This window comes from Lagopus leucura, unplaced genomic scaffold (assembly GCF_019238085.1).
Source record: "Lagopus leucura isolate 7727_CA_CO unplaced genomic scaffold, USGS_WTPT01 Super-Scaffold_100026, whole genome shotgun sequence".
Classification (NCBI taxonomy): Eukaryota; Metazoa; Chordata; class Aves; order Galliformes; family Phasianidae; genus Lagopus; species Lagopus leucura.
Genome location: NW_024962277.1, coordinates 4,342,009 through 4,630,366, shown reverse-complemented (window position 1 = coordinate 4,630,366; position 288,358 = coordinate 4,342,009). Strand labels below are relative to the sequence as shown.

Here is a 288,358-nt window from a genome sequence, read left to right as displayed (position 1 = left end):
ATGTGAGATATGTTACTCGAGTTAAGAGAGGCCTCAGATCACTTCCTGAGGGTGGGCTCTCAGTGCAAAGGGAGGTGAGCAGTTTCCTTGCAGGTCCCTGCAGGGAGCCCTGCCTCTGGCAGCTCCAGCAGGTGGTTGCTTCCCTTGCCATGCAGAAGTATTTAATAGTTTATTGGATTCAACCAGTAGGGATGTTAATCACTCGCATACTCCATTTGCAGTCAGAGACTAAAGCTAGTAAGTAACCAAATCTGATAAAAGAAATAATTATGGCAGATTATGATGTAGTTAATTTAAACGCACAGAAGAAATTCTTGTTCCAGAGTTACCTGCAATTACTTTTTCTCTTTAAGTTGAAGTTACAAGTTCTTCAAGATTCCTCATACATCACACATATACAGAGTGAACATAGGTAGTTGCAACACTTCAGCATATCTCTCTGGAAGCCAGAGCAAGAGGCATTCTGCTTAAATGCATTTAACTGGCTCAGGAAATTCCCCTTTGCTTTGTACTCCCAGTCTTTGATTTTTCTCTTGCTAATTGTGTTACGAATTATTCTTAGTGTGCAATTTGTGACAGGTACAAAGGATCCATACGTTTTAATTTTGGAATAATTTCTGTTCAGTTTAACCTTTCTCCCACATTCTATTTCTAATGCAGAGTCGAGTCTTCTCCTGACCAAAGTTTGCTCTCTAGAGACTGTGACACAGAATCAGATGCATCTCTGCAGTCCTATATGACATCACTTACGAGCAGACGGCATATCCTATTTCCTCACGTGTAGATACCACACGCAAGCTTACGAGCTGAGGCTTGACTAGTTTGACACAGCGATCTGAGAGCACTGCCAGCAGCTGTTAGGAAGCCAACGTGGCATTCCCAAGGCAGCTAGGGCTGCACAGAGATGCTTGGCTCAGACCTCTCTCAGCACTGCTCTCTAACTTTTTCTCCCTGTTTTGGAACTCAGAACAGCAAACAAACAAACAAACAAACCATGTCAAATCTTTTCTCTCTTCCAGTCTCTCCAGAAACACGGATACACAAAGAGACGAGCAGAGGATACATAACCTGCTCCAAGCACCCTGTCATCTAGCAGCAATTGTATCAGGGCAAAACTGTTAGCTTAATTTGACAAGTGAGTTAACATGACCACACCTTGTGTGATCAATAGACACACTGCACTGTTGGAATGTTCCCTACTAGTCACCTATTACAGCAGCAATCACCCTTTACTCAACACACACATACTTTCAAGTGAGTGAATATGATTTGCCTGCAATACCTACTGAGGAAAAGAAATAATTATACCAAGACTTTAACAAGAATCTTACTACAATCAAATCAAACTCAGAAAAATATTTCAGTCCAGAAATAGTAGGTTACCTCTGCACACACATAGGAGTAGACCAGGAGACCATGGGAGCCAGTGCATTTCCTCAAGTAAGAATGTTAAGGGCCAAAGGCAAGCCTAAGGAAGGCATAATTAGTTAGTTAATTATTTACCTGGGGACAGCTGCAGTGGAAAGCATCAAGATGGAAATGTTTGTTTGAGCATGGCTGGTAAATGGTGGGTGCTGGGCATCCTTTGCTTTCATGTTTGGGAGAGATATCCCCTCCTTCCCACCATTCTATTGCCTTTTAATGAAAGTTGGGTAGCCAGAGGTCTTATTCTGCTAGATGAGGTACTGTTCTCATACACAGAAAAAAAGTCTGGGGTAAGTTTAATATTGTGTGCTGAAGGTATTATATGTATCAGGAATGAACAATAAAGGCTCTGAGGGAGCACTGAAGTGTACTGCAGGTGTAGTACAAGAAAAGCCAAGCAGAAGGATGCTTTGCTTCAGGTTATTTTAAAGGAGGCAGTGCAAACTACAAAGAAACAGTTTGCATCTCTTCCTTCTGCCAAAGACAGAACATTAAACCCATAATCAGTGCAAATTGGTATTCAGAGCAGCTGGGTCTGGCTACCAGTGCGGAGCAAGAGGGGCACAGCTCACAGGTGCTGCACAGGCTGCTCACTGAAGACAAGCATGCAGTCACTACCATGGGGGAAACTGACTGTGAACAACTCCAGAATCTCAAGCACCTTTGTCTTTCAGGACTGTCCATCCTAATTTCTAACACTGGCTCTTATCAGAACTCAAGGGGCCACTAATAGAATTACAAACAGCAAACAAATTGCTGAAAAGAGCAAAGAGAAACTCCCCTGTTTACCTCAGGCTCATCCACAGCCTGGCAGCTGGATCCAGCTTGGTCTGCTTCCTGGTGCTTTCTAAGAGCAGATAGACAATGTAGAGTGAATGACACTTAACTTCACACCAAATGGAGGATTTACACCCACTCACTGGAATTATATGCCTTTCTAGAAAAGCACACCTGGTGTGATTAAAAAGGCTATCTTCCAGCAATGAAATTCAGAGAATTTTTGTGCCTAGCAAAGATTTAGGTACAAATCTATTGCAGAGTGCATGAAGAGAGCTTAGGGAGCTGTTTGTCATAGTGAAAATGATTGTCAGGCCGTGGAGGAAATACAAACATTTTACTTGCTTCAGCTGATTTAGATGCTTGAGTTGCTGTCAGATTAGCAGAGAAGCTCAGTGGGGGGTACTGGGGAGCCGATCTTGGTTGAGTGCAGGCAGGGAGCAAACGCCCAGTGAGGCTCCTGATTCTCTGAATGACTCCTGGCAAACATAAACAGCACAGCCTGCTTTGCCTCATTCACATCCCAAGCACAGCCGGGTTCTTGGTGTGAGATTGTTTCCAAGCTTAATACCTGAGCTAGGTGAGCCTTTTCCTTCGGAGCAGGAGACGCCAGCCTGTACATGTTGTCTCACCAGGCCAGGAGGGCAGCAGCGCTGCCAGGTCCTCCAGCCCAAGGATGGCTGTAAGGGCGGCTGCGGGTTCCAGCCATGGCAGCACCCTGCCTTCCCCACAGCTCCTTCCCGCCACCCCTGAGGATCACCGCTGCCCTGAGTCAGCGCAGCCGCATGAGGAGGCGGTTGACGCCTTCCTGCCCATCACCGCGTGCCAGGCGGCACTGCGCACACCCTGCAGGATCCTCCCCTGAGGCAGGTGAGCACTGGGACGGGCGTGACTTTTCTCAGAGCACAACTTGAGTTCTTTCAGCTTCTGCTGAGTTCACTTCCTTTCCTCAGAGCAGCCCAGAAGCCGAGCAGAGCCGAGCACGAGGAGAAGCACGCGCCAGGTACGTTCAAACTGCACCATGAACGCGTCAGGAAGCGCAGCCATGGCCAGCAGCCCACAACCAGCAGCCCTGCTCAGCAGGTGCCATGTCTGGGCTTGCCACGAGAGCTGGGCAAGAAGGACGTGCTGTTGCATGAGGCTCCAGTTCCTATGACTGGCGCTGTGTGCCAGTCTGAGAGCCCTGCTGCTCCTCTGTCGTGTTGCAACTGTAGGTGTGGACAGGAAGGCAGGCGGGTGACCTGCATCGTTGTCTCACTGGTGGCATTGACAGGAATAGCTTCAAACAGAGGGGCTGGCGGGTTTTTTCTCACTGAAGGAAACCACCAGCTACCACCACTGCCACCGCCTGCCAGGAGAGCTTCCTGAGGAGCAGTCAGGGCCAGCCTGAGGCGTGCAGTTGTGCTTCATGCTTTTTGCTCAGAGCTGTGGGTGCCCCATCCCTGGAGGAGCCCAAGGCCAGGAGGATGGGTGGGGTTGGTGGGCTGTGATCCTACATAATAGAATCTAAATAGAATCTTTCTGAATAACTGCACATCTGATGCCGCACACAGCGTTAAGGTGCTATGAGGAGCTCACTGCAGTGAGGTCTGGCTGCTGCTGAGGAGAGCAAGATGAGGTCTGTGGTTTGTGTCAGTCCCAGTGAGCTCGTGGCTGGGCTGAAAAGCCAGCGTCATCCTTCTTTTGTTAGGAGGTATAATCAACTAAATCACTTTTAAAACATGCAACAATTAAGTGCCAGCACTTATCCTTTGTTTAGATCTGATTTTCTTTCCAGAAGTGCCACAGGGGAATTAATTGTGCATAATCTAACCAAAGCAAGGTGCCTGACTTCCTTACTCACAGTAGTGTGGCAGCTGGCTGGCTCTACGCTGCTGCAGGCACTGAATGGAGCTCGGCTGCTCTGCAGCACTGGGCCCAGCGCACAGCCCAGCGTCCTGGTGCTGCCTGCTGGGCAGCTGAGCAGTTAGGTCAGTTGGGTCAGCAAGCAAATGGTTCTAAGGTCCATCAGTCTGACAGCAAAGGAGGCTTCCAGCGATGTGTCTGCTCTTCCCCCACTTGCAGAAGGGTGGATCTGAGCCCATCTTCACTCCATGGATCTCTATACATATGATGTGCAAATAGTAACTCAGAACAGCAATGCTCAAGTTTGAAGTAACTTTGTTCCTTTTGGACTGGGTTTTCAGCCCTGCTGCCCACGAACAAGTCTGATGGATTTAACTTATAAAAACAAACACTGTTGGAGCATTTAGGCTGTGCGAATAGGAAGGCAAAAAGATGCTGAAAACCACTGCTGGATATATATAACTGCACAGAAATGACGTTCCTCACCGTGTGCTGAAAACGGGTTTGTCCAGGGTGTGGTGTACTGGTTCCTGTATTTCAGCATCAGTGGTTGCTTAACAGGGCAGTGAGGACAGATGAGCTTCCTGCATTCCCTATCGGCTGCTCACAGCCACCACGGACTGTCACACAGCACTGCTGCCACAGCTCAGGCAGCAAAGGCTGAAAGACAGCAAGCTTTGTAGGAGAGGTAGTAACTTTTATTGAAGTAGTGGATGGATTCAAAGCTTGTTTGTCCAAAAACATGCTGGTTCTTCTGGGTGTATCAGGTTGTTTAATAAAATGTATTAATCTGCCCATGTGAGTGCTGTCTTGCATAGACTTATCATTAACAATAATTTCAGAGTGTTGTTAGAATATGAAATGTTTGTTTTCTCACAATACACCTGGCAGGTAGGGACCAGTTTTTGGGCTTAGCCTTTAGAAGTGATTGAGAGGTTAAGTAATTTCCTCATAGTCAAACTGCAAACCAATGGCAAAACAGTTTTAAACTAAGAACATCTTCACTCAAGGAACATTTGCAGTCTAGAAAAGGAGAAAGCCCTCAGAGACACCAAGGTACCAAAATCAGAAGACCCTGACTTTGGTTCTAAAGAGGGGAAAGGTTTCATTTTACTTTGGAATCTGACTTTCTGTAGGAGCTGAGACACTAAAACACTGTTCTGTTACCAAAGATGAGATGTTTGTGTGTATGCAGTATGTCATCCTGCAGATACTAACTGAACCTGGTGCAGATCTTGGAATATTTTGGGGTTGGAGCTAGATGATCTTAAAGGTCCCTTCCAACCCAAGCCATTCTATGATTTTATGATTTCTATGGCTGGTGGTTGTCATTGAAACTGCCTATGGAAAAGCACCACTTGTCCATCTGCAAAATTTGAAGGAAGAACTTATTTTTAAGGTGCTTGACTAAAAGTCCATTGCTGAAAGGATCCAAAATCTATGTCGTAAGAAAGTGCTTGGGTGTCTAAGTTATGTTTTCTTATTGTGCCTTGCACAGGAGAAACTGTGTTTTAGAGCCTCAAAAAGTCATCTTCTGCATCACTCAGTATAACAGCTTTATAGGAAGTGCTTCACAAGGGGGTGGTGTGAATGCAAGATGCCTGGACCACGGGAGGTGGAGGCAGCCATGTTCAGAACCCCAAGCACGACAAAAGATGCTTTGTCAGAGTAAAACTGCCTCAGTAAGTAAATAAAGAAATGTATTAGGTGAGTTTAGCAAACCAAAAGGAAACACTGCACTTTGGGGATGTCAGAATTTCGTTTCCATGTTATTGGATAACAGCAAGAAACTTTCTGGGATTGAAATTTCAAAGTTTTCAATTCCTAAACGTAAACTTGTGGAAGCATCCTTTTGATGACAACTGGGAAGAAGAGAATGAAATGTCAAAGGCTTCTCTCAGATGTGATTTCCAAATCTTGCTGGGCTCCCATCTGAACTACTTCTACTATTTTCCTTGATAGGTATATTTTAAATGTAAGGATGCTGAAGGTAACAAATAATTGTTCTGTTTTGTGAATGCAACTGTGCCTATTAAGTTACTCACATCTGTGGATGATCAAGTCAGACTTCTTTTGGTTTTACTCATGATGATGAGACTTTTGTTCTTTCCTAACTGAAGGCAGCCCAGCCAGACTCACTTGGAGGAGCAGAGAATGGGTCCGGAAGGGCAAATGAACCATGATATGAAACTGCCATTGCAACAGAGACATGATTTCTAAACTGAAGTGCTTAGAGATAGATGCCATGTCTGCAGGAGAGCAGGAGTAAGGCAGAAGAATAGAGGTCAGACTGATCTTCTAAACAATACCTGCTTTTTTTTCTCCTTTCAAACAGAAATGGAGAACCTCAGTATCCCACTCCCAGATCTCAGCAAAGAACAACAAGGTAGGGATAATACACAAAGGTCAGAGCTTCTACTCATTCACACTACACAACAGTTTTTCCTGGACTGACCATGAGTCAGTGAGACTTGTTTCCTCTGAAAACACACTCCATCCACATTCCTGCTTATAAACAGACCAGTGGTCAGTTCTCTGCTCTTCCACAGGTTTCTCATCTGGCCTTTGCACATCCTTGTATGTATGGTTTTTTTTCCATGCACTAAACGCCTAACAATTTACAGAAAGCAGTAGGTTTTAGTTGGAATCTCGCTCTTTACGTCTTTATAGCATGATCAGAATAAGTGCCTGCTCAATATTTAGAAATACTTCCCTTGCTGCTTTTCCTGAAATTGTAGCATCATAAAGACACCCTTAGTGTGGACTATCAGCCTTTTTGCCCTCTGTTTCTGGTGGATTGAGTTGCTTTATGCTATGCAACACTGCTCTTTTTCCTATAAGCCAAAACGCTGCAGTCTGATGTCTATCACCACACCCACACTGAGCACAACAGGAAAACTCTCACGCAACCCACCTCTACTTCAGTGCAGTGATTGACTTGTTTTTCCTCCCAGACATTTTCCAGAGGGCTTTTACTGCTGATGACAATTACTTGGAGAATCACGAGAAAATGCACCAGTCCTTCTGGGAATCACTGGTAAAAAGCTTAGCCACCACTGATCCACCTATCCTGGCCGCTGAAGAGAAGAACAGTGTAAGTTGCTAAAGAAACCTTAACAAAAAAAAGGATTCTCGTGTCATTCTCCAGGCACTTTAGTACTTCTCTGATATATTTTTGGAAGAGAGACCATACAGCCTGGTTATCTGTTATATTTTTAGACATTCTTCTGTAAGATATCACAAGGAGTGCGTGCCCATTTCAGGCCTTATGCTGTATTTCTCCAGTTCTTCAGTCATCTATTGCACACCATGCTTCTTTCCCCACTGATGCTCTGCTTTAAGTTGCTGAATAGAGTTTACATTTTCTTCACACTTTTGGTGTTGCTTTTTGTCCCTGATTTTTCCCCTTGCATAGCAGGAGCTATGGATCACGTTCCTAACAGTGAGACTCATTCACTTCTATTTCATCATCTGTTCCCACACACTGTGTTTTATTGGAAGGACTATTTGCTATCTATTCATCTTTCAGCTCCTCAACAGGTGCAGCGTCCTGCCTGGGGGCTGTGCAGCCTGCCTGAAAGCCATAGAGATGAAAGGCGTCAGGGCAATGGCAGTCCTTTACCTCTTGCTGAAGAGTTCCAACCCATCTGTGTATCAGCAGCTGCCCAGTTCCAAAGGAAAGGGTGAGTCCTACCTGGTATCACTTCATCTGTTCTGTTAAATTTTAGTCTGTGTTAATTTCAGGGGAGAAAAAAAAACCCCAAACTCTTGTTCACTTAGGTGTAGAGGATGATGCCCAGGAACTTCTGAGACTTAGAGCAATCCCACATTTTTTTTCTTAACTGAGCTAATGACAGCCAGGACATTGCTTTGCATGGACCATTCCCCAGCCAGTTTGGACCTCTCTGAGCTGCCATAGTAAGAAATCAGGGTCAAGCTCTGTAAATGCCTCTGAAAATGTCTCTAGTAGGATGTGCAGCACAGCACTAACCAAAACCAGCAGGCAGAAGATGCAATTCAGGTTGCTGAGCCTGGCAACAAGAGCCAGGTTCCACTACACTTCCCACTTGCCATGTTGTGTGATAAACAATTCCATGGAGTCCACAGAGTTGCTGTCTTTAATACAGCATGAAGGTGCACTCACTTAAGGTGACCCTGAATTTAACTGGACACCTTCAAGGAGGTGCCCTCTTCTTCAGGATGGAACACATTCACAAAGGGCAGACATCCCATAGCCCGAAAAGCAGCCCTTCTTGGGGCATTTGTCACAGCAGGTCTGCTTGTGCTGACAGGGACCCAATTCCCAATTCTAATACAGTGAGCTGCGCTGGCAATTGAGGGAAGTGGGGGAAATTGTGTCTCTGGCTACGTCCAAATATTACAACTAACAATGAAGAGATGCACAGACCTGCCAGGGCTCAGCACAGAACTGAAGTTAGAGCTGCTAAGAAACACCTGTAACTCCAGCCACAGAAGCCAGGAGCACCGCACTGCCCAGGACTCAGCAGCCTACACAGTTTTTGGTTTAGCTGACATTGAGAGTTCTGCTTTTATGCCACGAGAGGGTGCTGGCACTGCAGCACAGCCACAGGAGCCCGGCAGAAATCGGAGCGCTGGAGGGAGGAGTAGCCCAGGAGCATGAAAGCAGCTGTTCTCCATCTAAATCACCTTTCAGCTGCAGATGCTGCTGCTCCAGGCAGCGGGAAAAGTCACAGGGGTAACATTATGGGTAAATTAAAGGCAAGAATATGAGACCTAAGCATCTACTGCAACCATTTAAGTCAGTTAAACAGTGGTGTGAAGCTTCTATTGTAATGCTCCGTACTGCTGCTGGACTACAGATAGCACAGCTGAAAGGCTCTCTCTGATTTCTTGTCAAGCCTTAAATACAACATTATGAAACACTGTTAATATATCACTATAAATAAAACAAAAAATTTTCCATTTTTGTTTTGTCTGTATATCATAACAGATGAAAAATTAAAACTCCTCAAGAGATTGGAAAGAAATCTCATGCTTTCACAAGAGGATAAAAAGGCTGAAAACTCCTCCCAGGAATCCACAGATGAAGATACACGCGGTAAAAAAGATCGTTTTGTTTTCCCCTGGCACATAACTTAGTCTGATTACGTGTTCTAAGGAGACTGACACCAGAGACTTGCAACAATTCAGTAGCCATCTGGTACAACCCCGAAGAAATAAACTGTGCAAAAGACACAGAAAATAATCACTATCTCTAGATTTATTTATTGTTAAGAAAATAATGGTTGCTTCCTGTTGTTGGGAAATTGGAGGACCAAGAAGTGCTGAAAGCTGCTGCAAATTTCCTCTGTGAACACAGGACCATGTTTTTTGTGATGTTTATGGTCGAGCTGAAGTGCTACAGCAGGAGGCAGATAGTCAATGACAATGTTGCAGTACTTCCTAGCAATCATCAGTGGTGTATCAAAGGTCACTTGGGTTGCCCTCAAGCCATTTCCCTTCATGGAAAACCAGAGAGGCTAAAAGATGACAGGCGACATGGAAATGAGATTTTGCTGGCATTGGCTTATTCTGTCACAAAAAGCCATTCACTAATTACCATTAATTGTGTTCAGAAACAAAATTTTAAAACCAGTTAGCAGTGCTGATGATATATTTGTGTCCTAAATAAGACGTCTTCCTAACACTCCTTTATATGATCTATTCCATCATCTTTTGGTGTTTGATTTTACTGTTTTTCTTCAATTCAGCTAGATTTAAAGAGAGCAGTGAGGCAAAAGCAGCCAATAATAATGTTTGCACTACCAAATCCTCATTTTTATTTAAATATCCCATGACCATTATTATATTGTGAGCAAAAAGCTATACCACTACTGTTTCTGGTATTGCTAGTACGCTTTTCTTGCTTACTATCTCCACAATAATCCATCTTCCTTGAACTGTTCACAGTTTCTTAAACTCAGACACTTTTTTTCCTGTTCTGCTTTGGATGCAACACAAATTGGTGGCAATCTCTACATCAGAGTTGTGTCTTATACCAAGTGCTCTTATCACAGCAGGTTGTTTCCTCGCCTTCTCTATGGAACCTGCTTCAGCAGGGGGTTGGACTAGGTGATCCTAAGGGGTCCCTTCCAACCCCTAATGACTGTGTGTGTGACTTTAATTTAATCATTTTATCTATCCAGACAGCGATGAAGAAGATTTAGGAAGACACAAGACTGAAGGCCACCTGCTTGGAGGTGGGACAAAGTGTCAACACTGTTACTTTTTTTTTTTTTTTTTTTTTTTTTTTAAGAGAAAACAAGTATAAAATAGAAAACAAATAGTTTCTGAAATTCTTTGGTTTGACTTCAGAACAGTGGTAGATTAACACTCTACAAGCAGCATTAGATGTAGGAAAGGCATTTCTTGCAAGATGAAACTAATAGTAATGCTTAGCCATGGCCCGTGGTTAGAACTGAACTATGAGAACAACAAAGTCTAGCACTGTGGGAGAACTACTGCTGCCTGGGTCTGCACAGTCACCAATGAAACACAGCAAAAGAGTTTTGAAAGCATCTATCACAGCCACTACTTACAGGGTTTGCTTTCCACTCTCTACACAGACCAGAGATCATCAGCGAGGACCACTCTTTGAATCTTGGTCCTGAGGCTCTTCCATTCTTTCCAAAAGATAAACTGGAAAAGAAGTGCAGTGCAGAAAAGATGTTGTGTCAACACAGCCATCAGCTACTGGTATAGAATCACTGATTTAAAAAAAAAATAAAAAAATAAAAAAATTCAGGCCTTTAATCATTTAATATGCATCTCAAATTGATTCCACCCCAGATATAAAAGTAGTTCATTTAAACTAACAGCAGGTTTAATTCATCTCACACGAATCTGATTCTGCCTGACTCCAGCTATTGCTTGATAAGAAATGTGTGGTGTCAATACTCCGTTCACATCTCCTTTAGATCTGCATAACCCACCACAACAGACCTCCTTCTGAAGAGCAGGAGTTGGTATCCACCAGCTCACACTGACACAAGCACGCTTATTTCAGCACAGTGGCTTGGGTTAGGGTTGGCAGCAAAATATGCATGTTTATTGTAGACATTAACCTGCATCCTCTGTCCATAATATTTCAGGTATACCAGCTGAGGTTGTTCCCTACGGAGATTCAGGTAGGTGTTCCCAGATAAGAACCTCATCCTGCAGGAAGGACGACTTTGTTAACATAGTTCCTTCTTTTTGATTTTTTTAAAATATAGAATAACTACCTGACTGTAAATCCATTATGTTCCCATTGGTGTGGTGTTGGCCCTGGGCAAAATTACCCATTTTTTGGTAGCACTGCCAGAGACGAGGATCAGCTCACAGCAGTTGCAATCCTTTCTAGTAGAAATTCGAGCAACACTACTGGGCAACCTGGAAACCTGGTTTCTGCCAGCTGGTGATACTGAGTTCTGAATGCCTAACTCACTTAGCTCAGAGCATTCTCCAAAACAAGATGCTAGCTGAAAGCCAAATGATAGGCAACAGAAACAGTCCCACTGAGAGCTTGACCAGGTGGTTGCACTCTGAAGGCATATTTCCTTTTGTAAGGGACTGTAAGCAGCAGCAGAACTGATGTAAGACGACCACGATAGAAAATTTTCAATGGCTTGATCACATTATCAACATCATCCATCTCAATCCCAGGTCAATTCCATACTGATTAGTGCAAAAAGAAGGCTGGCCCTTCTGAGAGGACAGCTGTTCGACTAGTTCTTTTCTGCAAAGTGGGGAAGAGTTGCTGTAACTCAGACTCTTTCAGCTAAGGAAAGAGAGTGTAAATGGCAGAAAAATCCTTAGGGGAGAATTCCGAGTTGCCCATCAGCGAGGAGAACATAGAACACAGGAGCAGAGGAGTGTGTGTACCGCAGTTCAACATTTTCCCCACATTGCCAGGTGCAGAAAGGAACGCAGCAATTCTCCAGTTGGCTTTTGTCCCCGCTGCGTCACCTCTCACTGCAGCCTTTGTTACTTCAGCGCTAGATTAGTTCAGTACACTAGACCAAGCCATTGAAAATATTTAGCTAGTACTGGACACCCTGTCTACTGCATTTGAAAGGCTCATGTGATCTGTGGACACAGCTCATTTCTGACTCAGGCCGGTTCCAACTTCAGTTCTAGCAACCAAATATTAACAGGGAAGTCATCAATCATCTACTGCCCAGCTATTCCAGCTACCTGGGACCACTGCAAATAAGCGTTTTCCATTATCTTACCTTGAGGTTCTGATTTCATCAAATTTGTGGCAGTTTCTAGTGCTATTTTACTGAGTCCTAGACCAGAATATTCATCCAGCTTGACAGTACCGCTGTGTTTTTATCACAGAAATAATACAACTATGTTGCTTTTCAGAAATAACCAGAAGAGAAGATTCAACTGCAGATGGTAAATACTAACAAGCAAAACAAGTTTTTCTTGTGAATGTGGTCTTTCAGCATTCAGTTTTACTTAGCAGTGATAGCTATACCAGCTCCTAGGTACTTAGGTATTTTATAAGTAAAAAGTAGAAGCTTTAAGAACAACTACTAAAATGTGTTATAGTGCTTTGATAGGAGAAATACTGTGCAGTTACCATGGTACTATTGCATCCAGGAGGCAGAGTAACACAACAGACACATAACAGGTGTGAACATTAATTCACACAAGTTCTGTCACTACAAATCTTCACATAGACAACCATGCAGAGGAACATCTGTGAGTTAAAGTAGTGCCATGCTATGTTAACATTAATCATTATACTTGAAACTTTAAAAATACCAAGCTTGTTCTTACGTTCTTCTTCCTCTGTATTGACATAATTAGATACCCATAAGAGTAATTGCCAGCTACAACAGTTCTTAATTTGGGAAGTGCAGAAATACTGTAATATTAGGCCAAAGTAGATAGACTGATAATACTCATGTATTGATAATAACGAAGATTGTTATACTGTTGTTTAAGTGACATCACAAATCAAACTGAAGCTCCCTTGTACCTTTGCTTTAGTTGCCCACTGTAATTCTGAGACCATGATTGCCCCAGACTTAACAGAAAAGACCTGGAGTTCTTTAAAAGCAATTTGGAATTATTAATTGAATAATGCTGTTTTTACAATTGCTACAGACCATTTGGAAAGTAGTTTGGGGAGCAATTTTAAAACTGCTAATTTGACCTCCCTGAAAAATTTGCAGCTTTTTCCTCTGAAGTTTTTCTTTTTTTTAATATATTCTGCTCTCAGATTCTTATCTACAGAAAGGGAAAGAAACTTAAAATGCCTGAATTTCACAGTTACATTGCAATAAAAGACCTCTCTTTCTCACAGCATATGGGAACAAGAACATTCACCCTCAATGGTGGACAGTACGGTGGATGGGCATACGCAAGGATGGTAATTCTTTTTTTAATTCAGCTGACATCAATCCCATTGAACAGTAGACCAAGAATAATTTTCCTAGCTCAAAAAACTTCTCAACTTGAGTAGTTTGTTGAAGGTCATTGGGCCTTCTTGACGAAGGCCATTAAAGCTTCTCACATGACAAGCTGTGTTTGTGATGTTGAGCTTACTGTATGAGACATCCCTCATGGAAGTACACTTTATTCACTGACTGATACACTAGAACCTCATGTGTACTCCTAAGGGAACAGTGCCAGCAGTTGTGACCTAATTTCCCCTCTCTATTTCAGATGAATTCTTTCATTTTGTTATTCTTTGCTTCGCAATTGGAGCTTTACTAGTTTGCTACTACTACTACAAAGGTAAGGCAAGGCTTCAACAGAAGGTTAAATTGCTGCAGTCCAAAAAGTGCACAAAGCCAAACACCTATTTTGTTGTCTTAGATTGGACAATTTCTCTTGGAATTGGTTTAATCACCTTTGCTTCTCTGGAAACCACTGGGATTTATTTTGGTCTAGGTAAGTATCTACAACAGCCAGCTCTGTACCAACGCGATGGATACGAGGGCACGCAGTCACTGAACTACACAAGTCTAGAAAATGGCTACTGCTGAGATTCTTTAAATCGTCACCTAACCTGCCTGTCTCATTCACAATTACACAGTGTGGCTGAAAACAAACGTGCCTCTGTGACACCAAAGGCAGATGTGGTTCATGCTGGTCACAAGACCTTGAGTCACCTCTCTGGTAGCAAAGGCAGTATGCTGTGTTGCCATGACAACATGTCACTTTAGCAGGGAGGCAGTCTTTGCAGAATACTTCTTCAAGGGGCTGTGCACTTGAGCTGCCATTCATTCCCCCAGGACTGGGGTTGCTGAATACCCCAAGGATCAAATTCCAGCAGAACCTGGATGATGGCAGTTATTAGCTACCCCTAGGTATCTCAAAGGAAAGATGCAGACAGCAGCAAGGCATGGCTTTCAAACTGAGAACAGAAGCCTCTAAGTTTGTGCTACAGCTTTTGGTAGGTTGTGGATGGTTCAATGTGGAATTACACTTGTCAGTACTTTGCTATCAGTGATGTCACAGACAGTGACAAACAGTAATCTTAGGTTCCTTAATGGTACAACCGGCATTTGTTTGGCTTTAGCTGTTATTCAGTGTTTTGTGTTTTATGTTTATATCTGGCTTATCTTGGAAAAAAATGTGTTTTCACAATTAGTGTATCGACTTCGGAGCGTGCTGGATGGTTTTGTTCCTCTGATCGAGAAGTTCAGGCCAACAGGTAACTGATCTTCTTACTGCCTGCATTCCTAAGCCCCTAGACCTTCCTCGTTAGGAAATGAGTGAAACTATTTTGGTTAACTCTCAAGATCAATGTCTCAAAATTACAATGGCATCATTTCAATAAAAAAATAAAACATTACAGTCCACTATAGCTGCTGGATTTGGAAATTAATTATTCTTGACTCTCCACACGGCAGAGCATTTTCACATTTTTAATACTCCGCTCTGTTGGGGACTTCAACTATTCCCTGAAAATGTCTGAATTCAAGGTCTATAGCTCCATTTAAAATTGAGTGAAAGGGGGTGGTTTCTTTTTGCTGATTTTTTAAACAGGCTCCAGGCTCATGTCTAAGTTCATGAACACAAGAGCTGAGGAGCGCTGAGAAGTTGCAACAAGGGCTTACAGTCAATATGTGACACCTAATTTTAAACACAACAGTTTTGACAAGTCTTCTTTTTTCATCACCGTGCAGGTATGAGGAAAGCTGCCTAAGAGCATTTCAGAAGAATTCAACAAAACTCTCCTGTTTGGATTTACAGAATTAAAAGAACTGCTTTATCAGGCAGTCATAAAATCATAACAGCTAACACAAAACACTGAAACGTTGAACAATAGAAATATATTCAGTCCACTCAAAAATGAAGTTAAAACTGAAGAGATTTGTAACTCAGTTGAGCTCATAAAATTATTTAGATCCAAGTTTATATTTAATTCTGCTCAATATAAGCATTTTTTTCCTTCCCTCCCACGTTTATTCACATTAAGTCCAGCCGTGGTGTATGAAAATCAACACAAAGACCTGCACTATTTTCAGCTGGTTCTGGATGTTTCAGTAGGAATCTTGGCACCAGAAAGCCACCTCCTCTTTACCCTTCTGATGCTGCAAGTCAGGCAGACACCAGCTGCCTGCTTACACAGTTGAGCCCCAGCAGTGCAATAGCACTGAAGCAGATTAATTTATTGTGGCAGAACTTAATATAGTGGGCATATAATGATTTCTCCCAGTGAAAGCTGGGCAAGATTTTACATGCAGTGACATAATGGTGCATTAATGAGGTTGTTAACAGCAGCAAATTTCATCTCTTTGAAGAGGAGAGAAATAAAATGTTTGGTTTGACCCACCCTCTAACTTTTTTTTTTCTTCTGATAAAATAGCTTATGGGGACATCATGCATTGCATAAAATACACTATAATATTTCAATTATTCTCTTTAGTTTTTAATCAATTGTATACATATGTAGGACTAATATAAAGCAAAGCAAAATCAAGCAGTTTACCTTCACATTTTTAGTAAAAACATGAGGTCTTCATAACCATAGGGGAAGGCATCAAAATCAGACGGAATCATAAAACACGAAACTGTAAGAAAATGCAGATCTAAAAAGCCATCAGCCCTAACAGCCCAGCTTTAGTTCAGTGAAACATTTTCAAGCCTTGCTCAGAAAATTAAAAAGCCTACTTTTCAGGAGTGGTACTTAACTTTAAGCACCAATATCTATCATTCTTAAGTATTGCAGTTCCTTCTGCACACCCATAAATATAAACAATTGTGTGCAGGCCTGTACCAACACAGCACAGCAGTTACCCAACATGTCAGGGATTAAATTAAGCAATAAGGATAAATACAAGTTATTTTGTAATATTTATATTCTCATTTACATGTACATTATATTACATGTATGCATAGAAATACTTTCTCACATCAAATTACTGTTGTTTTCAGTCTGCAAATAAAGTCTTGTTGAGACCAGTGTAGGACTGTTCGTGTACAACAGTTTTTGAGTGAACTGAAAACTATGTATACTGCCATCCTGCTCTCATTATTTGAGTTTATTTTTCTTTTTGGATGTCTCTTGTGCTGTGGCATAGTCAGAATGAGAAACATTTCTTCATATGAAATATGATTTCAAATGTCCAAATGCAGTACTCAGCAGTCAAGAGAATGAAAACAACCAGAAGTGGAAAAACATTTTAAAATCACATAGTATAACTTATCGTGGGGGATGAACAACTACACCCAACACAGAGCAGATCACATGAGAAGAATTGCTTCTATGTAAAAAGTAACTTACCCATTCAGCTGTATCCTCCTGGGTACTCTAAGAATTTCCTGATGTTCTTTCAGATTCTTCTTCAGTCCCTCTCAGCATTTTAAACATTTCTGCCTCCTGACCAAAGACAACACTGCCATTCTGGTTTCATGCATCACCCCTGCTGCAGCAGTGCCAAGCATTCAAAAATATGATACAAGTTCCTACGAAGAGTTTCAAACTCCTTAAAAGAGCTTGAACTTGTGTCAGCCAGCATTCCCCAAGTCCAGCAAATCCTTCTTGAGCTCCCAGCTTATCAGTCCTTTCTAGAGCTCTGCTGAGCATTCACCTCCCTCTATTGGCTCCCCAGAACAGGTACATTTCCCTCTAGTATGCTCACATTACCCAGACTTCTTCCTTTTTCTCTTTTGTTTGTAATGGATGTGAGGCAATGCAGAAAACAGGAATCAAAGAATGCACTAGCCACTGTCTTCCTGCAATACACATTCTGCTTTTCATTATCCAACAAGTAACATTTCTGTCCAGATGAGTTTTGGCAGCAAGAATTCTGGTTTTTGCCCAGCTCCCTTCAAGACAAGGTTTTAAATATTCAACAGCAAATTCAAGTTAACATTAAAAATCTAGGCTTCTATGCCCATCATTCTAGGCTTCTACGCCCACTACCCAATTTCCTTGCTGAAGCTCAGCCCACTTAGAAATTCACTGAACACACAACCATTCCCACCCTAGAGCTTGCAGCAAGAGAAGTTAGCTGTAAAGTACAAAAAACTGCCTCTACAGTACGTACACAGCACTGCTGACAACCAATGGCCAAATAATCTGAAGGTTTCAGTGACTGAAAGCATTCAGATGTTACTGCAGTATAAAAACCCACAGAAGAAAAAGAAATACAGAAGGTTTAAGCTGGTATTTTTATTAGAACTCTACATAAAGCACCTTTGCCTGCCTTAAACTTTACAGTACTTCTCTGAACACTTTCTTTTTTCTCTGCAACACAACATAAGATGCTTCAAACTACTCTGCATTTCTTGATTTGGACACTGCCACCTTAACAGCTTGCACAATGGCATCTTTGTCAATACCAAACATCTTCAGCAGCTCAGCTGACTTCCCACTCCGTGGTACATGAGATACAGCCAAGCGACTGACTGTGACACCAGGCTCACCCACCACTGCAGCACACACCGCTTCTCCAATGCCACCTATGGAAAGAGATCAGACAGGACACAGATCTGTATGCTGTGACATGCAAAATATAGATTCCTTTATCAAAAGAGGAAAGTGAAAGACTTCAGGAGATGAAAGAGACCACTTTCTCCCCTTCTCCCTCCAATCCTCTCCCCTCCATTTATAGGCTCAGTGTTGTAATTGCTCTCTGAAAGACAGACTGGTATTTAGAGACCATCTGGAAAGGAGAAATAGGGCTAGGACATCTGTCAGTGAGTCAGAGAAGAAAATTCAATACTCTAACATGCATTTTCTTTTCTGCCCATTGTCAAGTAAATAAAATTTTAAAGGCTTTTAAAAATTTAAGTATGATCAGAAGATCTAAGCAAGTTAAATCTCCAGCTCACATGTTTATGAGAAACATCTGTTGGTATATATATTTATAGATAGATATAGATATATATCCATCCAAATCCCCCATTATGAAAAGAAAAACAATTCCACATTTTGAAGATGTTTTGAGGACAATCAGCCTAACATTTCTGAAGTTCTTACAAATGGATGGTAAGAAACATAATAACCTCTAGAGGGGCATAGAACTGGCAGGAAGCCCCCAGAAGTTCAGCATCAGCCAACTGAGGGCCAGTTTGAAAACATGTTTAGACTGAATATTTACAAGCATACTTAACACTCCGAAAATCTTAATTCCTCCCAGGCTCAACAGCATTTACACACTCCATCTTTCTATGATGCCCATACTGATGCCACCAGAGAGCTTTCTGAGTTGCGTTAATACATTCACAACTTCTGCTTAAAGTTCTGCTGAGACTGAATTACTGTCAGTCACAAGGACAATAGGTGCAACAGGAAACTGTGGCAGTAAGAGAGATGCTGGAAGCAGGAATACTAACAAAGAAAGCACAGGGCCAGTGTCAGCAGCATGTGCAGGAGAGACACCTTGATGCTGGTGTATCCAGGATTGCACAAAGCTTTTCCCAGCTCAGGACAAACTGTGATTTAAGCAGACAACTTTAACCTCTAGCCAGAGGCACCTACAGTTGCTAAAATCAGTCTGATGTGGATTTGCAATTTATTCAGGCTTGTGATGCGTGTACTCTTGACCTTTCTTGATTGCAGCATGCACAGAAAGCTCCATCAGTATAAATCACAGGTTCATCATCTCAGTGTGATGATGCTGCCATTTTGCAAGTATGCAGTAAAATATTTGTAGAGTTGGAAAACGAACTAAAAAATTATGAGGCTCTGTGACACTTCTACCATCCATAATCTGGTAATATCAGCTCACTTCAGGATAGCATTCTGCTAATATCTGTTAATAAATAATAAATGTTAGAAAATATCTACTAACACCAAAGTTCACAGATGCCTCTTCACTAATTTCTTCATCTCCTTCAATAGGAGCAAACCTGACGTTATCCACAGCAGCTGCTCACTGTTTACATATGGGCTCACCCTCACAAGGACATGTTAACACAAGCAAGCTCTTGAAAACCTCGCAAAAAGGCATGTCAGAGAGCAAGAGGCAGTAGAACAGCTGAGCAGATGATCAGCTCTAAACTAAGGTCCTGCAGAATCCTGCCAGAGATCACCAAAGGTCCTGGTGCAGAAGCTGGGGGATTTTATGGGCACTACTCTGCTTCTCTCAAGAAGCATTCTATCTGAAGATTTATTTGGGAATCATCTTAGTATGTATTTCTTGTATGTACACATACATACACGCTTCTTACTCTCAGGTTAAGAACACTATCAAATGCCAGCAACAGATTCTCAACTGGCCTATAAGCAGGTTATAATGAAGGAGTAAAAAGAAATCCAGTGAGGATATGTAATGATCTGGGGCTCTCCACAGGCTCTGATTTGTTCTTTTAGAAGAAAAAGACAACAGGAATGTGGAGAAGAAAGAAATTTATCCCAGAATGATTGCTGAAACTGTCAAACCTATCTATCTGATTTCAAGCAACCTGGAAATCAAGCTTTTGGACACAGTGAAAGCTCAAATGGTCTCCCTTGCAACCTGTAACATATTGCAGACCAGTTGCTGTAAAGCCTCACTGGGAACAAAGGAATCAAGACTCCACTTGCACCATGCATACAGAAGGGCACACAAAACTAAGTAAACCATAAATGCAATTCTGATTAACCTATTACCTCAGAAAACTTTCAGCCTTGTCAACTTACAATCATAACAGCAGTAAAAAAAAAAAATTCTAAAACCCACTTCTTGTTTTAATTGAAGCATCAGCATCAGATCTCATACTTCTCTCTTTTGATGCTCACAGGAGAAACTGCGAGCATCAAACCTTGGGGGTCTGCTCTGTACACTTTGACCCCCTAGGCTCTGCTTACCTTCATGGTAATGGTCCTCAACAGTGATGATTCTGCCTTTGGTTGCTCTTGCATTTTCAAGTATTGTCTTCTTATCCAGGGGCTTTATAGTGAAAGGATCAATCACACGAATGAAGATTTTCTCTACAGAAGTAGAATGATGTTATTTACAACTTAGTCTTGGAGAACGTAACACAACAAAAGCAGTACAGGGAGTCCCTGTGATTTTCTAGAGCGATTATGAAAACCATCAAGGTATCTGCACTAAGGGTATGCCTAACACACAATCTAATCAACTCTAAATCTGTTCATGTAATCCTGTGTACATTCTCTCTTTGGTGCTTTTGTGAGACAGTAACGTCCAACCACTTCACAGAATAAACTGAGACAGAAAAGCCTTGGATGAGTGACTTGAGGTCACCATGAGTGCCTGTTAGCAAAGAAGTAACTCAAGCGGCCTTCCCATGGGCAAGAGCAGAATCCAGCCACCATGAAATCCTCCTTCTTCAGACTGCCAGTCACTTTCATTTTTTTCCTCCCCCCAGACCTTTCCTTTACCTCTAACTTTGCTGTCAAACAATTCTTTCTTCTTCTTTATCTGTAAGCATTCTGAATTCTCCATTGCAGGCTGACTACCTATCAGGTATGTTTATCTGAACTGTCCCAGCCTCTATCACAACATCCTTAAGAACTTGCATAAAAATCAGCATTTGTCCTGTTGTGACAGGCAGGCCCACATTACTCACTAAAGATACATACAAAATGGCTATGTTTTATAAGGAGCAGCAAGTTACTAGAGCTTTGGTCTGATCTTGGGCAGCAGAATACTGAAGCAATCTTTATTTATGTTAAAAAATCTGAGGTCAATTTCATGCTACTTAGCAACTATTCCAAGAAGATACTTCAACAGCTAAGAACTCTTGTAAGCAGGGGGAAAACCCCTATTATGTTACAGTGACAGTTTAGCAATCAAAGGCTCTCTTGTGACCACTATATTTTAGGCATTAGACACTGTCTCTACAATAAAAGTCTCTCTCCATTGTTTGTTATTCACCCTTCAAAATCATCCGTGCATTGCAAAGCATGGTGAGAGTAGAAAAAACAACTTCCATAGTGTCCTAATTCTGACAGTTCAAGGTCATAAGAGTATCTGTCCACCTAGATAAAGCATGCAATGCTACCCTAAGCCACAGGCAGCATTAATTGCATCACCTCTTACTATTTGTAATCTCTTCCTGGGCGTAGGCCACTGACTCACAGATGGATTTTGCTGGTTTCTTTTGCATTTCACTTAAGGACTTTTATTTTTTCTGTGAGATAACGTCAGTGTATTTGAGCTCTATCATTGGAGCATTACCTCCCACTCTAGCTAGGAACATTCATTCATAAAGATCAGGTTAGCAGTGAGTCATATCTGCACAACAGCAGATCCTGTCAGCAGCACTGGGCACACACCATGCAGCTGTACTTCGTTAACTGGCCCCAACCTGATTTGATTCTCTTGTGTCAGTACAGCAGCTCAAGCTGACAGCACAGATCGCTCCTGTTTCTTAAATACTCCTTCTAAAATCCTGCCCACAGAGCACTTTCAGACAGGATGGCTTGAAGGAGACCTTTGATCTGACCAGTTTGGCAACTTCCATGGCTACTAAGGCTGCCAAACTAACTGAAATCTACTCAAGTAGGCAAGATCATCATACATATGGCATGCCATATTGTATTGGGCTAGCTGGTGACCAGCTGTCTGTAATATCTTCATTAGTTAATGTTTACCTATACAAAGGGTAAGCAGTTAGGTTAACCAGTAGTAATTTCTTTGCTGTGGTAAAAGATAAAGGAAAAAAAACAATCTGATCACCTTTTCTCAGCTGCTCTGCTGCAGCCAGAGCCTCATGCAGAGTGACTCCTGCTCCTATCACAGTCACTTGGTCATCCTTACTCTTCAGAATCACCTGCAAGACAGTGTTTCCACATTTTTCCATAATAAATCTTGGTGTTTCCAACCTTTCTAGAGATTTTATTTAAAAACTTATCTTTGGCTCTGGAATTTTTTAGAAGGAAAAGGATTTTTTTTTTTTTTTTCTTTTTACAGGAAAAACTTGGCATATTTTCTCTGATTCTGTTTGCAATACTTACCTTTGCCTGTCCAATATGGAAGTCCTCATTGTTGTTATAAATGACAGGATTTTCAGGACGACTAGTTCTTATGAAACAAATGCCCTGTTTCCACAGAAAACACAAGTTACAAAGAGACAAAGGCACTGACATTCTAATTTGTCCTTTCGATAAAAAAGCAGCAAAATTACTTTCTCTAATTGTCTGTTTTTAACTCCTCAGTTTTACCTCACCTTTTCTTAGAACATGACAGTAACTTGCTGCTTTCTTTCCAACTCAAAGATCTTAACTTTTCTGTTCTTTTTAGGAAATGAAGAACCCTATTGAGTTAATTAGGATCTTAGAACTTAGCCATACATGTGCAAGGTTAACTTTATCAGCTTTAAAGTGGAAAAAAACGCTCAGAGGAAAGCAAGCAAATGTTTTCTACCAGTTAATGTTCAGAAGTCTTTTCAAAAAGAAGCAGTAAACTATAAAGTTCTCCCTCATACTACTTTACATTCCTTTCTCTTTTTTCCTCTTTCCTCTTTTTTTCCATAGACCACACAACACATTTGTTACATGCTAAACTTCTACAACTAGCACAACTGAACCTTTTCAGGTTATTTACTCCTTGCTCAAAGTAAGTTTCCATGGAAGCCAAGAGAAATATCAGTCAAGAAGATCTGACCCAGATACTACCAAGGACATTTGACTATTATTATGACAAATTAGCTGAAATTAAATGACAGAAATCAGACAGTCACATATCCAGCTTCAGTCTTGATGTCACAGATATTACAGTAAGAGTGTACATTCATTAAATTAGCTAAAGACCAGCAGTACATCTGTCTCATTTCTGAGCCAATCTGATCCATGCTGAAACCATTGTGTAATCATTCACATTTTCCCAATGCTGGCTCACACCATTGCACACTGTTCATTCAGCACAAGCCTGGACATAATGCTTGCTGCTTTCCATGCAACAAAAACACCCTGCTGCCATGCTGAAGCCTTCAAAGCAGTTTATTTGATAGAGACACGCAAAAAAAACACAACAACAACCAAAACATGCCATCAGCAACGAGACAAAACGTTCCCCAATTCAAATACTGTGTTGCAAACCTTAGTGTTGGCAGCTATTTCCACTGCTTTTTCCGTGGCTACAGCATCACTGGGGTAAAAGACAGTGGCATTGGGAATAGCTCGGAACATGCACAGGTCCTCCAGTCCCATCTGAGATGGCCCATCCTCACCTAAAAAAAAATTACAACAAGGTTACAAAATTAAGTGCACAGTCTGACAGTCATTCAGTACAAGGTTAATGAAAATCAGAAAAATCAGGCACACACAGGACATGCAAATCTACCTGCTTGAGAAAAGAATCATCTTCTCCTTAAACTTGGAACCATCTAAACAGTAAATAAAGACAGAAAGAGACTAAAAAGAAAGAGAATTGGGGTTACAAATAAAAAAATGGAAAATAAAGTGCAACAGTAAAACAACACAAAAGGCAAATAACCGAAATAAAAAGGGTACAGGTACAGAAAGGGAGTCACAATATATCTATGTATCTTTAGATTTTCATGGATGCCTTACAAGCAAAATTCTTAACTGTCAATGATATTGCTCTAGGCTTAAGCTGCTGAAACGTGAAAGGAGAATCGCATGTGTTCCATCTGAAATGGAGAGTCTACATGGTACAGCTACTCTCAAATTCTTACACTCGCTACAAAACTAATGAAGGTACAAGTATTTAAATACTACTGACTGTCTCTCAGAAGGAGTATATCTGCATTATTCGTTTAACTACTCAAGCACCTCCTGGCTTAAACTGCAGACTGATGACAAGAACTGTTAGCCAAAACATGTATTGGTTGTTTCTGTAACTAAGAAAACTCATTGCATCCGCCACTACCCCCTCCCAATGGCCTTAGGTAAGGGTGCTTTGGGAATGGCACTACTCCAAAGTAACCATGCAAGAAGTTCTGAATCCAGTCATGTTACAGCCTGCAAAGTAGGAGCAGGGCAATAAGCCCTCCCACATGCACCTACTACCTGTTACTCAAGGAGGAGTTCACGAGGAAAGAGGAGAGAATTTTCCTAAGAGCAGCACAAAACTCTGAAGTTCTTTAAACATGTTAAAGAAATCAGTCATTGGACTCTGCCACTATAAATTACTCATCAAGCATCTGCCAGGAATCAAAAAAAAAAATCTCATTTCAGTCATGAAAGAAAGATTCTTAATGCCATAGTTTCTGTATGCACTCTGAATGTGTACTCACGAGGATTTTTTACCCCAAAACGCATCCAAGGAAAAAACATATTGAGGAAAAAGAGAAACTACAAAGAGCAAAACTATGTTACACAAACAAGAACCTACCCAAGGCAGGAGAATACTCATATTTGTTCGTTGACTTCTGCTAAAGAGTGCCAAAAAAACCAGCACAGTTCTTACCAGTAATTTACAAAGTAGCACTGAGTTCTGCCCCAAGTGCATCTTGACAAAAATTCTGATTTAAAGTTTTGTGGAGTAACACAGATCAAAAAAGAGTAATTTTCAGTTATACCCTCAAGACCTGCACTCACAGCTTAAGCAAAGTTGAGTGCTTAATATGAACAGTATCATATTACTATAATGAGAAGGCAGCCATTTAAATAACAAGTATATACACTATGATTTTTCCCCCCCATACCTTTGGAAAACACAGATACCATTTATTCTCTTATGACCTTGATTACGTACTTAAAATTTCATTAGCAATTTTGGTTTGTCAGCAACTACTATTCTGGGAGTGAAATTAGTACAAGTTCAAAAGGCCATTGTGATAGCTGTCTCATAAATTTCTTGGGTCCAAATTTCAATGTAGTAAAAGCCCAGGCCTACCTAGAACTGCATACATAAAATTTCAGTTTTCAACAAAGATCCAGTTAGGATTCTGGAATCCATGCAGGCTTGAAGCTGTAATAGGAAGTACACTTCACTCACACTCTTCCATTTAAAATTTAGATTCCTAACAGCTGAATGAATTTTTTTTCTCTCTTACAATTCTGTTGCAAAACTCTGGATTTTTGAAAACTTGAGTTGAGGCCTGAATGAGACTTGAAATTTATAAAGCTATTTGAGTTTAAGTGTGCACTTTCCAATTCCCCCCCCAAAAAAACATTTCAAATATTTCATTTTTCAGCATTCACTTGGAAGTGTAAGTCTAGGGGACAATCCAGGTAACCTAAAGGAATTTCATCCTCTTAAATAAGCAAAGACCAAAGCTAATTAGCTTTTGCACCAACACCCTTTGCTGCTGGCTGACTTAATCTGGATTGAACTAGACTACGAAGAGGTGGAAGGACTGATTTTAAAAAGAAAAGAGGCTTGTAACAGAATCCCTCCCTTAATGACATACACAAGCCATAATCTGATATACTCTATTTACAGTTTCCTCAACTAAAGCATCCTCTACACCAATGCAAATTAAGCTTGAGGTTCGGGATGAGACTACACACATAAATAGCATCTTTAAATCTGTATACCTTAACCAATGTTACAAGTCAAATTGGTTAGCTTGCCCCAAACCACTCCTCCTGCAAACCACACTGCTAGCCAGAACTGCTAAATCAACTACAAAACTGATTTATGTGAAGGACCTTAATTCATCATCCTTGTCAGATCTCCACCTCTTTCTTTTGCCTCACAAATACCTAGTATTTTTTCAAGCATTAATGTTCATTGGCATTTTCCTTCTTGGTATGCAAGCCTGCTCCTGTTCTCAAGGGTGAATTTCATGAATTTCAATTAAAACAAATTTTTCAAAAAGAACAAAAAAAAAAAAAAAAAAATCCAACTCCCTTCAAAAGCTAGCCCCAATATCACCTGATGTGTATTAAGCAGTAAGAGAGACAGTATCGTCAATTTCCTGAACTGCATAACAGGTTCACAGTTCCTGTTCTATTAGCATTTTAAGTTTTGCTTTTTGTTGTTGTTGTTGTGTGAAATACACAGATTAATTGTTCCAGTATTAAGGAATACTGAGAGAGACTGAGGCACTTATTTAAAAGTGGTGATCTTAAAAGGCAGAATAAATCAAAATTTTTTTTTGTGAAGCATTTTTGAGATCTGTGGACAAAAGCATCTGAGTGAGAACAGGTATGATTAGCTTCTCATTTTAGGGACTGGGAAAGAGGTACAGTAAGCACATGACTATTCTCATCACAGAAGAAGTCAACTGTAAAGATGGAAAGGAAACGAAGCTTCTCACTTTCAATCCAACTTCTTTACACCACTCTACGCTGAAGGTTAGCAGGGAAAAGTCTTACTTTTACCAAGCTAAGCTGACGGAGGCTTGAAATCTCTCTCATTCTTTCCAAATGTAGTACTGTGCCTGATAAAAAACTACCAGCATGACTTCTTACTATAAAAGGCTGCACTGCTATCACTGCTATACCATCACAATTTCACTCCTATACTATCGTAACTTTATGACTAATCACCTCCAAAAAGCTTTATCAGTCATTTGTCTGTCAGACCAATGATTAAATAACAGAGAACCACTAGCAAATAACTCCAGGCTGCCCTTACCAATAGAAACACCGCAGTGTGACCCACAGAGATTGATGTTACTCTCAGAGATTGCAGCCATACGGATCTGGTCAAACGCCCGTGTGAAGAAGGTAGCAAAGGTGCTGGCAAAAGCAACAGTTCTGTCACGAGTGGCACAACCAACTGCAACGCTCACCTGAAAAGAGGGAGATCACACAGGAACAGTTAATTCCTCATTTATCCACTGTTTCCAGTAGATCATCTGTGCAACTTCATCAAACTCAAAAACTCCACCCATTCCTGCTCCTACTTGCTGGCATTTCCAAGAATGGAAACAGAAGCAACTCGCTCTCCTAGTATCTGTCCCTCCAGCACCTCTGCTCCTCACATCAGCTACCTGGCCTTGGTGATCCATGCTGGCATTATCTGCATGCTTCTTCATCTGCACCAAGCAGCAATCCAGTTTTAAGCCTTATCCACTACCCTCTTCCCTGTTCTCCTGGATCAAAGACTTACACTTTCAGTCCAAAGTACAATATTTACTATCTGCAGCAGACAAAATATTATTAAATGGGAATGGATTTATCTGCATTCTTTAGACTAGTATTTATAAAAATGTTCCTTCTTCAGCAGGATGGAAAAATAGAACAAGATCCTTAATTCATCTACTGCTACAATTATCCCCATACATTTATGTCACATGTTACACATTTTACACATGTTCCTATAGGCAAACTTTTCCCAACTTGATGTAAATCCAAAATACCTGACTGAAACTCATGAAACATGCCCTAAAATCTGCAGGAAACTGCTCATGGGTCCTTTATTATTAATCATTCAGGCAGAAATTTGTTGCCATTTTAAATGTGTCTTTAGTTTTATTTGCAGCAGTGAACTCATCTAGAATCAGCTGAAGACTCAGTCCAACAGATGACTTACCAAATTATTTCCATCATTTCTGTACAATTGCCACAAGGCTAACTTTTATTAACTATTTATCTGTCCTCACCTTTATACCCCAGTCTAGCATAGAGCTCACTGTCATGTTGTGTAGTGGTATTCCATTTCCTGTGAAGAAAAAGAGCCTAAAAAGTCTTCAGAATGGACTCTCTACAAATCACACTGTAGGAAATATTACTATTGTTCACATGTTGCCATATCCACATATTCTGCTGAAAAGCACTGTCACGATAAAAATAAGAAAGAAGTTTACAGACTTACTGATCAGAAGCAATTCTGCTGTATTATAAGTTCTACCAGAGCCTAAGGTTTTCTATAAGCATTAAGCAAAATTTAATATCCAAGAACACATATATGAAAAATATTAAAACCCAATTTTCTGAAGAATCAGACTGGCTGGTTCCAGCTCCTACTGTGTAATACCAGCACTTTATGAAACCAAGAGACAAGAGACAAGAGCCCAGTTACCATGTTCTGCTCAGCAATGTAGCATTCAATGTAGCGACCAGGATGATCTTTCTTGAAAAGTTCTGAGAAAGTAGAGTTCTTTGTGTCTCCATCCAAAGCAATCACTCGATCATTTGCATGGCCCAGTTTTGCAAGTGCAACACCATAAGCTTTGCGGGTAGCCCACTAGGGAAGGAAAGGCATAGCAGTGCTGTTACAAGTTCCTGCTTCTAGAAACTTTTTATCCTTTATCTTTCCTTGAGTGCATGCACATAGAATTTAGAAAGTAAAAAAAAAAAACCAACACATTGTAAACATTAACGCTGTGAAAAATATGTATGAGAAGAGTGCCATGCAGGAGAGTAAACAAAAAAGTGAAACTAATAAAGCTACAAAATTTGAAAGCTTACTCAAATAGGTCTCCATTAATCAGGTCTCAAAAACAAAAACAAACAAACAAGAAAATCAACATGACAATTTTTTACTCCCATTTCCAACCATGGAAATTCAAGGAACCTCACAGAGCTTAATTTTAAACACATAAAACAGTTTGGATAATTGACAATGATAAAAAAAAATTAAGAAAGGTATTTGAAACTTCCTATTTTAAGACATTCTTTCAATATCCAGGTAAGTTGAATATCTATACATCTCCATATGGCAATAGATGTTTACCAGGATACTAAGAACAGGAGGAAAGAAGTGATAGTAGTTGAAATAATGGCAAGGTACACTATAATGGACACTGTGCACAACACAGTCTTATACCCGAAACACGTCTGACAAACTTTGAGAAAGGAAGGCAGTACCTTTTCTCCCACTTTGTAACTTGGTGGCGACGGCATCTTAATGTTTCTAATATTTACTACAGGAGCATCTTCTTCAGGGAGGGCAGGAGAAAGCTTTTTCTTGTTTTGGATTTTCTCTTCTATTTCCTGAATTACTTGTTCAGCCATGTTTTTTGGAAGTGGCTTTCCATGCCAGCTTTCCTTATCTTCAACACCTACATGGTTAAAATTACATTAGAAATAAGAAAAATATCTGAGCCTTTGTCTGCAGGTTGTACTAAGTGCAGTGGATTACGACAGCCAAATATTGTTTTCCGAGGAAGAATCTCTGTAGGTTCATCCCCACTGTGAGCACATACAACAGTATTCAATTGCATTAATAAAGACATGTCTAAACATATAAGAGAAGGAGTCAAATTCCAAACATTTTGAACTAGTCACCATTCAAGACCACAAACTTTCAGTGTCTCAGTACCAAAATTGATCTTAAACTGGCACAAAAACCAGAAACTAAAACAAAACACATCAAGAAGTAAACGTTAAATCAATGAACAGTTAACATGAAATTTCTACAGTTAGACCAAAATCAAACTCAGCTAAGTTTCAAACAACAGTTAACCAAGCTGTCTAATTCAAACAAGCCCTCAAATTATACAGCTTTGTTTTAATAGCTTCTGATTACTCTTATGTTTGTGCATCTGGCCCTAACAGCCTCTCTGCCTGACATGCTTCTCAGGGAGTGACTTGGAATAACAAAATTGCTTGCTTATGTAACCTAAAGGATCGAATAAATGCAGTCTTGTTACTAATAATTTTTAGCTGATCAGAAAGAAATTCACACTGTAAAACCTGTAGCTGATTGGCAACCCCTGACTGGCTCAATATGCATTGACAGTATTTTATGGATACAATGCTAGGTAGCCAGCACATCTCATCTGCAAGAGTCACAATCTTTTTTTTTTTTTTTTTTTTTTTTTTAGCACTGATGTTGAGAAGGGTAAAGAGTTGAAAGACTTTTTGCACTCAAAACATATACTATATGCACACAAAACAATGGATGTTTTATTACCTGATATGCCTTTGCCTTTAAAGGTCTTTGCAATGATAGCTGTTGGCTGATGCTTGGCCTGACCAAAGGCTTTGCAAAGTTCCTCCACACTGTGACCATCAACAATGATTGCATGCCAGCTAAAAACAAACAGATCAACTATTTCTAAAGTGTGTCAGCATGTGACATCCTCTGGTAGCTAGCAATAACAACAATTACTAACTTTGTTCCAATGCAGTATCTTTTCAAGAGACCCAAGGTATGCCAGAAACATAAGCCAGCATCATTTAAGACCATAAAATAATATGGCCTTTTTCTTCAAAGCAGAATTAATCACCAGTTAACAGCTACTAGGCAAAACCTGTTACATTACCCTACTTTTTTCAGACAGAACAGCAGTTTTTTTTAAATCACAAAAGTAAATTGAACATCTAACAATCAATTAAAAAACAAACAATGAAAATTGATCAAAATCTTTAGGTTGCCCCATCATAATTTGCATGGCTCATATTGCATCTGATTGTTTCACTGATTCTTCAATCTACATAAAAATATACATTTCTAAATGACATGAAAGCCAAGAATTTATCTTATGAGTAATGTTACTAATGCCCTTTTTTTCCTGATTTACTTGTTTTATAACAGTACCTGTGGTCACGTCCCCTTACTATGAGAAAGAAATTGAGGCCCTGGAGTGTGTTCAGAGAAGGGCAACAAAGCTGGTAAAGGCCCTGGAGCACTAGTCATATGAAAAGAAGCTGACAGAACTGGGATTGTTTAGTCTGGAGAAGAGGGAAGAACTTATGGCTCCCTGCAACTACCTGAGATGAGGTGGTGAGGTGGAGGTCAGTCTGCTCTCCTGGGTAACAGCAATAGGACAAGAGAGAATGGCCTCAAGTTCCACCAGGGGAGGTTCAGGTTGGATATCAGGAAAAATTTATTCTCTGATCAGGCCCTGGAACAAGCTGCCCAGAGGTGGTGGAGTCACTGTCCCTGGAGGTGTTCAAGAAACACGCAGATGTGCTACTTAGGGACATGGTTTCCTGGGCAGGATTGGGGTAGGTGAGTGGTTGGATCTTTGAGGTCTTTTTTCAACCTTAATGGTGAGATGAAAACCTGTATTCATATGATAAAAACTACACGATCTCATTAATGTATCTCACTAAGCAGTCCTTCTTGGTGCTGGTTTCGTTTAGAATTGAAAACATATTTGAAAAATTCTATAAAAGGTGAATAAAAAACCTGCAGTTTCATGTGGAGGAACATACTGAACATTTTCCAAAAACATACCCAAAGGCTTCACAACGTTTCTGGTAGATTTCAACATGATGCTGCAGAGGTGCAGGGTCACTTTGTCCAAGACGGTTAACATCAAATATAGCAACAAGATTATCAAGCTTGTAAAACCCAGCAAAGGCCATTGCCTCCCAAACAGAGCCTTCAGATAATTCTCCATCTCCAAGCAGACAATACACACGATAGCTAGAAAAGGAAATTAAAGTAAAAATTGGTTTGACATTTAAGCAGAGCTAAATAAAAAGCAAAATTCTCCTAACAATTCACCGTGAGAGCTTGTTTTAATTCCAAACATTGGCCAAATCGTTTACCTCGGACAACCTTATGTAAACTTAGACATATTAAAATGCTTCTAAGCTGTTGCATACAAAATAATACTTAAGTTGAAAGGTACTGTGCTCCATTTCAAAACTTTGTCTCTAAGAAAAATCAGGTTTTAATCTTTCTAATACAAAGTTTGAATGAAAAAGCCTGTTAAACACTGTCACTGTGACTCAGCAAGAACACTGACAATGCATGAAAGATTACTGTCTGCTTCCTCATTCCTTGCGTATACTCCCTTCCCTGGAAGGCCAACCAGTAATTTCAGGAAAATATAAACCAGGAATGAACACAGCTACACGTTAATGCCTGTTGCACAACCAAATTAAAAAAAAAAAAATAAATCACAATCATATTTTTTTTAGATTATGCATGCACCAAAGCTTTGTATTTAGACAAAACTGCAGTACTGCCTGATCTATTCTATGATTCAGCCTCTGGGTTTTTCTTCAGTTACCACTTGTGTTTTTGGATGACAAGGCTTATTACCTATTAAAATTAAAAAGGAGTAGCATGTAAGCTTTCAAATACATAGTTTTAAAAATCAAATAACCAAGATAGCCATTAGTGATGTATTTATTTTTACTAGACATTAAAGCATTAGAGATTTTTCATCCAAATCCCACCTGCCTTTAGCTAAATCTGAACTCCGTCCATACAAGCTGCTCCTCAGTATTGCATGTAAGACCACCTTTTTCCTCTGTCAAGTAACCACTGGTTAGATTTTTTCCACACGTAGCATCTGCTAAACTCAATTAAAATCAGCAAGTCATCTTTCACAGAAATGATTTCAAGCCAGTGAAGTGTAGGGCACATTAACTGGGCAGCCTGCGTTTGAATGTACTAGAACTGTCACATGGAATACATCAACTGCATCAGGCTACTTTCCTCCTCATAGAGATTTGCCTTTAGACATCTACTTTCCTTGTGCACAAAAGAAATGGCAGAAGCAGCTATTTTTTTCCTCTTTGTGGAGTCGAGTGGTTTCCAGGTAACATTTTTGAGTCCTGTTTTATGACTCAATAATGCTATTATTGACCACAACAGCTCCTCACCCAGAGTTCACGTTTTCCGTTATTTGTCATCTGTCTTTGAACAGACACATCCCTAGTTTGCTCCTTCCTTCCAAAAGGACATATCAGCCTGAAAATTGCTATCAGTTACTCTATGGAAGTTAGAAGCTGCTCCAGTAACAAAATCTCAGTGCAGGATCATCATTTTGCAGTGCTGTCAGATCACAAAATGAACAAGCAAATGCACTGATTCTTGCTAATTTGATTTCTTCAGATTTCCACTGGCAATGACTTTGTAATTATTGGGGTAATATGATTTAAAATCTGAATTTAAAGTTGAGACTTGGAAATGGAGAAAAAAAGAATACAGGATTTCTTCTTTTTCCCCCACGATTGAGATAAAAATTTATTTTCACAAAGTGCTCCCATTTAAATCATGAATTAGAAAGATGGAATTACCTGGCTCTGTCAAAGAACTTGCCAGTGTATGCCATTCCACATGCAGCACCAAGACCCTGACCAAGGGATCCAGTGGCCACATCAGTGAATGCCTGTCTCTGAAAATAGAAAGACAACAATTATTTTCCATTCAACAAACAAAAGAACTAAACTCCAGCATTAGGAGATGGTTCGACATACATCAGAATCTTGGCCTTGAGAGTACAGTGCAAGTCTCTCCATCTAATCCCTGCTCCCCCTCTTTCACAGCTGCACATGTACCTCAATATCAGTACCACAGGCTAACTGGGTTCTCTGAGGGGTGTTACATACATCCCCAAAATTTCTAAACTATGCCTTGGATGACATCAGTTAAGAACTGATGATTTTGTATTTAAATTTTTAATTCAAAGAAGTGATTTGGAACTCAGTCCAGTGAGGTGAGCAAATGGAATACAAACCCTTGAAATACCTCAAATATGGTAGAGGGCAAAAAAGCTTTTCTTTATACAAGCATTTTGAAACAGAAAATACTGATCTGTAGGGGATCTTTGCGCCCTCATTCAAACCTGGACACTGATTCACTTGTGAAGCTACAATATCCTCGTTGTCCTTCATGTAAGCCTTTATCTTTCCTGCACCACAGCTGGCAATCCAGAATTGTAGCAGAACACACACTATGGCTCTGCAGAAAACAACACCCTGTATCAAAGGCAATGAGCACTCACTGGTACTGGATGTCCTTCTAAGACAGAATCAATTTTTCTCAAGTTCAGTAATTCTGCTTCTTGTAGGAAACCAGCCTCTGCCCAAGCAGAATACAAAACTGGTGCAGCATGACCCTAGAGAGAAACATCAATTTTAAGTTACAAAAAAAAAAAAAAAAAAAAAAATCAAGTTTCACAATATCCTACTGTCAAGACAAACTCCACAAAGATGAGTAGAAGTCATCTCTAACCACAGAGTCCATTAGGAGCAAAATAGCATGATCTGAAGCCATTTAGTAGCTTGGGGTGGAAACTCCCATTAGTTAGAGATGGGTAAAGCAAATACAAAGCTCATCTGTCTCATTCCTTTACCAGCTCAAAGCCAGCTCCTCATCCAATTCCTTCTTTTGAAAAGGCAATCACAAGTGGCAACTGTTATATCCGATGCAACAGATATACATCACCACATACAGTAGCACTGTAAGTTCTGGCTGAGACAAAGGGTCTGCTACATCAGAGTACATCATCTGCTGTCCTTGACACATTGTTATCTTTTCTGAATGCCCCTCAAAAGCCATGAAGTCACATCAGTGTGAAAGGGCACAAAGCAAAAGGCAACAAGACACACTAATGGTCAGTCAGGACCGTGGTTTTATGCTTTGTCTAAACTAGTGTTTTCAGAAGTAATATTGACTTAAATATCATAGCAGCATAGCAGGAGTGCAAGCTACTCACTAACTTATCCCTACTTCCTCTGTGCTCCCTGCAGAGCTGACAGAATTAGGACACGTTGTGGCATGACTGCAACAGCATGGCAGCATTTAACAAGCAGAGCACAAACGAGTTAGAAAATTAGTTAGGCCAAAATAAGGCAGACTTGAAATTTCCTGATAAAATGTATAGACAATATAACAACCTTTATTGCTTAATATCAGAACAACTTAACATAGTGAAATATCTGCATCTCTGTAGCAGAAAAACTTGACTTCCTTACTCAAGAGAAGTCCATTGCAAATATTTGAGAACTCGAGGAAGAGAGGTCAGTGATCTACAGACACCTTCTTGCTAGCAGACCGCAACCACACAGTGTAACAGCTTTTACCTTTGAGAGCACAAAACGGTCGTTGTTGGCGTTCCTGGGATCTTGCACCTTATACCTCATGGTATGGAAAAACAGCACAGACATAATCTCTGCTGCACTGCAACACGATGTAGGGTGGCTACAATCAAGACAAACCAACTATTACCACTTGTGAATATCGATTGCTTAGGCCCACATTTTAAAAATATCACTTGACCAGTTCTCTACCTTGCAGCACTAAAAGACACAGCCATAAGCTTTGTTTATAAGCCATCCACCGCACAGATGGAAGTTTGGTGATGTAAGACTCACTTTGTAGAACATTCTGGAACTTTTTTTTTTTTTAAAAAACAGCATAACATCTTACTTTTTAAACTGCTCATTATTTTATGTTACTGTTAGGACCAGAATTTTGACTTCTAAAGAAGGCACTAAATAATACAGCTCTCACAGCTCATCTCCTATTGAAACTGAACACAAATTTCTGTAGTTCATTATTTTTAATAATAAATACCCAGATGAACATGGTAAAATATTAATTTGTTTAATCCTTGGCTTAAAGAGGGACAGCACTTTCCATTTTTACATCTGAACTGGTTTAAAAATAAAAATATCAAACTAGTTGGTTTAACAAAGATTCAGAACCAGCTGAGTTTTCTCTGTGCCACTGACCCACATGGGGCAACTTCCACAACAACTTTCAAGAGCAGCACGAAGAACACTTGAAGTGTAGGCCCTAGGAGCAGGGAGGCCCATTTCAGAAGCAACTATGCAATAAAGAAGCAACAAATGTAAAGTTACATGCAGAGTTGTTTCCAGGTGGCAAATAATGAGTTATTCCAACACAAGGTAGGCATTTTATTCAAAACATAACATAAGGGCATACGATTCCTGTTATTTATATCATTACTGCAAATTAAATAATGACTTTTTCAGTTGCTTTGCACCTTGAAGAGAGAGCTTCACCTGAACAGTTGAATGTATCAGACTCGAGTTGACATTCACTTTCAATAAAGCTCAAAAACCACACATAGTTTGTTTTAAATCCTTACTGAATGTGAAAAGCAGCATTTCTCAGCTCTTACTGCTGCAGTCTGCATACCAGTGCTGGAGTACCAGAAAGTAAGTGCTGAACACAGGAGGGTTATGGCTCCAGAAACTGGCTCCAGCTTTGAGAGGAAAACAGTCTCACCTCACTTCCTCTTCTACCAACACTTCTGTTTCATCTTTAATGTGATACTCTTAAAACAGAGGATCCGTTTTGTAAATCAGGACAATGTTACTTGAAGCTGTCATATCTCCTTTTGCTTTACACACGTACATTTACCATGCGTGTTAGGATTAGACAACACTTCCACTAGAACTTCAAACAGAATATTCTCTTCTGGTAGCAACAAACCTCCCCTCCCAGCAACCCCAGCAATACTCCAGTAACAGAATAAAAATCATGCAGAACACTAGCAAAACAAGAATTATGGTTAGTGTCCATCCCTTGGTAAGTACTCACACACAGGGTACCAAGAATTAGCTTTAAACCACAGTTCAAACATATTAGTAGATATTTATGTATTTGAATTAATCAATAAGCCTTACATGCTTTTTTAAAGCTTTCATTCCTTTAATTTTATTAACTTTATACTTAACCATACTTCTATGAACTCCTGGTCTCGGTTAAAAAAGTTTTAAACAACCTAAAATGGTAGCATATAAAAATAAAAATCAAAAGGTAGAAAATCCAATAAGTGACCTGAAAATTGAAAAAGTTAAAAATACTATGAAGTTACTTCCCACTAACAGTTGTTAACCAAAATTTAACTGCATAACAGACACCAGAAATCAATCTAAAACCAGCTGCAGAATTTTGCTGAACAAAGCCATCTTAACTAGGTCAACTGCTCTCACGTTAATTCATACTTTCCTAATAAATTCTACTAAAAATTCCTTGTTGAACCCAAACGTCTTTGGAGTACCCATACAGCTCATCAATACTATTCTCATGCAATCTTTCATGTTTTGTTCTTGACCAACAAATAATCCAGAACTCTGTGGCTCTCTCTCCCATTAACATTTCCCTGCCAGATAGCTTCTACAGTAGAACTGCTTTAACTCTGAACACTCCTAATGAACCCTTCATTAGGAAACCAAAGTGCATCAAAACCCTGAAAACAGTTCTTCTTGCAATTGATGCCCATTTAGGTTGCCTCCACCTACACGTGCCTACGTGCTTCATCTGATGAAATGGTGGAGGACGTTAAAAAGGAACATGGAATGAAAAACAAAGCTAAAATGTTGAAGAAATTCTTTTGTGACAAATGATCACAAAATCATTACATGTTACGAAATCTAACTGCTGCTTAAGAAACTCTGTGAACTTCCAACTTCCACTTTCAGGAACGTAACTGCCCAATTCTAGGAAGCTGGACACTGCTCCAGAACTGCAGAAGTTTATCACTGGCTGCAAAAGACTCCACCAGTTTTAACCAAGATGTCTGCACTGCTTATCTAAAGGGAAAGGCTCCAACACGCCCCAAACCAAGTACATTCAATCTTTGCAACCAACTTAATCAATTTTTCTCCACCTAAGGCATTTTAGACTTTTTTTTTTTTTAAACAGTCTACTGATTTTTTTCCACTAAGCTGAGATAGGACTCATCAGATCATAATTTGAGCATCTTAAGGACCAGATCACCTGATCTTTTAGCTCTCATCCAGACAAAGGCTGCATTTTCTTGAATAAAAGTACAAGTAAAGAATGCAAGAACCAGCATGTCAGGCCAACCATTGAACCACTTCTCTTGAAAGACATGCCACTGTTACAGAAATTACTTCCTTGAAAGAAGCAGGCAGGTTCTGGTTTGTTTGAAGTGTTTGAAGTGCTTTTATTGCAAGCACTTCCTTCACTTTTATAAACGACACCTTTAACAAATACTGGCTTCCTTAGCACAGTCAATGCAAGCATGCTTTTTTTTTTTTCTTTCCCTTTTTTTAACTGTAAGCCTGTCTAAATTTAAATTTCATTCAAACATTTACCCTCCTCCTTACACCATACCAGTGCTTTAAGTAAAGCTCAGTGTCTCATTCAGATTTCTAGAAAATACATCCCCCTAACATTTGTTTTAGAAATTAGTCATTTATCTAATATTGCATCAGACTCTTAATTTCTTTCCCTTACACGTTACTCCACCACTACCCTCTTGCTAACCAAATCCAACATTAACCAAAGAAAATATATGACTTGACAGCATAATCCTCCCTCCAGAGCACATCTTTCATAATCTACCAATTATCAGGTTGTGTAATAATTTCAGGCTCTATGAGACTTTATGTAGTGCTAGATTTAGCTCTAGTAATTAATGAAATATCTCTGTGCTCAGTACCATAGTACACATGAATAAAAAGCTAAACTGAAGCTATTTTTGCTATTTCTTCACCAGTATGGGGAAAACAGCATTACTACTACATGTCTGTATTTCATGCACTAGAAAAGAAAAGCAGAGGCTATAGCAAGATCCCTGCTCTTGAATGGCACAAAGCAGAGACGGTTTGACCTGCAGACAACTGATGCTGCACAGCTCTATGGCTGGCCTAAGACACACAGCAGAGCTGCATTAAGCAGCCTGGACTGACCAGGCTTTGCTCAGCACAGCCCTACTGCTGCATTGGCCGCCATGCCCTAGCTGGTTCCACAGATAGAACCAGAGCAAGGTTCTCGCTTGCTGCATGCAGAAGTAAAGTTCAGTTTCTCTGTGTGCTGAGAAACCACGTGAGTCAGACCGCGCCACAGCCGGGCGGGAGGTGTAAGGCAGCTACAAGAGAAAGCTTTGAAACGTTTTACAGATCGCATTTCTCTGCTCAAACCTCAGCTTCCAAAGGATTCCTTCAACTGAAAAAAAAAAAAAAAAAAACCAAAAAAAAAACCCGCCGACACAGCAACAAAATCACCCTGCACTACTGCCAGCTTCGAAGAAGTCCAAAGGGAGGAAATTGCCACGAGACTGGATATAAAAGGCTGCGTGGAAGCACTCAAATGTATTATTCAAGCAGCAAAAATGGTTTTAATTTTACGCGGGTAAGAGCGCATTGTTTGCGGAGATTTTTTCCATAGGTAAAACACGATCAAAGGAAGGATAACCCTGGAATCTGCAGACATCAGAGCCTCGACTAAATCCTGTCCAGAGGCCTGAATAAACCGCCCGTCCGAGACCGCAGGCATTTCGCAGATAATCCCACTCGGGCTCACTTGAAATTCTGCGCAGAATTAGTTCCAACTGACGGGCACGAAATGAAAAAGAAACCGCTTGCGCCTCGGGCACGAATTCTTTGGGTTTCAGCCCTGCATCAACTCGGCATTCCCGGCCGCTGCCCGCAGTCACAACAACACCCGCCGGCTCCGGGGACCGACGAGTCCCGGGCGGGGCCGATTCGTGCCGCGAGCCGCAGAAGCCCCGCGCTGCGCCGCGCCCGCGGCCGCCATTTCCCGCCGGAACGTCCCCGCTCCGCTCCGCTCCGGCACCGGGGCGTGCGGCCACCAGCAGAACGGGGTCCTCCGCGCCACGCCTGCAGCCCTCGCCCTCCTCGGCGCCGCCCCAGCCCTCCCGCCGACCCGAAGGGGATCTCCCCTTCCCCTCCCGCTCGGGCTCTGCGAAAGGGGCGCAAAAAAGCTGAAAGAAGAGGGGGGCTGCTCCCGGTACGCGGCCTCCAGCCCTGCTCACCCCGAGCCGGCCGCAGTCGTGGCCTTGATGGAGCCGACGCGCAGCCGGTTGGCCGCATCCTTCAGGGCCTGCAGAGTCTGCTGGTCGGGTTTGTGGTAGTCCTCCATGGTGCCGAAGGAGAGACGGCGAGGCTCACGTGGCAGCGGCTGCTGGGGCCGAACAGGGACGGCGGCGCTCCGCGAGGGCTGTAAGCGGCGCGCCTCAGAGGGGCCGTGCGGTGAGGGCGGGGAGAAAGAGAGGGCCGGGCCGCCCCGCCTCCCAGCGCCGACACAGCGCCCCCTGCCGGCCGTGCGCAGGCGCAGTGTGAGTCATTTCTCGCTCCCGTCTGCGAGAAGGCGGGAAGCAGCGGCTCTTCGCAGCTGCGCGCGGTAGGCTGCGTGTTTGCAAGCCGCCCCTCAGCGCTCGTGGGGACCGACTCAAGCCTTTCCATCGTTCGATCCCTGTTAGGCAGAGTTATTCCGAGCCTGTCTTCTCTTGGAAAAGAATGTCGTTGCATCTAGTGTGATCTTCTACAGACAGGAGAAACTGTAGCAGAACTGCTACTTGCTATTTCTTTTCAAGAAAGAAGTTACAATTCTGTAATATGCTCCCAAAGATCAGAGCATTCTGCTTTTGAGAAATATGGACTTCAGTTTAAAATACCGACTTCACCAGCCATCGGTCAGAAAATACATTGTCTCTAGCACTTCCAAACATGAGGACGCTAAAATAAAGCTGTGGCCTTAACTGGGCACATTGAATAGTACATACTTGTTCTAGAAAACCCTGGAAGTATTAGAAGTTACAATCTGAGGAAAAAGAAAAAGGTTTAAAACCACAGAAAACAAAAACTGAAGCGTTCCACATTCCAGAAATCTGTATTTGTGCTCCACGTTTCCCAAGGACTCCAGCGCTGCTTTCAGTGGTAGTTTGTCTCAGAAGCTGCATGACAGTGTTTGAAAAGGTAATACCTTTGAAACCATGTTTTAAATATAAACAGTTACACCGTGGATATAATGTTGGTGTTTCCTTTAGGAAGGTGCTACTGATGGGTACTACTTAAGAAAACACTGCCTTTGTTTTCAAAACTCCATGTTTCAGCAAACAGGAAACCACCTGTGTTTGTAATGTAATTGCCATGCTGGTTTGGCAATGTCAGCTGGTCAATAGCACCTGGAACTGATAAAATAGAATAGCAACTGACTTTATTCTTCCATAAACAAAGCGGTTTATTGTTTTTGATTTTTTTTGTTGCTATTCTAACTGTTACAAACAAGAAAAAAAGACACCTCACAAGAGGTACTAAATTGGGAATAGGTTATGTGCCAGGAAGAAGGAAGAAATGGAGGCAAACCTGACAGTAGCAAAGTGCAGAGTTCATTTTAGACAGCACTAGGTAAAGGTTAGCTGGTGTGACTGCCACTTGCTTTGTTCCAATTTATATCCTACTTCAAATAATATTGCTTTATTTTCTTCTTGTGGAACCAGTTATCCAAATCTCTTACTTTCAGTAAGATACTTTGAAGTGATATAGACAGTAAAACTGGCATGTGGAAGTGTGATGAGAGTCAAGTACAGCCTGATTTAAATTTAATAACTAAAAATGCAGTCTGCATTGCCGAGAGCTTCCAATGACAGAGCAAGGCCCATTAGAGAAGAACACTATGAACTTAATTCGTTAATGCATTTCAGGAGTCATTGTGCAAATCTGCTCTTGTTTGAATGTACAGAAATTCTCATCATACGTTCTGTAACATGCCACATCTGAACTGCAGTCTGGAAATTAAACAGTACTTGGTAGCTAATTGCTATTGCATGGGAAACCATAGCAAAGAGATGCTAGCTGAAGAGGCACAGAAGAATGACTGCCAAACATGGTGGAGGCAGACAACTGCCATTCTTAACAGCAGTTTTCCCCACAATATTCCTGCTGAAATCTACTTTCATTCAACAATAGACTTCTATCCTCCTGGAGCTATGGAGCCCAAAGGAACAGGTTAGCAGAGACCAACAAAGCTCTGAAGTATTAGAGTAGCATCTACCAAATAATTACTGGTTTAGGGCTCATTCTTTTCAAACTATAAACCCTACCTTAACTATTGGAGAAGTGACTGTAAGTTCAAACCCAGAAAACATGTAAAGCTCCATTAAGATAACCTTAATCAAATGTTATAATTGCTATGTACCAGCGAGTATCTTGCTAGAGATCTGCCTGTGCTGCAGGCTCCAATAGGCCTAAGATTAACCTTATCTTGTAATAGAGCAAAGATCACCAAACTCTGAGCAAGTTACACAGCTATTCCTGTACACTTCCTTGCAACCTATCCACTAACTTTTTCTCAAGGCAGCAACACTAACAACTCTCTCCAGCCATACAGTTCAAATATAAGTCTAAATTCACTTGAGCCAGTATATTCCTGCAGTAAATCTCCTGATGACCCCTACTTACTGTGCTTTGGCTTACTCTGCAGAACAGCCTCCATGAACAGGATTCCTTTCAAATAAAATGAAATAGAAGATTTAGTCTGAGAAAGCAGCTAGTACACCTAGGTCATTAATGAATAATCTGTCCAACAGGACTGACTAGAACTAGCTTGAACTATTACTCAAAAACACATCTTATAGGTGTTGAGTCCTCAGCTCTGTCTTGTCTCCTATAGATCTGCTGATGTAGATGAAACCACAGCACCAAGTTACTAGCGCTAGCAGCAGTTACTAGGTTGAACTCTGCACAATACTTATTAATTAAGACTAGTTAAAATATTGGCTGTCCTATGGAATCAAATGACAAATTTTCTGTCATATCTGCTGTTAAACACTGCTCCTCAGACAGATGTTGACATCCGGCTCAGTTTCTCAGTGACATGGATAATTTTGTGCCAGTTGAACAGGCAGCATATCTTGGTGTAGGGGTTAGAAGCAGTGCATGAAGTAAATTCTTTAAATGAGGCTGAGCATAACTGAAACAATAGCTATGATGCAAAACTCCAGTGTATCAATACCTGACTGAAGATATACTAAGGAAACATGGGTGTACACTCTTCCAGTTTCAGTTGCAGATATTAAGCTTCCAAAAGTAAAACCCAGATGTTTATACCATGAAACAAACAAACAAAAGCTTATTTTAGATGTAAGTGTACTTCACCCTTCTTGATGGCTATTAGAAAATGGAAGCAGATAGCATGAGAAATGTGAGATTTCCACACTGTGTTTTTGCTTTTAATGAGTTCATGTGCAATGTGAGCTACTCAGCTAGAATACAGTTGTCGTTCCCTTCTCCTTTGTCAGCCTGCTGTGTTTTTCTTCTTAGTTCTTCAAAGAACACACTGAGTAGATCACAACCTCAACTTTGGCTCTATTGGTCCAAGCTGATTTTATTTTCTGTCTGAAGAGTAAGGCCTGGAGTCAAGTCTGTGTTTACAGTGTCCTTTAGAATCTTCACTGCAAATACACTCACCAAACTGTCTCCTAAGTATGCTGCAGAAAAGACAATCTCAACAGCCTTGGCAGGCTGGACATATGGTGCTTTGTTTTTTGACTCCAATAAGAAACTAAGGGGGATGATCTGGATAAGACTAGTATTACTACGGCTCACAACTTGATTTCTTCCATTGTTATGAAGGCTTTAAGATAGACTTAGCTTAGATAATGTCATAGGCAGATTATTGCCTGCAACTCACCCCTCTTTCCCTGAATCCTCATGCTGCACTGAGTGCTTATTTACGGCATTGTGCTGTGAAAACAGCAGCTCAAGCATACACAGGATGAAATGCCACCTTGTGTCAGTGCCTCCACTTTGATCTACTGAAGTGCGTGTATTTCTGCAACTTTGATCCAGTGTGATGGACTGTAAAGCAACAGCTACAGTCATAGTATACATTGTGCACAACAGCCAGCATTTCTTCCACATTCTTGCATTTGCCCCTGAAACCATGTGCAGTACGGTTAAAATAGGGATGTAAATGTATGAACAGTCTTGCTTCAGTGTATACAATCACATCTCGTTAGCTTCAGCATAAACAACTGGACGGCTTCTTAAACACACACACAGAACAATAGGATTTTTCCATCCCCTCCTCCACATATTTCACAGTCAGGGCATTATGTACACTAGAAACAGGGAAGCCAAGCTATGGCTGTCATTTGCTGAGATACTGCAAAAATGCATTGCTGACATAAGTCCATGTGACTCCGTTTACCAGAGCAGGAGTTGCGTGTACTCAGCACCACTGAAATTCAGGCCATTTAGGTACTGTGGGCCTATGCTCCCAGTTTTACCTTAAAATTGCTCTCAGACAAAATTCCAAGATCCAAGTCTAGTACGAACACGGAACGGTTAGCTAGCTTATGGTCCACAAAATCTAACCAACAGTAAGCAAAGGAAATGAGTGCAACTGCTGCACTGTACAGCTTCCAGACTGTGCCATGAGCTACAGCTTCCAGACTGCGCCATCACTACTGGTATGGATTGTCATCTGGCTAGCCTTGAACATATGTGTATAGTATGTATGGCTTCATTTCATCTGCAGTCTACTTTCAGGAAAAAGGAAAAAAAAAACAAAACCAACAGAACTAGTTATGTAGATGGAATTCCAAACACTATTTTGGTGCATGTATGTTATGGTACATTGCAGTTTGCTGCACATGCAGTATATTTTCAGACCAAATTTGGTGCTGCACCTTTTCTGGAGATGCAGTTCATCTTGAGTAATGTACAAGGGCATCATTACCTTTTTTTTTTTTGTCAGTTGTAGCAAGTGGATTTAGTTCAGCCCAAGTGCATGCTTAAGTAAATACCCTATGAGAAGGATATTCAGCAGGCTGTGAAATAATCATCAGCTCTGCAATTCTAATTGGAGCATGAGAAACACTTCAAACATCCTTAGGTTTCTATAGGACAGCAATTGTCCTTGTTGCACAGGCTACAACCACTAAACTGGAAAATACAAAGTTCTCATGCAGCACCTGATCCAGAAGTGCCCAGACAGGGAAATCAATTCACCTTTGGTGTCTGAAAGAGCAAATGCAGACAAAAGATACATACGTGCAGAATATATTTAGTAATCTGGAAAAAAAATAATGTCATTTAGTAAGAAAAAAACAACAGCAAACCCTGTAAGATTTTTAGAATTACCTCTATTTAGTATGTAACCTATCAGAAAAAAAAATACATCGTTATGCATCTTATGTAGTTAAAAGGAATTCATTGTGACTTGTTTTGGCAATTGCTCTGCTGTTTCAGGCTATTTAGGGAAGTATTTCTATGAGTAATGGAGAAGAATTACAAGATTTAAATAGTAGCATGTAATGCTAATGCAGCAAGGTTCAGAGCTACCTGAATTTGTTTAATTTGAACAATTGCTAGTAATATTACATGCATTTTTAAAAATTTGCTGTCAAAATGAGTTTTCCCTTGATCCAGTTTCTTCATGATTATATTAACGTAGATATTAAGTAGGAGAAGTTTGAGGCATTTGCCTGCATCTGTGCTTAGAAGACTTTGAATATGTAAGTACTGCACAGACGTTCCATTACATTTGCTTTCCCTGTTTATTTCTGCTTAATTCAGATTCTCTTTCTCTTCAGAAAAGCTTGGAATTTGCTTTGCCAGTTTAGGCTCTGTTTAAAGACTCAGGAATGTCTGTACACAACTAAGTTCAGCGCATTGAGAATAAAGTTACCATCAGTAACTTACACTGAAAGAAATTTTTAACAGCAGCACTTTTGTAAGTTACGTACATTTAGAATAAAGAGAAGAGACTTCTGCAATGACCAAATGAAGCAGCATTTGTTTGTTTCTCATACATATGAAGGAGACTGAAAGAATTGTCCTGCAGTTTGTCCTCTGCAACACTATGTTTTGACTATTTCTGTCCTTCAAAAGAACAGCTGCATTAGAAACTCTTCAAAAAGGGAACTGTTCAAGAACGAGTAAGATTGATTTATACCAAAGTTATTTGGTTGTGCACACCATTATGCATCCCTTCACACGTGCAAAAATAGAGTGACTTTACTTGTACAAGGAAGATATTGCTCAGCATGACTTCAGGAATAACATTATTTAGCTGCTTATGAATTTGAGAAAATGTTAAAAAATCCAATTTTTGTGCAAAGTGGTATCAAGGATAGCAAGAAATAATATATTCTGCATGGAAACAGGTGTAGATGTAACAGTAAGGTCAGGTTGTGTTTGTTTTTTTTTTTTTTTTAAACAAAACAAAACAACCCAAGTGACTAAAATGAAGCCATATATGAAGCTATGCCTTGTGCCCAGGCTCGCTATGTCACTATGCAACATGGCATCTACACAGTTTTCAGATCTTACATTACCAGTTTTCTCACAGCTGCATATCTGCAGAATACTGAGCTATGTTCATTTCTAACTCCTTATTAAAAGTTCTGCATGAGTTTTTAACAGAGATTTTTAGTGTTCTCTAAGGGTTTCTTTTGTGGCAGGTTTTCCTTCCCCACTTAGATACCCCACGCCTTTCATCTTGAAGATCCAGGAGCAGGGCTTGCTGTAACCCCCCACCCTCAAATTCTATATAAATCTGGATCCTGTAAGCTCTACCTTCTAACTCAATTCTTGTGGTAAATTTGGAGCATCAGAGTATTCCTTTACAGCACTTGCTGCATGGGAAAACTGTATCTCTAGAGAGCAGAAGCTAACTTGATGCAGTAGAGAAGACAATTAGCATTACTTAGAAACCTCAGTCCGCATGAAAAAGCCAGGTGGATAACCTGCTAAGCCTTTCCCATCCCTCTTATGAACCACAAGTAGCAAAGCAGGATGTGCAAGCCATATGCTTTCTAAATTAAGACCATGTAGAGCTCTGCATACATGAGGCAGACTGGGAGATCTTGACTCCGTTGTTACTCTTAAAGCTTCTTGACTTATTTATGAGGAGAAAAGAAACAGACTTTTGCATTTACATCACATACCTGCATCTTCTAAGTGAGGCCCAAGGGCAAGTGCATCCATTTTAGTCTGCATATAAAGGAAGCTTACTCCTTTGTGGTTATATTTCCCTAAGTTTATTTTGAAAATAGTGCTTCTTGAGTTTTAAAGAATAGCTTATGGAAGAAATGTTTTTTAAAAGTTTATTTGAACTGACCAAAGAAAGGCAGTGAGGTGTGAACAGTTATGTCCTAAGCAGCAGATTTTGAGATGTTATTTAAGGCAGAAAGCAAAAACACCAACTACCTTCTGCTTTGAGTGAGGCAACTCCATTATGCTGCTTCTAGATACCTAAAGATTAAAAACCACAGATCTAGTAAATTACGCATTGCTGTACCAAGAACGGTAGTCTGTTTATGAATACATCCTGAAATATCTGTGGTTCTTATAGGCAAGACTCCTTTGAATTTTGGAAATACCTTAAGATATCTAAGAGCAGTACATACAAACAAATGTAAATATGTTCTTCTGTGATTTAGGACACATCTTCACAAGGCTGTACTTGTCTCTGCAATATTTCCTTTCAGAGTTACTTGCATGCTTTTGCTGTTCCTTTCCCAGGGGCTCACTCCTCAGGGTACTCCCTGGTTCTCATTGTACTGCAAAGCAGTCTTTCAGAATTGCCGTAACTGCTCTCTTTCGCAACACTTTTTGAGCCTATTTAGAAGCATTCTAAGAGTGACTTCGTAGTTGCTGCTTAAAAAGGCCAAACTTTACACCTAATAGCGATGTTTCAGTTACCTACCACTGCGGTTTAACTGAAATTGGTACGTCTGCTAAATTGAAAGCCACTCCTCATAAACTTGGTAAAAGTGAATAAAGGTAAAAAAAAAAATATCTGATTCTCATTACAGGTTGTGTGAAAATGGAGGAAAAAAACCCTGTTGAATATACCAGCTGAACTGTTACAATTCCTAATCTTTTGAACTTCACATTAAGTTTAAGTTTAAAGAGAAAAGCATCTGTATTAAAAACTGTATTTACTGATTTGACTGCATCCTGTTCATAAATACATAAGTTATATGAACAACAGGTTTCCTATCTAAAAAACGATTTGTCGCTAAGCCTGTTCTGTTATTCAGTGTAATGAGTATGAAGTGGAGCAGAATCCTTACCAAATATGTGACTACAACTAATTTGGCCCATGACCATGAGCTATTCAGTTTATCAGTAGTCAAACAAAGCAAACCAGAAGTATTACTTTGATTTCCTCAACCAAAGGGGAGCACTTTAGGAGGATAACAGTAACCAGCAGCACCTAGATCCAGGGAAGACAGTTTAACAGCACCACCACCAAAAAGCACTTCCTCAACACTGACCAAAGTACCTAACAAGTTAATGCTGGATTTCAGGCTGTTTCCAGTTTCTCCTCAGTTACCTTAAAGAAAATACACAACTCCCATACTTATTTTATATGATAGTTCTGTCTGGAGTTCAGCATGAACTAGCAGAACAACAAACACTGGTCCTCAGTGACCTCTCCCGACATGGAGTATGCTTCATCTCCAATTCTTTTGGGTAGTTAAAATGGGTGCAAGCATCCAGTTATGAGAATTTGCTGTAAGATTGTGTAATTTCAAAACCTTTTCAACAGAAGCTCTGCTATGCTCTCTCTCCTTATCAGCCTCTGTTCTACTGCGTGAAATTTGGGTAGAACAATTACATGACAGCAATCAGATAAGATGACAGCTTCAGATTCCCAAGTCTATGATCAAAGATTAGCACTGGATTTGTTGAGTTTCACGTGCCATGTCTATAAGGTTGGAGGGGGGAAGCATAAAAACCACATAAAGGGATAAAGCACTAAAACCATTCACAGCTCTACAGTGAACCTGCAGCTGTATTTCTTAATGGAAAGGAAATTGGTCAGTTTACCAGGTTGCAAATGCAAGCAGCACAGAGGAAGGCCAGAAGCACTTACAAGTGACAGATGTTATTCTCAACTGCCCTTACAGCAGGACAATTTATTTCATCAATAAGCAGCACTTGTTTTTGCCCCCAGTATGAACTGAAGTTTGAATTACTTGTCTGGAAAACACTAACCCTGAACTCTAGAAATAAAAACAAACCATTACAAGATTTTAGGAGGTGCTGAAACATTTGTTTTGAGGTTTTATTACAAAAATATATTTGCAAACATACAAAATTTTGGATGAAAAATGTTCATTCTTAAACATTTATGCAATAACTTAATAACTGCAAACATACATAGGTGCTATAAAATCCATACCATACTAAAAATGTTAATGAAGCAGTATCTTCACTTGTTGACTTAAAATTCCTCTCATTCCCAGTTCCCAGAAATTTCTCCTGAAGGCCTCCTTCCCTGTCGTCTCCATCTCACAGCACATGCAGATGGGTATGGGACTGGTGCATCCACTGAAGTGGTAAAACTCAGGAATTGCTCAAAGCACATAACACACATTAAAAAATAAACTAAAAAACCAAACACAAACTAAGCCAAACAACCATATGCCCATACACTGACTAGATAAATATAAATAGACAACCAAATTAAAGATACTGCAGTATTTCCAACCTGAAGGGAAAGTATTTCATCTTAACATTTGTGTAACATTGCCAGACAAAAGTGAGGTGATATATTGCACACATTCCTCCTGTTAAGATATGCTGTTCAAAGCAACACAAATAGCTGGCAAAAGGGTAGATGAATTGTTTACAATACTTTTAAAAACAAGAAGGCCCAAATTAACATTTTATTCTAAACATATTTCAGAAAGTGTTATCAGTGACTACACATGGCACAGTGGGTTTCAGAAATATACCAAAATGAAGCAGTCAGAAATGCGAGCAAAACCAAGGTACATCCAGGAGCAAATGTTTAAATAGAGTATTTATGCACAAAGCTAAACATACATAAGAAACCAAAACAAATAACTAAGCTTTTTTAAAACGTTATTCGATCGTTCTCCAAATCTTGTTTAATTTGGAAAGATACACTGCTTCTAAGTTAACAGATGTTAGGCACCTTTCATATAAACTCTGCATTATTAAATAACCAGCAGATCAAGTCTAACTACAAAACTGAGGATTTTGATTTTCCTGAATAAAGCAGCAGCTGCATGTTTTGCTTTTGATCAGGCTTAACTCTTTCATTTTTAATTTAAAGTGAGTTAAACACCAGCCACAAAAAACATGCTTAGACAATGCAATTAATGTGAAGAGTAAAGTCTAAACAAACCTTTTCCTTCTCAGAACTAATAGATATAAATCCATTAAGCCAGCAGATCCACCAATAAACTCCACACTTGAAAATGGTGAAAATAAATTGCTGCAGTGACTCTGTGGTCACTTCTATATGCCCTAGTTATTGCTAACACAAATCAAGTATGGCGACAAGCTGCTAATTTTAGGTTTATGCAAAAATTAAGAGGAGCAGGAAATTAAAGTTCTTAAATAACACAGGCTACATTACAAATAAACTCAAGTTCTACACTGTAGTTAAGCTTGTGTTTTACAATGCAACTTATCTCTGAAGAGATTTATCTCACTGCTCATAAATGACAGACTAACTGCAGCGTACTGGAAGACACCCAAGTAGGTTCCAGTGTCTATGGGCTACATGTAGAGGCCAGGCCAAATATCCACGCAGGTGTTCAAGATGAACAATTTTTCTTGCAGTAGAAGTGATTTGATTGTTTGTCTTCCAATTCATTTTTATAGCTGGGGGAACTGATAACATACTGCTACTAGTGCATGACAAAACCAAGCCAAGGATATTCAGCTGTCAGAGTAGAGTCAAACTCCCACAACAGCACTGCTGCTCTAAGCAGTATTATTTTTCTCAACTCTGTATCACTTAAGAACTCAAAATACAACTCTTTCTATTGTTACTATATATCTTTGGATACGACTGTATCTAGCAACAAATATCATTAGTTATTTCTATTCTTAGAAACACAAATCAAATCTTCCTTCAAAGCCAGGGAAATATGAAGCTCACCTTTGAAAAAGTGGCTCTGCATTTGGCTTACACTATGCATTCGGGGGGGGGGGGCCCCCCCCAAGAACTGCACATGGGTTTATTAAAGTTCTTCTAACACAACCACTAGATTAGTTGAGACCTTATACCTAACTTGAGTGTTACTGTTATACCCCCACACAGTATCCTAACTCCAGAATTTGTGTAGGAAGTTCCCATCTTCTTTAGCAAGGCGCAGAGTCCATATTGCTGAGATCGAATGCTACAATTAAAGCCAATCAATTTCTTGATGAATGTGCACAACGTTAGCGTAATTCCCTGAATCCTGCACATTTTCTAACAAAACTACCATATATTTTAACTGAAAACACTGAACTCAAAGGCTGCAAAGAACTTCTCAGAAGGCAGGTAGTGCTAAAGAAAATATAGTTTCTACTAAAAAACTATGAAAAAACTAAAACAGATCAAATACATAAAAATGTAAGTATCTGTTGTATCTAAAACATACCAGTTTGTGAAAAGTAACAATTACAGCTCATTGCTAGTCTGCAACAAAAATGACTGGGTACGTTGACTATGTTAACCTCCACTAATCCTTAGGATATGCATAATTTTTTTTTTTTTTTTTTTTTAAAGGAACTAAATCTTTTTCTTCAATTTCAATAGTGCTTGAGGGAAGGGGAAAAAAGCAGTGCATCAGAACTCACTACAGACTAATTTTTTACTGAATAAACAAAAAAAAATTTTTTTTCCTTAAATTGCAAAAGCATCCTTTAAAATTAGTATTGCTGGAAAAAGTTCAGACCTGAAGTCCTGTTAACTACCTTTGTATAACTTCATGAAATAAATACAAGCCATGGGTAAACCTACACAGCAGCATAAGAAAATATAGTTAGAAATCTTTCTGATTTCAAATAAGAAAGTATGATGCTAAATTCTTACATTGCTGAACTAGGAAATAATATACAAAAAGCAGTAACATGTTAACTAGATAAATTTCAGAGCATGAAGTATAGACAAATAATTTGGAGAGAAGCCAAGAGAAGAGCATGCAATTGTTCCCCATCTGCTTAGTTCTCAACACTGCAGTTATGATACAACTGAGGGATGAAATCCAAATAAGATATGGTCCATCCTTAAGCCAAAAGGGAAACAAAGTATTTCAGTCATATCAAACACTAATGAACAGGAAAGTGGTCTTCCAGTGGTGGCCTCCTACCTACACTTAACCTGAAAGAACCTCAACTTACAACAGAACTGTTCTGTTGCTTAAAACTAATACAATCATTGAAGATTTTGTATATTTCTGATTCCACCTTTTTAGAGAAAACAGCCTTACTCACTTGGATATCTGTTTTATGTCAAACATGAAGCAGTAAGATTAATGAAATATTTAAAAGATAAAATGATCAGCACAAGCCAGAGACTGTTAAAGTACTCAGCAAATCACGTTTTAAAGCTTTTGTTTAAAGATTTAGCTACAAAGGCCTGGCTTCCAAATCCCTCTCTTCCCCACATCTGCCACCTTAGTCACAAGGCATTCAATTCTCACCTTAGAATTGGAACTAGCTTCCAAAATCAAGTCTTGTTCTGGTGTGGTGTAGTGTACTATACTACATATGTGCTAGTTTAAGTAGTACGTAGTCTGTAATCCTTGAAAGGTGAATACAGCTAGGAACAGAAGCCAGAGCAAACATCTGCATGATCAAAAATGCAAATGAAAGCTCATAAGCAAATTAAATCCCCTCCCCCAATAAAAAGAAAGGTCTGCTGGTGACAATCACAGTGAAAACCTAAATCACTTCTGAGAACATTACTTTCTTGAAGTATTTAAGGAATACTCTTTCCTAACGGGTTCAAATTCAAGACATTGAAAACTAAGTATCTTTTAAAAAAATATCAGTTTTATAGATGAGGCATAATTATTTCTAAAGTGGTAACATTCTAAGCAGATTTAGCTTCGATTATAGCTTAATGTTGTCTGTATTCTTGGTTAGGACTTGCAAGTAGACTTCATGAATAGTGCTGAGAAAACGGGAATCATTCTGCAGGAAAAAAAACATCAGAAACATTAGTAAAAAGATGTAAAAAAAGTAAAATTTAAGTCAGTTTAAGTTGTGCATAAGAGTCGTAATATGCTGCTATCTATCTGAGGGTTAAGGCAAGGGAATTAGTTGCCCGCCTTACAAAAGGCAGTGCTGTACAGACAACACAGACTTTGAAACTGTGAAGGCAGCTATAGTGATTACTAAGCACAATGGATACTCAGATAAAAAAACAGCAGCCCCAAGGTCAGCCCTGGTTACACAATTTCACTTTCTTCTATGCACTTTCTTTGAGAAGAGTACAAAAAACATTAAGATACAGTAAATTCCACCCTGTATACCAACATCCAAATAAAGGCCGCAGAAGTGTCAAAAATTACGTGAGTTACTTCTGCCTGCAAAATCAGTCTGAGGATTGCAGTGAGTTATATGAAAATTCCGTGTCAAAGAATTACTGGGAAGTGAAATAGAAAGCATTTAGAGATATTTCCTGAGTCCTACTCCTTCAGATAGTAGGTAATTATCTAGGCTGAAGATGTAGTACTCTTTCTACTAAACTCTACATAATGAATAAAAATTCATTGGAGCACTCTGCAAGTACTCCTCTGCTGTGGGGGTACAACAAGTGTTGCCTATATACAGCAATATAGAAAGAAGACTAGAGACGCGGATATTCTGGTCAGCTCTCTGAAGTGACCACAGCAACTTTCTTCAGACCATTAAGGTGAGAATCTCTAACAGCGAAGACCTCTGACAACTGAACTCAGCTGCAAGACTTAGAGGCAAGCTAGTTTTGTATCTTTAAAGGAAAAATTACACACTAATATGCAAAAAAAGCCAACACGTAAATCTGGCAATTGAGATGATACTGCGGTCTGGTGTTGGCCCTTTTGATCATAATTTTTTAATTGGGAAGATATTATTTGCTACTTCAGACCTGCATTTTGAGTGCAAGACCAAGTAACATCAGCATGGAGAAAGCTAGAGAATCCTGAACTACGAGAATGGCTGTCATCCATGGTAACTTCTACTTGTTACCTATAACATAGCTGATCTGTCTAGCTACTCCCAACATTACAGATTTAATTCAACTGAACTTTATAGTCAGTAAGAATGGTACAGCTAGAACTTTTCGTAACTTCCATTCCAAATATACACACATTAAAGATGAGGAACAGCTTGAAGTAATTGGCAACAGGAAAGTTTTCCAAAGGAAAACAGAAACACTTAAAAGAAACCCAACCCTTGCCCCTCATACTACTGCTTCTATACTCATAATCTTTTCCTCAAGTGTTCACAAGTTGATGTGTGTGAAAGAAAGATTCAAGCAGAACTCTGTCCTTGCAAGTCATCCATCTTACAATCGAAGTCTCAGTACTGGCTACTGTACTTGTAACCCCACCCATCAGATACTGAGTTTTCTTCAGACAGGACCTTTATTAGATGTATCAGTGCTTCCTGAAGCTGAGACCTACTGAGAACAGTAGGAGGTACTGTCTGAATCTCTGTTGTTCCAAGTGTTAAAGGTGATGAAGAATTGGCTTTATTTTCCACTTCAGGAGGTTTTGTAGCTGACTGCTGGAAAACACTAGGAGACAAGAGGATTGAAGGAGCTACTGTAGTTGTAGCTGTAACAAACGGTGGAGGTGCAACCTGCAGAAAAAAGAAAGTTAATAAGCACTGTGTCCAGAAGGAATGAGTGCTGTTATAAAAAAGACTGTAGAAATGAACATAAACATATCAAAAATTGTAGCTACTGGTACAGTAAATTAGAAAGGCACTACAGAACAGCTACTCACAATGAAATGCTATTTACCAAGTAATTCAATGTCAACAGAAATTCTTATTTTTCAAGCTGAAGAAGCTGGCAGCCTTCAGTGCTCTTACATGTAGACCCATTCCCATGTAGTTGCTACATTCCAGTTTTTTTTTCCCCAAACATCACAGAAGATGAGCTTTTCATCTAAATCGTGAAAGGAAACTATGGGGTTTTTGTGCTGTTAGTTTTTCAAATTTCCTTCTTCTTCTTCAGGAGTTTACACAAAGGGCAACCCTAGTGCATTTGTTTCCTATTGTTTTTGTACTTCAATGGTCTCCAAGTACACGTATGGTTGGGAGTAAAATAATTCAGAATTTCAAATACATTTAAAAATATATTTTAAAATGACCAATGAACTATAATTAAAATATTGAAGCACACGATCTTTTTCACTGTAAGGCAACTGGACAGGAAAGAGAGAAAATGGGGAAATACTTTGACAATCACCTTCCCCATCCCATCCTTCTACAGGTCTGTTTGACATTTTACCACAGAAATCCACTCTGAGGCACATAAGGCTGACAGATCCCACAGCAATGTTATAACAATAGTACTGAAACAGAGCAAATGAAAAACCTGTTCAAACGGTGCTGCAATACTGCAGATCCAAAAATGTATTACCGTATCTGTACTAGCACCAGCCATAAAATATACTATACAGGAGAAAAGCACACTCACAGCAGTTTACAGAAATACTTCCTTGATTCAGTACAGCTTGTTTCTGACCAATGAAAGCACTTCAGATATTGTCAGAGTAAGCAATACGACAATTTCAGATACCAATTACCGCAGTTCTAAAATCCGCATTTTATTTTACAAGTAAACCGAATGTGCTGAAGTGTTTGTTCACCTACCTGACTGACTTTAGGTAAAGTCTTGGACTGTGGAAATACTTCTGGTTCTTTGTTTTGTTGTACAGCCTAATTTGAAAAGAGAGCATAATTCACAACTTGGATACAGCAGTAAGTAGTTTTGTTTGATAGTTTTTATTCTTACATTATCACTGTACCCAGAAGCAAGAAAGATCAAACCTTGGCTTTGCCTATGATTGTAATTAGAAGAGGCAACCAAGTTTGTACAACCTCCAAATAGGGCACTACAGAGAATTACTACTGCCTTTGGAGGAAAAAAAACCCACAAAATCATCTAAAGTAACATCTTTACTACAGAAGTAGCCAATAGTAAAGCAGAGCAACACTAACTGACAGAACGGTTACAGTGCAGCCACAGGCACTAGCCTAGCAGAGCAGCAGTAACATTTTCACCTAGTCTCTCAAACCAAGCTTATTGCTTGGGGTTATACTGAGGCGTAGACAATAGATTTGCCTGCAAGAAACAAAAAGTTTAGAAGACCCCTTACAAGTGATTCTCGGATAGTACAGATCAAGGTTGTTAATTAGACAAAACAAATCAGTTTATGGCCCACTTTGCTAAATAACATCTCAGTGGAGTACACAGAAATCCCCAACAGAAGTGGTCAATACTAAAGTGGTACGAAACTGCCAAGGCAAAATTATCCAAAACATGAAGCTGTTAGTTTTGTACTTTCAAAGAAGGCATGGGCTATATACTTCCACAGAATTAACTCCTGTAGCACCAATTAATCTGCAACTGCCAATTTCTTCTCAGATTACATTTTTGCTGCATTTTTCTGACACAAGTACAGGCAAATTCCTTAGAATGTATTCATGTAATAACAGCAGCAGCCTGAAAAAACTCTTCCTCCATATAGAAGTCTGTCACTGACGGCAGGTACTAATGGCAAGAATTAGATTTCAAGGTTCACAATCTGATCGGTCACACACAAGAATTCCTTGATTATTTTTAAAAAGCATATATGTAACAGCATAATTTCAAATGAAAAAATATTTGCAGCCTATACAGTTTAAATCTGTAGGGACATAACTCAAAGAATACCTGCAGGGAAGGGATTTTTTTGCTGTTCAAGGTTGATGATTTACTGTGTGATTCTTTGAAGCTTTCTGGTGTTGCAAGTTGGCCAATCGAGGCAGAGATGTTTGGTGTTAAGGAAGTCTTAGTGATAGACTGCTGTTGCATTTGGTCATGCTGTGGAGTCAACCTGAGTTTCTGGAGAAGATCAACACCTGTATGGGACGTGTTTGAAACAGTTCCTGTATTTGCTGATGTCAAGGGTGTTATAAGCTGGCTCTGGCCAGCCATTAAATTCTGTGGAGCATGGTTCACTTCAGAAGGCTGATTCACTAGCGGGGTTATCTGCTTGGTAGCTTGCTGCATAACTTGCATTAGACTGTTGTTTTGCTTTAGGCCAGGAAGCATTTGAGCAGGAGCAGCATCCATTGTTGAGGATGAATTAAGTATAGGGCTTAAACGAACTGAATAGCTTGAAACATCAGGCTGGGAAACCGAGGCTGGAGGTATAAGCATAGGTGTCAAACATTCCTGTTGACTCAAAGGATTGGCACTAGCTTTAACGTTCGGACTTTCCGATTTCCCTTGTGGTGGTTGTATTACTGCTGTCTGGTCAAAGGAAAAAGGCAAAAGCAAGTTTTGTTGCTCTCTGGCAGAGGAGTCAGTCTGCAACTTCTCCATTCTCTCTGGATTGGGATACAGAGGTAAAGGCTGTTCCTTTGGTACAGAGGTCCCAAAGAGTTCTTCTAAAGTCAGATGCTTTGGCCTTGACTGAAATGGCTAAAAAGAACAGAGAAGGAAGTTTATAATTAATATAATATAATTAATTTGGAAAGAAAAGATTAATGTGCCTCTGACAAAGTCAGTATTATAATTTCAAGAAAACTATGAAAAACAGCTAGGTCAGATGTATTCAAAATACAATTTGGAAATCAACTGTCCTCTGTTTAGAGAAATGTTTAAGTCCATTTCATTTACGAGGAATATCCAGTCTATATAAACTAATCACATCCTGCCTCTCCCTCTGACTCGAAGGATTTAGGACATAAATATTGTTGAACCGTGACACTGCTAATTAACTCAAGACTAGCCATGTTTCACAATACAGCAAATTCCAAGAGACTCCGTTGATATAAAATGAGCTGGATAACTGACAGCAGCCATCTAAAGCTGACGGGATTCAAGCCACGTCAGTTGTTCCAAATGTGAACAAATAATAATATACTAGTAACTGCACACAACCATGCAGACTACCACTTTTACTTCAGCAAATTAAACTCTATGTTCAGTTATGGCCTTCTGCTGAAGCACTATATGTTGGTAATTTCACAAGTTTTAAGCAGGCAAAAGTTCTAAAAGTTTTAACTCCAGCAAGCCTGGCTCTGGGGAAGACATTTAGAGCCACCTGGGGTTTGAAATGTGATAGCTACAGTGTTTTGCTGAAAGTGTAATAAAACATTAAGCCGAAGTTGGTTCTGTCACTAAATCCTATACTCACATTAATGTAAGGTACTGAAAAAAATACACATTTCCTCTAATGTGCTGAAAGTCTCTTACATCAAATTTCCTTGAAGAGAAATTTAAACAGCATTCCCTATGTTAAAAAAACAATACAAGGTCAGCAAAGAGAAATAGCTGTCCACTAAGAACTTGTGTATTACTGTTATTTTTTTCCCCTTCAAAAACAAGTTATGTTGTGAACAGTGCACTCCTATCAAATCATATGTTGGCTACACAAATAGAAAAATGCTTCTTTCCTTATTTTAGGAGTCTCTTCAGAAAAAGGATTAGTCTCAGTATAGGAGAAGTCCTAATAAGACAACTAAGGTGACACATAGTAACAAAAATAACCCAAGTCATTTGTTTTCACTTTCTCCTTTCAAAGAAAAAGTAACAACAGAATGAGAAAGCAAATCAAAGGTAGGGTTGAGCAGACCTGCATGCATTTCAGCTGCTGAAGTAGCAGTACAGTATAGTTCAAACAGCTGTCCAACAGATTTCAAATATTTTTGGAAGCATTTAAAAAAAAAAAATAAATCAAATCTAATGAATCACAGGCTCATGCTTACCATTTTGCAGAAAAAAGAATGCTTTTTCTCTAGGAGTATAATCAAGGAGTTTGAGCTAACTCCTCATTCTCTACTTGCCAGTTCTACCATAAAATAAGCAAGATTTATTCCAAGCCAGTTATTTTAGCTGGAATTGTTTCAAATGCATTTTTCTACAGAGAAAAGAAACAGCTACTAACAACAATATCTCAAACTGTTCCTGCTTTTTTTTTTTTTTTTTTTTTTAGGTTGCACAGGACCAGAAGTTATGTAAAACAGCTGGATTAAAATATAACCTTCTGTTCAGAAGACTGAATGGCCTGCAGCATAACTCCAGCATGTTCTTATGGTATGTCAAAACAAAGACAGTATTGTACAATGACAACTACTATATCACAACATTGCTATGCTTGTTCCAATTTTACTAACACTGATAAGAGCAATGAACATAGTGCAGTGCAGATAACATGTAAGCAGCCTAGCACAAAGCCTTGAGCTTGAAATCTTACTGAATTCTGCCCAGGTTACTCGTTTGTGCCACCAATGCTGTTATTTATTAATAGCTGGCTTAATGCCAGGCACACTCATCTTGCACTTAAGACATTGTACTGTTTACAAACCTTGCCAATTCCTATGCTAGGAAGTCTTCCTATGAAGCTGTTTTCAAATCCACTAATCTTACCACTGTAAAGACCCATTCTTCAAGGACAAAAATTCTGTTAAGGAGTAAGTGACTATTCCATCTGAAATTCTGCTTTTAACCTCAGTATGACGAGCTGACTGGCCTCTCTTTATTAACTCACTGTTATCTATCATGCTCCAATCTCGGTCAGGTTAGCCGCTTCCATGGATATAGACACAAACATCGAGTTAATTCCCAACGAGATACACAGCACATCCCTTTGCTTGACTCATCTCTGGCTGAGTTGCATTTTAAGCATGTCATCAACTCACTGTGTTATGGAGACCCTCGTCTGCAGGGGCTTGCAAAGAGGGCAACACGATCATTCTACTTGATAGGAACAGAGCGTTGCCCAGAGGGTTCCTCCAGAAATCATTTCAGATACATTGAGACATGCGAATCAGCAGCCAGAGCTTGTGCTAAGAAATTTAATTTCAGTGTTCTAGTTCAGTTTTGCTGACCACTGGTGCAAAAACATTTCATGATACCACTTCGAACCTCTAAATATCACAGAGCAGACATCGATTTGTCATTCCCACATCTGTGACATCCTTAGCAAGCAATCAATACACAAATGTGACATTCTGAGAGAGGTTTCAGGATCTCAAAGTACTTATATGCACAGTAGTTTTTAATTTCACTGGTCATCTGCTCTAATGAGGTAAAAACATACTCTTACTGTTGAAATTGTTTTCTTCATTCAGTAGCCCACATTATTAAAAAAGAAATTAAGAACAATCATCATTGTACTGTATTTGAACCCACCCAGTTTTACAAAAGTAAAGTATCATACATAGCAACCATTTCCCCCCCTCAATATCTCTGCAGCTATAGTTTTAAGTTGCTCAACAGAAAAGGCATTAAAGCACAGTTTTACCTGCTCTGTAAATTTGTTAATTATTTCATAGCATTTTACTAGAATCTCATCTTTCTGATTTTTTCCCCTTGTTACTTATTACTGTTTGGCAAGTTCAGCCATTTCAGCTAATTATGTGGCCAAAAAGACTACGTTTCTTATAAACAAAGCCTCAGGCAGCCCTCTGCCAGGCCTCAAGCATAAGCATGCAGCAAGCAGAGCTGGCTGCCAGGGGTCAGTCTATCACTTGTGCTGGTTCTACATCAGAAGTGCTGTTGAGATGGAGGGCACTGTGACAGCCAGTAATCCGAAGAAATTTCTCTTGTCCTCCTGTTTTAACCCATCGACTGAAACAGATTTTTGCTACTCATATCCTAACCTGAACTAGATATTATTTTTACTACAAATTAAGTTTTTGTTTACAAATATTAAATGAAAGATCACATTTTCCTCAGGCATTTCCTTTTTCAGACATGGTGGTTTACTGCATTCAAAACAACAGTAAAGCTACAGGAAGGACCTGGAGGCAGACTCCTCCAGATCACCTCAGTGGGGTATTTTCTGTAGAGAACTGCTCCTGATCTTTCTGTCCCCACTGGGTGGCACTGTAAGCAGGTACAAGTCGGTACAGAGAATTTAGATGTAGCACAAGCTATCATTTTAAAACCAATTTCTAGAGAGTATTATATGAAGGTGCTTTGTTTATAAATGCTTACCAGAAAAAAGGCAATTAAAGTCAATTAATGAACTTTTGCAGCCTATATTTCAACCACTCTAGTGATTATACTATATAAGTAGTATAGGGAAAGCACGGCTTGAGCTTCTGCTCTGAAGTCTACAGAACAGCGTACAACGGACTGATGCCATATTCACTCTGTCGCTGTGACACTGGTGATTTTTGTCTGCTTCCTCACCCTGCAGTCATTTTGCACAGAACTCTACACTATCATGGACTGACAGCATAGAGCCCACGACACACCAGGATCTGAGTTAACCCATTTAAACACACTTGAATATTCACTGTACCGTGGACACCATCTTATATTTTTAAGCATTAAGGCAAAAAAATGGATTGTAGGCTCCTAAGAGCCTTAAAACCCACTAGTTTATCTAGAAGGTGGTGGAGGTGGTGAATCATACCAGCTGATCTCAGACAAGCAGTCAGGAGATGAGAATAGAGACTAAAACCCATTCTTAAACTGAATTTACACTTTCAAATGTATTTATTTTAAAGTTAAGCAAAATACATTCAGCAAGATGATGCTGCAGGCATTTCTGGTACAAAAACAAAGTACTAAATAAAGAAGTAGCACCTTATATATGTTTGAATTAAACTTACTTGATCTTGCACTTGTAATGAAGTGTTTTGTTCAGAAGTCTCTGTGCTTTCTGGCTTTGTGGCATTTGCATGTTGTTGCACAGCAGAACTTGACATGACACTCAAATCACTGACTTGATTCTGGGGAAAAAAAATACAGATCCACTTTGGTCAAAATATTGACTTTTGACAGACATCGCAGAATTCCCAAGTCTCAGGAAGTAAAATCATACGAAGATATACATTATCTGGCACGTGTTCATAACACTTTTCCTTTTATTTTTAAAGGAGTGAATAAAACAAAGAAAATAAAGACAGGCTTTTCACATTCTTTTCCTGCATTAGCTGCCATTGAGGACATTAAATCAAGAACTTAAAGCTGCTTAGAAAAAAACTTGTCAGAAATCATTCTGAAGCGACTGGATAAAGGGCTTGTTGATGACTTATTTCCACTAGATTTTAATAACGTGCAATATTTTCAGAAGATGTTAACTGGGTTTTAGGTGAATAAGGCTAAAAGGACAAGAAAGTCAAAGTAATAAGCTTACAACTGTTTACAGATTGGGTTGACTTTCATGTTTAACAAATACATAAACAACACTTATTACAACCTAAAGCACTAGTGGAAGAGCAACCATAGAACTAACAGTCTAGCATTTAGTAGATGAACCTAACTACACCTTATCTCTATATGGATGAACATCAGCACAACACACCATTTCTTTGTCACTTACCTGTCACAGCAACAAAACATAGGTTAAACCTTTCAGCAAGAAGTTAGAAACAATCTGAGCTTTATTATTGTTTTCTAAATCTATTTGAAAGAGATTAATACAAAATGGACAGAGAAACAACTCCTGCCTTTATGCCTTTTAGCCACCAATCTGAAAGGTTAGCAGGCTTCTTTTTGGGCCTGAAATAGTGGACTGCCTTAGAGTTACTTACAGAAACAAAACAAAATACAGAGATTTCCTTCACTAGAGGATAATCCGCAATATTTCCATTCTCAGAATGAAATACACACAAAAACACTATAAAAAAACATCCATTCACTTCATTAAAAAAAAATCTCAGAATTCATTCATTTTCACATATGGCCTGGATGCAGCAAGTACTTGAAGGATTTAAGCTGATTTGGAATCCTAGATTAAATCACTCAGACCTTCATAAATCTCTTTTTCACTCTCTGCCCCCTTCTCATGCTGACACTCTGCCAATCTCTCGTGGGCTGCACACAAGGATTACTGTATGATCCATCTGGAATGTACCATGCAAATAAGTACTTTCTGCTCCTAAATACAAATTCAAGTGTAATTACTGAGTGTCATAAAATAATTTTTAAAAAATTTAGAAAGGATACCTTAAGAAGCCATCTTCAAGTTGCTTGCCTAATCATATTAACAATGATGTATGCTGGTTACGAGGAACTCTATAATTAAGGTGCCTGAATCTTGGCACTAAAGCTGAAGCGGTCAGTAGAACATCCTCCAAAAAGTTTGCTCAATTCTATTTATCTACCAACTTGTTCAGAACTGCAGTCATAGCAGGTTAATGGATTAAGTTTGGCAGATTCAGTTTTCAGCTCCCATACATACAAAGCAAAGTTTTTCTAGTTACAAAGGTGCTCTAAAAGCATCAGGCAGCAAAATCAAGATTGAGATGTAAAAAAGTCAGATACGTAGTACATCTGTGCATTTCCATACTGTGTGACAGCTGCCACAGCCTATTTATCAGTATTTTACTCTTCTTCATCCACTATGCTTAGGAATTCTGTTACTAAGGAAAAGCTTTCAAAAAGACCAGAAAATTAAGAATGGAGAAGCCAAAATATCTGGAGTGATTTTTTTTCCTTTGATAAGAAAAAAGCCTTCCATTTCTTCAAATCTGTCTTACTTGATACAACATTGAAAAACGAGTCATTCAGCTTTTGATGCTCCCTTTTGTGCTCTAACAAAAACTGCTACTTCTTATGAAAGCCAACATTGTGAAAGACCTTCTTCTCAAACAGGATTAATGCATCAAGCATTAGAGGCAGATTTGCTTTGGTATTTACATTAAAACATTCTGAAAACAATACTGATTTTCACAAACTAGTATCTAGTCCAGGTCAGCTACGGTCTATGGTCTGTCACATTCATCTATCCTCACGCTACGTGAAAAACTGCACAGAAGTTGGCTTGCACATGGCTTAGCCCACGTGTTTTTTTTTCCCCTCCCATTCCACAATGTGTTGTAGCAACCTAGAATCCTATGAAGACCTTGCATTTACTCAGTAGGAACTCTGAAGCATCCCACACCACGAGAAATAAAACACTGAAATGCTTCTACCTTTCTCCCACCAATAGAAAAGAACCCATACCATCTCTACCACATTATGCCAAGACATTACTATTGTATATTCTTGTATCAGTAGGCTTAGAAAAAAAATGCCTTCAGAATTTCTAGGGCAATTTGTGCAAAACCCAGAAAAAGTAATACTTGTGTCTTCCACATTTGAATTTGGCTCTCAGGACTATGCAAATTAATTACTTCAACAGAACTAATATTTTCCTTCATTATCTGAACTTGTGAATTTAATAGTGGCAAAAGACTATTCTGCACTCAGAACCCACTGTTCTGAGATAATTTATTATGGGATAGACACATGGTAGGCAGAATGAAGTAGTACACTAGGGAACAGCAGGAAAAACTTACACCTGGTCTACAGCAGTTAAAATATGCTTTATAGAATGTAAATGTGCACTGACTAAATTGCAACCCTTTTCCACGGGATTTATTTACTATTAATACTGATATCGTCAGGTATAGTATTTTTTTGCTACTCCTAGAGACAATTTTCTCACAGCATTAGCAATTCTTGTGGAATGGGTCTATCAAGTTCCATTTTCAAGTCATATGACAGAATCAACGAGACTTTCTTAATACGGTATAGTGAGGAAGCAAACAAGGCAGCAGTGTGACAAGGCTACTGGAACAACAGCAGAGAATGCTTTCTCTTTAAAAGAAACACATTCGAGTGTGTTAAAAACTACTTTCTATATAGGCTTTCCAACCAACAAAAAGATAAAAAATTGGCTAAGTTGCCTGCTTAAGCCAAGAATTTGACCTTGTATAACCACAGCCCTGTAGGTCACTGTGCATCTCTGCTCGTATCACAAACACGGGATAGTACACAGCTAGTGGGCTCTTTCTTATTTAAGGCCAAAGCAATTTGGTATGCAACTCAATGAATGTTGTTGATTTTGGCACGAATAACAGCAAACCTCCTCCAGTGATTTTCAATACAGAGGGAAAAAAACTAAAAAACACACATGTCAGCTACTATTAAGAATATTCACAGAAGTGGAGCTTCAGGATCAAAAAAACCAGTCATCTACTCTTCTACAGTGTTACATATACGTTCACATTTTCTTTGTGACTGATTTCAAGACATGACAGTAGATAAATACCGATACTATGGAGCCTTGGCATCTATTTTAGAAAAAAAAGTATTTGTTGCATTTGCTTCCCCAGGTCTCTGTTTTCAATACAGTGCTTTTTCTCCAGGAGGTAACAATTCAAATATACAAAATTACAGGCCCAATAAATTACAGATTACATGTGCTACTTTCAATCTTAGATGACAGCATACTACACGGTACAACTTAGTACACAAGAATACTTCTCTACCATTGCTCTCTCACAGGTCACAAGGGATGCATTTCACCAGACTCCATACGAGGCCTTAACCCCCTTACTCGGAAGGGTTTTCTTTTGCTCATAATGCAAGAAAATAAATACATTTCCTTACTCGCTCATATTCAACCTTGGCTTTACTGAGCATTTCCAGGATGTCAATAGGTCTGTTCTTACTGCAGCCATTTGTTCTGCTGGGACTTTTTCTGTCCTGAGAAACTTGTTGCGATCTCTGAGCTTCTTGTTCTACCACTCTGTAACAGGAAAGGAGAAATGGGTTTTCAAAATTTTATCTGGAATGAACATCTTGTAGAAGACAGTGAAGAAAACCACAATTCACAGCATATAAACACATTTTGTTCTGCTTAAATGAAAACCTAACACGTAGTTGGCCAAAGTTACAAACACAGCACTGGTTTTTAAGTCAGCATTTGCCTGCAGTAAACACTGCTTCTGTAAAACTGTCATTTTATTATAAAAAAAATGTCTAAACATGTGGACATCAGTGTCATACAAAGAGTATAGGCATTCTAACAAAGACTGAGTAAAATAGATTTTTTTTTATTCCTTACTTCTTAACACGCAGTGTTTCCACGTTCAGCCACACCAGGTCACGCTATTCAACAAAATCAATTACAAACCAGTTCTAATTTAGGACAAGGCCTACCATTAGAAAACAACACTCAGGGGAAGAAGACAGCTGGCTCATACCAGATGTCTCTGGAGCCAGTAAGGAAAGAAGCTTAGAGCAAGCTACCTTTCCTCCCTCTAAGAGCTTTGGAAAGAAGAGCAAACCATTTTCTTCTCTAGCTGCCTAGCAGTAAATCCAATTACTTGTAGGCTTGTAACAATGCACTTCCTCTGGTCTTTGACACCTACAGCTCATTCACCACTTATTCACTACCCATACTGCCTTAAGACTAAGAAAACTTGTTAAAAGATGATTAAGATGCACATAAGGAAGATGTATTCCTCATGCATTTCATTAACGAAAGTAAAGGCAACATACATTTCTACCCTTAATCCATATACAGTTCACAAGATATACATGGCCATGCAATGCACTAATGCTTATCTTCTTGAAATAAACACACACCAGCCTGTAATCCCCTCTTTTTTTAAGCCTGCATTAATCAAATATGTTAAGAAAAAAAACAAGCACAGAAAGCAGGGCAGAGCTCTGGAGCTGGCACATCACCTAAACTCTCATGCTGCAGAGCTGATGGGGCAGCCGAGAGGTGCCATCACAGCAATCACAGAAAGTGTCAATCATTCCAGCCTCCAGTTTCTTCTGGTCAGCTAGGATTCAGGAATAACTCTGCAGCGTATAGACTGCTGAGTAAATAGATATTTGTATGTACCTCTACATTACCACTCTTAAAGAAAAAACAGCACAAGTCTGCAATTCCTCCCAGTTTTCTAGCAGCTAAGACCCTTCAGTAGAGTTCAACCGGGTTTACTTCAAGAAAGATTAGATTAAGAAAGGCAACAGACTTAACCAGGAAAATTAGTTTCAAAGCTTCTAATCATACACACTGCTTATTTATCCAGATTTTCATTATTCAGTACAACTTTCTCTATTTGTATGCAAGCATTAACCTGCAAACCTAACTCAGAATCTGGGGGCCAATCTACTCTGCCAGACAATTTCTAAGAATTGCAACATGTGCTGGTTTGGCTGAAGCAGCTCAATACTGTACAAACGTTTCTATGGTGACACCATCAGAGTACATTTTGTTCTAGCACCCCACATGGTCATACAGTCCTGACTTGGGACTTGTATAAATGTAAATCCAAAACTAGGGATGAGAGAAGGCGAGATGAAAGAAACAGAACACTTTGCTGAGATTTAAGTGTCAGCGTGGCTACATCAGGAAAAATAAACACTTCAGTTAAAGGGCAAATTCTGGACAGCTGAAGTCATGCATGTTCTGCCTTGTAGGTGAAAGGAAGGCTTGTGGCTTTGGACTCTCCTTTCCTCACTAGTTGTTCCAAAAGCTTTCAACAAAACACCTTCCCATTGAAATGATACTAGCTGGTATGAAAAAAATTTCAACAAGTATATCAATTTTACAGAGGCATTTCAGAAATATTTCTACAGAGCATTTCACAATTGTTTTTTGTGTCCACTACAAGGTGTTACTTACCTTTTTCATTTTTTTTTTTTTTTCTTAAAGAATAATAAAAATTATCTTCTCATGTAGACAAGCATAAATACCTCTTCAGTGTAGCCTTGTGCAGGTTACATTCAGATGCTGGCGGGAGTAAATGCCCCAAACTCTGTACCCCCAAAACTCAGATACAAGCAATGAGCTAGAACTGGAAGAGTATCTCAAAATAGTTTAGGTCTGATGGCTGAAATAGGTTAAATCAAGCCTACAAGCTAACCTCAGTATAAAAATATTACAACTTTCATGTCAGAAAGCAATGAAGTTCCACAAAGACGTGGATTCTGGCAAATATGAGGAAAAACTCTGCTTTATGCCTATGCCTTTTAGAAATCCTACCCTTCACTAACAATTTCCACTTGACCCAAATTAATTCCTTCTGAAGTGGTTTGAACACTCCTATAGACTTCTTTCACACTAAGAAGTATTCCAGAATTTTCTAAAGACAACGCTCAGAAACACCTTAGCTGGAGAAAAACATCAAAAGAAAAAGCTTCCACTAACACTAGTCTATACTCTGAGTACACTCTGTATGCAACCAGGATTAAGACTTCTTTAAACAAGGCCTGCTGTTTCTTTCCATTATATCAGATAGTGGAAGAGGCACACATTCCTTCAGGGACACAGTAGTGGTTGTGACAGTTTGCTAAAGAATAACTGCAGTTACAGCACTAAAAAAATACCTGGCACAACCTCACAGAAGAGTATGGGTGGAGGACAAGGAGAGAGAGAATGTGAGAAGTGAAGATTACAAAGCCTGTGAAGAGTAATTTACTTTCCTTTTGAAAGATAAGCCACCAAAATATAAATGGAAGGCTGGCAATCTTGTTAACTCAATCTGGCACAATAAGGTCAACTCAAACAGCAGGAAAGAGAATGCAGATCTCCTTGCAACCTTTTATGGTTATGTTTTTGAATCGCGGAGGTGCTCAGAAGTCAGTACATTTTCCAATAAGCAACACAACAAAACCCACCTAAACCAACTGGTACTAACAGCCACAATCCAAAATTCCACTGCTCACTACAAAAAAAAACAAACAATGAAGCAATATTTTTGGAAGACAAATAGTTACTGAAAAATACACTGAAGTAAAGTATGGTAGGGCCTGCTGCCATGCAGAAAAATGCTAAATACCTCTCTCAATATACAAAAATGGCTTCCTCAAATTCTTTTGTTACTCCTAAAGCAATGCACATGAGTATTTAAGCATTCTATATTCTAATAATGCAGAAAGACCTAAAAAAAAAAAAAAATCACTTAAGTAATGAAAGGAATGAAGGACTTACTACTAGCAGAACTTCAGCTAGCACGGTCAACTTACACCAAATTAATACTTCTTATTTATTTCCATGGAAACTACAAGAGATAGAAAGAGCACAATAACACTATTTGAGCGTCCTGTAGCTGAGAATTTGTTGTCTTTCAACAGTCACCACCACTAGCTATGCATTTTTGCCAGCAGTGAACAAGGCCCATGCGCTGAGCTAGTAAAGTCTGTACCAGCAGAAGTGCCCTGCTGCTGAAATGCAACACCTACCACTCACTGAGCTCATGTCTACTGTTTGGTCTCCATAAACATTCAGCAAGCACCAATATCAGTGGATGCCATTTTTTCCACATAGAGGAATTTAATCCTATCCCTTTGCTTCATACACACATCCATGTCGGATGCCCTTTTGTCAGACTGCCCGTCTGCTGCCATCCGTCACATGACAGCAACATGCCATGGAATACTGCCTTTCCACCAACAGTCAACTCTGATGTCATGGGCCAACGTAATACAGGAGGAGAATTACTTTCAGAGCAGTCCTTGTAGTAGCAAAAGACAATCATACTGACACAGGGGTCCATGCTGTTCAGAACAATGTAACTATCTGCATTCTGTAAGTATTAAATCAGTAAGTTTTTATAACTACATATTTCTCTAGTTTCACTTGCATCAGAAGTTTTAAGCGACATTGGTCAAGACAGGCATGAAACAGATTTTTAGGAATGTTAACTCTAATTTCAGTTTCCAACATCTTGCAACCCACAATCATTCCAATACCAAAAAAAAATAATCAGCAATTCATCTTGAAATGACATTCACACTACATCTACTTTACATACTATGTTTGCCTGTCTTTAAAGATGACATGACTTGAAAGACATTTTGCTGATCCATCCAGCAGAAAATTCAGAAAGCAGCAATGGTGAAGAAAAGCAAAGCAGAGTACAAAGGAAGAGAAAATACTCCATAAAACACATTCCGCATTTTTGCTGGGGTGACTACCCCATCCCATGCTTCTAAACTCTTCCCTTTTGCAGAATCACAGAACTGCAGGGGTTATACTGAAAATGTACTTAAGCCTATTCTCATCCTCTTCAACAGATCAGACAATCAGCAGCACAACACACCTGAAGCAAAGAAATAACCACAAGAAGACTCTCTACCTTCCAATCACTAAGCACATCATATTGCAAACTTAACCAGCTTCAGCTTCCCTTGGCCTCTCTTGTTCAGACTTCGACACTCTGAAGTCCTTTCCAGCAGTGCCAGTGCGACCATCCGCACTACAGAACAGATGCGGTAACTGTACAGCTGTACGGACAGCAGCTTGAACAGTTTGTTACTGCAAACACAACTTCTAACGTTTCTTTAAAACAAGATCATTTCACAAATGCTCCTGCTGCAAAAACTGTGAAGAGACTTCAGGAGTCTCAGGAGCTACAAAATAAGAGCAGACGTGGCAGCATTATAAACAATCTTTTATCTCCAGAAAAAGAAAAAAATAATGAAATCAACACTGAATAATAACCCAGCAATTTAGCAACAACAAGCCTTTTTATTTCACTATTCAGCCAATGCTCCTTATGCAATTTTTAGTTCTGCAATATTTCTCTCTATGCAAAACAAAAGTACAATACATAGTGGTTGTATTACGTAAAAGAATTACAAAGAACAAAACAGCAGTACTTACTTAGCCATGAGTTTTGCTATTCGATGACAGTCATTCTTGTCATAAAACCAGATACTGTAAATTGACACTTGAAAACAAGGAAAAAAAAGGCAGTGTAAGACAACAGTTGGTAAATAAATCACTAGGAAGGAAGCAAAAAAACAGCCCATTGGCTCTGCAATATGTGAATTAACATCAACTCAAACGTCCTCTGCATGATCAAATACTTTTTAAATAAGTGATTACAAATAGCATGTAAGCAAACACATACACAGTGTAAATCAGATTAAATGGATGCATGACAAAACTTTGATGTTTGATCACAAATAAAAATATCAAGGAAATAACATACCAGATGCCTTCTTACTACAGTTGCAACCCTCTACTTAGAATGGCAGATTTTACCACTAAACTAGGCTAAAGACCCCCCTTGTGTCAGGGTTTTTTCTTTTTTTTGAACACTCATTTTTAAATTTGTCAGTTTTTGCAGTTCAATGAACACATTCAAGTTTGAGTTACGAGAATTCAGTCAGAAGCTCTGTGGAAGGTGCCCTCTCCAAATTCTTTTTTCTAAGGAGTAATAGTATTGGAAGGAAGTGGTAGCAAAGCTCCAATCACACTTTCACATTCACGGAGCAGCTTAAAACTAGATGCAGATTGAACACTACTCATTGAAGGCAGCAATGACAAAACAGCAAGGGCAAAAGGATTTCAGCTCAGCAAGGCACCAAGCTCAACCTGGCTTTCAGGACAAGGAAAACTCCCCGAAAGTTGGCCAAATTAGATACTGACCATTCAGCTGAAAGACATCAGAAACATGGTCAGCAGTGCCACATGGAATTTATTTAGCAACCACATCGTAATGATGTCATTTTTACCCTCAGACATCCTCATCTCCTCATGGGATGGCCCACAGCTGTGCCAACACAACAGATCTCCAGAACCATATTTGATTCAATTCACACAGCTAGTTATTTCATATCTTGCTTCACCAATGAAATTTACCAATGCAGAGTGTAAAATTTCTCAAAAGGCAATTAGACACTTTACATGTTGCCACTGGATTGTTTTCATGCCTGAAAAAAGATATTTTTAGCCTAAGTCATCTTTATATTGATGTTCATGCCAATATTTTTATTAATTGAAATCTGTAAAGGGAAAGAATGAGTTAAAGATACATATTTGTAACTAACTTTTTGTAACTAGTAACATCTTGACATTTCAAGATTTTTATTATTTAAAGTCCCTTCCTGCCCTCCCAACTCAAAATCTCAACCAAAGCCCATTCAAAATTACTTTGTCACACCAAAAATTTCACAACTTCTAGTTACCCTAGTCTTACTGTATCAGACAAAACTGCTGTGCCCACATGTTCTTTCTATAACAACATCCTAGGACAAACCACAGTCCTACTTTATCTTCTTATTGTTCTAAACAACTACATTCAAGTATGTTTCTTTAGAAGTTCTAGAATAAGTAATAACCTATAAAGCTCTTCTAGTCATAAGCAAATAAGTCAATATAGCACAATTTAAAGCCTGTCCTAGAAAACAACATAAGCCAATTAAAAAGCACTTCATACACATAGACAATGTTTATGAAACATTTATGAAAATTGACTTTAATATAACTGGCCATCTATCACATCGAAACCTAAAACATTTCAGTTTGAGCTATTTCTTTAGTCATAAAGTAGATTTTAATGCTAAATAAAAGCTCCTTCCTTCCCTACTATCTTTTAGTAGATACACTACTAAAAGAAGAAAGCTTCTTCAAAAGCATACTTACTGAAGAAATAAAGATAAGGAACCTATAATGATAACTTAATGGGACCAATGATAAGAGTAGCACACTGTTCTGAAGTAGATTCAAAAACTTGGCTCTGTCTACAGAGTATCATTCCCACCTCACCAGACACTTTGTAGTACTGACAAATAATTGCAAGGAGTCACCAAAGAACACTAACAATATTACAAAGATCTACAGCAGATTATGAACATGTGACCTTGGGCATTACATTAAACAGAGTCCAGACTCAAGCGTTCGCCTTCCTCTTTTAGAAAGAGGACTCCTTTGTACCATCAGTTCAGCTCTCTCAGACATTCCTCAACTCTCTGCATCAACGGATCACTACATATGATACAACTTTAGCTATCAGCATCCTTGTATTAGACTCAGTACTTCTCCAACCTGGATTGTCAGATCCAGTGAACATTAGCTGAATGTTGGACATCTCATGGCATGTCTTTCCACTGCAGCTCTATACCAGTTTCATCCAACCTCTCTGCTCACTTACTTTTCCACCTACTTCAACACTTCTACTCTGTCTTTTCTATACTCACCGCTAGGCAGCATCTTCAGTAATTAAGTAGAGTCAATCTGTAATCATCATCAATATCTTTCAGTTGGATTCACTTTAACAGATGAAGTCATGAGCAACTCATATCAAAGCCAAACCAGACAATAAATTACTGGCAAATTGTTTTATCTTCATCTAAATTGTTCTCAGGCATTAGGTATCTGGGCAAGTTCATTATGCCACTTTTATTAATAACAGCAATTCAAGTATTACACAAGTAATATCCAACTTCTCGTTTACCTCTTCTATACTGGGATCCTGCTGCTTCATGGAGCAGTCAGATTACTGTTCCAATGCTGTCCAGCTAACAGGTCCAACTCAGAGCAGGGATAACACAACATCACACCAAGAGAGGCCATACACTGGCAACATAACGAAGGCTTCATTACACGCCTGCAGGTTTCACTTTGAATTAGTGGAAAGAGACAGCCTTACCACTCACACTCTCACAACTTTGCCATTACTTATACTACCTCAATCCACCCTCAAGTCGGTTTCATCCAGACCAGTTCCTTGATATTGTTTGCACATCAGCTTGACAACCATGCTGTCTGTCACAAGAGAGAGGACACAAACAAGACACTCAGGGCTGCAGAGGAGGGCAAAGTTGCTGAAACGTTCATGAGAATGTTGCCTGAGAATACTGTGTTGAAAGAGAAGTATGTGGGGTTCATCAGGAGTGCCAGTTTGAGAGACTGCAGACGCTACCACTCTCTTGCCTAAGGCAGGTTAGCCATCTGTGCAGATATGGCTTGATCTCATCCAAAAAGATGATACATTTTAAAAAGTTACGATAACTAGTTGGAAGACTTCATGGGAAGAGAGAGAAAATATTTTACAGTTCCATTTTATACATTATACAGTGACTGAAGCAGAGTCAAACTCTGCGAAGAAAGGCTCGTATTTTGAAATCGTCCTAAAATATAATACATGACAATAACTTAATTTTATCTCACTCCCATAGAAGAGCTGACATAGGCATCATTTTACATTTCAAATAGTTAAAGACAAATGCACATAATTAATGTCTCTTCAAGCTTGTACTTCAGTAGAAGGATTAGCTGAAATCTCAAGTCTCCCCAGACACTCTGCTCTAATCTCCTTCTCACCAAGATTCCTCATTCACTACTTTTATTTTCCTTAATTTTAATGTTAGCCTTTGCATAGATTTATAAATCAGGAGAAATCATTCTATAAAAGTCTCATTCCATTCTTATTGTTTTGGATATCTAAGGGCATTTCACAAATGCAGTTCACAAAGCTGCACAATCCCACAAGCAGTTGCACAGGGGTAACTCAGCAGGTGGCAAACAACATCCAGGATCCAGAAACTACTTAATTTGATTAAGCATAGCATGGAATGAGAAGCATTACGACTGTGGGATGCTGAGCTATGGCAGAAAACCTCTTGCAGTTAGAATGCCACATTTCAGGTCAAATGGAATATTTTTAGCACTGCTTAACAGCTTTCAATGTTGTTTCCTCCCTCCCCCTGCTTGCATTGCCTCTTCTGCTGCAAAACTATCAAGAACAGACTCCTTATCTCTGACTAAACCACTAAGTTGATGTGCTTGCTGGAGAGCCACTCAGCTTCACTAGTCAGAGATATCTTGTATGCTACACACTGGCAGCTGAATGGAGAAGAGATAATGAGATTTCCCTTAATAGTAGAGACTTCCTATTTTGAAACCAATCAGAAGTTCTTTCAAAGAATTTTAAAAGCCATTTGAAAGAAAGCAATTTCTTTTGGTTGTGCTGTTCAAAAAACAAGTTTAATTAATGACAATATAAGAGATCCAGAAGACACTGGATCCACACTGCAGGGTTATAAGTCTCACAACATCCATTACTTTTGTTTTACTAACCACTGCACCATTGGACAAGGAGTAAGAAGCAAGAAGAGAAAAAAAATCCAAACACTGAGTATTTATTTTAATTATTAAGTTTTACGCTTGGCATCTGCCTTTTCAGGATGATGGAAATAAATCCACTCGACCTTCCAAGAGAACTATCCTGCATTGGAAAGCCTTTTAATCCAGACCAACACCGCCACTGCAGAGGGCAAGTTATAAATGAGAAGGACTCAGAAGAACACTTCTTGAAGAAATTGAGAGGTAAGTTACTCATTATCTAAAACTTTTACTAACTTTATTATTTAGCAAACTTTAGCAATACCTGCAAAAAAAATACTGCTGCACAGTAGTGACCATGCTCCAAATTCTCACATTATAGGTTAAAAGGAAGTACAGGACTTTCAGATTGGGCTATTACTATTTTAACTGGCAGAACCACATGCATTTTTTAGTAGACTGGAATATCCTTTTTCACTAGATACGAGTAAGAGGAAGCAAGCTAAGGTTGGTGAGAAATACACCACTAGAATTCAGTGCTTTACAAACACATGCTCTGAACACCCTGAAGAACATGCATGCATCCAGACAGAAAGCTAGTCAAGGTTCAAATGTACACAACAGTATATTGCAGATTAAGCAAAAATAAATAACACATTAAATATGAAACAAGCTAATCTAACTTTTGAGAAGAACTCTAAATGAAAACATCTGCTGTATCACCAAAAGAGAATTTAACTGCATTTCTTTCTTGATTCATTCTTACTAGGAGATATTTGTTTTCTTATTCTGTCTAGCAATAGAACAATACTTTCTTTTACCACTGCATCTGGTATAATGTTTAACAGCACCTCATTCACCACACTGCTGTCATTTTTGCTTTAGGATGTGACTGCAATGAATAAAAAGCTCAAATTTTAACAGTGTTTATAATGCTGCTTGAAAAGTATACATAGCCTGCTTCAAAAATTTTAGGTTTTCATACTGTTTTTAGGCTTACATTGTCAGAATAATTTTCTCAGATTTCTCAGTTAACTGCAAAAATACTAACAAAGTATTGTTTTCTGAGGAACAATAGGCATCAGGCTTCAAGTATTAAGTGAACCCAACAGACAGCAGGTATAAGAAAGATATCCTATCATTTGATCTATTCTGGTAGTAGCATAGCCATGAAAAGCTCCTCATTCCAATCTGCATAAACAGGGAAAAACAAAAACAACGATCGAAGAGAGGTCTCCCTTCCATTGGAATAATTCAATTCCCTCAGTTGTTCTTCGAATGTTTTAAGAACTCGAAAAAGCCTTCATGTAAATAGATAAAGAATCTCAAGTTTCAGCTTAGCAAAGTTTAGTTTTATCACACAGCAATCTAAAAATCCCATTGTATATACAAGACATAATTTGAACAAATCCAACTGTAAAACAATGGTAAAACCCACAAACATTGTCATCTAGCTTGACAGGCAGATCATTCTTACAGCCCCTGGCCAAATCAAAACAATGGTTATGTTCAATTCGCAAAACTTCTCTTAAAACTCGTTAGTGGCTCTGCATAGACTGCTGTACATCACCCAACATCCTCAGGACAGCTCCCATGTCACTTAAGAAGTGCCAGAGGCCTGAACACAAGATAATAAGATAATACATAAGATAATAATGGCAAAATCCAGGGCCAATGAAACTGTGAAGTTTAGAAAACAGTACCATCATCTCTTATAAATATCGTTGACATAGAGCCTGTCTCAAATGGTGGCACAAAGGCACAGTGGCACAATGCTGTTTTGATCATCTTTTATTTCTGCCATGCCCTGGGGAAGCATAAAGCATGATTTGCCATTGATCCTGTTATAACCTAAATATACTGCTGTTTGGCAGAGTCAAACAGCAGTAAAAACAAACGTGATTTTGCAGTTCTAAATCAGGTAGTCTGAACTGGCAAGCTAAGGAAACAACTTTCAGTTCAATAGTTCAGCAGTTTTAACAGGACAACTTAGAGTCTTGCTCAAGAAGGATAGAGAAAACAGCCTAACAAATAAGATCACTGCCAGCACTCTAAGTGGCATTTTGATCTTGTTCAACCTAGCAGTCCATCCTCTCCATCATTAAAAGATCTTTGAAGAACTACACATTAAATTTTTCAGTTAGACAGCACAAAGCCCTCAGAGGTGTGCATTGCCTTACCCACTGACTTAGTCAGAAAAAAAATGTAGTTTTCACACCAGCAGAGAGCTGAGCAGAAGCAGATCATTTACTGCATGAAGAGATCCTTCACCAGTAATTGCCTCACTTACATCCATGTGTTGAAGTTTGTAAATACAAACCAGTCCTAGAGGTGACATTTTTATTTGCTTTATGTTTTTGGAATACTAAGCAGATAGAGGAAAATGTATTTAACACTGAACATTTCCACTACATGCACACATTTTTTTCCCTAATTAATTCAATGGATGGAGGTCAGGCAATTGTGGAAGTTGCATTCAGGGAAGAAAATTCCAAACCCAACAACTAAAAGTAAAATATAATAGAGTTAGCAGCACTGAAATAATAAGGAATAGAAAAAATCTAGATATAGTTTTCTGTAGGGGATGGTGCAGAGAAGGAGAAGATGGGATTAACATTTGACTCTTCTCCTAGGTACACTGAAGCATAGCCAAAACAGCATTCCTATTTGCCATTCAAGAGGACATTAGGTGATATGCAGTAGAGATTGTGTTGAGGAAGCAATTTATCCAGACACAGGCTCTCCAAGTAATTTAGTAAGACCGTATCATTATACAGCAAACTAATTTCAAGAACTTAGTCCAAATCAAAGATATAAAAAGACAGTTTTTATATCATGAGAGCTCTCTAATCTTTGGCATATCTTTTATTCCACCAGCCTTCAAGAGAGCTTCATACACACACACCCCTTCATTTCCTCTGTAAGAGCTATCTCAATTCTAGATTGAACTTTTTGGAGCAATAGGATTTTTACTGCGTGCCTAACTGGAACACAGCACATGGGGACTCTAACTTAACTGCTAACCCAGTGCTGACACTAGAAATCAAGTAGTAGCAAGAATATATGACTTCTTTTTTAAACCATACATCTCCCAGCACTCACAACTTGCTGGAGCCTAGATCTGCAGAAATTTAGCAGACATTTTTCTCCAGAGTACACACAGTACTCTAGAGAAAGAAACTAACACCTACAGCTAGGTAATTCTCTCAATCCCTTCAAAGAACCACTGATGAATATTTAAAATTTCTTTTTTTAAAAAAAGCACAAAGTCTCAATTGTGGCTCTTGAAGCCCTCAGAACTACTTAATAACATTCATCACCAAGTGTAGCAAGTAAACGGATCAATACAGTGGAAAAGGCATCGCAACAAAGGTGTGATGACAAAAGGACTGGCACAATGAAGAGGTACTATTAGGAAAGGAAGGAAGACTGCTCATCCATATCAGAAGATTCTAGTTTCACAGGGGAAAGCTTCACTAAGGAGGGATCTCCAGGAAGAGATCCTTCCCTAGCAGCAGTCAGCCCTTAACTGAGGTCTAAGAGAGGTGCAGCCAAGTTTCACCCCTTCCTGTCACACAGCTGAATTGCCTTCACCTGTGCTCCCAGGGCTGACCGGGTCCTTTCCCAGGTGCTCAATCAGTGGTTCAGGCCAGACTCAACAGTTACCACACACCAAGAAAATTATCAATCTTCAGTATTCTTGTAGCACTGTATATGTTCAGATTAAATCAATGAGGCCATTAATTAAAAACATGAGAATAACAATATTGAACTTTCATAGTCCAACCCTTTTTTATTGAAAGCAGGTGATCATAATGCATTGCACTGCTACTTACATAAATCTAGCACTGTAGGCACAAAGCACCACACATCCCACTGGAACCTGGCCCACTGCATTATGCTTGAAACACACCACAGTAATAGAAAGCAGTCTAGGTTATAAAACAGAATACTACATTCGTATGGATTAGAGGAAGTTATACTCACAGCTAGCATTTCTGTAGAGAAGAAAAGGTTCATGAAGCTGAAACTCCAAGTCTTTATTCACTGGTTCAACTAAGTTGTGCATGTTCAGTCGATTCACTATTGTAAAAACATGGTATGGAGAAGCAGACCTATTGTTTCAATTAAAACAAAAGCAAGGATTGAGACCTTGAACAACACACAGTCTTCTGAAACAGTTACGAATTAATCCTCAAAACTCCATTATTTTATGAACTGACACTTTAGTAGTCCTGAATATCCAATATTTGTTCTTTTCTTCCAAGTCATCTCCTGGCAAGCCAACTAATGTCAATTTAAAACCATGCTTAACTCAACTACGATTAGAATTAATGTAACAGTTGTGAACTGCAGAATCAAAGATATGCTGCAAAAAGAAGAAAAAAAAAAGAAAAAAAAGAAAATGCTGTTCAAAAACAAACATGTTGTACCCATAAGCAGCTACATAATGAACACAGCAGCACAATGAAGGCCTTTGGGGCAGTAGTTTGTTTTAGGTCACTCATGTCTAATAAAAATAATTAGCTAAGAAAACAAAAGATACTCGGGCAAAAATCAGACATAATTAGGTATTAAGTATAAAGATTTTTGTAGCAACATGGCCATGTTTACTGAATGACCAGCAACAAAATCTGCCAAGAGCTGCTATGGAGGAGGCAAACTGTCCTTGCCATTCCAAGGCTGTCTTTAATGTTCCTAACAGAGCTTTTGTGAAATAAACAGGTTGTCATGGGAAAACTCTCTCTTTAGTTTTTAATTTGATTGTTTTTCCTACACTATTTCCAAACTTGGAACTCAAGCAAAGTTAAGAGCACTAGGTTATTCGCATCCCTTTATAGTGCCAAGACAAAATTATTGGAACAACCTATAGTTTGTATGCTTTGGGACAGGTTGATTATGTCTGCATTACTCACATCATACACACAGCAGACTTATTTCATTGTTAGGTTTCTGATTTGCAACTTAAAATGTTTATTATTAGTTGTATTTATGGAGTGCTTCTGAAAAAAATTATTCCTGTTCAATCCTTTTCTTTACCACAAGTAATTGTGAATTTCTTTCTGTTCTAATGAGGAAATCAAGAGGCCCCCAAGTGACTTAACTAGCATCATCCATTTACAGAACCAGACAGGATATGAAAGAAATAAAGTGATGAGAGATTTTTTAATTTGTCATCTATACTGTTTTCATTAGCAACTTCACACATGTTAGAAAGCCAAGGATTTCTCAGCATTTAACAAACACAAAACCAAATGCTACTGTATTAACAAATGCAGATTGATAAACTACATTTCTGTGTGGATACATATGAAGCAATTACTAAGTATGACAATTTTTCAGCAGTAATTTTAACAGGGTCATTCGCCTTTGCACAGTTTAGTCCTCTCAAAATACACACATATATGTTAATCACTAGACAAACATTACTGCATGCAATAAATCTACTATGAAAGCTGCATATGGAGCCACATGAGTCTTGTTTTCTTCTTAGAGCAGACAAGAAGACATAAAAATAACCCTTACCTTTTGTACACAAACAAGGTACCTTCTATGTCAGTCTTCTCCTACAAAAAACAGTACGTATGTTTAGGGAATATCCTCACTAGCTTCTGTGTAATGTTTTAATTAGAGGTATCATTTACAATATTCTTATCTTGCCACAGAAGTTTGCCATCCCTCCTTTTCAGCAATGACCTCCTTTTTCCCTAGTAAAACTAGGGAAATTAAATCCACTTCCAGGAGATGTACTTCACGTTATTAACTCACTGATGTGTTACACAGCATACGCCCAGCCTGACCAGTCAGAGCCGAACGCTTTGCTCACAGCTCCTTATTCTCAGACACTGGCTGCTATCTGCACACAGCAGACAGGTCGTTTACTTAAATACCCACAGTACCAGCACAGACAACAACAAAACAACGTAGCTATGCACCACAGCTGCTTCCCACTTGAAATTTCCAAGCTTACCACACGTGTCAAGGTCCCCAGTGCTGAGAGCCACACACAGCTCCAGGGCTGAGCACAAGAAGGTGAACTGCAGCGTATTTATGCCTTCTGAGCTTTGTGATGAAACGGCAGCAGTCAGAGAAAGTTGGAGGGGCACGGTACGGCTATGCTCTGACCCTGGGTAGCGCTTCTTCCTTAACCAACACCGCTAAAGGTGCCTCTTCCCTGCCGTTGGGACACCAAGACCCAAACCAGAAAGGAAAGCACCTAAGGCCAAAGCTACGCTTTAACGCAATGACGAACGCTGCTTCTCAAAGCCCGCTGTTCCTAAAATAGGGCTGCGAGCAACAACCGACGGCGAGACCCATCGAGCCGCCCGCCCTGCGGCACCAACCCCCGCCCCGCCGCCGCTCCGGCACGGACCGGGCACAGCTCTCCTCAGGCAAATCCGCCTCCCGAGCCAAACCCCGCCGGGGGAAGGCCCTAAATCCCAAACCGGGCGGCCGCGGCCCCACCGCGACCCGCCGCCCCGCGGCCGGAAGACCCGGGAGAGCCGTTCCCCACTTACCCACTCGTTAGCCTTCGGGCTGAAGCTGTAGAGCGCGACCTGCCCGGTCACGTCGGCGATACTGGTGATGTACGGATCGTGCTGCTTGAGGGCCGCCAAGCTGATCTCCTGCCCCGCTCTGCTCGCCGCCTCCATCTTGGCTCCCGGCAGCCACCCGCGGGGGCGGGCGAGAAGCGGCCGCGCGGTGTCACTGTGCGCACGGCACCGCCGCCGGCCGGAACGCTGAGCTCCGCGCCTGACGTTCCGCCCGCGCTCTGGACCCCCGCTGCGCCCTGCTCAGCCCCACGGCAGAGCACGGTGGTACGCGGGGCTGGCTGAATAACCCTGGGGTGTAGCTGTAACCCCCTTTACTCAGAACAAAGCACAAACAAAATAAATGCTCCCTTTTACTTTGTTACGCGGCAGCTGTCTTTGCATTTAACGAATCCGCTGTGATCATTTAAATTGCCATCGGTGGAATTGCCATCAGCCGTGCTGCCATGAGATGAAAAGGGACACTCTGTGTAAAAAATGAAGAGACTGAAAATTCAAAGTCATGTGACACCATGTCTCACCATGGGTTATTCTACAGTACTATACGCCTATACAAAGACACCCAGTGTGAACTGCGTCAGATGAGATGTTCAGTTTACTGCACAGTTATCTCCCCACATCTGGGCATGCCTGGAGGAGGAATGGCATGAGAAATACAAAACTTCAAAGCTCACCATAGCCCAAGACTGTGGGAAGATGCTGTGTGCTCCATCCTGTACTGCAGAGCAGCACTCATGGGGCTTTCCTATGCTGCAGGAGGAGCTGCAGAAAATGGTGCAGTCAGTGCTACAGACTCAGTGGTTCTAATCTGGTGTCTAATTATTCCACAGTCTACAGCAGGATATAGAAATATGAAAACCCTTCTGAGGACGTAGAGAACGTCATGTAAGCTCTCCCTTACCACAGGTGATGTTCTTTACTGCAGATAGATAGACTTCTAGCAGTTAGCTCTTTAGTTTAATCTTCTAGGGGAATTACCAGGTCTCTGCCTGAATCAATGGCTGAGCACCAGATGCAGCTAAACTAGGGAGCTCAGGATCAAGCAATGCACTCGAGTGATCCAAAGAGGTGGGGCCTGGATCCATCCCTCCTCTCATTTAAGGGTAGGGTTAGCAGACAAGGGAACTGCATCTCGTTGAGACTGCATTTCTTTGGAGCTGTTGCTGGTTATTGGAAGGAATGAGTCAATTTCTTTTCTTTTTCTGTCATTCTGTTTTATATTGTTTGTATTCTAGGGAGAAGTTCTGTCATTGCCTTTGTTTGCCTTGTGTATCCTTTTCTATATAGGCAGATGTTTAAGGTATGATAAGGGTCTGGCTGTTGTGTGGCTCCATAAAAAGTCTTTCTGATGAATAGTAGAAAAGTCAAGTTCCAGTAGGATGCAACTTACTTATTTTCCAAGTAATTCTTCTTTTTTTGAGTGAACGCTAATTTATTTATTTTGATGTCAGACAGTTCAAGTATGAAGTCATTTCTTTTTTTTTTAAAAAAGGTAATCTAGACAAAAAAATTCCTATGTATTTCATTCCACTAACTTGCCACAGAATCATGAGAACTAGACATGAGTTAAAGAAAAATCATACAAATTATGGAGAACAACCCATGAAGAAAGCCCCATAAATCTTCCGTCTCTTCTTTCTCTGAGGAGGTCTCATCTAATCTACAAAACTCAGATTTTCACTGGTTCTCTTGGTGAAGTGCATAAAATCAATTCCATCGAAGGGTAATCATGTAATATGATGTCAGAGAAACTTTGTAAAAATGTCTAGTCATGATTTAATAATGCTTCAAGTTTAGTAATAATGACAGTATGAAAAAGCCCAATTCTGAAAGGAATATTTGTAAAGAAGACTTTCAACATTCATGACAAATGAAAAAAACTTTTTAACAGTTGATTTTAAATAGCATCTGAAACACCAATCAATTTCTTTCTATAAGGTCGCATAAAGCAAAGGTATCTTAAAACAAAAAAACTTGACGAAGAACAGCTTTCTGCTATGCCAGACCTTTTCAGCTGTGAAAACTCCTTGACTGTATCTTAAATTAAAAATGAAACATAAGGAGCAGTGTTTTCCAGTTATGGAATTGTTATGGATTGTTTTCCTCCTTTGCCTGCTAATTCCACTTCTGCATTTGAGAGATTTATTCTCTCTGCCCTTCTTCACTGCTGTTGCCTTGCAAGAATACATTTTATATCAGAAATGAGTCATATGACCTGCCATCTGCTTCCTCAACCTTGAAGGACGCTGAAGTGTATGATATACTTAGATCCGAGCTGTGACCTATGTGAACTGAAATGTTTGTTGTCTCCATTCAGGCCTGTTCTGATTATTGTATATCGCAGATTTCTTTGTCCTTCTCTGAAGCTATGCAACAGTCACTGCTGGGAAAAGTTCATCCATTGCTCTCTTTCCCACAGAAGTGGGATGCTGTACATCATTATGTTATGCCCTTTTGATGTTTCCTCTGTGAGCAGGACAGATTCCATTTGTGTTTCAACAAACAAAAGAACATTTATGTCATGTATTTCAGTTATTTAACTGTGGTTTATAGGACAGAATATTTTTATTTATTACCCTATGTACTTTTATCTGCTTGATATATGTTAATATTAAGGTAGGTGAAATAATAAAAATCCTCTTTTACGCCTTCAGTTGCTTGTGACAGCATGACTGGGTCTCTCTACTGATGGCTGCTCTGCTCATTGCAATTGTACAGATTCTTTCTCTCTGGCCCCTTTTTTTTTTCCACACGGCAAATTAGTTATGTGCTTCCAAAGCTAATTTTGCTTCCTTTCAGACTTAACACAGGAAAAAAAAATATTCCACAGTCTGCAATACCTTTGTTTTTCCCCTGTTAACTGCATGCTGTCAGGAAAGAATACATTGCTGCTGTTAAAATGATGGAGCAGTGCAGTAAGCATTCCTAGTCAGTGCCTTTTCTGTTATTATTACAAGTTGAATCATAATCTGGTGGAGTCCAGCAAACCCAAGTGACTCACAGAGCTGCCATTCTGTAACCTTCACTGTTTTCCACTTGAAACAAATTTCAGAAGTTTCTGATATGTCATCTGTAAAATATTATTATGATGCTTTTTATTGGTTTGATTTCTGATTTCCTTGAATTGCAATAGCAGGCAATTCTCGCTTTATTTATTAGTAATTGTTGGTATTTATACCTTAAATTTTAGTGATAATGGTTGTAATTCTATGGAGTTCATTTATCTGGGCTTAGCTTTAGCTAGGGCAAATTGCCCTGATGAATACTTCTCTTATCTATTGATTAGAGAAGTCTTAGCAGACTTCCATTTTGCATTTGAATTCCTTGGACAGGCTTGCAAATATTTGTCTTCTCCTTTCTGTGAGAGACATCAATTTCTAGGTGCTTTTTTAGATTTTAAAGAGGTTAAAATTGTAGGGAGGGGAGGATGCTAGAACTTTGCTGGGACACCGTTTTGTTTGAAAAATAATTTTTATTCTCAAGAAATGCTACTTGAGCCTTTTTATTTGCTTGCTATTTATTATAGTGTTTAATTCAGTTGTACTCTTTGCTCTTCTTTTAAGGCACATTTGACCTTTGCCATTGGCAAGGCTGTCAGTTCCTAATATTCAGTCTCCTCACTGTGCTTTACAGTTACAAATAATTCTTCATATGATGATTCTCTGGTGTTATACTGGTGTAGGGTAACTGAACGCTACTACGTTTGGAGGCAAAGACCCATCTCCTTGCGGCTGACATCTGAGAATTATAATTGTTGAGAACTATTTCAGGAATGGGCTTCTGTGCTACACTCACTAGCAGTTTATGCTATATTTATGTGCATGTAAAAGGTTACCTTTCCTGGAAATCATTTCGCTCTTTAAGAGTGCTGAATGAATCCCAGGCTTTTAATGTCTTCCGACCTGCAGTATGTTCTTTCTTCTCTAATGCTGTGTCCACAGGTACTTTCTTGCCATTTCACAGTAATGGATACTTAACCTTAGCTTTGAAAAATCTTCTTCAGCCCTTAGAGGAAGCTTTTCCAAATGATTGTATATTGCAGTTATAGAGAAGCAACATCTACAGAGTCTCTTGGTCACCAAGTTAGTTTCCATTTGTTTTTCCCTTGGTTACAAAACTAAACTTATTAGAATGCTTGCTGATCGTCATTAGGATAAAAAAGCATCAGATATACAGCCAGGGTATATTCCTTGAAGTTTTAGTGACTAAATTTTTGATACATTTGTCAATTCATTATAGTCTGAGTGTTATACTTTGTAGGAATTGCATAAAACTGAAGGGAATTCAGGGATAAAAGTAGAAGAATGGCACAAGACTTGGAGAACTGGCCTTGTGAGAGAAAGCAAATTTCTTATGTTGCTGCATCACAAGGAAGAGAAAATTAAAGGAGTATGGTGGTCATTTGATGTATAAAAGATCTTTATGAAAGTCAGATCTCCACAGCTACTGGCAAAAGGACAGAATCAAATCTGGTTACTGTGCAGCAGATATAATTAGGTTGTGTTCATTACAATTCTAATCAGAAGGAATTGTTAAGTGATACATATTAAAAAGGTTCTGATTTTTTTTTTTTCCTCCACTGTTTCTTCTTAAAGATCAGATGCTTACAGTATCTATCAGAAATGATCTTTGCATACTTCCTACATTTGTGCAGTGCCTCTTGTTAATTATTCCTGTTTGCTGTTGTATCATTTCTCTTCCACCTTTCTCAGGAGATTTGTGTCCCTTCTCCTCTGCCAATAAATTGCTTATGTCACCTTAATGAAATAAGCCAACCAAGTGTATCTACAATTCTCCATATCAAAAAAGGCAGTTTCTGGTCTGGGATTTGTCAACAGGGCCTTGTGATTTTGCAACTATATCTGTAGTACAGTGTGAATGGATGCAGAACAGTGATAATCTGAACAATTAAAACGTATGGGATTGATTGATGTATATCTACTCCTCCTTTTGGACTGTCGTCACTTTAAAGAAGTGAGGTGTAGGAAAATAGCAGTGGGACTGGAGACTTATCCAGCTGTAGTTTGAGCTATTTTTATGCTGTACCTAAAACATGGATAATATGAAACAATTTTATAAAGTATCTCAGTTTAGATCTTGCAGTACTGAAATCTGATTTTAAGTATAAATTACTTTGGTTCCATTTTGTCACATGATAGCTGCAATCATGATTCTGTGACAAATGGATGACTCTTTCTTTTCCTTTTTTTCCTTGTACAATTGGCAAAATGTTTTTCATGATTCCTGCTTCAGATTTTCTAGAACAACCCTGAATTATTGAAACAATAAAACGGAAGTGGGGGAAAAAATTAATCAGTGAGTTCACTGTGATTTTGGACATGATGATCACCAACTGTCTTTATGACAGATGCTAAAACACTGTAAGTCATACAAAAGCCATTAAATTACACTTTGCTCAATAAAATTAAGAGAATGAAAATAGATTTTTTTTTACAGTGAAGCTGTCTCCACAACAGCATAAGAGGTTGAAATAGGTCACAGGCAGCCTTCCTTACATTGCTCAAGAACATTAGAAGGATTAATCATTTATGGATTATCTCCTAGAAACAATGATCTGGTGCAGACAGGTAATCCAATCTCCTCTATCTTTCTAACCTGGTTTGCCGTTTCACAGGGGATTGTGCAAGGGTGGCATTTTTTTCTAGGAAGACATTGTCTGCCTGCCAGCTTGAAACGTGTAAATTGCTGGAATTTGCATCAAAAATATGACAGCTCTTCTCTGACAAAGGTAGGTAGTGAGATTAGGGGGTAAAACTAATTCTTTTAACTAGAGCATTGAGTTTGGGCTCAGAAATGTTATTTTCACCTTTAGCTGAAATTTCTCAATGAAGAGAGTAAAGAGAAAACTTTGTCATTGACAAATCAGAACTAGAAAGAAAACTTTATTCCTGATACTCTGGGCTTTGCATTAATATCAGGTAGTATCTTCTGGACTAAATTTGCCCAAAAATTTAACTACATTTTACATTTGAATACTGGCCTTTCAGCAATTGCAGTCTTTACAAGTACATTCAAACTAGGTATACTGCCTTACTGTTGTAGATTTATGTGCTCAGTGTAATATATAGGGCTTTGGACATACATTGTTGCCAGTTTTGTTATTTTATGCAACAAGGAGGTGCAGGGCTTGCTGCTGAATGTATTGCTGTACTAATCTAATTAATGAAAATGAACTCTATTGCAAATCCCCGCGGGGGCAAATTACCAATTGGACTAAGATATTGCAGAAGCAAAGGTGCACCATCAGGGAGTCTCAATTGCTCATTTCATTTTACATTCAGTTTCTGTTTTATTGATATAACAACATTATGGAAAACAATACGCAATGACTGTTAGAAGGCTCTGAGTAGCCTTTTCTTAGTTTTCCTGCACACATCACAGACTGCACAGATTGAAGTTACAGTTAGTTTAGCAGGATTCTGCTTTCTGTAGAACTGAGAAATGCAGAAAGAATAATTGTGCATCAGTAGTAAATGTCATAAGCCTTGAGCAAAATACTTCATTAGAACAATGTCAGTTTCCAAACTCTGAATAAAAAATGATGTTAAATATTGAACAATTGACTCTAATTATGTTCTGTCCGATTTATGGCACTAATGTGTGCTTATATTTTTATTTTCTTTTAAACATCCTTTTGTATTCAAGGTTCCTGAGCCACTTTGAACATCTATGTCTAGCCATATCAAAACTGAGATTATCATGCAGATCTTAAAATGTGGCTTTACATTCTTTCTACTCTTAGAAGCATTGCTATAAAATAGCTTATCTGAAGTTCCTTTTCAATATTCTTTGAGCAGGTCATCTTACAGAGCATGCACATATTGGAGAATTGGCTTTAAATTCAGTTGGGTGAATTTTGTATAATCCAAGACTATTTTTTCAATAGGTTTTCCTTGATGTGGTACAGCACTAGTAAAGAGAATGCAACATAACAGCTTTTAGAGCTGCTCAGGTGTGATTGGGAACAAATACAACATAAAACAGGTTGGTGATGTTGGCTTTTTTTGGTGCTACTTGGATTGCTTGGTGTCAGCAGGATGGGAATCTCCCAAACCTTGTATGGGGAGCAGTAGTGTCATTTTGCATGTTATTAAACTATTTCAGCTCTTGGTGCTTTAGTTTTCCCAACAGGGAGTAAATATAATGGCTTTACACGTAACTACAAATTTAACTGAACTACTTTCTTGAAGAGTAACATGAGCTGTGGGTGTTAGGGAGATATTTCCTTCCTTTGAGGAAGGGCAGGTGAGTTCCTGGAGTATCCCAAGGCCCAGTGGAAGGTGAGGACAGAAGCTGCTGACCTGCTGTGATCCTAATGTTGTGGCAAGACTAAATAAGTGGTTTCAGTGCTTTCATTCACTTTTGCTCCAGGATAGGTTTCCTCAGCCCCACTGTCCCATAAAACCCAACACTGGAAATTGGCAACCTAGCTGTGGCACAGGGCTTAGCACATGGAACTGTTTGGTTCAGGCAGGCCTTGATGGCTGCAAAGAGAGAGCAGTTGCAGCCCTTTGGCTTGGGACCGCATATCCCTTGGCTCTGGTGTTATAAAATGAGTGATCAGATATTACTGAATTACTTAAGAGCAGATGCAGTAACAATTTTTTTAATTTCAAGTGGAATATGTGCGGTTATGTGTCTAAAAATAGCAGTCAACTAGTAAAATATTGCTTACAAAATAGTGAGTACACATTTACTGAGGCTTTCATTTTGAAAATGGTTGTAGCTTTAGAGATCAGTCACATTAGATGGCTTACTTTGGCACATTTTTAAAGGAAAAACAACTAACATACTGTGCATTGAACCGTCCGCTGCATTCGTACAGTAATTTTCCCCTAGCAGTATTTCACAATAAAATTACTCGTGTCTTGTGGAGTTAGTGTACTGTAATGGCGAATCCAATGAGCTTGTGTAGGGGTGGTGCCTTTTGTCAGGCAGGTGATTGAAGAGCTGATAAGCATCTCTTCAATAAATTGTAATAATCACCAGCAGTTATTTAAGCACCTCCAGAGTACCAGTATACATGACAGGCTCTAACTGGCTCTTTCAATATTCTCAAGTCAATAGAGTGATTACTTCTCACTTTCAAAAAACATCACCTCTTCTAAAGTCCATATTAGTTGCATGTTTTCAAAACAAATTTAACAGACTGATAGTCTCAGTGTAAATAATGCACATGTGTAAAAATAGCTAAGAGCCCTCTGTCTCTTCCTTTGTGGCACTGATGCTTCCCAGATCTGGCCAGCCCAGCCAAGTTTGGTAGTTCTGGGGATCTGAGCCCAGTCCTTGCACCAGCACCCAGCCCCTTTTCTGCCCATTAGAGAAATCTGTGGCAAGTGGCATCTCGATAGGTCAGACTTACTCTGGTTGCCTTTCCCATATCACTGTGTACCTGAGCATGAGGTGTTGGTAAGGCAGAGGTGGGGTGTTTTCAGGAAGGCTTGCACTGATATTACAAAAGAGGCCTGCCAACTGATAGAAATGAATTCCAGCAGTGCTGAACAGGGCCAGAATGACCATAGTTTGCTACTTTCTTTAACTAAAAAAAGGTCAAAACAACTTAGCAAAATGTAGAACAAAAAATTAGCTCCATAAAATGTTTCTGCTCTGTGATAAAACCAGCATACAGAGTATTTTTGCTTCTTCCTGTTCAGAAAACTTCCAACCAGCTCCATTTTCATGATAGACTTGTTGCCTGAATAATTCATGACTGGTGTTATGTCTTGGAGGTAAGCTGAAGCAGGAGTGAGAGCTGCTGGTGTACCTGCAGCACGTGGTGGGCAGCATGGGACCAGCTGGAGAGGAAGGCAGGCTGCTTCATCTGACATTTGTTTTAATTCTCATTAGCAAGAGTGTCTGCATGAGGGTAGCAGGGACAGTCAGGTTGGAGGATGTCTTAGCTTATGAATACAGCACTGCTTTTAGGGTGTATTTGCCTGAGAAAGGGCATCAAAAACACACGCCCAAGGTATTTTCAAATATCCTCCCATTAGAGTCTGTTTTGGTTATTTTCTTGGTGGTTTTTGTGGGTTTTTTTGTTTTTTTTTTTTTTTTGTTTTTTGGATTCAGACATAAATTCTAGGTGTGATGGGGAGCTGGCCAAGCATGCTGTGCAAACCTTTGAGGTTTAGCACTCAAAGGCCACTAAGTGAGTCATGAGCTTCTGTGACATGAGAGTTAGCCAGTGCTGTTGGCTTACAAGCAGTCACGATCTGTCACAGCAATGATCAGTTATTCGTGTTGCTTCAGAAAATCTTCCAAATATTACTGTGTAATATCAGGTTCTGTACATTTGTTTTGCTTCAGACATTTGTTTTTGTGGCCCTCGCCCACTTTGTGGTGCTTGTCTAATGCTCACACCTCTGCAAAGTGCTCTCTCCCCACAGCTTAGTGGCACCATGCCAAGTGCTGAGGCATTTAAGGGTAGGAGTTCTTTTCTTTTCAAACAAGGAGATGCCTATGAAGTGAAATTCACTGCAAGTGAAAGCTGGTAGCTGAAACACTGATGCTACCAGGTGGGTTTAGCTGCCAGTGTGAGGGCACTTTGTCGAACATTTTAACGGAGAGGAAAAAAGTATAATGTAACTGTATTACAGTAATTCATTTACTACCATCACATAGCAGTGCAGAGGCACTTATTAAACTTACTCCAATTCTCTTCAGTTCTTTATACACTCAAGAAAAAAAAATCAAAAGCAAGAAAATATTGTCTCAAGTTATTTTTTTATTTGCATCTCTATTCAGAATTTAATATTAGTGTTCACAGAAAATATTCTAGTCCATGGGCTATTTGCAAACTATTCACTGGGACTGTTATTTAAAAAAAAATGTTATTGTAATTTTCAATTCCTTAAGCAACACTGTAGCAGTTCTTGAAAAGCTCACAAAGCCATCAAGTGTTCTCTGGAGGATGCATGTAATAATAATAATCTAAATAATAATGCATGTAATGAGACATCAAGACACATTGACGGTTTTAATTTATATGTAAAAAGATTTATTATGATTTTTTTTGTTGTTGTTTCTCACTGAAAAGCAATCTAATGCAAGAAAAATTTTGCCCTGTAGAATTGGTGAAAGAGAATATCTTGCTTATTTGTACCTAGTCAAAAGACAGTGGTGGCAGCAGAGCTTGTATATAAATGCATTTCATAATTGGCAAAGAAGTAATAGAAGAAAAAAACAACTCAAGGTCTTATGTTAGCACATGGATTTGTGTTATATTTTTATATTGTCTATTGTCTCATTGTGGACCAAGTTTTTCTCATATTTCATCTGGGAATGCCTTTTACATTTCTTCCAAACTTGCAGGAAGAGAGGAACTTCACATGATCTCCATGACTGAAGCGTCCAACAAGAACTCGGCTGGCCTTTGTGTGGTGGTGAGGGTTCCCCACACCTCTATACCCAGGGTGCTGCTCTCAGACTGGCTCTGCATCCCAGTGGCCCAGCCTGGCTCTGTGGGACTGCTGCATGCTGCAGCTGTGCTCTCTGGGCTCTCTGAGTGATCACTGGTAGCAGCAGTGCTAATTAACAGAGCTTTGAAATGTGTTTTCTGGCTACTCAGTAGCTGAGGTGTGTGGCTCTTTGAAAAGGCTCTTTTTGTGACCTTTGGCTTGCATCCAGGACCTATTTCAGTCCTAGCCTTTGGCTTGTACCTTGGTTTCTATAGCTCATGCTCTTGACCTTTAGCATTTAGGATGATGGACTTTGCGTGCCAGATCGTTTCTTGTTCAAGCCTTGTATTCTTGTTTCAGATATTAGCTCTAGCTGCTTCTTGCAGCCTGGCACTTAAGTCTTATTTGTGCTTATGAAGTTTTTCCCCAAAGTCATCAATTATACCTATATTTATCAGCCTTTGTATAGGTGAGTTAAAACCTTTGCAAACAGAGCAGCTCCGTTGCTCATTTCTACGTGTTTTGTTTCTCTAGTGGTCACTCATGTGAGAATGCAGAGCTGTTGGGACACTCTTCCCTTTGATTCATACTCAACACAGGGAGTCCCTGGGCTCCCCTCATCTTTCAGGATGACTCCTGGTCTCTGTGCAGGAGATTGGGAGCCTCTCAGCCCAACCTCAGCCCCAGATGGCTGCTGGAAGTCTGCTGCGTGGCCGGACGGTCCTAAACCAAAACATGTGCAAGTCTGAGTGCCAGCAGCCTGTTTGCTAGAAATCTGTTGCTGAAACACCAACCTGTAAGTTGGCTCAAAGAATGATTTGGGAAGAAAACTCCATGAATTAAATATGAAATGTTATTTTCCTCCTATGAAAATTGATGTTAAATGACAGAAGGACTGTATTTATGAAGAATAAATGCAACACCTCTAATACTTTCCATGAAGCCACTGATAAATCTGTTGGTTTTGAAGGTCAGATGGTAGACTTCATGCTCTCAGTTGTGACTACATGCTCACATGAATTTGTTTCCCTGGCTTTGCTGCAAGTGTTTGCATGAATAAGTACTCCTGCAGAGTGAATAAAGGCATTGGCAATCTGGTACCAGCTGGAAACTTGTATCTGAAGCCAGTTCAACTCCTTCATAAAACACAGATTCTTATCTTATCCTCTTTAGCATTTACTTCGTATAATTTGAGATTTTTGGTTTGACTGCTCCTCCATCCCAAATAATTTTCTAATGGAAGAGATGTGTGTTTCAGAGCTCTCAGTTCTCTTTGGGTATGTATTTGGAATAGATATTTTTTTTTGTTTGGGAGGAGAAGGATAATTGCTGCCTGCCTGGGTATCAGTTAATTAGCAGTCTCCTCACTAGTGGATGCCTGGCTAAATTCATTCCTCTGCTGAGTAATTTATTCAATAACTACAAGCCCATTCAGGCAGTCCCAATAGTATTTTATAGGAAAGCACTAATTACTTCATATAGTTATTGGGGAAAAAGAGACGTAAGGAAATGCAGGGTACATATTTTCAATTGTTTTACCAATCTTTTATTCATCCCTTTCTCCTAGATCCAGTTCTTCCTCAAGTGAGGATGTGATTTCATAGGAGAAGGACTATCCTTTTCTTCCTCAGTTAATGCCTTCTTGGCTGCACTGATAGAAATGAAGCATTACATTTCAAATAGGAATCACTGTCACAGCCTTAGTGAGGCTGCTCAGATAGGAGAATCAGCCCATTAAGTGCTGATGTTTGTGGAGCAGCACAGAGGAAATCTCGATAAACCTCACTTTGCCTCCCTGTCACATCTTCTGCCGTGCAGCTGTCCATTAACATGCCACACGCTCAGCCCGAGTGCTGGGCTGTGCCCAGATCACTTGGTAGCTGTCAGGTGGATAAGACAAGCTTTCTGGGAAATGCACGAAGATAAGGTGAAGCTAAACCACATGTGTGTGCTTGGCTGTGCGCTCCGAGCAGAGGAGGCTTTATTCTGCTGTGTGGGAACCAGATGGACTCGATGGCTGTTCTTTCAATTTCTGGGGGAGAATTCAGTACATATGGTCTGGAATCAGCATATTGTTCTGTGAGCTGGAGTTGCAGCACTCTGCTCCTGTCCCCCATAGTACCCTTTTTTGTTTTATTAACAGAAAATCCACTGGTGAGTACAAGGAGATGTGTGTTTGAAGTGTGTCATCTCTTTATCTCTTTGCTGAACCCCTTGGAATCCAGAAGCCCAAGCTCTTTTCTCTTTCCTGCAGGGTAGAGACAGATGCTATTTTGAAAAAGAGAGGCTGTGTGCCACAGTCGTTCTTCTCAGCAATTAAAAAAAAAACAAATCAACAACACAAATGCTCTGTTGTTCTGCAGATGATTTGCCGTTTATAATACAGCAAAGAGTTGATATAATACACAGCTGGACAAATTGTGCAAATGAAAGGTCAATTGATCGAATGGTTATATACAGCCCTGCTCTTTTAGGAGTGCCAATCCTAGCAGCATAACTGAGATGCTAGTGCAAAAAGATGTGCAGGTATTTCCCATTATTAATGAATCATACCAATGGTCAGTTTCAAAGCTAACCGGCTCCTGTAAAGCTGGCACATCAGTGTAAAAACATAATTCTACACAGCATTAAAGTTCCTCTGCTGTAGTTCAGTTTTTCTGCAGGAAAAATAAGGATTAACTCCATAAATTTGCATGTTGAATAATTTCATATGGTGCAGAAGACGGATTTGAAGAGCCATTTTTAAAGTAGTGAATGAACAACCAAAAAATTGGGAAACTTGCTTAATAGCTCTAGTTTAAGTATATATGACTGTAATTTCTGGTATGGGACATAATAAAAACCTCCACTCTTCCTGTTAAAAGCTATGTTTTCATTTTGTCTAGCAATTTTCTACATTTCAAATGTGAAATCATTTGTTAACGAAGCGTGTGTGGAAGGAAGAAATAATCTTGTGTTTGCTATTCCTACATAATAGCAGAGAGCTGAATGATAGAATAACAGAATTGCTAAGGTTGGAAAAAACCACTAAGAGTCCAACTATCAGTCCATTCCCATCACGCCCATTAACCATGTCCCTCAGTGCCACATCTCCATGTTTCCTGAATACAATCAGGGATGGTGACTCTACTGTGTCCCTGGGCAGCTTGTCCCAGTACCTCACCTCTCTTTCTGAGAGTATTTTTTTTTCTAATATCCAACCTGAACCCAGTAAATTTTCTGTAGTGGAGGCCCTACCAACATTTGTCAGAGAACGAGGCTGGAACTTGTCTCTGTCCCTCTACTGTAAAATGTAAAATAGGAGTGTAGACAGCACCAGAACAAGTAATCTTTGGAGGGATTGTCGGGGACTCTGCTCAGAGCATTTTTCTTAAATAGGAGAACAGAGCTAGTCTTATAGGTAAAGGATAAGCAGGTTCTCATGGTCATCTCTCCATATTTTTAAAGGTAGAATTAAATTGTCAAGGCCAAAGGGGTGAATAATCCTTTAAAACAATGATGATAGTATTTTTATTAAAAAATGTCTCCATGCCGGAGACAGAATGTAGGAAACTCAGATGGTGATGCCAGTTTGTACTTCATGAGGACAAGGATTGCCATAGAATGGAGGCTACTGCAGCCCTTGTGTCCCCCAGATGGCTGAAGCTGCTGGCTTTTCTTTCTCAATAAAGCTAGTGGAAGTTTTATTCATCTTGGCTGACTTAATGCCTACCTTAAGCAGTTCAGCATGTGTGAAGATTATTACTTTGAAAGAGGCACTGGAACTCAGTCTTATCTCATAAGCACACCTATAGCTTGCAAGATTAAAAAAAAAATCATCAAAACTGTCATTGCCCACTGCACTTAGGTTTGGGCTAAGAACCAGATCAGGCTGCCCAGGCCCCATCTAACCTGGCCATGAACACTTCCAGAGATGAGGCACCTCCAACCTCTGGGCAGCTGTGCTAGTCCCTCACTGCCTTCTGAGTGAAGTTTTCTCCTAATATCTAACCTAAATATCCCCTGTTTTAGTTTAAAGCCATTCCACCTTGTCTTATCGCTATCAGATTGTGTAAAATTTTGGTTCCCCTCCTCCTTGTAAGCTCCTCTCAAATACTTGAAGGCCTCCATGAGATCTCTCTGGAGCCTTCTCTTCTCCAAGCTAAACAAACACAACTCCCTCAACCTTTCTTCACAAGAGAGGTGCTCCAGCTCTTTGATCAGCTTTGTGGCACTCCTCTGGGCCCTCTTGAAGAGATCCATGCCTGCCTTGTGTTGGGTGACCCAGAACCCCCAGGTTACAATATTTTTTATTCATTTGGGATTAAACTTCAAAATATCTGAATCTCCACAGGAGGCATAACTTGTTACTCTAACTCTATGGAGTTTTGCCATAGATTTCTCTAAAGAAGGATCTGTATTTTTACTACGGTGAGCAGAGTGGTTCTTTTTTCAGTCACAGCTATTAGAGAATGAGAACTGTCAGCTAAGGAAAAAAATGTGTAGCTCGCAAGTACTCTCTATCAGTAACACACTGTTTAAAATTAAGGGAAATTAAGACCAGAAAGTCACGTTTCTTTTCACCTTACTGTTAATTGACCTTCTGAGACAGCAATAACATCAAAAACTAATATTTCTACCGGTGAAAAGCTCTTGTTCTCCAAATGCATTGCACAGAACTCTTCTTACAGTTGCAAGGGATTATTTAAAGAAAAAGGTTGCATCAAGATTTTTAGTCTCACTGAAGTTCACAAGCATTGAATTAGGTCCTTAGATCCAGTTATGTAAACATTTCTGTAACATTTTTAGACTGTAATGTTTGGGCTGTTACTACAGAGCACTGCAGTGCTTTTCATAACTCAGCATTTTAATATCTTCTCTTGAAAAGTTTATAATTTGTTTTCCACCTGATTCATTCTCTTCCTATGTTAACATGCACATGGATATTTGAGTACCACTCTTTCCTTTCTTTACTGCCTGAGGTATGACAAAATCTAAGAGTGCTGCTGAGCCTCAGTGATCCTTAACTCATGTAGTAGTAGAAGATATCCTTTGCGTTTTATGTTGCAGCTATTTCCTTATTTCTTGTAGGCTTTTTTACCCATTGTCTTTGCTCCTCATGCCTATTCAGTGGATAAATGTGGCCACCCATGTAAATGTTGCTTGGAAGGCTTTCAGTTTTGACCCATTTTCTCTTTTTCTTACAATTTAAGTTAGATTTATCCTTGCATAAAGAATCAGCACAAAGTTGAAGAATACTCAACTCCACTTAACCTTACTTCACCTGTTAGCTGGGGCTTCAGCGACATGGAAGGTTGGCCAGGCTTTGCAGAGGAGGCAGATGACCAGGAAACATTTGATTTTAATTCAGGCGGCAGTGTGGACATACAAGAAAAAGACAACACTCATTATGCTGGGTGCAAATTAGGTGCAAATGAGGACCTCAGTTTTAGGAAGACCAGACTGCTCTTCCATTAATTCTGTAAAATGAGCTGACTTATTACTTCATTATTATTATTTTTTAATCCTAGGAGCGTATCTCATTATTGACTAAGTAATGTTAAACAAAAGCAGCAGATTAATCAAAAGAGACTAAATAATAGATGTCTTGCGTCAGAACTGCCGACAGATAGCATGCTGGCAAAGTGAAACACAGTCTCCCCTGCATTGTTCATTCATTCTATGCAACAGTGACATCTGTTACGCTAGCACAGTAGCACACTAAATCACTGCATCTCAAACACATCTGTATTTGCACAAAAGAGGCAGACTGGATGTCAGGAAAATGGTTTTGAGTGTGTGACCTATATCTTATGTAAACAGTGTGCCCGTCCCTGAGAACACTGGCAAGCATAGAAGTGGACTTCCACTTCCTCTCTGTCGTAAATTTCACTAAATTATATAACAGCACCAGCATGAATACGTGTCTGTGGTCATAAACAACAGAATTGCTAATTCCCCTGCTAACAAATTAAACTAATATTGCATGGGTATATGATTCCTTGTCTTTTACAACCATCAGAGTTCTCAGATGATATGCAGAATTTATTTTTTTCCTTATTCAGTTGTTGGATTGCTTTAAGAGCGATGAGGTAGACTTTCTCACGCAACCAAACATCATGAAAGATACAGAACTGCCCACCTTAGCTTCACAAAGCTGCATCCATTTCTGAAGTCAAGGAAGAAGTTAGCCTAACAAAATCAATGGGTCTAAGTGACCTACATAATTATTATCTTAGGGTCTTTTTTGTAACTAGTTCTAATTTGACTGGAAGTTTTCAATCTTCATAAAATTTTACTAAGGTAATAAAACCGATTGTATGTTCCATAGATATTACTGTTCATCTCTAAGTGCTTTTTAAAAATAAGAACCATCTTCATTAATGCTGAAGCAGAATTAAATGGCTTTCACCAAGTCCCACAGCATCTACCAACAAAGCTTTGGAGTGAGTAATCCTTCCGATGTATCACATCTGTGCAGCAATATCTGCTTCTTTGCAGTTCTTACTGTTTTCTATTTAAGAAACTAAAACTGTTAAAATCCTTATAAAATAAATCTAAAAAATAACTAAGACTGTGGTTCTACACACGCTTCAACCTAGTGTTGGCTAGTTCTGTAGCTACAAGAAGTGGTCCTCTCCCTCTGTGACTTTATCACTATCTGATACGTGGGAGCAGAACCTCCAGGGCTGGAACAAGATGCAGGAGGTCACCTGGCCCCGCCTCCCACACGAGCCAGCATCAAGACTGCTCTCAGATTAGGTTGTTTTGGCTTTTTCCAAGTCAAAACTAACTAACACACCACCACCACTTAGTTTTAATCTAGTTCAGTTCCTCCTGCATATCACAGCTGTATTATTTGCTCGTGGTGTGCCTCCTTTTCTCATTTATTTCTGTTGTAGCATAAATTCAACTTAAATTACCATATTAATACTTAGCTTTCTGGATCTGCAAAGCCATTCATAGTAGATTCGTAACAATACATCTCACTGACTTTTCAGTGTCATTCCCTCTCTGTGACACCATCTAAATGAGAGAAGGCATAGTTCTCCCAGCTTAACTGCTTGCATCTTGCTTTGTAAGATGCTGCTTGCTCTTGACATGTGAGGTATCTGTGGATACCGTCCTTGAAGCCCTTGCTTTCCTTTTCACTGTGTTCTTATTGTGTCTGTCTGTGCTCGAAGTTTTATGCTCTGCCAAATTTTAGCCTAGAGTGACAGCAGAGAAATAAGCATTACAATGAAAGTGCTGACAAACCCTTAGCTGTAATGACGTGAATGGTGCAGCTATCATTTCAGTTTGCTGTATTCTTTACTTTAAATCTTTAATGCTATTTTCTCTTTTTATCCTGTGCTGAGCAGTGGGATTAGTCAAGTGGTTTACAGTCTAGAAGTTGTGCAGTTAAGTGAGTTGTTTGGTGGGGTGCAAGGGCTCCTCGCTGGGGATACCTGCTTCACTTTAAATGTGAGCAAAACTTCAGGGATCATGGAGGAAATATACCATTAGCAAGGTGTTTGATGCTGCAATGCAATTGCAGCACTGCTGCCAGGTTTGTACCCTGTGAACAGCCATATGACACCTTTTATATGACACCTTATTTTCTATATGTCTGGCTGAGGTAAAGTTGGCATTCAGTAAGGTGGAAGAAATAGGGCAATCTGTACTGCAAAGGGAAAGAGAGAAGTGTGAGTAAATGTAGCTTACAGTAAGAAAATATTTGTTGATTAATATTTAAGACTTGAGGCAGGATGTCTGCGTTCCTGCCTGTATGGGTGCTGACCAAAACAAATCATGCATGTGCTGGCTATGAATCAGTGCTGAATGCCTACTCTCTGTCAGTGTGCAGCTGACATTACAGCAACAAAAATAACGATCCCATGGAGTTTCCCATTGATTTCATTGAATGCAGAGCCAAGTTTTGAAGAGGCCTTTTGGATTAGATCTCTAGCCTTCCTAAAATGATAGAAGGCTTTTCATCTTGAATGTGTCCTGCTTATTTATACCGCACTTGCGTTTGGCCTCTGGCTTGGACGATGCTCTGCCTGGTTTGAGCTGGATGCAGTTACTGTATGGGTGTGAGTGTGTGCTGGTTTGATGAGTATCTAGTACACTTCAAGAAAACTTTTGAAAATGCCAGCATAAATATGAGCATGATGAACTCCAGGCTCTTAGTCCTCCACACCACTTTTCCGAATAGCTCACAGGCAATTCAACATGTCACGTCAAAATAAGAACTTTCAAAAACTGAATACGTACGTATATTCTGCCCAAGAAGTCCCACATTTTTTCATTTCTGAAGACAGAGTCAATATGTGTGATCAGAACGCTTAAGCATTACATACAGTAGCAAGTAAAACCATGTTGGTTCATACAGACGTGTGTGGCTTATGTAGAGAGCCATGCAAAGAGCTGCCCTGCAGGCAGACAGGTGTGTGGCTATGCTCTGTGCCACCTCTGCTCAACCGGGCTGCAGCGTTTTTCCTGGATGCAGAGAGAAAACTGGATTTCACATTCAGAGGGACTGTGGCAGAGACCTTGGGGGACAATAGCCCCCCTTCAGCTGCCTCCCTGTCTAGTGGATCACTCACCAACTTTGAGAAATGCTGCTAAAATTTGTCCTGAGCAGTTTAGCTTGTTTCCTTTTTCCCCACTTAAACATACGTTACGTCATCAACAAGTCTGCATGCTATTCTGAGAATTACTTTCCTGCAGATTTCCCTGTGGAGAACTAGAATCTATCTTGTGGGGAGAAAAAACGTGTAGATGTAATGTGTAGATGTCTGACACGTTACATTTTCTTCTATATTTCCCCTTCATTTCTGTACGGCAAGAGGCTAAAAATTGCCAAGGATATTTGCTACTTGTCACTCTTATTTGTACATGAGCATACACAGCCTTATGCAGAGATATGGAAACTTTGAATTTTAAAACAGTACAAAAAGGTTTTGTATCCTGTTTACCCTCTAGGCACTGTGCTCTCACTTCTCTTGATGCTGATGGGAAAGAGGCTTATGAATGGTCTGGTTCAATAGATCTATTAACAGATTTTTTCATAATAAAGGATACAAAGAAAAAAAATGTGATAAGGGTAATAATGCACCAGCACAGGTTGCCCAGAGAGACGGGGGGTGCTCTGTCCCTGGAGACATTTAAGGTCAGGCTGCACAGGCTCTGAACACCTGCTGGAACTGTAGGTGTCCCTATTATTGCAGAGGAGTTGGATCAGATTGCCTTTAAGAGTTCCTTCCAACTCAGTGATCCTATGACTCTGTGATAAGAAAACTGTGTGAACTATGAGCAAAAGACAGAAGCAAGAAAGATGTGCTTGTGAAGGCATGAAGGATAACAGTGGCACTAAGTTTCCAGATGATTCCTGTGTATGGGCAACTGGGACATAACACACTGACATCCTTATTTTCCTCTCCGTGAAGGATTTGAGATTATTTTTCTGCATCTTCAGTGAATATCCAACTAATTAGAAGTATTTGTTCCAAGAAAGAATAACATTCGTCCTACAGATTTCAGTGCAGAAAGACAGGAAAAGGATTTCTATTGTTTAGAACATTTAATTTCACAAAATATAAATGCATTTGATATGTAGAAGACAACCTAATATTTGTTCTCTGACTCAAGTTGAAATAGATGAATGTTAACACATGTGTTCTGAAGCTAAATAAGTTTGTTTGGCAAATTTGGTTTTCAAGATCTTTTTCTGGTTTATGAGAATCAGTCTCCCTTTAAATTCTATTTACTTTGGTTTTAAACCCAATCTTGCTTACATTTTTTTCTGCACGAAGCCTTGGGGCATCGTGACAGCTACACATGCAGCAGACACATAGCCTTCCCAGAAGATGTAGTCAGCTGAAAGTAATGTGAGCTGAGGATGAATCTTGTAGAAGTAAATCTTCACACAGCAATTTGTCACTGAATCTCACAGAATCCAGTGTAGCCTTCTCTATCGTTTTCGTGTTTAGGATGTCATTTTACAAATTTTTTGTTGACCTTCTCTGTTTTTAACAACCCTTTGATCTACTTTTGTACTGCTCTCTGTATGCACTGTGCAAGTCTGTGGGAGAGTGTTTTGTGTCCACACAATCATTATGTTAGCTTAGTTCCAGGAATAAAGCACCCAACTATATATCTAGCCAATTCACAACTAACCTGATCTGTGAAGGTCTCATTTTTCTTTGGGATTTTGCTTTACTGATCTGTGCTAACAGGTGGGCAGATAAATATATTCCATAAGTAGCCTTTGGTAATAATAATAATAATAATAATTATTATTATTATTATTTTTAAACACTTTCTTTATTTCTTACTCCCAGTTGAGTTTTTGGTATCATTGTTCACAGTATGGCCACTGTACTGCTGAAGTGGGAGTCAGTCTCCTGGAAGGTACAATTCCTTATGGGCCCAGCATATTGGTTATGAACCATTCCTTTATTTAACTCAATAATTTCATCAAAACTGTCTGAGTGTTTTGAGACACTTCTCTGAGGCAATTAAGAAAAGCTTTGTTTTTGTGGCTGCTGCACAGTATTGCACACTGTATTTCTATTTTGGATAAATCTGCAGGGTTAGCCAGAAACCAAATAGCCAGTAAGATTTTAAGCCTAGATCTTAACCCAGTTTGGAATAAGGATAAACAAAAACAACAAATTTGGCTGCCTTCACTGGTGTCATACTGTGAGTTTTTGCACGAGCTAGAGTGTGTACTAAAAAAACCACCTAGTTTCTTCAATAAACCCTTCTCTTTCTGGGCATGATGCAGCGTTCATGGAACCAAATGGAAAAAGCAATTTCCTTTTGATACCTGAGCATCAGTCACGTGCACTGAAATGCAAATTGTACCTGCTCTTGTGAATGCAATTTGAAGAATGACTTAGCAAAGAGCTGCTAAGACTAGAGAAGATGTGAGGGGTGGGGAGAATACAAAAATAGTTATGTAATGATTCCAAGACCATTTCATTGCTAACAAAAGTTCATTCATCCATGTATCTTTAGCTGGGAGACATTTTTCTGCTGAGATTTGTCTACATAATATTCAGCGTATCTCCCTCATTGTCCTTTGAGCTCAGAAACATTGAATATATGCATAGGCTGAACTAAAATCTTGTTAAGCCTGAGAAATAGGAGAAACAGGAGGGAAAACACATAGTGCCTGTTATAGTAATATTCTAAAATTATTACACATGATAATGATTAACAGCTGATGGGAATTATAACCCCTGCAGTTTTGAGTTAATTCTCAGGTTTAAAGCTCTGCAGCCAATGGGAAACAAGTGGTGATGTATCCAGGTTGCACGGATTGCCTGGTGGGACACTCCCGTGTTTGAAAAAAGTGAAAAATGCCATCATGATTCAGAATGTAAAGGGTTAATCAACTGATTAGCCCTCTTTTGGCATGTGCTTCATTAACTCCTATTTGCTGTGAGATTCGTTTGGGTGAATAAAACAGCTTCCTGGGGAAAGGAGAATTTGTTTTGAGTAAAATTGCCAGGAAGAGAACCAAAGGAATAATTAAGTGAAATTATATTCTTTTTGTACATATTTAATTGTTCTCTATCTGAGCCTGTTTCTAAGTTTTTATTACTTCAGTAAACGTTTTTGAGGAAATTATGGAAAATTCAAATAGTTACTTGTTTTTCTAGATTTTTAATACGTTTGTGCAGGGAGTTGGCTTACAGCATTAGAGGTGATGTTGGTGGGATGGCAGTAGAGGTGAACCTTTCCCACCAATATTCCATTGCATTTGGTTGCCGTGTGACAGATGGAGCAGAAGGGCAGTCTGACAAAATGGTGCCTGACGTGGAGCTGTGAATGAAGCAGAAGGATGTCATTGAACTCCTCCATCGAATATGGCACCCACTGACACTCACTGATGCTTTCTGAGTGCTTATGGAGACCAAGCAGTGAATGTAGCTAATGGTGACTATGCTGAAAAACAGTGTTTTGTATCTGAGATTTGCTCTATCAAACAGTCTTTGTTGTGGATTCCATGTTAATAAATAGCAGGCATTGCCTTTGGAGTGACCTGTGTATATCGCTTTGACCACTAAACTGTGAGTTTTGAAATGACAGTGGACAGTAGCAGATAAGATATAATTACTTTTGTTTATAATTACTATTATTTATATTTAATTACTTGGAAACACGTGATCAGAATTTCCTGCATTAGTTTTCCTGGCTGCAGGAAAACGTTTTTAGACAAAAAAGAACTGAAATTATGTCATGGTTATACATGAAGAAGCTCTTTCTAGTTGCCTTTGTACTTAATGTGTTATAATTTTTATAAAGGCTGTGTCTAAACATAATTTAACATATATATGTAATATATATTGTGCAGTCTATAAAAATCAGGGTACTTGATGTGTGGTAACTGCTGAGTCATGGCCTGAACCTGGTTGAGTACCTGGGAAAAGACCCAGTCAGCCCTGGGAGCACGGGTGAAGGCAGTTCAGGTGTGCAACCAGGAGGGCTGGAGCCTGGCTGCACCTCTCTTAGACCTCATATAAGGGCTGACTGCCACTGTGGTTCCCTTGTGGAGCTTCCCTTGCTAGCCTAGGTCTTTGGAGACAGGTAAGCCCTTTCCTTTTTTTTTATAGCACATTTCAATGGTGCTAGTCCCTTTTTCATTGTATCTCCCGTCTCACCATTCCATTGCATTGATTTTTCTGGCTGTTACACTCAAACTCAGCACGGATGCACACAGCTGTATTAGTTTGTGTCTACAGCACTGAATGAAGTTGCTGATTTGAGCATGAATGAAATGGTGCCTGTCTAAGGTCTGTGCTTCCTCGAACTGTAGGCTCCTACAGATGTTTAAATTCCTTTGAATATTTTATTATGCTGTCTCATAAGGTTGGCTTTCTTAATGGATAGCTGTTCTACCAAAGGCTCCCAGACTGAGACAAAGATTTGAGTGCTTAGTTGGAATGAAATGATTAAGCATAAAGGTGAAAGTTCTTGTTGTAGCTTTCTAGGAGGAGCTCTGGTCAAGAGCTGACTTCCTTGTTTCCCTGGAAGCTTTTCATAAGGTATTACAGAAGCCAGGATTTGGGCTTTCTTGAAGGCACACATTTCTGCCTGTTACAAAACACAAGGATTTTGTTGAGAAACTGATGCATTAATATCATGCAAAGAAAGGTCTCTAGGACTATCAGATCTTTATTTCCTCCACTAATTTATTAAAACAAATCTTATTTTCCTGCTTGAGTTCATGGCATTTGAGTTTGTTTATCTTTTAGAACTTCTGACACAAATCAAAGGAGTTTATGCTTAGTTTAAAAAAGAAATTTCAACACTTAAAAATCCACAACCCTACCAACCCATAAGTACTGCTCCCTGTTTTCAGAAATAGCTTTTGACCATACAGAGATATATGAACCTTTAATTTATGTTTTGGAAGGATGTTGAAAGAATGAGCTCCATCTACCAGTAATGCTATGTGACAGTATATAAAATGTAGATGTGAAAGCTGTAAGACATCACTGTGACCATTTTCATCTGTGTAATTTTCTGAATGAATCGCTGTAATACACCCACCAGCCATGGCTGGAAGATAACTGGACTTTCAGAAAGTGATCTGACTTTGGTTTAAAGATTTTTGCGATTGAAAGTCTTCTGTAGGGCTGTGAGATACGCCTGCAGGATGAAGTACATCAGCCAATTTCTGTGCATTGTACACATTGTACACTGATGTTATCTTATTTTATTAATAAAAAGGACATGTCAAATACCAGAGGGAAGTCTTAATGTATTACATCAATGAAGTTTTTTTATCACAACTACTTTTAGTCTTGACAGAAAAATAGTAACAAGGTGGTCAAAAAGATTTATTTTCCTTTACATCGTTCCTACTATCATGAATTATGTTACTTTCCTTTAATTCTCTGTTGCTTAAAAATTCCAGTGCTGATGTTTCTGCTATTTTCCCAGGATCTTTATCAGACTGACAGGCCTGTAATTACCTTGGTCTTTCCATTTACTCTGTTTAAATTTGGCATGATTTAACTTTTTTTTTTTTTTTTTTTTTTTTTTCCCCTGTCAAGCTGTATTTCAGTGTTGAATTCTCCTTCCAAGTTAGGAAAATGTCCTTGGAAATTTTAAAAGTAATGACTGACATTGTATTATTCACATCATGAGAACACCAGTATATGTCACTGAGGTATAACATTGTCTTCTAAATAGTTAAGTATTATGTCTCAGAAGAAAAACTTCTAGAAGTGGAGGACAACTTAATTAAAAAACAAAAACCAAAAAGAACCTTTGTTAGGAAAATGATTTAAATACTTATTCTCTCAAAGTTTTAAATTCAGTGGCTGAAGAGCAAATGGTGACTTTGCAACAGTGGAGCTTCTGTACACTGAGATGCAAGTTGGGGTGATGGGTTGTGTTGTCACTTAAACATTTGTTATAGTTTATTTATAGGTTGAACAAGGACCTCTAAATAGAGGGGATCCATCTTGGTAGCTATAAGTAATTTGCAAAAGCAAATTAATGTTCAGATGAACTCAAAACTGTAATGGATTGATTAAGAATTCAGAGTGCCCTGTCCTCCAGGAGAGCATTCCTGGTTACTGAAGTACTGAATTACATTTTTAAATACCAAGGAAGTTAAAGGGTCTTAAGGGCTTTTCTGAGACAACCACATTCATTTTTTCTTTATTGCAAGTGCACAAACAAAAGAAGAGCTGCTTTTAGTGGTGCTTGGGATATCTGCGTTATCATGGATAGTGACTAAAATCTTTCTTTTACTGTAGCTTTGTAAGAGGAGAAAGGAAAAAATTGTTTAGAAAACTTTAAAAAATTAATATGCTGGTACTTTAAGATTCTCCTTAAACTTCCAGATATACTACTTTAATACTTAATTCTCTATACAAAGTAGAAGAGGTTGATTACAACTAAGCTATAATGTTTCTTCTGGCTGCAACTTCTTTGCAAAAATATGCTGGTTTGGAGGCTGTTTTCCATTAGGAAGTGTTAGTCTATCCAGTACAATGTACTTTCCTGAAGATTGTTTTGTCTTTACAAATTTGATCCTAGGTAGGTCCATTCTGCTTTAGTGCTCACTTCAGGGGCTTTAAATTATTCTAACTTACTTAAATAGTACCACATAATTCTTCACATTTTTTGTTCTGTTATAGCAGTGTTTAAGTTTTTCCTTCTGTTTTTCATGGAAGACTGTTAATATTTAAATGTCCCCTTTTCAGCTCCTTATATAGTAAGTTCTACCACAGCTTATTTTATTTACAATTATTTAAGTAGTAAATCTATTGCAACAATGTATCAATGTATATTTTATAGTACAGAGAGTCTGTTGTGACAAATTAAATATATAACATTGATATCAGAACTTGCTAAATACAGGTCTGATTTGTCTGCTCATATCTGACCTGATTGCATTGACATTGGTTTGCTATTTATGTTGCTTGCATAGTTTATGCAGCAGAAAGCTAAGCCCTGATACTGTTGAAATTAATACTGATAAAATCAATGAAGCCTTCTGTATTGGGGTGCCTGTAAATCATCAGAATGGTAATTAAAATTCAGTCTAATATTGGGAAATAGCATTGTGCTTGTTTGGAATGCAAGCCTCCTGAAGTCTTATTCTGTGGTTTTATAACCACATTCACAAGCCTTGGCACTGGCTGTCATTGCCTGATGGAATGGATGTCTTCAGTGGCATTTGGCCTGCTTGCTCCTGCAATACATTTGGCTCCAAGTTCTGTGTTGCCTGTGATTGCTCTGTAAAGCAATTAGCTAACTAGTTTTGTTCTTAGTGCTGACATCAGCAATGATGGTGGTGGCCAAAGAGTTTCAGCATGAATCTATTTGATGTAATGTCATCAAGTAGAGCATCCATTGAGTTTCAGTACAGCTATTAGGGAAAGGCAGTAAGCAGGAAAGAAGCATATAGACAAACATTTAAACTAAGCACTATTCAATGACATGAAGGCTGTTTGCATGTGATTCAGAAAGGAAGACATCTGCAGAGAATAGGAAATACTGATTTTTTTTTTTTTTTTCCCCCAGTGGCAAGTTTATCTAGTGTGCAAAATCTGAGCAGAAGTATTCTGAATCTGATGAAGGAATAGTTGGATAAAATCTATCTTGCCACCTACTTCCGCAGTTTTTATTAAGATTCAAATGTCACTTCAATAAGCTCTCCATGGCGTGAAACGTATTAATTAAAGAAAGTAGACAGTATTACTGCCTACTGGCATGTAGAGAAGCCAAGAAGTAACATCTTTCTTTACCTGTGGTTAAAAGACAGCTAAGTGACTTGATACAACAGGTTGAAACTTGAAATTAGAACAGAATGTTTAGCTCTTTCTGTGAGTTCCTTCATGTTGTTAGAGATGAAGTGAGTGATTTGAGGCAGGATGGGTTTGTTGTCCTTTGATGCAGAGGCCTAAAAATGATATACAAGTGCTCCAGTGTGATGTTCTTCCAGCTTTAGGGTTATTTTGCAGAGCTGAAATGGGACTCATGGCCAACCCTGAGATACCCCTTCTTTTAGGTCTGCCATCAGATTTTAATAGACTCAGCCTTAAGGTTTTCCTGCCATTGTGAATGTGGTTGCTGCTGCTTTCCAGTGGTTCTGCCTAAGTAGCAAGCCTCTGGTTTCTGTGAAAAATCAAAGATAAAAACTGAGAGGTATTGTAGCCCATCATCTCAAATTGACTTTGTTTTGGAGTAATGGAAAAAAAATTGCAAATGTTGCTCATTTGCAAAGGTGGTCCCACTGTGGATTCGTACAGAATACTTTGTACTTCTCCCTAACGCTGTATGTGGTTCCTGGCCTCATGCTTTTGTATTGGTGGGATCGTTCTGGCCTTGCAGGTCATAATGAGTTATCTCTAGTTTCCTAGCTCTTTCCAATTTGGTTTGTGCAGCTTGGAGTAACAGTTACTTGCTTTTGTATTCATTTTGAACACTTTCTGCAAAATCGTCTTTAAGGTTTGAAATTTTCTTTCCAGTATGCTTGCCACAAATCCAGCTTCCTGTCTCCTGGGTCACTAGTTATTCTAAATTGCAAAAAGATTGATTCTTTATTGCACTGGAAGTTGTTGTCTTCTCTAGCATTTTGTTTCTCTTTACTGCATGGATATTGAATAGAAGCATGCATTAACATTTCTGGCTGTGTGGCTTTGCTAAGTCCTCTCATGTACAAGTTCTGTTAGCAGCTCAGTAGTTAATTCCTTGTTGACCTTCACATCTCTTAAACATTTTGAGATCCTGTATTGTTTTTCTTCCCTTCCTGAGCAATCTTCTTGCTGTGCCAATTCTGGCAGCTTTAAACAGTGCTGTTGTTGGGTTTGGGTATTTTTTCTTCTTTTTTTTTTTTTTCTTTTTTTTTTTTTTAGGCTTTCTGTCTCACTTCATAATTCTCTTAATCCTTTTCAGATTTCATGTTCTTATGTATGTCATATACCATCTATTTTTCCTCAAGAGCTCTTCTGACATTCTTAGTCATCCACATGAGTCTTATCCTTCTTCTATGACTATAAGAGCGAATATCCATGCTTTCACAAACCACTGACCCCCCCCTCCCTTGCCCAGCTCCTGTTTGGTTTGTTATTTAGCACTGGACATGGATGGATTGAATGAAATATAGATCTTATGAAGTCAATGATATTGAAGTGTCTGACTACTTAGGAGAAGCACTGATGTTTAGCTTCAGTGGTTCTGAGCAAGCCTTTGTCCCCGGGCTGGTGCTGCATTGCTGGCTCATTTGAGTAGCAGAGAAGGTGGTACTTGGTGATGCAACAGGCACGATCTGAGCAGGCATAGGTTTGGCTTGCCAAAAGGCAAAGCTGTTTAAGCACTGTGCTTAGGCATATTAAAACAAACAAACAAGCAAGCTTTGGAAGACAAATTATCGTGTATGTAGTGCTAAATTTCTAGGAAGACAAGAAAAGTCCTAGAGTGAATTTGCTTTCCCATTACTTGCAAGGCATACCTGTACATAAATGGCAGCCAATGTTACTAATTACATCAAATGTGTTTTTTGTGCACATGCTGCATCTCCAATCCTTCATACTGGAATATACTCTGTGTTTCTGAAGAAGTTATAGCATTGAAATATTGTTTTAAAGGCAGAATTTGAATTGAAAATGGGGGGAAAAAAAGAATATTTCACATGGGTTTGAAGTGAATATTTGACAAAAATCCATCCTGCTGGAGATGCACTCCTGTCTATTTTTACATAGCTTGATTCCCAAAGTTTTCTAAGTGGTTTAACAGCTTATTATGCTAAAATACAGTTTCATAGCTAATCTTTATAAAAGTCCCTATTAAAATTACTCTCTCCATAGATCTGAAGCAGTAGCACTCATGCATCTCAGCACCATACCTCTCTTCCATCACTGAGGAACATTTTACACCTCGTTATTATAAGCTACTTCCTAACTGGGGTGAGTGTTCACGTGTGGGCATATGTATGCTCTGTGTACCTCTTTACTTGCCTGTAACTCATTTCCAGATGAAATCTGTGACTGAACAGCATGAAAGTCAGCATTAGCCTTCTCCTTTTCTTGTATCAGACATGAAGATTCACAGAAGATCTGCAGTCTTTTATTTTGGTCAAAACCAAATATTTGGAAATATTTGAGCACTTCTTTCTCCTTTCCACTGAAAGAAAACATTCAGCTATGGCTTGTTCCCAGTAAGAACTGCTCAGTGGGGAAATGGTGATGGTGGAAAGAGGTACTTGACAGATGTCTTCTAATTCTAGCAACCCAGAACTACAGCTAGGGACTAGTCTTTACCTAACATATATTAATTTACCTTGCAGGCTCTTTTAATAGACGCTTGACTGTGAGATGCTGTGAGACTGTGACATTAGCCTGGGATCTCCTTGGCAAAGGTCACAATCAATTGTATTTCCATTGAGAACATCATGTACTGAGTGCTACAGCAGTTGTCAGGTTACTCTGAAACATCAAAACTTTAAAAATAGTGATGGTTGAGACAAAGCCTTTACTGGAAGGTTTTAATAATACTGTATGGAATCTTTAAACTTTGTTTAAACACCTTGAGTTTGTTATCAACATTGAGCTGGAATTTCTGAGGGCCTGTGTGACGTAGCAGATGCAGCTGTAGATGGCCGCTTGGTGTGACTTCAGAATCTGACTTGGTATGTGTGGGGCACTCTGACATGATTCATGTCACTAGGTGCCCCTATATTGCCCCTCAGGGGGCACGCTAAATATTTCTCTCTCATCAAGTGTTATTTTACCCATCACAAAGCAAATCCAAATGTGCCATGGTGAAGTAGAGCCCTTAAACCTAAATCTGCTTAATCTAAATTGAACTTCTAAGTGAAATTCACTGTTTAGTTTGTTTCCTATTTTCTAAATTTGGTACAAGACAAGAGGAAGCAATCTGTATCTGTAGAGAACTACAGTATGCCCATAAATAAGCTCAATCACTGGCCTTCCTGCGGAACACAACAAAAAACCTGTATACTTAACTGACTAGAGGATAAAAATAAATTCTGAGGTTGTACTCCATATCATTGTCTGCTGTTTCTGTTTGTTTTGTTTTAGTTTTTAAACCGTGCATTTTTATGGAACAGCAAACACAGATTATGCTTTAGTAATTCTTATGTCTTCGGCATCTGTCCCTTTGCTTTTATTCACATTTTCATAGCCATAAAATCTAGTTTCTTGGTTTGATGATGCAATCCTTTCAGATGCTGAAATGGATAAAAATCCTGCCGAGTTTAGTGAGAGTCATTTTCAGGAATAATCCTTTTATTTGACAGGAATGAATGACCCCAGGCAAAAAAAAAGCAGCATGAATATTAAATGACTGAAGATATTAGTGTCCAATGTTTTCATTGCTAGCTTTCCGCATAAAGAAGCACTTGGAGAATTACTCTACAATAGCAAACTGGAGAAGCCCCAAGACATAATCCACTTGAGCCTCAGTTTTATTTTGCATGCATAATAAAGCTTTATTTTGTTTGAAATTGCAGAGTATGTTGACAGGTCTGTCAGCTATCTCCAGCAGATACCCATATTGGGAGATACCCCCTCCAAAGGGAGCTGGCACCCTACAATGTGATGCTGCTTCCGTGGTCATTAAAAGGAGATGTACATATGTTCAAAGCTATAACTGAACAGCGTCAGCATGCCAGCCGTGTGGTCAGGTGATTATTTTATTTCAGTATGATAGAATATGGAGATCTGGCTGCACTGGCTGATTTTTTTTTTTTTTTTTTTTTTTTTTTTTCCACTTGGTTTCAAGGGCATCACAAGGAAGCAAAAGGGTGACAGAACTGGCTAGATATTTTAGAAATACTAACGTGATACAAAACTGAAATGTTTCCATTAACTTAAATGCAGCATAGCGCGTTCTCACTTAGCGTGTTTGGGCAATGCTGTCTCTAATGAAAGCAGAACCATCCAGAAAATCCTCAAGAAAATGAAGCTTACTCTGTAAACATCTTTTGATAATTTCACCTGCTAACTGAAACATAGAGTCCACTGTGTCCTGAAGCAATTTTATTTGCAGATACTCTGATTGAAGGCTTCAGTGCAGTCTTGTCTGCTACTGACATGATCCCTCCATGCTTTTCTATAGGGATTTGCCTCCCTAGTCTATTAAGCTTGTCTTTGTGTTGTCAAGAGTTATGCACTGGAGTCTTATGATAAAAAAGGATATTTACTCTACTTCTCCAGTTATGCTTTTGTCCTTTTGAACTCTCTGAACACCAGTGAAAACACAGTTGTCAGAGGTCTGACCTAACATGGCTCCCTACTTTGTTGAATGTAATCATAAAGTCAAAAGAGAAAGATTTTTAGTGGGATAGCAATCTTGATATCATACAGCATTGAGAGAGACAAGAAATGCAAGTGGTATTGGTACCAGTAAAAACAGAGACTGAACATACAGGTGAGATGTTTCTGTCAAAGCTGTCATGGGATACTGACATGGGAGTCTCTGCTCTACCTAGCGAGGCACTTAAATTGCTGTACTGTTGAGAATATATCATACTTCCTAACATGTTTAACAACTGTAATTTTCTACTTCCATGAGTAACGCGGCTCATCGGACTGACTTCTAAGTATTAAATTATTATTAAAGAAACAAAACAAAAACAAAACAAAAAAAAAACCTACAACACCTTAGAATCTTCCTCCAGACCTGAAAATCTAGACTTGCTTTTTACTTCACTTGCTTTATTTTTCTTTTTCTAATGCAATTACTGAGACTCCTTCATTTTACAGAGCTGTGATTTTTCTTATTAACCATGGTTCCTGTTTCAGTGTGGGATGCCAACACCAACGAAGAGAGAGGGCTATGTTTCCACCAATAGGTACCGATTAGCGCAGACAGAAAATCTTTTTACAGGCATTAGCTCCTGTTTGCTTATAATCCTTAACTTGTGCTTACTTTTGGCCTTACTGCAAAACATGTACAGGTAAATCTGGTGTGCTTTTGTAGCAGTGAAACTTTGTCTTCTGACAAAATAAGTTTGGAGTACATTTTGTGTTTTATCCATTGATTAATTAACGGGATTAAAAAAACATGTATTTACCCTCAGTTTCGTGCTGTAAGTGCAGGCTGTCTCACGCTACATGGTGCATTTTCCTGTAAAAGGAAGAACTGATCATGTGAAACTGTGTCATGATGCAGCCCCAGAATGAAGTAGGACATCTCTTGACCTTGGTGTGCTCAACCGTGCAGCTGTTGCCTTCTTCAAGAGCTGCTTTTTTACAGAGAATGTCTTTGAAAGTCATTTTAAAAATCTATTTGGGAAAAATTCTGCAGAGAATTTTGCTACATTCTTTATTCCTGCATTTGTCGGGAATGAAACATTTTTTGAACCCCAGGCAATGTGTTGTGCTTAGTATGTGGAGCAGAGACTGGAAACTCTGAGAATTTGATTTCACTCTGTACTCTGCTATGTGTTAAGAAATATGAATTTTCACTTTGTCCCTGATCACCGTAATTGTCCCCTTCTTAATATTTAATTCAGAGCTAATAAGTTTTACTTGTACTGGTACAAATACTTTCAGATACCATCATAGGTAAAGTTGGTTTAAAAGTAGAAGGTAACTCTACATTTGAAAGGATGTATTTGTGCTGTCACAGGGAGAAAGCAAAAGGACTTTGTATGAAGTGCCAGGGCTCATGCCTGAAGGCACAACTTCACCTGGTTGGGCTTGGGGTGGGAGCACCTTGGAGCAGTGCCTTGGGTAGCTCCTCTGGGCACTGGGGTGAGGCTGCAGAGGATGGGGTGCCCAAGGAGGCTGACACAACCAACCGAAATGCTGCTTTTCCCCTGCTGCTGGCTGTTATCTCCTGCAGTTGCTGTGGGAGAGCCCCCGCTCAGACGTGTTTTCTTCTGTCTAAACCCTGTGCGTATTTGAGCAGCCTCCAGAGTGGAGTTTTGAAGCTCCATCTCAAGCTGCCATCAGAACACCCTGCAGAAGCTGCCGCGTGGCTTGTATTTATCGAAGTCATTTGTTTGCATGAGGCACATGTGCTGATACTGTGACTCATCCATCCATTTCACTGTGACATTTTCAAGCACAATTATGTGTAGTGGAATTTTTTTGGTTCCTGTCAATGTTTCCCATCTGTGAAATCATCATTTTACTGAGCACTAAAAATAGAGATGAAACTCTTCTGAGAAAATTCTGAATCTACTTAAATGACAGTTTGAGATGTGTTCATGCAGTCAACAGTTTAAATATTTTCTATCATAAATATGGATACTCTAAATTTAAGGTGATGTAGTCCCGCTGTCACCACTTGAGTTCACCTTGCTAGCACAGTGATATACTTGGAAACAGTTTCTGACTAGGAATTTAGTCTGCTGCCCACCACAGCCAATTTGCTTAGGCCTGAGATGACCAGGACTGGTGTAGGAATGTGAGGAAGGTGGACAACACACAGAGTGGGAAGCATCAATAATGGGGAATCACCAGAAAAAAAGTGACATGACAGTAGAAAAGAAGAGGAAAGAGAAGTTGAGAAAGAAGGCTAGCAAGAAATGAAGCTTTCAGACAAGGGCTAAGAGAAGAGCTGATACTTCAGAGAGGCTCTATTCCAGGTTAGATATTCAAAGCAGATAAAGAAAAGATGTGATAAACTGTAAAAATAGTGAAGAACATAGGTAAAGGAGAGAACTGCTGGAAGAACGCAAACTCTGTTGAGTAATTGCACCCTAGTTGAAGCCAATCACAGAATCACAGAATCACAGAATCACCCGGGTTGGAAGGGACCCCAAGGATCATGTAGTTCCAACCCCCCTGCCTAGCAGGGCCACCAAACATACACATTCAGATCAGGTTGCCCAGGACCCCGTCCAACCTGGCCTTGAACACGTCCAAGGACGGGGCATCCACAACCTCCCTGGGCAGCCCGTTCCAGGGCCTAACCACTCTCCTAGTAAAGAACTTCCCCCTAACATCCAACCTAAATCTTCCCTCCTTCAACTTGGATCCATTTCCCCTAGTCCTGCTGTTATCAGCCCTTTTGAAGAGTTTACTCCCCTCCTGGGTGTAGGTTCCCTTCAGGTATTGATAGGCTGCAATGAGGTCACCCCGCAGCCTTCTCTTCTCCAGGCTGAACAAGCCCAACTCCCTCAGCCTGTCCCCATAGGGGAGGTGCTCCAGCCCCCTGATCATCTTAGTCGCCCTCCTCTGGACCCTTTCCAAAATCTCTATGTCTTTCTTAAGCCAAGGAATCTAATTAGTCAGGAAAACACATTTCACTCCATTCTTAGTAATTTGTTTTGGAAAAAAAATCCCTGAATTTTAAATTGAACAGATTCTCAGTGTGTTCAGGACATATTAGCCCTTATTCCTGTGTAGAGTGAAAAGGAAAAATAAGTTTCAGAAATGTATACAATAGAGCATTTAATTCCAAATCATTGGACCCTATAAGTATATAAAGTTCTGCTGAGAGGTTGGGAACAATAAATCAGGACTTTCATGGCATTGGTGATCTCCAATGGAGACCTTTGGCCTCTTCCTTAGCCTGAAGGCAACAAGACATGCTTGGAGCTGCTGCTCAGCCAAACAAATGAAGAGTCTGTGCAACCCCTGCCTTTCCTCCTTCCCTTCTCTTCCCTTCTTCCTTCCTCCCTCTGTACAAGTTTTTATAATTATACATGCATATATATATATATATATATATTTTTTTTTTTTCACAAAATGTTCAGCTAGATCTCCTGCTAGACTGCTTAGTGTAATGCACTTCATTTACATTTAGCTTTCAAAAACTTGTATTTTTTGTGAGTTTATGTGCAAATGATAAGGCTTCACTGTGGTAGGTTTCTTGTCTTTTGATTATTATTTTTTTTTGGTGACATTCTAAATAAGACAAAAAGTAGTCAGGGTTATATTTTGTATTGGGATACTCTGCTCACCCAAACCAATACAAAAAAAGAATATGCAAAAAGAAAAGACTTTTGTAGAGGGCAATGCAAAATTTGGTGTTAATTCCTCTTGGAAGACATTTTACACTTTAAATCTTGAGTATGGACATGGTCAAGAAAATGGACATTTAAGCCACTCTCTCATCATCTCTATTATGTAGTGGATTCCTAGATTTTAAAATCTGTAAACATGCATTTTATCTATTTTTGAGATCCCAGTCAGGAGGATTTAGAAGCATGTGCTTTCTATAGTTTTCTACATAAACTGCACTTGCAATAAAGTGCTATTTTAAGTTCTTTAGAGCTTGTTACTTGTACTGACATCAGAAAGATGCTATTCACTGAGCTGACAGACAATATATGGATATACTTAAGTTTAATTATGATCTTTTTTTAGAAAAGAATTTGAAAAACATCTTCAAACCCAAACTGTAACTCTACGATGCTTCAGGTGAGCAGAATGAAAAGAGTACTTTTAAGCAGAAAGTAGAAGAAGCAGCAGTTGAAAGGATGGAGCCCTGGGCAGCCTGTTCTGGTGGGGGCAACCGGCCACAGCAGGGCTCGGAGCTGGGAGGGATTTAGGGGCTCTGCCAACCCAAGGCGTTCTGCGATTCAACGACAGCATGTGCTAAGGTAGATGAAAACACGTAATATGGGTGAGAATGAATTCTACAACTGTTTGTTCTCAGTGTGGCTATCATTCATTTAAATATTCTTCCCATGTGTAAAGACAGTAACAGGTCAGTATGTGTCGGTACGCTAACAGCTTCAGCAGAATTATTAAGATGAGTGATGGATTAATGCTTGTGAGTTGCCTGCTTGTTACAGGACTAGGCTGATTCTGCTGCTTCACGCTGTTCGCAGTTCTGTGTTTGTTATATAACTTCTTCCTACTATGGCAATTGTATTCTGATTGGATTTGTCCCTTCCTGCAGTGAGCTGCTGCTCCACCAGCTCATCGGCTGAGGTTCTGGTTAAATAGGACTAGTCACATGTGCTCCTAAATTCTGAATGGGCTTCTGCTTCTAAAATGTCCATAACATGCTGCTTCTTGGCTCGTCTGCTTCTCTTACAGAGGCTTTGAAAGCAATAAATGTTATCAGAGGACAAATAATAATAATTGAATGGCAAATCTGCAAAAAATACATGATAATAACAAATGTATTTTCTTCCTGCCCTGCCATTCTTCAGCTTGTACAGGAAATACACTGATAAGGGCATAGCACTGAGCAGATGGCAGTTGAAGACGATCTAAAACATTAACATAATTCCAACCATTTCATTCAGGAATGAGTAAATATTATCCACGTGACATCAAAGTGAAGCAGTGTTTGTGAAATAATCAAATATTAGTTCCAGAGGAGAAGGGCAAACAGCTGTGTAGAGAATTGATGGTTTCAGTAATTAGCACTTTTGTGATTAAACAGTATCAGTGTTCATACACACTTTCTCAAAACTCACTAAAAGGACGTTCATTTTCATAATTATTATTTTGAAAATGTAGTAGATAATTTGATTATCTAGTAGTTACCTACTACATCTGTTGACTGTCTAGGGTTAGATAGCTTTTGAAATAGGCAAAACTACATGTTTGCAGTTCCAGACCAAGTGTGTAAAAGCATCTCTCTTTCATGGTTTTATTAGGAGTCTTTGGAGAGTATCTGTAGTTTCTGCTACATGGTGCTGTTCTCCTCTGTAAGGACGGGGATTGGAAACCAGGCACTGGGAAGGCCAGAACCCTGGGGTTTGATGGACTTCTGCAGACTTCAGCCTTTTTCTTTAGGACGCTTTGTTTGTTTTAGATTCAGGTCTTATTACTCATGGGTTTGCCAATAGTGTCTTTGCGTTGAACTTTGTCTCTTTCAAAACAGCAATCGAGGAACAGGTGAAGGCAACTCAATTGTGTGACTGGAAGGGGTGGAGTCTGGCTGCACCTCTCTTAGACCTCATTTAAGGGCTGACTGCCTCTGGGAAGGATCTCCGTTGGAGATTCCTCCTTTGTGGAGCCTAGATCTTCAGAGATGGTTGAGCTCTTTTCCTTGTAACGCCTTTCTGCTGCTCTAGGCCCTTCATCGTTACACCTCCTGTATCACCATTCTATCGCCTTTCTGATTCTTGCAGTTTTCATTGCTGCAAACTTCTGACCCGTGTGTGGCTGATTAAACCAGCCCCCAGAAGCAGGTGGCTCATGGCTGCAGCAGCTGAATCCACTCAACAGATTGGAGAAAAGCAACTCCCAAAACAAGGCCAAGAAGTGGCATGGAGATAGAAGATTTCTCTCTCCACAGGACACTAAAAGTGATGGTTTCCACCTAACAGGGCTTCGTATGAGACTGAAGTATATCAGAAGTGTTGAGGTCTTTTTTTTTTTTTCCTAAGTCTTCTCTGTCATTCTTTATTTATTGTTAATTGTGGGTGAAGGATAGCTTGCAGATGAAATAGAGACATGAATAAGAAAGCGATGAAAGTGAGGGTTCGTAGCAGTTCTGCTGAATGTTTTTTTAACAAAATAGTACCTTTATCACAGGGTCACACACACTATTTTAACAATGGTTTGTTCAGAACAAATATCCTGAAAATACTCTCAAAAAATAAATCGGGAAGTGGTAATTTCAGAGAAAGCCAACTGGAACTCCGAAGTGTTAATTCTGTTTTGAATTTGTATAATTCTTGCTTGGTTTCATTACGTACTTCTCCCAATGGCTGCAATACTGCCACTGGGAAAAGTATCACTATAGGTGGAGGTGCTGCCCTTGCTGTTCCCACACACCTCACGGCTGCTCCAATCATACGCATCAGTGCATGGGATTGCTGCTTTGAGACCAATGAAGGAAAAATAAAACCAAAATGCAGGGTTTTGGCTTCTGCTGTGGAGTGCTGAAAATGAAAAATTTTGGAAAGATAATGGAGTGTGGGTTTTTTTTTTCTTTCTTTCTTTCTCTCTCCTTCGTGAGACACTAAAAATGTTGGGGTTGGCTTAGGATGGGAATGGAGCCATTGCAACAGGTCGAGGCGCTGAAGGTTTGAGGAACTGAGGGTTCGCAGTGCGCACGTGGGCACGAGAACCGGGCGGGGAGGCGTCCAGAGCGAGGGATGCGTTCACCGCAAGGCGTGGAAGGGGCGGCCCCGAACCCACTCGCGTCTGGGTGCTGATACGGGCGCGGAGAGCAGGGCTGGCGCCAGTAGCAGGCGGCTGCGGGGCGGCGGTGTGCGGAGGCGCGCTCGGGGGCGGGCTGCGGGCCGGCGGCGGAGGGGTTAAAGCGGCGGCGGTTCTATTTGCGGCCGTCGGAGCTCCGGGCGATTAGCGAGCGGCTCCGCACCCCCGCCCGGCTCGGCCCCAGGAGCGCGGCAGCAGCAGCAGCAGGTGGCGGCGGCGGCGGCGGCGGCGGCAGTGGCAGTGAGGAGGGAGTTAAGCCCGCGGCGGCGGCGGCGAGCGGCAGGAGGGGGCTGAGGAGGAGCGGCACCGGGAGGAGGGGGCTCGCGGAGCGGGCGGCAGCAGGAGGGGGGACCGACGAGCTGGCAGCGGCTCTAGCGGTTGCTAGGGATGGAGAGATCCCGTGTCACCCGGATGTGAGTGTCATGTTGGCCCAAACTCGGAGGGATTTGGCAGCGGCGAAGCAGCGGCAGCAGCGGCGGGAGGAGGAGGAGCGGGAGCAGCCCCTCGCGCGTCGCTAGTCGCTACCATGGGGGTCGGGTAGCGGAGCGCAGGGCTGCGCGCACCTGGCTCGGGGCGGCGGGGGACGTCTCGGCCCTGGGCTTTTTTCTTTTTCCTCTCGCGCGCCGAAGAAAGTGGGAATCATGCAGCACCACCACCAGCAGCAGCCCGAGCAGCACCCAGAAGGTAGGAGCGGAGCGGGCAGCAAGGGCAGCGGCGTGCCCGGGGCTGAAGGAGGGGGCGCGGGGGAGGATTTGTGAGGGATTTGGGAGATGGGGATTAAGGAGGGAGGAAAAGCGTTGGGGCCGGGGTGGGTTTGGTGCGGGGAGGGGGCGAGCTGCCGGGCTCTGGGAAGGGCGCGGAGCGAGGTTCGGCGGCAAGCGGGATGCTGCGCGAGGCTGGAGCTGAGGGCGGGAGGACGGACGCGGCTCCGCTCGCGCCGCTCCGAACCGGGTGCGGGGGCACAGCGCCAGCGGCAGCGGCTGGGGGCGGGCGGCTGAGGGGGCGCCACGGGGCTGCGCCGGTCCCGTGCCGGCTCCGCACGTCCTTCCCTGCCGCGTTCGAACGATTCTCCCCCCGCTCCCCCATATGAGCCGCGAGTCCGTTGCTGCGTGCCCGCCGGGGGCAGAGGTTCCCCGGGGAGCACGGCGCTCGGGCTTTGTTTCGCTCGCTAGCACCGATGAGGAGAATGACAGCTAGATGCATCGATCAGCGGCTGTTTTGCGCCGAACCACGTTGCACGGCATCCCAGGGGGCAGGCGGAAGGCGGGGGAGATGCTGTCAAATTGCTTGAGAAATTAAAAAAAAAAAAAAAAAAAAAAAGAAAAAAAAGAAAAAGGAAAAAGGGGGGGGAGGAGGGGGGGGAACCGGCAGAAAGCCTTTGCAAAACGTCGACATCGGCTCCGCCACCCCCGAGCAACCTTCCCCCCACCGAGGCCGGGCGGTAGGGGCTGCCCGGCTCCCGCCACCCGATGCCGGCTGCGGCCCCGCGCTGACCCCGCCGCCCCGGGAGCCATCTTAGAGCCCCCGCGGCCGCCCCTCACGCAGGCACGGAGCGGCGGGGCCGTGCTCGCACACGTCGACGCACGTTCAGGGCTCTCGCGTCGTTGCCGTTATCTCCTCTCCCACAGTCTAGGAAGGGAGGGCTGTGCTCCCCTCTTTGACGAACGGCGGTCGCTGGGGAGTTATCTTCCCCTCCTGCCTGGGCAGATCCGTTCCGCTTGCCAGCCCTGATTCCCTGCGCGTGGATTCTGCCATCATTCCTCCATGTTCTGCCCACCCAGGCATCTTCAAGTTTTGAATTTCACTTAGGAGCTGCTCCTTCCTACAGGTGCACGTAGGAGTCGGCTCTGCTGCTCCAGTCAGGAGCGGAGATCTGTGCGAGGAGGTGGCATTGAGCCATCTAAATAAAAAGAGCTCAAAAACCTTGTTTAGAAGGTACGATTTATGTAGTGGAACCTCATGAAGAAGTAGAAAGAAGCATTCCTTTGCATTGGTTTCACATGTGAAACTCTACCTTATCAACATATTTACCACCACACACTATGGGAATTTAACTTGTGGGAGGCATCCCTGTGTTCTGCTGTGAGAACGCAGAACGAGGTGAGATTCAACTTGCTTACAGGATTTCTTTTAATCTTTCTGTTTGGGAAGGTAGATTGGTTGTTTTCCATTGAAAAGCATGCGTAAATGACTTTTTGTGCTGAACGCTAAGGTTCTGCAGCAGAGTTGGTCATTAGGAGGAGGAATGCTTCACTGGATAAACATGGTGACAGTAAAGCTGCCATCAAGTCTGTAGTAAGTGGGAGACTCAAAATGCAAAGTGTTGCTGAAGCACTTGTCTTGACACTTAGATTTGACTTGAAGTTATAATGCTGACTCCTGAGCATATTTGGCTACTGTTCAATCACATATATGCATACGTATATCTTCAATTACGTGTACGTATATTTATTTGCCTACAGTCATATATATATATACTGCAGAGCATGAGTGTATGCACATATATAGGCATCACACCATCAAGAGGTCTTAAAATAATCTTTTCATCGAAAACACAGTGACACATTATAGCATAAAAAGTTATAAACAAGTTTTTTTTTTTTTTCTTCCCCTTTTCTCTCACAGAGGCGAACTATGCAAGCAGCACCAGAATTCCTCTCCCTGGTGACGGACCAACTACTCAGTCCAACAGTTCAGCACCATCCAAGCAAACTGTTCTGTCTTGGCAAGCTGCAATTGATGCTGCTAGACAAGCAAAGGCTGCCCAAAATATGAATTCCACCACAGCCCAGCCTGTAGGATCTCTGTCCCAAAGAAAACGCCAGCAATATGCCAAGAGCAAAAAACAGGGTAATACATCTAATAGTCGGCCACCCCGTGCCCTTTTCTGTTTATCCCTCAACAACCCCATACGAAGAGCCTGCATTAGTCTAGTAGAATGGAAGTATCCTTTGATGCAGTTTCAGTTTGTCTGTTTCTTGAGTTTTTTTAGGTGTATCAAGACTGTCTTACTATGTCTCTGATAGCAGCACAGCTAACACTGTACTTCTCCTACCTATGTGTGTAACTCTCATTAACATTAATGGTAGCTAGTTTTGCATAAATGGCTCTTGATCGATGTCATAATAACAGGATGTTGTTTCACTAAAGTAAGTAAATGAAATCAGAGAAGAGCTCATAGCTATTGCTTTCTTTTCTTAGGGGAAAAAGGGAACGCATTCAGAATTTAACCTTCTAAATTTATAAGCTTGCATTATATTCCATCAAATCTCCACATTCTGTTCATTACCGTTCTAAAGAAGGCCGAATGCTTAAGAGTGCATCTAGCAGTGCTTACTTGGAGATGACCTAAGATGTGAAACCTTTATCTTCCATCTTGTGCTCAGATGTATTACTATTAAGGCAAATGGGCCGAATGTAGAAATTGTTTAAAAATTATGTTTTCCAACTGCTAAAAGTGATGTTTTCTTAGCTAAGCTAAGGATTCACTGTTGGTACATACAGGTGCCTGAACTATATTCATCTTTTGAACTTCTACAACAATTCTACCATCAAATATTTGGAAGCATGTATGACTGTAGGTAGGAGACCAGACCAGACACACCAGCTTCTCCTTGGGGTGGTGTGTGTGCTGGGAAGGATTGCTTCATCTTTGTCTCAGTGGTTGTGATTTGAAAGTCTGTGGATTTCTTTGGAAGAAGTAATATCATGCAGATATGATATATTGTTTAATTCTCAAGAAAGAAGTTTGAAATAGAAGATAAAGGTTTGTTGAGGTACAAGGGGAAAAATGTTTGCCTGTTAGCCATGGCAACATTCCTGTAGCAGGAAATAGCTGTTCAGGAGAGTACATTACAAAAGTAAAGCTCATTTTCTTACTTTAAACAGAACACCCATGCTGGCAGTATGAGATGTTCCTCGTTTATAGGGCTTGTTTTTTCAATTCTTTGAATGTAATTAAAGATAGTGAAACAGATTCTACTTTCATTTTAAACTGGTAGAAGTCCAACTAATTTCAGTAGATTGGCCTCTCCTTGGCTAAGGTCAGTTAAATTAAATTGCTGTGAACCTGAAGTGGAATAATGCAAGGCTGAGTTGGTCCCAGTAGCACTGTATCATGAAACAAGCTTGTAAGTCTTGCACTGATGTGGTTTGTTCATTTCAGTCTGGAGAATGCTGTGTATTAAGATGGGTGCTCTGTTTTTTTGTGTACAATGTAATGGTTGTTGATATTCATAGGCTTTTATGGACATAAAAAAAACAACCCTGGTGGTGACAAACTTTGCGTTGCCAACAAACAAAATTTAAAAGTACTTGATGGCCATGTGGGCTTAATAGGTGTTTTCTTCAGAAAAAGTGTATTGTGAACTGACAAAAATATTCTTTGGAGGAAACAAAGATTGCATTTGGTACTCTTCCCTCAGTCTTTTATGGGAATTTTATGGATGTATACCAAGAAGGTGTGAGTTGAGATAACAGGAAAAAATGGCAAAAATCATAGCTAAGGTTCAAAGTATTCCCTATCTGACATTCTACAAGTAGTCTTATCTGGGTAATTCTGTCTTTTTTAGTTACGAGGAAATAATGCAGTGTTTTTCAGGGAAAGGCAAATTGATGATAAGCTGAAGGATGAACTTCTAAGTATGAATTTGAGGAAACATCTTTTTTCTTTTTCTTTTTCTTTTTTAACCAGAGGAAATGTGTCTCCAGGATTCTACTACTGTTATCCAGATGCAGTGTTAAAACTGTAGCTGTACTTCATGTCACTTGTGCAAAAGCCTGAGAGGCTTTGAGCCTGTATGGCTGCCAAGCCAAGAATGGCATGCTGTTAGCCATTCTACTTACCCAGACTTTGTTCTGCTCTGCCCAAAGCAAAACTGTTAAGGAGTTCCACTGTCAGAAAAATGAAGAGTTCTCTGGCAGCGAGAGTAATAGCTTTCTTGCTTTTGCAAAGAGAAAGGGACATTGAGACATTGTTGTGATGGAAGATGATGTGATACAGTGATATAACCAATGGTGATTTGATGTTTGCCCCACTTAACAGTCTAAAGATTGCCTTAAAAGAAGAACTGTTTGTGAGTATAGAAACAGAAAGGAGAGCTAGGCTTAAAAGTTTGTAGATGCTCGGAATCCATTAATTCCTTAACAGGATTTTCCAGACCATTTGACATATTTATACTACTGTCTATTTTTGCCAACTGTGTGGCCTTAGCTGTTTACATCCCATTCCCAGAAGATGATTCTAATTCAACTAATCATAATTTGGTGAGTACTCTTGAGTTTTTGTTTTATGTCTTGAAGTTTTATCTTGGTGGTCAAGACTGGCTGCTAGTGTTTAAAACTATTAAGTACAATAATTTTAGTAAAAAAAAAAATTGGTATGCAGTGGTACTTTCAAATAAAATATCAGTCAGAATATGCAATTGCTTTATTTTCAGTTTTAATATGTACTCTCTTATGTCATATTTTAAAATTCTGTTGTCAGTGGTGAAATTCTTTGGAAGAGAACGTACCATAAAGATGTGCTCTGTGTGTGTCTGTGTATTTGTGTGGTGTAAGAACTTGTATTTGAATTCCTGTTGTTGTTGAGATGTCTGCTTCAATCCCTGTGAAGTTTTACTGCCTTACCTAATATGCTTGTCTAATCTATTCTCAATTTTTAAGGCTGCTGTTTGGCTGTCTGTATTTTTAGCTGTTATTTTAGCTTTTATTAAAAGAGAATGGTGGAAAATTTTACAGCAAAGTGGTAAGAACATCAACGTGAATTATAACAGCAGTAAGTGCTTCTAGAAGTTGTTTTGAAAAGGGATGATAACACAATGGGTACTTCATTTGTGGAGCTGTATTTCTTCAGCTGAAAATAGGGTAGCAGTGTTGTACTTGAAAATGTAACGAAAAATAATTTAGTTGCTAGTCTCCAAGTCTTACAGATTCTATTACACACAAGGGTGATTTGAAATACATTATCATGGTTTCATTTATTCTAAGCAGCATTTTGACATAGCAGAGCTCTGTGGTCCTATGAGTTCTGCAAGTCTGTGATTTGTTTTCTGGCATAGTGGTGGTGGGGAAGGGTGCCAGATCAGTGAGCAGGTAAACTTGGGTTGCTTCGGAAGGGAAATGTTAGGTTGATATGAGGCTTTCTATTTATGAAGATAAATGTGTGCGTTTGGTGCACGTGAGCATGTTTATTTTCCTAAAAGTAATTCTCCTCATATGACCCATTTTATATACATCTCGTTTATCAAGATTAAGCAAATACAAGCAATAAAAATGCTGGTGAAAGGCAGAATAATTCAGGTCAGTGTAAAGAACGCATCGTGCAGCTGTTTATCTAGCCAGCCAATAGTCTCTATTTCTTCATTTCATCCTCTGTGAGAAATTCAGGGCACAAGTCTCCATAGCTGTCAGTCCACCAAGAGGTCTGCTAATAACTGCTTTCATTAAAGCGTTACGTGAAAAGGGCAAAACAGCTGCTTGTGTCAGAAGCTAATAATTTTGAAATAAACGTTTTTTAGTATTTGTTTTGTTAGATTGGTGTTTGACCCAATTCTACAATGTGTTCAGAAAGAAATGGACATTTTTGTATTTGATGTTTCTATTAAAGTGGGTGGGTGGACAGGTTGGTCTGAACAAAAACACGTTATGCTTTTTTAGTAAGAGATCCCTGTCCCTTTGAAGTAGAAAGGGTCTGGATCACTCCGAATTATGGATCTTGAATGCAGTCAGCTGTACATATAATTTGATAACTTTGCTATTTAAATTTGCAACTTGTGTATACCGATGTTAATTATGAGTAATTTCACTAGGTTTGCTCAAGTACTGGCATGTGCTGGGGCAGAGTCAGCCCAGATAATGGAATGTAAAGGTGCATCTTGTCTGCTTGCTAATAACATACATTGCTCTGGAATGAGAAGTATTGGCTTTCCTTATAGCAAGGGTTCTAAATCATAAAATACATGCACTATTGCTCTGGGTCCATGTAACCTTCTCTGGGATTTTGTTGCCATTTTTTTTCTAGTTTAGCCCAACTTTCTTTGTTAAACCCATAGTGAGGATTCAAGTATAATGTGAAGCAATACTATATTTGAGCTGGTTTGGAAATTGTTAGGCTTAATTGGGAATCTCTTTCAGCACTTATTTCCTGATTCTTGTGGTGTGCATATAAACACGTTTGAGGCAGAGGTGTCAGTTGTTATAATACTGTTGAATAATGTTCAGATCTTTCTTGTTACTGGTTTAAAAACCACATCGAATCATAGAATGGCCTGGGTTGAAGAGGACCACAATGATCATCTAGTTTCAATCCCCTGCTATGTGCAGGATCTCCAACCACCAGACCAGGCTGCTCAGAGCTTACATATTGTATTAGATTTGTGAGTATGGAAGGATTTTAGCCACTGTTATATGGAGGTGTTTCTCTTTTATAAGCTCTGTGTAGCCAGTTTGATCTCTCTTTAATTCAAACTCAAACACTGGGGGGTAATAAGATACTCTCCTTATCTACTTCCAACTCAGGCTTGTGGTGCCGTCAACCCCACAGTCTTGTCTTCGTCCTTTCCCTATTCTGGATGCAGGAATCCACTGACACTGTACAGGTTTCAGTATTTGCATCATTTCTGTCTTGTGGAGAGAGGCTGGAGTGAAACATGGTCTGCTTCCAGTGCTTTCTCTTTCTCATTATGTAAACCCCAAAAGCTCAGCTTTAGAAATCTTAGTTTGTGTATGGATTTAGGGCTTGGTTTTCATGGGGTGGGTATATCAATGTTGTTCCATTGAGTTGAGTTGGTTAACTTTTTTCTGTGAGCCTGCTGAAGTGGCTTATGTGTTTCTTGATTTGCGATAAAACCCCAGAACCTCAGACATGTTCATACTTCATTTTTATATTTAGAGGTGAACAAAGGTAAAATACATATAGTCTGTGTCCAGGTGTGGGAAGTGGGAGCAGGGTACAAGAGGGCAGAAAACAATGGAGCATGGATAAGTGGGAAATAGAAATGGAACTTGTTCTGTTCTGCCTTTTTGCTGTTCTCTGGGAGTACAAGGTTGCTCTACGTCTTTTTTCTTGCATTGTAAACTCATAGTCAGCCTCATTCCCACTTAGGAATGGTACGTTAGTACTGGATGGTACAGGACAACACACTTCAAACAAATCAGGAGTACAGAGTTAAATTCTGAATGGACTGAGCTTGGCCACTAACCAGTATTACAGTCCTGTGTTCTGGGGAAAGTTTATCAAGAAAATGCCTTGACATGTGTTTGGTGTGTGCTAGGAGTGGTGGGAGGAAGGGAGGTTCTCCTTGAGTGGAGCACTTCTGCTATGCTCGTCTATTCTGCACAGAGCACAGTCTGATGAACTTTAAAAAGCTGCTCAGCTAGATTCCAAATTCTATTTGAATGTTTAGTCCTTAATCAGTTCACAGGTGGGCAGAGTTCTTCTGAAGGCAGATATTTTTTTTCTCCTGCATCAAGAGAACAGGGTCAGTGTAATCCCTGCTGAAATTCTCATAATCTCACCACTTCATTCATGTTTTAATTTATTTTTTTCATCTGCTTTCAGAAGTTTCAGGTGATCTGAACTTCTTTTGGCGGTGTCTCTTGTTTGGGTTTGATAAGAAGCTGTTTTTGGATGGATGATGAGTTTCCTGTATATATACATTTCTTCTCTTTCTGCCTTTTCTGCTTTTTATCCACATCCGTGTTGTGTTATTTTCCCTCATGTCTTTTGTCTTCATTAAATTCCCACTCACTTCTATCTTTTACTTTGCCCTCTGACTTCCCGCTCTGTTTACTCTTCTGTTGGTCCTCTCCTGCACCATGCTTTGCTCTCATTGTCTCACTTCACTTTTTCTTTCTTGTATCATCCTGTTCTGTTCTCTCTTCCTTCCTTGTGCTTTGCCTCCTACTTACTTTACCACTGGTTTGACTAGCACTGGGCTTTTTTACAGCATGCAGGCAGACTGGCATAATGTGGGTCTGCGTTTCTGTTGTGATCAAAACATTTTTAGTTTTTCTTCTTTTAATAACTAAACACGAACAGTAAGAAGGCATCCGTGCTGAATCAATGAAGACGTGACCCCTGAAATTTGAGTTGAGCCTGCTTTAGGCGTATTGCATCTCTTGTGACCAGACTCCACAGGTTTTCACGGGTGAGGTTGTTCTGCATAAGAGATTGAAAGCCCCCATTTTGGAGGATTTGCATTAATTACAGCAAATTGGCAAGTGCAAAATCACAAGCACAAAACTCTTCAGTCTGCTGATAATCACAGACTCTATGCCTGCAACAACAGGATTCTTCAGCTTTGCTTCTGACTATGATGGTCAGTGGGGAACTCCCTCAAAGGGTGAGGTCTCCCAGCTGTGCCTACAGAACTCATTAGCTAGGTACCTCATTTATTTCAAGTTTTCCCAGGAGCTGGAACTGGGAGAGCCATAGTGAGGGATACTGCTACAGAAAGGTACTGTCTGGGTTTTCTCTAAGGCAAACATATTCTCTTTAAGTAGATTTAGGTGCTGGCCCTGAACTGTTAGTTGTGCCTTCAATCTAGGTCACAGCAGCAGAGTACTCACCCACTTGAACTCCTGACTTAAGATGTCGGGCTTCCTGTCCTTATCTCATTAGAAATCCCATGACTCATTCACTCCTATGGCCACATGACTAATTAATCCACCCATTGAAAAAGTTGTTGGATTTTTACCTTGCACTTGGCTATGCTAACATAGCTTATCTGAAAATGTATTTTGTAGAATGCTGTGGGTTTTGACAACATTTAGTATCTTGGAATCAGTGGAATTGCTAAATGTTCTGCGGTGTATATAAATGGGGTTGTACTTACACATGCCATATTTGCCATGTTTGCTCTTCCAGCTGAGGGTGCTTTGGAGCCCGAGTCTCTTTCTGTGCACTGATTACTCTGACATCTATTTGTTTGTTTGTTTGTTGTTGTACAACTGCAGCAGCCTGACTTATTTTGCTAAAAATGAGCAGTGTGGCTGTTTGACTAAGTGAGGCAGTGTGCTTTAGCAGATAAGCTTTGGACAGCTGCAAGACTTCCTTAATGACCCTTCTGCAAGTAGATTCTTTGAAAATGGTATGTTTTATTTAAAAATGGTTAGTTTTGCTCAACCCTATCTTCTTTTTTTTTTTTCTTTTTTTTTTTTCTTTCTGCATTTCTTTCTGTATTTCCAATATTATGCACTTGCAAGCTGTTATGTAATGGTTTGACTTTTATTAGTGCTGATCATAGTTTGAGGAAACCCTTTCTTTTTAATGTTGTAATGCACACCTCTTCAAAATGAAATCAGAGTTCTGGATTGCTAGTGCATCACATCCACTTTGTCCTGCAGCCACCTCTTAGGCCTACTCTGCTCTGTGTCTCTCTACTATGCTAGTAGAGCTGGTTCTTGATCTATTTTGCTTTTATTTTTTTGATAAGGAGAATTGTTGCATGTCAAGTCCATCTCTAGTGGTGAATGAAAGAGAAATTTTGCTTCTTCCTCTGGGTTTAGGAAAAGGGAAGAAAGATGTGAGCAAGACTGAATTGGAGATTTCCAACTGCTAGAAGAGCTGCTTGGGTCTGTGGTGGTTTGGGAATAACACAGGCTTGTCCTTATTACTCTTTTATTCTTTCAAGCTTTAGCTGATGACGCTGGAAAAATAATTTCCCATCTTTAAACGTAGGAGATAGCTGTTCAGTTATCCAGACCAGGAGGCCCCACAAAAAGATGTACTTAATCATTGCTGATGGAAAGAAAATGTTTTTTCCACTTTTAAAGTTGCGTGCTTGTTCCTATGGGAATTCCTACTAAGGGCCTGTCTCTCCTTGAAAAGAGTTGCTGGTAGTGCATTGCTGGCAAAATGCCTAGGGAGATGCAGAGTATACCAGAAAGGACTGGGAGAGTTTGGTTTTTTTTCTAATATAGCCTAAAGTCAGTCTTCCAAAGTGAATAGTGCCAGCTTTTTAGAAGGTGGATTTGTTAGTTTAATTGTGCTGGGAAATGCTGTGGGGCTTTAATCCTTCTCTTTTTTTTTTTTGGACAGCTAAATAAAGGTGTATCTGTTAAATTTTGTAGTCTAGGCTGCTTTCAGTAACACTGTGCCCTTCCAAATATACCATATTGTTAGTTACTGTAACAGCTGAATGGGCAGTGGGAAAGCAGTTGAGCCTTACGTTAAAACTGTGGTCAGTCAAGTTTCAAGAGTTTCAGATGAGTGGCAGAAGTTGGTACTTTTTAAGCAAACTGTTGACATAGTGAGTGTGTAAGTTGTTTCATAAATGCTCCAAAAGAAATATGAACAAACCAGTTTGCTTTGAATTGCTTCATGTCGGAATAATCAGTTAACTGAATTACAGAGATAGTAGGAGAATGTTAATTAAGGTGCATTTGCTTTTCAACATTAGTCTTTTTTTTGGTTATTGTGTGATTCTTTGCAATAAAATACTAATTTAACGAATTACAACTAAAATTCCTTCCCTCCTTCCTTTTAGCAAATGTTAAAATCATGACCTTCACTGATTTGGTAGCACTGATTTTGGGGCTTAATGTTCATGTTTTTTCACACTTATTTTCCTGGGCAAAAGTACTTTTGGAGTTGCATTCTCCTCGAAGAATGCTTTGATTCTTACCAGAAATCTTGGTCCTTGCTTTTGGCATTTGAAGCCAAACTTTATTTAAAGACTTGAGATATACATTCAAAACTTCACTATGAAAATAACATTTTCAATGAAATCAATGATTGAAATGATGAAGAGATTAAACAGACTGATTTCTTTGGAAGATTTGTCTCCATACTATGAAATACCTTTCATTCTCGTAATGTGAAAAGGTATTATGAAAAGGCATTGTGCCATAACCTTTTCACTGTTGCTGCAGGACTGAAAGTCCAGCCAGTGCTCAACTTGATTGCAGTGCACTGTTTTCATCATGGTCACTATTCATGTGAATAGAGAACTGCTTACAGTTCTGCAGTCTTGGAGGGTTATAGATTTTTGACAATGTCATCAAGGGTCTGAATCCTGATATTTTAGTGTGGTAAATAGCACATCATATTGTTGGTTGGTATTCCAGAAGGGATGATGCTAGACAAAGAACTTGCAGAATACCAGCATTAAATCTTTCCACTCTTTTTATTGCGTATTTTCTGAGACAAACTTGTGTCTTAACAGAGGAAAGAAGTTCAGCCCAAAGGCTCGCCTGACCAGTTGTTTTAGTTGCGCCCTCTTCATATGTGATGCAAAACAGGTTGTGCTTTACAGCCAAAGTATGTGATACTGAAACGTCATTTTGTGCTTCAGTAAGAATCTTGCAGATCAAGTGCTACAAAGGAGCAGACAGAGCCAGTTATGCTTATATGACGTGGGGACCAGTAAGAACGTTAAAATAAGCGTTCATTAATAAGGTTCACTAGTTCAGTACTTATACTTTCTCTGGATTGGCCTGCAGTGGCTGGAGCTGCTCTCCAGCAGTGCTGCAGCCTCCAGCGAGATTGCATCTTATGCTGCTCAGCTGATCAGGGAAATGCAATCCTTCCTAGGAAGTGAGTAGCAAATACCCCAGAGCTGTATGATGTTTATCAGAGTTTTGCTATTGTGTTTTTCACTCTGATGGACTTATTAGGATGCCACCACTTATTCTTTTTCCCCAAATATTGATTGAGTCCTTTGAAACACATGTGGATTAAATGTGGCATAAGTTGTTCACTGTGGTTTGATATTGAAATAATTATGTACTTATCATCCCAAGATATAATAGCTGTGAATTCAGATAGCTTTTCTTTCCATTTATTTCTTGCTATATTAAAGGGAGGAGCTGAAAGAAAACAGTCTATGGAATTATTTATGTCCTGTATAGTTCTTCTTTTAAGTAAGGTCTCAATCTCAATGCCACTGACTTAAGGAAAAAATAGAAAAGAAAAAAAATCAGTAAGGAGTACCCTGTGTCTGAAAGTATAAAATGATGTTACTGCAGTTTGTGTTCTGAGGAACTGCTAGAGAAGGGATGGGTACTTTGAGATGCAAAGTCTCTGTGATGGACGTGCTCAGTGCAGTGCAGCAAAGCTCTGTCTCCTGCAAAACACTTCCTCTGCGCATGAGAAATGAGTTAAATGATACTTGAAAATGTTCAGATTTTGTTTTAATTATAATGAGACAGTGTCAAATTGAATTGAAGTGCCCTAGAGCAGAGGCCATGCTATAGTAGTGGTTTGTGATTTGCTTTTGATGGCACTGCCGTGGATTTTTTTGCATTACTCCATCTTAAGACGACAAATGCCTGCCGTCTTCCTAATGAAATAAGGACGCATTTCCCTCAACTCTGAAACTCAGTGGACGATTTGCAAGTGTAACAGTCCCGTAGTTGATTCAGATTGAGCATAGGTAGGCTGTGCACCCGGTGCCTGTCTGTCAGCACTTGTGTTTTAAGGCCCTTCTACTCTGTGGTGGAGTCTATCAGCTGCTCCTCACAGCTGTGTTTTCCCTAAGCATCATATAGCTGTGAGGGTGAAAGGTAGTTGGATCTGAGTTGTGGTGTAGCTAGGGCTGACCTCAAAGGATCTTCCTGTTAAGGAAAAAAGCCAAGAAGAAGGGAAAAAAAAGCTCTTAAAGTCCCATGTTAGATGTATGACATGTAACAGAGCTCTTTGAAGCTTCAGAGAGAATGTGATCTCAATCAAATACAGCAGAAACATGGGTATCAAAGTTTTCTCAACCTCCCCCCCCCACTTTTTTTTTTCCTAGTAGCAGGAGAGGAATCAGTGTTCCCTCATTTCCCAAAGGCAGGAGGACATGTGTCACACCACAGCTAATCAGCCACTGCCAGGCAGTAGGATGAGACTTCATTAATTTTTGTGCTAACAGAGCTGCTTATCTCTAACAGGAATACTGAATTATTCTGGCTAAGGAAATAAAATGATTTGGAATCTGAATGGAGAGAAAAGAGAAGGGGCTAAGAAATTCAGTTTATTTTATTTTATTTTATTTTTTTTAAGTTTGCTCCCAACTATTTGTGCGTCCTTTGACAGGCTATTTGTATTTTTAGTGTTTTAATTTCCTGCTTAGAAGTTTCTTTCTACTCTGAAAGGGCATCTTAAAGAAGGTTATGTCTGAGGCTGTGACATGTTCAGATAATGTGATGAGATCTTGGGAGTTCTCTTAAAAGCATTCCTTATTTTCTTCTTAATTGGAAAGGACTTGGCTGGCTTGCTGGTGAACACCAGAAACTCAACATCAGTTTTGTTGTCAGCTGTATTTCAGGCTGAACTCAGAATGTTTTGGCAGCAAATTTTGGTGATAAGAAAGTGATTGGTGGTGGCAATATGGGAACAGAAGGAACCACCGCTGTTCCCATAGTGATACAGCAGAAACAGTGACATTTAGGTAAACAGCAGCAGGAAAGGAAATTTGGGGGAGTTAATATTAGATGTCTCTGAAGATAGAGCAAGCTTCCATGTGTTGTTTCATGTGTATCTAAAAATGTTAATGTTAATCTTTGGGTTGTATTAGTAGCACAAGCACCCCAAGCTTTGGTGGGTAGTTCAATGTCTTCCTTGATCAGATGAATGTGAATGAAGCCAAGGCAGGCAGCATCCCATTCAGCAAAAGAAAGCAGGATATACTGAATGATTACAGATTCAAGTAATTTAAAGTTTATTCAAGTAATATAAAGTAAGTGAGGAGAAAAAAAAGAAGAGCACTGATTATTGGAATTAATGACTACACAGAGACTTAGAGTAGGGATATATCTTGTCCCTTTTGCCCATGTTTGTGAACAAGGGTGTTTCAGAAGGTGCTGGAAGAAAAGCAATTGAAAAGGTTAATTAACTTACTGCACAAAGATGGTATATTTTAGTGTGGTATGACGTACCTTGTTTTGATAAATAAGTGGAATGAGGTTAATCTGTTCTTTGAACAAATTTATGGTTTGTATTACATTGCCTTGAATGTGTTCGTTCAGTTCCAATGAAAATCAAAAAGAAAGCAAAGATTTACAGCTTATTTTGAGGCATTGACTCTCGTGGGTGTTGACTGAATTGAGGATACCCACTGAATGCTTATGTAACATGGATTATAAGCACACTGGTCTTGTTTTCCTTGCCTTTAAGCAACTGCAGAAGAAACAAATTACAGTTGAGTTAGTAGATAACCTCCTGGCAAATTGATTGCTACAACTTAGTTAAAATTATGGACTTCTGGACTGAGGGTGCTGGAAGTACATAAAGATATTGTTTAAAGTTTGTGGATATGAAGGGATTCTATACAATAGCTACTTTTTAATGGTGATAGAAGTGATAATCCTTTCAGTTGTCAAGACTGCATCAATTTTCTTCATACAACACTTCAATATAAATGTATTTCTAAAGAATATAGTGAAACATAGGAAAATGCATTATTTTTTAGCTACATTGCTTTATGATTGTGTACTTTCAAAATATGTATTTTGCCTTTGAAGAAGATAGATGTAAATCAAGGTGCTGTCTTGCCCCAGTTTATAGGAGGGAGAGGAGATTCATTGGTATTTGTATACCTGATCTGAGATTCAGAAACAACAGTTCAAATGTTGGTCTGATCAGTCTATTACAAATCCTAGTCACTAAGGGAGATGGGGCAGGGAACTCCAATTACAAGTTAGGGTGATGGAAAGTGGGCAATAGGGAAGGTAGGAAAGGAGCAAGAATTATGTAAAGCAGGGATAGTCAGCACCAAGATCCAGCAGCATCTTGTTGCACGCCATTTTGATAGTCTGAGGCCAATGCAGGAGCAAACGCAGCAGAGCGGCTGGCCTTGGGCAGCAAGCAGGGACAGTGACAGGGCAGGCCCAGGAAACTCCATCAGCAGGCAGGTATCACGTCATAAGGCACCTGATGTCAGACACCACCTTCTTGGTTTTAGGTCCCTTTTTTATCCTTCTTCTGCCAGTGTGGCATTACTGGGCACTTAGGTAAGAGTCATGTGCAGCACCCTTGAGCATGCAGGTTTGGCCATCTCACTCAAGATGAGCCCACACAAAAGTCTGCTTCCCAGCCATTAAGCTGCTACTTATCTGTGTCTCGTTGCCCCAGCTTCCAAATCTTCAGACAAAAGATTTCTCCAGCTTGCCTCTACTTGCCCATCTGTGTTTCTGAGAATGTTTTGAGACAATGGTGCAAAAGGAATCATCTCTTATACATGCTTTCTAAGCTTCTTTTCAAGGATGTTATGGGGAGGCAGAGTCAAGCATCATGCTGAAGTCAAGGTACACAACATCTGCTTGCTCATCCCTCAGCTACCCGAACTGGTGATGATATTGTAGAATGCTACCAGGTCAGTCAAGCATGATTCCCCTTAGTGAATCCATACTGACTGTTCCTGATAACCTTCTCTTCCAATTGTTTAGTGATGACATTCAGAAAATGTTGTTCCATCACTTTTCCGAGTATGGAGGTGAGGCTGACTGGCCTGTAGTTTCCCAGATCATCCTGCTTGCCATTTTTCAAGTCTAGTGTGATGCTGGCTGTCCTCCAGCATTCGGGGACCTCTGCTGTTCTCCAAGACCTTTCAAGGATGACAGAGAGAAGTTTGTTAATAACTTCTGCCAACTCTCTCAACACCCATGGATGCATCCTATTGGGGGCCATGGGTTGGTGCGTGTTGTTTTTGGCTAAATGCTCTTTGATAAGGTCCCCCTTTGACCAAGAGGAAGTCTTCTATTCCCTGGACTCTCTTACCTCTAGGATCTGGGATTCCCGAGGGATAGTCTTAGAAGTAAAGATTGAAGCAAAGAAGGCGTCTAGTATCTTCACATTCTCAGTGTCCTGTTACAAGGACACCTTCATTCTTTAGTGGACCCACTTAATTCCTAGTCCTCCTTTTACTACTGATGTACTTTAAAAAGCCTTTTTTTGTTGTCCCTGACCTTCTTTGCCAAATTTAACTCTAGGTGGACCTTATCTTCCTTGTTGGAACCTTGCAGGTCCTGACAATATTCCTATATTCTTCTGAAGAGGACAGACTCTATTTCTGCTAGTCACGTACCTCCTTCTTCCCTTTGAGTTTATCCATGAGTTTCTTGCTCATCCATCTCATCCATACTTACTAATGGTCCCTCCACCGTAGTTTAACACAGTTTTAAGTTGGGAAACTCAATGAATTTTCTAGTGGCAATTTAGGGTTCTGTACAGAGAATGAAAAACCACTGAAAACAGTTTTCCTCAGTTATCTTTCACAGATTTGCTAGGTATGGGCCACAGACTACTACAGGTTTGTGGCTATAAGCTGAGAAATCTGTAGGTACTGCTGGTAATGAATAAGCAATTACTGTTTCAGTGCAAAATACCAAAGGCTGTGGTCTGCAGCAGGCTGAAGAATTCAGTGACCTTTGAAAGTGTATAGACAAGTATGAGTTAGAGCAAAATTATGGAAAAGTCAGGAGAAAAATCTGAGTTGATTAGTTTTTGATAAATGTTGTGGCTTCATGATGGAATGTACTGTCATTAACTGTGTTAGGGAGGTAAAAACTGAGGAGTGATTCCAGAATTAGTAAGTGATGCATTACATGTGTATTGAACTCTGTGAAAATTGGAATCGGAGGCATTTTATCAAACACTTTTTCCTAATGTAATTTTGCTTTCTGTACTTATATATTTTTGCAAATAGTAAGATATCAATAATGAAAACAATGTTTCAAAGTAGACTAGTATCAGTGAATGGTTTCCCTCTAATTCAGCAATAGCTGTGTTTGCTGTTAATGTCTGGCAATGTTTTAATGATTGCTTAAGAATTTGATGTTGCATCTATTTAAATGTGCCATATTTAAGGAAAAAATGTCAAGCTTATATTTGCTAGCTGTGATTTTGTGTAAGTGGTAACAAGCAGAAAAATATGCACTGCATAACTTGGAGTGATCTTCATTGCTGGGAATAACGGGAAGAAAAAGCAAGAGCTTGCTTAGAAATTCTTTGTTTTGAGGGCTAAAGCTGGCCTCTGTTCTGCTGTCCTAATTGTGCATAGTGTCTGTGGAGACCTTTTCAGCTTGGACAGGCACAGATCTTCCAAAGGGCAGAGTCAAATACTCCATTTTGTTTTTATTTAAACATACTGTGTATATTAAATCAGCCTAAAATAGAGCAACATGTTTCTATTGAGCTTGACTTCTGGTCGACATATCTGGTTTTTATGTAAATCTGAAAAATGTTCATGCTTCTATAAAGGACTCAAAGGTTATTCTTATTAATAATTTAAGCTTTGCAGTTAGTTGGAGAAGTTAAATGTCAAGATTTTTCTTTCTGTTTGGATGTGTCCAAAAATGAACCTGGTTATGCCAGAAGCAGCTCTGCTTTTTTTTTCCTTATTATAGGAACAACACACTGCAACAGCTGTACTGGGTTACGGCATCAAGCCCCAAATCCTAGCTCTAGCACTGATCAATAAGGAATGTTTAGGGAATGAAACAGTAGATGTACTGTCTTCAGCTCAATATGTGCTTGAGCAAGAAGTAAGGTCTTCATATTTAATGGTTTCAGCGTAGGCAATAAGCACATAGTAAATAGCTCAACAAATTCAAGCTATATTTTCTTCAGAAGTTTTGAGAGAGAATAATTTGGTTATGCTACTTTCTTACTCTTTTTGATACGTTTTTATTCTTTTTTTCCACTGTAATAGATGCTTCTTAAATTAATCAGTAAGTTACTTTCCTGGATACTCTCACTATCCTCCCTGCCTCAGTATTTTCTGTATTTCTGTACAGTGTATTCTTTCTTGTATAATGGAAAGTAGAGTAAGGAAAAATTGTCTTGATCAAGTAACAGCTTCATATTATATATTTCTTCTATATCACAAGTAAACAGAATGTCCATATGGAATTTACTACAGTGCTTAGAGCTGTCAGCCATGACTTTTCAGCAGACTCCACACTGACACAATTTTCTCCTTTTAAACGCATAATTTCACTGTGGTACTGCATTAGCTCCAAACATCTAACTTAGATTTTCCCCTCTTTTAAAGTCATTCCCTTGTCTATCAGTATCAGATCATGTAAAAAGTCACTCCTCTTGCTTAAAAGCTCTCTTCAAGTACTGGAAGGCTGCAATCAGGTCTCCTCGGAGCCTTTTCTTCTCCAGTCTAAACAAGCCCAACTCCTTCCTTTCTTTAAAGGGAGGTGCTCCAGCCCTTTGATCATCCTCATGGCCCTCCTTGATCTGTTCCAACATCTCCACAGCCTTCTTATGCTGGAGGCCGTAGGCCTGAACACAGAGCTCCAGGCGGGGCATAATGAGTAGAAGGCTGCAGTTGCCTTCCTTGCCGTAACAGCCACCCCTCTGTTGGTGTAGCCCATGATACTTTTGGCCTTCTGGGCTGCAAGAACATACTGCTGGCTCATGTCCAGCTTTTTGTCCATCAGGACTCCCAAGTCCTTCTCCACAGGGCTGCTATCAAGGAATTCTTTTCCCAGTCTGTACTTGTATCTGGGACTGTTCTGACCCAAGTGCAGCACCTTGTTGAATTTCATTAGGTTGATACAGGCCCACATCACAAACCTGTCCTGGTCCTTATGGACATCTGAATAATTATCTGATTTAAGAACTACTTCTTCCTTTATTTTCTTGTCCAATGAATCAGTCTAATTTGGCTTTTTTATTACTGATCAGTGTATGGTTTTCTTTCCAGATTACCAAGTTAACATATACATTTTACAAGCCAATAACATACTGCCAGTCTTTAAAGATGCTGAAAGAAGGTGATGATTCCTGCTGCAGGTGCAGGAACACAAAAGTGAAATTGGTCAGTAGGCAGCTGCTGTTAAAAGTGTTGCTTTCAACATTTCTTGATGAATGGTAAATTAGTTAAGTAGTCAGTATGGTTATGTCTCTTTGCTCCCTGAAAATAGACTTAAGGGCAGTAATCCAACCGTGATTCACAAACCTGTCTTTCTGCTAGTCCTGAAGGTTGGACGATGGCAATCCTGCTACTTCCTTGTTTTCCACTGAGAATGACTGAATCCTCTGTCTGATGCCAAGATTGATAGAATCTTCCTAATTATTCATGGAATGAGCCTTGAAATCCTGTTCAGACATGCTTTTCATGACTGGTGCTGGATTTGCTACTAAGGACACCTCTCAGGAAGGCAGAATGGGAATGCTTCTAAGTAGCAAACTTTATCTGCCCCCTCATTTGATCTGCAGATCAAATGCTGTTTGTCTTCAACATTGCTGTGATTCTAAACAAATGCCTGGCCAGGATGTGGAACTCTGCCCTCTTGGTGAGTACGTACAATTCTTTGCTCAGCTTGTGAAGCAGTTGGTATTACCTCTCGTGTATCCTGCCCTTCATTAAGCTGGGCATAATGAGGAGTGGGCTGCGCATTTGTTTTTCCAGAGGTTTCTTCATTACGCGGAATCTTTGTATGATCTGAGTGAGGACGGTAGCTACAACAAAGCAGAGCTGCTGAATAATGAAGAGCAATACGGCAATCCCAGAGAATGGGCTTCATTTATAGAATTGCTAACTTCAAAGCCTTTCAAGCTCAAGAAGTTAAACCAGGGATTTGGTTTGGCATTTGGTGTGCGGCCTTCGTGCTGGGGTCCTTACTGCCTTCACTGACAAAATTATTCCAAATCTCTCTATCTCTGCCAATTTTTTTTTTTTTTCTTGTCAAGGGTTTGATCAATGAGACATTATTAAAAATCACTTGAAATTTACCTAGATTATAGCAGCAGTTTGGAAAGTCTACCAAATAAAGTAAACATTTTCCACTTATATACAGATGTTGCACCATAATTTCATTGCAATTTAAGTTAAATGATACATTTTTGTACCTCATCAGAATAAAAAAATGAAGATAAGCTGGGTAAACAAACTCAGAAAAATATTTTCATTCTTTAGTATCATTAAAGAAAAATTCCTAGCACTTCTAAATTTTTTTTATTTTTATTTTTGCCAGGAGCATCTCTGGTTGCTTGGAGATAAAATAAATGGATCTTACTTTATGTTTGGTGGTTTGTAATTCAAGTTAATATGCAAAAAGTCCTCTAAGAATAGGATTCTTAGAACTACTGCTTTGGAAATCTGCCACTTCTATTCAAGAAGTGGTTACCAATGAGAATGGTACCTTTTCAGTTGAATATCTGTGTATGCGTGCATGCTTACACAACTATATGTATATTCCATAAGTTTCTATGAAAATATACAGATAATACTGTGTCAGTCCAGAATGATTTCTCTAAGAGAACACAGCAGTGGAAAAAAAAAACTTCATGCATCTAGGTGAATCACAATGGTCTTGTGCTGTTCCTATTTGTTTTCAGTCTGGTAGTCCTGCTGGTAGAATGGCCAGATTTATTTCCTACCACTTCTCATTTCTTTCTATTGCCTTAATTGTCAAACTTAGCTTAAATCTGTTGGGAAATAGTTCTATTTCCTTGAAAAGGTCTCATTTTAGCAGCTATTGCTGAAGTATTTAATAATCAGTACAGTAGGATAAAAATGTTACAGAAATTTCTTTTTCCATTAAGAAATTTTTGGATCAGTGATAACAGCTTTTATGAATTGTTAAAGGAGACCTTGGCTCTAGAAGGTATAGATTAATAATGGGGGAACCATCCCAGAAGCAGCCACATTCCTTGCCTGAGGCCTGCAGATTCAGTGAGCCATCTTGCTTCTTACTCCTTTCTCCTATGCCTTGTGCCTTTGTCTGTAAATTTATACCTTGTAGGAAACTGGATCAGGAATCAGTGAACTAACTGGGTCTCTTTTGTATACCCATATAATTTCATTACAGGACATTGACAATTTTGGCATGGCACAGTTGTAAATAAAACTTTTGTGCAGGATGCCCACAAATTTCAGTTATCCTTGCAGCACACAGGGTTGGGGTGTTTTAAGAAAAGCAGTGCTGATCTGCTAATAGTGTGTGGGAGCAGCTGCTCTCTGTTTACCATCCTTCTGGAATGGCCACAGACATGTGCTGGGAGCGAGATGGGGAAGTGGGAACCTGATGGTGAGTTTATCTGCACTGTATTCTGTCCTCATAATGTGGGGACAAAACAGAACTGGATTCAGGTGCTAAAAGATATTGCTGTGTTCCTTCTGGCAGCAGTATATATGCTGTCAATGATCTCTCATTCTCTCCATCAAAAATTACAAAGCTTCTTGAAAAAAGGGAAATACAGTATAGAATGCATGCATTTCCTTCCACTCTTTATAAATTAGTGGTTTATAGTACTAATGTATTTGTATTTTGTATTCTTGTGTTGTTTTCCCTCAAAATGCAGGTTAGTTCACCTTTTGATGTTGTTACTGTAATTTTTTTCAGTACAATTTGCTATTTAAAAGAAATGAGACAATTATTTTGTGCTGAAAGTCGATGCCTGTAAAAGTTGTGTTTTCAGAAAGAACATTTTCATTTGGCTCATCAGTCAGTTGTAACTTTCATTTTTATCTTCCAAAGTAGATAACGGCTCAGAGAGAAGTGCTCTGGGTTACTTTCATTGCTGATAAATACTTCAAAGATTATTACAGAGAAGTCTTTTTCGTGCTGAGGAGAATTCCTGCTTTGTAGTCTATCCTTTCATGAAAATATAGACAGTTCTGTGTGTCTCATTAGCATTAATGCTATCTTTTACAAATCTGCCAGCTACCTCCAGAAGAATAAGCCTGCAGTTTTCAAGCGTTTTTATTCCACATCAGCATCTGGCACACTGTATCTTACATAGCAAGCTTGTAACTCTAACTCTGTGCATTATTCCAATTTTGGCTTGGGGGCAGAGGGAAGGAAGAAATTCCTTACTGGACCCTTTGAATGGAATTGGTGTCAAGGTCATATCCAGTGAGAAATGTGGTGGATGCAGAATTTAGTTATGTGCAATTACAGTATGGAAGCTTTTTTGTCATTTTAGTCAGTGTCAAAACTTCAGGCCATTAGTGTGGGTTTTCTAGATGGCTTGTAAGCAAATGTCATGTTTCTATAGCCAGATGCCTCTTTTGTAGCATCAAAACCTGTTAAATGTCAAGACATGCCCATTAAGGTGCTTACGTGTAACCTGTGATTCTGTCTTTGAATCTCTTCTAAAATGAGAATCTTTTTGATAGTACTGCATTTAATTGACATTAGCATTAGTTTCCTTGTTTCATCTGTTTCTTTATGGGAAGTTCAGGTTAAATATTAGGAAAATTTTCTTCTCTGAAAGAATGGTCGGGCAGGGTGGTGGAGTCACTGTCCCTAAAGGTGCCGAAGAAACGTGTAGATGGGGCACTGAAGGACAAGGTTTAGTGGGCAGTATTGGTGGTACATGATCTTGGGCTGCATGATCTTAGAGGTCTTTTCCAGCCTTGATGATTACATGATTCATTTCAAAGAAGGGGGGAAAAAAGCCACAACCAAATCTGCAAGGATAGTAGAAACCATACAGAGTAAGTCTAGATGCTGTAGTCAGTTATGCAGGCTTAACCTTCTTTACCGTAGCACTAACTTTTTTTTGTTTAAATGTAAGACTTCAGCATATCTGAAATCAAACTGATGTTGAACAGGCTTTAATGTTTCTTGATTATCACAGAATGTGTTCTTTTTATGATTTTGTGTATGGATATTCATTGTGAGATTTCAAGAAAAAACAAACGCTGAGAATTGTAAGAATGAACTCAAAATGGCACAAAAAATCTTGATGCTAAATAGCATCTTGAATGAACACCACTTTTGTGCAGTATGGTTGATGTCTATTGAGAGAATGGTTAATTTCTCTATCTTCTGAAGCTTCAGCTTCCCATTTAGTTTTCTCAATATGTTTGATAGGCAGTCAAATTTAGGAGAGAGAGATTGTGAAGTTATTTCCTATTCAGTCATTGTGAGACTTTGGCAAAACCCTTGAGTTGTCTTTGCAAAATTCTTAGCAAATTCTGCCTTGGTTCCTGAATATTTGATCTTATGTGCTGATTTTTCCAGCTTAAACTATTAGTTTCAATGATTACTTTGGTAACCATTCGTAGTATAAGTTAGGGGATTCTAATCTGGATAGAAATATCATCTGCTAATTAAAAATTACTAACTTGAAGATATAATTATTCATTTTTCTGTATTGCTCTGTACTGGATTCCACTTAAAAAAAAAAAAAAAAAAAAGGTTAAACCAACAAATATTTAAATTCTTCTCTGACATTAATTATTGTACTTTAACCTTAATTCCTTGCTTATTTAGTTTGTCTTCTCGTTTCTTTTTCTTACACTCATCCTTTCTATTTCCACTTTTTAATCATGTGTTGAGTCAAAGTAACACTAATAAAAATAATGTTTGCTAGGTACCAGACTGGATTTGTGGAGTCCATTATGCATACTCGTGAACTCTGAAGCTGTTTTTCATTCTAAGTAGCAATTGCTTGATCTACATAAAGCATACATAAGAAAAGGAATGCCTTGTATCACTGTGCATAGAAAACATTGCCTAATTCCTTGCTTCACGTTAGCCTGAAGGAAAATTCTTGGTACAGCTTGCCAGCATCTCCTGTCTGACACTTGGTGGATTGTCTGGTATTTTGGTATTTCATTTTATTTCAAGTTCCTGGTTTCCCATTTTGATTTCAGCAAGCTAAATATTCTCAGCTTAATTCAATTGCTTTTTTTTTTTTTTTTTTTTTTTTTTTTTTTTAAGTGAGGAGTGAGATGGGAGGAAGGAAAAAGGAAAGCAAGGAAATCTTATGAAATTATAAGCACTTGCAAAACATTCAGAATTGTCAAAAAGGCAAGAAAGGACTCTGAATCATCAGCAGTGTGAATACAAAGATTATGTAAAGTGTTTATGATTCCCTATTCAGAAGGTTCATCTTCTTACTAAAATGCAAACACTTTTAATATTGGCAGAAATGGGATAAATGTTTGTGTGTGTGCATGGATGGGTTTCAGAAACCTGTAAATATTGTATTAAGGCTGATTTTTCTAATTTAAAGTCAAGCTGCCGTAGACATATAAATGGTGTTACAAATCACTTTTACAGTGTGGTGGAATGCACTGAAACCCAGACTCACCATTGGTCCCCATCTCTCCCTCTCTGCCAGAGGATACATTTGTCTCACACCTGCTAGCTGAACTGTTGCTGTGGCTGTTCCCTACCGTATTGTTTCAGTCACAATGAATTAACTAAAACACTTTTATACAATAAGGCTTGCTTTTCTTTCCAAACTAAGCAGTGATAAGCAGCTAAGAATAGACTGAGTGGAGTTCTCCTTTCTGCTCTACAGCTGGATCCAGTAGAGAATGTCTGCACACAGTGCCATTGGCAGGTTTGACACACAGTCTTTAATTGACGAGGTTTCATCTCTGTGAGGTTTGCAACTGCAATTTCCCTCCCTTGAAAAATATTTTTGAAATGTAGGAGGTGACAGAGGTTGAGAGCTCTCTAGTGTTACACTGCAGCGATCAAGGGAGGAAGCAAGAAGTGCTTCAGCCAGATGCTTGCATGAAATTGTCTATGATGGATTGCAGGCTTTTTTTTTTTTTTTTTTATGGCAGCCTTTGAACGCTGTGAGGAATCCTTTGCATCTATGGAAGGATGCAATTTCAGCATCAGTGAAGAAAAAGAACTGAAATTCTGGGAATGGAAAGCTGGATGTTTTCTTGTTTCTTTGCCTTCTGTGGATCTTTCTGTTTTGCAGATAACTGATACATTAGCACATGGCTAAGATGTTAATTGTACTAGTTAAGGTAATTGAGAATTTGTCTGTTTTTTAAGCTTCAGTGCACATGCAGAGGAGAAGCTTCAATCCATATATGAGTGTGAAACATCTGGTATTGAGACATTATCATCACTTTAAGCACACAGGTGGTACCTTTAGTGCTATACAAGGCATGAAGAGGCATGTTGCCAAGTTCCTGTAGTTACAAAGAACATCAGGATAGTGCTGCTGTTCTAGAGTTGCACCTGGTTATAGTTCTGGCTTTGGGGGAAGAGCCCAAAATATTATATGAGAAAATTATTACAGTTCTTTTTTAGGTACCAACACAAGCAGATGATTTAATTATTGCATTTAACTCATTCTGTGGTGAGAAATTGTGATGCAAGCCTGCAGTGAAGTGAGTTCAATTTCAATTATTTTTCTTGATTTCTGCATTATTAAATATGCACAGTTTTTAGGAGCAGCCTCTCCATGTTCTTACATTTAAAGTAACATCAGAAATGTCTATAGCACTCTACATACACAGTAAATGTGTAGCTGTCATTTAAAACATGCTGTGATGGTTGCCGTTACCTTAAGGAACTGTGTTTTCCCAGTGATGTGTTACAGCATCTGCTCTTTGTTGACATTGTCAGAGATCAGTAATGGTATTATGGGCTGCTGTGTACTTAGCAAAGACCAAGGTAAAGCTTTTCTGTTTCTGACATGTTTTGCAACCTGTGTTTGCCTCTACCATCATAGATAAGATTGATTATAAAAAACAGTGCTGTTTGTAGCTTCCTCATGTGCATTTGTGTGTTGATTTTAGAATGCTTTTGACGGCATGAGAAGCTGATAGTATTCTGGCCTGGTTATAAAACATGTAAATAAAAAAATGTTGTTAGTAGCACACTTCTGCTGAATTCCACATCTTTGATCACAAGATTGATATACTCAGCTATGTAACACATTGTCCGGCACTTGAAATATTGGTCTGAACATAATAGTGTCAGATTATATCACATCAGAGCTGGCAGCATTGGATGTTGCTGAGGAGTGATTATGAGAGCTTAGATGGCATCAGGGAGAGCTATTAAGGCTAACGGGTAGGAAAGGGGGTGCACATTAGTAGGTCTGAATACAGCCCCTTGTGTCACCAGGGACAGCAGAGAAAGGAGACGTGACCAGCAGTTGCTGTTACTGTATTTTTAGTGACATTCTGCTGATGCGGCAAAGCTGCGGCCATAGCACATTGTACTGCAGAAATGTGTTTTCCTCGGCACTTTCTGCTGATGCACCTGGAGGAAAAGGCACCTGAAAGGTGTTTATGTACCACTGAAAGCACTGTTAGTAATTCTGCTGGAGCTTAATGTAGTGTGTGTCTTTTTTTCCTCTACTGTGAAATTGTCACCTGAGTCTGTTTTTGCTTCCAGTAAAATGGATTTGTACACGGCTCAGTACTAAGCCTTAACAATGAGTAAACAGTAAACCTAAAAAAAAATAAATTTATTTGTTGTTCTGATATTAATTCAGATTATTTCCGCATTAAATGTTTACTAAATATGAGGTCAAGATTTTTATTTTTAATTTAAATGCTTATTTATAATTACGGAAGGTATAAACCTTAAGTTATGACCTTAAATTGCTGTGTAATAAACACTTTCTTGTCAGGTCTTCCTTCTAAATGATAAAACAGCTTTAGCATTAATTGTAAGAGTGCTTTTAGTTATCTGAAAGTTTTTCTTTAAACTTGCTATGGATGTTCTTCAGCTACAAATAGGCCAGGGGTAAAGAAAGCTTTAGGCAGTCAAGGCAAGTTGAGGAGTATGCCTGGCAGACTGAGTTCAAGGGCTGTAGTTTATTATTGGCAGTGGCAGTACTGTATTTACAGGACTACTGTTCGTCTCTATGACTCGGCATAGAAGAGGTCAACATAATCTTGAAATGTTGTAGCTGAGAATGGATTGCCATCATAAGAGTAATTAATCCATTATCTCACTGTTTGATTGAAAACTTGAATCTTCTAAGATGTTCCTGTAAAGAGACGGTTATGAGGAACCCATGGAAATTACTTTGGCTGCAGCTGTGTACCCCTAGTTGCAAAGCGAGATGGTAAATTTGGAATTTTGTCACTGGCAAGCATCCAAATTCTTTTTGTAGTGGAGTAAAGTGAAGGCTGCCCTCCAAAAAGCTTGGACTACTCTGCTAGTTAATTTCTGGAAATTCTCTGGTCTCCTCGTGGTACATAAAGGTGAATAAAATAACTTAATAAAGAAGTGAGACTCTTGGATCAGGTGGCAGTAATTTACCTAAGAAGGATGTAGGAAATTACGTAGTGGTTTAGAGTAAGGGTAGGATCATACAGTGAACAAGACTGTGGCCTTGGAAAAGTGTGATACTGGAAAGGAATTGGTCTAGATAAAGTCAGTATTGGTCAAAATTCTGTATTATGTTACTGTATGTCTATTTCATTGAAGTGTGAACCTTTTGATTTTGTTTGCAGTTTGTCTTTAGATTTTGGTAATATGCTGCTTGAAAACTCGGTGAAAAATTAAGGGCCATTTTCTTTCACTAAAACTAAATTATTTACACTGCAAAATTAATTCTTTGGGATTGTTTTGACTTGCAGGCACATAGTCATGGAACTGTAGGGATTGAAAGGGACCTCTGGAGGTCACTGAGTCCGTTGAGTACAACTCCAATATTGTATTGACATTTGTCAACAAACCAAAATTAAAATTAAAAAAAAAAATTGGTTGTTTTTAGTTATTAAGACATGAAAAGCAATTTTTCTAGTTTCAAAAAACTAAAAGAGAATGTAGAACTTCTAGGATCCCTGGGGAGAATTTTGAGTAGAAATGAAATTGTTTCAGAAGGAAAATAAAACGAGTAGCATTTCAATAACCTTCTGTAACATTCAGTTATATGTTGAAGACAAGCATAAGTAGGGGGTAATTTACTTGATAAATAACTGTAATATGTTGTTGTAATCAGTTGGAAGGCCTAGGAAATTAGAGATTGTGCAGAGGCTGTGTGTTGGTACAATCTATAGAACACCTCTAAACACAGCTGGTCTCATAGGAATGGGTATTGAGCTGGATTTAATGGTTGTTCTAAAGATGTGTGCTGCAGAAGAAAATGCCGTCTCTCGTTCTTTTACTGCGTCCTATTTCCTTGGATCTGCAGGCACATCCTTGTGGTGTACATGCTCTTGCAACTATCTCTGAGGGATATATTATCAAGAACTGCAGTGGAAATGCAATGATAAAACTGTTTTCTCATTAACAGATCCATTTAAATATTAACCTGGAACAAACTAAGGTTCAGTGAAACCTCACTTATCCACACTACCTTTTGTCACTTTCAGGATAGGCTTTAGAGTAAGAAGGGGTGCTGTTAGCAGAAGGCTAAGAGGTGGTGCAGCTATCTGTTGTGGCTGATTTCAGGCAGTAACCTTGACTTCTTTACTTCAGAGAAATCCTAAGACAAGCCATGAGGATAATGTAATATTTACTAAGTTTACTCTTAGATCCTGAACTCAGATTCCTTATTTGAACACACAATTAACAATTTCAAAGCAGTAGAATTATTATATACTTGCCCAGTGGCACTGCAGTATTGTTCTAAATTAAAGTTTGGAACAGCCACAACTGTTTAATATCAGGATAATGAAGTAAGCAGATTGCTCATTTTAGAAAGGAACTAAAATGTACGTAAGATGATAAGAAAAGACAATTTCCGTATCTGCTGCTGCTTGTGGGGTTAATTTTTCAAATGTTGACTAACAAAAGATAGAGAACGGTATGAGAAATAGACCACATGTTCTTATGCACGCTTACATTTTATTCATCAGATTCTATTTGCTTTTTCTTGTGTTGAAATTTTGAATGGACAGAGAACAGAAGAACTTATTGCTATTGGGATTTCTTTCAAGTAACACATTCCAGTATTATGATCATCTGTACAATTTTTGCTGACTGTGTACAAAGAAAGCCATGTTCAAGTGGTCACGATTTACATCATTTTAAGTGGTGTGTTTTGCCAGGAAGTTGTGGTTTTAAGTACAAGGTACAGAGACCACATAAAAAGTTTTGTTCCATTACAAAAATCACAGTGTTAAAAAAAAAAGAGTAGACAGGAAGAAAAGAACATTTACCAGGCCAGTATGGAGACAGAGCTGCTGAAAACATTTTTTTTTCTTGAAGTTAATTTCTTGTTTTGACATTTTGGGTCAGGTTAACTTTCTGAGGAGCTAAATCTTATTGTGGTAAGCTCATAAAATGCACAAAACAATGAAATGCACTCCTTTAAGTTACTACTCTTGTGTAAGAGCATAATTAATTGCAGTGTTCAGCTATGAACTCAAAATCAATACACATTGCAACTTGAAATACAAGTTCTGTCTTCTCACCTAATACTATAAAAATTCTGATAGAGGTCCAAAGCATGAGAGATTGAATAGAATAAATAAAAGGAAGTGGTTGCATTTCTTCATGGCACATGAACATCTCTATGGGAAATTTGAGTAGTTCCAAGATAGAAGCTGTTGCAGCTCTTCGGATTACTTTCAATGAAATTTACTATCACTACTACTATTCTTGCAGGCTTTGCAAGTGAGTCACCAGGAGCTCGATTATCCTGTTTTAACCACAGGCTAGTATAGGTTGAAAGAGTATTTTGTGGTGAAAACCAAACTCATCTGTCTCAATTGCAAAGATCTGAATGTGCAGGGATGAATGGTTTTGGTCAATAAACATGTAGCACAGGTGACTGCCTGGAACCCTTCTGGGAATGGAGCTGGCTGCGCAGGTGATAAATAGTTGGAATTGTCATCCCTTCTGCAGGAGCCTTTGTCTGAAAGTACAAAATTAGGAATTCTGTTCCAAGCACAAAGGGGAGAAAACAGATTTTTATGTTAAACAGAAGTAGTAATTCCATCTAGGGCTTAAGGCATCACGTAGACATCATCCTTCGGATGAGGAAAGCACAATACAAGTGAGAACTGCTAATGATCTTTCATCTGCGAGAAAGGGTGGTAGGTTGCTATCCTAGATGAAAGGTTATTCATAACTCATGCCACTTTCCTGTCATGGAGCAATATTTTTCTGACTTGTGTATGCTCTTGAAAAACTGGCTTTTGGAACTCTTGCAGCTCAATGTTTCTGTATATTCTAAAATGAATAGTTAAGAAGTTGATAGAACATCGTGTAGGTCTTTCATACAAAATGTCTTTTAGAAAGAGATGACTAAAATTGTTTTATCTACTGGTACTGTGAAACAAAGGTAATCTAAACATATTCTGCCTTCAGTTATTTGCATTTCTCCTTCAGCAGTTACTTAGTTTTCCTTGCAGCTATGTGGAGGACAATGAATGCTGTAGTCACATGCCCTGGAAATTTGTTAGCTTTCCTGCAATCTTGTAATTAGAGCTCCATATAGAGAAAACTTTCTTTCGTGAAGGTGCTAATCTCGAAAGCAGGCCTATCTTAATTTTGGCAATGGGGTTGCTCTAGATGCGATTTCTAAATTTTACATAGTTGCAGGTGACTGAATTATTTACATTACAGATGATTCTTTATTCTTGAACTAACGTTGCATTTAGCAATATGCTGAAGAACTACATCATTTTTGTCAAAACTAGGTAACACATCTTGTTTTCCTCTAGCAGCAGAATGACTTATATCAACTCTAGTTGCTCATATTCTGGTCCAGCCCAGACCAGTTTTTCAAAGTTAGAAATTATGCTTTCACATTTGCATTAAAAATGTGGATTTTGGTCAACTAGATGGAACATCTGGACCGGATAATTAAGCTCATGAAAGTAAAGAAATTCAATGGGGAGTACAAATATATGGGTTGTATTTTTCTCTGTGAAATAGGAACATAATATATTTAAGGAAATCCTTATTAATTTCATAATAGTGTGATCTATACGGAATTGTGAATTTATTTTTATTTTCTCTTCAGAATATTTTATGATTTTTTTTTTTTTAAACTATTGTTGCACGGATTTAAACTGAGAGAAGAGATGCATAAAAAGTAATGTGCATCAAATATTCTCTGAAGCACTGTTAACCAAATTCACTGTGAGATTTTTACAAGAAAAGTAACTTTCAGCTTCAGTGCTCAAGAATGTGGATTTACCCTTATTGAACTCTTTCACATTTGGTTTTGTAGGCAGTACTATGGGTACCTTTTGCACTAGCTGAGCTGAGAAAATGCTTTGCCTGGTTTGGCAATTTTTAATACTGTAGTACTGACTCTTTTTTTCTTGCACAGAACAACTAAAGAAAGGATAAGGCTATTCTTGCCAGACAATAAGATTAAATATTAGACCTCTGTACTATCTGTCAGATTGATCTGATATAGGAACATTGTCTCAGGTTTTATCTTGACTTATTTTCTGAGCAGTATCATAAGTTACATGTGTAGAGAATAACAAATATTTATAATTAAAATTGGAACTGCTTTGATCTAATAAAATAGATTCTGTAGCAACTTAAGTATCAGGATGGGAATTCAAATGTAAATGTGTACAGACATACAGTGTATGAATGCATACTGATGTGAGAATGAAGTTTGGCTAATTTACACTAAATATTCACTTGACTGGTGGTGCAGAGCCGTATGTAATAAATCTTAGCTTCACTGAAGATAATGAGCACACAACCCACAACCCGTGGCAACGGTACAGCCTTCTGTTTTTCTCCTATTTGTTCTGAATCTTTGTTTAAACTGAGGTTGCTGAGAACTTTATTGGCATGAATAATGAAAGAAAATGATGATCTGCAGGAAATATGTTAACCATTTATCATACTGAGTTCACAGCAACAGAATTGGATCTGGATGGTTCTTTGTTGCCACTGAATGGCTTGAAAATATTTTGTAGTATGGATACTATGGTTTAATGAGTGATATCATATGCTTAAAATTTTTGACAAATCTTTTCTCATTTTCTTGATCACAGACACTGCTGTTTTTCTGATTTTATGTATTATAAATAAGAGAAGATGCCTGGGAAGCCATTTATATTTCCATTGAGCCCCATGTAAATATCCCTTGTGTGTCTGCTTCATAAGGAAATGTTTTGTCTGAAAAAGCATACTTGAAATAATTTTCAAGTGGAATTTATAGTTTGATTTGTTTTTTGGAAATTTTGGTTAGACTTTGGTGATCCTTTTGTTCCTCAGCATGGTGGTTGTGTTGGAGGAGATCCTCCAAAATGAAGCATGTTGGTCTGCAAGGCTCTCAGCAGTGGCTGGGTTGTGAGACTCATTAAGAACCTTTTATGCAGCACTCTAAAATTACATTTTTGTGTAGCCGTGTTTCTTGAAGCACCTGTGATTTGTTTATATGCCAGAGGAGCAGGCAGTATTCCTGTGAAGACTTTTGTCAAAGGTGCCAGTTGCTTTTTAGCGTCTGAAATAGAAGCACTACAAATTCAACATATTCTTTTGAAAATTTGCCTGGAAATAGAAATATTATTCATTAGGTTAGCTGCAGTAATAAAATCAAAATAAAAAATCAATATTTGCTTGCTAGGCTTGCGGCAGAATAAAAGGCAAATAGAGTCACCCTGTAGATATTCTTCCTGTCCTCGTGGTTCCCAAAAGTTATGGTCTGATCTTCTTCTGTTTGACTGAACAGTTAACTAAATAAGTAAATAATGGCCCTCCTTTGGAGGAGGAGTGCTGTGCCAGTCTCTCTCTACCTCCAGCAGATAGTGTCTAACCAGTTTCTTTGGGGACCTGGTATTAAGTGGAGAGACTTATGATTTGGAATAATTCTGCTGTCATGTTTATTCCTGAATCTTAAGCACAAAATATCTTCCTAACTAGCCTAAGCCAAGGTCAAAACAAAATAATTCTGCCAAGAACTGACCATTGCTCACCAAACTTCTGCCAAGTTTTTTTCAGTTCATAATGCATTGTGAGTGGCCTGTGATGAGTGGGTTCTTCAGCAAAATTTCATTAAGTTAATGTTCCACACATACTCTCATTTACTTTCAGAAGAGAAAACCATTATTTCAAGCCTTGTTATCATGCATAACTCATTACAAGTAGTGAAATTATTTATGTATGCAGTGAGACCTTTTAAAATACAGGGTATGATTCAGCCATTCTTGCATTAGAAGGATAGTAGTTACTCAGCCTGTAATTCTCTTTGTTTGATTAGCTTTGTATTGATTATTAGCTGGTTATTGTAATGCTTGATCACAATGACTCCACTTTTAATTAGCCTCCAAGGACATGATGTGACTCATCCTCATGCTGAACTATTTTTAGTAAATATTTATATTCTTACGCAGTACTGGAAGGAAATTCATCCGTGCATGCTGACAGAGGAAACAGTAAGGCCCTGCTCTGGAGGTGTTATAAGGAGTAGACTAAATAGTGTTCCCCACATGATGGGCCTCTGTGAAATGAATAGGATTTCCTAGGTCAAATTATTACAATGGGTGATCAAGGACAGGAGAGTCAAACATAAGAAATGAAATCTAAAGACATATCAAATCACTGTTTGGTTTGTGGTGCACGGGTACTTTCTTGATATGACTACTGTCATTGTTTGTGACATGCACCAGGTATATGTACGGAAATGAAATATTAGTTCAAGTCTTGCTACTCCTCTGCACGACCACGACCCTGAGCACATTGGCTTTGGGTGCTTTTTCACAGCTTGGTCTTATACTAACTTCCAACGTTATTCAGAGGGTGGAGCTTTTACTTCATCTTTGTCATCATCATACTGTAAGTTAAGTTTGTCTCCTTAAAAAGTAGTGAAAGAATATTCAGCATGTACCTGCTGACTTCCATTCCGCTCAATTTATGAGCTTTTTTTCCTGTTTAAGATTTTGATCTCGGTATTCCCAAATAAGGTAGTAACATTTGGAAATTGGAAGGAAGTCATACTGTAAAACATGCTCACTGAAATAGTAAAGTTGTCAGCAGCAGCGGCTTCTAAAATACATTCTTGTTAAATATTTTAGGATCCCATCATGTTCTCAGTCATCTCCTTAGAAGGGACTGTGATCACAGTGGGAAATGTGTTACTTTTCTTTGAGCAAGCTGAAGTCTGTAGTCAACAATAAATAGTTGGAGGCTGGTGACTCTTTAAAACCCTGACAGCATTCTGGGTAGGGAAGTTATGCTGTGGATGTAAAGAGGGAATTAAGCACCCTGATGTGTGAGAATAGAGGTCTGTGGGAGCGGAAGGGGCTCTACACGTTCTGTGTTAGTCTGCTGCCTAGCTTAACATGTAACCAGTTTTAAAAAATGTTAGATATAATTTCTGGAGACAGGCAATTCCCATATTTTTTCTACAGACCCCACTGCTGGGCGAAGCCTCCTGTGATTTTCTTGTTCCGTTCCACCTATCTGTTAGGTGATCATGTATGGGAGCAGATATTTCTGGTTATTCATGCTTTGGCATGTGGATAAAAACCATTAGAAGCATGGCAATAATGTAGTGGTGAGGGGGTATGAACTGATGCAAGTCTGTATGTTTTGAATTTTATGTTTGTATTTTCAAATCCCCGGTATGTAGTCATCTGTTTTAGTGAAAATTGCTGCGTTAAAGGTTGTATTAGTTAGGTTTTTTAAGTAGATATAGCAAGAAGGACTTCTTGAAGTTGTGGTAAAGATGAGTAAAATAGAATTCCCTAGCCAAAGCATTTCATACGACCTAAATCATGCTAACTACTGTATGATAGCTGTACTTTCTTCAGTCCATTTGACATGAATATTGATACACCAGTATACGCAGTTTAAATTAATTTGGCTTTCTGTTCTTAACCTCCCCTTTTCTGTCTTCTTGGCATGACAGTTGCTAACAGTTGCTCATAGAAGTGTTGCTCAGTATAAGGAAATTCAGGAAATTTGAGCAAGCTGCTGTTATTATTATTTGCACTAGAAATGTATGATTATTTCATCATCTGTTCCAGAGCTTGTTACAGCAAAATACTCTTGTGCAGAATTTGTTTGGAATGAGATTGTGCATTATGTGACACTTTATTTTTTTTTTATAACTTTAGTGCAATTATAATTAATCTAGTGCAATTTTAATGAATGTGAAATACAGAGCTCTGTGTTTGGGGAAAGTGGAGCTTTTGCTCAGCTCTACTGTGCACCAGAAGGTTGAATAAAATTGTTTTCACAAGCGACAGATACACCTGTAGGAGCAGACAGCCCGAGGGAGTTTTGAAGAGGAAAAAAAGAAACACAATTTATAGAAAACTTGGTCAAAATCATGTTTTATCTATTTTTATTTTTTATTTTTTATTTTTTTTTTCTTTCCCTGGCTATAAAAATGTTCTCTTAAAAACACTGTACAAAGACTTCCTAAAAATACTGTTCTTTTTCCATCATCCAAAGTAGATTTTTTTTTAAATGTAAAGCTGCTAATATTTCACTTTCCCTTCAGTTACTGAAACAAACTGGATTCCTCTTCGAAGTCCCAAGGCGAATCTTAATCTCTGACAGCAATGTAGAAGTCTTTTTTTTTTCTTTTTCTTTCTGTGAGCTCTTGGCATTTCATTGCTGTACAGTTGGTGCTAATCCAGTTTGTTCCCATTATGCATTAGATCACATCTCTTTGCCTAGTGTGAATTACTGTCTGAAATCATGGTAGACTTGCTTGGTTTTTCTAAACTTTGTTCTGTGTAGGCTCACATACTTGTTAACTGTATTCATTCTTTACATTCTGTTTTGCAAGTCATTATTATATCCTTGCTTGTATCCTCTGTAACCTTAATGCATCACCCTCACTTTAACATTCAACCATATGCTAATCTCGTACTTGTCATTCATTCCATTTTTAAAAATGGTTTATTATATACTGTTTATTTTAAGAATAATCTGACGTAGAAGATTTAAGGACATCTTGCATCAAAACCTATGAATAATAGGACTGAAGGAGTTCTGGATAGGCCCCGTGGCACTTGGACTGTATTATTATTTTTTTTGTTCCTAATCCTAAACCTCTCTGATGCATTGATCCTACATGTCTTAATGCTGGAAACTTAAGCTATGTATATATATTCTGACAAGATGTAAGGAGAAAGTTTTAAACAAGCGGTACAGAAAAGCACTGCCAGACTGTTGCAGTGCTAATAGATGCCCTGCATGGTCTGTACTGACTACTTCTGAAATGCAGATGGGATGCCATTAGACCACTATCCTACTTGATCAGGGCCAAGGTAAGTGAACATCTTTAAAATCCTATATGAAGTTCTTTTGGAGACCAGTGATTCTGTGTGATTCAGACTCTGCTCTTCTGTGAATGACAGGAGGGCTTGAGTATTCACTACAAATGCTTATAGGCTGTTTCATGTGGTCTGGTTTTCCTCTGACAAGTTTACTTAGGGTTTCAGCTAAGGAAGAGCAGAGAATATCAGAGGTGTTTTGAAGACAGACTGGAGTTATTAGCTGCAATTTATTAAAGGGGCTGTCTTCATTCAAAGGTGATTTTCTTTCCTCTGCATTGATTGAATAGCACTGCTTTTCATCCTGAAGGAAAGTGGAAGCTTTTATTCAGTGAGCTGAGTACATCTGTTTTGTAGCCATAAATTAAAGATTAAAAACCTCCCTGAGCTTCAAGTAGTCATCGTTTCAGTCTGCTGAGAGGCAAAACCAGTCTATGCTTTTGTTACATGAGGAATCAGGTAACAATGATTTCTGCTTGATTTTAAAGTTTTATTGCCTCTGTTGGTAACTTCTGCGGACTCTTCTTCAAGTTCTTGCTAGAAGAAATCTGGTATCATGCTAACTTTGCTTTCTTATCTACCTCTGCTGAAGTTATTGAAAGGCTCTGACTCTTGATACTGTAAGAATTTTTTTGCTAGATGATAAATCTTCATTTAGCTTCCTGTGCCACTTCATTACTTTTATTTCAACTCTTCTAAAACATGCATTTTTTTTTTTAATTGGCAGGTAAAATATGTAAGGTTTTAACTTGCTGAACAGTTTTCAGTTCCACTGTTTGCTTGAGCGTTGCTATCATCCTTCAATGCACTGTCCCTCTGCACAGTTCATCAACTTCTAATTAACTGCAGCAATGTGTGCCTAATAGTTTTCCTCCTATAGCTGAAATGGTTTTGCCTTCATAAGCGTATATATTGGGAGAAAAAATGGTTCATCGGTGAAAACTTGCTTGCATGCCTTATTCTGCAGAGAGCTTGCAGAATGGACCTAAAACCAGAGCAGTATTTAGAACAAGGAAGTGTGGAAAGCCTAGCCTTTCAGGTCAAACTTCATTAAAACTAAACTGTTCAGTCTGGCTTAGAGGCTGGAAGTACTAATGCAAATGCCATAGGCACATGGTGTGGCATTCTGAACTCATGTAAATCCACTTAGCTCTTTCAGGTTTGCTAAATCTTTTTTCAGCAGATCAGCTTTTCATTGACAGACTTCCTGCAGGGCAGGTGTGGTCTCTTTGGCCTATTAGGTCTTAAGCTGGATTAGGGAGCTGTCAAAAACTTCTATAAACTCTACATTATGTGCTGTGAATAACTGAAGAAATATGTCGTCATGGACATGTCTGATGTGAATCATAACCTTTAGTACTGGATAAATGAACACAGACATGGCTGTGGCCTTACAGTCAGCCTTCAGACTCATTGCAGTTTTGAATTCTTTGAGCAGAAATTTAGGAGATGAATAGAATCATAGAATTGTACAACCTACAGTCGTACAATATAATTGTTTGTGTTGGAAGAGACCCTTGAAGGTCATCTAGTCCAACTCTCCTGCAATGAACAGGACACCTGCAGCTTCATCAGGTGTTCAGAACCTGCTCCAGCCTGACCTCAGGACAGGGCACCTGTGCCAGTGCCTCACCACCCTTATTGTAAAAAACTTCTTCCTTATATCCAATCGAAATCTTCTTTTAGTTTGAAACTACTTCCCCTTGTCCTGTCACAACAGATCCTGCTAAAGAGTCTTCCCCTTCCTTCTTACAGTCCCCTTTATATACTGGAAGCCTGCTCTCCCCAGAGCCTTCTTCAGGTTGAACGGTCTGTCTTAGCCGCCCTTGCAGGGGTGGTATATGATCCCTTGCATCAATTCTGTGGCCCTCCTCTGGAAGCACTCCAACAGATCCACGTCACTCCTGTACTGAGGGCTCCACATCTGAACACAGTACTCAAGATGAGGTCTCACCAGCACAGAGCAGAGGGGCAGGATCACTTCCCTCGCCCTGCTGGACGTACTTCTTTTGATGCCGTCCAGGATACAGATGGCTTTCTGGGCTGTGAGGGCACACTGCTGGCTCATGTCCAGCTGCCATCCACCAGTACCCCCATGTCTTTTTTGGCAGGGCTGAGCTCTATCCTTACACCCCCAGCTTCTTATACTGGTAGTGGAGGTTGCCATGACCAAGGAGCCAGACCTTGCACTTGGCTTTGCTGAACCTCAGGATGTTCTCCTGGGCTCACTGCTGGAGCCTGTCTGGATTGTTTCAACAGCACCCCACAGCTTGGTGTCGGCTATGAACTGCTGAGGGTGCACTCGATCTCACCGTCGATGTCATTGATGAAGATACTGAAGAGCGCTGGTCCCAGTACTGACCTCTGAGGCTCACCACTTGTCACTGATCTCCATCCAGACATCGAGCCATTGACCATCGCTCTCTGGGTACGACCTCATAACCAGGTCCTCATCCATCGAGCAGTCCACCCATCTAATCCATACCTTTCCAATTTGGTGAGAAGAATGTTGTGGGATTCTGTGACAAAAGCCTTATTGAAGTCCACATAAATGACATCAGTGGCTCCTCCCTTGTCCACTGGTGGTGTAGATTTGCCATCACAGAAGGCCACAAGGTTGATCAGGCAAATACATTTTAGCAAATTGTGGGACTTCTCGACTCAGACCTTCTAGTTGCAGCTTTCTGAGATTTTGAACGAATATATGCTAAATGATAGCAAAATATTATCTAACATGATAACAAAAGTGTTTTTAAAAGAGCTGCAACATCTTAAAGAATATTTCTGAATATTCCTAATGGTTCATTGAACTAGTGAATTAAGGCATCTGTTTCAGTCCTCTTCCCCGAAACACTGCTGTAAAACTCATGTCTTTCTTCTACATCTTTTGAGTTTCTTAGGGAAATGGTTTTCCATTTAGATTTTGGTGTTGGACAGTTTGATCAACAACAAATTGCTGGAGTTTTGCTTTCAGGGATTGCTTCTGTCAGTAAAAGAAGTGTAACATTCAGTGCAGTTGTCGAGTGACAAAATACTGAGGCATCTCTAGAAATTAGGGGCAGGGCATACAGCATTTTGGTAGTTGTAATGCTGTACTTGGATGTGATGTTTCTATTTTTTTGTAAATGCACTGCTGTTGCTAAATTGAAGAGAACTGACAAAAATGTAAGAGCACAGTAAAATATTTGTCATATGATGTCACACTAACAGATATTCTCTTGCAAATTAACTTTAAATGGTAAATGTCTTTCATATCAGATGAACAGAATAGCTGCTTGCTTACATCTTACATGTGAAGTTTGTATAACATTTATCATACTGGTATCTGACCATCTGCATTCTTTATAGAAAGTGAATTTATTGTTTCAGGCAGTCTGCACTTTATCTGCAAAAAGATGTTATCCCAGCAGGCTTCATAGAGGTTGTCTGATGTTTCATTGTGAACCACAAGTACATCATTTGCTCTATCTACTTAGAATTTAATCTGGTTGGGCAAGGGATTTAAGACAGATACTAGAATAAAGTCTATAGAACTTGAACGAATTTTCATAAAATTGATACACTGACATTTTTCAAGTGGGTACACTATAAGGACAGTAAGATTCCTGTCATGTAATCTAGAACTCAGGGCAGACTTTGCTGTGTAAGTTTTAATATGTGTTATAATACGAAAATATTAGTAATGTTGGCTAATAGAAAATAACATCCCCAGTTCAGTCAAAGGAAAAGTTGGTGTGTATTAACTTTTTTGCTATTGAAGCTAAGCAGTTTATGGTGTGGCCACACACATGCTAGGAACTGCATGTGAACTAGTTCATTCTATTGTGGGCAACAGAAGAATATCCAAGAATCCACTTTAAATCACTGTGAACCTAAACAGTCTGAAGGAGTGATTGGTGTATGAAAGTTTATATACTGTTATAAATTGCATTTCAGTTTTAATTTACAGTTTATCAGTCCTCTGCTGATCATTTCTTACACAAACTTTGTTTATGCAGGCCAGATTCTTGCTTTTAATTTGCAGGGCTTAGTTTCATCACTGCTCTTGATATGCTAGCGGTAGGAGGAGAGTGTGTATTCTCCACATGATTCTTAAATACTGGGATAGAGACCATAAGCAGCCAGTAAGCTGTAATTTATCAGACTATTTTGAGCCAGTATGAGGTTTTATTGTGCTGTCTAACTGTCTAGCTGTCATAGCTGGCATGCAAGGCAGTCATAGGTTTTATTAGAGAATAGAAAGGGGAGATGTGAAGCTAGCTAGCTTGGGAGCTAAGAACATTTCTAGAGACCAAACAGTGCATGTTGGCATAGTGAAGTGGCAGGTGGTGCTTTTCAGCAGCGACATCAGAGATGCCTTTGCTGGTGCGGATGTTTACAAGTGTGCCATGCAGCCTGTTGCCCATTGCTGGTGAAATGCACAGCTAAAGGTGGTGACTGCTGAAAAGTAGTGTTTTGTAGTGTTTGTCAAATAATGTTATTGTGCTCTTTGTATCTGTTGTAATTTACTTTCAGAGTAACTTACACATGATTAAAGCTTAGCAGTAGTTTAGAGGTAGAATATCTGTTTTGCTAGACAATCTGAAGTAATAAAGAGCAAAGCGAATGCAAAGTCTGTCCTCTCTATTTGGGAGCAAACACAGTAATGTTAGAATGGGAGAATGCAGTGCATGTAAGTACGTATGGTGCATTTTCTTTCCTTGCTGCACTTACAGCTTACTTTTCATGGATTATTTTTTTTTGTTGAATTTGTGAATTTCACACACAGGGTGATAAGCAAGCTTGGTATCAGTTGCTGTCTTGAAGACAGCACAGCGTATCTAATGAATTTCAGTGCTAATGCTGTGCCATCAGTGCAGTAATGTTTTGCTGCCTATCTCCAGGCTTTACCTGACATGCATTTTCTCAGGCCTTTTAATAAAATGTTCTACACAGCCAGCAGCTGGTGTGAGGCTGCTGGCTTGGGTCTGGAAAATGCTCTGGGTTACCTGGCAGCTCAGCTGTGTTATCCTAGCTTGGGCTTTTCTTGAGATCCATACGCTTTTCTGGAGGGGAGAATGGATGGCATCTGAACGCTGCTCTTTGGCAGTTAATCCTGTCACTTGCAAACATGTTTATGCTGCACTTGCTTATGTAATGAACTGAAACCTAACTGAGACATAAAACATTGAATCCTGCAGTGTTCTTGGTTGTTAGAGGTGAGGTAATATTTTCAATAACCTATAGTCTAATTTTCAAATTATCTTCTCTTGGTTTGGCTAAGTAGTATCAGCATGGCCCTGTCTGTAGTTCTATAATCTTTTGGGAAAACAAGCTATAATAAAAGGATACTCTCATTCAGTTGATAGAAAGCCCACAAATGATAGCATTTAAAATGTCTGTATCAGTATCTAATGCAGAAAATGTAATAAAGTCATTCTGTTTTTTTACAGAAATGTGGAATTTTTCTGTAATTTGAGGGGCTGATTGCCTGGCTAACTTCTTAGTGCTTTTCTTATTGCTACCACAGTCTCTAACTGACAAGGATGTTGCCAGAATATCTAATCTAACCATATTTTGCAACAGCAGTAAGAAAGCTTTGCGTTTGTCCAACATCTCTTGTCTAAACAAAGCATTATTACTACCAAGTGTCACTGGATGCTTTCCAAGTCCTGGATTCAATCCTCTTCCTTTTGACTTAAAAAAGACTGTTGTCTAACTCCAGACGTGATGTCTACACAACAGTGCAGACATCATCAAGGCTTATGTAACATGGGAAAAGACAGCTTCAGGCTAAGTGAACAGAATAATCCTTTTCTAAGAAAATTCACATATGTTTTAAGGACACCCACACGAGGACACCCACAGGTGAAGCGTTGTGAAGCTCTGTATGTTTGCATGGAGAGGAAAAACAGTTAAGGTGCTCCAGTAGAAGTGTAAACCTGTTGTTTCACAAATAATAGGGTAAGAAATATTGATCGAATGTGATTGAAAATACTTGTGCTGATTCTTTGATAGAGTTCAAGTGGGGACAATTTTATCCATAAAGCAAGGATTTGGAGGCAGGCAGCTTAGAGGTATTCACTGAAATAGAGACGTGTAAATAAATGTATGTTTTTAAATTACATAACAGATTTATGAACATACTCTGAACTGTCAAAATTGCTTTCTGATGGAGGGAAAATTCATCCTCCTCTTGTGGATCAATTAATTCCAATAAGTAGGTGCAGAGAAAAGATAATAGGATGATTTTGGAAGGAAGATTGAACTGTAACAGTTTGACGTTTTTCAGTTGGGAAAATGGAAGAATGAGAGAGAATTTCATGGGGAAAATATGAGGAAGAGAGAGAAAAGCTGCTTAAGCTAAACTATAATGTCAGCTCAAAAACAGTTGGTGATCTACTGGCTGTGAGTAAAATTATATTAGGAAGTAGAGAGCTTTCTAAGGCACCAGTGGGGTGAACTACAGGAGTGAACTTCCAGAAGGAGTGAAGAAGACTTTTAGGTTTGGAAGAGTGGGCCCCCAAAGTGGGACAACTTCACATATCTAAATGCTGCCAGCTGTGCTGGGAGAGAGTTGAATGAAGGATCAAGAAATAAAACAGAAGATGGGCAAATCTGATGAGTTTATCAACATGTTAATAAAGTATCTCTTGTTCCATCCTAAAATGCAATAAGGTACTAGACTTCTTATTTCTTTTTTACTACTATTGAACAAAAATAAGCTTTAGAACATCTGCAAACATATAAAATACTTAGTTATAGTACTGATATTAATTACTAAGGACTGTTAACTGGTGATGGCTTTGCTACTCAGCAGAGCCTTTGGAACTGATGAATGCTGGCTTGCTGAATTACTCAGAGTACTAAGCTACTAAATCACCTGGTTCAAATAGCTGTAGTCTCTTCAATAATACCAAGCTTTTTATTGTCCAAATGCGTTTTTTACTTCTTGGCTTAAATTTAATAAAACAATAAGGATGGTCTTTGTAAAGTAAAAATCACATTAGTTAGTATTTAATTACATATATGTTATGTACTAATGAGATAGAAATAGCCATGATGATTTGTTGGAATATACAGAGGTCTCTCCAAAAGTAATGCCTCCTGCTGATTTCCACAACTGATATAAAGAGCACAATAACATTATTTGAGGAAGCAGATTCTCAGCTACAAAACACTGTTTTTCAGCGCAGTCACCACCATTGCCTGCACATTTTTCATCAGTGATGAAGAAGAGCCTGCATGCTGTGCTCATAAACATGTGCATCAGCACAGGTGAGCCACTGTTGCTGCTGCAACCAGCCACTCACCCCTCACTGAGCTCACGTCTACTGCTGTGTCTCCATAAATGTTGATGAATGTCAATGGCTGCCATTCTTTTTATCAAGGAGGAATAATAAACATAATAAATTAGGAAGCACTACTTTCAGAGCAGCCCTCTTCGTTTCACTATAGTTCTTTAGCTCTTTTCCTAAAGGAAAATATCTTGGCAATGTAGACAGAGATTTAAAGGCAACCTGTGAAATTAGGAATTAAGTGAGATATGCAGACAAAAGTGCCTCTTAGAAGCAGATTTCTTTTCATGTTAATTCTGTTTTTGGTACAACAAGATCTTTCTTACAAAGTACTGTAGATACTGCCCCCTAGAAATATGTGATAGTGGAAGTAGGCAGTGTGAAGTGCTCACATTTCAGAGCAAAATGTAGATTATTTTGGAAGTGTCTCGTGGTAAAAGCATAAGGATAGTTGAGATTAATCGAAAATAACGAGAATAACTGTAATAAGGCCTTCTCATTTCAATTGAAATCATAGTGGTTTGTTTGTTTGTTTCGAGCTGGGGGGAGTCCATTTTTTATTGAAGACAGCAGGACCATGTCTTTCAGCACAAGTTTTCTGCTGCGGTCATACGAATATTTTTTAGTTCTACAGCAGATGCTATTTAGAAAATGAGACAATTTCAGTACATCTCACGAAAATTAAATGGTGTTGTCTTATTGCTTGGAGTTTCTGCTACAGTGAAATATATCAAATGTTGTAAAACAACAGCAACAACAACAACCCCCCCCCCTATAAAAATAGCAACAGAAATCTACCAAACAGTACTGTAGAATGTTACCAGTAATTATTAATGAATAACAAATACTGGAGGGGAAAAGTTCTTTATTATATTCTCAGCTATTTACCATATGCTGTTACAAAAACAAAACGAAAAAAATGAAGGTTATTCTGTGATCAGCAAGCACATCCTACTATTTCCCGTGCATTTCTGCATGCCCTTTTTACTTCTTTGGCATCTTTAACAGTTTAACTCTGTTCCCAGGATAAATTAAGTGCACAGATTAAAAGCTTGTCACTTTCTGTAAACTGTATTAATTATACATGGGGTACATGTAGTCTGTGCTTTCAAGAACTTTTTCCAATCACGTAGCACTGTCAAATGGGAAACCAAAAGGTTAGTCTGATGTGCTGTAAAAAAGGGCGTAGTTAATGTTTCAGAAAGGAAATGGTATCAGAATATAAATACTGGGATTGAAATATGTCAAGGTGCTGATCCCAGACATGCTTGATACAGATTTTAATGCTCAAAAATGAATGTATTGCTTACTGTGTGACCTTAGGATTCCAAAATTGTACTGTCTTTCATTAGTAGTAAAAGGTTAATGCACGCAGATCACTTGGTATGGCTGTGTAGTATGTTGCATTCTTAATTGTTGCTTTTGAACACAGTATGTGTATGTAATTTAGGGACTGTTTATGCTCCCACCACACACAATTTTATATTGTAATTTTGAGTAATCTGTGGGATTTTTTAAGAATGATACAGTTGTATTTATTATGTTCTGCTGCATGAGATGACTCCGTTAACGTACAAGGCACAATTTGTTACTTATTTTTCTAAACAAACAAAAAAATCAGCTTCCCCTCAAACCAAATGGCAACCTTCCCTCCTCCCAGAAAACATCAAGAAGTTCAGATGCCTAAAAAGAATGTGAGCTAAGCCATGTAATATGGCTGAATTTCCCTGAAGGAGGAGGAAGGTGTCAGTTACGATTAATGTGAACAACATTTATGGCCCTCGAGATGTGACCTCTCGTTACAGTAAATGTGACAGCACAAATTACTTTCAATTACGCTGAACTACATTCAGCTGCATTAGTTCTGACACACCTCTGTAGGAGATTGCTGCCTTGATAGCTTTTACCAAAGGAAAAAACAGCAAAACTTTTGAGTGCAAATGTGTACCTCACTTAAACAAGACCAGCAGATTTTGGTGCTGATGTATTGCTGCCTCAGGTTTTACGCACTTCTGTTACATCATTGGTTATTTTCATTGCCTTGGGTGCTGGAGAATATGAAAACTGCCTCTTCAATATGGCGTGTATAATAAACATAAATACTGAAAATTATTAAAGGAAAAGAATTAGATGAAATATCAACCTTTTGTCAATAGTAACCTTCACCTTTACATGGGGTTTTAAGTAAGACTTACTGGCAATCAGCATGTTTCATTTAATATGTTGCATTTAAAATTAATAAAATTATCAAGTTAATCTTGAAAACTAAAGATATCACTGCAGAATATATCACATTGCATGAAAACTGTTGTTATAACGTCACTACGTTTTTCTTCAAGGTTTAATTATCATGCTTCAGTTTATACCTCTAAGCTTTCACAGAGAATAAAAGATGCCCTAGGCTGAAGTCAACCTTTCACTTTTGCTACAGAGGAGATGCCATCTATTTCACGCTGTGCTAAGTATTCCATCGAAACATGAGTAAAGCAATGCCTTTGGCAATTCATAAGTTAGAAATAACACTGAGCTAAAGAAATAGCTTTAATTAAAGTGTTTTGTTCCTGTTTGAGGACTTGATCGTGCAGAATATTGGGTGTCTTTTCTGCGAAGACCCTCAGCTCCTTCCAAATTCAGTGCATTGGTTTTTGCTGCAGAATTAGGTCCCAAAAAGCTTGCTATGTAAAATTGCCCATTAGAAAAAGAGAAAATGGTATTTGTCTGTACTAAAGTGAGTCTGATTTAATGCCATACAGAGCAAATTTGTCTTCATCCTGTGTTAACTGTTTCAAACCTATTTTTCCAATGATGACACTGGTCATTGTATATTGTACTACTGGCTTGTGAAAATGCTTTTAAATGTGTCAAATAGCTATTTCAATGATCAATATGTAGTATAACCTTATTTCTTTATCTCAGCATTTTTCTAGGCCATTAAGAAGCAAATATTTGCATCTTAGTTGTTATACTTACTAAAACTTAAAGCAGAATTATAAAATATTAAGTGCTTTCTCTAAATCCCTGAAACAGTTGCAGTTCTGGCATTATCAGTTAGCTTTTCTGACTGTAAAACACCCTTACTTAGACACTCAGCTTAATAAGAGGTAATGAAGATTCTTATTTTTCTTGTATGTTTGTATAACAGAAGAATTCAGTGCTGTTGTAATGTTTTCCCCTGTTGTAAACACTTTAATACAGCAGAGAAAACATGAAAAACTTACAGTAGGTGAAAAAAAAAGTCTCATAAAAAAGACTTTGTGGCTCAAACAAAATATTCTATCAGCACAAAGAATGGATATCATTTTTTGGGATAACAGGTGACACCCTAGGCTTACAATGTGATTTCTTTGTTTCACTTGAAGGCGATGAACAGTATTAATAATTCAGTAGTTCTCTTGCTTGGTTTCCAATGGATAATGGTATTTTATGCCATCAAACCAAACAGAAGCTTTAAAACATCAAACTTCTAGCTATAGCTCAACACAGCCCCATAAGGTGTCATAACATGCTTAATCATCACTATGTTTCAGTTTGTGTATTCTTAAAATAGCAGTCAGCTCCTTCTAATTTCCTTTCTTTCGTTTTCATGTAATTAATTCTCTAAGACTAAACTTAAATCAACTAATGGTATCTGCCCACTTTTAGTTGTAATGCATAGATTTTGATTTTTTGGATGTACACACCAGCTACCAACTCTTCCTCTTTCCTCAGCAAAATGCAAAGTCTGGATGGAGTCTCTAGATGTGGGCCATGTAGGCTGAGTCGTTCCTAGAACCATCAGGTTCTGTCATAGAGATATAAACACATAATGTCTAATATGAATTTGTGAGCATGTTTGCATAGAATGTAGGAGAATAAATTAGCTGAGCTTAGAGGGAATTTCTGATGAAAACATTTTTATTTTTACAAGTACTGAAGTACCAGAAAATATGGAAAATACAGGACTGACTGCACATGAACATCTTGAGCAAATGGGTATTGTTGGATTTCTGTGCATAGAATTCAAATGAACTGTGATTTGTATCAGTAAAACCAGTAGGTTTCCCTCACCTACTTGGGAGTGGTTTTGGCAGACGTAAATACAATTTTCTAGGGGGGAAAGGTTGAAAATTTTAACAACTCTTATTCCATTTAGTTACTTTTGAGATCATAACTGTAAATGTGTGTTAGGGTCTATTTTGCTGTGAATGGATGGCAGAAAGTTGCACGGACTGTGACACTTTACATCAGATGGGGAAAAAGCAAGTGTTGGTATGGTGAATCTCTCTTATAGTGACAGTGAACTGGAAACTGTCAGAGCAGTTACTAATGTCTTGTTACAAGATAGCAGAAATCAAAACCATCTCCAAATGAAAAATGGAAATCAAAACTGATCTCCAAAATAAGAAAAGAAAAGAATGAAAGAAAAAAAAAAAAGAGGCTTAGGTGGAGTTGAGATGAGAGTAATAAAAACCAGAACGTAATCTTTCTGGTAAAGACTGTTCAGTGTGGATAAGTGGAAAATGAAATAAGAAACTCAAAACCTAAGTACATATCCTGGGCTGCCAAATGGCTTAGGTAAGAAAGGAAGGAATTCTTTTGAGCCTTGAAATTGCAAGGATACTCTTGGAAGTGTTTGTGATTTTCTGAGCACTGCTTACTGCCTTTAATATTAAGGCTAGCTAGATAATTAAAAAAATCAAATAAGCATAGTCATCTGCAGAATCTGGAGCTGTAATTGCAGTAGTCACTGGAGAGGCACTAACTAATGCTAGTAGCATTCCAAAGGATAGAAGGAAAACTGATTCATCTGTAGAGAAGAAAGAAATTTGGCTTCAGGGCAGACAGATGCATATTTTCCTTTCTATCAGAAGTTGAAGGTTTTTATCACTGAGGTTTGATCTGCAGATTACAGGAAATTGTGTAGTTATTTTATACCAAGTCTAATATACTGCCTTTGAGTAGTTTGAAAAGAATATTTGGGATCTATTACATCAGAAATCTTTTTTATTTGGATTGGAAGATGAATTAGATAACAAATGAAGAACAAATAAATACTTTTTTCAACTTTATTGAATTTATTTCAGTTTATTTTTTATTGCTTTGAGTATTCCTGGTATTTTAGCAATGACTATAGCTAACATTCCTGGTGTTTACTTCTTTCTAAAATAGTGCATTTACTGTTATTTCTGTTTTTCTGTCAAGAGATATCTATATATTATATATATATATATATACATTATATCTAACATTTTTCTATTGAGACATACAGTTTAAAGAGCAAGTCTTCACCATTTATCAGAACCTAGCTATTGTAATGTTTAATTTTAAAATGAATTTTCAGAAGAGTGGACCAATATCCCTACCTGAGCAAGGCTGAAATGGAAATGTGTTTGTCACTCTGATCCTGTTTGTGGACTGAACTGAGTACAAATTGATGAGTTAGATGTGCTGTTTTTTTTACCTTTTTGTTTTCTTTTTTTCCCTTTGAGCTCCTTAAAGTATACAAGGAACTTCCACATCTTAACCCTTCTCCTTGTGTTGTACAGTTGCAAAATATGTACAGCCTATTTTCCTGTTACTTTAGGGAGCACAGGATTTCCACTGAGCAGCATTATGGCAGAAGATGGCAATTCCCCTATCAACCATGGTATTTCTAGAAATCTCTATTTTCCTGATTATGAAACAGCCAGAACAATCTGACCCTCACAAGTATGATTCATTCAAAATATGCAGTTCTTGTGTTCACTGAACCTTCTGTTCCATTTGAAAGAATTATAGAGGTCTTTCCTTTCATTGTTACCCAAATACTTAATTACTTTCCGCACAAAATGGGAATTGCCCTGCCTAGTGTTGCTGCAGGAAAATACCATTCTGTTCAGAAACAACTTGTTCAGCAAACTGAGACAATCCAGGGTAAAGTTGTACTTTCACATTGTTGTGGGTGTTGCAGATCATCTGTCAGTCTGGATAAATTGTTTTTTTGTTCTTCACATCTTTGTTCTGGACAGTGTCTGCAAGGACTGTTCTGTGCTGCCCTCTCCTACAGTTCAAAGTTTACCTTATTAGCATTGTTGCTGTTGACATTTTTATAGTTAGATTTCCAGTGTTCTGGCATACTGTCTGCTCATAAGTGGTCTCCCCAGACTTAGTATGACAATTATTTTTATAGTGCAGTAATGCATATTGTCTACTAACAAATATACATGAATTAATGGATATCTAATTGTTTAAATTTTTTCTAGAAGAAAAATAATTCCTAAGAGATTATAGAGCACATAGTGTCATTGCCAGAAAGCCAATTTTTTGCAATGAAGCTTGTATGTTGTTTACCTACCATACATTATACAAGTGTCATATCCACATTGTTGTATTCAGTATGTTTTGTATGAAACTTTAGTGATGGTCTGATGTTAGGAAACATTAACTAAGAAACAAAACCAAAATCAGTGTTTCTTTATCTTATCAAATTTCTTAACAGTATTATCCCAGTATCTCAAATCCTGGAGTACTTTCTACCTGATTTTTAAATGATTGATTCTGTGGTCTCTCCTGCTTTATTCCTCCACTTAGTTTCAAATCATGCAGAGGGAAGAGAAAAGGAAAACAAAATGCATCTTGTGGACAGAGGTCCTTGAAGATTCTTGTTGGGGAGGGGAAAAGAAACTGAGAAGGACAACAAAGGGAAAAGATGGTAAACAGTGAACTATCATTCCTTGAAATATTTCTGCATGTAGGCTTAGGCTCCATCCAGATACTGTGAGGATTTGGGATTTAGATACAATATTTGAAATTCAAATCATCTTCCTTCGGTGTTCATAAAAGTAATAACGTCCTACTGCTTGCTTATGAAAAAAAAAGCCTCAAGTTATTTGCTTTTTTAATTTTCCAGATAAGATAAATGAAGTGCTAACAGTAGGTCACATGCTTGTTGAAGTGCATTTGGGGAGCGCTGCTTTCCACTGTGAAAATTAGGGAAGAGACCATTAGAGACAATATGCAAGTAGAATTGGTTGAAGACAATGTCATGTGACCTTTTTGGATAGTCATTAGTTTACTTCAGTATTGGGAATGAAATAAAATATTCCAGCAATGCAACCATTATAGTTTACATTGATTTAATTAGTGGTTTTTTTTAACTCACTTTTCCTTTTTTTTTTTTCTTTCTTATTTTTTCATTGAATATTCTGGTACTTACCTATTGAAGAAAAATGAGTTAAGCATTAAAAAAAAAGACTTGTGACTACTCTCAGAACATTTGGCAGAATGCATGCGTATTCTCTTCTATATCCTTACTTCACTGATTTTCCTTACTTTGCTTAATTTCTTGAATATCATCAATTAAATAAGAGGACAGCAGAAATATACTCAAGTAATTTGGATTGTATTCCAGTTATATGCTTTATTGCTTGCTTGACCTGCTTTCTCTTGTGCATTTCAGATTCTTTGGCACATGGTGTTCAATTTTAAGTTGGAGTTTGTGGTTGAATCTTCCACATCACTACTTAGCAGCTATACAGCTTGCAATTTACACCTTACAACAATACAATTCTTGCTAGGTGATTGTTTCAAATCCCCAAATACTCTACTCAGAACAACTCAAATTTTCCTTTTCAGCATTAAATGCTTTTTTTTCTTAAGAGTTCCTTTTTGATAATTTTTCAGTAGATGGCAAACTGGTAAGTCCATTGGATTTAGTCAGTTAGGAGCATTTTTACAAAATCACGCCATTTACCTTGTTCCTTTAGAACAAGATGAATTAGAGAAACTGTATTTACAAGATTATTTAAAGGAGTGGCAATGCTGTGCAGTAACATACAGAATGCACAGAAACTTTGTACAGTGTACAAAAATAGAGTGGGCCAATGCAGATGCCTGATATCAGTAGGAAAATTTGCCATCTGGATGCAACATTTTTCTGACTGTACTGAGGATAGTTGATAGAACTGAGGTGTGTAACTCTGTCTCTGTAATTCCACAAGGTGAAGTGGAAAAAACATAGTTATATGTATGGGAAGTGATCACACTCAAGAGAGAAACATAGATTTACAGCGCATTTAGGGGAAGTGTCTACAGGAAATAATGGAAAAAAAGTAATTAAACATGATCTGTTTAGTCATCTATCTGTGGCTGCCAGAATCTGTCAGCTGAAAGCATGGGCATTTGTGCTACCCAAAACTGTCTTTGAAAATTGAGATAATGTCTTGGTGGCATAAGTTATTCAAATGCTGCTTCAGATGACATTGGTTGAAAAGCGAGTTGAAGAAACTTACACTTGAACTTAATTACATTTCAGCATATAGCTTACACCTTCATTTTCTTCACCTGCTGTACCCAGTATTTCTGAGATGTCCTATTATGCACTTTTCTAACAAGCGTGCGTGCCTGCTTGAGATTAAAGAGGGTAACTGCTAATTGTGACTGTACCAAAAGATGGTGAATTCACAGTTCAGATGAGATGAAAGCGTTTTGTGTTCTTTTTGGAAACGGTGCTATTGCTGTGAGTGAGATTTGTCATTTGGTAGTGCTATTAGGAACACGAACCCCTTCAGATTTATATAAAATTGGTTTAAAAATGCTTACAGCAACTACTTACTGTCAGCAGTACCTCCTAAATATAGAATTTGCATTTGGTATTGACTCTTAAATATCAACCTTGCTATCAGACGTTTCAGCAGTAAGAGCCTCAAACCGTGTGGATCTCTGGTGTTACGATGGTGTCCTATGAAGTGCCTTCAAAGGCTTGAGATATTTCTCAGATTTATGCCAAGTTCCTGCACAGAGTTGCCCTGGGTTCTGCTTCATTTCAGTTTTATTCCTACAGACTTTTGCAACTGTGGCAGAAGCTAAATTTCTTATGTTTGTAGTAGTAGTTTATGTAAATTAAAGAATTTACTTGGATTCTGACCACTGGGTAGTATCATAAAGGTTAGGAAATGTGTTCTCAGATTTCTCTAGGTAAACTTCTGAATGCATAAAAACATATTGCAGATTAATATTCAGAAGTGAATTAGCCACCTCAGTACTTTTTCCACTACTGCCTTTTGAATTGTGGAAAAAAAAATCTCAGGTCATTTTTCCACACCTTTATAAAAGGTTTTTTTTTAAGCATATATTTCTATACGGAGTGCCTTCTACATAGAAATATCCAGGAGTTACTGCATAAGGAAGACAACTACTACTCAATTAGGGTATGCTGGCTGCACAAGCCAAATCCTGTTTCACATAAGAATCCTAGGCCTCAGAAAACCTGAGTTCTGTTTAAACCTTTGTACTTCTGAGATGTGAGGTGAGAGGATGAGTCTGTCCTGGGAGTGATTTAAGGTCAGGAACCATTGCTGGTCACACATATGAAATGGTCCTGTGTAAATGGAGCATCACGTGCCCTTGAAAACAATGCCTACTGGTTCCTCTCTGTATTAAACAAGTGTAATTATGGATAATTAATTAATTACATTTTCTGAAGTTCCATTTATTTATTTTTTTAATTGCTTGCTGCTGAACTCCTCAGTCAAAGTAGAAGCTGTACTTAACAAGAGTACGAATTCAGACATCTGACATAGTTAAGTGTGATAGTTGCATTCCCTCGGGTAAGCCAGGACCGGTCAGGAAGACACAGCACAGTTTAATTGGATTGATCAGAATGCAAATCCTTAAAAATTGTTTTTCAAGCCCTCCCTCTCTTGCTTGCCATTACAGAGATGAAGATATAATTAACCCACTAGTTACCAGTCAGTTCTTGAGTGATGCAGAATTCTAATTCTTCTAATTAGGGGAGGTAATTTCCATATCTAAAGTGGGAAGTGCATCATTTCATCTACTTTAATATTACAGACAAGGAAAGCTTTAGTTTTAGCAGAGTTTTTCTCTGTTGGCCAGTACACAGATTTTACGTTTGTTCTTTCATTTTCCATTTTGGGAAACTGATACAGCATTTTGTATATCAGAGAAAAGACATCTCCTGCACATGGGAGTAAACTTCATTTATTTATTTGTTTTTCAATTTTTAGTGTGGTACAGCTTACAGATAGTTTTAAGGGGAAACCAGATATTTTAAGTGAAAAATGAAGGTATTGTGTTAAGAAATTCTGAACAGTTGCTTTTATGCCTTCTTATAAATGCTCTGTTTTCCTATGGCAGAATTTGGAAAAATGGCTGTTTATCAAAAGCGTGAATGGCTTTGTATGTTGTCAACATATCGATCGCACAGCTTAATTAATAGCAAATGGATTATTAATCCCCAGATAAAGAAAAAAGATTTTCTGCTTTCTGTATGGATCAGCTGAGTTGCTTTACTTACACTGAGTCAGTTCATTTGATAAGTTTTTATTCTGGTAGATGCATGTTACTATGGGTGCAGAAATGTTTCCATAGTTAAGACTTATGAAATTTTCAATGTCCAGGGAATAGGAATTAATATGAGAAATCTCTTAATTGTGTAACATGATATGTTAACGTTCTTGCAAACCACTGACTTTATTTTTAAGCAGTTTTCTTGTGATGTGCTGAGTTTCAGCGCGTCGTGTTAAATTATGTAGCGGTAGCTTTGCCTATTTCTTTCAGAGATTCTGAAAATATGAAGATAATAAATTATGACTAATGTACACCATCTGGCAAGGGTGGGAAAAAAATTCTTCCTGAGCAACAGGGTTTCTGCTAAGCTGATTTGCTTAAAATAAAAAAGCAAACACATTTCTTTGCTGAGAAAATGTTCCAACAACTTCCCTGAAAACTCAGTGGATATGGGTAGCCTTTATTTTGTACTAAATGATTGATCTTAGCATGGAGCTTGTTGGCCCCTTGCATGACGAGAAGGGCAATGGAAGTAATCAGTGTTGTAATTGCATCACAACTTCTTAAAAACATTACTGAGCCTTAGTGGATTTGAGCAACATTAACAAAAGTGTGAGACAGCCTTGCAGGAATCAGCCTGCGGTAAAGAGAGAGGGCCTGGCTCTGTGTGGAAGTAAATCTGTGAACTGTTAATCTGTGCAGCATCACAGATCCTTAGAAACAGCCAGATTTTGGTGCTTCTTGTCGTCTCAAGATTTACAGCTATCACTTCTTCATCTGCTACTTTTGTGAGGCTGTATAGAATAAATGCTGTAGTAGATGTTCATAATTATGTATAATTTTTAATTTAATCTGTATGGTTTCTAGAAGGAAATGGTCTTTTCAATGCAGATGTTCTTCAGGGACTCAGGCATACGTATGTCCTTGTTTCAGTTCAATTGTCTTATGTCTTAGCGTTCCTACTTCCATTTTTAAAGGAATAAATTATTCACTTAAAGATCCCAAATAATATGAGTAAAATAAAAATGTGCATGGATGTTTTCTCGCTATGGAGAAAAATAGGAAATGTGTTCCTCTTTTAAAACTGTAACCTTCTGTCTGGATCCTTAAATCATCACTTGCTGCATTAGTTCTGCATAGCAAAACTACTCCTTCAGCCCTTCCAGTAATGCTGAAAATGGGATAGTTAAACTTGGGTGTGCCTGGTGATGTGTGGCCATAGATGTGTCTAGGCTGCAGAGGAAGGACTGATGTCCCTAGGGATGGGCAGAAGGTTACAGGTATGCAAAGAGGGATTGCCAATACCTTCCTGAGGGCGACCAGGTTGTCAGCTTTGTGTTAGAACATCTATTGGCTGCCCACTTACTGAAACACAGAGTGTAAGCAAAGCACAGCCCATACTTTGGGTACTATTGTTAAATACTGGGCCAAATCTCTCCTCTGGCCACTGTGGAAGATACAAAGTGTATTTTTAAAAAAGGAAAAAAAAAAAAAAGGAGTGAGTGTGCAAGAGTGTGGAGGAAGGGAGGAAAATGAGAAGAGAAGAAGGAAAAAGGAGGAAAGAAACATAGTGCTGAGAATAATAGAGTTCTGTATTAGTAGATGTATACTAATGATTTCCTTATATTTTCTCAAGGTTTTCCAGTTGTTTCTCTTGAAATGCCCACTGGCTATTCTGTTAAAAAGCATCCTTCCTTTGTGCCACTGACTCAGTTACTGGCATCATCTCTGGTTCTGTCTTGTATCCATTATGAATATACGTATCTTGGGGCAAACCCTGTAACTGGGGCGTGCATTTCTCCCAAGAACTGCAGGAAAACTCTCCCACGTTGTTCAACACTATGCAAACTGCAGGGGCTTTTACGTATGGAGTGGATTTGGTAATCAAACTTGTCCCAGTTCTATCTGTACCTTTCTTTGTGCTCTTGTAAGAATTATTTGAAATAGATTAAAATAATAGAAGTATGAACTGGGAAGAACTTCTGGGGATTATCTAGAACCGCAGCTCTTAGCAGGACAGTTGCCAGTATGCAGTTAGATCAGCTGTGCTGTGTTATATAGCTGCATCTTCAAAACTTCTTGCCATGAAGCCACCTCTTTGGGTGTTACATTGCCTTATTGGTAGAGAAGTCTCTCTTAATTTCAAACTTGGAGATTGTGGCTCTTTTCCCATGTTTTACCATCTGCTGCTACTTTGTATATGGCTTCATCATCTTTGTAACTTCCCTTCAAGTAGTTAGTGTCCCCTGTTAAACACTTACTAGCCTTCTTTTTGATGGAGAAATGACCTTTCTTTCACTGGAATTTGCACTTGATCAGTGTTCTTTGTGACATAAGGGGCCCCAAACTGTAGTTGTTGCACAGCCTCAGCAGCATGGGGAGTTGGGATAGTAATTTCCTACAGTTTCCTGGCTGTGCTCAGGAATTTCTAATGTAGCTCAGTATGCAATTTGTCTTATTTAAAACCAGCACATTTAACATGGTTCCCAGTGTGATTTTCTCAACCTGTCTTGACGTGTGGGATTATTCTACCCGAGGTACAGAACTTTACATTTCTCCTTTTTGAAATTCATGAGGTTTCTGTTGGTCCAGCTGTCAAGTTTTCTTAAAGTCCCTTTGCTTTGACACGCAGAGCTTTCTCAGATTGCTTCATGCTCTGCAATTCAGAATGCTCTGAATGCAGAACTCACCTGCTGTGCAGCTGTGTGGCATCCTGTTGCCTTGATCCCCGCTAGTTTAGCATTATGTGGAGCTCTCTTGTGAATTTAGGGAACAGAATGCCAGTGTAAGTGCCAGTGTATATTTATTTTTCATTCTTTATGTTAGGATTGTCTATCCCTTTTCTAGCACTTCTCTCTATTCTGTATACATTGCATGAGATTGATATAGCAAATCTGAAACAGTAAAACCAAAATGACTAACAATGAAAACTTACCATAATGTCTCATAAAAGCAAATTTACCAGCTGTGTTATTACCCATCCAGAGTTCTAGCTTGCTTTGAAATAGCCGTCCTAATGTCTGTCTTCTTTTTAATTAATGCCAACTGGTACTGATCTTCAATGGGCCAGTACCCAGTGCTTATCTTTGTCACACACTGCTTGTATTTTTCATAGAATTGTAGAGTTGTTAAGGTTGGAATAGTCAGCCATCAACCCATCACCACCATGCCCACTAAACCACGTCTTTCATCTTAGAGCATTATTTCAAAAGAAGGAAGGATAGGAGGAGTAGGATCCCATTATGTTGATTGTAGACCAAGGAGAGCATTGGAAAACAGTGTTTATTAAAAAAAAAAAATAAATTAAAAAAAAAATCATCTTTAGGTCTACAGGTTAGAGTAAGATTTGAAAAATTGGAAAATAGTGAATCCCAAAAATGTATATCCCCCAAATTCTATGCATTGATAATAAAAGTGGTTCATAATGGTGCTAAAATGTGATTTCCTCATGTCTTGACTGCTCCCAAATGCTTGTTCTTACTATAATTAGATTATTATTTTCAGTCTTGCTTGAAAGGTTCAACTTCACTATAACTGCATTGAAACTGTGTATCATTTTTCTCATCTGTTAACCAGAAGTAAAAAGCTTGTGACAGTAAGAGCTATCACCACTGGATTTAAAAAATGCTTGCTCCAGATCATGTATTTTTTGAATGGGATGTTTGCAGTACTAATTAAGAAATAGGAAACAGCCCTGCTTCCTCAGGAAGGAAAGAAAATTGACAGGAACAAGACCAATGCATTTTGAAAGATGGAGGTTAAATAGTAGGGTAGAGTTAGATATGGACTGTAGCATTCAAATAAACAGCAGGAGTATCTTACCATTAAGCAAGTTACTCTGGGACAGGGGTTGGTGCCTAGCCCAAATAGCCGTAGAGCATTAAAACTTTCTGTGAAGATGAACAGGAAGGGGCAAAGATGCTTTTTAGAAAAGAGTCTGGTAGGATTAAGGGGGATTATATTACATCTTTGCCTGTAGTAACATCCCAGTGGGCATAATGGCCCAGAAATCTGATCACAGTATCATAGAATTGCTTGAGTTGGAAGGGACCTCAAACATCTAGATCATCACCCTCCTGCTGTGGGCTGGTTGCCACCTATCAGATCAGACTGCCCAGGGCTCCATACAACCTGGCCTTGAACTGCTCCAGAGATGGGGCATCCACAACTGGTACTGGTAGCCGGTGCCAATGCCTCATCCTGCATAAAAAAATTCCTGATATCTTACCTAACTCTCTCCTCTTTTAGTTTGAAACCATTTCCCCTTGTCCTATCACTATCAACTTGTGTTAAAAGTCCCCAACGTGCTTGTAAACTCCCTTCAAATACCAGAAAGCCACCACGAGATCTCTGGGGATCCTTTTCTTCTCCCACCTGAACAAACCCACCTCCCTCAACCTTTTTTCATAGGAGAAGTGCTCCAGCTCTGCAGTCAACCTTATAGCCCTCCTCTGGCTCACTCTGACATCTCCACATCCTTCTTGTGCTGGGGGACCTACAGGTGGACTTATTCTCGTGTGGTCTCATGAGGGCACTCATGAGGGTGACAGTCCCCTCTCTCCCTGCTGCCACCCCTCTGTTGATGAGGCCCAGGATACTGTTGACCTTCTGGGCTGCAGGAACACACTGCTGGCTCATGTCAAGACAGTTCTGCTTTCCTTTCATGTTAACGAGTTGTTGACATTTGCATATATATGAAGGTTCCTCTCTTTTGTTTCACGTTTTCTTTTACTGTTCTGGTTACTGATATGTATTTTGCCTATAGCAAATGCCAACCTAATATTTTTGTCTTCCTTATGTTGTCTTAAATTATTTATCTTTCTTTACACAACTTAGAGACTTGTATATGGGGATGTATACATGGTAGAGCTTGGCTGGATTTCAGCAGTTTTGGTTCTCAGGAGCATCATAATTAATGTTACTGTAACCTTCGTTGTGCTCTCTGATCAAAGAAATATAATGGCTATTCGTTCACATACATTTATAACTCTCTGACCTCACTTGAATCTTGTTACCATGTAATTGTTCCAGTTTATCAGTGCAAAATTAGTAAGTGGAAGGGGCAATTTTGAAATTGGTGTTAGGAAAAATAGCAGGAGAATATGGTGGGGAGGAAAAGAATGTCCATCACTGTCACTGGGGCAGAAGAACTCATGCAAAACAATGTAGCTGAGGTGAAACTGCCTTGGAAAAGCTCTGTAATCCTTGTTTTCTGACTGTAATCTTTACTGAGCAATTACAGTCCGTGTAATTAACGCTGTGTATGATAACAGTATAACAGATAACAGTGAACAACATCCGTAAGTGCCTGAAGAAGTTTAAAAAAAATGAATCATTCTGTGTCTTGTATTCATGGCTCTAATATTTGCATAATGTCAGATAAGAAAGCAAGTATTATACAAAGCAATGAAATGATGATTTCTGAAGGTAAAAAGAATAAAGGTGTTAATTGATCTGTTCTGATAGCTGCGATTTTTACAGCTTATCCAAATCAAATGTGCTTTCAGGAGACAAAGAAGAAGACACAAAAAATTATTATCCATTACTTATGAAAAGAGATTCAATATTTATGTTGGTTTAAAATATGAATTCTGGCAAAATGAAGATACAGTGTAATAATAGTGCTTTTAAAAAAGTATTGAAACAGATGTAAATCGGACCTTCAATGATACAGGGTGATGGTATATGAAATGAACATTTCTTCAAGCATATTAGGATGACTTAAAGCAAATCTCGTGATATACAAGGAAGAATAAGTCAATATAAACTTCCATGTCAAGATGACTACGGAATTAAATTAAGACCACTCACATAATAACTTTCCAAAGCTCGTTAGTGCACTATGACTCTGTCTCAAACTCCTTTAATAAACAGAATTCTGTGCGTTGTAATCAAAAGCTGATGTAGAGAACATTTCAGTTAGTATAGCTCTGCATACCTTTTAATGATATTTCAAGGATCCTATTCTACACCATTTTCTGGTTTTAATGAATATAATGAATCCTATTGATCTGGATGGGACTATTTGCTTAAGCAAAGGCAGAGTATTTTAGTGTTTGCTGAATTGGAGACTTTTTTTCTCATGCAATGCCAAAAAAGGAAAATTCTCGTGCTGTTGTGTAATTACGACTTTGTCAGTACAGCTAACATTAAATGCTATGCAATTAAAGTCCATAAAATAAACTGACAGGAAGTACTGTTTCTCCTTAATCCAGATCAATACGACTTACCCTCTTACTGTGAATTTTAAATAGTAAAAGAGCTGTTAAATTGCATTGTCTTTCATTGTACTTTTTCTTTGTCTTTTACAGGAAAAAGTAGAATATGCCTTCCTGATAATTTTTACAGTTGAAACATTTTTGAAGATTATAGCATATGGATTATTATTACACCCCAATGCGTACGTTAGAAATGGATGGAATTTATTGGATTTTGTAATAGTAGTAGTAGGGTAAGTAACTCGTATTCTATTGTAAAAAGGTTTTAAAGTCTTCTTTACAGTGAAGTAGATATAGATCTGTTTGGCTGTGTGTAAGGGCCTGAGCTTGACATTTATTCCTCTGGAGTAAAAGCATTGACTGAGAAGAGAGAAGAACTCAGTATAAAATCAAAAGTTTTCACTGGTGTAGGCTGTACTGCACCATCAGCTATACACTGGAAGTTCATAGGGATTTCTGTGTTCTGCCAAACAATTTGACAAGACATATGTTCCTTAGTTGTCTTGCCTGTTGCTGTGTCAAGAAGCTCTTGAGTGTTGGTTTCCCTCCTCTGACAAGTTACTGCTCAAGCCTTGTGCAAGTTACCAAATTGTGGAGAGTTGAATGTCCCCTGGAAAGTGACTATTGAAAAAGGGAATTTCCAGTATTGCAGATTTTTTGCTAATCTTTTAAAATTGATACAGCCTATGGAGAACGTTATTCCATGTAACCTTGTAGATTGTGGCTGGCTTGCAAAGAAGAACTTGGTATGGAAGTTCAAACTGTATCAAGTTCTGTGTAATTGAAAAAGCCCTGGAGTTCAAGAGTGTTCTGCTTCTAACTCATGCCACTGCATTAAGGGAAAAGATGCAAAGTAAAGGAATTTGTGGTAAAGCATTATTAAATATGGGGAAGTATTCTGAGTGTGTTAATAACCAATTTATAACTATTTGATTCTGAGATAGGAAAAAAATTACTGAGAAGATTGTATTCAGGCCAGTTGCATGGGCCAGAAAGAAATTTTCATTGAGGACTAAAATTTGTATATAAATAGATCCTTCATCAGGTTAGGTCATTCTCAACAGATTGGCCTCTGTGCCTGAAGGGAAAGCTTGGTGTGTAGGTATGGAGGCTATCAGAGATAAAAGCTCTGTTCTCTTGCCAGGCTCACTTGAATAGACCTCTTCTCTTTTGTCAAATGACCATGGAGCTACAGTAAGCCTGGAGCAGTCTAATTAACATGACCTCTATCTTTGGCTCTGTCCTAAATACATGATAACTAAAAATCTTTCCATTAACTCAAAAAATGCTCACTATTGGAAGCTAAATCTGGTTAGGTCAAATATTAGCACTGTGTGCATAAAAAATATTAAAAAAAAAGGGACTACATCTTATAAAATAACTAAAATATCGCACTACAATTTAAGTTCTAGCTCAAACCCAGATGTTTTGAGGTGTAAATTACTTTGTATGTTGCCATCAGTTGTCATCTTCATGGAATTATTGCCCTTCAGTAATACACAATTTGTTTTTGCTCTCTTTGTTAAAAAAACAACAATGCAAAACCCAAGAGAAAACACCATGCACGTAAGTAAGGAAACAAGAGTGAATCCATTTATCTAACTAATACTTAAGAGAAAAGCCTACTGGAAAGTTGATTCTCATATGTAACTCAAGATGGATATGGAATCACTTCTGGATCTGATTCTATTTGACTAGCATCACCATGCAATTTCATTAGGTATTTTAATAGCTTTGAAAGAGCTGCCATGCTGTCCTACAGTCAACATATTAGATGAAATTTGCTCTGTCTGCTTTTTCAGCACAAACTAAAGCAGTCCAAATGCATAAATCTTAACTGTGCCAAAAGAAATCTCTGCCGGGAAAGGAGAAACACGTGCATAGGCTTTTTCCCCAACATAAAATTCAGCATTTAAAATTTGATAAACTGTACAGGAGGATAAATGTCAATTTTAAAAATAATAAGAGTTTGTATGTTTTATACCTTAATGGCTTTAGATAATGGACATAAAATGACAGAAGTGTAGATATGGCTGCTATTACTCCTGTCCTTGTCATTTCTCTCTGAAACCAAAGTAGGAATTACCTTCTGAGCACTCTATTACTTGCCTGCATTCTTTGTCATGCAATTTCTGTTGATTTAAGTGAGATAATGAGGGTCTAGCAAAGAAAGCTTTCATTGTGCTTTTATAGTGCTTTCTTATGCCTGCAGAATTTTGAAATAAAAATTTTCTGAATAATGTACTGATTGGCAGGCTTGAAAGCAGCTTCTCTTAAATTGGGGTTTTATTCAGAAGTCTGTTTAACCACGTTGTCTTTGGAGCACAAGTAGTCTAGCTGAAATCATTGAGGTGGCTCATTTTCTTAGAATTATTCTTCATTTAAATTATGACGTGAATCAGGATCTGAAATACTGTGTGGATTTCTCAGGGTGTTACAGAGGGTGGGTTGCTGGATTGATGTTCATTCTAAGAGCCACGTGATGCTCTTTGTGTCTGGCTTTCTTTCAGTGAAGCAGACCAGGGATGGGAATTAACTGATACAGGTTGATTGCTGACTGGGGAAGGAAAAAGTCTTCAGTATTCTACTTTCGGCATTATATGACTTACAGCAACTATCCTGCAGCACTGTGAACCAGAGTTGTGAAAATTTCTTTTGATGAAGCCAAAAAACCTACACATTTCAGGAGTCCTTTGCAAATGTGAAATATTTCAGAATTGCAAGAATATTGGCTTGATAATCTTTTCAGGAGAAGTGCAGTTTTGCAAGTATTGGACTACAGACTCTGTGCAAAGGGTTATTATGGTTTTCATGGTCCTGAATTTTGTGTGGAAAACAATGCGTCTCAAATTCAGATTGAAACCAAAATAGGTCTAAGATTACTTTGCATTTCAAACACTTGCATGAGTTTGAATTTCTGCTGGAAGTGGGAGGGAAAAATAAAACCTTGTCTTCCAAATTCTTCTAATGAATTACTAGCTCATTTCTGCAGTGAAAAAATACAATATAACAAATGAGTCATCTGGGAATATTTTTATACTCAAGGTTATTATGAATAAGAAACAAATCTTTTTCTGTGTTATTAAATTTTGGCCTCAAATTATTTTTTAATATATTCAGCTTTTGCTGACTGTATTTAGCATATTGAAGTCGCTTGGAGTTCACATATCCCACTGAAATTAAAACAGATGGTTTCTTGTGATTATCTATTTCATATTTTAAAGAGAAGGCTACTTCTCCAAACTTCACAGTTAAAACGTTTGAACAAGGAGAAATGGCAAAGTAGCTTCATTTATCTTCACTTATTTAAAAATAGCCACGGGGTGTGTACAAGTAGAATGCTAATTTATTGGAGACTGTGTGATTGTCACTCTCAGAAGGGATTAGCACTTGCAATTCATGACTCTTCCTGTCATGATTTAATACGCCGATATTCCTCTCACTTTGAAATCTGGATGGCTTTGCAGAGTTCTCTGCAGTTCAAGTAATTTCCTAATACCTTTGATTGCGTGGCAAATGGATGGTGATGACCTTACCCTTCATCTCATTTTCTAGATTATTTAGTGTAATATTGGAACAATTAACCAAAGAAACAGAAGGTGGCAGCCACTCAGGTGGCAAACCTGGAGGCTTTGATGTCAAAGCCCTAAGAGCCTTTCGTGTATTGCGACCTCTCCGGCTTGTATCAGGAGTGCCCAGTAAGCTCTTTTCTATTTAATTCTATTGAAATAAATATCGTAACTGATCTGACTGTTTGACTTTCATGTTCCAGACACTAGCAAAAATGAGATAATATGAAGTTGATTTTTGTTATCTGGTTGTTTATATAAAGTGAGATTCAAGATGAATGATATGCTATTTCAATTTGAGCAGAGGATTGTGAATTCATCCAGTGTATGATCTTTTTACACAGTTCAATAAGCAGACGGGCAAATACACTTCCTTTTTAGAAGCTTTATATAAAATTGAATTGCGTGTTTAAATGCAAATAAACCAAAAATTAAAATTCAGATTTTTAAAATTCTAAATCCTACGCATCTGAAAATGTAGGTGATCTTAAAATAGTTTATATTTTGGTAAATCTGTGCCAAAGCACATTACACATTTCGTATTTCCTGCCCCCTCCAATGCACATGAATGCCTTCTGTTTATGTCAATAAAGCTACCAGATAAATTAGGAGACTTGAAAAGTAGAGCAATATTATTTAAAGAAAGCAATTGAATTTTATAACAATCCTTCCTATTTTCTTTTCATGCATTACTAATTACTGAAGCTTTTTGGGCTGAGTAAGAAGTTCATGGCTTACAACTCCACTCTTTCCATTCATTGTATTTATCATATCATAGTCTCCTACATAGAAATGGTTGCGTTCAGCATATATTTAGCAAAAGAGATTAAATGAAGAAAGAAGCAGCCTTAAGAAATGCCAGACAAGAATTTTGAAATAAAAATGAGCCATGTTTTGTTCTCATTGCTACTTTGGCAACCTCATTAGTTTGTGGTTTACTTATTTTAGTAAGAACAAAATTTGGCTTAATATTTAAGGAGAAAATACAAGAAAAGTTAAATTAGTTCTGAAAGTGATGTGAAATATGAATAACTAAAAAGTAAGATTGTTCAAGGTAAAAATGAGTTTTCCTAAATAGCCAGTTGCAGAAATATATACATTTTTTAATCCAGAGAGATATGTAAGTGCAATTTCTGTGGACTTGTTGCGAAGTTGTTATTGTAGCATAGGACTTCTTAGAGGTCCTATAAAATGACCTGCAGCCACTCACCATGGCTTTCATTTCATTTCTAAAACAAATCCAACTGTGAATTCTTGTGACATGTTTTAAGCAATGGCTTCCATGACATAACATTTATTAACAGAGGAAATCATTAGGCTTTGACAAAAAGCTATAATCTCATATAAAATATGTGATATGATTCTGGGCAGTAAAAATGTTTTTCAGTGGATACTCTCTGCCTGTGTGTATCATGAATTTTGAATAATGTGCAATTACAGAAGTTTTGGTATGGCATAAACATAGAAACCAAGTTCATATCTTGTATCTTCTTTTCTTTTAGGTTTACAAGTTGTCCTGAACTCCATTATAAAAGCCATGGTTCCCCTGCTCCATATTGCCCTTTTGGTATTGTTTGTAATCATAATCTATGCTATTATAGGATTGGAACTTTTTATTGGAAAAATGCACAAATCTTGTTTTCTTATTGATTCAGGTAAGTCATGAAACTGGTTACTAAAATAAGGGATTGGTTCTGTTGTATTTCAATCCTGTGGGATTTCAGTTTGAAATAGAACAGGGGCGAAGCACTGAGACTGTTTTAACCCGTGGTTTCGATGGACTGTAATTTTAGGAAAAGTATATTCTGTTTAAAAACAATCAAGGAAACTGGTACTACCACCACCACCACCAACATGAAAAACAGAGACTTGAATGTGTTCTGTACAGCTTTTAACGTATGAAATGTCTAACTGCAGTGTTAGCATTGAAAATATTAGGGGTTGCTATCTGCAAGATACGAATCAGTATTTTCTCCAGATGTCCCATAACAGGTAAGCTATACTCTCTTGAGATTACAATTTGGCAGTGTCTGTCCGTTAGTATTTATTTTGAATAGTATAACAAAAAATTCTAAGTTCTAAGATGACTAATAAAAGAAAACAGTGTTCCTCCATCTATGCAAGTGATGCAATGAAAGTGTTTCTTATGGGAGAGTTTTGAAGGAGTGAAATGTTGTCGTGAGGGAGAAATATGTGATGGCTAAAGGTATGTTTCCTTCACCTGATGAAGTAAACTACACAAAACAATTAGTCTTGACCTATTTCCTTGGTTGTACATCAATATGAAGTGAAGAGGAAAAAAACCTAAGACATTGTGTATGGGGTGTTTCTGGAAAGATATGTTGCATTATTATGACTGTGAACATGCTTTTTTTTCCCTACCCTTTGCTCAATTACTTGAGCTCTTTTATGTGCTCGGTTTTGATTAAAATATTTTCAGATTGAAGGGCCCAGGTGTCAGAGAGATAAGCATCTCTAGAGCTCATGAGTTCCCTTTCTCAGCATTTCTCAGGCTGATATCTAGCTTTATGTTCCGATAGGTTTGATATTTCTTCATATAGAAGAATTAGCTCACAAATGTTTGAGAAATGAAAGAGACTTTTTTGGTCAATTTTCAGATATACTAGTTGAAGAAGATCCAGCACCTTGTGCATTCTCAGGGAATGGACGTCAGTGTGTCATGAATGGCACTGAATGTAAGGGTGGTTGGGTTGGACCGAACGGAGGCATAACAAACTTTGATAATTTTGCGTTTGCAATGTTGACTGTGTTCCAGTGTATAACCATGGAAGGATGGACTGATGTGTTATACTGGGTAAGTAACTTCAGAAATCATTGAATATTGCTTACTTTTAAACCAACTTCAGCATTCAAATGAGAAGTAAACTGTTTTACAATACCATAAGTAGGAAATCTTGGTGAGTTTTAATAGAAGTGGAGCTTAACTGCTTAACTTATTCCAGTCACAAAATCTTTTTGGCTTGCTTAGGCTAGGAAGGCTTTTTAGCAACAAATTTATTCTTTGGGTTTTATTTGTTTGTTTTTGGTTTTGTCTATTTCATTTGGATAAAAATAATACCACGTTTATGTCCTTTGGACTAACATTTTTTTTTCATGCAAGCGTACCGTTTTTAGACATGTCTAATTAAACTTAGGAGCAATCTTTCCACAGTATTTCTGCAAAATATTTTGCAATATTAACATAAATTAGACCAAAACAAGCTCTCAGCTGTCCTTGCTTGCTTTGGGTACTGAAAACCACTTGTTAAACATTCAAACAAAAACCAAGTCACAACAGCTGTAAGCCTGACATTGTCACCAAAGAAGCAGTAAGAGGCATTCAAAAGTACCGCTGTGTAAGGCCCCACCTTTAAATGCTACACCAGCATTAAATAACGAACCTTCTCCATCTTGGAACGTAGACAAACAGCTGGACACAGGCTGGAAACAAGATTCTCTTTGTCCTAATTTTGCAGATGAGAATGGAGAAAAAGAACACAGATTTTTAAGTGAATAAGGTTACATAAATATTCAGGTAGGAATTTCGCTGCCTTGCCCTATTCCAATCAAAGAACATTTTGTTCTGTGACATTTTAAGGACCTAATATTTGGCATGAGTGACTTGTAGAAGGTCACGCAGGAAGACCATGACAGAGCCTGCCTACTGTAGGTGCTCAAAATCGTTGAGGATATTCCATACTACTTGGTACTGAGCAGTAAGTCTTTGCAGCACTTAGGACCTTATGGCATCTTAACAGTTTGAATACTGAGATTTTTTTACGAAAGGAGAAATTTGATTGCTAGTAAGGATCACTATTAGAAAGTCACTGAAAATAGATGAGCTATCTTAAGGCATGTCTTTGTGGAGCTGTGTTCTATGTTGTGTTGATCATAGCAGCTCATAGTTTGGACTGCTCTTAAGTTTGGCCAAGTGGGATTATTTACTAGTACTGAATCTTCTGTGGAGTACAAGATGCAATAAAAGATGTAGCATTATTCAGTGAATGGACACCTTAAGTGGCCATTTGTTACAAATCAAGGTGAAATATGCTGCTGCTAAGTAATATAACAGCTGTCTGTGTAGTCTCAGAATAAAATTTGTGATACTAGAAAGGACAACATGAATACATTTTTAATATAGTGTCACTGTTAAAAATAATTAAGATCAGACTAAGTCAGATGTCAGAGGTTAAGAATTGGCTGTAAACATGCAAACCTTTGGTAGTAAAGAAACTGACAGTAATACAGGGCTCAACATGGGCCAGTTTGTTGTTTGTCAGGGTGTAGGTTTATCCTTTTTGAGTTTTGCTCTCCAGTTCTTAATTTTCTCAGAGAATGCATTACTGCAGAGTCAGTATATATTTTATGTGATTTGTATGATGATGATGATGGGTATTTTTATCCTCCTGAAACAGAAGGTTTGCCACGATCGTCCAGAAAAAAAATGCACTTTTAACACTTTTCAAGGCATAAGTGTGCTCAAATTTTAGTACCTGGCAATTACTGTAACTGTCACAGATTTTTACAGTGAAAGTCAGTGATAAAGCTTTCGGGGACTTGCACATATGCAGACTATGATTTTTATAGAAATAATTTCATCTGGCTTAATATTAAACATTTTTTCCCTTTGGAATTAAGAAGCTAATTGATTAGATGATTGCTAAAAAATCTCCACCCCCAAAAGTAAAACCATTACAAGAGGGTGCTATGAAAATTGTTACGGTGAAACGTTTTCAAAATGCAATGCGTAGGAAAATTCAAAATTCAAAAACTTCAGAACTGCATGCAGAGCTGCGTGTTATTTTGTCTCTCTAAAATGGCTTCCCAAAGCCAAAGTTATTTACAGATACACATATGTCAGTTTTAATTTTATTAAAAATGATACTGGGGTTGTTAGTAAGAGAACAAAGAAATGTATTGACCTTGTAAAGTATGTTCAAAACCAGATTTTCATATAGCTTTGGAATTTGTTTTAAGTGGCATTTTCATGTAATTTAATTGTAGCTCTAGATCCTTTGTATACCAGTGAATTGCCCATTGTCAAGCAGAAATCACTTGCTGAGGACAGAAGAAATGACTTTTTATGTGTTTTATGCTTGCCCATGATTAATCTGAAGTAGATTTAGCTATTGCTAATTAAACATTCAAAAAGATATTGTTGTAATCACAAACTGAGAAAAGGCATACACTAGGTTGTGATAAAAATGTCACACAGAATCTAAGGAAACAATTACAGATGTTTAGGTTTGTGAGTTAACTTTTGCTTAGAAATCTGTAGATGAAAGCCGAATGGAATGAATCTGCTTGAAAATAAACAGAACAAGCCCACAAAGATTAGAAGCTGCACAAAAAGTCTGATTTCTACTTGTTCACTGTGCAAACTGAAAGATTGGCTATGTAGAATTACCTTGCTAGCAGGTGTAAGTTGAGTGGGTGAAATATGTGCAATACTTTGCATCATGTTATGTGGCATTCTGCTAGCAAGAATGACAGCTGAAAATTACAGCTTCCAGTAACACTCACTAGCACAGCTTGTTTTCACCTGGTAAACAGCAGCAAACTCTCCCTAGAAATTCCCCAAGCATCAGTAGTTTTTTTTTCTAATACATATTTATTATAGATTGTGGACTTGATCCTGCGACTGCTTGGTGCCCTTCCTGTCCTGGTGACTCACCTGAATGTCCTGCTGCTCATCAGTTTGCACCTGATTCCTATATGTCTCTTATTTTTAGTGCTTTTCCTTAGAGCTTAATTTTCTGTAGCTTCCTTGTAACCCACTGAGTAGCATACATCACTTATTTCATCCACCGAAAATGCGACTCTTTAATGCCAAATGCTGGACTGAATTGTAGAGGCTAAGGGATATTGTCCTTGTCACTTACACCAGCCACTGCAGCATATGTGTTCCCAAATTGTCTAATATCTTTGTGGCTGCACGTCTGTACATCTCTTCCATTTATATCAGCAGTGTGTTTACTCCTGACCACAGCCCTGTTTGTTTGCTCAGTAGGTCCAGATGTAGACTTACACTGTTAGCTTTGGATCCCAGTACAGTCCTCGTTATTGGCAAAGTGGCCTGGGTACCACTCGAGCTGAAACTGCTGAATTATGCTATGTGATGTCTTGTGGTTTTTAATTTTCTTTTAAAGCCTTTAATGTCAGTACTGATACTTTTAACAAGATGAACCTTTTCACAAGGTTTCACGTTTAAAATATGCAGTTCATTAACTGAATGTATAAGCAATCTAAAATATATCTAAAACTTTAAGGTTTAAAGAAAGGGATGTCAGAATATTTTAATACATCCTTTACCAACATGTCAGCTTCTGAAATTGTACTCTTTACTACTGCTTGAAAGAAGCATCAAATAATACTTCATTCATAATTAATCTGCTTTTGTAACAAAAAGAAGTGTGCATTTAGAAACCTGTTTCATTCTTCAGAAATTGAGCTTTATTTGCCCCAGTCTCTTTCTTGAAGTATATTAGAACATTTGAAGAAAACCAATCATTTCAGTAATGCATTCTGTTTAGGTTGCACTGCACTTCTTCACATGTTGAGTGTGCAAGTGTCTATCCAACCACTGCACTAATTAACCACGAATAATGTATTTTAAGGTAGAAAAAAAAGTATAAATATTTATTTAAATCATGAAATCATAGAATGTCTTCGATTGGAAGAAACCTCAAATCAGATCATTCTAGTTCCAACCCCCTGCATGGGCAGGGTTGCCAACTGATCAGATATTTCTATGATGAAGTACAAGAGCTATGATTTTCTCACTGGCTTTCCAGTAGTACAGGGCAACTTAAAATGTGGAAAACCAAGATATGTTTGCTTTCCAACTGGATGAGAATCTGAAAGAATGACTACAATTGACTACAAAACTTGCCCATGCAAAAGAAAATAATTACAGTGATAAAACAAAGTCTATTGATTTTTCAGAATGTCAGTCAGATGATCAGGAACTCAGGAAGTCTTCTCATCATATCTCTTCTAATTGTGCTCCTAGCTCAAGAATCACAGAGGATTGCCTACGAGGAAGTATTTTAAGGGGATATGATGTACTTGAAAGCAACTAGTGCACAATGAAAGATTTTTCCTGAAACAACCAAGTATTTTATAGACCTATCTCACAGAAGAAGCTGTTGGCTGGTGCACAAAATGTATTATTAATCCATAAAAAAAGTTGCAGAGCACATTTAAAATATTATGAAAACTGTCATCGTAGTGATGAGAAGGAATCTTTAAATAAATACATTAGCAAAATCTTTCTATATGACCAACAGGTCAAATAAGCAATGATACTCAAGAACTTTGACTTGACTGATCTAATATAACATTAGAAAATGAAGACATAGGTTGATATAATTTTTTTTGTCACATTACAGCAGCAGGAATGGAAGGCATGTTATTGCATCCAAACAATAACGGTCAGCTTAGCCTAAGAAGTGAACGGATGCTTGATAACTTTTTGTTCTTCTGTACATCAGCTGCAAATGTTCTGCAAACAGTGTTAAAAATCCTGATTGAATATGCAAGGCAAATCTTGCAAAATCTGTATTTCTCCCTTCTATTTGTCTTTTATGTACTAAGGATAGCTTAGCACTGTTCAACACCACTCACAGGTCATCTAAGGGAGACTCTTCAGTGAAACAAGGCAGTACATCCCCAGAGACACTGATGTGCTGGCTGCACAGTGCTCCCGGCGTTTGATGACTACATAGCCAGAAATTTAACACATGATGTCCAGCTGGAGAAAGAATAGTAAGAATTTTGGTTAGCAGTATGAATACACTGCATAAATTGTACTTAAGAACCAGGGATAACAGGCAGGATTTAAAAAAAAAAAGATTGTGCGCTAGTCATTTGAATTCAATTCCAAGCTGAAATCTATTTTAACGCATCCCTCTCCCCCCGCCTTTAGATAATGATTTGGACTACTTTTTTTTTCCCCAGAATCAGCCAATTTTAGATTGCAAAGAGTTGATACTTAAATTATCAATAAATTAGAAACTTCAGAAAGAGAGAAAATGAAATGATCAAATTCAGAGCTTCCAGCCAGGGAACATGCACATTAACGAGTTTGAATTAGTATTGGAAGAGATGATCACAGATATGTTTTAAATGAGCAGCTTATCACAGCCCACCTGAGGATGATTTTAAAGTACCCCACAGAGAAATATTGTTTCCATGCGCTGAACCTGATCTACTTTGACAAGATATCTAGTATCTTGGTCTTAGCTGACTGCTGACCTATACTGCAGTCAAAGCATGGAACTAATTTCTTGTCGCACAACATTGCAAATACTCAAAAGAACATATTACTTCTCCCCAGACAGTTTAAATAAAATAGATGGAGACTGGCTTAGAAGTAGGCTGTATTTGCAGTGCTGAGGACTCCTCTAGCTGAAGCTTCTAGCTGAAGTTCATCAGTAACACTTGCCATAAAAAGAAAATGACCATTTAAAACACATTTTACTTTCCTGGCTGTCCCAGGATTACAGCTGAGTAGGTACCTAATTCAGGTGTTCCTTGAGTATTGAGTTTTCATTTGTACATCCTCTATATGTGTGATAAGGTAACAATTATACACCATCAATCCAAATGATTCATGCTATTATTTTTGCAAAGTCAGCAATACATGCATTTACAGTATCGTGTTGTGTGGAATATACATAGCTATCATGGCAGATTTGACAATAACTACTACTTCCAAAAGTAGTTGGAGTTGTTATTCTGTGCTTTTTAATACATTGTAGCTAAACACTGAAAAACAAGTAGAGTCTTCATCTCGTGATTCTTTTATTTCAATAATGAAAAAGTCTTTTGAGTCCTTAGATTAAGCAAACCAAATCAATAAATTTAAGTTTTAGAAAATAATATAATAAATACTAATAAATAAGTTATGGAAGTTTCTTATGTGGAGTTTTCCTAGGCAATGTGAATAAATACATAGAAGCTCTAATTAATTGTATTAATCCTAGATTACTCTAGGAACCGATGAAGGAATCAAACACTTCTGATTTGTTACACCTTGAACATGAATTCTGTTAAAGCTGGTGGAGTTTTGCTTCCAACCATCCTGTAGAAAACCTTCTCTGGCTTACTAGAATGGGGAGAGGCACAGCTCACCACTTAGTTATGGTGATGTGCACCTGCTCTGCCACCAGTGCAGGCTGCTGCCAGAGTGATTCAACACAAGGTAGCTGCCTGAAGAAGTAGTGATTCCTTAGCAAACTGTTCAAATGTGACGTCTAGGTTTCCCTTGGAAAAAAATGCCTTTTTCTTTTTTGATGATGTGACTGCCTAACTTAAAATTTATTAGCTAACAAAGGATAGAAGTGACAGAAATTAGAACCTTCTATTCAGATAGATGGAAGCAAATTAATACAAATGAAGCTGTGTCTTACAAGTTGAAGTTTAATTTGGAAGGGTTACCTATATGTGTACTGTTAATAACTGTGGTTTACATACAGAAGTTGGGGGCCAAATTTAGAGGCAATGAAGTAATTATGAAGCTCTGTGGGTACTGTAACAAATTCTCGTCTCTCCAGAAGATACACTTCTTTTTAGTCTCCCTTAATGCCCAGGCTACAGAATTCTGATCTTCCAGTTCTTGAGCCGCGATGCTTAACAGAGCGCCGTCTCTGAGTTCACATTCACCGCAGCTTCTCAGCATGTGTCTGAGTCTGTCCAACCAGGAGAATGTCAGGGAGAGCTGTGCCTTAACGACAGAACCCAGAGAAGATGGAAGATAAAATTGCATGCTTTCAGAAACCAGTCTGGAGGCTGCTATGCTTCAAGCACAGCCTGTTTTAAGTCAGCTTGAAGTTAACTCCACTTCAGCCAGGAATATCTCAGAACACAAACTTTGAAGTGAGCAGGCTTTGAAAAGCTGTCTACTGTACTTGAACGTGAGTAGAATAAATAGTCTGTGATCTGAGGTAGGTGAACCTGCAGCATATGCTTCAAAGAGAGCAGGACTAGTCCCATTTAACAGAATACTGATTCCTGAGAGAATTTTACACCCTTCAAGAGTCTAAGTTTGTCAGTCTAAATTTTTAAGATGTTTAGATGGGTTCTAGGTCGCTATAAGTAAACCCACAGATTATGTCTCCATTAGAATGTTATGAAAGGAGGAAGGTAAGATTGAAAACTAAGGAAGTGAAGAGACCAAATGATTTAGAAACATTGTGTGAAAAATAATTCAAAATAGGTTCAGGCAACAGTGGAGTATGTATCTAATAGGACAAATGCAGAATTAGAGGTGTTACTGCACTGCTTTATCATGATCCCCAATTAGGGCTAGATTAATCAATACATACAAAGAACTTGCAATGATTTACATAAGCCAGTGGCAGCTTTTCAGGAAAGTAAGGCTTTGATCTGCATGCAGTTGCAGATGGGGATTTTACAGTTACCACAGATAGGATAAGTGAGACATTTTAATAATTTCTAATTAATGTTTTGGATTGGGATGTGCTATCTACTGCTGTGTAACACTGATGGTTATATCTGTGCTATAAACTTGGCCTGCTCTCTCTATTTCACTTCAGAGATATCCCTGAACAGCTACACTGCAGGGTATGATAGCTGACTCCAAATACAGCACAGCTAACAAAACAATTCACTCCAAATGCCAGATGGGGCAGTTTCAGTCTGTACCAAGTTTTGTCCCATCAACTAAAGATAATGGTTAAAGAGTTTTCAGGCATATGCATGTTGATATAGAGTCAAATATACAAAGAAAATTTTGACTCTACCAATTGGACTTGCACAGAGTAATTTGTCTCCAGATCTGACAGTGCCCACAGCTGGATCCTATTATGGGGGCTTCAGGCTGCTCCTATGTCACTTATGAAAAGGGTTGGAACAGCTTCAGATTTTAGTTCTAGTGTCTGTATGAAAGGATGAAAATACCAACAGTGGTGTTCTGTAGAATGAGTATTTTTAAAGACTTACCTAATGGAATAATAGTGCATTTTCCATTACAGTGAAACCAAATTAAGTGAAAAAGAAGAACACTCTGTCCTTCTTAACATTTATTATCTTCTCTGTCCTCTGGGTGACATGATGGACAAACTAGAACTGAAATCAAAACATTAAGTCTAGTGTTGGAAAAAGGCAGAAAGAAGGGCAAGAAGAGTGTCACTTGGCAAATGACTTTGCAATAGGTGTTATGGATGCTGAAATCTTAATGGATTCAAAAAGAGATGGAGCAAGTCCACTGGCAGCCATGAGATATGGCACGTTCTCTGTTGTGTCATGCCTCCGAGCCACAGAGGCTGAGCGTCCCACAAGATTTTTGCTGACGATTTGAGACCTTATAGCTTCAGGATTTCCTGATGTCATTTTACCATTATTTGAGGTGCTTTTACTGCTTATGTTTCTTAGTTGCAACTTCCAGTAGTCTGGAATTTGTGTCTCTGTAACTCCTTATTTCTAGTTTTTGAGTGAGAAGTCAGTATTAATCCTTTCAATTGGAAAAACCTTGTCTGTGAGGTTTTTTGTGCGTTAACCAGGCTCTGTCTCCATCATTAGTCAAGACAAATTGACTCTTCTAATGTTTCTTTAAATGGAAGATATGAAAAATGACACAAGACGTGCATGAAATGAGCAAGTTTTCCAGATAGACAGGACTTATTTACGTGCTTTCATCTCTGGTATTAATCCAATCAGAAATATTACTTCATGTATACAAATTACGATGCATTACCTGAATAGACTTCATTTGTCTCTAGAATTAAGTGGTGAAATTATTGAATAGATGCACTTTCAGGTAGTTGATTTTAAGAGTTAGTGCCAGGTATTCTAGTGGATTAAGGGTTCTTGAGTTAGGAATGCTTTAAATTAGTTCATCATCTGCCCAAACCAAAACGTTTCTTCTGATGCTGGTTAGCTGCAGTTTCCAAGCTGTCATATCACAGGGCATTAGTCCTAGATAGATTATCCTAAAATATTGGGCTTATACATCAAACTGCATAAATAAGATGGGCTTTTTTTTTTTCCATATATTACACACATTAAAGTGATTTAAGGAGAAGCAAATCACAGTTGTGTGTACCTTTATAACAGAGCTTGGAAATTCATCTTTGCTCCTGGCTTACCAAACTAGCATAATGCCTTGCTTCTTGGATACATCCTCTTTCTGAGGAGGAAGAGTGTATCAGGTTGGGTTCCAGTGATTCCCAGAGCTCTTTTGTTCTCCTTGGATCTTTTGTTTTTCTCAAACTGAAATTGCAGTTATTCATCTTTCAAGTTTTTCAAAACAATTTATAGCAGGAAATTGTTGGCATCAACTCCAGATGAATTTCTGCCCTTACTCTGAGCTCTGGGACTTGCAAAACGCTGTTTACTAGTGGTATAGTTAAATTGGATGCAAAATGCATTCATATGCATGTGAAATTTAATCAAAACGTTGATTCTTACAAGCTATTATTAGAAAAACATTTTGCCTGATCTGTGTGTTGTGAATCACTTCTATGAAGAAAAGTCAGTTCTGAAATTAGAATAACTACAAGCTATGCATTTAAAAAAAAATCCCTGAGTAAAGGTCAGATGCCTACAATTGAAAGAAGGTGCAAAAGGCAGCACACAGTAGAACAAAGCAGAAATCCAATATTGGCAATAAGTCGTTTTACTGATCTGAGCTCTCTTTGTTGTTAAGAGTTCTGAAAGCTTTGGAGATAAAAAGAAACTGTTAGTCTCCTCAGCATAAATCCCTAATGTATTAAGTATTGCTAAAAGTATTGCATAGGAGATTGAGTTTAAGGAGGTCAGTATAACGGCAGCATTATGAGAGACCTTGTTTTCCATGTGAATATGTTGCAGAATTGGACCATGCAAACCTGGGATCTTTTAGAATTGAAGTCAATGGCTCCAGCCTTTCTGATTGGCTATAATTTTTCTCCATTTTAATTTCTCCAAAACTTAATTTTATTGAAATTAAAAGGAAAATATCCAAATGAAATATGTACTTCACAATTTTAAAATGATTATTATTAGTAGTATTTTGCTATCGAGTAAGTAATTCTAGGTTGCTTTTCAGGATTTCAGCTTGATTTCTAGAACAGTTTAACTGCAGATGTTACACAGAAGTTATTTTAGAGGACAAATGAAGGAGTTAAGTAAAAGAATCTTCTTTTGGTTACTTTGGAAGTCTCAATTTAGTTAGTGTAACGTGTCATTGTGACAGATCACCATTGAAGACAAGTGCCTACGGACCTTAATCTGCAAAGACTTAATGTGTGTGCTTACATTTAGCTGTACGTTGCATCACTTTGCAGAAACTGAAACTGATTTTTAAAAGATAGAAAGAATGAAATTAGAAATACCATTTGAAAAGGTTTTGTGTAATATGGAACTGTGCCAATTTCAGCAAGGATGTTAATGACAGGGTTTAAAGCTGAGCTTTTATAGAGCTCAAAGCCTGATCACAAATTTCAGATGCAACAAACAGACTTAGGACAGCATTCACGTGAAAGGAAGAGGGTTTCCTTGTAAATTGTTCTACAATACCGTACTCACAGAATTCTTATAGTCTCCTGAATCTCATGGCTAAAAAGAAGAATCGAACGCAAAAATAAGATGTGAGAAATATTTCCAAAAAGGTATAAATCAGAATTTATGTTTGTAACTTATTGAAATGTCTTTTTGCATCTGAAAATTACAGGCAACATTCAATTTTCCTGTGTTTTACGTGTGATTTATTTATTTATTTTTTGGAACAAGTGTTCTAAGATGTCCATGGATCTATGGATAAGTTTTTTGAGTCTACCTCACAGATGCAATGAGCTCACTAAAATTAGGCACTGGAGAAGGTCTTCATAGAAAAACTTGTGTAATCAATAAATAGTGCATCTGAAGTTCAGGAAATTCAACCTTACTTAAAAAAAAAAAACAACACAACACAACAAAACAAAAAAAAACAGCAACCACAACACTTTTAAAACTTCATTTAACATTGATCTTGGTGTAATTTTGGTTCTGAAGTGTTTCTGGGATATTTCCTTGTTTTTGTTATGTTTATAAAATTTTATTTCAGTTCTTTGTTTGTGTAAAGTTCTGTTCATGTTTTTAAAAATCTGAATGCATCCAGATGTAGCTTTTCAGGAAAAAAAAAAAAAAATCGAAATGTCATTTTGCAGAAAAAAAAATGTATTACTTGTCCTGTGGAAATACATTTCAGTACTTCTTTTCTCAAAGGATCATTCATATTACTGAGATATATGTGAACTAACAGTCCTAGTAAGCATAAATTAACTTGGAATCCAAGGTGTACTTTTCTTGGTGTTAGAGAATAGAACTGTTGCAATACTCAATTTGTATGTTTGGTAGTGTTTTTAGTCTGAAAACTAGGTTCTCTCAGTACTTTCTTTTCAAGTTCATATTAGGAATGCTAATTAAACATGGCCAGTGCCTTCTTTCTTGTACTGTTCCCCTTCTCAAAGTACTGAAAGAATGAAGAGAATGCTATCTCACCTGAATGATTAAATTCTGTTTCTCTGCCTCTTAGTTCCTGTTACTATAGAGATCTACTCTATAAGATCATCTTATTTCTTGCAGATGAATGATGCTATGGGATTTGAATTGCCATGGGTGTATTTTGTCAGTCTCGTCATCTTTGGGTCATTTTTCGTACTAAATCTTGTTCTTGGTGTATTGAGCGGGTAAGCATACACCTTTTTCATCATGAAGGCAGAGTCCTGAATTCAGTTGCCATGAACACACAGGTTGTTTTCATACAGGTGAGACTTGAGTTGCCATGATTTTTTTTTTTAATAAGTATTTCTTTTTTTTTCTAATTAGAACAGAAGCAGTTTTATGTAGCCTTCATAAAAGATAAGAAACACTAAAATCAGTTAGACATTCTAGTATAAATATCTTCGTGTCCATATTTATGGCAAAAGTATAAAAAGAACTGAACATTTTCCTGCACTTAATTAAATATTTTAATTCATCTTCTAAGGCATCACATCTGTGGTATAATTTGGGTGAGTAATAAAATTAAAGAAAAATTAATGGGTTTTAAGAACTGTATAAATACAAAACTTTCAGTGTTGACACCTACGTGATCTGGCAGCTGCAAAAAGGACTCTGCTGTTTAATGAATGACTGAATCATAACTTATTTCCTTACGTTTTACAGGTAAATGATGCAATAGGATGTGAATGGCCATGGATCTATTTTGTTAGTCTTATCATCCTTGGCTCATTTTTCGTACTTAACCTGGTTCTTGGTGTACTTAGTGGGTAAGCAGTTGAGTTAACATTGTGTATGCTACTGCTACTTGTAAGATGGCCTCTGCATTTACTCAAGCTTCTCAGCAATGGCTTCTTTTGCATGTACTTGAGATTCTTATGTCATTCTACCAGTGTTTGCTCTTTGGACTGAACTGTGTGATCCTAATGCTTGTATCTGTCTGACATCACGTTCACCATGCTTGCCAAAAATACTCATTAAGTGAGGTGCTGATCTCCACATTCAGTAATATTTCAGCACGGGTATGGGTAGTGCTTGTACAAATATTTTCTCCTATAGATATAGTGGTGTTTCTTTCTGAAAGTTGCTTTACAAAAAAAAAAAAGAAAAAAAAAAAAAGGAAAAAAAGCTGTAAATAGATTGGAGTTCTCTTTGCATTTACTAGTTATGTAGCAAAATTTTTTTAATGGGGTGCTTCAAGATTTGTCTTGGAGTATGACTGGCTTACACAAAATATTTAGTGCTTGTTGTATTGTTGTGTACTACTGTAATAACTTGCACCAGCAAGCTAATATATTTATCAATAATCAAATATCAATTTATTATGTTTGTCAGTGAGAGACATTATAGCACCTCATTGTTCTGTGTACTACAGACTCTGACTAAGAGCTGAAGTGGAATCTGTTGTAGCTGCATAATAGGTTTTAAAACTATATGTCAACAGTTTGCAAGGTTTCTTTCCGACAAAGCCCCCTTTCTGAAGTTACATCTTTATTTCTTCTGCCATTTCCTGTCTTGCAACACAGTTGAGCTTGGGAAACTCCAAATTAGGTAAATGTATTTTTAAAAATCCTGCTAGCATTTGAAAACTGTGTGCATTATTGGAATCTTCAAACCGTGAAGTTTGACAAAGACCTATAAGATGATCAAGTCCAACTGCCAACCCCGATTATAATTGTGTGGATTAGCTATGAATTACAAACAAACAAAAAGTATCGTTCAGGCCAGCTGTGACAGCTGTGTTAGCCAGTAGAAAAATTGGTCTTGCATTGAATGCAGCCTTGGAAGTGAGGTGTCATCAGACTCCTGACTGTATGCACAATCATATTCACTGCTTTGCCATGTCATACGTCAGATTTGAAAGGAATTATGTAATGCCGTATTATATTCCCGGAAGTCAGGCAATCAGAAACAACATTTCCAATTGCTGATGACTTTGTTTCAAGAGCATTTTTATCTAGTCACTGTTTCTACAATATGGTTTTTAAAATCGGATTGATTGTCTGTGATAGACTACTTGCACACAAGAAACTAGGGAAGGCATGGTTTTACCTTACTTTCAGAATCAACTCATAAAGTGGGAGTTTAAAAGCAAAAGGGTAGATATAAAGCATATCAGTTTATTTTCTAATTTATCTCTTCTTTCCATGGCCCACCCTGATTTATAAAGGATGATTTATGCAACCATATAGGCTTTGTTTTATTCAGGGACAAACATGTCAAATGTTGCAAAATGAATGGTTTAGCTCTTGCATCACAGCCTCACTAAACAAGCAAGAAAGAAAAGGACAAAAAAATGAGGGTAGTTGCTGTATGATTTATTTCTCCTGTTGGTAGTGTTACCTAACATTGCTGTCTGACTTCCCACTAAAGCCATTAGTGGATTAGGTTTTCACATTTCCTTTCACTGGCCCATAAGAAGGTCAAAAGGAGCAGTTGGTTTTCTTCCTGTCACGCAAAAGTGTACTGTCAGAGCAGTTAATTAGTATTTTCCTTTTCCCTTGCATGACTCAAATTAATTGCTACTGGTCTCAGATTTTTTAATTTTTTAAAAGCAAGTTGTGGAGAAAGTAATGCCAGATTTATGTGCTGATGCACACGTTCACTTCTTCCACTGAATCCATGGAAAATGAGAGGTCCTTACAGCTAAGCTCTTTATTTGATTTAATATGTTTAAAATATTTTATAAGGTTTGCACCATTTTGATAGACAGCTACTTTTTTCACTGCATAGTTTCTGTATTTTAATAAGGCAGTTTTTCAAAGGTATTAAAAATTGAGTAAGTCAGATAAATTACTGCATTTTTGATTGCACCCCTCTGCAATTCCATTTAACGACTCAGATACCTTTAACATAAACTTTAAGGCATCAGTTTGGTACTCTTTCAGCAGATTTTCTTCCATTGCAAAGATACGGTTTTGGTGAGGAAAGTCTGTTGGAATTATGAAGTTGTTCTAGAGCCACTGTTATAATAAAATAGGGGAAAAGGTGTCCCTTAGCAAGGTTCCATTCTTCAGAAAATAAATTTCCCCTGGTTTATAGGTGTTCCTTGATCCGTGGGGTTCTAATGGGCTCTTAGAGCCCTTACCTACTTGCTTTTACTTGGATGAACTCAAACAGAAGCAGCAAATGGCATGTGTACTCAGATTTATAATTTCTTTCATTCTTGAACTTGTTTTCTGCCATGGTGTCACTAATTGCAGTGTCAGTTGAGCATTCAGAGTGCTTGATGGATTGTCTGCTGTTCGTGATTTCCATGCTGAAGGAAATGATACAAGTAAATTGAGATCTGTGATGTATAAATACCACCAAAATTGACATTGAGTGGGGAAAGAGAAAGGGGGAAGTGAGTATCCCTGAAAGATATAAAAGACACCTATTATATCAAAGTAATAATTGGTACAAAAGAGAAGAAATTGTCCTGGAGAACGTGTTTGAAACTGATGAGGGCCAGTGTGGAACAGTTACACGGATTTTATTTGGTCACTGAATGCATTTATATTTAACATATAAATATTTTCCATATATTATGTATTTACACCTACTTGTCTAAATTTTATGGGTATGCTGAACATTTTGTGGATGTATTTGTATTAATTAGTGGAAAGCTGTATATATATATATATAATTCTGAATCAGGCATTGAATGTGTAACACTTGCATTCTTTATGTTATTTAAGTTAGCTTTTATGTTTTGTGTTCTTCAAACCATAACACGAAACTTGTTCTATGATAAAACTACAAAGTTAAATTTTACTTAACCAATCAAAGAATGCAAAAAGTTATGGCAACTGACTTGAAAAGCATGGCTTTGCATACAGATATTATAAGTGGAATCTCAATGCCTAATACAGTTTTTCTGTATGGAAGTGTTAGTTCCTGTAATATACAGCTGTGCTCAATACATTTAAATCTGCTGCTCTGATCTGTTTGCGGTTTTGAAACATTCATTAATTCTCTTTGCATCCCTGTGTTACTCTGTGACCATCTGCCCCTTTGTGTTTCTGTACTGCCTCTTGTGTACCGCATGTTTCACGTAGATACTGTAGAAATGGAGGAGAATGATGGTTTGGGAGAAATTTTATTTTACACCTAGCCCTTTCTGAAGGTATTTTCTGGTTACCCTTGTCGCTTTTACCCACTGAAGATGATACTCATAAAAACTCAGTGCGTATTTTTAATAGTAGATATGTAAATTAAGAGAAATATTATGTGTAAATATTTAAATTTTTGGAAGGAAACTGTCTATAGAGTTTTTTTTATCTTCTAAATACTCTCTTGAATAACAAGAACAGAGAGAATTCATAGGCTGAAGGTTGTACAACTGCTTTTTCGTTAGCTTGTCTTTTTCAAAATTCTCCCTTTCTCATACTCTGTATTAGTCACTAGTCTGATTATTCACATCATTCTCAAAGTGAATTCTCAATTGAAAAGCTCAGCTCAGCTTCTAGATCTATTGCAGAAATGGTTACAGAGCCAGCTTTAGAAAAGACTAGAAATGGTTCTGGTTTCAGCAAGTGCATGTGTAAATTCTAGTAGCTCTAGCTCTAGTGATGCACTCCAGGCAGGGGCTGTAGATCCACCTCTCTAAAGGAATTTTTAGGTAAAACCCTCAAAATGACCTTCGTAAAAACAGCGTCAGGATGGGCTATTGAAAATGTTCCAGAACTTGTAGCTGGAGCTCCAAGAAATTGACTGGACAATCAAAGCTGAGTCCAGCTCTAGAAAAGACCTCAAGATCTGGCTTTAGACCAGGGAAAGGGTTCTAAAGGGCTTCATAGTTGGCAAGATTCATCTTCAGATGAGTGCTCTAGAAATGGCAATTGAACACCTATAGATGTGGTTCTAGGAAAAGGTTCTAGCAACGGCTCTTAGTTGCACTTCAACAGAGGGCTCTGTAGAAGCCTAGCTCTAGCCTGAGAACAGACCTGATGAACAACTCCTCCCTAAGCACACTGGAAAAAACTGGACATAGATCCAATACCAGAAATGTACCTGGAGTGTTTTTTGGGAATCTACACGGCCACCTGGAACTATTACCTGATCTTTCACAATCCTGAATTCATATAAGATATAGAAATGTGGATCAAAATGCTTACTTGTAGCACTGAAACGCTGCAAATACATTCCTCAGACTGTTTTGCATTTTCTTTATCTTGGGCTGGCCTGCATTTTGCCAGTTCACATTATGGATTTATAGCTGCCTGTGGTTCTGAATGATTGTTTTAGCTACTGGAAATCACAAGTTGTCATGACATGATTGTGCTCTATTTTGATTGCCAGATCTTTTGAGCTAACAGCAGGCAGGGGTTCAGCCTGTAAGCGACACACTAGAGTACACTTCTTTTTCTTTAAAAAAACAAATCCCTCTGGTTAGGGTCTGAGGACTGGGCAGTGCAGCTTTAGGGCAACTTGATGCTTGATGGAGTAGTACAAATTACAACTAAGTAGCTCCTCAGCAATTCTAGTTTGGTAAAGAGTGATGGACTTCTTCAGGAGCCTGCTTTTATGTGTGGCTTTGTTACTCACTGTGTCTGTATCAGGCATAAATGGGATCTGTATTCTCTGAACTTATTAAATACCAGGCAGAAATTGAGAGCTGAGGGCAGATCTCTGAATATTCCTGGATGAAAGACCTGAGTGTATAGTGACCACCAGAGCAAGAGACAGAAGGCTGAGACTAGGAAGTTAAGTTAGAAATTACAAAGTTAAGGGTTGCCCCATAAAAGAGGCAGGAATTGAGAGAGACACATCAACCCTGAAAGTTCCTTTAAAGATGTGTTGAAAATTTAAATAAATATGCCTGTAATTCATCATGCATTACTCTGTTTTACTGTGAACTGAGGAAATAGTAAATGATAAAACTTCATAGCTTATTTATTAAGAGGCATTGCTTTTAATGATGCATGATAATCTATTCTTCAGGATAGCCCTTATCGTTAGGGGATGGCTTCTGCTGGCAGCATCTTCTGCTGGCAGCATTAGTATGTCTTGGGGTAGCCATGGGAACAAGTAAGACCTTTCAAACACATTTAATGAATCTCTCTACGTTGAATTTATTGCTTTACTAAAGGACACAAAAGCATGAGCTTTGACATGTCCTGGTATATATCTTCCTACATGCAAGTCTTCTAGGTTTCTAAGAGAATGTTAATTTTTTCTATTCTTTCCCACAGTAATATTTGTAATGTATGTAGTGATTCTGAAAGCTAAGGGTACGTACTTATGCATGTCAATCTCGCCAACAACATCTGTCAATTAATGTAATGTAAAATAAATTGGTACAGAGGAGCTGATACACCTAAGAATTGTCTACAGTGTACACAGAAAAAAATCATTGAAAAAGACATTTGAATAATGATGTACAAAATAGAAAATGGCAGAGAACTGTCAACCATAGTCTTACAGCAAAAGGGATATGAACTGGTTTTGACAGGATTCCTTTTGACAGCAGAGGGAAAGCTTAGTAGAAAAAAGACATCTGGATAAAAATTTAACTCCCTCACACAATATATGTTAGAAATGAGGAAAGGGACCTCAACTCCAGATATCATCAGGTTATGAGCTAAAGTAGGTTGCTTTTGATTGCTCTGTGGCTGGTAAAAATAAAACTCAAATTCACAAATATTAAACAAACAAACAAACAAAAAAAAAAACAACAAAGAAAAAGGGACTATCCTTGACAGATCAATTGAATATACTGACCATAGATGATGGCAAATTCTTTCAGATGTATGCAGTAATAACTAACCATCTGGTCTAAACAAAGACCTACGGGAGTGATTCAGTACTCTTTAATAAAAGAGCATAAACAGAAGTCCTATTAGTACACATCACACTGTCTTATTAGTATGGGTCCTGTGAAATGGGCTTTTGGCAGTTAAAACATACCAGTTTTAAAAACTATTGGCAGTGCTCATCATGATGGTAGGTTGAACATGCTTTAGGGAATAGAACCTGCCCTCAGTGCTTCCAATTCCTCCTCTAAGAAATCCAGTGTTGTAAGCCAAGCAGGTCTCTTCTCAGGGCAGAATGGGCACATTGAAAGTGCTAATGTAAATACAGTCTGAAATGTCAAAACTCAGTTTTGTTTCTCCATTGCCACTTCTTTCCAATTGTTCCTCATCTTGCTGCTCCTGCAGATGATTCCCCTGCCTCTTTGGCACAATATTCTATACAGTATACATTTTCTCAGCTGCTGATTAACTATATAGAAATAACTATAGATAGATAGTAACAGTTTGCATTTTGATGTCACAAACCCAATTATCTTTGCTCAAGGAAAATTTCTGGTATGCTTATATTTCTGCAGAAATAATTCTGTGGTATTCAACCTATGATTTTTTGTTATTTTCAACAGAAGGGGTAATAAGTACAAATGTCTAGTAATTAAAGATGTGATGTCACTTCACCTTTAAAAATATCTCTTTACACCTGGGTTACACAGTAGGCCTGGCAGGAGCTGTTGTCTGTGTCACTGTGCACTTTGAGTTCTCTGATGTGATTCTGCTGATTTGCTGGTTGGTATGGTTACTGCTGCGTGAAATCTCTTCTGAGTCTGGTGGCCAACACTGTACTTCTGTGAGTACATTTCTGTGACTGTGTGACTCTGTGAATGAACAAGGCTCTAGGATGTCTGGGTGACACTGGCATATAGCGTTCCCGTAACACTTTCTGTGTAGCAGACCCTGTGCACATTAAGTTACGTACTGCAGGGGATGAGTTGTCTCTCTCATTCTGGCTGCACAGGTTTGCAAGGTCAGTAACACAGCCAGCCAAGAGTCATCCTAGTTTACACTTAGAGGTGGAACTTCTTGTTTCTTATCATGACTACCTCAGTGATGCACATGAGATAGAGCAGCACTCATCTTTCCAGGTTTCCATTTCATATCTGCTAGTGTGTCAGATCAGAGTAGCCTCTCAATGTTTTTCAATTTATAGTAACGGGTGGAGACTGATTGAAATCACATTTTAGTGGGGAGACCCTTATGAGTGTTAGCACAGTCGCAATATCTCTTTGAATACAATTTTTTATCAAGTTAATTAATGAAACAAAGAAAAAAAAAAAAAAACCAACAACCAAATTTACACTTTCACATACCAGATCTAGTTTATCTTTATCAAAACAAAAAGAAATACTTATTTTGAAATTAGTCCTTACTACAGCCATTTGTGAAAACAAATATTTACATTGCTGAGGTCCACTTAACACAATTAATGTACAGCTTCCTAAGCCTGTCATCTTCATAGGCTTTTGGGCTGAGTACTGGGTTGATCAAAGTAAGAGAGGCCAGTTCAGGCCATTGGTCTAATGATGCTTGGATTAATGATGCCCACATGACCAGAAGTCTTTCCTTTCTGCCATGGAACTAGCCTACACTCTCTGTAGCCATGAAATGATGCACAAGCAGCTCTTTTATTTCTCCTTCCAGGAAAACAGCCAAAATCTGCGTATTTGTCTATATATCCAACTATTTTGTTGTCTAAATGTTTTATCAGCAGTGTTAAATAGCAAACGTTTCTCCTCCACCTCACCTCCACAGACTTTTTCAATTAACTTGTTTTTTCATTTTTTTTTCTTGGAAAAAATACGTTTTCTCTGTTAACAGGATAATCATTTCGTTTCCAGTTCAATTTAATTCCACTCTTACACTTTGTATTTGTGTGAGAAGAGTCACTGGGGATTTTGTCTGACTGCTGTGACTTTTCTAATATGATTGAGAGTGACTTGGCAACTGCATCAGTCAGTTCCTTCAGGACCCTGAGATGCATTGCCATCAGTCCCCATAGACTTATACTCATTCAATCTCATGAGGTGTTTTTGGATTTGCTCTTCTCTTACTTGTGGGAGGGATTTTGTTCCCCCAGCTCCCATCTAGAAGTTCCAGGTTCTGAAAGGCACAATGAGTCTGGTTGGCTGTGAAGACTGAGGCAAAGATCCCATTCAGTACTTCAACCTTTTCCGTGTCTGTTGTAAGCTTTCCCTTGTCATTTATCATGGGGCACCAATCTACCTGTTGAGTCCATTCTCATTATTTTTCACATCCCTCGCCAAGTTCGGTTCTATCATTGCATTTTTCCCAGGCCACACATCCCTTCTTGCACTGCCCATACATGCCCTTTTTTCTCAGTTTGACCAGTAGGTTCTTGCTGAGCAAGGACACTGCAGACAGTTGGGTTTTTAGAATTAAGTTAAAATTTTTAAACATTGTGGAAATTAAGCACCTCTACATCTCTCTCTGCTGATACATTGCCACAGCATTTAACCACGACTAATGTCTGACTTCTGTGCTGTACTGAAGGGAAAGGTCATAGATAGCTGTGTGTATAAAAACTGTGCTTAATCCTCTGCATGCAGCTATTTTAATATAAAGACAAGGTTAAAGGGGGGCTCAGTCATGGGTGAAGTGCTGTTCAAAGTAGCAGCCTTGCCAACTGTTTCATTTTACAGTGACTCTCATATAATAACGGCAGCTTTCATTTTATTTTACCCACACAAATCACAAATTCCTCGCTCTAATGAAAGATACCAAAGGACAAAACAAGAATAGTGAGCAAAAGCTAGTAAAGATTATTGCTTCAGATTTCATAGTATGCTATGATAGCTCTGTTTTCCAGATGTACTGCTGGTGTAGTTACGGGTACATTGCCCCAATCAGATGTAAAGGACAGCATCCTTCATACACTAGGATGAGCCTAAACCCAGGATCTCATAAACCAGTAATTTCTTACAGGCATGTGACTTCTGCTGTCAAAACAATGAAATCCTTAAAAAAAAAAAAAAAATTAAAGGAGTTATTCCTCGTAGAGTTCTGCTGAGTGCTGTCTCTCACAAGTGTTTTTGTGAAGAGATGGCCTTCAACTCACCCTTGGATGCTTGGCGAATGGTAGCAAATGCAAAGCAAGCTCTGGCGTTCTTCAGCTATGTTAAGGTGCTATCAGATAGAACAGAATGGTCTCTATGTACCAAAACTAAGTTTTGTTGTAATTCTTAGCTGTATTCGTAGTGTCTGCCTCTCAGATTTTGCAGCTTTATTTCAATTCTTCAGCATAACAAAAATATAACATTCTGAACAATTGCATAGAAAGAGCTTAACTCTTAAATTTACTGATGTCAAAGCAGGAAATTAGTGTTTAGATGATGTTTAGAGAGTGAAAATAAAATAAGAAAAAATAGGAAAAGCTAAGAGTATACATCGAGAATTCCAGATACGGAATGTATGTCATGGAACTGAAATAATATTTTCAAAAAATGTACAACTTTCTATTATTTTTCTGTATTTTGTTAGCATATTGATGATTGTGTTTAATGTGTTCAAATATTTTGCAAGCCTTGCACTTTTGAACACAGGAATTTCATAAAATTTTTTTTTAATTTTGAATGAAGACATTTCCAGTGCTTTAAAAAGTTTCCCCTTGAACGCGAGCTAATTAGGGGATATTTTCAAGTGAAAAATCACAGTAAATAAAGGAGTTGTAAATCCATAGTAATAGAAATTGTTATAGCCATTTTCTGAATTTATTTAGCTCTAGTGTAAGATAAATAAATTAAATCAGAAAAAAGCTTAATTTTTAATCTTGAGTTAATACCTTGTTCAAAAGATGGTTATCTGCCCCTCATCAAACAGGCTGATACTCAGATAAGTCAGAAAATGCTTGATCCTTCTAGCAAACTGAGTTATGCATTTGGAGATTGTGTATCAGCGTATCAGACTGAGCATTTTAAGAGTCAGTGTATGAAGTGTGATGCAAGAGCTTACTTGGTATTTGTCCTGAGACATTCATACCTAAGGGGCTTGTAGATTCATGGGGTGATTCAGGTTGGAAGGCTGCTCAGAAGGTCGTTATGCACTTGCTTCCCAAAGACTAAATTAGTATGAGGGTCATTCCATGATATTTCAGGGAGCGGACCACATCACAAAACTAAACTAGGCTAAGTCAAATGCTGTATATTTCCTGAGATGGGAGCAACAAGGCAGAGGATTCAACTCACAAAAAGAGGTGCAATTCTCATCTGTAAAAACAGAATTTCTAGGATCTAATACAGAGAGTAACAGGGCAAAACATCCAGATTTCAAACAGCACAGGTCTCTGCCTAGTGTAATAGAAAGAGAGCTTGTTAGTGATGTTCTGTGAATGAGATTTGGCAGTGAGTATGTATCTTTGGACATGGACAGTGAGCCATAGCTGGAAGAGGAAGGAAGTTTTTTAAGACTAAATGCCAGAATTTCCTTTTTGCTGAAAGTGTTACTCAACTCAGTTCTCTGAAATCACTTTATTCATGCAATCCAGTTTATCTTCTTAGCCATTCGATACAGTTGATCTTTAAAGCTATTTATAAAAGCACATAAACAAATGGTGGCGTATAAACTGTCTTGGAAGAATTAAGAATCTTGTTTAATTTTCATTTAAATCATAAGATCTCCGAAAGTTCTGGTGTAGTACAGTGGGGATTTGCCATGACTTCTTTGCATCACTGTCTTGTTTTCAAAAAACTTTCCAATCTTCTGTGTGGTTGATGCAGTTCATTATCTATGTCAGTTTGTATTTCTGCAATGTCAAGACCTAGATCAAAATGCCTGGCAAGCTGACAATTAGTTTTTTTTTGTGTGTCTTGTTTTGTTTTTTTGCTTTATCTGAATTTGATAGGGAATTTTCCAAGGAAAGAGAAAAAGCCAAGGCCCGAGGGGACTTTCAGAAGCTACGTGAAAAGCAGCAGCTTGAAGAAGATCTGAAGGGATATTTAGACTGGATTACACAGGCAGAAGACATTGATCCTGAGAATGATGAAGAGGCTGATGAAGAAGGCAAACGGAACAGTACGTGTTCTTTACTCAGTGCTGATTCTGTGTGGAATGGTTTGATTGCTTTCAGTGAGTTACTGTGGAGAACGCAGCCTAGCTGGTGTTGATCTCTGATTTTAAATTTGCATAAGTTTATTAGCAGAACAATCATGTCTATTAATATGTTGATACTTGAAGTTATGGAAAAGAATTTAGAATTTTACAATATATTTAGAATTTTTCTCTGACCTGTGCATTTACAACTCTTAGCCTGCACTCAGTCTACTCAGATTGAAAAACCTTGCTTTATTTGTATCTCTAAAAAGTTAGTGCATATAAGCTGCGTACTGCTAAGTATCGTCGTAAGTCCTTGATCAAGAAGAATACGTATTTATGTGTAGTTGCATGCAGTAGAAGCAATGACTTAAAAAGCTTAAAGTATACAGTCAAAACTCCAGTAGAAAAATAATCTTGTGCTAATAGGATTTTTTTGAGTTTCAAAGTGAGGAAATGACACTCTAGATCATTCTGATATTCAAGAAGACCACTATATTGAATCTTTTCTACTAGAAGTTTTCATATGCAATTAGAAATGGGAAAATTTTGGGGTACCTTAATGGAATGGTAAGAAGTATAGTTGTCACTTACTTACAGCATGTTAGTGTATATAGTAGTGTACAATGGAAACAGTAGTCTATTACCACAATAACTTTCTAGTGCTTCTGTTCAGAGTTCCAACATAAAGAAGCAAGTTAGTTTTGTGATCTTGCAAAAACTACGAGTTATCATCTTGTTTCTGTATGTGAGAAATTTTAATTAATAGCAGTATTTTAATGTAACAATTTTATATAAAGTATTTTAGTTTATTAGCTGTGTTTGCATAGTAATAAATAAAAAGAGAACTTCTAGTGCTGTACATAAATGAGAGCATGGATGTTGCTGGTATAATACTGAATGTAAGATTAAAGCCCAAATTCCAATATAGGTATTGATCATAAATAGCACCTTATTGTTTGGTTCATACTCCAGAAAGTATATGTAAGGCAGTGTGTTACAAGTAGTTTGTCAAAGGCAACTCAGAAAAACATTTTTTGTGTTGAAATAATTCATTTTTACTGTACTCCTTTTTTGCACTAGCACTGCTTCTTTGTGAACTGCTCTTGAAAACTATAGTCCTTTCCAGAAGCTTAAATATTGACTGTTGAGGATAAGAGCAACAGTTTTATACTGCAGTAATTTATGAGTGAACATTACAGATAGAAATGTGAAATAGATAGAACATTGCAGATAGAAATGAGTCTTATCTAGGGCAGTGCATAAAAGCCAAAGAGTTCACGGAGTTGACTATATTAGTTATTGTTAATAATTTTGTTTGGAAGGTATGCATAAAATAGGAATTTGTCAGTATGCAATCCTTAAACTGAGAAGTGAATAAGTGCATGTTTTACAAAGTAAATATACTGTACAAGTCCACCATACAGGGTTGTGGATGATGTCAACTGTGCTGTGACCTGTGATCACCGTTGACTTGGTTTGCAGGTGAAATTCCTGGGAACTTTTTGCATCCTGTTGCAGTGGTCTGCTTGTTAATACACTGCAGAAGAACCTTTTGCTCCAGCATTCTTTAAACAGTTTATAGATCATGTTGGTCTTTCATAAATCAGAAATACTTGTTTGCTCAGTTGTTGGTTTTGAGAGAGTTTTTTTAATCTACATTGTTAACGTAGGCATTCTGGGGTGATTTAAGAGCTGAAAGAGATTTTCAGCGGAACAGTAGGATAGGAGATGTAATTAATTAATTAAATTCCAAGAACTGAATTTCAGATGGTTTCTTCTATTTTAAATATAAAAAAGTCAAAGCCAAGTTACTAACCTGGAAAATACCAAAGAATACTAGAAGCCTCATTATCAGCATTGTAAAACTACTGAATACTTTATGTGTTGTATCTTCAAAGCCCTGATACATTGCCTGTCAGGTGTCCTTATACCCCTACAAAGCAAATGTTAGCAGTATTCCTTTGACTTCTGAGAAAAGTAGTTGAAATGTAGATCTTCATGAGTGAATTTACTGTGGGATGATCAATGCAGCATTGCTCTTCAGTGAATAATGTTTCCTTTGCAGATGGTCAGCTTTGTATACCTAAGGGATATCTATTTAGTCCCATCAGCTTGATGTCTACTATTCTAGCAGTAGAGCATAAAGAGAGCTGGCAGACCTGATGTGTTTCCTGCTTCTGCAGCTCTGCTGGCACTGTTGATGTTGTTTTGAGGAAAGAGAAGTAAGAGATCAGGGTGGTAAAGGTTGCAGTATACCGGGCCCTTAACTGTGGCTGAGATGTTGTGAACTGTTGCTGGCAAGATACTGATCTTAACATCAGTTTTCCTCCACAAAGCAGACACAGCACACACAATTATCTGGAGTGGTCTCTAAGTTCTACATTCCAGTCGCATCACAAAAATCATTTCTGGTTTGGCTGAGTCATAAAAGGTTCAAAAAATGTTTTGCGCAAGCTCGATGTTTTGTTTTACAGTCAACTATTGATCTGAAAGCATTCCTTTGGCACTGAGCAGGCTTGTGTATGTGTGTGTTGAGTGGAAATTTCCAGCAATTTCCTAGCATTCCTCTGGGTTTATGCACATGTGCTTGAATATGGGGCTGGGGATTTCATTTTTAGTACCAAATGCTGCAAGATGTAAAGGAGAAAGGTTTGCTCACCTTTACTCCACCTCATATTGTCTTGCATTTCTGCTGCACATAGCATTGTGTGGCAAGGTGTGATGAAAGAGCGTGAGCTATCTATCCAGTTACTCTAGAGAAAGCTTTTGGGTTTGGAGTATAACGGTAATAATAAGCTACTTGTTTGTGAGCAAGGTGAAATTCAGCTAGCTATCATCAGGTTAATAATATTGAGTAGTCAAGTTAGGAAATAAATGTAGTTCAAATATACCAATGAATGATATATTGGATATATAGAATGGTCTTTGAAGCAAAAGAGAGAGCTGGGCTCCGGTGTGAGTGGAAGAAGCCACAGAACTACACTGAGTGCCTCTGGACAATCAAGACTGCCACTGATAACCTTTTAGAAAGGTTTTTTGAGAAAACCTTTTAGCTAGTAGAATTGCCATTGTGTCTCTAGGAAAAGACTAGCTGTTATATTTATATGAGTTAAAAGCTACTTACTTGGAGGTCAGCAAAAAGAATCTCTCATTGACTTCAAAGGAATTCGAATTTAGCTCAAATTCCAAAAATCCTGAAAGGTGAGGTCTGTAGCTGTGATAAGCTTTTCTCTTGGCAATTTTAATTTGTTTTGTCTAATATTGCTTGTTCTGTATATATGGACACGTTTTTATTTTTTTTTTTGCGTTGCAACTGCTGCCATCTACTGTGTAAATGCTGGGATTACATGTACTTAACGCGAAGGGGTTACACTGGCTGACTTAATGGAAGAAAAGAAGAAAAGAAGACTTAGTTTCTTTGGCCGGTCTTCCAATAAACATGGTAAAACATGTTCGAGTTTGCAGTTGAGCTTTCTCTGCATTTGATGTGGTAACTTTTGAAAGCACATGCTATATGCATTTTCTGTACCACAGACATATACACCTACAGCATGGAGATACTGGTGCATGCAGTTCTGCTCTTCTAAGTGCATGTTTCTCATAGACTGGTGCTGCAGTGCTCTGCCTTCTTAGAGCAGTTTTTAATCTGTTTAGATTTTAACTGAAGTGACTTTGAGTGTTTTTATTTAAGTGCAGGCTTTCTTTTTTAAAGATACCATATACAAAATATGCTTTGAATTCAGGTGTGAAAAAATCCATGACAGTATGTCACAAGCTTTATAATTTACTGCAAGTTTTAAATAGCATGGCTATAATATAATAATATTAGTATTTGCTATTGTAATTCTACTTTTAATGTAGAATCTAGCAACAGAAAAAGAAAACTCTTACTGTATCTGCTCTTGTTTTTGATAGTTTTCTGTAATTTGTGTTTTCTTCATTTTCTCTCTCACCCACAGTGGAGGCAGACAAGGGTTCTTATGTGATACATACTTTCAGATCTGTTCCTTTTTAATATTGGTGAATGTATTGATTTGACATAATCACAGTGATAGCAGTTAGGAGATCTGGTTCCATGTAAAATGAATTTTCTGGAGCAGCTGATATCCTTGCTGTCATGAAACGATCACTATTGTGACTCAGACTGAGGTTTGCAAATCTGGTCCTTAACAGAATGTGTAAGATTAAGTCAGGGATTGTTAGAATGTTATGGACTCATTTTTAATAAATATTGAATCAGCTTAAACTTATTTACGTACTCATATATGGTAAGACGGATTATTTCATTCTCCTTCCACCGTCATGTAACCAAACCATTTCAACCTATTGGGAGTTTTTGAGGGCTGACAAAAACAAAAAAAAAAGAGAGAGCCCACAAAAATGAATGCTGGCAGTACGAAAATTAAACCTGCACTGCGTAAGCAGACACCTCACTACTGTGTCATGTGCAACGTCTTCCTGGCAGCCTCTCCATAAGCTGAACTTATCCTGAGGTGCATCGCAGTCAGAGCAGCGAGAACCCCTTCTTTCTGATGTGCTTTCTTTCCCCTTCTTTCTGTGCTTTACGTAAAGTAGATTTAGGGAAATTTGTGATGAATTTTTGATGAATTCTCTTCTGGGATTTTTTTTGTTCTGATTTCCTTTGTGACCACCTCAAAGATGTGGCATAAAGAATTCAGAAAATCAACATACTGATTTGACAAAGAGTTAGGACAGTATTGAAGGTAATGGAACCATGGAATTATCAGCCAACCAGTTATTGACAGGCACAAGGAGAGCATTCTGCAAGGTTTGCTTTAGAATGTTGCCAGTATAGCACTGTTATTAGCAGTCATAAGATTCTCTCCAGTAGCTGTTTTCTTATCCTCATAAATAAAATGTAATAGCTGATACTTGTGACCTAATTTCTCTATCCTCAGGAAGGTATCAAGCTGCATGCTGTACGGGTTAGCTATACTGCCTAATGCAAGCATTCTTTCCTTTAAAATAAAGGCAAAAAAAAAAAAAAAATCTGCTATCTTCTTGTGAGTGCTGGAGTACCAGTTTAAAGAGCTCAAAGCTGGCCCTCAGTGTGCTGTGCCCAGCGCACACCACCCTCTCAAAGATGTGTTCCTGGGACTCTTTCAAGACTTGCCAAGTTGCTTGCATTAGTTAGTGTGAATGTAGTCATGCAGTGGTCTTGCTCTTTCCATCTAGCTAAAGGTTTAAAGACTTGTCAGCAATGTTGGAGCTAGACTTACACGTGTTGTTTTTCTCAGTACTTCTGTCAAGTTTTTCTGTTGGCAGACAAATTACAAGATAATGGTAGTTGTGTTCCTCATTTCAGTTGAACAGGTTCTTCTTCTCTTCCCTTTTAGTAACACAGCACCTGCAAGTCACTAATGAAGCTAGAGCAGTACCCTCTTTGAAATGAAGGGTGACATCCTGGCTACAGAACTGAAAATAGGAGCAAATATTTTTGTCTTCGAAATTTGTTTTTCTTAATGTTCAAAAAGGGCTGATATCATTGGGTAGACATGGGTTCAATTTATATTACTTTATCCATTTTTAAAAAAATTATTTGTCATGTATTCAAAATGAGTGGCATTTGTGTGATACTGAGTGACTGGATTCTGGGTAGTACTCCTAGATGACAGAAGGGTTGGTGTATTGGACATAAGCGTGAGAAGCAGTCTCACGTGTTGCCTGCGTAAAACTTACTGCAAATGTGAGCCTAGCTCTGTTTTTATAGAGCAGCTCTTAATAACAGTGTTTGAAATGAGACTTCTGCACTCTTACATGTGCAGTTGCCCTTCACAAGTGCTAAAATGTTCACTTGGTGGCTTTCAGGTTGTGTTTCCTAACAGCATGATGTCACACAGCAAAAGACAGCTATTTCTTTACTAGACAGAGAAACTCCTTGCATTTATTACAAAAGATGTTGGCATTTTTAAGTAATAACTCTTCATTCTGAAGGTCTGAGACAGTGCTTGAAATAGTTTTGTCTTTTTTTTTTTCTTAAAACATTGACAATATTAATTATTCAATTTGGATCCCAGTGAAGATTACCTGCTTTAGTTTTGAATGAAATTCCTTTTAACTCCATGACTGAAAGCTGTGAAGTTGATACAGGACTAGCAGGGTTCATTTTTAACTTTCAGTTATATAATGCTAGAATTGAGGCACTTGCAGGTGCTGACAAGGGATTTTTTTTGTATATCACAATTAAATTAATATTTAGAAAGAATAACCAAAACAGAAGAACCTTGTGAAAAAAGTTTTGCTGTGCTTACTGCTTGGAGTGCCTTGTTTTATTCAAACACCTGCATGGATATTTTGTATTTTCCTTTGCTATGCCAAGTCTGTGTTAGCATTTCATACTGTAGTTACTTAAATTTGTGGGGGCAGGTTCTCAGCTTTTGCTGCATAGAGCAGTCAGTCTCTCAAGTATAGAACTGATGAGCACATAAATCTACCTGTGACCACTAGCATGTATCTCTAGGTCAGTACTGAGGCAATATAGAGGCTATGGAGAAACACTTTCAGCTCTCATTTTGTACCTGATTTGTATACAGAACAGTAAATTCAGTGCTTGATTCTCACTTACATTAATGTGTTAAATAAAGCCCACTTCAAGCCTCTTTTCAGCTACCAAAATAGTGGGAGATCCAGAACAGAAAGAGGCAGCGTAGCTCTTCTGCCTTCATTACTCAGTCTACAGACACATTCTTTGGAATATATATATCCCAAATATATATATCCCAAAAGCAACAAATTATCGGGACACACAACCTAGAATACCCAGCTATTATTTTATGCTTTTTTTCTTGCCATTCTACGGCAATTTCCACCCCCTCTCTTTTTTCTTACTCGGTATGGTATTTCTACTATATAAGCCAGAAACATTAATTTGACATTTTTCTTGTTCCTGAGTTTTTCCTTTAGTGTTTGCTTTGCACAGAGATACTGTTTCCCCCTGGGAAAACAGGAAGTACTTCAGGAGAACTTCAGTTGTTCATCTTTTCCTAACACTTATTGTACGTTAGTAGAAGTAAATGGTGATGAACAATTGACAAGTGAGCTTTGTCTGATAAATCATTAGCTGTAATTGCTAACTCTGATACCTGCTTGAGTGAGGATTGGACTAGGTGACCTCCAGAGGTCCCTTCGAACCTCAATTGCTCTGTGATCCTCCACATGTGTGGTAATTAACTGATGTGGTACAAATGTAACAGCCCCCTTTCTGCTAGCATCCCTTCTAGTACCCATTCTGACATTCCCAATACTCCTTCCTGACTTCTCATATGATATTTGCGGGCACAGTTGATTTTTAATGTCTTGCTTTGATAATTCCATAATAAAATGAAAATCATAGACTGGCCAGTATGATCAAAGTGCAAGTCACTATTTTCAGAGGAAACTGTGGCATTTCTTGGAATTAGCAATGTGTTACCAAGAGTTCAGCTGATAATCACCTCCAAAGTGGTAACAGGACACTTAAAAGGTCACAGAATCTAGCACTGGGTTTATTCATTAGTTACTGTTCTCTTTGTTCCACATTTTATCTACGTTGCATTCTGTAGTGCTTTTATGCAGTTGTGACGAATAACTGAAACAAAAGAAGTTGCAATACACCCTGGTATTCTTTGTGCTTTCTTTTACTATATGTGAAGGACTGATGAAGTGTCTGTTTAACTTCATCTGCTGTTCCTCAGCCCTTCTGAGTTCTCATTAGATCTGCAAAATATGGAGGTATTCTTGCCATAGAGCAGGAGGTCAGATGCTGCGTAATGCCCTGCTTGGCTATCAGTCTAAAACAATTGCTGTCTCCTAACAGCAAGCATGCCCACCAGTGAAACCGAGTCAGTGAACACAGAGAATGTGAGTGGAGAAGGAGAGAACGCAGCATGCTGTGGGAGCTTATGGTGAGTACACATTGATGGTTCAGCCATCAATATTCTACACCATCAGATAATTTACTTAGTTTTAAATGATTTCCTTTATTTCACTTAGAATATTTGTGGAGTTTTTAGAATGGTATTACAGAAAATAAATAACAGATAGTAACATTTTAGCATTCACAAAGCATTTTGGGAAGATTATTGTTATGTATATGTAATTTCAGTTTATTGATTTGAAAAATTCCATCATTCCAAAGAGATTGAACTTGTGTTAGCTAATTTTTCTGCACTCTTAAAATTTTATTTTTCTTTTCTTTTAGTCAAACCATCTCAAAATCCAAGTTCAGGTCAGTATTTTCCTCTCTTTTTTAATTAGTTTATTTTCTTGATACACTTTATACATCGTTAAGGTCTAATGTGCTTATTCTTTATTTATTGTACTTTAAATTTTACTGTTTGAAAATGCCAAATCTTGATCTAATTTTCAGTCTTCTGGCCTGATTCTCACTCCAGCCTCAGGAATGTTGTTCTGCAATAGAATTACTCTGTGTCTCAGGGCAAAGTAAAATCAGGACATAATTTGTCAGCAGTATTTGTTTGACTATGAACTTTTTTGCTTTTGGATAAAATTAGAAAATACTTTTAATTGTATGCCTTACCTGCCATGTCGCATGTGAAATCTGAAGTTAGTCTTTGGAAATATATTTCTGATGAGTCAGATGGGAACTTGGTTAAGGGTAGTATATCCTAGAAAGATACAGCAACTACCTGCCAGTTTATATCAACCACATGTTATTCTAACCTATATATACATATGTAAATATGATCTATTTGTAATCTTCCAGGTGGATTTGAGATGTTTTGATACTAGAGCTGCTGCTTTTCTATTCTAGTAGTGAAGGCAACGGTTCCTGCACAGATTTTAGTGCCCAAAATTTATCTTAAGCATCAGTCTTTACATCTCTGTGAGCTAACTAGTGAAAACACAAGGTACTCCTAATTCAAAGATACAAGAATTACAGATGTGGTTTGAACAAAAGAGTACAGTTTAAAAAGTGTCATGTTATTCTGAAACACCACAGATAAAAAATAATCTGAAACTGAATATTGCTAGTTTTATATAGATCTACTAGCAATATAGAAAATATAAGTTGATTGCAGATAACCAAGCTAAACTTCATAGGCTGTGGTGACTGACTTGATGGGATACTGAGTTCAGTCATGGTGCAAGTCTTGACTTCCCATTTCAAGTTGGTTTCACATTTGTAACTGGGACCTAATGACCACCTAAACACGAATATTTGAGCAAACAAAAGTGATATTCGGAACATATTTGTGAGAATAATGGTTTTCTTATGAATAGTTATGAAGAAAAAGCAATACATTATTTAATGAGAACATAAATGCTGAATAATTTGGTTTGTTGTAACAAACTGTATCAATTGAAATTGTCCTTTGTGGTTTGAATACTTATACAACTGCTGTATTTTGTGAAAAATGCTTCATAATTTCATAAAACAGTATTATGTCGTTGCAAATTTATGCAAATGAATTTTTTCTTCAAGATAAAAGGCTACGTTTCAATTCTTTCCCTGTCATGATGTTAGTGCTTTGTAACTGCGAGGAATGGTTACTAAAAAATAGAAGACTATGAGAGAAATTCATATAATGTATTTTCTGATTTTGTATATTCCCAAGTTCTTTTGTCACAGCAAGCCATCTACTTATTATTTCTACTTATTTCTTCAGTTATTCCAATCTACTGAAAGTAGACCATTACAGTTTTTCCCCTTTTTGAATTTTTGCTTCATTTCTTTATTTTTTTAAATATGCTCATGTCATTCAAGCACTCGTACAAGTGCGTGCCATTGCACACTCTTCAGGAGCATTTTCATATGTGTGCCATTTGGTTGGAGCATTTTGTCACCGATTTCACAGGCCCTGGGGAAGAAAAGTCCCATTGGCTTTAGAGAGCGATGACTCACAGACAGCGAGGCTTCTCTTGGCTCGTATGAGTAGAGAGATTCAAACAATATTATCTTTATCATGTTTGCTTAAAAGATTGGGTGTTCTGTAAGCTGTTCTGCCTACCTGGTAAGTGAGCCCTCCCATTGCTGGCTTTGGACTCTTGAGCCAAGGACTGGCAAGATAAGAGTGTTCTTGAATGCAGTGTCGCTTTAGGTCAGGACAGGGTATAGTTTCTTTAAAGAGTTAGAATACTGCAGAGGTCTGAAACATCTTTCTACCAATCAAAACATGTATTTATTTCCAGTGCTACAAGTTTAAGGTATGCAAAGAAAATTTTAATGTCTGAATGCGTTGACAACTCAGATGTTTTTATGGCAGCATACTGTATGTAGATTCTGTTTACTGAGAGAAATTTAAAGCATTTCTAACTTTACATATAGTCAATACATTATCTCCTAATTCAGGCACTGGATGTGATAACCAGTATACCTAGTTATATGTAACAAATTTAAAAAGCTGTTTAGTGTCATTTTTATTCCTGTCTGCATAGTTTCACTTAAAGTCTACATTTTGAGATTAAATTAATCTCAATTCTATTTCTTTTGCTTTATGGACTTTTCTTTACTACTATTAATTTTATGGGGCCTGGGAAGACAGGTTACTTGATTGCCTTGTTACTCAATGAAGTATTGAATCCAATTTAATATAATTGTCATTCCCGAAGATGCGGTTTACTTTTAAAAACACTCAACAAAATCTAAAAGAGGAATAAGAAACTAGCACTCCCTAACCTGCAACTGATAATAATTTGCACAAGTAACTGAATTACTTAACGTTTTATGTCAGTGCACCTACTCACATGTGTATACTTGCAGTATACTTCTTCAGAGATGAAACCCTCCTTAAGTTGACATGCATTTTCTGTATAATAAAAATTTCCTTTTATTTGAACTTTCAGTCGGCGCTGGCGTCGCTGGAATCGATTTAATCGAAGAAAATGTAGAGCTGCAGTAAAATCTGTCACATTTTATTGGCTTGTTATTGTCTTGGTCTTTCTGAACACATTAACTATCTCATCAGAACATTATAACCAACCTGACTGGCTGACCCAGATCCAAGGTACAGACAAAAATTATTTGTCCTGTTTGTAACTGTGGATACTTGCATTCTGTATATCCTTCATATTTTGTCATTTTGTTTGTTGCTGTCCTGAAGATATTCAGCCCACCCAAAAGGCAATACAAGAAATGATTGACTGTATTAGATTTCCATTTCCATAACATAGCTGAATTGCATACCAGCAAAAGAATGGACAATACTAAATTGCAAATAACTGTACTTTTGTTGTTAAATCATGAAAGGTGAGGAAGAAAATGGTAATTGGCACAGCACACTATGAGCTGCGTTGTTCAGTTTTTGGTGTGGACTCAAGTTGTGAGTTGAGCAGCCATGAACTACCCAACATGTTGGAAAAACAAATAGTACTTAGGTTGGCAGGAACGTTGGCATCCGTGTGTAACTGATGTCACGTTAAGCAACAAATACTGTCCAAAGTAAAAAAAAAAAAAAAAAAGAAGAGTGAAATTAATGAAACCATTCATTTCTTCCTTTTTAAGCAATAGGCCTTATAGAAAGTATAATATTAAGATGTTAAAATGAGAATGGAAGCTATGAGACAACTCAGAAATATCATGCTTTTTTTTTTTTTCAATATTTTGTTCCAGATATCGCAAATAAAGTTCTTCTGGCTTTGTTCACCTGTGAAATGTTAGTAAAGATGTACAGCTTGGGTCTACAGGCTTATTTTGTTTCTCTTTTTAACCGCTTTGATTGCTTCGTTGTTTGTGGTGGCATTGTTGAAACCATTTTGGTGGAGTTGGAAATTATGTCACCCCTTGGAATTTCAGTGTTTCGCTGTGTTCGTCTCCTGCGTATTTTTAAAGTAACAAGGTAAGATTAACTAATACTGCTAACTTTAGGGATAGCTGAAGGGTGATCAGCAATTCTTTTGTAATACTTCATCATGCACTGCTCTTTTACTGTTCTTTTGGTTGTTTTTTTTTTTTTTTTTGTTTGGTTGGTTTTGTTATGGTTTTCTTTTTTTTTTTTTCTTTTTTTTTTTTTTTGGTGTGTGTTAACACACGCATTTTAATTTATAGGCACTGGGCATCCCTGAGCAACTTGGTAGCATCCTTGTTAAACTCAATGAAGTCCATTGCTTCACTGTTGCTTCTGCTTTTCCTCTTCATCATAATCTTCTCGTTGCTTGGAATGCAGCTGTTTGGAGGCAAATTTAATTTTGATGAAACTCAAACAAAACGGAGCACCTTCGATAATTTTCCACAAGCTCTTTTAACTGTATTCCAGGTAACTGTCTTTCATCCCCTATGAAACATTTTATCTTTGATGATCAGCAGAACTGTTTAAGTGATCATGTTGCCTGAAAGCAAAATCACAAATGCTGTTTATTCAGTTTACTTCAAGTAGCATTCTGCTCTTGAATTCAGTACTCTGGTAATTCTGCACCATATGTACCATTTGTTTCATGTCTTATTTGATCTATCTATGGAGAATAGCTATCATATTACTTCACAAAATTAAATCTCTTTTGTCCATCAAATTTACACTTAGAAAAAGAGGTGGCACGTTGTCTTATTTTTATTAATTTGTTTCCTTTAACTTCATTAACTATATAAAAGTTCAGCTTTTCCCTATGGAAAAATTGAGATGCATTGTTAGAGGGCATATTTGCATATAAGTTTATATCAGTTACTATAATATAGAAATAATCTTAAAGAGATACTACCAGGTTTATTACAATTCTAAAGATTAGAGATCAGGCTAATCAGTTCCATCTTTCTAACCATTTCCATGTTCAGCTTTGCAGACGTTGCACATTACCACAGTGTTTGGTTTCAGACATTGTAGGTGGATGTTTAAGGCAGGCACTGTAAGACTCAACACTGTATCTGCTTCCTACCTCCTCACTAGTAGTTTCTGTATACAGAAAGTTAGCTTTATTGTGTATTTTGAGCACAGGAAACATAGTTTTCTATTGTTCTTTTTGATGATGAGTTACTAATAATATATTTGCTTCTCAGATTCTAACAGGTGAAGACTGGAATGCTGTTATGTATGATGGCATAATGGCGTATGGTGGTCCATCATCTTCAGGCATGATAGTCTGCATATATTTCATTATCCTCTTCATCTGCGGTAACTGTATCCTTTGTGCTTCATGGAAACATCTCCAAATAGAACTGTGTGCCAGGGTGTAACCATGCCAGGGGCACAAGCAAGATTTCTCCAGAAAAGAGTAAGTTGCAATGGATGTGCATGCTCATTCTGCGCATGCTCAGTCCTTTGAATTGACTTTATAGAGCAATTCTCTTTTTTACATTTCCTGATGAATGAGATTCCAGGGATATCTAAGTGCATCTCCAACCACCACAGTGGCAGGAAGAAAAAAAAATAAAATTATTCTTCCTTCAATGGAAAAACAACCTTATTCTGCCTGCTTGTCTCTGTTTGACATCTCTCCTCGAAATGAATGGATATAGTTTGATCTCTATGACAGTAATTTCCTGTTCATCCTTTTGATGCTTTGTATAGATCTGTTAGGTCTGACACACACCGACCGATCCACTGTATACTACAAAGACCAGATGAGAGAAATTGACAAGGAGAAATATTGAGTCAGCTAGGATTAAGTCTTCTGAAGCATTCCCCTTCCCTGACTTCAGTATGATGGAATAATCCCTTGGTCCCATACAGCAACAGAAACTAGTGTCATTCTCCTAAATTCTTAAAAGGTCAGGAGACAATAAAAAGGCAAAAACATTCTATTTTCTGTACTACACTGTGCTTGTATCGGTATTTGTGCGTAACTGATACAGACTGAAGTAAAAAATTTGATATAGAGTTTCATAGACACAGAAAACAGAGCATTATAGAAATAAATTTTTCAAAATGCCCGAACGTTCTTGACTTTCGAAAGACAATGTTTTGTATTTGAAGCATGCTCAGGCTAACATAAAGTTAAGTTTCATTTTATTTAAAAACAAACAAACAGCATGTGTCCCATTATTTTAAAATCAGTGATCCTGCTGGATCTTGGCTGGTTTTACACCGAGTATTATACTAGTCTGTTAAGTGAGTGCTGTTTGCACTACATTCCAACGTCACCCGTCTCTATGCTTAAGGTTGGGAACATGGGATTTATCTCTCTCGCATTGTCAGCGTTTATACTGATAATACTGATAAACAAAGTGTTGTAAGGCATAATGTCCTTAAAATGATTTGAAATAGATATCTTACTAAATGTCTTCTTGGCCATTGCTGTGGATAACTTGGCAGATGCTGAAAGTCTAAATACTGCTCAGAAGGAAGAAGCAGAAGAAAAGGAAAGGAAAAAGAATGCAAGGTAAAACAGCTCAGGCATGATGAATGAGCAAGAGAAGGGAGGAGGAGAGAAATAAGTTTTTTCCTGTAATTCTTTCTTGCATAAATGGCCTCACTATTTGCAAAATTTATTGGACTTGGGAAACAAAGGACAGCATTTACTTTGACATTGAAGTAAGACCAGTTAGAGTGATTTTAGATAAAAGTTGGCTAGTGATTGGGAAAATAGGATGACCTGAGGAGAGGATGATAAGCCAACTGATGTTTAAACATCACAATGGTAGGATTTATTGTACAATTAGAACAGGAATGTATCTATTCTTGCCAGAGAAAAAGACCATTTGGAATCAGTTCTGTAAGCCTTATCCAGGCAAGAAGAAGACCTTTCCACTAGATTAGTACTGCTTGTTGAAATCAGTGCAAGTTATTTGAGTCCAAGAGCACATTTTATCCATCTTGAAAGGAGTAATGATCATGCATTGAATTTTTTAGTGATTAACTTCTGCAGTTAAATTGAAAATGGTAATGTTTGAAATGGATCAAATGTGTTCAAATGCAGTAGATTTTATTACTTTGATGACTGCTTCTGTGCAACTCACTTTAAATATCACTTAAATTTTTGGCTGTATGTTTTTATGTATACTCAACTTTTAAAAGTATGCTTACGATTCATTTTAAATCTCCTGTCCTTATATGATTTGCATTGTAATTGTTTTTTGCTTGTTTGTATTTTCTAGAAAAGAGAGTCTGGAAAATAAAAAAAGTGAGAAGTCAGAAGGTGACCAAAAGAAACCCAAGGATAGTAAGGTGTTTATTTTTTAAAATATATCTTTTTAGGAAGGAATTATTTTTCAGGCCTGCTATTCTTTATGTGATTTCTTTTATGAAATCATCATCAGTACATTTTTTTCCAGAGAAAGGAAGCAGTTCTGATGCTTGGCATCTTTGCAGAATCTGTCAGCCCAGAAAATGTTTTTGATTTTAATATCCAAAGAAGAGAAGGTCAAATTTGTCATTCCTGTAGGATCTCTGAATGTATTTTGCCTGGTAAATCCAGTGGAAGAAATTAGTAGAAGATGAATTCTTAGTTGAATTTTCAACCATTACTAGTGATTTTTACCAAACCTGTTGGTCATATTGTGATTGTAATTTGCACAGCTAAAAGAATATGGATATTATAGAAAAATTACATTTTAAATATATATATTAAAATGTCAGTTCTGCTCTCTTCTCAGGGTTATCCCATCTTAAAAAATCAGTCTAAATATGGGCATGACTTTCTTGACTTCAGAGTCTTACTTGTTCTGCCTTCTGTTAAACTCTGTATGCAAAGCTCTACTGAAAACTATTTTCTCCTCTTTCATGGCCATAGGTGACAATTGCTGAATATGGAGAAGGAGAGGATGAAGATAAAGATCCTTATCCACCCTGTGATGTACCAGGTATGTGAATACCAGTCCAAAGACAAAAACATTTATATTTGTTAGCTAAAATATCATAGTCTGCTCTCTCTGAACACTGAATCAGCTCCTTTGAAGTCCATGAGACTGCACTCTGTTATCAGTGGATAAATGGGCCTCTAAGTTGCTAAGTACAACATTTTTCTTTAGGTCTCTTAAGAGTATAAACATAAGGGTTAATACTGTGAGCCTGAAGGCTCTTGTGCTAATAGTAACCTGGATGCGAAGGCTAATTCTAAAATGTTTGGCAGTAAAAAGACTTCCCAGGGCTGAAGGTGTTCAGTCACTATTATCTCAGTATCTTCCAGTCCAGCAAGCACCTCTATCTAAAAATCTATTCTGATTGTTTCAAAAAAATTAATCCTTTTTATTTTTAGTAAAACAAATGTTTAATTTATAGTAGGTGAAGATGAAGAAGATGAGGAGGATGAACCTGAGGTACCAGCAGGCCCACGTCCCCGTAGAATATCAGAACTAAATATGAAGGAGAAGATAACACCGATCCCTGAAGGGAGTGCCTTCTTCATTTTCAGCAGCACCAATCCGTAAATATCATTCTGGAGTATTCTCCTTTAGCTCCTCCAGTGGTGAAGGAGTAGATCTCCCTGCACTGAGTGTACAGATAGAACAGCAATATCTGCAGCAAGATAGGAATTGGTTTCTAAGTGACTTAATAAATAAAAACAATTTGTTAAATACATTGATTTGCTTCCCATTATCAAAGATTATAGCATTTTTAATGTATTGACTATGAACTCTGCATAGGTCTGAAAAGTATCTTTTAATGTCTACTAGCCAGCTGTTCTCTTAGTCACTGGATATAAAAGATCTGAACGTGAACTATGAGGATTTTTGCATGAGGTAGAATTCCTAGAAACCATGCGAAGAATGGCATGTTTTTGTAGCAGTGAGAGCGAGGAATGAGGAAAAAATGTAAGACAAGAGGGAGGAAGGAGGTATGTATCCTCTCAGTTGACAGTGTTTTTCCAGATTAAAACTAAAACTGACAAATTATTTAAAAAGTCAGAATCAAGAGTAGTTAGATTTTGGAGGAAATTGAAATCTTTCACCACTCAATCTAACTCCAGAGCATTGCAGATTCTATATATTGATGAGGAAAGCAAGCTTCAGCAGTTAATAAAAGTTGTTACTGATTGTTAGATGGAAGTGAACAAGGGAATGGAATTCAGTTCCTACAGGACTGAAGGTAGCTGTTTCATTCAGGTGTAGCAATTTCAGGGGCAGTCATAGCAGGGCTTTTGAAAGTTATCTGTACAGAAGAACCTTGTTTACTCCATGGCAGAGGTCTTCATGGGTAAGATTAAATGATGATACAAACAAGATATTTGGGGCTTGTATCTTATTATGTGGATTATCTAATACTCAGAATTTTTTGACAAGCTAGAAAGATATCTATTTAAACTGGTAATTTTAAGAACACGTGATGAATGCATGTACACTAGACTTGTTGAACATGTCAATTTCCTTTTGTCCTCAAGTAATTCTGTATGGTTTTTCAGGGCAAAATCTCCGTCTTGCTTAACTGCTTAACTGTACTCAAATCATCTACTTAAAAGAACAAATTTCCTCAGAGAAACTGATGATTCTTCAAGAAGAATATTTCAAACAACTTTAGTGTTAGTCAGTTATGAACAAAATTCTGTCATTTTGCCAAGTTTAATTCTGGACCAACTCCAGTGAAGTGCTCAGTAGCGCTATAGCTCAGTGACCTTGGGCTCAGTGACTGGAATCCCACTTCATATTTGTCTGAATGCAAGCAGCTCTATAATCTTCAGCACACACTGGTCCTATAATTCTGCAAAATAAAATCTTTGAGGGAAATTATTATTTGATCGGAGTCTTCAAGTAACACAAGATCTCTAAACTTAAACACATCTCAGCAAATTAATATTTTCAACAATTTTTATAACAAGTAGCAGTTGGGATCTGAACAACCTCAATATTTGGCGTTTGACATTGAAATCTATCTACATCACAGTGGTATAAACACTGGAATTTATAATGGCATTCCTGATCCGGGAAGCTTTCTTCCTTATTCTTTTGATGAGTGCACCTTCACAACTGGGGGACAGGATTTTGAATTTTTTTTTGAAGTTTTTACATAAGAGGGAGCAATAGCTTCGCATTTACACCATGTTTTAACTGCTGATGGTTTCCCAGATCTGTCATTTTTGGCAGAGCAATAGAAAACATGTTGTATATTAGCCATCTGGTGAATTCTATTTGCGCATGTGGTACATTTTTGTATCTCTTCTGCAGAATTCGAGTGGGATGCCACAGGCTCATCAATCACCACATCTTTACCAATCTCATCCTTGTCTTCATCATGCTGAGCAGTGTTTCCCTAGCAGCAGAAGATCCGATCCGCAGCCACTCATTTCGAAATAATGTAAGCCTGTCAGTTTTGTATCTAGAGATAAATATATTCTCATAGAACAATAAACCTTTAGGATTAGTGCCTCGTTTTTAATTTTCAAGTGAAGAAATGCTCCTTTTCCTTTTCCAAATGAAACATTTGCAATTTTTTTGTTGTAAAAAACGTAAATCTTTCAAAGGCAAGTAGGTTTATGAATGGAGCATCGTAGGTAGTACAACTATTTTGCATTGAGGGTGGAGAAAGCTTCTCAAGTTATCATGAGTTGTGCATGCTTCTGATTAGTTATGATTGAACTGCTTTGTGGGGATTTGGATGGAACTGTCAGATCTCCCCTGTCTTACATATATGTTGATCTGCAGGCTAGCCATGGAGTTAGAGGAAAACCTCTTACTAGAAAGATGGGCCTTCTGGATCAGTAGATGTTCCTGTACTGAAGTTAATGCTTTGAAAAAGTTGATGCTTGAAAATTGAACTCATAATGTCAAAAAACAAACCACCAAACCAAACAAGCAGGGCACCAATAGGAAGGCCTTTCAAAATCAATAAAAAAAAAAAAAAAGAATAATTAAAACCCTAAACTTAGTTTCAAGGTGTTTGACAATCTAACTTGTGATTTTTAAAGGTTTGGGAATGGCCACAATGTGACAGTAGGCTAAACGCTAATCTTCTGTATCTGAGAAATTAAATCTGCTTAAGATTCCTTCTGCAGCTTTGAAACAAATCTCACTACTGCACCAGGTGTTGTGCTCACATTTGCATTGCAAAGCAGTTGCACACTGCACAAACTAGGTTCCTTTTAGATGAAGCTAAAACAAGAGTTACACTTCAGCACATAAACTCAGTGCAAAAACTTTTGATTTTTCAAACATTGAATTCCTCTTATCCTCAACTAGTGCTCTAGCTTCTGGAGGCTGAAACAGTTGTTCAACAGATGTCCTTCTACCTATAATGGGACTTGAGTTTATGTAATGAGGAGAGTAGGCACATATCAAGGAAAAATGAAAATATTGGTTCTCAATACTGTTTCTGTCTGCTGCTTTGCTCTTGTATCCCTGCATTATTGTAGGTGCCTCTGAGCTCTTCTTTGTGCTGTTGACATTCTCTGAACATTTTTTTTTCAGTACCATTCGAAAAAAACAAAATGCTAATACTTTTTCCAAGGATAAAATTAGATAAAAACAAAAAGGCACTTTCCATGGAATCTATAGAGCAACTGTGTGCCTCCCATATCTGTAAAACTGGACAAATGCAACTTTATGAATAGATCATGGTAATTAATGGATAAGAAAAACAGCTGGTGAGCCATACTGAAATTGTTACTAAAGGGCTGATATTTATTTTTGTAACTAGACCAGTGGTAGGAAGATACAGCTCCAGAGTGGTGGGAATTGAAGGGATTATTCCTCTTTGGGGCACAGGAAGATAAAATGTTTGAGTAGTTTTGAGAAAACATTGCCCTCATGTTGTAAATATTCACAAACGCACCAAAATTGACATTTTTCTTGTAATTAGCTTGAATGATGGCGTGTGTTGCCTTCAGCTGGGCAGCTTGGCAAGGGAAGGAACTCACTACTGAATGTCTGTGTAGGGAGAGTTTAGCGTTGACTTTGTGAATTGGTATTTGGAAGTCTCAAAAAGTTACTGAAAAGTGTGATTTGAAGAGTTGGCTGTTGTATTTCTACAAGAGTAGCCTCTGCTTATTCCAGTTGGCACTCAAGTTCAGTAGCATGGCTTTCTGGTGACTGTTAGTTCATGTTATCTTTTCTGCAAATATGATTGCTTCTACTCAGTCCTGTGCTTTTTATGTTGGATATTCCATGTTGGCTTGTTAATGAAGATCATGTTGTTTGTAGCTGTCCTAGCATGGTAAAATTCCATGATAAAGGACAGCACATTGGATCAAGTCACACTGCCAAACATGAGAGCTGAACATCCTGATGAATCTCAAGTTATCTGATAAAATTCATGACAGTAAAAGCATGAAAACACAAGTTTAAAAAGCAAGAATTCAAAAAAAACAAAATTCTTTACTAATTTTTGTTGAACAGCTTTCTTATCTGACTCTTTTTTTCAGCCACAGCAAGGGATGGAAGGATGGAAATGGAACATGGGAAGAAAAAATATTTCTTTTGGTTTTATAGGAATATGTCCATTGTGTTTGTCTCTTTATTTTATTTCTCTTTCTCATTTTCTTAGCTGTTGCACCACAGGAAACACGTTTCTGTGCTCACCTGTTTTCTAGGCGAACTGCTGGATCCTTGAAACTAAACTAACACAGTGCTGCAGTGTATGTCTGTGACTAAGTTGGTTGCTAGCAATTACTTCCACCTTGAAAGGGTGAAATCTCAGTTCCATTGAAATATGTATGCACTATTCCTATTGATGACTGTGAAATCAGTATTACATCTATGATATTTTTAAAAGTTTGCATGTCACTAAATTTCCAGTGTGTGTTCCAAATTTCCTGCAAATAAAGAACTGCTGTGTCTTCCAAGTAAAAATAAAGAAATAAAAAGCTGCAGTGCTGGTTTTAATTAGTTTAGTTATTCATTAATGTGCTTTCACATACTCTATCTCAGTCTATCTGGGAACAACAACATCAAAATGACTTACTAATAACAAACATACACTACTACTGAACATTTCTTGCATAAGATTATGCATCTCTGTGAAAGCCTGCAGCAGGTTCCTGTGAAAGCCAATAGGGGAAGGTCTGAAAGAACTGAAAGTCTCAGGGTCTGAGTGGTAAAATCTCACATCTAAACATGGTGGCTTGTGATAATTTTTTAAGTAAATATAAACTGTTGCACAATTGCTGGAATTTTAAACTGTATTGGCTTAATTCCGAATCTACCTGTTTCTATAAATTCAGGTGTTGTTGTACATGTGGTATAAACTGTAAAAACTTATTAATAGTTGAATTTCTTACTGTGGCACGTATTATACCTTGCAGATACTTGGTTACTTTGACTATGCTTTCACAGCCATCTTTACTGTTGAAATCCTGTTAAAGGTAATGCATTGTTATTGATCCTTGTTAGCTCAAAAGCAGCTTTAGCAATAATGTTTGTAACTTTTTGTTTACCTTCCAGATCCTAGGGTATGCAGATTATGTCTTCACTAGTATGTTTACATTTGAGATCATTTTGAAGGTAACAGGTTTTCAAAGGAAGTTTGTTTAAAAGGATTTTCCTTGTGTGTCACCTGCCAAGAAAAGGCACTTGAAGTGTTCTTCGCCTTTTCTCTAAGCGATCAAAGCTAAACTTTTTTTCAATCAGAGGAATTTTTAATTTGACAATTTCTCATAGTTTTGATTGGTTATTTTTTTACCATTGGATGCATGTAGAAGATGATATTTTTATCATTGCATCAATTTAGTAATTCATTTTTTACCCTTTTTAAACTTACAGTTGTCAGAAAAGGGAAAAATAATTCACTGCGCATGAGCTTTTCCTTCTCCCTGCTCTGGCATTTCCAAAAGAGTTGATCAGTCTTGTAAGGAGGGAGCATGTAATTTCTCATTTTTCTTGCTGAACTATACTCACAGAGCTAAAATAGATAACTATTTTCTTGCAATGGGACTTGCAAGATATCTTGCATTTATCTATCTATACACTAAGATACGTTTCATTTATCTTATCTTGGGCATACATTTAAATACACAGAAAGGCATAAATATGCTTGCTTAAATGTATTACCCATGCATGAGTTCAAAAATAGCATTTTAATGTACAGTTTGTGTACTGATTATTAAGATTATCTATTGGGGTTACTCAGAACGTACATGGAGCTTACTCTGGCAAAGAAGCTCTATAACTGAGGGTTGGATTCACATGTAGGAAACTGTTGAACAAAATAATTCTTTTCTTTTTTGAAAATTTGTGAAACATTTTTTCCAGAAACTTACGTATGGTTTTTCAAAGTTAACTCAGTGCGTATTCAGTCTGACTTTTTCTTTGAGTAACCCCGATTCATACACTGGTACACTAAAAATCTGTACATAAACTTTGCATTTCTAGTTGAGGAGTAAGCTTAACAAAATCTCTTCTCCCAGCTTTTGCTCATATTGCTGTGCATATTCTTCACTATGCAACTTGTTTAATACTAATTGATGCAATATTTGGGCTGTTTACAAGATAAGCTGTGTTGTAAATAGTAAACTATTTTTATGCTTGCAAATATTCTCAGACTTCAATTTAACCCCTTCTCATTTTCAGCAGTGAGGAGCTTGCTAAAAAATTGGTTGATTTTATAATATTTGTGTTATAAAAAAAAAAAGTCCCAATTTTTCACATCAAGAGAAAGGCCAAACTAAAGGAAAGGAAGGAACACTGAAAAGTCTTGTAGCATTCAATCAAAGCAGTTCCAAACTCTGAATTTGAGAAACCGTACTAAATATGTTAGCACCATTTGTACAACAGAAGAGATGGTAGACCAGCTACATGCTCTGAACAGCAGGTTGTATAGCTCCTGCAGTTCCAATTTGCCTCTGTACAGACAGAGGAGTTACAAAGAATGGCATATACAAACATAACTAGATGTGCTAAGAAGAGAAATATTCTCACTGACTGCAAAAGATTCTGACATTAAGTTATTCGAGGGAAGTAGGAAGCACTAGAGCATGAACTTCTGAAATCTGGCATCGTTAAGTAATAAAAGGAAACAAGAAGCCCCATTGTAGAAGAACATTTGATGCTCCTGACTGCACTAACTGCAGGAAACTCTGCCTGGCAGTGTACTCACATGTCTTTACAGAGGAAAATAAGTGGTACCATAAAAAATTTAGTGGACAGTCAGCAAATGGCACATTCATGTACAATGCCTGCTTTACTAACATGTCTCAGACACCGGCTTTGCTTGCTCCTGGCTGGAGCCCTCTACCTTTCCCCTGTTGCTTTCTGTGCTGTGCTTTTTCACACAGCAGCTGTGTGAGTTCTGTAGGATGCAAATTCAAGACTAATTCTATAGGAACAATAGCAGTTCTTAATTTCCAGCCAAAAAGTATGTGAAACCGAAACAAAGATAACTAGGAGCAATATTATCAAGTGCTAAAAAGAAGCATTAAAATAACTCACAACACATGGAGAGTTCTCCCTGTGCTCTGTTTTACTGGCTGCTCGGCAGACCTAAGGATTTACACTTTATGTGGTGTTGAGGTTATGAGGGAGGTTATGAATACCAGAAAATCTGCAATATCTGTTTAAAGCATTTAAGATTTCTCTTATGTAACCCCTACATAGCTTTCAAATCCAGCTTACTGTCCTGTTTGCAGTACTTGGGGAGTCTGAATGTGTCAAACCAAAGGCCAGGTTGGGGCTTTGTGCTTTTAACTTGCCCCAGCTGTGCTAATCCCTTCCATCTAAACTAGTCCCCACTGGTTTAGCAAGAGGAAGAGAGCAACAGGAGTGGTGCTCACTGCCTTGCATTTGCCCTAGGACTTGCTATGGTCTTGACCTGTGCAAAGGGTGGAATAATTTTGCTAGGATTTATACTGATGGAAGTCTGGGTCTCCATATAAAGACAGGATGATGAGTACTTTGCCTGCATTTTTATGTCAAAATGTCTTAACTTTTGTGAGAGTCTTTACATGAAGCACAGTTAATTGATTGCATACTAGAATGTGAATGAGTATCTGTAGATTGATGTAGGCTTTTATTCAAGGTTATTTTAGTTCTTAATTCCCACTGATTTTAATTAGTTTAGTCATACTCTGTACTACTGAAAGTGAAAGAGGTATGCATTTATTGAAAATTTTATAATATAATGTATTAGTTCTCTGCAGGTCATATTAAAGCTCTAGGATTGTTATTCTAATTTTGAGGAACATTTAGTGTATTGAACACAACTAGAGAAAGCTTCTTCCAAGCAAAAGGCATCCTTTGCAGCTAATGTGTAACTCAGTGAAGCTGAAGAATTTCTGATGCAAAAGGCCTGCAAGTACATCCACACAAGAGGTGATGCCCTGAGCCGTGAGATGCCCATCAGTGGCTCTCCTCTGCTCTGTGGAACAGTTTTGAAAGATGCAGTGGTGTGCTGCAAGAGGAGAGGAAACCTTTTCTCTCCATGGTGGTGAATAGAACAGAACAGAATGGAAAGTAATGGGTTTAAAATCCACAGATGTTTTCCTTACCTGTAGAAAGCAATAAGTAGCTGACAGTAGCTCTTTTTAAGAGGTGCTTAAGGCTGAAGAAATTACAGCCTTCAATAGTGCCTGAACTGAAAACTGGGTGTTTCTCAGAAGTATTTTAATTTGAAGTCCAGTTTCAGCATTTTCAATTGTAATCCATAATTATTTAAAACATATTTGCAAAATTCAACTCAAGTGCAGATTCTGTGCTTCTTATTGGATCAGGAGGTTTCTTCTGAGATTGTTTTAACTAGTATTCCCTCTGAGTTATACCAAGGGTCTAATTAATAAATTCAGGGGCCAAACTCAGCTTTGGGGTACCTGAAAAGATCTGCCCAGTGTCTGCAGCCGTAATTAATAGAACCTCTGTCACTGGCTCCTAGTGAGTCTTGCAGACAGTGTAAGCAGGCTCCTTCACAAGATACTTACTGTGTTCCTTTAATTGTAATCAAGGCTTAGAAAGCAAAAAATGAAGAGAAAGCCCAATAGGGAGAGCAATGTTCGATTGCTTTCCCTGCAGAAAGCAATGCTCAGGGATTGCAGTTTATGCCTAGTACATAAGAATCATAGAATCATAAAACTGTTTGAGTTGAAAGTGTCCAGCCAAGGTCAGTTAGCCCAACTGCCCTGTGATTAGTAGGGTCATCTACAGCTTTATCATTGCAGTCTATGGGCTGCTCCACTGCCCAGAGGAATCAGAATCTCCAGTACTGCAATCGTGCTGTACAAAACCTTCCAAGGTACTCACTGATGGCCTCAACCCATCTCCTGTGTGGAGGAGGCAGCAAAGTAACTGCCTGGTGGCAGCTTTGCATGGCTTCTGTACCAGATTTTACTCGTGGGATTTTGCAGTACATTTTCAGCTCCTTCAATTCTCAAAACAATAGGAACAATGAGGAGTCATAATCTGGACCTTACAATTTTGTAAGCATGGAAGGTTTATGGTTCTTGTAGTCACTTTTCTATCGAAAGCCCAGCCTCTTCAGTGAAATCCACTCAGCCTAATCAGTTACATACAAAAACAACATTTGTTGGCATCAGAAGCAATTGACACGTTTGCTCATGTTTCCTGAGCAGAATTGTTATTTAATTAAAAGTTACTAAACATATGTAGTGTTTTTTTAAATTTCACTTGTTTTTAGAAGATGATACTGTTGTATGCATTCACACTCTAGGCAGGCGTCTTGTAAACAGCCTAAATGTCAATGTGAATAGATTGAGATAGAGATTAAACATAAAACAATTCTGTTTTTAGATGACAGCTTTCGGAGCATTCCTCCATAAAGGGTCCTTCTGCAGAAATTACTTTAATTTGCTGGATTTGCTGGTTGTGGGTGTTTCTCTGGTGTCATTTGGTATTCAGTAAGTATTACAATCTGGACAATTTATTTTTTGCTCTGGGGTTCTCTACTGAAATCAGTCTTGCAGCTCCTTTTGTTCTGCCGTTTTGTGTGGGTGCAGTCAAGGCTGGGAACAGAAGGAGGTGATACTTTATATGGGGAGTTGTAATTCAATACTAATAGAGATTGGAAGCAAATCACTGCTTCCCACCATTGCCAAGAGAACGAGGAGGAACACCACAGCACTCTGTTGTGTAGCAAGGAATTCCTGGAGCTCCTGGAGGTTTATGTGCCCTCCTTTGTGTTATTGCGACATACACAGCCTAATTCTGTGAGCTTGCTCTTTCGGTATTGTCCTACTGGGATACATAACCTAACTGGATTTGAAGGGGAGAGAAGTTGTAGCTTAATCATTAAGTGGTAACGAGGGATGTTTTTTTTCCTTTGGATCAGGCAGAACATAATAACAGAGTCAGAAGGTGCTTATTGATTCTCTAAGCGAGCAGCTGTGCCTTATTTAAATCATCCGTGAATCCTTCACTGACCTAGAAATGAGCAAGGGCTGGCTGTCAGTCAGCCCCCTCCTAGTTGTGTTCTGCTTGTGTTACAATGCTTATGAAAGATTTTAGTTTTGCAGTGTGCTCTTTAATGGACTGTCTGTTGTTATCGCTGCTGAAAGCAAATGTGATTCCATTGAGATCTTTTCAAATCCAGTTGGTTGGAAATGAAGGTATTCATCGACTTGCAGGACGTGCACAAGGTTTTTGAATGAGGTGTCAGCATTTGAAAAAGAAAGTACTCTGGGGAGTAATTTGCTCCTGACCAACCTTAATTGTGTTTGTGTCAGATGAGCCTCCAAGCTGTTAATTCCCAAGTTGCTCCAGAAATCAAAATGATTCTTACAGTATTTATGTTATTCTTTTCTAATATTAACAATACATCAATGAAGGAGTGCTTCAAAAAATCTTGTATACAATGTTGTGATGCTTTTTTTGAATTTTCACCTATAAGAAGTCGTGAGAACATTGTTGTTCTTAGAAATGAAATTGATTACCTTAAAAATAACAAACTTTTATTTTTTCCCCAGATCAAGTGCTATCTCAGTTGTGAAGATCCTCAGAGTTTTGAGAGTCTTGAGGCCCCTAAGGGCTATAAACAGAGCAAAAGGACTTAAGGTTTATATTTTTAACTTTTTTAAGTTACATTTCTGTTGACCTGATTCCTCAATTCTGCTTCAGGTTGAATAGTCTAACAATAAAAATTTCCTGGAAAAGGTCACATAGATTAGTTCCTGATTCTTAAGCATGTCGGGCCAGATTCTGCCCATGGTTCCCCAGTACTTTATATGTGGAGGAAAACCAGTGCCACAGAGAGCAGAATTTGATCATGGTGCTTGTTGTGAACCAACATGTCACAGAAATGGCTCCATTGCCATTCTACAGTGCGTGTGTACATTTTAATCTATACATGTTAATGGGTCTGTCTCAACACACTTACGGACAAATTTTGGAAATGAGCTTAGCTATGATAGAAGGTAAAATACTGTCAGTGCAAAAACAGTAGCTTTAAAAGGTGATCGAAATGTGATAAAGTAAGCTTTTATTCTTGTGGTAGGTGTTCTAGGTTTAAAATATTTTTTTTTCTTTCTTTCCAGCACGTTGTTCAGTGTGTCTTTGTGGCTATTAGAACTATTGGTAATATCATGATTGTTACAACTCTGCTGCAGTTCATGTTTGCTTGTATTGGAGTGCAGCTCTTCAAGGTGAGCAGACTCAAAAGTAGTACTGCAGCAAGAATAGCAAAACTGAGTTGAATTCTTGGTGTCTTGCTGCTTGGTGGGTTGGTCTCATTTGGAAGCAGTCATAGTGTAAATGCATTTATTGTGTATATTCTCCATTTTATTACTGTGTTTTGTTTTATATGTAGGGAAAATTCTACAAGTGCACTGATGAGGCAAAACAGAATCCAGAGGAATGCCGGTGAGAGCTCTTTTAAACTAAGAAAGTGACACATATGTTGAGTCATATAAACTTACCAGATAAGGGCAGACTTGTGATAGGTGATTTAAGTTTGTATAAATTGGAATTACCATCTTGAGACCCAGAAGGAAAGTCATAAAGGCAGTCAAGACAGGTTAGCAAGGAAATAAAACAAGTTTATGATGGAGTAAAATAAATTATTTTGAATAAATAATTGTATAACTTGAGGGCTAATTAAATATTTTATTAATGGCAGTGTTTCCTTTCCTTTCCCAAAGGGGGATATACATTGTTTATAAAGATGGAGATGTTGATAATCCAATGGTCAAAGAGAGGGTCTGGCAAAATAGCGATTTCAACTTCGACAATGTTCTGTCTGCTATGATGGCCCTTTTCACCGTGTCCACTTTTGAAGGCTGGCCTGCGTGAGTGAATGCTTCATAACATTAATATTAAGACATGTTTTCCAGAAAAATTCTCTATCATTTACTAAGTGTTTTGGGGCAACAAAACAGTCTTATGCAATGGTGTAGAAATGTATTAGTAAAGGAAGGAAATAAACCTACTATCCTTCTGAATCTGTGCATTTTTTTCTGGTATTTCTTCATTCACTCCTGTCAGTAATGGGAAAAGTTCTCGTTTTCACATTCCTATATTTATAAGAAATAAATGAGGGTGGATTTTTAAGTACAACTTAAATTTTGGGAAATTTCCTTTACAAGGAACTCAAAATATGTAGTGCAAAGTAATTATATACCATTAATTGCAATTCTCCATCTCTGTAGTCTGTAGGTGGGTAATGTTGCATTCAGGAATTCCGCAAAATGGGATTTCAGTCTTTATTTTGTGTTTCCAGTGTGGTTCAGGGTATGGAATATACCACTGTTGAGAACACATTGGTACTACTTGGCTTCTTTCTGTCTCTGAAATCAATTTAAAGTGACAAACACAGTATAGGATAACTTGAAAGTACTGTATGATCTCAGAATATATTATTTTTGTGTGTGCTTGTTCAAATCAGTGAAATCTTGTACGTTTATATTGATTGCTTCCTAATCTTTCAGTTACTTTTGCTACAGCAAGCTACTCTTTTAGCACTAGAGTAACAATTCTCTTTGATCTTTATACATTAAGGCTAATAATACTAATATTAAAATTTTAGAACTTTGAGTAAAACTTCTACTATAGATCTAAGCAACTATACACAGTGTAGAAAAACCTGAGAAGAACAAGCTGCCTTTGGCAATGTGCCTAAGTACGTGAAGTCTTACAGGACAGCTGTATGTGAAAAGTACAATAATACAACCACTTGGTCATTGTCTTGATTGTCCTGAACAAAGAAAATAACATTATTTCTGCTATTTTGGTTACGCTTGTAAGTACTATTTATTCAGAGTGAATTTGATAATAAATAGTAAGGTATTTCTGAAATCTGTCCTATGAGTTTGCATATTTTACTGTCTTTTGCCATTTTAATGCTAATGAAGATTTTTTTCCCCCCCACCAGGCTGCTGTACAAAGCCATTGATTCCAATGGCGAGAATGTAGGACCTGTATACAACTACAGAGTGGAGATCTCCATTTTTTTCATCATCTACATCATCATTATTGCTTTCTTTATGATGAACATATTTGTTGGTTTTGTCATTGTTACATTCCAAGAACAGGGGGAACAAGAATACAAGAACTGTGAGCTGGACAAAAATCAGGTTAAAATACGTAATGAACTCTTAATTTTTGAAAGTATCCTTTTTTTTCATTTATTCACCAATAACTTCCTTTCTGCTTTAGGCCAGAGGGGGGCATCAAACACATCTCTTAGTAATAAAATAATTTTTAAAAGTAGCTTGAGTAAATTAGCATCAATTGGTACTCAAATCACTCTGTGGTACTCAAGTCACTCTGTGGTACTCAAGTCACTCTGTATTCCTCTTCCTGTAAGCCAAAAGTCTCAGTCTCTTTGTTGTGGAGGTTGCTATGTAATGGTTGCTAGTGTCTTAGTGTCTCGCTTCTTGGTGTCACGTTAAGAGGAATACAAGCATTTAACAATTTATCCATAGGCAGAAGTAGATTTTGCAGTAACAACAGATAGTAAAAGTTGTGTTCTGAATAGACTGAAAATATTCGAAGTGTTCAAAATATTCTACTCTACTTTTTTCCTTTATTTAAAAAAAGTAAATAAAGCACATGTGATGCTCATATTCCCCTTTTGTTATTTAATCTTTTCACTCAGAAATTTGCCAGTGATCATTCATGGTTTTTTGGCTACCCTTGTTCCACTGCAGCACTCTTCATCCAGCGTAGTTAAGCATGAAACTCTGGGGAGCATTCGTAATGCATTTTGTGCCCCAACAGCCAGCTTTTATAGGCATTCTTTAAAAGACAAGGAGAAGGCCCAACTTATATGGAGATTTAGGTGCTAAGACCTGGAGGTGAATCCATGGTGTTTCCGCCTATCAGTTTTTCTCAACTAATAGGAATAACACCCACTGGTGTTTATTTTGCAGACAGTAGAATTTTATGCTATGCAGTTACAATAATGATTAAAAACTTAGTAAAGACTATGTACAACTTAAAGGCTAATTAAAAGTCAGCATTATTGTTGGATGAGAATCTTTAAAAATGAATTCTGCATAGTATGTTAATATTATGATGGTTGGGTAACAATATGATGATATGTGTATCAGTACACTTAATACTATAAACAATACATATATGTATACACACATGTGGTCTGTGGTATACTAGTATGCTGTGTGAAAGTGAAATGCTTTAGAATTTTCATCTTTGATTCTTTGCATGTAGCTGAGTAGTGTATGTACCTAGGTACAGTTGTAAATAACCAAGTGAGCGTTGGTAAGCTACTTGATTAATTTATAAGTACTTAAAAATGTATGTAAAATAGATACACTGCTTCTTTCTGCTTTTAACAGTTTGCACTCATCACTAATTATGTTCTCATTTGTTTGACTTGGCTATAATCTGACAATTTTTGATGTATTTGCTTTTGCAGCGTCAGTGTGTGGAATATGCCTTGAAGGCACGTCCTCTTCGTAGATACATTCCAAAAAATCCTTACCAGTACAAGTTCTGGTATGTGGTGAATTCTACTGGATTTGAATACATCATGTTTGTCCTCATCATGCTGAACACACTTTGCCTGGCTATGCAGGTAGGAAAAGCAGAAGCTCTTTTGAAGCCACTGATATGAATTGGAAAGAAGGGTGTAGAAGATGCGCTGCCTTTCGTTTATAGCAATTGTTTGTTGATTAAAAAAGAATCATAGTACTCTTCTGTGATGTGTGCTGATCTGTGCATCAGTTCTCTGAAACTAAGTGGTTTGAAAGAGCTTGATATTTGTGGTGGTCTTCCTAACCCAATGGAACTCATTGATCTATACTTGGTACTTGTAACTTCATGAAATTCATAAAGGTGTATTCCCAAGACAGTCCATGTGCAGGAAAATCTGAAAAGAATAGCCTATTTTTGTTAGCAAACATTTCTCTAATCCTCTTAGATTCTTTTATCTAATATATTCCTGTATACGATGTCTTTAAGCAATGCTTCTCAACTTTATAATTCCTGTACTTATTGTCTTTGTTTCATATATGTACGACTCTATATTTCCACCACCTATGTCTGTATATTTTCAGAAGCTTTAAACTTATATGGAGGAAGTCTAAAATTGTATAATATTGCAAACATGTTTTCATGTATTTGCTGTATATCTGTACATATATGGTGTATTTCTTTGTATTTTTGCACAGGTGTTTTTTTTTGTCAGTATATGTTTACTTTTTCTTCTCTTCCTGCACTATTATATCCACTGCTTTTCATTAGTTGATACACTTATCTACTTTTCCAAGTTGTTCTAATTTGTTTCTTTCTTTCCCTTGGTACTTTAGAGTTTGATAAGAAAAATAATCTTTCAAATCCAATTTATATACCCATCCTACTTACTTTTTGTTGTAGAGTTGCCTGGGTGCTGTATGCTTTTAAAAATATGATACAATATATTTTGCTGTGACTAACATACTACAGGCTTTCTAAGCAGGTGTGACATGAGATTATGTTATTTAAAAACAACCTTCTAAGATTCAAAAAAAATTGCTTTTGTCTAATATTCCCTTTTTTGTGGGAGCAGTATTCTCCTCAAATCTTTCTCTGAAGGTCACCAGATGTAGAAGAATGCCAGATTTGTTCCACTCATTGCCTGCATGGAATAGATGAAATCCATTTTTGGAGAGATATTCAGCTATTCTCATATGATATAGTTGTGCGTCACAAACACTACCAGGAAATATTTTCTTCTGCTGCAGTGTTGCCAGCTTTTATTATGTTGCCTTACTTTCACTTAGTATTTTAAAACTTTTACGTTTAAATGTGTCATATTTTTCCTCCACAGCACTATGGACAGTCTAAGCTCTTTAATGATGCAATGGACATTATGAATATGGTTTTCACGGGAGTGTTCACTGTTGAAATGGTTTTGAAGCTGATCGCATTCAAACCCAAGGTAAGTTTTATACATGCTTTAATTAGGGCATCACCACAAGAATTAAGTGTAATGCAAGTTTCACACTAGCTTTGTAATTTTCAAGTAACAAAAAGAACCTGTATGTTTCCCACAGTTATCAATCAGTTAAATCATAATAGAAATGTTAATCTAATAATACGTGCATACATAAATCTAGGAAATGAAATACAGATATCTGTATACAGAGCAAACATTACAAGGTGATTGATGACATCTGAAACATTCTGAGGTAACAAAACTATTATTTTCTAAATTAGACAAATCATTTCAAGTAACAAGCATTACCACTTCTCCTAATTCCTGGTACCACATTCATAACCTTCAACAAAGTTGACCTCCATTAAAGATTTCTATGTTATATTTCTTTTTCAAAATGCAAAATTGTTCCTGTAGTTTTTAAAATATAGCCATGGACTACAAGCATAACAAAAATAATTTGAGTATTCAGTAGCCTTTTAAGGTTTTAATGTTTTCAGTTATGTATACACACCATTTGGTAGAGGGTCCTACAGGAGGCATCTGAGATTCCTTGCTTTAAAGGGACACTGTCAAAATGAATAATGTAGACATATTGTTGAAAGTAGATTCACAAGACATACTGATAACTGTTATTAATTTTTAAGAGAAGATGAAAATTGAATTGTGGTAGTTCATGCAGTCTTATTTGTTCTGTTCTCATACCCTATTTATGGCAGTGCAAAAGACAAACTAAACTAAATTTTGTTTTCAGTACAGTGAAATCAGTATTTTTGGGAGGCTTCTGCCTCCGCATATAAGTGAAGTAGTATGGTCACTCACTAGATGTGAAATTTGAAAACAAACACTTGAGGTTCCTGATCTCAGCATCTGAGGCTATATATATTTTTTTTCATCTTGCACTGCCCTTCTTTTAAAGTAATCAGAATATTTGAATCTGTAAATTGAATGCAGACTGTGCACTTCCTTTGATTTAAGTAGTGTACTGAATGACTCCAGTCTGTGAGGACAATCTTATCTGTGCTTATTTAGCTCTGACACTTACAGCAACATAGCCATGGCAGCCGAGATTCTAGTGTGCAATAGATGCATAACTCCTTTCCAGCACTTCAGGAGTGTTTATTCAGCATCATTTGGCCATGAGCTGTATGGTGTCACCCAAGTTACTTGATTTATGGTTAGCTTATCTTTGCCTGCATAGAAGTAAACAAATCATACATCACTTGAGGTCTGGTTGAGATATGGAGTGTGGAGTTCTGGGTGAGTTTACTCACTCTCTCATAGTCATTCTCTGCACTGTCTAGACTGTTACACATTTCTAGTGAATTTATATGTATTTTTTTGTCATCTGTGTTATTTAAACACCGAGGATATCACAGTAAAACTAACACGATCTGAAGCCCTAGAGGGATAGTTACGTGGCTCACAGAGTATGCTGATTGCATTTCCTGGTTTGTATTTCCTGTTGTATATCACTGTTTCACACTGGCATTTCAGAAGACTTTGCTGCGTTTTGTCATCTGCTCTTAGAACGAAGATTGTGAATCCTTGTGTGGTTCCTCGTGAACCTGTGCCTCTAGTCAGAAATAGCAGCTAATGCCAAATCAATTGGTCTGATCATGGGTGTATAAATCACAGTTCTTCATCTGTATTACGAACTTCCCACTCATTATTGAATGCGGTGTCTTAACAGTGGTCTCTAAAATTCGGTACAGTTTGGATTCTAACTGTTGCAATGTGCTTTCTGTCTGATTGGATGCTTTTACTGTAACAGCTCCCTGGATCTGAAAACTGAGAGTTTGAAGGGAAGACATTTATTTCCTGAATTTCATTCCCTCATAGAAGACCTTAAATTTGTTAATTAGCAGGATGAGGTTAAAAATCCATGAAATTAATCACTTTTCAGAGACTAATTAGCACAGAAGGAAGGAGATGACATATTTTTAAGGTTGTTCCTGATATTTTTCTTTTAAGATTGTGACTTTTAAAATCAAATGATTTATACCTAAACACTGACTGGCAACATCTACCTCACAGTTCATTAATAACTTAAAATGAGTTAGCAGTCTTAAAAAGAATCTAAACTTTAATCTAGATACATACTTTAAACAACAATGAATTGTTTTAACTAATGTTAAAATGTTTTAATGGTCAGAACGATCTGAAACCAAGCCTATAATTTTCCTTTAGGATTTTTGGGAAAAAACTGGTTCACTTCCTCTGCGTTCACATCACCATTGGGTTCCTTTGTCTACTCTGACAGAGTGGACAACATTATTTACAACTTTGATGCACTGTAGAAATAATTTCAAAGTTGCTCCATTACTCAGTGTGTAAATATAAGAAAGATGAGAACATGTTAGTTATTATCTAATCTGCTTGACAGTGTCCCCTTAATAACACTGACAAAAATCCTGTAAAAAGTGTAAGCTTTGCTTTTGCTGTTCATGCAAACTTAGTGCAATTATAAATAATTGATGCTCCTACTGTGGTAATTGTGTTGTGTAAAACCGAGGTACTGCAGACTGCCTTCTGGCTCTGAAATATATGAAATTTGGATAAATAATAGATGGTAAAGGTGATGCTGAGTGTCTGGCACACTTGCTGACTGGGAAATTGGAACACGGAGAACTTTACAGAAAGAGTCCCTGAACTTCTTAAAAGAGTGCTGTAATGACTAAAATATTTATGTAGTTGCTCAACAGAAACCTGTTTTTTGTATTAATTCTCTATGCCTACGTATTCCCTAGAATTTGTCACTTATCCTTCAGCATTTCTCAATGAATACTTTTTCAAAGTGTAAGGTAAACGAGCAGGCATATTTTTCTTCATGTTGTTCTCCACGTATGCTAGAATCTGGTCAGTACATTGTGAAACAAAATATGTCAATGAAATCTAAAACAATGCATCAACACACACTGTATGTATAGCTTCATGATAGCCAACCGTTACTTAAATTTGTAATGATTTTCATTTTACATCAGATTTTTGTAAGAAAAAAGGAAAGATGGCTAGTAAGTGAACTGATTTTGGGTTATTGCAGTGGTGAAAACAACTTATTTGCATGATGTTTATTTGCTGTGACTTGTCCATTCCTCCCTTTTCCAAAACCATCTTTATTTTCTCTTAGTTTTTTGTTTGTATGCTTTTGCTTTACATATTACTTTGAACAATATTTGTCTATACTGATGGAAAAGGTTTCATAAAATAAATGTTTAAAGTATTTTAGCTGTATTGAATAAAAAATGTGAATTTGTTATTTAAGTGCTTTATATTGTAGCGTGTCCAGTAAAGTCACTTTTTCAATAGTTGAAGGACCTTTTTTGGTTGCTGGTGTTGTAGAGGAAGATGGATAGCACACCTCGGGATTGCACTGATGATTGTTTGGCTATTTACCAGTAGTTTCTTACATAAATAGTTACATGAATAACAAGTATGATATGTCTTTTAAATGAGATAAGTAAGGAATACAAATGAGCAGGAAAAATACCATGAGAGAACAGCTTCCATTCTTTCCTTCATTAGCTGGTCTCTCCTAATCTCTTCAGGATTATAAATCGGTATTGTTGAGGTGGTTTGAACGTGAACTTTAAGAGGACTTTAGGAATGATTTTGGTGGAGTGAAATGGCGAAGGAGGAGTGGTAGGGGGTTGTAGAGGAACTCTCCAAAGTGGATGTGTTTATTCAGAAGGCATAATCCATGAAGATGGGTTTTTTTGCCTCAAGACTGGAATTTATTATTGAAGTCAGAGAGGGAAGGCACGTGGTGCAAAGGGTTGCAGTGATATTCCTCTTACTTTCCTTAAATAAGGGAATAATTATAGCAATTCTCTTTATAAAGAGCTAAAATTTCAAATAGAGTAGTATTAACAAGTACAGTAGTAGAGGGTAGCATTAGGAACATAAGATTAGTGCTTGCTCTCATCAAATACTCTGTAGAGCTGTCTTTTTCTGCAGCAGCTCTTTTATAATCTCCAAGAGCAGATCTTCACATTAGATTTTTTGAATCATTATGCAGTCAGGTGTAACTTTTAATCTTAATACTTGCTAGAAATTCTGACAGTTTAAAATGTTGAAAAGATTAAAAATCCACCTAACTTTGTTTTTCTGTGCTAAAGCCATGTAACAAGTAACTACTCAACTAAAACATTATTTTATAGTAAGTAATGCAGTAAAAAATGAAACTAGACATCAGGTAAGGTCACCATACTTATTTTCAACTTCTTCCTAAATCAATTATGTAGCACTGCAATGGCAATTAAGTTACTATTTTTAAATGAATTATCTGGAAAGCAGAATGCACATGTACCATGTGTACATTGCAGCCTTTGCAATATCAAGCCTTAGCCATTGTGGGCTTATAAATCACTATCAGAATGAGAAGAAAAGGCGATTTTGGTAACATTTGCAATTTGGAATTTCTGTTATAATTATGGAAAACTCATCTGAAACCTACATATCTTGTATCCATAGAATTACTTTCAACACTGTATGTCAACGGTTTATGGGCTGGTCCGGCCCAGTTCCGTGACCAGCAGGGCGGAAGGATCTGCGGATCCGCGCCTCTGGGAAAGGGGAAGCAGGGGACCCCAAAATACTTGAAAACAACAGCACTGATCTGAGGTGGAACAAATGATTTTACTAAATATAGTATTAGTAAAATACAATGAGAGAGAGAGAGAGAGTCTGTTTGAATTGTATAGACCTCACCACAATGCTGGGGTGAGAAGTGCAGTCCAGTTGAGTGACTGAAGTACAGACGGCGAAGTGCAGATGGCGAAGCGCAGACAGCGAAGAGCAGGCGAAGAAGGATCAGGTGACCTTGCTTGGAGTTCTATCCCCTTGCTGACCGCAAAGTCTCCTGGGGAAATGTAGTTCTTCTCTGACGGACGAACATTCGGCAGATATCAAACCCCACCCCCAATGCATTACATGATGTTATGGTGTGGAATACTGATGACCAAAAATCATAAAACCATGACACTGTAATGCATCTCGTTCCCAGTGACAGATTAATCCTGAAACCCAGGTCAAGGTTTCTTCTTAAATACCGTTTTGCTCAAACATGGAGTTTTGATTCCAGTAAATTGGAGTTCATATTGGTTGATAGTGTTTTGCAGCAGTGAGCTACTAACATATACATAGAAGAATATATTTCAAGGCATAAAATGTCAGAAGAGTGACTAAGTGATTAATGACAGTGAATTTGTAACAACCTGTCCAACTTGTTAGGGTTCCTCTATAAAAACTTATTTATGAATAGAAAATTTAGTTATGCAGTATGTATGCACAGTTTTACTTGAAGGATGATTATGCATTAATAACCAGGGATGACACTTAAAATATTTTCTACTGGTTGCTTAGATAGGGCTATCACAAAGTCATTATTGCTAGGGAGTTCTCAATGGGCTTGGTCCTGTAGAAATCTTATTAAAGGTGTACTGTCATGTATTTTAGTTTATATATATTAGGCTTCTTCAGCCTTGCTGTTGAATCCCAAATGAGATTTGGTTGATGGCTTGCTTGCCAAAGTTGTGCTTATACGACGGTGTGTTATGCATGTGTAGCGCGTGTGTGTGTGTCTGTACATGTATATATATTAAAAATGTGTTTGTATATATATATATATATATATATATACACACCCACACACGTGCACATGTGTTGCTTTTCCTTCAGTAGGCAATATTGTTTGTTTTGTTTTGTTTTCTCATTAGACCACGGGTTTTGTTTAACTGATTTCTGTTTATGCAAAACTAAACAGAAGTATGCAAATATTTGACATTTCATGTGTAATCACAAACGTTTGCACCCTGCCTGCTCTGTTCAGGGCTATTTTAGTGATGCCTGGAATACGTTTGACTCCCTCATCGTTATTGGCAGCATAGTAGACGTCGTTCTCAGTGAAGCTGATGTGAGTATACCCCAGCTTACTTTCCCCGGTCCCTACTTCTCTTTCTCTGTCTCCCCACTATTTCCATCATCTGGACAAGTCACAGATTTTGATCTGATGTTTCTAAAGTTTGAATACAGACCAGTTATAGGTCAATTATGTTGATATGGGAAATAAATAGCCTTTTTTTTCTACCAATTTTTTTTAGCTAAGAAAAGGGAAAGATTGTATAGTGGTACATCAGAGAAGCCTAGAGTGTTTCTGTGTTATAACACTGTCCTTTTCTTCTCTTTTTCTGTTTGTGTTTTTCTCTTGCTCTCTTTCTGCTGAATGCTTGTCCTAACAGCACTATTTCACTGATGCATGGAACACTTTTGATGCCTTAATTGTTGTTGGTAGCGTCGTTGATATTGCTATAACAGAAGTTAATGTAAGTAGCAACTGTTCATGCACTAAAAAGTAATTGCTGTCCTCAAGAAATACAGGAAATGTGACTTTTATACCCCCAAATCCTTTTTCACAAAAATATGTTTTATCCTGGAATTGAAGACCAAAATATTGGCAAACATGTTTATACAAGCTGTTATTGTAGAACTATAAGGCTGTACAACTGAACATGCACGCAGTATAATGAGGCGTAGAGTGATGTTTTCCCATATATGTTCAGAAAATATTTTAAAACATTTTATTTATAGAAAAGCAATTAAGCCTTTACTGCTATTTCATTTGAAGCCAGTAGTTTTCTTGTGTAGTTTGACTGAGATAATTCAAGCATCTATACGTTGCTTTAATGTCTCAGTTTAACAAGTAACCATTTATTCCATGTGAGGTTTGGCCTTGTAAAGTGATTTTATCATTTGTATCTTAAGAGGTAGTGGAAAAAAAGTAAAAAGAGTAGGTAAAGACTTCCAAGACATGGAAAATAAAGGGTTTTTTGATTTTTTTTTTTTTTTTTTTTTTCCAATACTACAGCAAATGCTTTGAAATCCAAATTACTTCTAAGATACTTTGAAAACTCTCTCTTTTTAACAGAGTTTTGATTAAAGGCCATTGTAAGTATAGGTATTTTAACAGAAATATAGGGAAATGTTGATTTTTGCCTACTTTCTGTATGAGTTGCTGATTTTAACAAGGAAAGCTGTAAAAAAGAAAAAAGATATTTGAAACATTAAAAAAAAAACAAAAACCACTAAGCTGTTCTGGAGCAATGGTCTCCATATTTACACGTTTCTGTAGTTGAGTTTTCAGAGGAAAGTGCCTCTTCTTTCTAGCACTTGTTATGAACTCACATAGGGAGACCATAGATGGTGAGACTTGGATCCAACTCAGCAGCTGAAAATACTTACTGAGCACACACTCATCAGGTGCAGTTAATGTAGTCCATGTGCTGCAGATCCTCTCTGCTCCTCATTCTCAGAATGAAATTATCCTCAAATGCCCATGAGGGTGCAGCATTCACTTATTCCCGTGTGTCAAAGAACAGATTGATCAGAGAAAGGCATAAATTTAAATAGTTTCTTGATATTAATCAAAGATTGCGTATTTCTCTACATCAGCCTCAGTTTATGAGCTGGCTCATAAGTTTCCTTTCCTCTTAACATAGGTTTAGTAACCTACATGCTAGAGATTTTTTTATTTTTCAGTGGGGACATTAAATTAAATAAGAAGTATGTAAAATCTTTCAAAAAACTTTGAAGTTTCTATTAATGCTCTTAAGTGAATATCTCTAATAACTTGCACATAATATAATTTCCAATATAACATAATTAGCAATATCTCTATCTAATATTGTAGAGAAGAAGGGCAGAAAAATTTTGATATACTCACAGCCTCAGTGGGGGCCATTGTCCAGTAGGTATTAAGCCCTATGTATTGAGTATTCTGAACAAATTTTTTAAAATACTCTAACATTAATCAACAGCATTATACAACTATAAAACACAAGTTTTAATTTAGCTGATAAGTATTCAAAGAGGAAATATGTGCCATGTGTATTTTTTTTTTTTGTATCTGTGGACTGAAGGAACCTGTGCTGTCAGTGAGAGTCCAATAGCACAGAATGGTGTTGTCCCAGAGACATTTCTAAGTAGAATTGCAGCTCATGGCTCAGATTTTTAAAAGCTGACTTGGATTTATTTTTTCCAGAAACGTTTGAATTTAGACTTTGAGCTGAAGTAATTGCATATGGCCTGCTATCTCAATTCATAGTACTACTGACATAAATATAATATGTGGGACATAAAAATGCTATTAATTTAGAGTAGCTTTCCCTAACAGCTGCAAAATGTACTTAACTGTGCAGCCACTGAAAAATAGTTTGTGTGTACTTTTGCAATCAGAGGTGATGCCCCTGTGTTTAGCCCTGTGTTTGACACTGCATGGACAGTGTTAATTTGGCAGCATTGCTTATAACTAATCACTGCTGAGCTCTCAGTGGAGATCGCGTATTGATCTTCAGCTACAGCACACACTACAGCAAGAACTGGCAGTGCATTTCTTAGTTTTTCATGCTGTGCTTAGTAAAGAAAAGGCTCATCTTTCATGTCTCCCAGTACTGCTCAGCAGGCTATTTGTGTACTAAGTGTTGTCTGTTTCTGGTCTTTCACTTTTTTGTGCTTTGTTTGTGCAACTGATGAATGTATTTCAATTTCGATATATTTCTGGGCTTGATTTCCCATTTTCAACATGAGTGCAGCGGACATTTTGAAAGTTTTTATGACTTTATTGTTTTTATTCTATTCATTTTTTCCTACTTCATTAGTTTTGGGTAAATCTGTATAATCCAAATTCAGTATTTTAGAATGATTTTCTGAATATTTTCTTCGGAAATGAACCATCCTACCCACTAACAGTGATCCTGGGAAATCCACAGCTCTGCTAGGATGTGCACAGGACTTTGTTTTCAATGATAGTGCAAGTACTGATGGAATGGCACCTATGACTATTCCAAGTATAGACAATACTTTGAGGGAGCTCAGCCTTGTTTGAGTGAGTGGTCTGCTCGTGCTGACTGCTAGCACTGATGTAAAAACAGATTGCACTGCAGTTGCAATTGGATGAGTGCAACCCTCTTAGTTGATCAGTGTAAATGAGGAGTTGAAAGTACCTAAAGTATAGAAAGACTCAAGATGGATTAAATATTCTTTTAGGGATGAATATATAATTTTGTCATGTGGTGGAATCAAATTGACCTTGTTCCAATATTTTGGCTGTGTACATTTAGACTAATTCCAAAGGCCAGCAATTTTTAATATGTTTATATCTAACCTGAGGTTTTCAAGTCAGTGGGTAGAACTTCTGTATATTACCTTGATTTTGGTATTCAATTTTGGAAATTAAATGTCTCCGCCTTGTTTTGTTGTTCCTATTTTTTATTTTTTTTTAAGTATATGATGCCTTGAGGCTGATTCTTCTGATCCAGTCCCATTCAAACACTAACCAGGAAATTACTGAGCTTTGAATATTCTCAGTGCCCATGAAAATCAGTGTATTTAACATGTTCAGCAATTTACAGGATTACTCAGCATCCTCAAGGTCTGGATCAGTGACCAGTTCCAAAAAGGAACCACCTCAGAGCAACATATATTTTGGCTACATTTATTTTCTATGATTTTTCTTTTGACTCTGTCATTTAATATCTCTTTGTTTAAACAGTTCTTTTTTGACCCTAATTGGTTTTCATGTTCATTTTATTTTTAGAAATTTTTAGAGGCAAGTATATTTAAGTAAACGTGTATATATGGCATAGCAATACAAAATTTAAAAACACTACTAAAACCTATGTAATTACTTTGGCTTTTTTGTAACCTATTGTTTTTAAAAGTTTCATGTGACACACGTGATCTTGTGTGGTCATAAAAATGGTTCCCTTCAAATTAGAAACAAAAAAGAAAAAGTGGTGGTTGTGACACACAGTAAGTGGCCAGTCCTCTCTTGGAGTTGAAGATACTCAAGAACATGAGAGAGAAATGGAAGTAAATTTGGAATTAATTATGAAGTTCTTTACTGAAATTCAGTCGTGTTTCAACCAGACCAGATTGTGATAAAATTATCTGCAGCTCATATTTGGTAATTCAGAAACCATTTGGATGACCAGTACTGGATGACTTACAGGCATGATCACATTGAAATAAAGTAGTAAATACAGAGGTTTTAATTCACATTTTTAAAATTTTCTTTTCCTTTACCATTCATGTGCTGCCAAAATGTCATGAAAGGAGCAGGGAGTTCACTTTACCATTCATCTGTGCAACCAATTGGGGAATAATATTATGCATGAATAAAATTCAGGTTCTTTGCTCAACGTGAGAGCACTGCTATCTTCTTCCTGATCCCCTCAGGAAAATCTATTCGTTTTGAGCTCAGCCTTGTAAACATGTGAGACTCATTCAGTGCTTACTCTACAGTTAACAGCTAACAGTGGTTAATAGCAATATGATCAAAAAGTCTGTCACAAAACTTGAATTGGATATTTTGTCATTTGGCAGGAAGGAACCAACCTGTTATCATCATTTTAGCACTGTGCAGTGCATAGCACTTGCATTGTGGTTGCAAGGCTTGCAGATGATGGGTCACTTTGTTAGGCTGCTAGTAGAGCTGAGATGGCTGGTGCTTACTCCTTCATAATTTATATCCACTTCCCTAAGACGTTTTGGAATCCAAGTTTGAACAAAAGCACTGCAGCTCAGTTTGAATCCCACTTTATCCATCAGTATCATACTTTAGATCTTGTGCTTTGCTGTTAATTAATAAGTAATTTATATTTGTTTAATACAGTGGAAATATTTTTTGGGTTTTTGTAAATAAATCTCTTTAAACCTAAGGGGTTTGCTTTAATTAGCATCAAGTGATGTGTAACCTACACAGTATTTAATTTGGAAGTAGAAGTAAATTTCGAAGCTGCTTCCATAAAGATGTATTAATACTGATAATTTAAATACTGTGCCATGGGATATTTATTAGACAGCCATGAGAATAATATCCTATGTCAGCAATGGATGTTAGTTATGAATTTAGTATCTTTAACAAAGGATGACGCATACTTTTTAATCTACTTCGAGTCACGTTGATTCCAAATTTTTACTGATGTGTATGAGCATTTGATTCAACAGGGAATTTACCAAGCACTAAGGCTGTGAAGAAAATTACTTAATAGCAAATTTGATTCCCAGTAATGACTGTCTGAATGGATCCTGTTTATACACATGTGCACACATATTTTACATGTTTCTAAAGATATTTTGGCAACCTGAATGCTTTCCTGTGTATGTTGATGTCAACACACATATTTGTCATTTGGATGTTTCCTGCAGTAGTTGCAATCATGATTGCATCATCAATATGTGTAAATTTGTTTAGCATACTCGAGTACACTTTTGCACAATAAGGAACAAGAGGCATTTGATCAAAATTGTGTACTAATATTCACTGTTTTGCACCTTGTTTATTTTTTTTTTCTTAAACACAGAACTACGGTTTGCTTCCAATGCATGACGCAATCAGTTTCACATCAGTCGCAGATTTTACACTGAGGCTTTTCCAAGGCTAGGATGGTTATATGGAAATATAGTTGCAATATGAAGAGTAGAAAGATGAGTTACTTTTTAGGAAATGTGCCAGATTTTTAATAAGCAGCAGTAAATGTGAGGTTAGCAGGCTGCAAACATTTTCATCTTTTGGTTTATCACTGGTCAGTCTTTTTTGAGGGTGAGCATTATCTGGAGGAGAAAAATGCTGAATTGAGCTCCAACTAAGATATATGTGTGTATGTGTATATATGCATACACGTGACTGATTAATGGCCTATTTGAAGTATTTAAGAATCGACGTAAAAGCACATAAAGATGAGGTGCTTTGCTGAAGTAGTCTCGGTGCAGCTGGCACATGGCTGACAGCATAGACAATAATTATGCTAGTCTCTGTTCTCTCTGTTCAGTTCTAATACTTCTACATAAAAATAATGTGCCACCTACTTGTGTGTGTACGTGTCAAGTAATATTACTGAAATTGTGAATAGGATTGTGTGTTTAGGTTTGTCTTTTCCTCATCTGTAGGAAGCAGACAGTCCTTGTTGTCAATGTGTCTATTACTGCAAATTGTGTTAATTTTAGTTTCCGAGATCTTAGTGTAATTGATGCCAAATACACACACCCAAATGTTAACTCTCAGATGAACATTTCCTTTATAAATAAATACAAATACTGTTTTCTTTCTGCTCTATCACTTTATTTAATCAGTTGAACTTTTTATTATGAGCCAAGCTGCTGTAATATCAGAGGGAAATCCCAGAGGGGATAAGAAATCAGATGCACTCACTTTAAAATGTCAATACCCAGGACGCTTGGCCAGTAATGGGCAGAAGTTGAATGTTCTCATCTCCAGTAAAAGAAATTCCTCAGGGACCAGGAGTATGTTTTTATTCTTGGTTTCCTACATCTATCCCTGTTCCAGCATTTTTGCACAATTTACCTTTTGTTGAAAAAGGTTTTTCCTGGCCTGCTCTTACCACTTGTGTATGACATCTGACCAGTGGCCAACAGCAGCGGGTCAGCCATTGCTTCAGGCTGTCAGGAATGCATAGGCCAAAGAAGCAGAGGAATAGGAATAGAAATGTACACAGGTATATTCAATTCCCTTCTGTCAACAACAACAAAATAAATAAAGGACTGTTAAATTTGTCGTTCCTGAGTACCTTTGGTAACACAGTTTTCATACAGTTTTGGTAATGCGATCTTTGTCTGCATTTTAAAAACTGGTTATTAAGTACATATAAAATGAGTAATACACAGAAAAAGTTTTTTTTTTTAAACAGATTCTTTCTTTTGTGAATTTATTTCAAAACAAAATCAAGAGATCTTAACAATGATCTTCAGTGGTTTTTTTTTTTTTTTTTTTTTTTTTTTTTTTAAGAAACTACATAAAGTCTGCAGGATTAATGTCTTCTTATCATGTTGTTATATATCTCATTATACATGGCAATACTTCTCCTAATTTATTTGGAGCCCAATTCTTCTTATATAAAAGCTGGTTGGAAATGCACCCAAATGCAAAATCCAGCGTTTTATTTCATTATTTTAGTGTAAGCTTCTGAAGGTACAATAATTTAATCTGCTTTTTTTTCTGTGAAACACTTTATTTAATTTTTGATAACACAAAATAATGCATGCAAATTAATCTGATTGCCAATAAAGGCTGTATACCTCAGCACGAGTCAGCCACCAGCGGTTAAGATGAAATGTCAGGTCTCAGGTGCATGAAATGTCAGGTGCAGAAGTTACAATGAAACCCTTTTTCTTTAAAAGTTTGAGATGATAAATTATTTCTGCACCAGAAGTCAGTAGCAATGTGTACCCTAGTACAGGTTTGTGATTGGTATAGGTAGACAGCTTTGTAAGATTGTTTAAGCATTCTGTGATGTTTTGGCATTTGTGATGTTTGTGATTATTACTCATGAATTTCAATTTTGATGATTTTATTTAAAATTGCTGAAATATGCAGGGAATTTCTAATGCAGCAACTCTTTCATTGTTAGCATTTTGTCGCTGCTTATAGAAAGGCTTACAAAGCTTAGAGGTGATCACTGATTTTACAAATTCTCTCCTTACTGAAGTGTAACAATGAGATTTGGGCTTTTGTTAACATTCATGCATTGTTTTAGTGTTGATCCCTAAAACAGTTTTAAAACTGTTTCAGAAAATACTGAAATTCTGGCAGAATGTTCATGTTTTAATATGTATTGCCTATAGTTGAACAAATGGGTGTTTTTCACTCATTAGTGCCTTTTGAAATGTTTATCGTATGCTTGGCCAAAAAAAAAAAAAAAATAGATACAGCAATTAGTCTTTTAATATGTACCACTAATGATTTGGCTTCAGTAGAGTACTACCAATTCTTAGGGCTTTTTTTTTAAACTATCACAGAATGACTTGGGTTGGAAGGGACCGTGAACCCATCCAGATCCAACGTCCCTGCTGCTCAGGGCTGGATCAGGCTGCTCAGGGCCCAACCCAGAGTGGCCTTGAATGCCTCCAGGGATGGGGCATCTGCAGTTTCTCTGGGCAAAGAGGCGTCCACTTGTGTGTATACTGCCTGTATTTTCAGAAGAATCATCTCCTTTCTGTTTCCTTTCTCCCCCTGGATCTCACTCTAGCTAATAGCAAGGCTTGAGATTTAACTCAGTGGCATTGAGAGGGTTCTCGATGCATGTGCAGTGTGTTGGAAGCAGCACTGAGAAGGCATCGTGGTTACTGCCACTATATGTAACCTCAGTTGTTGAAAAATGTCACTTTGAAAAGATGTACTTTTGGGGCAAGAGAGAAAGTCTCATCACTTGGATCTAACCTCCAGGAATCCATTCATTCTAGTGCTGTGAAGTTTTGAAGACTTTTCCATTCGGTCTGAAAGAAGCTGCAATGAGTGTCAGTGCACAAACAAGCGTAGACACTTGGCCCATGAAGCTTTTCTAGCTGCTGTACTTCATTGTCTGGCCATGTAGGGTACTGAGGCAGTTTCTCCAAAGACTGTCAGAAACATTATAAAAAGAGAAGTTTTGGCTCTGATCAAGATGTTGACGTGCCTCTCTCCTGTCTGTAACTCATTAATTGGTGAACTTTGCTTTGAAGGAACTCCTGATTTGATATAAAACCCAATTCATTGAATATGGTTAGATTCCAGCGATGAAATAATTAACTTTCAAAAAAAGCACAGCAGAGAACTTGAAAAGCTGATTTGACCCCAAAGCTTTGGTTTTGAGTTGTATTTAAGGCTTACTGCTCCATTTTTACACAACCTGCGGAAACTGAGGGCTAATTTGTTTGGCTTACGTGGGGACAGCTTTTAATTTTGTATTCAGTTCATATTGACTCTCTTAAACATGTCTTAAAGTAGCAGATTTAGCATGAGCCAGTCAATGTAAAATGCTAAACTGAAGGTTTTACTGAAGGCATTATTGTTCTGTTATGGAAGAATATAGAGTTGAAAGATGTTCATTTACATTTAGAAATGAAAAATGTCCTGTTTATGGTGAAGCTGCTTTTTTAATCTCTTACTTGATTTTAATATTTAATGTTCTTAATTTTTTAAAGCCAAAGCCAACTGAAACAGTCACAACTGATGAGTCTGGGGTAAGATTAGTAAAGTGACCCCAGTGGTTTTACCTCTACTTGAGTTTATTCTTTTTACCATGTCTCTATTTTCCACCAATTTTTTCTGTATTTTTCATGACTGTCCTATTACAAAGGTGTATGCACTGGTTTACATTCATTGTCAATGTATTATTGAAGTCTACTACAATCAAACCCAATATGATCCCTATTAACAAACCAGAAAACTTGGAAATGCATGTGATGTGTGAAGCATTTCTACAGGTCCTGTGTTTTTAGCATGTAACTTCATGTAACTTTTCCTTTCATATCATTCTTATCAAGGTGAAAAGGCCCTCAAGATACATTTTCCAATCTTACCTCTTCCACCTCTGCATTTGATGTTGTTTTTCTGAAAGTGTTGCATGTCTGTGTTTGTATTTGGTTTGACTTCTTCATGATACTCTTCAGAACTCCGAAGACAGCGCGAGAATCTCCATCACTTTTTTCCGTCTTTTCCGAGTGATGAGGTTGGTGAAGCTGCTTAGCAGAGGAGAAGGAATCAGAACTTTATTGTGGACATTTATTAAGTCATTTCAGGTTAGCAAAATTTATTTACATTTGCTTTATAATCATTTTGTATACCAGTTTTTATGATGCGATACATCGAGGAGTGCAAATAACATTTCTTTTGAAATTCGTTCTGTCCATGACTGCACAAAGAAATACGTTTACATATTAATGCTACCAGAAACTTCACCTGCTGCTTCCTTCTGTGAGTCCAAGGATCATTCACTGTCATAAAGGTTTGCTGCCACAGTGAGATTTCTGTAGTATTTCATAGAAAGCATTAGATATGCCTGAAAAAGGAATTTTTTTGTGAAATTAAAGGATTATTTGATTTGATGCACACTGATCTTACACTTTCACACATTTTATTAGGTGACTAAAAAAGAGGAATTTAATCTTTTCTTAGAAAGAACTGATTTCATACATAGATATTTGAAACCTTGCCCCTGAAAACTGTGATGAACATGAAGTTAATGTAATTCAATGGGATGCTGGCAGAATCAGTAATGTAAATAAAATTTAAAACTGCTAAAGTTGGGTTTTTCCCCTGGATTACTGACAGAAGGAATTTAAAATACAACAAAGCTCATATTCAGTGCATATGACAGATTATTAAGAGGTGATAACATTTCAAGCATGTACCTAGGAAGAAGAACCTTGGAAGAGCCTGTGGTGTACAGAGAAATTATTTTTGTGAATTGAAATGGAAATTATGGTGTGATATTAAAATACAATTCACCTGTCCCTTTTCTAGGCTCTGCCTTATGTTGCTCTTCTGATAGCTATGCTGTTCTTCATCTATGCTGTCATTGGAATGCAGGTAATTTTAGGTGTTTTTAGCACTCAACAAAAGCACAGTGCTGGCTACCCCGAGGCCTATTTATCAGGGGGTGCTTTCTGAAATGTTCTCTTGACAGTGGTGCTGTTTATTTGACAGAGCTTTTAAATTAATGTAGACATCTTTTGTTGACTGTGATTTCGACAGTCCAAAAAAGATAGGAGAGCTGGGTGTGTGCTTATAGTATCTTGTTTTGCTGAGAGGTGACCTTCCTCTTTCATTTACTGTGTAGCTTATTGCTATGCATAAATGCATGAAAAAAATACATGGCTTTTTAGTATAGATTTGCTTTTGGAGTAAGGCATTACAATAAAAAAGATTTTCTTTTGATCCCAAAGTGGTAAGGTTCCCAAACCAAGGGACCTGCATGTATGCAGAGCACAGCAACATTAATCTCTCCTAATTAAATAACGACTTCCACTGTACTGCAAGAGGATTTCAATTAATTATTTTGGAGAGAAAGAGTGCTTTTTTTGACCAAGGAATTACAGTTTAATTTTGGAGTACATTTTCACCTCTGGCTGGGACAAGGTGCTCAGACTCCATTCTCTGACTTCCATCTTTACATCTGTCCACCTAGATTCGAGATTTTCAGGACAGCAATCATTTCTTACTACAAGTTTGCACAGTACCTATTGTAATGGGGTTTCAATCCCATCAAAGGACTATAGGTGCCAAATCAAAGCAAATACATAGTCATCTAAAATACAAAAGGAAATATTGATGTGATAATGATTTAATGATGCCAAATTAAAATTAAGAATTATCTTGTATGGATGGATTATTTACTACATCTACATTATCAGGAAAAATATAAGGACATTAGAGAAAGTACATGTGTGTTTTACATATGTACTGAAGCTGGTCTAGACTATAGGGACCACAGTTTCTGAGAGTATGGGCCATTAAGATGAAAGTAAAATCTTGTTTTTCTGTAGGTGTTTGGAAAAGTGGCCATGAGAGACAACAATCAAATAAACAGAAACAACAATTTTCAAACTTTCCCCCAAGCTGTGCTGCTTCTCTTCAGGTGAGTAAACCTGAACTCTCACTTGGTGCATTCACATTTTGGTGGTCCAGGAAAAATGTCTATAGAACTTGTTCCGTGGATTTGCTCTAAATGTGTTTCTAAGTTAGAAACAGTTCTGTCAGCCCATACTGTCTGCAACTGTATACTGAGCATCCACTGGATTCTAATCAGGTGCTATAGGCCTGAAGTCATTACAGCTCTTGTGAAACAGCTCATTCATGGAGGAATTGTCTTCCAGTGCAGCCTGAATAGAGTCAGTCCTGATGCTACTGTGCAGGTGTTGGGAAAAGGAAAAATGACTTTGCTCTTGTTTTATTCTTAGGAAGGCCAATCAAGCTAGACAGTTTGAAAAGAAAAAAATGAAAAGCTGTTGCAAAGATGGAAAAAATAAACTGTTCTTTACATTTTATGACGAGATGGTGAGTGGTGGGTGTAATTTGCAGAAGGAGGCATCAGATAAGCAGTAGGTGAAAAGTTCTGATGGTACAGGTAGCTAAATTCTTGATATAGGTGATCCTGGGGAATTATGGAATCTCCATCACTAGAGAGGTTAAGAACAGAGTAAACCTGTGTTGGGAGTTCTGAAAATGCCCTGGAGCAAGTGGAGGAAATGATGTGGATCAGGCATGCCTCTAGGGGTGTTGATCTTGATCTTGTGACTCTGGTGCCTGTGAGTCTGTATCTCTACTTGGCTCCTGCATTTTCTACCCTGTTCTAAAAAGAAGGTTCTCTTTTTCAGCAGACAAGTTTGACAAGAAGATCAAGAGATAACAGACATAAATCAGAGCTAACAGAGATATCAAAGCCATGTCCTAATAAGTAGATATATCAGCATGTCATAACGTGGAGCACAGAAGTAGTACAGCTAATAGTGCTAAGCAGAACTGACTGTACTGGAGATAGACCAGTGGACAGAGTTCTGTGATCCGTTTGTGTGGATCATTCTGAATTTATAAGGTGGATGCCAGGAGAACAGGGAAAAGGAGAAAGAGGGCACCTGTATTCCACCACACAGCTCTGTCACTGCTTGGTTTCATTCAGGCCTTCTGCTTTGCATGTTACCTGACTCGACCGAAATGATGTGACATTTCTTCCACACTCACTGTAGGTCTCAGACAAAACTGAATTAATGTGTGGGATAAGAGGAAGGAGTTCTCCATATGCATATCACAATGAAGATCAATGCTTTATAGACAGATTTATACTTTCGTGCACAACAGCTGCCCTGCAATAGCTATTTAACTTGTAAATCACGGCTTGGGGTGCAAAATTGTCACATGCAAGCCTTTCTGGTGCATGAGTGTGCTCTGTTAGGTCTAAGCTTCTCATTTTTGAAATCCATCCTATAATTTTTAATTAGTTCCTACTCTGAGGTATTTATGATCTGTTTTCACATTTCTACATGTACATCTCCAGGCATTTTGTTGGAACTTAACAAATTAATACATCTTTAGTTCATGTGATCAATTAATACTTCATTTCTCTTTGTGATTTTATTAAAGGTGTGCAACTGGAGAAGCTTGGCAGGAAATCATGCTGGCATGTTTGCCTGGAAAACGTTGTGATCCCGAATCTGATTATAATCCAGGGGAAGAATACACGTGTGGAAGCAATTTTGCCATCATTTACTTTATCAGTTTTTATATGCTTTGTGCATTTTTGGTGAGTTCAGCTGGTGATTATTATCAGAAATAAGTTTTGACTTCTTGAATTTCTTCTGAAGTAAAACAGCAGTGCAGTCAGAGAACGATGTAGAATCCCATATCTAAAATATTTTTGCAAGGATTTATTTTTCGTACATGCCCCTAGATCCTGTATCCTATACTGCACACCAGCAAATTCTCATATACAAAATATCCTTGTGACCTCAGGCCTCCCTGTAAGCCAGAAGTGGTTGCTTGCACATTTGAAAGCTAAGGTGATCATCTTTTCACCAGCTATTATGTCATGTCTGTTTTTGGTAATGCCATTAAGTGTCATTAATAATGAAACTGCAGTTCATTTGACTTAATAATGCTATATCAGTATTATTTAAGCTTCACAGAATTTGTATGTGTCTCTACAGGTGTGTTCCAACTGTGGCACAAGATTTAAACTATAAACTTTCTTCCTAATCCTAATAATGGCATAATTAATTATTTGTTCTACAGTAGTCTCTGAAATACGTTTTTCCCCATTGCAGGTGCCTTGGCCGGTTGATTTGTTATGTTCACAGTTCTGTTCTCCTGGCAAAAGGAGATTGATTGAACAGACTCCTGAACCACTGTAAACATAACTGTTCAGTGTCATCTCTTATGTTAATGAAACATGCAGAAATCTCATTGGCGTGTCACTGAATCTTATGAATACAAATATGCAATGTGTCACTCAAATGTTGTATTCTTTGGTCTGGCCAGTCAAGGAAGAGAAACAAAAACATTGAGCAGCCTATGTCAAAGATTGAGTACTGCACAGCAGAATCATACTCTTCTCATCTGGTTGCATGATAGAGTTCCAATTGGGCAGTTAAATTTTCAGCAAGTATTTTCTGTGATATTCTGTAGTATTTGCCAAAAATCATTATTTATAAGATGAATTTATTTAAGTGCTTGAATTCTGCACCTCCTACCTTATACAGTTATTTATTGAAAATATTTGCGCTTCAAAAAATTAAATGTAGACATGTATTCTTAATTGCTTTTTAGATAATAAACTTATTTGTGGCTGTCATTATGGATAACTTTGACTATTTGACACGTGACTGGTCCATTCTGGGTCCTCATCATTTGGATGAGTTCAAAAGGATATGGTCAGAATATGATCCTGAAGCAAAGTAAGTTAAACCATTTATCTGGTAGAACTTATCTGTTAAAAATAAGAATGCACTGCTTGAAAGCAGAGCACAGTATATACTTTGAGAACGTATGTATATTTGGTAATTGATGTGTGTTGGTTCTAGGGGAAGGATAAAGCATCTTGATGTGGTTACATTACTGAGACGCATTCAGCCACCACTTGGTTTTGGCAAATTATGCCCTCACCGAGTGGCCTGCAAGGTAGGTTCTGCTTTTTTCTTTGTAGGTTTCTTTCACTGTTTAAACATTCATTTGTTCAACTCTACCAAACACTTGTGTCTGTACAGTAATTCTGTTTATTCACAAGATCTCCACTCTAGTTTTCCCAGTTTTCTGCAGGCTTGACTTAAACCAGCAATACCAGTGTCATTTCTCTCATTGTAATCATTTGAATTTATTGCCAACATAAAATTCTTGACAGAGCACCAAAATAAAAGGAGTTGGTCTGTATGTTTGTCATTAGTCTTTTATTGTGATATATATGAACTAATTCAACCCAACATTGACGGTGACCCCGTTTCTGGTTTCTTTTAGATCCGAGGCAGAAAATGGTACTTTACTTTAGTTCACAATTTAGTTTTCATAAAGTATTTGTCCAGGTGCATTCATGGAACATTTGGCTTCACATGAAACATAGAATTGACCTTGAAGGGAAGAGAAGGCATGATGATAAGCCTTGCAGAAATGAATAATATCTAAATAATATGCAGAAATGAGTGAGAAAACTGAAAATTAACAGAAATTTAAAATAAAGTAAAATTTGTTAGGCACAATGTGTAATTTGTATGACAATTACATTTTAATATAAAAGTTGAAAAGCTACTCGAAGTTGCTTTATTATATTATTTAAGGAATTCAAAACTACGGGTGTTCTAGTTTTAGCAGTTTCAGTAGGAATCAGATTGCACCTTAAAGGATCCTCACAACAGCACTGTGCTTTGAATTTACTGTATTTGTATTATGAATAGCCAAACTGGTATATGAAACACTAGGGTCAAAAGAAATGCCAAAACCCATGAAAACTATTGGGTGTTCTAGCTTTGGTAGAAGCATCCAAGTCATTAGTATCAGAAATAGGTGATAGTGGTGTTTATCACAGACAGCTGGGATAGAAGGCTCAGTGTTTTTTGAAGAGTTCCATAATGTTGTGTCTCTCAGTGGTATTATTTGATTCTGTCACCTTTTCAGAAGTGAGAGTTACAGAAGGTATTTTTTCTTTTTTTCAAACAAAGTGTTTTCTTCTCCTTCACAGAGGTTAGTAGCCATGAATATGCCACTAAATAGTGATGGAACCGTCATGTTCAATGCTACTTTGTTTGCTTTGGTTAGGACTGCTCTAAAGATAAAAACAGAAGGTAAGGTTCCTATCTGCCAAGCCCTTATTGCACTTGTCAGAAAGTGCAATGAGGAAAAACAAGAAATTATTACTTTTGTTGAACATGAGTAAGGCTCCTTAAGTCTCAGTGGGTTTGCTTTGGTTTTTATTCTGTTTTGCTGAGAATGATTTGTTAGAAAATAAAGGGAGGCCAAAGCCTAAGCAGTCTTAGAAATTATGGCGTGCTTTTACTTGGTCATTTAAAAACAAGTAGCAGTTATGTAACAGGAGTTGTACTGCTAAGAATGAATGAGTTCCCCTTTCTACTCAACCAAGATGCTTCCTCCTCACTGCTCTTTAACTTAATACCTTGGATCCCACATTAGTGCAACTGTGGCTTTTGCAGCCTTGAAGGTGACATCCCCAGGTTGGTGGAGACTCGTTATGATGGGGCTGAATGGGTTTCTGTAATTTGCATCAGAGGGAAAAGCCTTGAAAGTGTGTTATGTTCAAGGGAATTTTGCCTTTCATTTTATATATTTTGTCATTATTTTACTTTCATTTCTTCCTGTTTCATGTCTTCTGCTGTTCTCAGTAGAATTTGAGTTCCATTGCCAACAGTACACAAATTAAGCCTCCTCAAGCAACACTGTGGCTAAGAATAGCACTGCAAAAGATGCTCAGCTGAACCTGCAAGCCTGCAAAGTTGAGAAATTACTGTGAATAGACCCCCGCCCCCCCCCCCCAAGGGAAAAAAAGCTCAGCTTTGGATAAGGAAAGGTGAGGCTTGCAGAGTTGTCATGTGCTGCACAATTTATGCAGAAGTATTAAGGAGTGACAGAGTAGAGCCAGAGTAGATCTACAGAGTAGATCTGTTGACCTGAAGAACTCCAAACTTGAAAGCCCTTAGAAGTTCATCCTCTTACACCTTTTCTTCTCTTTAATTATTGTAGTGTTCTTATCTGCTACTCCATGGAGCTTAGGCTGCTGCTCGCAGTCTTTATCAGTCTTTGTACAGATACAGCTAATTAATATCCAAAGGATCATTAATTGCAGCTAATTTAAATATAATTGCCATCCTCTATGTCTCTATTTTGTTGCCACAGGTAACCTAGAGCAAGCAAATGAAGAACTTAGAGCAGTTATAAAGAAAATATGGAAGAAAACTAGCATGAAATTACTCGACCAAGTTGTCCCTCCGGCTGGCGGTCAGTGTGATAAATTTTGCTATATGCTCTTTTTTCTTTTTGGCCTTTGTAGATTGGTAGGAATTAAAGAAATAAAATCAGTAAAACTTGATAATGTCATTAAAGGACAACAAACAATAATAGCAAAATAATACAGAGACTGCTATATCCTGTTACGTTAGATAAAAAATGTAGGACAAATTAATACAACTTCCTTAGATCAAAAAGAAAGAGGAAAATGTATTTAATGTTTATTTTCTTGCTTGACAAAAAAAAAAAAAAAAAAACCAAAAAACAAAAAACCCAACCTAATTAGACCTAAATTTAGTCTTAATTTCAAGTTATTCAGTGGAATAACCTAAAGTAAGTTTTATTTCAATGCATTCAGCAAAATAATATGTATTTTTTACTAATTAAACTTGACAATGTACACTGCATTTTAGCTGATGTCCTTGTATGTGTTGAATACTTCTGGGAGGAAACTAAAAAAATTTTAATTGCAAGACTAAAAATATTTTTTCTGCTGAACTGATAAAGCACGAGGCTAAATTATCTCAGTTACATTAGCTTAAACCAGAGCAGTTCCACAGCCAACACATAATGGAACTGGTTCAGATTTAGGCCAGTATGACTGAGGTATGAATATGGCCCACGTAAAAAATATCTAAATGATCATACCAATGTGTTTACAAGAGGTATGAGGCACGTATATTGTTTCTACGTGCAGTGAGATGACATCAAATATTTGTTATATTTGTTTTAAATATATATATTGCAATATATATATTTAGAGTTTTTCAGTATATACATTTTTACCAATATGCTATAATATAGATTTAGGTGACATTATACTTGCTTTTTCAAGTTTTAAAGGTGCAGGATCTGTTGCACTGTCCATTCATACGCAGGATAGATGTGTCTGGACGTCCAGTTTACCAATCCACTGTAATCACCTGGTATTTTTTGTAGTTTATTGTACTTTTATAGTGTTACAGCAGCTTTCAAGACTGATCAGACTCAGGTTTGGAAGCAGACTCAAGATCCAGGCCCGATGGTGGTGGAGGCTGATCCCTTTCTGAAGGTGACACTCTCAGTCTCTAGGGGAGGAGGAGCATGCTGGCTGCCCCGCTGTTCAGCATGCCCCCAGAAGCAGCATTAGCTTGGTCGCTGCAGGGAGCCACGTGCTACTGGTGTGGTGGCTGCCAGCTGGTAGTGGGGATGAAGACAAAGATCTAGCAAATTTGACGATCCAACGGGGAACTGATACTGCACATTTAAAACAATTTTTTTGTGTTCTACTCTGTTGTTTTTGGCTTTACACCTAGTTGCTTGCATGGCATAGATGAATTGCTTTGTTATTGTTGTAACTATGTGCTTGAGCTTTTTCTGCAGCCTCTGTTCCTTTCAACTATGAGTCTTTCCGAATATTCTGAAGCAATTCTGTTTTAGGGTGGTGGCATGGAATTGGTGTTGCCTCTTGCCAACTTTATTCCCCTACATTTTTTATTGAAATAGAGATGCATGCTTCAGAATAGCGAGCTGTGCCTGCCTAAACCAATCTGATAAAGAATCTTTAAAGATCCCATTCCCAGAACTAATCTCACACAGCAACTCACTGTTAACTTCAGTTTCATCTCATTGCTGAATATAAGCTGTATATTAACTTTCAGCTATACTAAAATCCGTTGCTAATATTCCTTCCACAAATTTAGCTCTTCAGCATAGGTAGAAGGAGAAAATCTAGGTCACAGACTGCATAATAAAAACCTGTATGGCTTCTACAGTATAAACAAGGACATTTTGGGAAGTTGTAGAATCATTAAGGTTGGAAAAGACCACTAAGAACATCTAATCCAACCATCAAAGTCCTTAAGATTCACCAATTTTCAATTTCATTTTGACTTCATTTCTCTGCACTAAGACTTACACAATAATTGAAAATAGCATAACCTATCTACACACACACACACACACACACAAAGAGGAATACGGCTATTTTACATTCATGTGCCATAGGAGTGTAAAATAGCTCATATACAGAAAAAAAATGTTTTTATCAAAGCTTAATATTCGGTAGAAAAATTGCATATGACAGCAACACCAGTGACAGCTGATAAATAACAGTCTGCCAAGAGACAGGTTTCCAATATAAATCAACAAAGCATCCAAATTCACTGTGCTAGAATCACATCTACTTACAAGTATTGGGCTGTTCATGATATTTTTCTCAAATACTACTTTTGCTGGTATTACTGAGTGCTAGATCCTTTATGTGCCTGTGATTATGCCTCCTGAACACAAAGAGAACAGATCAATTATTTGCAGAGCAGAATGAAAGCAACCCACAAAGAGTTGTTTTTTTTTTTTTTTGCTTAATTATAAATAGATGTGCCAGAAATGGGCAGCCAGCTAAGTGCTGGTACTGGCTGAATAACTCATTAATATAATTTAATTAAACTGTTAAGAGTTAGCAACAGATTGTCAGGAAAACTAAAGCTGCTTTGCAAGAACATAGAATGAAAGTCAAAAGCCTGAATGTATAAATGTATTTAGGAGACTACGGAGTAAGAGAAAGACGTACCACCCGCTAAAGATTCACCTGCTTTCTATTCTTTAAATTCCCCAGTCTCCACCTGCAAGCCCATTTAATCCTGCCTAATACTTTTTGCCCGCAATAACTTCCTACTGAAATGATTCCTTTTGCTGTCCCCAATTGTAGCTATAGATCTGTTGATACTGTGGTCAGTTACGCTTAGCTGCCTCCCTCCCTGTCCATATCTGGCTCTGTGTGTCAAGGATGGCTCCCCTTGGCCAAGCTTCAGTTCTTGTGTGCACGTGTCTGCAATACAACTGACTGTGCCTGTGAAGTACACATGCATCTTGTTTGTACATACAGACTTTGGCATGCACGATTCAGGAAACTGGTAATGCATTCAACTAATATGTTTATTAAAAAAATTGGTGTGTGTCCACAGCAATTAATAGGGCCCTTCATTTGTGCATACTGAGACTTTGGAGGTATGGTTGTCTCAGGTACAGTCAGTAATCATAGCCTGTCTTGAGACATGCTCTAAGTGCAACCTGTGGTAGTGTATGTTTTATCGAGTCTGTCACTTCTATGTGCGTGTTCTTTCTAGGAGCCATTTGCTATATCACTTCCTCAAAGAGTTCTGTTCAAATAGTTGAAACAAAATAACACAAAGGATGGGGAAAGGCTCATCTGGGGAATTTGACCAAGGATGCATTGCAGAAATGAATGGATTCAGCTAAGCTAAGGAAGGCAAGTTTAGATCAGATACTTTATAAGAGACCTCTTCTGAATACAAAAGACCACTAGGCTCCAGAGAAGCCGCCAACAGACATCGCAGATGAGCATCAAAACAAATGCTCACACAAAAGATTAAAAATTAGATTTGGGGAGTCAGTAAAAAAGCTTTTCTACTGTTGAAACTGAACTGAGACACTGGGGAGCTTTTCTTGTGAGCTCTGGAGTCCTTACTTCCCGGTGGAAGGAAGGGAACTGTAGGCAGCTCTTGAAGAATGTCTGTATTTGGCAGAACAGACACACTAATGTGCAAAGACATTTCCCGTGACAGGCTGGTCTTCCAGCCCAAGACATTTCAAGGCAATTACTATAATTTGTTTTGCTCTGATACCTTTAAAAAATAAAACGTTGGGAGAATACATCCCTGGTGCAATTTTCCTCAAATTAAAGCTTTGTCACATGCATATAGCCTACATCATAAATTCTAGTGAAATACATCCAGAGAACTCTGGAGGGAGCTTGTTTTGAATGCTGAGGATTCACTTTGTCACAGAGACACAAATAAGTTTTAACAGTTTTACATACAAATTGGATTTCGCCCATCCTTTTTATTGACTTGAAAGCAGGTCATAAAAAGTAGAAAGTTAATAATGTTTAAATTAGTGAAAACTGTGATAATACAGGTAAAAATACTGTTAATAATTATTAGTGAGATACATTGGGACAGATTATTGATAAAGCTAAAACACAAGAATGTTTTATTCAAACACTAATGTATGATGTTACAGTAAATGTCAATCGCTTTAAAAAAATCACTTGAGAGGAGAAAATCTTGCTTAACAAGATGTGTTCATAGGTAAGAAATAAAGACAAACAAAGCAAATGAAGATACCTCTCAGGTCTGTACTAATTCTTCATTAGAGAGAAAAAACAATTGAGATAAAACTTGAAAAAAAAAAAAAGTAATAGGATTTTTCTTCTAACAAAGATATGTTAAAATATGTATGAGCACATTAGATTTCCTGTGTGCAACCAAGCAAGTCATGACAGTGTAACCCAGATCCCAAAGTATGTAAGCACCCTTGTGTGGTGACTGGGGTGACAGGGACTTACTGTCAGGATGTGGGCCCTGCCAGGGGCTTCCTTTCTGTAGAGCTCTACCCTGCTAGTTGCAAATAGCTGTCTTGATATATTGCCAAAATATGGAGGGTAGGCAACACAGCAGTAAGAGAAACAGCTAGCTTCATGCCATGTAGCTCTGGGGGAAAGAAGTGTGTGAGAACAAAAGCAATGTTTTTGAATAGAAAACTATTCCTAGTTTTCTGGCAAGTATATTACATGTCAGGAGATCAAACTCACACAGCTGAATGAATGGAACATGCTACAAACTAGGAGATTTTGGTATTGTAAGGTACCGTTGAACTTTGAAAACTTTGAAATTTGGATTCTTTTCACAATAGTGACTCTAGAAAATGTTTGGTTTTTTTTTTTACTGCACCTACTGTCTGTGTATCTATTGAACTGCACGAAATTAATTGACATGAATTATTTTCCTGTCTATCAGCGTTTCAGAGGTGGTACAATACAATAATATGGGGAAGCACCATGTGTGTTTCATATTCATTTTTATCACCACCTGACTGGGAGGTGGCAAGGGACCAAATCTTCACTTAAGCAAGAAAAAATGTGTTAAATTGTAAAGACAGTGAGATTTCAGTCTAGAGTCAGCTTTCTTGGGTGACAGCGAGAGAGCAAAAGATACAGCCCAGCTTGTTTATCTGGGATACACAGCCAATTCAAAGTGGAAGATGTTAAGAAAGTACATAGCAAAGCAACCTATAAGGTTGTCAAAGTCCTCATGTAATTACAAAAATAGCATATTAATACACTGATCAAAAAAATTTGTAGCAGCAGGAATAAAAAATGAGATATTGTAAGCAGGACTTTTTGTATAGACTAACTCTTGTGTAAGTCACAGAAACTCTTGTTTTAATTCGTTTATTTCAACTAATGAAAGCCAATATTTCAGTTGCTATGCACATACAAACGTGCTGATGGTTTTGTTAGAAACTTACATGAACTAACCCACAGGTACGTGAGACTTGGTAAAGTGTTGTATTTTCTTCTTTATTAAGGATGAGTCCACTTAACTGACTGAGCATAACTTGCTTGCTAAAACATTGCTTTAAGCTAGCTAGAGGTCCCATTACTGTAAGGTGAAAGTGTAGTGCCTATTGCACCCATCACATTTCTTCCCCCAAATCAGATATGAGTGTACAGGCTATTGCCAAATGTGCTGACCTGGGAGAGATCTGTCTGGTCTGTTCATTTAGATGATGAGGTAACCGTGGGGAAGTTCTATGCCACCTTCCTGATACAGGACTACTTTAGGAAATTCAAGAAACGCAAAGAACAAGGACTGGTGGGGAAATATCCTGCGAAGAATACCACGATTGCTCTGCAGGTGATTTTGTTTTTACATTTTAACTAACCATTTTGTGAGCTTGACATACCAGGTAGATGAATGTTGATGGTTGTGCAGTGCTGCAAGGATTTTGTTTAGCTGGGACTCTTTGTTCGTCAGAAAAGTAAAACATAATCCAGCTTTTCTGTCTGTAACAAGGTAAGTGCAGTACTTTATTCTCTGTGGATTACTCAAATGGTAGCAACAGTTATAAGATTCCTCAACCAATAGAGTTGATGTAAATACCAGATAAATGAAGTTCTAAGCTACCATTTCCATTATTTGTTTTACTTGTCTTTTATTTCTTGTGTTTCTACCACATTGTAAGCCAGTTCTCAGAAAACATCCTGACAGATGTTATAGTAAAGAAATTTTTGTATGCTGTTGTTTTGCTTCCTAATTCTCACTATTCTTTTATTTTTAATTTTTTTTCCCCACTCATGATTACTGGTGAGATTACTTCCTATCAGCAGTTTCAGTGTTTGGAACTTAACTTTCTATAGAATTAATGTCAGCGTACTTTATTAATGCCATGTACTTCTGCCTGTCTCTTAAAACAAGCTATCAGATGGAAACCAGGACTGTAGACAGTGCTCTTTGACCTTCTCTCTCAGGAAGCCTGCAGCAAGCTGTCCATTGAGTATAAGTGATCTGGAGGTTATGATTTGAAAGATTCTATCTGGGTATACCCTTTGTGTTATAAACTTTGAAACAGAAAAATGGGAGGCTGTCCTCAAATAATTCCAGACGTCATACACTGCATTATTTTTATTGGATTAGGACTTTATTTCTGTTACTGGGCCTTATGAAGAGAAGAAAAGCAACTAGTTTTGAAATGATAAGCAGTAATTCCTGTTAGCTATCTACTAACATTTCTGTTGCATTAAGTACACTCCAAGGGCATGAGTCACAAAATTCCTTAGGGTTGGATTGCTCACAGTGCCTTTCTTTTCCTGTTGACTGATATTTATGCATTAAGAAGGAATCTAACTTTGCTCTGGTCTTACTTCTGTGGCAGTAGTTAAAGAGATGGCTTTCTGTGGTGATGGAAATGTGTATCGAGCCAAACAAATCACGTTGCCAGTATAGATAAATGTTCAGTGAAGCATGAACAAGTTTAATTACTCTCATCTACTGTGCAGAGCAAATGATGAATTAATTTTAGCCTAACCTATGTAATATTTTCATCTAGATGTTACATTTATTTACACATAACTCTCTTTGTTAGGAGGTACAAATAAAAATTTCTCTTCGTATCACAAATAAACAAAACACTTATCTATTGAGCAGAACTTGGTTTGGGGAACATACTTCAGGTTATCTAACTACACTTTTTCTCATGATTTCTTTTTAAACTAATATCAACAATTAGCTTGGGAGAAAAAAGCCCTCTAGTAAGCATCAGCTGAGGGGTTAACGAGTTTTGCTCAAGTTCAATTTAATTGTCTGCTGCGTTGATGTTGCATTCACAGCAGGCTTAGCTAGAAGGGAGTCTGGGTTTGAGCAAAAGCCCAGAGCCTTCGTGTGGTTGTAGAGCAGAGCTCAGCCTCAGCACTGGAGGATGGACTCGATGGAGATGAGTAACACTGGGAAATCAAGACTGGGCTACTATGTTTCTTATGTTCACTGCTATAGTGTAGGTCTATTCAGCTGTTCTGCATGCTTGCTTTCTTACTTCAGGAGTTGGGGATTTTTATTCTGTTCATATTAATTTAACCTTATTCTAATGTTGTATCAGTGCAGCTGTGGTGTTTGGATTTTTTGTTTGTTGTTTTCTCCTCTGTAAAACAAGCAGGTAGTAAAAACATGTTCATTTTCTGAAAGTAAAATGGTTTTCTGAAGAGTTTCATAGTCACATGCTTTCAGCACTATGAAATTCTTAAGACATAAGAGTTAAGAATTCATGTTTGTGCTTTATTTCAGATCCAGTGAGTTTATATAGCAATATATGTAACTATCCATCATTTTTCTATAATCTATGAAGCAGAGCTTATAAGCATCACTTCCATTTCCTGATATCACTGCAAAATGCCTCAACTATGGAGCACTGTTTATTTTATAAGAAATACTGTGGTGATAGTGATTCTTATTCAAACTGTTACATTTCCTCATCTTAATGTAAGCTTAAACACCTTTATGCGTAGGCTGCTTCATACTTCAAGACAGATTTGCACTTGGTTCACTTTATAGGGAAAATCCTTTTTTGGTTGTTCCAATGTTTATGAACATTGACATGCTTTTCTAAAAGTTCTGACTTTGGGCTCTTTCATCATACAAAATCTTCTTAGTGTAAAAAGAAGATCTAAAATGTAGAAAATTGATCTTAAAACTATGTGCTAGTAGTTCATCTTTTTGAAATATTTAACTTTTTTATGTTTCCATGTTTAACTTGACTTTTAAACACTTCTGTGTTTTGTTGCATGGTGCTTTTCAGGTAGTTTTAAAGTGCACTCCCTCTGAATGACTAATTCACAGGTATAGTTATCAGTCACAGGACATTTTTTCCCACTGAGAGACTCCTACAGTTCTGTTACTTCTGCATTTAAAAGCACACATGTCATCTCAGCGCTGTGCCACAGACAGAGGCATCATTAATGGTCTCTTGAGACGTGGTCTAGCACACAGTGTATTAGTGCTGAGTGCTTTGTGCTTCATAGCATCTTGAAAGAATTGCAGGTGTTATTGTCTCATAAAGCACAGCTGCACAGAATTGTTGTGTTAATTTCAAGGCATCTGGTATATTTAGAAGAAAGTCTATTTAAAGCTATGCTTGGCTTTATTATGTAATTATGTTGCTCAGAGCACTGTGTGTCACCAGTTTGCTTTCCCACACAAATTAGGCAACAAAGGCATCAGAAATTAAATTTTGCAGAGAAAATGTCTGAATAAGAAAAGCACTTTTGCAAATGTCTTGTGAAGTCTTTAGAATAGAACTAGATGCAGTCAAACACAGTAGCGTGCATCTCTTTTCTTCCTCCACTTCAAAGAAAAATCAACAAACCTGAGTAGAAACAACAGCTGCTTTCTTACAGAGCAGCATGAATAATTTAGTGTGCAGTTTTGATTGTTATCCCTTTACAACTAGTGGCTGAACATCACTTGCATGTGTTTTATCTGCTCTGTTATAGATCTTTCAATCTTCTAATGTCTTTGAAGACAAAGTTTGCTGAAAGCTGCAGGGTAAATGTACATAAATATTGACTTCCATATGCAAAAAAAAAAAAAAAAAAAAAAAAGTATCCACTAAAAACGTACTTGTAGGTAAAAACAAAATGTTTTATCAGTACATACTTCCCTTGTGGTCTCTGCAGAAGACTTTTGAAGTGGTTTAGAGGAGCAATATTCCTACTGCCAGATAAGTATTTTTGCATCAGTCCAACTTCAGCAGTAGTTGGTTGGCTCATGTCTCAAAGTATGGTCTTCTTATCAGCAAGAGTGCAGCATGGGAATTTGTCTCATGATGCAGAACTCTCCTGGCACAAAAATTGTTCTTAGATTGCTTGGAATACTTTGTTGTACTCTGCTTAAAATAGGGCAATACACGGGAGTGGTCGTTTGAATGACAGAGTTGGCAAAATTGTAGATGAATCTGTTAGTGCAAATAAGCTGAGGAACGTTTTAATTCTGCAAACAAGTATTGCTTGCAGAACCTATGGCTTTGGTACTGAATGTCAGAGGAGAAAGCTGATTATTTTAGCTTAACCAGCAGATACATGTTTATGTACAGTGATCCAGGTTTTACTCTTTTACTATTGGTTATGTCACTGCAAAAGATATGTCACAGGCAAATTAGTGATGCTGAAGAGAAATGAGATGATAAAAGCTGCCTGCCTTTATTTAGCCTTCTTTAAAAGGGAATAATTCTCCAAGAAATAAACCAGAAGGAAGTGGGACGTGTAATTGAAATTACGTGACTACTGAATATGTTGCTGACAAACATATGCCTTTTCTCAGCATTCAGGCATACATTTATGGGAAGTTGTCACTGTTTGTCTGACAGGGATATAAGCTGGGAGTTTTTGCCAGAGTTAAAATTTATAATGCTGCTGTCTAAGAGTGTTGTGTTCACAGAGAGGCACAGCTAGAAGGGAGACTGGGTTTGAGTGAAAGCCTGGACTTCTTGTGCAGCTGTAGAGCAGAGCTCAGCCTCAGTGCAAGAGGATGGGCTCAGTGGAGATGCTGTAGCGTAGGTCTATTCACCTATTCTTCCACATGCTTGTTTTCTTTAGGATTTCTGACATGGTATTCTGTTTATCCTACAGTTTATTTTAAAATGGCAGTGATTTGGAAATGCAAATGATGATATTACTAATGACTGAGTAACCAAAATAGTAAAGCCTTTGGTCTGCCTTGAAATCTGTACCTGGGAATGTTAATCTTACTTCCTTTTAGCACCTTACACAATTATGACATTAGCAAACTTGCTAAGCTTGGCTGTGCAGTTAGCATAAGAAGTAGGAGAATGTATTCACAAAAAGTACATTGTATATTAATTCTCCAGTAAGTGATTTTAGGTTTAGTTCAATTATATCTTATCTCTCAAAGTTCACCCTTGAGAAAGAGAATGTAATTGCCAAATTCAGGTAGGTAATGTGAGCACCTATTTCAGGAAGTGAGATACTGAAACTAGAACTGAAGAAGAGTGTATGGTAATGTCAGATATGAAGCTTTTTGCTTGATCCCTTTTCAGGTTCTGATTGCCCACACTGCCCAAACACCATTTTGCTCCCCAGCCAGCAAGCTCTTTCCTTTCGGAGCTGAAGCCTGGCTGCAGCGTGCTGCCGGGGTCGCGTGAGTGGGACTGAGCCACGCGTGGTGTCCTCCACGGTCCTTCAGTTCTGTCTGCAGCAATGAAGCATGCAAAACTCCCCATGCATTTTCATGCCACATTATTCCCCTTGGGAATAATGCACATCTTCATGCCCATTCCCCATGCAAATAACATGCGTTTGATACGTATCCGTATCAAAAATACACAGCTAAATGATGAAATAGGCTTTTAATAGTGAGCAACAATTGTGCCAAGTGTAAGTCTCTCATTGGCAGTCCCAGCAGAGACCTCCTGCTACAAGTTGCTCGTGATAGCAGACTGGAGAAAGAATTTGAATGAGTACGTGCTGAGCTCCCAGCTGCTGGAGCTAGGTGGCTTTCTGTCTTAAACTAAAGCTTTAAAACAGATTTCTGTGTATCACAGTGCAATGCAGATGGGCTGCAATTATTTCACTGCTTTCTTTACCATTTGAGCTCTGCTAAAACTGCTGCTGCTATAGCAAAGATCTCCTCATGTTTCCTGTGTGAACACAGGCTGCAAACATGTTTTTGACATTAAACATACATCCCATTGAAATACGCTATTATAGTTCTTGTCGATTGCTTATTGCTTTATTATAAGATGATGTAGGGTTCCATAAACATCAGTGGTCTTTTAGTCAGCACCTACTCTGCTAATAAGTGATCACCTCAACAGGATTGGATTGTAGTTGACTACAGGCCTTTTATTTATAATATTAAAGAGGTATATAGGAGAATGCATCTTCTACAACTACCAGGATACAAAAACTTGATGACTGTTTTTAAAAGTAACTGAAGAATTTGCATTCCTAATATATTATGATATTGTCCTTAATTTAGGCAGGACTAAGGACACTTCATGATATCGGCCCTGAAATACGCCGAGCTATATCCTGTGACTTGCAAGATGATGAACCAGAGGAAAACAATCCAGACGAGGAGGAAGAAGTGTATAAAGTAATGTCAGAACACAGCTCTGTGATTTTTTTGTTATGTAATATGAGTTTTATAGAATGAGCTTATCCCTGAATGTGGAAGAATAATAAAAACCTCAAGTCAGCAAAACGTAAATATTTAATGAACATCAGTATATTGCATTTATATCTGGAAAAGTGGTATTACCAGGACACCTGCATCTCATCATAATCTTAGGAAGCAGTTCCTGTTGGGTGATTCTCCCACCCCTAATTCCTTCCTGTTAATTCTTACTTATTCTTAAGCAGATTCTAAGAAAGATAGGAGCTTTGCACAGCGCCTGCAAAGCCAAATTGTGATAGTGTTAAGGAAACTGGACATACCTTAATTTCTGCTTTGGTGGAAGAGATGAAATTCTAGGCAGACAAGCCTCAGCAGATGCAGAGGTGCATGTATAAAAAAAAAACAACAAAACTAGAGTTACACTGTAGTTAACTAAAGATAAAGGCCAGTCTCAGTTTCCTGTGAGGGATATCAACAAAAATCAATCTGGGAAAAAGATTAATTTCAGGAGCTATCTGCACACCATTGTTAGCCAGCAAGAAAGCTTAATTAAGAAGTAGATGCAAAGGTGATCTTCTGCAGAAATGGTCGTAAACCCCATAGTTTGCTTTTGTCCTTCACCAAAGAAGAGGATGTGGCACTGGGGACAGTGCTACAGTGACCAGCAGTGGATGTGTTTCTCTGCCAATCATCATAACGTCCTGTCTTCTCTAGATTGAGCTTCAAGACAGACTGCTGTCATCCAGGACCCACACCTGGCTAGACAGGGAGGCTACATAATCTGGGTTAGATGTGAAAGAGAGTTGCATGACATAGTCATAATTTTTCACTTCATTCTCTTTCTCACCATCCATTACACTCTCAGGGCTGATAAAGAGTTATTACTCTTTCTTGTACCTCTGCAAGAAGGAAGAACGGAACCACTGAAGCTTAATGCTGTCTACTTGAGATATGCTTGCAAGCTGTTGCATGGCACTCCATCCTGTCTGAGTGACGCCTGCTGCAAACCAGTGCTCCATGAGAATAGGAGAATTCCACCAAAACGTTCTTGAGAGTTACACAGACATGTCCGTTTCTGAGGAATTTGGTGCATGTTCTTCGTGTATGGGAATCTGGGTTTCTCCTGTATAATGAAACATGGAGAAAGCCAGAAGTCACAGGTGTATGGAAAAAGAATACCGTTCACTGCATAATGTAGATTTGACTTTGAAATCCAAATATTGTCATTGTCACAATCACATCTCTGTCACTTCAGGAGATGCCATGTGAGGCATCATGAAATTAGAAAGAAAATTCACAGTGTATTTGAATTGTTACTTTGTACGCGTGTAGGAAAAAAGTAAATGATCATCAGTCAAAAATATGTTCTACTAAGGTATCTGATTTTCTTTTTTCTTTCTCTTCTCCTAAAACAGAGGAATGGTGCCCTCTTTGGCAACCATATAAACCACATTAGCAGTGACAGACGAGATTCGTTTCAGCAGATCAACACCACGCACCGTCCCTTACATGTGCAGCGGCCTTCATTTCCATCTGCAAGCGATCCTGAGAAAAATGTATATCCTCAGACAGGAAATTCTGTGTACCACAATCATCATAATCACAACTCAGTAGGAAAACAAGTTCCAAACTCAACAAATGCCAATCTCAATAATGCCAATGTATCCAAAGTTGTTCATGGGAAACACGCTAATTTTGGAAGTCATGAGCATAGATCTGAAAATGGTTACCATTCATACTCTAAAGCTGACCGTGAGAAGCGTAGAAGGCCAAGCAGTAGGAGGTAAATGTACACACGTATTTGCTTTTAAAGGAATTTTGAATGTTTAGTAAGAAAACTTGTGCCATGTGAAACTAATTTGTTATATTTAGCTTCATTTCGGTTCCTTATTGATTTATGAACTTAAAGTATGGCTGTAAGATATGGGAAAAGTTTATAATTTTAATAAGGTTTGAAAATAGTCATTTTCTTAAAATAGAAGTTACTTTACAGGCATTGTAATCACACAGTTTTGAGAAATTCACTGGTGATTATAAAATATCTTTCTCCATAATTTCATGGCTTACCTGGATAGAACCCGCTACTACGAAACATATATTAGGTGAGTTCACTTTTTTATGTTTACAAAGTAGTTCCCAGTTTTAAAAATTAACCATCTAAGAATGCATATGCTGAGGAAAAAAAAAAAAAAGGGAGTACTTCTGAGATACATTTTCTACTGCTAATTTTGAGAGAGTATTCTTCTATTCTTCTGGTTAAATATGTCCAGGCAGGTTCGTGCTGTTTTCAACAGGCAAAGATCACACTTGATGGTAATCCTCGTTTAAAATTGAATTGCATAGGCTGGAAAGATAATGATGATAGCTTCTGTGAATATTGTTGTTTGAGATTGCATTTGAAGGGGCACTACACTTCTCTTGCTTTTATGTTGGAATATTTCCAAAGGCAAGATTTAAAAATTGGATATGGTGTTACATGAAATTCATTGCTAAGTGTACACTCTGTGGTAGCTTGAGGTGTCCAGATGTACACACCCAGTTTCAGTTTTTCCTGGATGACATCAGTGGGTTCTCTTTAATTTTTTTAGCTATTTCATAAACTTGAGACATTTGAGAGAGGTTTATTCTACCAAATATCCTGAATTTATATTTTGTAAAAATGTCTTTGTAAAAATGTCTTTGGCTTTGTGGGGCATCTGCACATTTTCATATTTGTATCCCAAATATGCATTCCCCCGATCTTTTCACATTTGTATCAGATCAATACTTCTGGGCTGTACTTCCTCAGAACATACTTAAAGTCACACTCTGCCCACAAGAGTTGTCAGTGCTTGTCTTTTTTTCTTGAAAGTACCTTAATCAGTCCCAAGTGTTTGCTTGCTGCTTACAGGTCTGACTCTGGTGATGGCCGTCGACCAACTATTTGCCGTGAAGAACGTGACATTCGAGACTATTGCAATGATGATCATTATTTGGGAGAGCAGGATTATTATAGTGGAGAAGAATACTATGAGGAAGACAGCATGTTGTCAGGAAGCAGGTGAGTGTGTTTGTTTAACCTGAGGAAGGGACTTCAGTAATTGATGTACTAATCCACGTAGGCTTCACCGAGTGCACTTGCACTGAAAATCCTCTAATAAATTTAATTCTTCACAACCACTGATTAATGAAGTGATGGACAAGAAGAGTTGGTGTACCAAGGATCTTTGTGTTTGTCATCAAATGCTGAATCCAGCAGAAGTTTTTTACCAAATTTAAAGCAAAGCAGAAAAGTTCATTTGACCTGAGTATAAACTAGTGCTGGTATTAACTCAACTAATATAGAATTGGGTATCCTTCTTTTGAAAATTCTCATTATATTACTTCATTAATCATCCTAATCTTGGCATCATTTTCTGTCTTGTTAAAACACACACTTAACACTCTCACGGTTGTCCTGGCCTTTATGTGCTGGGAACAGATGGTTTTTATGTTTTTTTCATACTCCTTATGGAAACATCATAGATGGCATTTCAGTCAGCACGTTGGCATTTCTTCATATTTGTATTACTGAACAATATGGAAACTTGTATTCATCTGAGGCTCTGTGCAGGGTTAGCTTTATAACCCAATTCCTCTCAATTTTCTGACTCAATTATGCTTTTTCTGGCCCAAACCCAGAGAGGTAGCTTGGTTAATCGTAGCATTTCTGTCAAGTAGAGTTTCGTTGTTCTTATTTTCAACTTGGCATTCAAATCTTAATTTTAGACTTAAGCAAATAAAGCCTTGATTTTCTTTTGATAATTTTAACTTCTTTGCTGCAATTTTCTTTACCTTGACTTCTTCAGGAATGGACCACTGTAGGTTTTTCTAACTTTAGAACTGTGCTTCCCAAGTTAGTTTGGCTTGACAAACACCACTGTGACATTGCTTCAGCAACGTCAGATCCAAACTCCACATTTGGGTTTAAAAAATCTTGAGTAGTTTGTTGCCTGGTTATCTTCCTTAAAACAGCTTCTCTTGTGCTGAATTTGCTTCAACAAATTCTCAACAATATTCTCCACTTCTATTAATGTATTTTTTAATGTTGAAATACTGCCCCAAAATAGAAGAATTTATTTCCATAAACCAACATGCACTAGCACCACACATGCTTTATTCTCCTTGTATGCTATCTTTATTTGCCATATGAATTTTAACAAGATTGGCACTGATCGTGTTGGATTGATTGAAAGCTAAGATTTGCATGAAAGCTGAGGTTCACACAATTCTCAGGACACTCATTTTTTCTATGATAATTACAGCCAAATAATAACCTTGTACTATTTGATTTTTGACTTCAGGAGTTTCAGGAGTGTGAAAGGCTGAATTCTGTTTTCTGAATTTCTGTGCTCTACCGCCTGGGTTCAAAAAAAAGGACAGGAGAAGAACAGAATTTTGTTTGTAGAGTTGTTTTTTAAGGAACATTCAGTTTAGCCTGTATTGGTAGGAATAACTTCATTGCAGATATACTTTGATAAACATTTCATGACAACATGTTGTGTAATTATACTAGTAGAAAAATGTATGCTACCTCCATCTGTTTGTACACACACCATAGATTTTAAAATTAAGTCATATAATTATAAAATGTAGTTATACCTGGTTTTGTTTGGTATCTTCTAGAAATCTAAACAGCTCAACATACGGAAACTCTGAAATAATCTTTTCTTTACTGTACTTGAATTCAGGCATGTATATGATTACCACTGTAGACATCACTGTCATGACTCAGATTTTGAAAGACCAAAAGGTTACCATCACCCACATGGGTTTTTTGAGGAAGATGATTCACAGACCTGTTATGATACGAAAAGATCTCCTAGGAGACGGCTGCTACCTCCAACACCAGCATGTACGTACATTAAGAACAATGCGTTTGCAAGCCCAGAATGATTTAAATTCATAAAAATATTTTCCAGTTTAAAAAGCTTATTTGTAACTTGGATTTCAATCTTGACATCTCATGATGAATATTGCCAGTAGATTTCTGAGAGTTGCTCAATACCTACAGATCCTAACATACAAATCAGTCAAATATCCCTTGCCTCACTGAGGCAATAGTATGAAACCAATCACTGTAATTGCTGATTTAATTGAACTCGTAAATGAAGGTAGAATGCAGCTTTAGTTATCTTTGAAACAGTCATCAGATGGGTTCAGTCTGGGCTTTCCTTATTCGAACCCACAGATGGTGCAGCATTGCTGTTGTCTCATCTGCTGGCACCTCCCTTCCCCTTAACAGCCACACTTCTTAATGACACTGAGATTACTTCCATGTAACTCCTGCTGTTTTAGTAAACACTAGAGACTGAAATTCAGTGATTTGCAGGGAAAACAGAGCCAAGAGCAAGCTTAATGGTGAGGGGTTGAGGGTTTTTTATTTATAAACTAGGGATTTGGTATTTCCTTTGGAAGTCTGACTCATTAGAATGAAGAATTTAGAAGTATGGAGAAGAAAGAATAAACTCTTATTTTTTGTTATTCACAGCACTGTACAGCGAAACTCTGAAGTTAAGTATAGAAACCAATCTGCAGAACTGGAAAACGTTTCTTTCATAAACATGACTGCATCGCATTCTGCTGCTCATATTTCTGCCTAGGACTGTATTTGCTCGTGTGATTAATCTATTTATTATAACTGCTTTCTTCTGTTAGCAAACTCTTTTTCTTATCAGTAGGATATTTTTTTGTGTGTGATAGTTGTTGCACAGTGGAATTCTGGAAACAACACACTTCAAGGAAAACTGTTTCATTTTCCTAATCAATTATGCTTTCTCCATAGCAAATAGACGATCTTCCTTTAATTTTGAATGCCTCCGCCGACAGAGTAGTCAGGATGATATTCCACTCTCTCCAAATTTCCACCATCGCACAGCTTTACCACTTCACTTAATGCAGCAGCAGGTAAATCCAGGACTTAACTAATAATGAATTACATCTTTTTATTTTCCATATCATACCTTAGACTTTCATTTTTGCTTGAAACAGTACTATAGGATTATGCATAAAGTACTAGGTGGTCATTTCTAGTGCATGAGGATACTACTGAATAATTCAGATCTTTTAATAAGCATGGGCAGTATATGGTGAATATAAATAAATCCATATTCTGTCCTGTAGCTGAATTTAATTTTTCTGAATCAGGTTACTGTTTCCTGGTTACACACTATATATGTCTACTTAGATGATCTAAACTAGGACTTGTGTCATGTGGTCTTGTTAACTGCTTTTTAATGTTTTTAATTACTTCATATTGAGTAGTAGAATAGTTTAGTTTCATATGAGCAAACATATATGGGGCACAAATCTCCTATCCCCTGCTGCAGCCCCAGCCAGAGATTTTTAAACAATTCTGAATGATAAATAGGGCCCTCTTCCTCACAGGCCAAAGAAAGCAAGGTACATAACCTAGCTACAATAAAAAAATACATTTTTATGCTATTTACTAATCTCAGTTCTGTTCCTCCTTTGCTTGACTCTAAGCAGCAGAAAATATTAACTTTGCATAGCATCTGCCAAAAGATTTGGTTGGAGCTAACTGCTGAAATCGGAATTGAGTGTGACTCAGAGTGTCTGAAATCACTAACTTTGAAAATTCTTCCCCATTCCAGGTCATGGCTGTTGCAGGTCTGGATTCCAGTAAAGCTCATAAACATTCACCAAGTCGTTCCACACGTTCATGGGCTACCCCACCTGCAACCCCTCCCAACAGGGACCGTACCCCATATTACACACCTCTAATCCAAGTTGACAGGGCTGAATCTACAGAACATATGAATGGTAGCCTGCCTTCCTTGCACAGGAGCTCTTGGTACACAGACGACCCTGATATCTCCTACCGAACATTTACACCAGCCAATTTAACAGTACCTAATGACTTTAGGCATAAACACAGTGACAAACAGAGGAGTGCAGACAGTTTGGTAGAAGCGGTAAGTATTACAGAAACTTCTAAAGTCATCAAGAGTGTCTGCTTAGCATTTGTGTTAACATCAAAATGCTTATCATTCAGTCTACACAATCTCTCTGAAAATGCGGTATTTTCACTTTCAACTGAAACTGATCTCAAGTAAAGATAGGGAAACTTCTCAGTTGCTGTGTTGTAAAGGGTCAGAGGGCTGAGAGGTAGGCTGGAAGAGATCAGCAGAAGGAAAGTTGGGAACATCAAGGACAGGGTTTAAAATGGACTTTAAGCTTTCTACCTAATGAGGATCAATTGTGAAATATCCTCTCACAAGAGCTGATGATGCTTACCTGTGTTTTCTCTGCTTTGTTTCCACTTATTTATTTATATTATTTAATATGTATAAACAGCCATTTTTGCAGTAATCTGATCAAAGATGAGGAACTCTATGATAGCTGTGTACTGGCGAGAGGGTGAACAAAGACAACCGGATTGATTTGCAGATGTACTAAAGAATGTTAGAAGTTCTTTTGTGTTAATAATATTAACATGTTTCATTTCAGACTATATTCATGTTGCATATTCAGACTATTTTCATGTTGCATTTCAGACTATAGCAGTTGCTGTTCTTGCTTTCATCTATTATTTCCTTTGACTGCTACAAGTTGAGCAATGTATTTCACTGTTTCCAAATGGGACTTCAGCATCCTTCTTCCATGTATTCTAAAATACCTAGAATGTATCTAGAACTCTGTTTCAGTAACTTATCCCAGTTTTCTCATCTGGGATTTAGTAGCTGCTGTTCTGTGTTTATAAGACTCCTCCTAAGTTTCTAACAACAGCAACTGAATGTATTGCATTATCAGTTACAGTACCATATAACTGATACAGCGTAGTTTGAAGCTATTTGATTGTTGATTTGTGAGTTAGCATGGAGTTTCTAGTATTTTCCACAAATGAAAAATGTTTTTATGATATGTCTGTTCTTCCATAATTCTGCTTTATACCTCATTCTCTGCTCTCCATCTGCCAGGTACTTATATCTGAAGGCCTAGGAAGGTATGCAAAGGACCCTAAATTTGTTTCAGCTACAAAACATGAGATTGCTGATGCTTGTGACATGACTATCGATGAGATGGAAAGTGCGGCAAGTAATCTTCTCAATGGAAATATTAGCAATGGGACCAATGGGGATATGTTCCCCATTTTAAGCAGACAAGATTATGAACTTCAAGAATTTGGTCCTGGCTACAGTGACGAAGAACCAGAACCAGGACGATATGAAGAAGATTTAGCTGATGAAATGATATGCATTACAAGCTTATAGTATTTAGCAAGGGAAATGATTTTAAATAACAGAAAAAGTGCCTCATAGTTCAAAGATGCTAGGCACTAGTTGGGGTTAACCGATCAAGTCTTGTACAAGTGACGTCACGCCTCAAGGAAGCCATAACTAATAAACAGATTATCTCCGGGTTGCTGAAATGTGATCAGAGCTGCAGCACATCATCTCTTCCCACAGAATCTTCAGTTTCTCTGTAGGAATAAGGTTATTTTGGAAAGAAGTGGGTTCTGACAATCAGTTTTTTGAGGGCTAGAGTGGGATTCTGAGGTGTAATATCTTGCCTGTCCTTCAACTTTGTGCTGCTGTCCTTCATAGTAGAGCGGGATTCTGTCAGTGAAAATGTGTAAGTCCAGCACAACACGAGGTGAGTGATGACAACCAATAATGTCATTACCTCAGTACTCAAGAGCATATCAGCTATCCATTGCATATCTATTCTAATACTGTTTTCAAACCTGCCTCCCAATTTCTTTTCTTAATGCTCTTCTAAAACATGGTTTGTCATGCTCTACCTGTTAGAGATCATTGGAAAAAGAAGTTATATAAAGAATATTCTGTCATATGTAACATCAGTTTACATAGCAAAATATCATTCAGATAGTCTGTTTTATGACTATCACATTAAGGGCAAAATATACTGGAATAATTGCATTCTTACTAATGCACTTGCAACCAGGTTAAAGTAGAATTAGATAAGATAGTTTGCTAAAAATTATATAGTAGAAATTATTGTAAATGAATTGTAATATACAATGATTTGTATTTGTAAAGAGATGTTCTATATTTTGTAATTATTGTACCGTAATTGAACTGCAGCAATATTTATGGACCCTAATTATTGTAACTCTCCACAGAATTCTAGATATGAGTATTTTTACTTGGAATATATAGATCTATAGCATAAATATTTAAATAGAGCCACCTCTCATTGTAAATCTTTTTGGGATAAAGTGTCAAGTTTGAACTTGACAACACAGACTTTTTTTTTTAACATTATGGTGTCAAATGAATCTCTCTGTGTAAGGGATGCACAGTTGACCATTTGCAGTCTTATACTTGGAAAGGTAAAAGATTTGAAATTATTTTAACATTTTGATTGAAAAGTAAGTTGTAATTTTATTTTTGTATTAATCCCATGCTACTGAAATATTAAAATTATTTAAAAATTGGCAAGTTCATGCCAGGGTAGTACTCATGGGACAGTTTGTCTTGACAAAGTACATTGCCTATGTACCCTACTGTGATAGAAAGCATCTAGGGCAGAAACTGTTTCATAGGTAAAGGAAAATGCTTTACTAAGTATTGCTTACTTTGCTCAGAAAAAGAAGAAATATGACTAAATGATTCTTCACAGAACCAAAAAAATAATAATAATAATAATAATAATTATATAAAAAGTATACTACTTCATTGCCTCTACCTTTCTGTTTTATGTGTATTATTTCAAAGATTTATTTTTATGCAATCAAAAGAGGGCTGAGATATTGTTCATAATGCAGTAAAACCCTGAAATGACTTTGAGGCTAATACAACCTTGGAGGAAAATCAAAAAATACTGAAAGCTACTGTCTATTTTGTTAGCACTGGATAAAAATGACTTGTTCTAACAAGTTGCATTATCAGGTTTTACCTGTAATTCATATGCTAGATAGCAATCCAGTTCACATTTTTACAAATGTGATGTTTAAAACATGTCAATAAACATTTTGTACATAATGACAATTTCCTATGAATAGCATACAGACTTCCTCTGGAATCATTCTTATTTCAAATGCCAGGATAAGAACTTAAAGGTTTGTAAATTCTTTCTTGACCTAAATCATTTTGTATTAAAACAAATGCAAAATGTTCTTCAAAATAAAACTGTGTAATAATTTTATTATACTTGGGACTCCTTTTACTAACAGTTTTTCACCAGGAAGCTCCAAAAGTGAAATTCTGTTTGTACCATTTGGAGAATGGGAAGGAACACATGGAATTTGATAACAGATCTACAGTGTTAGAGTGTGCAAGCTCTTTATGAATAATTGCTGTTAACCAGAAAGGAGAAAAGTGATTAGAGTATTTGTGTGAACAAGGGCTGTATTCCTGCTGTAATCCACTCTAGGGGATTAATACTCCCAGAGGTGTGAATGTATGGAAGCAATCAAGCAAATCTGACTTAACATTGCTTACGAAGTGAAATCTGTTGTGCCTGTCTGTCACTTGGGTGGGTTTCCCACCATAGTCATTTTGTTACTCATCTCAACTTACAGGAGCAAAGTTTCCGATACCAAAATAAAGTCTTCAGATCTTATTTCAGAGAAATAGCAGTCAGAAGTTTTCACAGCTCCACCTCATTTCTGCAAAACACCTTTAAGGAAGCTGGAGATGGAACATTTAAAACAAAAACAAACAAACAAACAAAAACCCCGCAAGTAATTGCACAGATTTTTCTCATAGCACATCTAATGTAGCAGATTGCACTGAACAAGACTTTTTTAATTAAGCATATGTCTGAACAGACAGAAGAAGATATGCTGAGTTCACTGTATTTTCTTGCTAGTAGTATAGTTAGTCCTCAGTTTCAAATGGTCTGATAAGAAGGATACTCTTTGGGGCAGATATACTATTTTATGAGAATAGTCCTTATGAACAGTGGAGGAAATTCAGCTACAAGCCATGTTCTATATTAATGGTTTAACTATACATAGAATATCTGTTCAATTTTATCACAGAAGCGTAAGGAAAAAAAGGTTAGCCCACATATGTATGATTACATGGTAACTGGCAGCCTTAGAATGAATCACAGAATTGTAGTCATCACTCAATTAAAAGAAATGAAAGTGATCTCAACAATTAATGCATTTATCATGATTTCCCAGATATGCTTACATGTGAACATAATGACAGAAAGCATTATGGTTGTCCATTAGCAAGGAGTTAAATACAACTAAGAGAAGTTATATTCACTTAAAGATTGTACATATAAAATATGTTCATATTTGAACATTATCCTTTGTTTGGAGGTTGGATGACAGAACAATATAAACTAAAAGAACACTGCAATAAGATGCTTGTGTTGTATCTGCAGTAACTTTTGAACTGTTACAAGATGCACAAATGCTTTTATTTTTTTCCCAACAATCCATGTCATGTAACATTTTAATAAGATGTACAAATACTTTAATATGTTTCTGTTACAGAAAATGTCTGTTACAACAACCCCACCATTTACTTTCCCTGTCACCTTACTTATTTGTAGAGTAATTGAAATCATACACTTGAAAATTATTTTAAAGTATTTTAAGCTGGAGAAACATCAGAACATCACCGGAATGGTGTACAAAAAGTGTCCTTAAATGAAACAAAATGCAGTTTTACAAATACAGCTATTTTCTGCTGCTTTTAATAGCACTTCTCATACTAAAGTAATTTGAACTGAGATTCATGTACAGAAAGAAAGGAGTTTGGTCACTTTTCTTTCTTAATCTTATTGCCCCCTGCCAGAGACATCCAGCTGTCTCCAAAGCACCCACAGCAAGCTGTTCCCATGGAAATGCTGCTGCTGGCACTCAGTACCATTGCTGGTTGAAGCCAGGCTGGCAGGTCTAGGAATTTCCCAATTCTTACATCAAAAAACTCTGACAGTGAACTCTTTTTGAATACATAATGTACTATCATTTGCTTATCTATAGAAAAAATATCTGAATAGAAATGGAAATAATATTTGCTTAACCACTGTATTATTTTGTTAAATAATGGCCTGTGATCCGCAATATTCATAAGGTGTGTAGATGGCTGATATTTAACTTGCAGGCTCCCAGTGCTCCACAGAGCACATTAGAACATTTTTATCTGTTCTAAGCACCCTTAGCAGACTGAACTCTGCCAGGAGTAAGAACAATTGTAACAGAAATTCAATCCCAGCAGACACACAGAGTGCAGGAGAATCAACATTTTCAAATACCTGAAGAATTTCCTTAGGACTACATCAAAGAAATACATGAAGGAGACATGAAGTTCTGTAGCGGTGAGGTCTAAATTAATAAGGCAGCTACAGCTGCGCAGCAGTGAAAAAAATCTTCAAATGTTGAGAATAACTTGCAAGGCTGTATGTTTAGAACTGTGAGAAAAGATGATGCTTCAGAACAAATGCCTGATTATCTGATTACACAATGCAGCAACGCGTACCTTGATTGTTAAAAGCAGCAAGACAGGTGAATTTAAGACACATGCAATTCTATATGTTTATCTAACCTCACCATTTCCTAATCTCTCAGAACTTGAAATAATGGCAGATGACAGCTCTGTGTGTTCAAGTTATGTAATATAGCAACTAGTTAATCCTCTGCAGTTGCATAATAACAATTCCCATGCTGCATGTCTAGATTGGAAACCCATGTTGTGAATCTGCAAACGCAGGAACTTCACTGTCACATTGTTCCAAATTGCTTCCTCTCTCAAGTGCACAGGACTGCGGTGAGTCTCATCACTGGTATTATTCTGAACATCCTTAATAGTTCTTATCCTAAATGACACTAAGATACAGTGAGTTT

At 38.0% G+C, this 288,358-nt stretch overlaps 4 protein-coding genes across 6 annotated transcripts; 2 read left to right on the top strand and 2 right to left on the bottom strand.

The window, feature by feature from the left end:
* Positions 1 to 3,043: 3,043 nt before the first annotated feature.
* On the top strand, positions 3,044 to 15,831 carry TMEM40 (transmembrane protein 40). Its single transcript, XM_042880203.1, has 13 exons — positions 3,044 to 3,205; positions 6,383 to 6,433; positions 7,002 to 7,141; positions 7,577 to 7,730; positions 9,020 to 9,127; positions 10,215 to 10,268; positions 11,160 to 11,195; positions 12,418 to 12,450; positions 13,367 to 13,432; positions 13,729 to 13,800; positions 13,882 to 13,956; positions 14,660 to 14,722; positions 15,198 to 15,831. Exons 2-13 carry the CDS (start codon positions 6,385 to 6,387, stop codon positions 15,215 to 15,217), a joined length of 870 nt encoding a protein of 289 aa, XP_042736137.1. The 5' UTR covers positions 3,044 to 3,205; positions 6,383 to 6,384; the 3' UTR covers positions 15,218 to 15,831.
* Positions 15,832 to 17,674: 1,843 nt separating this feature from the next.
* TKT (transketolase) lies at positions 17,675 to 39,936 on the bottom strand. Its single transcript, XM_042880202.1, has 14 exons — positions 39,733 to 39,936; positions 35,042 to 35,159; positions 33,961 to 34,074; positions 33,254 to 33,351; positions 31,455 to 31,646; positions 30,186 to 30,304; positions 29,138 to 29,331; positions 28,350 to 28,514; positions 26,961 to 27,117; positions 23,510 to 23,640; positions 22,427 to 22,510; positions 22,149 to 22,242; positions 20,312 to 20,434; positions 17,675 to 17,979 (listed from the first exon to the last, which is right to left on the bottom strand). The coding sequence occupies exons 1-14, from the start codon at positions 39,837 to 39,839 to the stop codon at positions 17,792 to 17,794; spliced, it is 1,884 nt and encodes a 627-aa protein (XP_042736136.1). The 5' UTR covers positions 39,840 to 39,936; the 3' UTR covers positions 17,675 to 17,791.
* Positions 39,937 to 50,698: 10,762 nt separating this feature from the next.
* Positions 50,699 to 80,925, bottom strand: DCP1A (decapping mRNA 1A). Of its 3 annotated transcripts, XM_042880437.1 has the most exons (11): positions 80,781 to 80,836; positions 80,234 to 80,325; positions 79,789 to 79,829; positions 78,250 to 78,377; positions 70,075 to 70,141; positions 65,061 to 65,199; positions 61,292 to 61,411; positions 56,394 to 57,146; positions 55,331 to 55,396; positions 54,092 to 54,310; positions 50,699 to 52,657 (listed from the first exon to the last, which is right to left on the bottom strand). In XM_042880437.1, exons 4-11 carry the CDS (start codon positions 78,329 to 78,331, stop codon positions 52,577 to 52,579), a joined length of 1,527 nt encoding a protein of 508 aa, XP_042736371.1. In that variant the 5' UTR covers positions 78,332 to 78,377; positions 79,789 to 79,829; positions 80,234 to 80,325; positions 80,781 to 80,836; the 3' UTR covers positions 50,699 to 52,576. The 3 variants fall into 3 exon arrangements, with proteins under 3 accessions (XP_042736371.1, XP_042736369.1, XP_042736370.1); XM_042880435.1 differs by lacking the exon at positions 80,234 to 80,325 and having other exon boundaries at positions 80,781 to 80,925; XM_042880436.1 differs by lacking the exon at positions 80,234 to 80,325 and having other exon boundaries at positions 52,625 to 52,657; positions 54,133 to 54,310; positions 80,781 to 80,925.
* A 38,483-nt stretch (positions 80,926 to 119,408) lies between these two features.
* Positions 119,409 to 283,944, top strand: CACNA1D (calcium voltage-gated channel subunit alpha1 D). Its single transcript, XM_042880189.1, has 50 exons — positions 119,409 to 119,451; positions 121,393 to 121,711; positions 123,927 to 124,032; positions 179,440 to 179,579; positions 182,902 to 183,044; positions 184,418 to 184,570; positions 185,534 to 185,730; positions 198,066 to 198,169; positions 209,049 to 209,218; positions 217,056 to 217,143; positions 217,440 to 217,466; positions 220,046 to 220,206; positions 220,812 to 221,037; positions 221,247 to 221,454; positions 222,189 to 222,309; positions 223,396 to 223,510; positions 224,226 to 224,295; positions 224,861 to 224,930; positions 225,349 to 225,493; positions 227,229 to 227,358; positions 230,300 to 230,359; positions 234,729 to 234,835; positions 235,901 to 235,988; positions 236,468 to 236,575; positions 236,740 to 236,792; positions 237,071 to 237,217; positions 238,300 to 238,501; positions 239,806 to 239,964; positions 241,198 to 241,308; positions 244,290 to 244,319; positions 247,136 to 247,219; positions 247,545 to 247,628; positions 256,282 to 256,320; positions 256,750 to 256,878; positions 257,603 to 257,668; positions 258,625 to 258,716; positions 260,219 to 260,378; positions 261,401 to 261,528; positions 261,655 to 261,751; positions 262,803 to 262,905; positions 263,972 to 264,073; positions 269,651 to 269,781; positions 275,413 to 275,529; positions 276,966 to 277,333; positions 277,626 to 277,652; positions 278,441 to 278,590; positions 280,260 to 280,423; positions 281,354 to 281,475; positions 282,183 to 282,503; positions 283,509 to 283,944. Exons 1-50 carry the CDS (start codon positions 119,409 to 119,411, stop codon positions 283,800 to 283,802), a joined length of 6,579 nt encoding a protein of 2,192 aa, XP_042736123.1. The 3' UTR covers positions 283,803 to 283,944.
* Positions 283,945 to 288,358: the final 4,414 nt, after the last annotated feature.

What these genes read in the sequence shown, in the direction of transcription:
- DCP1A (XM_042880435.1), bottom strand. Translation starts at nt 80,915, where the DNA reads ATGGAGGCGGCGAGCAGAGCGGGGCAGGAGATCAGCTTGGCGGCCCTC. An exon ending in ATAGCAAAACTCATGGCTAA is followed by an intron (nt 65,200 to 70,074) that starts GTAAGTACTGCT and finishes TTCCTGTTACAG; the next exon opens with AGTGGTAGAACAAGAAGCTC. An exon ending in CTTTACCTAAAGTCAGTCAG is followed by an intron (nt 54,311 to 55,330) that starts GTAGGTGAACAA and finishes TTTTTTCTGCAG; the next exon opens with GTTGCACCTCCACCGTTTGT.
- TKT (XM_042880202.1), bottom strand. Translation starts at nt 39,839, where the DNA reads ATGGAGGACTACCACAAACCCGACCAGCAGACTCTGCAGGCCCTGAAG. An exon ending in ACGACTGCGGCCGGCTCGGG is followed by an intron (nt 35,160 to 39,732) that starts GTGAGCAGGGCT and finishes TCTTGATTGTAG; the next exon opens with CCACCCTACATCGTGTTGCA. An exon ending in AAACGTTGTGAAGCCTTTGG is followed by an intron (nt 30,305 to 31,454) that starts GTATGTTTTTGG and finishes GTTTGTTTTTAG; the next exon opens with CTGGCATGCAATCATTGTTG.
- CACNA1D (XM_042880189.1), top strand. Translation starts at nt 119,409, where the DNA reads ATGCAGCACCACCACCAGCAGCAGCCCGAGCAGCACCCAGAAG. An exon ending in GTGAGCTGGACAAAAATCAG is followed by an intron (nt 238,502 to 239,805) that starts GTTAAAATACGT and finishes TTGCTTTTGCAG; the next exon opens with CGTCAGTGTGTGGAATATGC. An exon ending in AGTTGTCCCTCCGGCTGGCG is followed by an intron (nt 264,074 to 269,650) that starts GTCAGTGTGATA and finishes CTGTTCATTTAG; the next exon opens with ATGATGAGGTAACCGTGGGG.
- TMEM40 (XM_042880203.1), top strand. Translation starts at nt 6,385, where the DNA reads ATGGAGAACCTCAGTATCCCACTCCCAGATCTCAGCAAAGAACAACAA. An exon ending in TGGGATTTATTTTGGTCTAG is followed by an intron (nt 13,957 to 14,659) that starts GTAAGTATCTAC and finishes TTTCACAATTAG; the next exon opens with TGTATCGACTTCGGAGCGTG. An exon ending in CGAGAAGTTCAGGCCAACAG is followed by an intron (nt 14,723 to 15,197) that starts GTAACTGATCTT and finishes ATCACCGTGCAG; the next exon opens with GTATGAGGAAAGCTGCCTAA.